The following is a 281892-nucleotide window of genomic DNA, read 5'->3' as shown; positions in this document are numbered from 1 at the left end:
TATTTGCTTAGTAACTTCGTGGCCCACGTAAAGCCCCAGAGAGTAGGAAGAAAGTAACTTGTCTAGCCGCTCTTTGGAATTTGACTCGTGATTTAGCGATGTTTGCGTATGCCAATAAATTTTCGACCATATTGTACCGTAAAGATTTTGCACTTTACAATAAAACGTTTAAAATCTTATTCGGGTAAACAGCAGCTTCCCGAACTCCAATTAGAAGTGGAGAAAATCTAAAAAACAAGAGACTGCAACCTGAATAGGTACATAAGTTTTTTTTATGGCCTATGCGTACGTTTGCTTTAATGATAAATAAGAAAATTTCACGTCGTTTCTCTGACTAAATTGCAGTTAACTTAGGCTATAGTTGCCAATAGTTCATCACATATGCTGCGCATAAAAAGGTTGTTGCCAGGTATTAAGGTAGGCTACATACTGTTCATACTGTATTGCAAAATTATCGACGGTTCGATGTACCATACGAGACGCCTTCATCAGGATAATGGCATATACAATGGAGGTCAATTAGACTCTTATAAATCAACCCAAGCAACGATAATTTGCTGCAAATGTCCAAACAAACATACAGTTTTATGCTAAATTAGGGTTTCAACAAAAATCGACGAATAAAACAACATCAGTCATATTGCGCAATGCATATCACAATGTGCCTATCATTCTCTTTAACTCTGTAGGCTATATCTGTTACTGTTGAAGTGTGATTATTTTACGTGAAAGCATATATATCTAAACCTGTTTGGAAGTTGTAACTTACTAAGCTAAGAAGGGCAGGCGACAAATGAATGTGATCTTTTGTCACAAACATAAAAGCTAAATTCGTGGTAAAGTTAGGGTAAAACTAGCTCTGGAAACAGCCAAGTCACGCCATTGCTATTTAATTACAGCCTATGTATGCCTACAGATTGCAAAAGGACGGTAATAAAAGTCCTAGAAATGGGTAGAAAGTGATAGAGGTTACAAAATACAGGACAAAAAGTGCTGTGATGCGCCTGACGACGACTGCCAAAATTGCACATACTTGGACATAGGCAATTAGATCACAGATAGAACTTTAATATTTGTGAACTCTGCAAACGTAATCAACTATTGAACAAATATGACAACAACACGTAAACAATAAAATTAAGAAGACAAAAGTTACATTGGCATTAACGCTGGTTACGCTAACGGTTTTCCGGTATATCGTGCGTTTGGTTGTTTTTGGTGTTAGGTTCCTCGTTTGTGTGACGATCGAAATAATCTGTAACAGTCATGTTCACGTCGGGGGTGTTTTGTTGAAAGTTGTCAGTGTACTTGGTCAGGAATATATCTCTAGTTGTAATGACAGAAACTACAGCAACAAGCGACTCGCAAAATCCAAATATAATCAACAAACTGGTCATCGCTAATTTTTGGTCAAACGTGGTTTGAGCAATACATCGCACAGCAGGAGTGGTGGAATTAGTTAAACTGGTTGTACAGTTCGGTTGTTGGACACTGAGCTCTCCTTCCGTGAAAGATGACGTCATCATTTCAGAAATACTTATTACAATCAATACAGTGGCAACCAGCACGCAAACGACTGAAAGTCCACCAAACACAATAACCTACAAAATAGTACTCACCTATTAGGCAAATAAAGTTTTTCTTTTTTGCATTGCAGTCGTAATAATAAACAAATAAATTTGCAGGCACATTTCAGAAGATTTGTATTGCTGTTGGGCATGCGTAAATAGCCTATATATTGTTGAAAAGCAGACATGGACCATGTCCACTGTCTAGTTGGTTTTAAGTAACATTTGGACCTAGTAAAGGCAAACCTATGTTTTTTAGTATTGGGTTTTTATTTATCATTCAAATTTTGATTATATGTAAACTATACTTACAGTGGTTCGCCGGCGCAATTTAGATCTGGAAGTTACCAAACCAATTATTCCTGTGATGATTATCTGGAAAATGAATTTAATTTATGTGTATCACGGACTTTACCAAGCAAATATTAACGCATAGCCTATACACAACTGAAATAGCTCTTGGAGAAATAACCATCTGGTACAATTTTGCCTTTGTAATCAATTGCATAACCATTAGCTGTAACGTTTAAAACTTACTGATAACATATAAGTTTAAACGTCCAACTGCTGTCATTACGACTGCATATTTTTCCACATGGCCATAAATTCATCTTACCACGGCTCCGACCCAAATACCCGTGGCTGCCTTTGCCTGCTTGAACACGTCGAAAGCAACAGCACTGAAAGTAATGTCGAATAGTCCAGCACACAGAGTAAATGTGCCAAGCAGAAGATGAATGAATCCTAATCTGTATTAAATAACGACTTTTTTGAAAGAAAAGTTTTTGAAATTTTTTTGAAAGATTATTTTTTATTCAACCATTACAAAAAAAACGTTTATGTACGTCAGGTAAACTGTAACGGTTGCAATCGACTTACCTAATAACACGGATATGATATAATTTTGGTGGATTAAATTCGTCATGTGTTTCCATATCTGCTGCTTCGTTGCGATTTTCAGACATTTTAAATAATGTTGCTTGTGTCTAGTTATTTAGTGACTAATTTCGTAAACAGTAAAGGTGTAAAGTCGCCTCTAAACGACTTATTTCTAGATGGGTGACAAAAAAACAAAGACCAAAAATAAATAAACGTAATTTTGTTTGATATTTTACCCGCGACCTATTTAGTAACAGAAACGATTTTTTTATGGTGACACTCGCCGTGCATTTTCTGCAAGGTCGTTTGACCACTGAAACCTCCTATGGTTAGACATAGCGAATGCCTGAAGCTATAACGTAAGTGCGCTCAGAAGTAGCCTATGATGTACCGAACATTGCTTGCGCCAAAGGCATCGGCTATATACTCTGTCCAACCTTACCAGACAATATTCATCAGCTTTATGTGTAAAAACCTTTTCTGAGACTGTTTTTATTTCGACCAAATATCTTGTGTCTGAAAAGTGATCAGTAAAATTGAACTTCACAAAAAACATTGAATCGAACTTAAAAATCGGACCGCTATTGCCACTCTGCTTTTACCTCTGATAAAACCGTGCCTTCTGTTGACACAAATACTGAAACGTCTTCGAGTATGTTTGCTTAAATGGTAAACGCGGCTTGAAATCAAGTATTTTTTCAGACGACAAACAAGTTAGTTGTAAAAACGGATTCGTATAATTTGTTTTATGAGGGTTTTATACCGGTACGGGGCGAAATAATGTTATTCGTTTTCGGACATTTATTTATTTCGTTAGTCCGTTCCGGAACCAATATTTTTATTTCGTTCCGGTCTAACCGAAATAAATTTGAAATGACATTTTTAACATACAACATTTATTGTCAGGTAGTGGTTACGTCACATAACATTTGTCATTTACAACCAAACAGTGGCATATAAAAGAACTTGTTAAAGCTTTTATTTATTATTATCGCGCGACGACGCGAAACTTTAAACAACTCTTTGATGTAAAATGTCCGGAACGAAACACCGAATAAAAAGTAACGTTATTCCGTTACGTTATTTTGAATATTTTTTTTATTTCGGTAGGTTGTGTATGGTTTCAGTATAACGTCCAGTTCCTGGTAAAACACTGGTTTCAATGTTGCCTACCATACTTTAAACAGCATTGTTTTATGGCAAACGGATTGTAACATTCTAACTACGATTTTAAAGCGGGTGTTACCCGGCGCAAGGTTGAGCTGAGTTGTCAATTTTATAGTTTATTACTTATTTATTTCATTTGAAACACACCCGCATTCACAGTGTTTCGGATTTGAAATAAACCTCAAAGACTTGCCAATTTGCTCGACAATGTGAACACCGAATAATTTTTGTTGATGTTTTAATTCACTAGTTTTACATCAATCAATTTGTACATTTCAATTTTTATGCGAGCCCACGTCAGAGTCATAATTGTTTGCTATGGTTTCGTCATAATCGGCATTGTTGTTTGAAAACAAGCCTGTACAACTGGATCCAAACACAAATTCTGCATCCTTGAATTGTATTTTGTTAAGCGGAATTTTTTCAAATCAATTGTAATCGAGCGTACAGGTAAGCTTGTAAGTCACTTCGCAATGAATTTTAGTTTTCCGAGAGTTAATTTTAGTTTTCCGAGAGATAAGCGTTTAGTTATTCGATAATGCTATGGGGTTTGTTTTATTTTGATGCAATTACGTGCTTTGATTTCGAAAAAAAATATGCGGCCTTTGTAAACCCAGCTGGAAGCATCAGGTTTAAGTTGGATTTGGTATTATATAAAAGGGTAAATACTATAAAGATGCGCACATACGTTTTGTCGAATTACCGATTTTCATGAAGATTCGGTTTCAGCCGGACAATTTGTTGCGATTTGGTCGAAACCGATGTCTTTTACGAAATACAGTGCGCAAAACGTGCTCTTTTAGCCTAATTATAAATAACATAAACTTTTAACCAACATGCGAAGTTTCGGTTGGCCTAAACCAGCGGTTCTCAACCAGTGGGCCATGGAAGCATTTTCATTGGGCCACAGTCCAATCAAAAGAAAAGCTTTCATTTGTGTCACTACACTCAATTTTACAAGATTAATGGCTTGGGGAGGAATTGAAAAGGAATGTAAATTTATTTGAATTAATCTATTTACGGTATAAAGTTACTTTGCGTTTCTGCAACACCTTATGTTTATGATGTAATAAACTACTTTGTGATTACAATAAAGCCAGATAGTAGCAGCATATCCATTGTCCAATTACTCTGGTCATAACTAAAAGTACTTGATTAAAAGAAGGGAAAGTACTGTTTTGTGATTTTTTTGCTTTAAGTTATTTTAAACTTAACATCTGTTTAAAATATGATCTGCATTTTTTTGTTCTGAACCTATTTTACAGTTGTGTTTTTTTTTTATAAATTTACTGGGCCACAGAATTTTTGTTTAATGAAAATGGGCCATGAAAGAAAAAAGGTTGAGAACCACTGGCCTAAACGTTTCGGCCAAATATGCCGTTTTCCAATGTTTCGGTTTCGACCCGAACTTTTAGATTGTTTAAAATTGAGGCCTCAAATGACAATTTTGCCAATATAAAACATCATAAATTAACCAATTGTTGCATCTAAAAATACGAGCCCTGTTGTCTACAAAATCTTAGAACTTAACAAAATCTTAGATTTTGGAGTGCCATAAACCAGTTTACATTACTCGCATCAACAACACAAGATTTAGTTGAAAACATCGATCAGAAAGGAGACTTTAGGTTCGGCCGAAATTATTCGGCCTCGTGGCCAAATATTCGGCCCGAACCGGGTTCGGTACATCACTAGCAACGACCGCAACTTTAAATTCCACGGAAATGTGAGCTTAATGCAACGTACACCTTTATTCTGTTCCTGTTTACCTGGCAGCAAACTGTGCATACTTAGACCACCCTGTGCGAATAATAACTGGTTGTTAATGAAAATTAACCGAAGAAAAAATGGAACTATGTTTAGGCAGCAGAAGAGAAAACTAAACGGTTAACGCATGATTGCTTTCATGCTTCACTAGCTGCAGTTGTCGATTGTAATTCTTTGTTTTGATTGCTAGCTGGGAGATCGCTAATCGGATTTTTTTTTTACTTTTGATGCTATTAGCTTGAGACTTGAAACTTTGAAAGCTCTTGGGCATGTCGCGGCTTTTGTGGCTTGTGGTATGGTAGAAACTTTAACTCGTTTTTCGTCAGCAGCACTTTAAAAACAACTCATGAACTTCCCAAACTGGCTTCTGTAAATTATTTTAGCAAATTTGTTTGTTAGAAAAAAACATTTTTTTTATGAAAGTTAGATTGAGCAAAACAGACGCTGCGACAAACGACGTATATAGACGTTTTTATGACAAATACATGTAAAACAATGTCATAAAAAAGTTGAAGCACTGAAATGCCTAAAAAGCAGAGAAAGCTTGTTTTAAAAGTTTAGAATATTGTCGATTTTAGTTTTGTAGATTTTGAGATTTTTTTGCTCATCTCAATCTCATGTTGTTCTATTGTAGGCAGGAAATAGGTCTTTATTTTTAAATTTGGAGCTAGTTGTTGTATTACGTTTTGTCATGGGAACTTGGAAAAAGTACAATTTCTTTTCTCATTCCCTATTCTGTAACCATTCTTGTAAGAATTTACCTCCTTTTATACCAGGGGTGTGCAACAATTTTCAACGGTGGGCCATATTACCAATTTTGGACATCAAGCGAGGGCCATGCAATTTTTGTCATGCACACAATAAATTTGAAATTCTTCCAAATCATCAATACATTAATTTTTAAAAATATCCAGAGTTTCCCGCAGCACTGGCTTTCACAACAAAATAATTGTTTGCTAGACAAAAGGAATTATTACATCATATTCGGTGAAGTACTTACAAACTGCTGTACATGGCCCACCGGTTGGAAAACGTTAGTTTAGCTTATACTTGTTACATATAGTATACAAACTTTGGAGATTTACCAAAAACTAGTAGAAAATGTTGCTGAATTCCCTGAAGATTTGCATTTTTTCTCTGAATGAGTGTGTTGGTGATTGTGGCCCACAGGATGCCTTTTGCACGCCCCTGTTTTTTACTATTGATCACAAGGTTGAAAATGTTTATTTCTCGGTAAAAATCCGTTATCTATTGTGCGTCTAAAAGGCTAAAAAAATATTTCACTTAAGAATGCATCTTCAGTGTCTAAAAGGCAACCCAAAAGGGATCCTGGAAATAAACATTTTCGCATGTAAACATTTTGTGCATGTAAACATTTTGCAAATTGCACAGTAGGATTTTTTAAGGTTCTCAATTCAAAATGGTGAATGCCCCAAACTAGGAAAAGTAGTTTTGCCGCAGTGGCTAGGCAAGACCGTTCTTCCCCTGCAATTCAGAGGAACCTGCCTGTATTTGTTACCCCAGGTCGCTTGGAATATATATTAAATGACCACTCAACTCACAGACAAATAGTAACGGTCTATAACCCTTATGATTTTTTAATTCATTTCAAAGGTAAGTTAATGACAAAACTTGATGCATATATTTCAGTTAACATAAAGCATTATGTTGCAATATGTTTATATTGTGCAATATGTATGGTAAACACATTTAAACAGTTTTTGGTATGCTAACGAACTACCATGCTATTAATAGTTAACACACATGGAATTTCATTTGAACATGTATTTTTCTATGCAGTACTTTGCACAGCCCCAAAAAACTATCATGTTAGTGAATCCAATGGAATTGTAAAACCGCAACGTTGTACAGATATGTAAGTATAACTAGGCTAGATTTTTCTAGCCTACGCCTTGCCATATGGTGGTGAATGCTTGGTGACCGGCTGATTCGGTATAGCGCCTTCAATGGGCCTGGCGTACTGTGATTTATATATGAGTGTGCCGTGATCGCTGGCCTGCATAGACGCTTCAGGGCTGATCCCAGTTATGAATTTATGTTCATCTTAACTGATACTGGTCAATCTGGCGATCCCCTACTACGAAGCTGACATGTGCAGCATACGAGGCAGGCAACGGTGCTTGTGATTTGACTTTCGGCGGATTCTCCACTGAGCCTGTGTAGCTCAGTTGGTAGAGCGCGAGTCCCGGAAAGACTCCTGTCGTGGGTTCGAATCCCACCGCAGGCTAGATTTTTCTAGCCTACGCCTTGCCATATGGTGGTGAATGCTTGGTGACCGGCTGATTCGGTATAGTGCCTTCAATGGGCCTGGCATACTGTGATTTAATATGGATATATTTAGTTATGTAGGGAATTTACCTTTTACTATTTTTTGTTCTTTTAAATCATTTGTTGCCATTGCATGACAGAGTGATACGACGTACAAACTTACGGGAATCTTCTCAAAAAGAAGACAAATTTCGGGTTGAAGTTTCACAGGCAGAACTTTCACAGTCAAAAGAACAAAAATTTGCAACTTCTTTACTGGGTGTCAAGGAAATAGTTAGTGTGATTGTTCAGAAACCCTCGGTAGAACTTGACACTGATTCACAACATCTGGAACCTACTGACACACAAGCTTCATTTGCCAACGAATTGGATCATAACAAAGCTACAGGTACAAGTTTACAACCTTAACTGATTTAATAAGATGAACAAAATTATGGGTCCCCTTTCTTGATTTTACGCTATTTGTTTTATTGTCACAAAATATTTGATGGATTTGGAGCAAACTTCTACAGGTGGAAAATAAAGTAATGCATGTGTGCCCCACACTAGCTACCAAAGTGTAAAACTTGGTCACCACATATGAAAAGTTTCAATGGTGTAATGGTCTTATAAATGCAAATCAGCTTACAATAATTGTGATTGTGGTCTACTTGGATAAGTTAAGTTGTATATACTTTTATAGATTATACCTAAGGTATGTCAACAGCCTGATCACTAGGGCTTATAGTGTATATTTGCACAATGTTTAGGTCATGTGCACATTTTGAGTAAATAAAGTTTTTGATTTAGTTCACTATAACTACTAAAAAAACACTTTTAAAACAACATGATGCTTTTGATGTGTAGGTGAATTTTTAAGTGGGAAGTGGTTAATGATATCAATTGCTGGGTTGTGTTTACTGGCATTAGCAACCCACACTACCGGCCAGGAGAACACTGCAAGCTTTATTCCAACTTACTATTCCTTGTCTTCAAATCAAAAAATGGTTGCTTCATACATACTTGGTGAGCTGTGGATGTTGTAAATAAAATGAGTCAGTGATGCAATGCTGTTTGGCTTCTTTGACTTCTTTACTTTTGTTCATGAAGTATAACTTTGTGTTTCTTTGCCAAATTTGTTTATACATAATAAACAGGTTTATTACTTACTAACAACTCAAACATGTACTTTTTAACAACTAAAATAAGTTACACATTTGTTAACTCATTTGCTTTACCAAACATAAAATACATCTGATGAAAGTATGTAATGAAAACCTAGAATGTTTTGCTGTCCCTAAGAACATAGGTGGTAAAATGCAAAGTAACATTCAATTGTGCAGACTCTTGTTTGTGTGGCTAAAGAATGTATGCTAGTAATCACAAATTCCTGTTTGTGACTTGGTATGACTTATTTTTTTAACTTATGTATACATATTTAATGAGAGACTGTAGTATATGGTATTGTTAACATACCAAGACAATACCTATGCTTCAATGAACTTTAACAATAAAAGGATTTGGAAGTTTTGTGTGTTTTGGCGGGAATCATAGCAGAGCGTGACAATTGGTGAACCATGTACTTAGCATGGTAGTTGAAGTTGGTTTTACATTTATACAAGTCTTTTCTTTACATTTTGTCATTTTTAACTTGAATTATTTTTTATCTTGTCACTAATATATTTATGAATGTTTTTTGTGTAATATTTTCTGAGAAACGATTAGTAGTTGGTATAATGCCATAACAGATTGACAGAGGGTGCTATGATTAACATTTTGTTGCATGACTAATGTTTGTTGTCAAGAAAACAAATCAGTTTGCTCCGTAATCATGCCATTTGATAATGTGATATTATAAAAACAGTTTTTAGTGCAGCAAGTTCGTCAAAATGTGAATATCCAAACTCTGAAGGGGTTTAGAGGTATAAACTATAATGTTAAGTTTTAACCCATATTATACAACATTCACCTTTTATTTTTAGCATTGAAATGTTACAAGCTATTCATGCAGACTAATTAAATTTCTGACCTTTTTTCACACTTAAGGTTTAATTACAATGGCAATATTCCGACCTTAAGCTGGATTGTATACTTGTACTGCCAATATGTCGAGAACACACGGATTTACTTCACCTAGTCGAAGAAGCAAACGTTTACTGCAAAGTGGATATTATCAACCTCCAGTCAATGACAATGAAAGCAATCTTGCTGCCCCAAGTGATGATGATGACACTGCGTCAATTGACTCAAATATGAGCAGGTCCTCATTTGCTACTGAAAATAGGAATGTTATCTACAAAGAATCTCCACCCTTGCGTAAGTTTAATCGTCACAGAAGACGAAATCATTCTGGATCTCCTGCTCGGAGCCCAGGGTTACCAACTGTTAATCGGGTAACATTCCTGAAGGAGCAAGAGACTCATAGGCATGTGCAATTTTCATCTAGTCAATCAACAAGCCATGTGCCTTCCAGACTTCGTGACGCAACTGCACTGCCTGGTCAAGTCCATAGCCACAATATCCCTCATTTATATGGTCTTCAGCAAGAAGAGGAGGAAAGTTTTGCAAGTGGTGAAGGAGTTAATAGAACAGTTGTTACTCAAAGTACAATTAATAGAACAAATATGCAAGTAGTTGATGGCAGTCAAGCTTCCCAAGGTGATGTGTTTAAAACTCCTGCCCTTGTACATCGACGTCCCATTGGGGTAGGTTGATTAAACTATTTGTTCTGTAGTATATGCATGTATCAGTTGTCAAAGAGCCTGATTTTAAAACTTATTTCATTGGAATCCTATAAGTTAGCCACTAAAATAATATGCATTTTTCTTTGTCAGAAATATCCTTCCTCACTTTCTGATGATGAATCCGAGACCTTTCAACAGTCTGGTGGGAATTTGTGGCTTTAAATTTGTCTTTCAGAACAGTTTTTGTTTGTTAAAACATGTGAATTACATTAAATGCAATGTGATATATTTATATTGGTGTCTTTATTAAGGTTATACATATCAAACTTTTTTTTGCATTGTGCAATAGTTTAAATATACATATCCAAGTTTTTTTTTAGCAATAGTTGTATATATATTTGTAGATTCCAGTGACAAAAATACTGTGACAAGCCACAATCCATTTTTGATTGTTTATCAAACACTTTTGTTATTGTTTTCCTTGATATCAGGCTTGTTGTGGAAAGTTGGGAAACTCATCTATGAAGTAATTAAATACCATAAACAAGGGTAACTATCTACAGTACAGTAATTCCCCATTTTTTCTGCACTGCAGAACACAACTAAAATCCTTTTATTGGATACTTGGCTATTAACACATGGAATTCAAATCTCGGCGCTGCAACAGTACTTAAGCAAACTGTTAAAGCTTTTTGTGCTTGCACTGTTTATTGCAGCTGCATGTTATTTGTTTTTATCTTTGCCTCGGTTGAATCATAAAACTACACCTGCTGTGGCTCAACCAATGCAAACTGGTTCTGCTCCTGGTAAGCACATTATTTGTACTTTATGCCAGAGGCTCATGTATATGATGCTTTCAGGTTAATGTTATTTTTAGAAAAATACAAAGTAGATCTTATGATTAAGACTCTAGAAGAAAAGTACTCTAAGGATATACAAGATCATCAGAAATCTTTGGAGCAAACCATTCAGGTACATTTACAGTTTAGAGTTAAATTAAACACTGTTTTTTTTTGTAAATAATTAAATCAGTTGTTTAAGTGTACAGATTAAAACAAATTGTTTGAATACTTGTGTGTGAACTCTGAGCTAGTGCAACCTTATTTTTAACTAACAGTTGATTTTTTAGGCACTTGAGTATTCCCTTCAGCAACTGGAATTGAAAATTGTCGATCGACAATCTACCCTTGATTCCAAAATTGACCGACTGGAAACTAAACACCATAAAAGTCTTGAGGATGTTAGCAAAACTTCTGAGGTTGATAGTTTTAGGAAAAAAGATATGTACCAATGAAACAGTGTCTTAAAAGCTTAATGTTTTTATTGCAGAAGTTGTCTTCTGTTGCTTCAGTTATAGATAAATCAGTTTCTGACAAAACAAAGGAGTTGGAGTTCTCTTTCACACAAAAGTTAAATGCATTACAGGTATCTACATCAAATACCTACACTTTGCTGTTAATTTGTAACTCAAAAAATATGATTGTGTTTTTCCCTTTTGCAGATGAGGATTGAACAACTAAAAAATGAACATGGAAATTCCATACTTGATCTCAAAGAAAATATGGATGGAAAATTTAATGAAGTGGCAACCAAATCTCAAAGATTTCAGACTCAAATGGAACAATTTGAAAATTATTTGAAATCTTTCACTGGAAAAATTGGTGCAGTTGAGAAAGAAACAAGGTTGAACTAAATTACATGTGCTTGCAAATAGTTTACAACAGAGTATTTTTTTTATTAAACAATTCAAGTTTTACTGTCACAATAGGTTTATCCATCTGTTTTATTTTAAGGAAACTGGATTTGTCGTTTCAACAAACATCCAACATTACATATTTAAAAGAAGTATTTGACAAAAGTTTTACCGAAAATTTCCTTCTGTTGTTACAACAAGGTTCAGCTGAAAGTACAAAGGTACAATTATGTCGTATAGAAATGCTAATTCCAAGCATAAGTTATAACGAAATAATGTATTAAGCTACCCAAGTCCAAACATACTCACCTTTCCATGGTTTTCTTGGAGTGGCTAAAAGCACGAGGTTTTGTCAAAGAAGTTGACTTGTTAAATGCCTATAAGAAGTCAAACCAATCATTCAGTGCATTAGTTGGAAAACTGAAAATGGAAACTGACCATAAAATTCAGGTTCACTGTTTTAAACCTTTTGTTATTTAATGTGGGTTGGTTCATATGCTTCATAATTTGAAAAGGTTTAAATTTGGCTTGATGCTTTCTACTTATTAGCGCATCGGAATCTAAAAATAACCATGCCGTTTTTATACCATAACCAATATATATACACCAACCCATTGGTTTTTGCTTGCGAAAACAATCATATTAGTTTGTCAAATGGTATACATAGTAAATCGTAAAATAGTATGTGGAATATGTAAAATGGCAGTATATGTAAAGCCATTTTTTAAAGTTTCTATTCTACTTGCTAATGATCCAAATGAAAAAAAATTATTGCAGCTTATTATTATCATTATTAACTCAAAAATACATGTAACTACAACAAAAGGAATGTGTGAATAAAGTACATATAAATTGCAGTACTATGAGAAAACCATCTTTCTAGTTGTATACTTGTTGTGTTTTAAAACACCATACTTTGATATTAACAGGCAAGCATAGCACAGAAAAAACGAGAATCTTCCATAACCCTAGATTCAATCACATCCTCCAAGTCTTTAAACCAAAACCTTGTCACGGAAGCCATGGTAAAGTTCTGGATTCAGGAAGCTTTAAATGTGTTTAGGTTGGTTTCTTATAGCAGTTTTTGTTGCTATGTTTGAGTAACGTGTATGCAGTACCAATCACTATAGCAGTGATTCTCAAACTGTGTGCCGCGGCACACTGGTGTGCCGCGGCACACTGGTGTGCCGTGAGAGATTTCCAAGTGTGCCGTGAAATTTTCCTATTTTGAAGTGCAATCATTTCCTGGTGATTTAGGACTTCATGACAAAATACTGGTGTGCATGACAATGTTTCAAACCTCATGTTTTTGCTATTGGCAATGAAAAGCATCTTTACCCACCACAATTAGGTTGAAAATTAACATTTTCAAAAAAGCTTTTGTTATGTTTACCTGCGAAGTGTGCCGCGGAAGAAAATGTTAGTTCTTTAATGCGCCGCATGCTGAAAAAGTTTGAGAACCACTGCACTATAGCCATGGCTGCAAATGTTTGTTTAGCATTTGCCATATTTTGCGCAATATATTGTAACAAAAGATTTGTGATTAAATTTTATTTTCTTGCTTGGTTACCTTGGCCTAGCTTTACCAGTTAGAAGATCTTGTTGTATACCAGTAAACAAATGTAAAAAAAAATAACTTGTAACAACTAGTTGAATAGCAGGGAGTTGTTGAATTACCCCATGGTCTACATTCAACTAGCTGTTTTCATCAAAATTTTTGTTTTAGTGCCGATAAAATAGGCAAACCTGACTTTGCTCTTGAATCGTCTGGTGGTTTTATTGTCAATACACGATGTTCAGAAACATATCACCATAAAACTGCACTGGTTAGTATTCTTGGAATCCCAATTTACTACAACATTAACACACCTAGAGCTGTGATTCAACCAAATGTACTACCTGGAGACTGCTGGGCATTTAAGGTATTTCTTGTTTGTTAGCATTTTTATTTCTTTACATGATCTTTTAACAATTTTTGTTGTTCATTTATTGGCACATTGTTTTGGCCATGATCGTTGTCCTAAGTGTGACCCACCTATTGTTTTTCATTTAGTAACTTGAGATCTATCCACTTTTAGTCTTTATTCAAGCGGCCAGCTCAACCAACTTTGGTCTTGATTACCTTTACCTTCTGTCACATTTTTAAACTATGTATCTATTTTCAGTTGAAGTGTAAAGTTATCTACAATTATGTTTATTTTACAGGGTTCAGAGGGTTATGTCGTAATTGGACTTTCAGCTGCAGTTCATCCCACATCATTTTCTCTTGAGCATATTCCTAAATCTCTTGCTTTGTACAATAATATTGAAAGTGCACCCAAAGATTTCACTGTGCATGGCTTGAATGAACCCACAGACACAGAAGGGAATCTTTTGGGAGTATTCAGGTATATTGAGGCTTGACCGATTGCGCCTTTGAACAATGACAATATTAAACTTTTTTCTGCATTAAATTGCTTTATTGGAAGCAAATTAATAAAGTGCTAAAAAAACAAACTTTTGACATTCAAAGATATGATGAAGATGGCTCAGCACTTCAGACTTTTACAATTGATCCATCACACGACAGTGGAAGAAATTTCAGTTATATTGAGCTGAGAATTGCTTCTAACTGGGGTCATAAGGATTTCACATGCTTGTATAGGTTTCGGGTTCATGGTGTAAAAATGTAGGAAATATTTCAGATTTTTACTCATTTGTATTTTTGCTGCATTAGGTTCGAATGAAATTATTGTACAAAACAGTAAACAAATTCATTTTTGTCTGTTTTTGGTATAAGTGGTACTTGTTCTGTATTTCACTGTTGCAGTTTTGTACTGAAATACTTTTGCTGTTTATTTGCATTTACATATATTCATTAACCAAAGTTTTAAGTTGGTTATTATTTGTGTACTGCCTAATTTGCTGTTGTATATAATCGCATGTTATCAATTACCTGTTTATAACCTCCAGGTTTATTAAATTGAATGACACCAAACTAAAGTTTAAGTTTGATGTTCCAGTTGCTTGGTGTATTGTTCAATATTTTCAATAAACTTTGCTTGATAGTTGGCTTTGATTTGCATTAGTTTTTATAAACTAAAAATCCTTAAAGCAAAAAACATACAAGACTTTAGTTTCCTCATCCAAATGCTTTTACATTTATTTACAGGTTTATACCAAATGGAAAGTGATAGGGTTATCCAATACATCACCGGGCCTACTAACATAAAATGCGAAAATTATAAAAAAGCAAGTTAAATTTGGAGTTTGACTGCAAACTCTGTAAATATACTTTAACTTTAAGGCAGTAATTACAAATGTTCAATGCAAGGAAAATGATAAATTGCAAATACCAAAAGACACCAGAAGCTTTCTCGCAAAAACTGGATACAGGGGATATCCCTGATTCCTAAGCACTCATCTTTTACAGACAAATTCTCAAAATACTTCTGTCCAAACGGATCCTTTGCACAATTCAAGACGCAATTCCCAGAAGTATTCCCCCAGCAAAGCCAAGAGTGATTGGAGCATTGTGTTTTACAAGATTAAATAGCTGCAAAGTTGGTTTATTAAACAACCATAAAATAAACTACAAAACAAACACCTTAGAAATTTTATCAACCTCTTGGTGTAAGATTGTGCACTTCTGTTGCTTAGTGATTTCATAAACCTACCTGATTGGTGTAGGATTGTGCACTTCTCTTGTAAACATTTTTTGGCAAATGAAGTTTGGTGTTTTTCATGTCACGATTTACTTTTGTCCAGTTTACTGATATGTAACCGCACTGATGAGCCACTTGAAGCATTAACATTCCACCTCCTATAGTGGAGGCTGCAAATCGGCCAACTTTTTTAAAAATGTATCCAACAACCCTTAGACAAAAACAAAGTATTTTTCAAAAATACATTTAATCTAAAACATGTGTTTTTTTACCATCCACCAGCACCACCCACTGCGATTTGCGTTATAGGCTGATATTGCACCAAAGAACCAGCATATTTTTGCAGCAAGTTTCTCGTTTGGTCATTAAGTTCATCAGTGTCTAGGACTTCGTAAACATCGTCAGTGGGATTTGCTGCAATGTACACAAATTTGTTAATGTGTTTCAAATTTACTGTGGTTAAAAACTAAGATTTTTAAACTGTGTAATACAACTAATTTAAAACATTAAAAGATTATGGTACCTATTTCTTTGTCAGTTGTTTCTTCGTTTTCTTTCATGGCTTAAAATTAACCTCGACGAAAAAAACAACAAAAAGCACTTTTTGTGCAGTTCGCCCGTTTTAGTCAGTCCACCAATGACTTTTTCCACTAAAGGCGCAAACAAGCTGCAAATCGCGAATTCTTGCACCATAAACCATAAGATACTAAAACCCTAAAGTTTTAGTATTCTATACATAAACCAGAACCAATGTCCAAATATATGGGCTCTGCATCAACCAGGCCCAGTTTCGACAAAAACCTGTTTAGTAACGACTACGTCAATGCTTTTTTGATAACTTAAAGCAACACGTTTTGTGCTTGTTTTAAATGGTTTGCAAACGCTTTATTCATGAAGAAGTGGCCAAGCTGCGACAATTCGTAGGTGCGCAAACATCCCAAAAGTAGTTGGCCAGAAAAAATGTCTTTTCTCGTCTACTGTACAAAAACTATATTCACCAATTTTGGACCATATTTGATGACTTTTTTTATTCATTCCAGTTATGATGTACCAACCAAAATTTACCTTAAAAACAGTGATACCTAATATTTAAAATAGTTAAGAAAGGAAACGCTTAAAAGATTGGTAATTGTTTTTTTGAAATGTCTGCTACGGAATATTAAAATTTCGTGAACTGAATGTGTACAAATTACGGCAAGCGTTTCGCCAATGGAGTTTCGCCAATTTATCACGTGACTAACACCGAATCTTCGCATGATGGAGGTTTATGTGTTGATACAGGCAAGACTTGTAGGGAGCGGGAAATCTTGACTTTAACTGTTTTGTTTCATTTACTTTCGTGTGTAGGCGGTTACAATGTGTATACTATGTGTAGCATGTTTAAAGAATATGTTGATGGAAAAATTAAAGTAATTGCTTAACAAATAATTTCGAGAATGTCGAACAACAGTCTTGACGATTCCACTCTCGCGGATGCAGAGCTGCTGGAAATCGAAAAATATGACAGGTAATGTCAGTTGCTTTGCAACAACATACAGTTAGTTGCTTTAATTTAGCGTTCACAGCCAGTATTTTTATTGCTTATGTTGTTGCACTGTTAGCACCTGTGTATAAAACTTACCTTCAGTTAACTTTTCCCAATTCGACATTTATGTATTTCATTGAGCAAAAAATTGAACGTACTGTTGAACTGAACTGAGTAGACATCTTTCACTGTTGTTTGACTGGAATCTTCAGTCATGCTTTTTTGTGTGACAGACCTGCTTAGTATGTCAGTTAAACTAGCCAGTAGCGAATGCAAAACTTTTGTATCACTAAAAATTGTCACAGTCCTGTCCAGAATTTAATAGCAAGAAATTGTTTTGAACCATGGATATCGGTGCACTGTCCATAATCAGCTATAAGGTGTAAATACACACAGATAAATGTGTGAACGTGTGCAGGTAATCTGAATGTGTTTTCATTTTACAAAGTTTATAAACTGTCACAACTTACGATATTTGTGCTTGAGATGTGGGTAAAGTTAAGTTTTAGCTAAAGCATAGTTGTGTATGTCCACACATGAAATGTGATATTTTTGCAACAAGAAAAAAACTGAGAAAATGTTATGTGTAAAAATAAAAATAAAATTTTATGTGTAAAGAATTTGGTGTAGATATCCATATCATCATAAAAGGCATAAAAACAATTTTCCTTGCACTGTCAAATCATTGAATTTTTTGCTTGATATAAATCACTATCACTGTTGTGTTCCCATAAACATGTATAACTTTGGCAGCAAATTTTATTTTTAGGTCATAATTATAACTTACACAGTCCAATAATTTAAAAAGTCATGCTATGAAACCAATTCAAAATAGGTGTGTTGCCTTTCCAACAGAGTACAGTTTATAGCACAAGTCAATATTCATACAATCAACTCTGTTCTACTGTGTCAAGATTTTTTTGATAATGAACTGGAATGTTTTGAATTGGAAAAGTTTGGCTGAGGTTTTAACATTACAAGTTACACACACAAACACCGAAACTTCTCAGATATGACAGAATTTACATTTTGCTGCCATTTCAATCATATTTTGCAATTGTGCTTTTAGTGTCCTTAATTGGTTAATAATAATTAAATATTTGAAAAATAAACAAAATGTTTATGAGCAAGAAATTACTTTTATGACTGTGAAATGGTTTGTAGAAGTTGCACCCACATATAAGGGTAAGAGGTTTAAAATTACCAGGTGTTTATGTTTGAAACATCCCTATCTGTTTCAAAAATTTTCAAAAAATTGCAGTTAAAAAGGAACAATAATGAATTTTGATACAATGGGTATTTTTGTCTTTGCATGAAAGTTCTTCCAAAAACAAATCGGTTGCTTTTGTTAGGCTCAATGAAACTTTTAAAACATATATATATGTAGCTGTACTGTTACTCGGTGGAATGACAATAACATGATCTACAATTGAAAAGTTTTTGAAGGTTATGAACACCCAACATTTGGCACAAACATCACGTTTATATATATATTTTAAGAATATCAGGAATATCAGGTTCATTAATTGATGAATGGTGGTATTTCTGACTGTGGGCTAAAACAATGGTGCTTTAGCAAAAGTCTCCAAACCAACTGTAGCATATTTATTGTGCCAACAAACATCATCAGTCTAAAAATGATGATAAAAATTGTTTGGGAAGGTATAATTCCGACATGTATCTTCTTCGTTTACGGTGAGATATTTCTTTACTTTTGCCAAGCCCAGGGCCGAGGGTCTATCCTTTTACCACCCTGGGCTTGGGGGTTTCTCATGCTATATTTCGGGGCAGACCTCCAGCAGCCATGTCACTGTTTATTCATCTAACTCCGCCAGACCACGCACCCCATTTGGAGCCCGATAGATAGGGCAGGATGAGATGTATCCATATTGTTTTTGTCCGTATTTTTTTCCTGTCTAACGCTGGTTTGTGATACGTGTTTGGTCAAGAAAGATTGCTTCAAATTTATTCAAATTTGAACAGATGTTAGTTATTAATCCAAATTTGATCCTCCTGAAGTTTGACCCCGAATGACCCAGTCGTTCACCCACAAGCCCCCAAAACGTATTTTTTTAAAAAACGGGTGTATTGACTAACGTACATGAGCTAGGAGTTTTATGCTTTGCTGTTTGGTGCAATGTAAGGCTTTTTAAAGAATTTTGTACCTTAAATAAAGATTTACCCATATTCACCACTTAAACCCCAAAATATATTCGTTTCTGTCTAACGCTGGTTTGTTTAACTCGTTTGTTTAAGAAAAAGTGCTTCAAATTTTTTCAAATTTACACAGATGTTAGTTATTAATCCATTTGATCCTTCTGAAGTTTGACCCCAAATGACCCAGTGGTTCACCCACAGGCCCTCAAAACGATTTTGTTTTACAACGGCTGTACTGACTAATGTACATAATCAGAGAGTTTCATGCTTTGTTGGTTGGTGCAATGTAAGGTATTCTAAAGAATTTTGTAACTTTTTATTGGATTTACCCATTTTCACCCCTTAAACCCCCAAATAATAAGTTTTAGGCCAAAAATACAAGCCCTAATTTGCTGAAATGTTAAACAATTGTTTGTAGTAAGTTACCGTAATTTTCCAAGTATAGTGCGCCCCCGTGTATAATACGCACCCTAAAAATGGCATGTCGATGCTGGAAAAAAGCCTGTACCCATGTATAATACGCACCCAAATTTTTACTCTTAAATCCGTAAACAAAAAATTATTTCAGAAAAAAGATCATCTTTTGAAACAACCGGATGTTATTCTGCCGGTCAGTATCACTGCGCATGTGCTCGCAAACTCGACAGCGAAAAATGTTTAGGAATTGTGTAGGGTACATCGTGACAGCAAACGAGATCTTACTGGTCGCGTTCAAGCGGAACCGATCTTAATACTTGCAGAGAACATTTTTATTTTTAAAACACAAATGAAGTTTAATATGTATCAGATTAAAATACCTAAAAATCAGAATAATTAAATTCAAACTTATATACAAAATTTTCGTTCGATCCGTTGCATATCGGCAATGATATCACCCCATTTACGTTGTCGCTAAATGGGCAGTGTGCAGTATTTGACAATAACACACCATCAAGGATTGCACCATCGCATCAAACGATGTGTCGTCAATTATGAATTTTACTGACTAAGTGTGTTGGGCAGGATGGCTAAATGTGATGCGCGATTGACAACAAACAAGAAGGTGTGATTTAAAGTTTTATTTCGAGGCAGATTTTCTTCAAAATTTGTTGTACCCATGCATAATGCGCACCCTAGATTTTAGGACAATAAATTAAGTAAATTTTGCGCATTATACATGGAAAATTACGGTATTCGTTTGGTATTAAAAAAATTGCCTTAATCAGCCAAATAGTTACTTTTACAGCCCATAATGTGTGTACACTGTCAGTCAGATAGAAGTTTCATCTCTCAAGGGAGTAAATCACTGGTTTAAGACTAAAGCGGGTGAATGCAGAGCGGGAATGCTCTGCTTGACGTCCGGACAGACGTTTTACGAGACAGGCGGTGATTAGAAATCGGTTGTTTTTGCGCAGCAATGCTATGTCGTTTTATTAAGTTATCACACATGTTTTTAAAAACTGACCTTGGACGACAATATCAAGGTCAAAGCATGAGATTAAATTGGAAGTATTTTCCCCGTTCTTTTTTACTGTTTTTTGTAATTGTATGACAACAATGATGCAAAAAAATACGGACAAAACTTTTAAAGTTGGGTTAATGCTTTCTGAAAGTTTTTCCTTCCCTGAAGGGGACACATATTGTTTTTGTCTACATGTTTTTTCTTTTCTTTTTTTCCGTCTAACACAAATTTGTTACCACGTTTTGGTCAAGAAAGAATGGCTTTTTCAAATTTACACACATTATAGATATTGGTCTAAAGATGGTCCATGTGAATTTTGACCCTGTTTGATCCGTCGGTTCACCCACAGCCCCCAAAAATGTGAATTTTTTAAAAACGGCTGTACAACGGCGATTCTGGAGTTTCATACTTTTTTGAATGGTACATTGCAGAGTATTTTAAAGTATTTTGTAACTTAAAGTTGTATATATGTATCCATTTTCACCCCTTTACCCCCAAATATTTGTTTGTTTGTTCACATGTAAATGAGGTCAGAAATACAAGACTTAACCTGCTGAAATTTTAAACAGCTGTGGATAGGGTGCTTCTTGTTGGCTGTTAAAAATTTCAGTGCAATTGGCTCAGTAATTACTCTTACAGCCCCAAATATGTTTTTACATGCTGTCTTTTGTCAAATTTGTGCTCGCTCAGTGCACAGCTGACGCAATGGGAGTGATTGGCGATAGTGGCGCATGGAAAAAATGCCTCTGCTTCACACATGAACACAGTCGTCACTTGACCATTTTCTCACTGGTTGGAATTAAGATATTATGATGTTAGTTATATTGCGCTGTAAACATTAATGTAGGTAAACTTATTCGTGTTTCGAAACACAGAGCGACAACGCAGCACGATTTGTTACACCTGTGTAACGTGACTTCTCAAACTGAAAGCGTCAATAAAACTGTTTCAGAACAGGTTTTGGACATAAAAAGCCCACCTAAGCAATCGTATTGTTGGTTTGTAGAAACTTAACGGCGCCAGAGGAGGCTATGTGCGGATTAAAAATCATAATTCAACAAACAAAGGGCTATTAAGGGAAAAAATGTTGAAACTTTGGTAAAAGTTTAAATAGTTGGACTCATCCATTTTCCACCTCGTGAAAACAACGCGCAACTCCATGTCGAAAAAAAGCCCAATTGGGCGCGAAAAGCCCAAACCTGCCCACTGAAAAGTGAATAACTCGGCCTCGCGCATAACTGGACATGCTATCAGGCAGTCTTTTTGCACTGTGCCGCGATCGGCGCCATATCTTCATCTAACAACATTGGCATGCCGTGAGACAATGATCGCTGACGGAAATGATGCCGTGAAAAATCGACGCACTATTCCAGTTTAACAATGATTGTGCCCTATTTTTACTGTTACCAAATCGCATATGCACATGTGTGGGGACCCATTAGATTATGCTTGCAGAAACAATTATGTTATAGAGTGCCAGGAAGAAGATAGGGACCCAATGAAATGTAGGTGCCAAATATATATCCATCATAAATATAGTAAATGGTATATGTGATACATCGATAAATATGATGTAGTATATATAGACTGGCAGTATATAGGAAAACCACTATTCTAGTTTTTTGTCCAATTTTCGGTGATGTTGACAAAATGTGGGAACGATTTGATCCAAATTTGTTGCTAGAGTTTTAAAGGTGCTGAATTTAAGAGCATGAAGGACAGAAATGGAAATTGTTTTTTGAATGTGCAAACATAGTACAGCCTGCGATTTGACTGATTGTGGTGTTGACCTGCTGTATGCGAAAGTTGCTGACCTCTGGTACAAGAATTTGTTGTACAATGTCAATTATTACCATTGATATTTTTGCAAAAAATGCTTTTTGTTTTCTGTTCTGTGTAGGCAATATATTTCAAAACTGTTTTGACAAGACAGAATAAACAAAGTAGATTACAGATGTTTTTTATTTGTTTTTGTGATCAAATAGCACAAGACTAAACTGTTAACCCCACCATTTTTCTGAAAAACTTTTTGGATGTATATATATCTTTGAATGAATACACTGGTATGGTCAGGGGATTTTTAAAATGTTTATACTCCTCTTTTGGTCTACTTTTTTGATCGACCATTGAGCTTGGTTATTTTAATTTACCTATTTGATGAGTTGGTCATACAAACCTTTGAAATTTTTCCTGCTAACCCCAAACTGGGGAAAATTTTTAAACAATGTCCAGGTTGAAAGAAATTCGCACAGTTTGTACAATATGCCTTCGTGGTGTGCTAATGGATGTGTTTTGCCCTGTAGCCACACCAGTTACCCCACTTAACTACTAAAGGTTTCAAAATTTTAAACAATGACCAAATTATATCAATTTTCATAGTTTTTATGATATGGTATTTTGGTGTGGTGAATTATATGCGCTGTAGCTCAGTGGTTCTCAGCCGGGGTCCTTGGTCACCCAGGGCATGGGTGTAGCCTCACCAGAAACACCCACGAAAAATCAGTAAGTCATTTTCTTTTCTAATGAGCAGAATTGAGTGTGTGCTGCAAATATCTTTATTCCTTAACACTCCTTATAAACAAAAATTAGTAAGTGCACTGTTGTTCAATTCTTCATTGACCATTTAAATATTTCCCTACTCCAGATATATTTTCAAACAAGTTCAACTTTTAATGTTCAAACAGCCAACTTTAGCACCTTTATAACTTGTTTAGAAGGTATAACATTTCATCTGGTTTAACTCATTGTGCAATAAGTACTTATTCTGACTTAAAAACAAACAAGTTGCTTGCAATAACAGACATATGTATGTATATATATGTGTGTGTGTGAAAAACATTTTATGCTCTGGATATGTTTACAAATATAGTCTATTTAGAAATTAAACTATTATGTATATTTTTGTGTCATATAAATGTGTATCATGCAAGTAGCTTTTTGGAATAAGAAAAAGCAATGTGTAAATGACATATTTTTTCTTTCGCAAGTTATCTTAGTTTAGTTTTTTTTAAATAAAACTTGGCTCAATGTTTTTGTTACCAGGACAGGTTTTTTGTTTGCTCGGGTAGAAATTAGTTGTACACTTTGTAAACAAATACATGATATAATGTGAAAAAAAAATTTTGACATCTTTTTGCGAGTGTTATCTATTTTTTGCCACCATGTGTATCTGAGTAGGTGTAGTATTTATAATTTTTGTTACAAAATGGAATGTCAAAATTTTTTTGTACAGCTGTGTGTTTGGAGAACTTGCTAGTGTGGAAGATGATCAGAAACGACAGCTCATTAAAAAGGTATTGCATTCCTGTTTCAAAATTCTAACTGATAATCAAGTTTATAGAGCTCTTCTGGCAAATGTATTTTTATTCCGACGTTTCGACGTCCTACACAGGTTGTCTTCATCAGGCCTAACTGATAATGTTTAAAATTTACATGAACAAAATCCAACATAAGACTTGCCTTCCAAAGAAAACCTTCATCACTAATAAAATTTGTATAATGTCGGTTTTTAATTCATAATTTTGGAATTGTGCACCAACGAGGAACCAACCTTACACTTCTCCACGTAGCGCGCGTTGCTAGAGCAGCCGCGACAGCACCCTAGTGCATGACGCATTCGTAGTGAGACGAAAATTCAAACCCCGGCTGTGCAAATGGCGGCGGTGGTGTCGCTATAGAGTTGCCTCTGCCATGACATGAATGGACAAAGAACAGCTGCAGCGCATTGCCGTACGCTGCCTCTGCTTCGTGCCGCTGTCGAGTCTGCACTGCTCACTTCCGTGTGTGCTCGCTCCTGTGCGTGTCTCCGCGGTGGGTGTGCGTTGCGCTCGACACGCCCTCCCTCAATCGCCCTTCTCTTCTCTGTTTACGCACGTTTCGACCGACCAAAGAAAGGTTTCCAACGAGTCCGTTGCTTTACAATAAGATTTGCACTTAGCTAGATGATTCACACGCGCTGGCTGCTATTCATTACGTGATGCCGGCGTCTCTCCCCTCCTCGAATGGATTAGCGACCTGTGTGTGTTTGTAGCTAGTTTTCAGTTCAGCTGTGAGTGTGACTATGTCGTTGCTGATTGATCAAATGTCGACTTGTTTGAAGGTTGTGGCCTTCACCCTGTAGACTCTTGAAAACCCCTTGTTGTTGTTACAGGGAATCAAGCATTATGAAAAATTAACAACAGGAAATTTAAACCCCGACCCTTTATATTTCTGTAAACTTGGACATCTTCATTTATTGGTGGAAGACTTTCATAAATGTAAGTACAGTATTAAATATTGTGGTGTGATTTTCTTTATAATTTTTTTGGCATTGGCATTGTAATGTTTTAAAAAAACATTTTTTATTCATTTTAGCTTTATCTGCATACAACAAATTTTACTTGCTCCAGAAAGAGTATTGGAAGGTACTGGTTTACTTTTAGCACGTTGTTTAACACATAGCAGAAACTAAACATGATGTGTTGCAGGATTCGCCGTTTTTATTTGGTCTTGGAATAGTTTACTACCATTTCAGTGCATACTCATGGTAAGCTCGTTTTTCAACTTGCTAAAAAATTTTGAATTTCGAGTTGACTTCATTGAAGTGAGTTGCCTTTTGTCAGTGTTTTAGCACTCCCACATGTCATGGTTTGGGTAACATAAAAGGCCTCTGTACTTGGTTCCGCTTAAAGCGAGACGGGTGTTTCCTGGGGAAGCGTCAAAGTTACGTTTAATGGCACAACCCCAGACTTAGCCACATATTTTTTTGGAAAACATGCGCATCATTATCTCTGCCGCAACACACGTAACAACATCCGTTCGATGTCGCGTCACGTGTGCATGTGTGCCTGCGGGCTTACTCCCTTCTCTGGTTTGATGATTTATCGGCCGTCGCGCTACTGTGACTGGTAACGCGCCACAAGCAAGATAAAGCGCAGCATTTTTTCGCGTCGCTTCCTTTGTCTCCGCTCGACCACGTGACCACACATGCCTTTTGTTTGAGCTTTGTGTGAATGAACGACGCGGTGCCACCAATAGTATGTTAGCAGCCTTCGGTCGAGCGGCGGGTTTTGTGCTGCTAGCGCGCATGCTCATACACACCGAAGGTTGGTTGCCTGTATGCTGGCGCGCGAGAACACACACGGGTACGCGTGCCGCACATTCCCGCTTTGCTTCACCGACTTTTGTCGCAAGGCTTTAAATGTCTCTTTAGCAGAATTGGGATTGTCACGTTTGCGCTCCCTTGGGTCTTTCGCTCGAGCGAAGCCGTTGGCGCTTTGACCTACTTCTGCTGGCGCAAATGCCAACAACCAATATGCAGCGGTCGTGTAGTAGTAGACTGGATAGTGTTCTGCCCTTTGCATTGACAAGATATGAGGTTTGGCTAGGAAGTGAGATGGATAATTCTCTTTAGTTGTTGCGGTTTGCATTACGTAGTAGGCGGTGCGTGGTGACTCATTGCGAAGTTATGTTTATTTTTGATCCCCTTGATAAAAGGCTGATGTGTTTCAAATGTCGAGGACTGTAGTAGTAGTGGAGGGATTTAATTTTGTCAAATGAGTACCTTGATGTGGTAATGGTCCAAACTACTTACATAATTTTATGCCTGAGGCAAATTTTTCACCACTTCCACGAATGTTAATGATCAGTTGACTTGTAAAAATGCCAGTGGAGTAAGCTTACATAAGTTACAGAACAGATTCTTTGTACTGGAAGGAGATGTACTAGTGGCAACGTGGATCACTCATTTCTTGTTTTGTGCAGGACTGTTAAGCTATTCCAGCAGCTTCTTTATAACGATCCTGGATTTTCAAAAGCAAATGAGGTACATTGCAGACTTGGATTAGTTTTCAAGATAACCGGAAACAACCATTCTGCTATCAAGGTACTTTTGATAGTGAGGCATATTACAACATACACCTTTTCTTTATCTAACATAATAAATCAACTAGACTGACATGCTTCATAAATTGTCCATGTTTTTTTGTAATCTGTTGTTTTTGTTAACAGCACTTCAACAGATCATTGTCCGATTGTCGGAACTGTAGCATAACCAAACCGGAAAGTAAGAATTGTTACAATTTTTCTTTGTAAATACATTTGAGGTGGAATAACAGTGTATATCAATTTATTTTTTAGTTCGATTCCATCTTGGTCATCTGTATGAAATACAAGGCAAATACGCTGAAGCTCGTAGAGAGTATGATCAGATCATAGCTCTACAACCATCAACTCAAGTTTTGCCCTTTATTCTTGCAAATACTTTAAGGCAGTTAGGTAAGACACCATTCTGTGATAAATTTTACAAAGATATTGTTGAAGCTATTAGTGTTGCTCGGTCCAAGCGAATCAGGTTGATATATATTTTTCTGTAAGTTTAGGTTGTATTTTTTTTAGGATGGATGTTTCACACTGTTGAAGAGTTTGGGGACCTGTCAAACAGATCAGCAACAGCTCTGCAGTTTTTGCAAAGATCTATTGAAATTGATCCAAACAATGGTCAGACTTGGTACTTCCTAGGCAGGTTGGTTGCTAGAAAGAAAGCTTGCCCCCAGGAATAGGTTGGCCCATTTCGACTTTACGTAACTCTGTTATGGTTTGCAGATACTACTCCAGCATGGGAAAAGTTCATGATGCATTTGTGTCTTACCGTCAGTCTATTGACAAATCTGAAGCTAGTGCTGATACATGGTGTTCAATAGGAGTTTTGTATCAAGAGCAGAATCAACCTATGGATGCCCTGCAAGTAAGAAACATTTAACAATGTCTGATTTTAAGGATGTGGGACTTACCACAGCAGCCTCTATTTGTAGATTGATACAAATTAGTTAAACCATTGTACTCATATTATGAAGGGATTTTAACAATCTTTAATGTAGCCAGCTACTGCTTTTCATGTAAACAACTGAAATATGTCTTGCCAATGTTGGATATATTATCAAAAATATGTTTTAGTCAGTTTGCAATTTTATATTGTCACATGAACTTTGTGACATACATTTTTTGTAAGGTGCACAGTTAATATTTAACAGCTTGACAATCAGAGTGTAAGTTCGATCTTGTGCCTGGCAGACAAGGTTTGTTATGGTTTTCAGGCTTATATTTGTGCTGTGCAACTTGATCGAAGCCATGAGGCTGCCTGGCGAGATTTAGCAATCCTGTATGAGGCTTGCCAACAACCAAGAGATGCTCTGGTTTGTTATCTCAACTCCCAACACTGCCTTAAAATGAAAAATGAGGTAATTTCAAATAATTGTTGTATATATAGCGTTGGGTGCTTTTTAACTATTATTGTGTGTTGTTGATCTGTACCTTGGTTTTTATAGCCACGTTTGTGTAAAGCTTGTTGTAAGAGGCAAAAAAATCTGATGCATAAAACTGATGTTACATACCCAAAACATCAATGCTGTGCTGTAAAGTTGCATAATATGATTTAATTTTCCAGCGTGCTGGTGAGGACAATACAGATTTGTCGAATCGCATTAAAACATTGCAACAACAAGTTGGAGCACTTAACACAGATCAGTTGAACAAAGGCAGAGTTCTTCCTTGTATAGAAGATGCTTGGACATTGCCTATACCTGCTGAATTAACCCAGCGGCAAAGTGCTTTTAAGTAAGATTTGTGAACATTTGCCTCGACTCTATCTGCCAAGACTGTGTATATGTTCCCTTTATGTTTCAATTATATCTTGATACAGTTTGCGTTGTTTGAAGATGGTGCATTATGTTTGCATTTTTAGTATGTTACAAAGAGTTAAAACAACCTATGGTTTGTTTCAAGGTGTCCACCATCTAAACACAAGAGGCCTGCATCAGCATCAAACCAACAAAACATAACATCATCACATCAACCCTTGACCAGCCATCAGACTCAAGCTGGTGAATCTTCTCTGTCTGCCACAGACCCAGCTTCTCTTCCAGGTTCAACCAAGACCACCAGCATGCAAGACTCTGTTCATCGAACATTACCAACAACTACATCATTATCATCAGTAAAGCATAGCACCAAGCGAAGGAAAGTTGATTGTTCAATGGACTCATGGCAGCCTCCTCCATGGTACCTCACTGCACAACAGATTCAAGTTCTTCAGAATTTAAGGCTTAACCAGTCAATTCTGACACCACAGCAGCTCATGGAACTTGAAAGGCTTGAACATAATTTTTCTGTCATGTCAAAACACCAAAAAGCAGTAAAAGAGGAAGTTGAAAAACAACGAGCTCTATCAGCTGCTACACAGAGAAATTCAGCCACCCCGGTATACAACAACCTACCTGTGGCTACATGTGCTTCAGCATTACCAGGAAATATGGCGACAGTTCCTGTTAATGGCAACCATGCAAGTCCACCAGCAACTGTGTCATTACCAACTGAGCACACTGTTGTCTCACCTGTTTTGGCATCAGCACCAGCTCTTTTGTCAACCAATCTTCACAACGGCGACATCCACATGGAAAAAGATGATGCTTTTTCTGTAAAAGCTCACATTCGAAAATCCAATCCAGACTTTTCCTGCCCAACTTCAATAGTAATGAATGGCATCGATGGTATAACTATGACCCACAACTCTGTGCCAATTCATTGTAATAAACTAACAACTACCTCATCACAATCACATGTTGAATCCAATACCAACTGTTTTCAAAAAGCCCCTCTAGGTGAAGAAAGTAAAGGTTTATGTGTCAAGAGCACCCAAGAGGAAAATCAAGTGGTACGGATGGACGATGGCAGTGGACGTTACAACAGTGTGATGGACACACCCCAAGACACACCCTCAAGTGACAGTGGCCTTACTGTACCTGCCGCCACACATCCACAGCAGTTGCAAGCCAAACTGACTAACCACATTCAACAAATGGCAGTACACAATGGCACATCAATAATCAGCTCAAAACCTTCACCTCCATCTTCATTAACCTCTCGGAACTCTGCACTTGATGGTGTTTTGTCGCCCCCTGGTGTAGCAGCATCAACTGAACCGGAGCAGTTGTCGATAAAAGCAGAAAGTCGTGAAAGCCATAGCACAGACAGTGATCCTTTGGAGCAACAAATGTATGAGCTTTCTTCCATCAAGGGAAGACCGCTACCTTCGCTGTTGCGACCTTTTGGAGTAACTGAAAATACCCCTGCACGTGAAGTCATAACCAACTGCAGGTAATGAAACTATTCACTTTTAAAATTAATATTGGAGAAGTTTCATTTAGTAAGTAAACAGCTTTAATAAGATTGTTGGAATTATTCAATCACCAACTTAATCTTGTTACTTTTAGCCAGATACATATTTCCAAACAATTTTTTTGTGTCACTTGCTTTTAGAAAATTGACTTCCAATGGTTCATCATCTGCAAAACATCTTTTTCTGGATAAATTTCCTCCACCTGCATTACCTAAACGCCAAACGTTTGAAATTCCCAAAGAAAAACTCTGCCCCCCTGCCCCAACAATTTATGTGAGTATCACAGGGCCCAGCCCAATTAAGCTTTCATTGGTTTGCTGTAAATGCATAAAGCGTGTTTAGTTAATATATATATATTAAACTGAATGCGACTTTGTGAAATGCATCTTTCAATTTAATAAGAAGCAAACTATGATTGTTTGGTTGAATGAAGGATATCTTAAATAATTTTTTCCACTCTATAGAAGCTATTGCTTGCACCTAATGTTACAGATAAACTGTATACTGTGTTCTTTTTATGGATTTGGATCAAGATGTGTTTTATCTTTACCAAAATGCTAATATGAACAAACAGTAGGAGACATGTTTACCTTTCATAATTTTATATCATTGCTGTGTGCTAAGTTGTTTATTGACATGTCAACTGTTAACAGCTGGAAAGCAAGAAAGAAGCGATGTCGCGAGCCTTGGCTGACTTCTGTACTAACCCCAGAAACCCCGTCACTGTGATACGTGGACTTGCGGCAGCCCTCAAACTGGACCTAGGACTCTTTTCAACCAAAACCCTGGTGGAAAGCAATCCTGAGTGTTCAGTTGAAGTGAGAACCCAGGTAAGCTAATACCAATATGATTTACTTTAGCTTTGTTGTTGTAGTGATATAGTGTAGTGGCTGCATTATTATTGCATGTTAAACTTTTTTGTGACCCTGGCATTGACACCATCCACCAGTGTTGCTGTGTGTTAAGAATAAAAAAAAATCAAAGATTGTGTCACAAATTCTTCTGCGATTAAATTCCAGTTTGTACGTGGTATTGATCATGTTTCTTTAAACTGGGCTTCATAAAAGTGTGTTTTTAAATGCATCATTGTAACTTTTCTAAAAAAATTTGTGTTTGTTTGCCCCTTGTAATTGATTTTTAAAAAATGTAAACATGTTTTATCCAATTAGACCAGTGGTTCTCAACCTTTCGTGGACCGTGGCCCCAAAAAGTAACTTTTTCATGTGGCCCCCTTAAAAAATGTAAATGGCAAACTCGTGTTGGAATTCAGTATTAATTTTGGCCTTAACCAGGTTGAATAGATTAAACAAGAATCCGTAATCGTGAACAACCTCAATATAGACAAATAGTATGTGAAATAGCCAATTAAATTGGGGAATAAAGTTATTTGCAACACACACTTATTTATGCGCATTAAAAAGAAAATGACTTTTAGTGGGTGTTTCTGGTGAACCTACACCTGTGGCCAGTGTTTTTTTTAAGGTGTTTTTCAAATTTCTCCAGCGGTTTCCCAAAATTTGGATTTAAATGAAATTTTTGGTATTTTGGTATTTAAATGAAACACTTGCGGTCTCTTAAAACTACTTAGCGGTCACCCAAACCAAACCTTAAAAAAAAACCTGCCCGTGGCCACCCGCAACACAGCTTGTGGCCCCCATGCCCTAGTTGAGAACCACTGAATTAGACCGAGCTGTTGAGTGGTGTGAACTCTCTAAGTTTTGTTTACTGAGTGCAAGTAATTGAATTGCACAGTTTTTTTGTAGCAATGTCAACTTTGAATTTTGTTTGTGCAATCCGATCTGTTTGGTGTTTTGGTGGTTTCTGTTTTATGTGCAATAAAATTATCAGTTTCACAAAAATTTCCCTAATTGCTGTCCATAAAGCAGCAAATCTCAAACTCTGTGCCAAAGTTCCAAGTTTGTTGCAAAATATTTGCCACTTTAAAGTGCAAACATTCTGTTGTGTTGTAGGAACTAATTACAGAATGTGGGTGTGCATGACAATGTTTGAAAGCTCTATTTTTTGTTGTTGTTGTTTTTTTAAAAAAACAACCCTACCCATCAAAATAAAGTTACTTTTTTAAACATTTTTGTTAGCCTGCAAAGTTTGTCGCTGAATAAAAATTTATTTTACAATAGAACTGTATGCTTGAATACCACTGCCATAACTGACCAGTACCCATTGCTCTGTAGGCCCAACAACCATCTGAAGAAAACTGGGATCCCACTGGTACAACAAAAGTTTGGAGATGTGAAAGTAGTCGGTCCTTTTCATGTATTGCCAAATATGCCCAGTATCAAGCAACCACTTTTCAGGAATCATTAAAGGTAGACAATGAGTGTTCAAGCTTTATTGTGTGCTGTCTTCTTTATGCGAACAAGATTTATTGGACATTTCTTGGGCAATAAACTAAAACAGATTTCCTTAATAGCATTTTATTGTGTTACAATATGTTTGGCTAGAAAAAGCCTTCAAAACCCGTTATCTGTTCATAACAATTTAAATGCAAAAAAAGCTTTTGGTAAATTAAAGATATTTCAACAGGAAGAAGAAATGAAAAGACAAGGTCAATCAACAGGAAGTGAAACAAAACGATCCACATCTGATTCTTCTGACAAAGGCAGTGGCCCTAAAAAACGGACATTTAAGACCATTAAGTTTGGAACCAACATTGACCTGTCAAATGAAAAGAAGTGGAGACCTCAACTACAAGAACTTTCCAAGTTGCCATGGCTATTCCGGGTAAGTTAACAATTTGAGTCCTGAAGGGGACACAAATACTGTTTTTGTATATTTTTGTGTGTGTAATGCTGTCTATCTGAAAATAAAATCATATTACATTTTAATGATTGGGTTGAACTGTGTAAGCAGTCTGCCTATTTGACTTTCCAAATGCAAAAATACATATGTATGTTATAAAATGTCAGAAAGAGCCAGAAACGCATTAAGTTAAAGAAACAAATGTGTAATTCTATTTATAAAAACAAGTTTAAGTGACTTGTATAAGTGTGTCATATATAATTTGCAAATGTACATGTAGGAAGGCCACCTTCCCAGTTTTGTCATTGTAAGACTGTCATGATGTATTGTGCACCGCAAAATGTTTGTGTGGAAAGGTTTATTTTCAACATAAATCATTGTTGATATTTGACTATGGACCCATAAACATTTTGGTGTTGCTGGCTGCATTACAGGTTTAGTTTTCACAAATGTCCACTGGTGTTCCCATTAGAGTTCCTTGTCGAGAAATACATAACAAATTTCTCGAGAAAAATTACATCATGTATATTAAACAAAAAGTAAATGCGACACCTCATGTTACGTGTATTGTTCGTTTCAACTCGCCCCTGGAGCGCACTGGGCACATTACTTTCTTCTTTTGCTCCCGAAACAGCGATTTTTAACGTGCGTTGCCACTAAACTCTCACCTTTCCCAGGCAGTAGTCATGCTTGGTTGCATTAGATCAGTGGCTCCCAACCCTTTTGTAGTCACGGACCCCTTTTATAAATATTATACACCTGCGGACCCCCAATGTATTTTACCGGAAGTTCGTTTCTTGTATTATACATTATTATCGTTTTTTGTCAGCATTTTATTCAACCTTCATAGTCCCAAATCTCAATGACGTTATGTACTGTAGAAGTCAATCCAACACAGAGATAATTTTTCTAGTGTACAAAATAAGCACTATAAAATATATTGTTCATGTGTGTTGTGATGTCACAATGGTGGTAACAATCACAAAAAAATCACAAATATTTCCTAATGCAAAGGTTTGATAAACAGTGTGCACTCGTATGCAGGATTGCAGAAACGGTTCGAAAACTTACAAATATTGTACTGTTGGTTAATGGTACTAAAAATGTTTGCCCCACGGACCCCCTAAAACCATCTCACGGACCCCTTGTGATCCGCGAACCCCAGGTTGGGAACCACTGCATTAGATCTTTTACAGTCGCTTTGTTTTTTGCTGGTTTGCTAGCGGATCACTACTTGTGATTGCTACTAGAAGCAAAAAAGCGTATAATCGAAATTTTTTGTTTATTTTTGTTAGAAAATAGGCCTAAATAAAAATTTCGAGACTCTCGAGATTCTCGAGAAATGAATTTTTAATTTCTCGTTTCTCAAGAAATAGAGGAACCCTAGTTCCCACTGAGAATAAGCATAGCAACTTAACGTGTACCTAAATAACCTAAATCTACTTGGGCCTGTAATGTGAAAAAAGTTGCACTCCTCAACTTTTGCAGTTTGAGAGACATTGGTATTGATTTTTAAGGAAGTATAAGAAAAGTGTTTTGGAGATTGTTTGCCTGTTGATTGACTCCGTTTGCTTGTGGATACACAAGTTTTTGCCATTGTACTTCAATATCTTAAATTGTATCAAACCGAGTTTACATGTTTTTACAGCTTGTGTCAGCTGGTAATATGCTGAGTCATGTTGGTCACAACATTTTGGGAATGAACACAATTCAGCTTTACATGAAAGTGCCAGGATCACGAACTCCAGGTCACCAAGAAAACAACAATTACTCAGCAATCAACATTAACATAGGTCCTGGTGATTGTGAGTGGTTTGCTGTACCTGAGGAATACTGGGGAGAAATCCACCTTCTCTGCGAAAAGTGAGTCACCACTCTGTGGTTGACTGATTTTTAACAAATCATATCAAGTTGGAGCAGTTTTCTAGTTATGTAACCTTGTATAAAATCTGCTGGGTTCTGAAGCATAGCATAAAGGTTTGGTCGTCTTGGCTGTGTTTCATTATTCTTGACTTTTTGTCAAGTTTTGAATGAAACTTGAATACAATCTTTTTCTAGGAACAACATCAATTACCTGTCTGGTTCGTGGTGGCCTGTGCTTGAAGATCTTTACCATGCCAACATACCTGTGTACAGGTTTATACAGAAACCTGGAGATCTTGTATGGCTCAACTCAGGCACTGTGCATTGGGTCCAAGCTGTTGTAAGTACACATAGCTTTTTTCGAAATCCTAAGCAAAATCGACCTTAAGTACATCAGACAAAAGCATCAAAATTATCTAAGGAAAAATGTTTTGCATTATCCTGACACAATTCTCCCACAAACATTTAGTTTTACTTCTGTGTGAGCATCTTTTTGAACCAAATTCCAACAATAGAAATGTTATTGTAACAGGGTTGGTGTAACAACATTGCATGGAATGTTGGTCTTGTGTCAGCGTATCAGTACCAGATGTCCATTGAGAGATATGAGTGGAACAAATTTTCTGGATATAAGTCCATTGTCCCACTGATCCAACTTACGTGGAGTATGGCCAAACATGTACGAGTTGCTGATCCCAAGTTGTTCATCATGATGAAGTAAGTTTGGTTTGCTTAAATTTTCTGTGACAGACTGCCTATGAAATGAACTTTGACTAGTATCTTGCAGCAGACTTTCAAGCAGACCATTAAAACATTATGAGATCCAATTTCTTAATGACACTAATTTAGAAATCAAAACATAGACACATTGCAATGTAAAGATAAAGGATGTTTTTGTACATTTTCACTACTGGTTCAGGCATTCATTTTACTTGCAGCATCTAGCTGTAGTTGTGTTTTTACCATATGATTCCATTTTCATTGGCCTATAAAGTAGGTTCTTAACTAGGGGTAAATCTACTCTCCAATGTTTTTAGCAGGGCAAATATAAGAAAGCATAGTTAGAAAAATGCCAAAACCACACTGTTATGCGCCCATGCAAGCAACTTACCGTTATCAATGTGACGAACAAAAAGCTTACAAGGCCTTGATTTTGCAAAAGTTTTGCGAGATTACTTGTTAAGATAGTTGTTTTCTGCACCTTTTTTGTTTAGCATACTTGGTGGAACCTGTCAGTGTGCTGTTACTAGATTAAGCAGTGAATTAAAAAGAGTATTTTTTTCTTACAGGATGAATATATGTATACATTAGAATAGATAGATTGGTATTTATTGTGGCTGCAGGTGTATGTAAAATATATGACTTAAACAGCCTATCATCTCACCCTGATAACATTAAAACCTTGTCGTTTTTGTAATATTTCAGGACATGTATGATGAGAACACTATGGCAGTGCCAGAACGTTCTTGATCATTTAAAACGCAACAACGTCGAAGTCTTGTGGCACGGTCGAAACGATAATGAACCATCCCATTACTGTGAAACTTGCGAGGTACTTTATCTTTTTTTGTCTTTGATTCAATTCACAAAAATGCTAGTGTTTTACAACCTTTTAACTGCAGCATCCTAACAAACTTTTTTTCGTTTGGCAGTACACCGGCATAAATCATTAAAACTTATGCTTAAAGTATGGGATAATAGTTTCACACTTTTAAAAACTACTTTTTTGCGACACATCACATGAATGTCTTTCAACAACACTGCTTTATTATGTCATGGTTGCATTGCTTTTCAGGTTGAAGTTTTCAATATTTTATATGTGAGAAGATCAGAGAACAACCTTCAACAGCATCTTGTCCATTGTCTGGAGTGTGCAAGAAACCTAAATCCTGATTTAGAAAACTTTGTGATTCTCAACCAATTTCACACAGATGAGCTGATGAGAATATACGACCAATTTAGCTTGGTGAGTCTCATGGTTTTAACAGTGTTTTAAAAAAAATTAAGAACCACTTCTAGAATGGCAAATGTTTATGAAACATGAATGGCACCATCACAAGTTATACAATTTTGTGACGAATATACTTCAAAGAAGTACTTTTGGACATAAATATTTGTTTTAATTTAGGCCAAAAAAGGAAAGACTTGACAACATAAGCCAAGTAAGCTTGGGAATTGAGTTGCCAGTGAGCAAAACCTGAGGATGAAATTGAACAACAAAAGTCACTAAACCACAGAGAAGGGGGATGACACAGCTTAGGTGACCAGAGCAAAGTGCAGACAATTCCCTATGCAACCACATGACGTGAACATGCCAAACCAGGATAGATGCGGTCGTATCCTCTCTTCAAGTATCTCTATACACGGCGCAACACCTGGTATCATTTCTTTCTTTTTAGCAGCTGCGACACCAACGCCACCTTGTGTTGGTCGAGCTGGGTCACGTGTGTGCTTTTCAGCGTACTTCTCGATCGCAACTATCCACGATGCCTTAAAACACTATCGCGTGTCATTCTATTTCATTTGCCCCCTTATTTGCATTTGGCCGCACGAAGCTATCAAAAGCAATGTAAAGTTTCTCAATTGCTCGGAGGTTCTATGTTGTGCAATATCATACTGCTGTATGATTGGATGTACATAAACCGTATAGTCCTATTGCAGTAGAATAAATCCAATGCGAATGTTGTCGGGCTGTTTTTGGATGTAACCTTTCTGCACAGACGCTCACTTATTTTTTTATTCTCCAGTCGAATGCGCGCAAATAGTATGACACAAATCAACCGTCAAATGCATGGAAATAATATTTTTTGTATTCTTTTCACCTCGTACTTCCGCCGCGCGATCATCACAACTCACAGGAGAATTTCACTCCATCTTTCGTTTGCATTATTCTTTCAAAGACTTGTTCTTGATTTTTTGTTTGGTATTACGTGTTTTTTAGACGGAGTCGACTTTGCGAAGAATTTTGTTGAAAGATTGATTCTGTTGGCGAAATAGTGACTCGATTTTTCTATTGTATTGTTTATTATTACTATCGACGTTTGCTTCGTGCGAGCGCATGTTTTCATCGGTTCCTGTCTTTAGTAAACGTGCGAAAATTTAAGGACATAAATATACGCCGCGAAACTTTTTTGTATTTGTCGTCTGCATTGTAGTGAAAGGGATAACACATACCGGGGATCTTAAATTCTGTCCGGTGTACCATAAAAAGCGAACAGCATATAGTTCTTATCAACGCGACATATTTTTCACTTGGTAGCCTATTGGTTGTAGAAAAAAATGTTTTTATTATAAAGGTTGATTTGCTAGCAATTTGAAATTACCAGTGGTGTTTATTTGTTCAGGTGAATGGTATTAAAATAGCAACAGTGCTTATATATTAGGTCGCCTTTAAATGATATAAATATTATTACAATACGGCCATTATTTCAGTTTTTAGGCTCGCTACGTTTCTGCTTCCAAGCCACGAACACGGAAGCATGGCCGTATCTTTTAAAAGCAAGTTTAAAAACAGTTAATGTTGCGGAGGGTTCCTTAGCCGAACATAATTATAAAAAGGCCTCGAAACGACCGGTGGAAACAGTGTTTTGCTTTCTGTACAAGGATTTTAGCACTGTGATTTAATAAAATAACTTCTTTTTCATGTCATGGAGCGTTCATTAGGCCAGTGGTCTTCAACCTTTTTTATAGGCGACCCCAATTTAAGGGAAAATGAAATCAGAATTTGCATGCGACCCCATTTTTATCAACACTGAGAAAAATGTTTTAAGTAATGCTGAAACGGAAGAAAAAGTACACAAACTATACATAATTACAAACAAATATGGCGATACAAAAGTATCCCGAAAAAATGGCTATACAAAAGTGTTTCATTTAAGACATAAACATAATTTTCGGATTTAGTTTGCACTGTTAGTGAGATGGTTGCGCCTGTATACTGTCCACAAGTTTTTGAAGCCGCGGCTTGACTTTGCACAAGCTTAACCGCATGTCATGCTCCTTCCGATCGATTACGATGTTTCGTTTCTAATACACTCGTTGCAATAAATCCTGCTTCACACAGCCACGTGGTTGAAAACGGGATTAGAAAAATTTGACATAGTTGGGTACGTTACATAAATAACTATTCACTCGTTCTGGTGTCACCTTAAATAATACAAACTTATAGTGTTGAGTCATAATACACGTTGTCCAAACCCATTGTTACGCGATAAAGGCATTTTGTGTTTTTTCACTATACCACGATTTAATTGCAACATGAGGTAGCAAGCTGTACCACAAAACAAGAGCAAAAGTTGCGATCTAAAAGAATATAATATTAGTTTTATTTTCTGTAATAAATTTTAAAATGCAATAAATTAAAGCGACTTATTGCGACCCCAGAAAAAATTTAGGCGACCCCACTTGGGTCGCGACCCATAGGTTGACGACCACTGCATTAGGCCACTGATATAAAGCGAGAAAATTTTGCCCTTTAAAAGTGTTTTCTACCATCATAGATGAAGTGAAAACGTGCGACATGGTTTGTTAAAATTTATACGAGATGTGCAAAAGTCCGCTGCAACTAGGAAAGCATATTGCTCACTGGGTTACAAAACGCAACTTAATTGTTCACTTAAGCTTTCGCCTGTTTCGAAAGAAGTACAAAATAAAAAAGGGGTTCTGTGCTAAAGAAAGCCAGTTTAAGACAAATTTACCTTAATGTTAGTTAGTTGGTTATTCAAAGTTAATCTTTCCAAAGTTTAAACCCTAGATCAGTGCTCTTCAACCGGTGTGCACGGTGCACCCTAGGGTGCACTAAAATATGCATGGGGTGCACCAGTACAAAAGGTATACAAGGGTGCATCACAAACTTTTAATGAACCATTAATATTTGACTGTCAGGATATCAGAAAAAAGATGGAGGTTTCAAATGATGTGAGCCAAGGTAAACTTTTTTAATGTTTTATCCCCGTGTCCAATTAAGTTTGATAGTGTCTGCGTTACAGTCGGGTTATATTAGGACATCGAGTTTAAGCTTTTTCTCCTATGTTTTACAGAAAATTCGCGAACATATGCTTGGAGTATTGGTAGCAATTTAAGCAATGTTTGTGAGCTCTGTTCGGTTTGATTGACATGATGATATGCATAATGATTTTTTATATCGCTTTTATCTCAGTTAACCTTTTTAAGTAAACAGGATGCATGAGTTCGTCACAACAACTTTAAGGGTTCACCAAGCCAAAAAAGGTTGAAGAGCACTGCCCTAGATAACCCAGCGCTTCACCGACAGGCCCAAAACGTAAAATTATAAAACTGTGTTGTAACTGTAAGTTCACCCTTTTCACTGATTCGCTCCGAAATATTTGTTTTGGGTTTGCCAATCTTTGAGATCACAAACACAATCCTTAATGTGCTGAAATTTTAAACAGTTATTTGTAGTGTGTTCCATGCTTGTGATTTAAAATTTTAGCCTGATCAGCCCAATGATGACATTTACAGCCCATAATAGCCTATGTATAAACTGGAAAGCCAGACACTACCATATAAGTCTCAATGGAGTTATTCACTGATTAACAATTGTTGCGGTTTAATGCATTGCGGAAGGTCCTCTGCTACATGCATGAATAGATGTGGCACTAAGCAGTCTTTTGGTATTTAGAAATTCACTGTTTTTGCGCCGAAATAGTATTAAGTTAGAATCTGCATTTTTAGTTTGGGTTCGTCAAACGATTGTTTTGAGTTGAGTTTGTTTCGCCAGATATACAAATCGTAGCAGCACAATTGCGCTAAAATATTCACCCAGCCGGAAATAGCTGAGCAACGTCGGGACGTTACGGCACAAATGGTGGAAAGATGATAAACGCGCTGCAGCTGCACAGTTACTAAAACTCTAAAATCATATCTTATCGTTAACTTTGAAGTTGGTTAAGCGATAATTAGGTTTTGTAAAAGTATGGCAAAACATTGATGAACTTAAAAAGAAAAATATGAACCAAAATCCTCTTAAATAAACGGCCATTGTCAGCATGACCGCCGCGTGACGAGGGGTTAGGCCAGTGGTTCCCAAACTTTTTTCTTTTAAGGCGCATTTTAGAAAAAACAAAAATTATTTGGCGCACTTCGAACATTTGAATATTTTTTTTAGCTGACAAAGGCACTAACTATGAGGTCATAAAGCCGCTATACAGGTCACTCTCATAGTTAAATAGCCTAGTTGAACATCTCAGAGACGTGGAGCATGTTGGCCTAGTGGTCTAAGCACCTGGTACTACTACTCTACTTGATTGATTTTAATTTCAATATTTTTTGCGGCACACCTAATGACATCTCGCGGCACACAAGTGTGCCGCGGCGCATAGTTTGGGAACCACTGGGTTAGGCTATTGTCGGTCAACTTACACGTATCAAAAAAACAGAGTTAAAAACAATTTGCTAGAGATTATACACTTTAGAGGTTGGGAGTATTTTTTATTATTTATTGCATAATATTATAATGATGTGAAAAGTACATGAAGGTCTCAATTATAGGCCTGATGTTTTCTATTAACTGTCTTTCGGAGTCATCGCATTGTTTCTATACCGAAACCAATCCGCACGACACTTGCTGTTTGCTTGCAAAAACTATGCAAAAACTATACAAATAGTTAATGAAGATGTAGAATTTGTGAAATGACAATCTATAGGAAAGTCACCTTTCTCGTTTCGTACTTGGTTTTGCCGCAATTAAGTGCTTTAGAAAAGTACCAAGGAATCGTTCTAAAAAAGGAAACTAAATGTCAAAAAAATAATATTTGCCATAGATTTGTGCCCCTGGGGTCAAAGCCTTAATTGCTTAACCAAGCAAGAAAAAAACACACCGAACGATGTTCAAACGAAGGACAAAGACGCAAAAAGGACCACGAGAACGTTTCATGAAAATAAGGACAACATATTTTTGCGACCTTGTCCATCAAACCTTACTTTGCAAATAGCTCATCTTTCAAATTACCGAACAGCTAAAAATCCTGTTAGAACTTAAATTTTGTCAGATCCCGCGACTGAAGATGTGTGCGTTTGTAAGGAACACGAATAATCCCTTAAACACATTTCCCGTTTATTCGATCATAAGTAACAAAAGAATAAGTTTTGTCGGCGATATAAAGTTTGAAGTTTTAATTAATTGATAAGGTAGAACAACTACCGATAGATGGCGTAAAGAGTAAGTTATTTAAATTAACAGTGAAACTGGGATAGGGTTAGGAACTGAGTTGGGATTATTGCTATTTTTCATACAAATCCAACCCTTTAAGCCCTAATTGTCAACTTTTTTTTCGTATTTTCTTAAATTTAATGGTTTTTGCGTTATCCACCGGTATTCAGCAAAATTTTCTGGTGTTAGTTCTTACGTTAGTAGAATTTCTCCTAAACTATTACTTTTGTTAAAAAAAACCTGTGTATTTAGCTTTAATCATGTTTTCGTGTAAAAAAATAGTATTGTAGTTGTTTCTTCAAACTTTGAAGTATTTGCAAGTACTGCAATAAACCCCAGCAGTTTCAAACGCACTTTAGGCGTAGAATACGTAGCCTACTTTAGGCGACATGCAAAATGCGATGAGGTGCCATTGTTAAGCATTAAATAAAGGCGAAAACTGCTGTGCCATATGTTGCAAGTCCTAAATTTGAAAGTTAAGCACAAGCGATAAACAAATGTGATAGGCAACCATTGGCGCCGAGTTTCACAAAACTGCAAGGTGGCGGACGTAAGGTATGACGTCACACAACGTGACGTCACTAAAACGCCAAACTACAAAGAGCTCAAAGTCCAACAAACTTTCCATTGACCGGCACGTTCGTTAAAATTTAGAAAAAAATCGAAATGTTTAACTTTAAAGCATTGTTTGTGTTTGAACACGTTGCTGTTTAATATTGGTTTAGCAACGTTTGAAAAATGTTTCGTCAAGTTGTCGTTGCCTTGTAGCACCTGAAATAACCATTTTTTTAAATATATTCGCATTGTACTTTGTACACAATAATGGCCAAACATTCACAGACAAACCATTGTGTGTTTGATGTCATAAACAAGCCCAAACAATACAATAACCCAAACCGGTTGTAGTTTTGAGGCAAGTTTTGTTGCTATCATACGTTCGTTTGAAAGCAAAATTTTACGAATTTTTCTTTAGATTTTACGATGTTTCGCATGCTACCGCTGTCAACAAACCAAAATATTCACGGTGGCCGCCACCTTGCTTTCCAAACCCAAGGTGGCGGCGCCACCCCGCCACCGCCTACTCGGCGCCTAAGTAGGCAACCTTTATGACAAAATATTAATACAAGTTTGGGAACAACTGCCTTAAAAGTGTCACATGGTGGCAATACAGAGCTAACAACCAAACTATTTTGCACTTGAAATTAAGAACTTGGGGCAAAGATTTAGAGCCGACTTGTACTTGCAAAAAACCTGCCATTAAAGTTAACGCAATTTTCAGTTTACTTTTTCACGTGGTTACAAAAAGTTTTGTCAATAGACTACTTGCATGATAAACAATGTTATCAGCAGGTTCTTCTGTTCATCCTCGAAGAAGAAAAAATATGATTGTGGTTTGGCAACCATTTATTTTCACAATATGCACAAAATAACAATTTGAATAATATGTAGTTCCTCTTACACATATTTGTACAACTCTATGTATCTGGTGTACACAAAACCATTAAATTTGAACTGAAAAATAACCATGTAACAAGATATTATGTTGTTTGAAATGAAAATCTACATAGACTTGTGAACAAAGTTGACAATGTCATGTAAGGCTCACAAAGAACTTCTAGATCTATTTAAACCGCCTAACCTTGCCACATCACGGTCATTTGCCACTTCGTCACATATACACAGAAAGAAAAGACATTCATCAGCATTGCATTGATAGGCAGGCAAGCTTTGTCCAATTTAGCAGCAGGAAACAAATGTACAATATATTTTTGTTTCAAAAGCGGAAAATTGCATATATGTCGCATACAATTCAGCACTTACATATGCAAAGTTATTCTCTTCAACTGCTGTTTGAACTTGCAACGGAGTTTCGCTTTACAATTGTGTTGTCCACCTGACTCGTTTCTCTACTATATCTGTATTTATACGGGCTGGTCGGAGATGGAGTTGAGGGATTTGAAATTGGCGTCCGAGGACTTTCAGGCGAGTGTTTCAATACGGTTACAGAAGTAGCAGATAGCGCACTGCTTCTTCGGTGATCGTGCTGGGCAGCGGGTTTCAGGTATGGATTTCTTATCGTTGAAATACCACTGACGTTTCTGGATTGTCGCCGCCCCCAGCTGCTACTGGTGCTCCCATCGCCTAGTCTTCTGTTTCGGAACAACATTATCCACTGGTTACGCACCATCTTGGGTCGAATCGTAAAAACCAAGAAAATCCACAAACCCTGGTAATAAAAGTATAGCTTGTTAGTATTTTTAATCTGTGATAATCACTCAAGATTAAGAAGTTTGGATTTTTTTAAATACGTCCTTCTATGATCATCCAATGTGTGTTATATGCGTTTGGCGCAGTGACCCTATACGCATCGTACGCTTCGCATTGACTTCAAGATTCTTGTTGTGTTCGCAATGTAAAAGTTAAATTAAAAGCGTTTATCACATTCAAAATTTCTAAAAAGCAAACACCAAGATTTATAACATCTTCGAACCTGAAAGGCGTTGAAAATTACAAACAGATACGACAATATTCTTCGCACAACGCCATCTTGATTTGGATCGATATTGATGAGAAAACCAATGACCCACGTTGGTCCACTCAACAATATAATTGCCGCAGCATTGATCACATGTTGACGAGCCTGTGAACAAATAATCAGTGACAGGCAAAGACTTAAATGTGAAAAAAAGATCGATTGTCGGTTTGTGCAAACAATAACAAATAAAACAGACATTAGAAGATGCAATTCACTTTGAAAACATTTGTGATCGTTCGTACCAAAACGCATACTAAAATTTAAAATCTCTAGTCAACGACTATCACAAAACATAAATGCTTTGCTACGTGACTAGGGAGATGATAATAATAATTGGTTTAACGGACTAGACCATGGGTGGGGAACCCGCGGCCTAAAGGCCACATGCGGCCTTTTAGGGCACTAAGTGCGGCCTTCGAAGGCGAAATACACTTTTAGGATGTTGATAACTTGATATTACAGGCTGCACCAGGCGCTGAAAAATAGACAGAAACGTATTTTTTGACCTTTATTCCACATTACTATTTGATTAGTTCTAGGGCAGAGGTTTTCAAACAAGACCAATGGTCTTCAAGACCAAACATTTTTAAACGAGATCAAATGGTTAATTCTTCCATAGGACTACCAAAAACCCAAGTTTCTACGATACGAAAAGAACAATTAACAATTACGAAAGTGTTACGAAAGAACAATTGTTTGCGCATAATCGAATGTGTTAAACTCGTCTGTGATGTCACAAGCTGCTCTTAGATCATTGATATTTGTAAACAAGCCAATTTCTAGGTTAAATTAATCCTGAATGTTGTAGTAAAGGTGAAAATGGAGTGAGGAATTTTAATTAGCTTGGACCGTAAGTCCTATAACTCTACGAGGAAATGGTAAGTCAAAAAGTTTGAACATCACTGTCCTTGATCTGGGAAATAGTCTATGCGGCCTAAACGAGTGTCGACAAATCATTTGGCTGTCTTTATAAACAAAAAGGTTCCCCGCCCCTGGACTAGACACCCTTCGCGGTATGGAAAAAGAAACTTAGAAACATACAGTAACATTGGATGAAACAAGATTCTTATTAAACATGATGGTATGGCATGACAGGTTAACCAGTTGCGTAAAAAATATTTAAGAACTCGCGACCTTTTTTGGCCACAACTTGAACACAATATTGTGAAAAACACAATGAAATTGTTTTGGTGGTCGTCAGTTACATTTGGTTGCTAAAATGGGCCGGATGAATAAGGTTGAAAAGTTCTGCTCCTCAATGAACACACTAAAACGCGCAGTCAAGTGTCGTTCGTTTTACATCTAATTTTACACACAATTTTGATTGTCACTTATTCTGGTTGCAGTGATACATACCTTCACTCCCCTGGCGCTGCTTCTGACTCTCGTCAAACTGCTTTTGGAACGCTTACAGGTCACGTGATACAGGACAATCGAAAACAAGCAAACATTGACCAACATTATTACTCCCATTGGTACAAGGAAAGCCCAGTACATTGATAGTTCGGTCAACCAACACCTGTTGAAGCCAACGAAAACACCTGTTACGTACTTTAGGGGTAAATAATATTATTTGTTGCAACCCGACAACCTTCGATGGGCAATTGCATGTGCCGTTTCAAAACGTAAACTGTTCGAAATCACGTGAACAGTGTTTTGTGTGCAAGATTTTGGGTACAATAAAGATTTTAAGATGTCTAGAACCAAACTTACACAACTGTTGGTCTGTACATCGGATACATTCGTAAATATTCGTCGCGTGGATGATTGTTGACAAGACCGAAGTGAGCACCAAGCGTCACGATGGAGAGCACGGCAGGAAATCCCCAACCAAAAATGCACGACTTTCTCACATAATGCCGAACTGTACTCCAAATTTTTACAAACATCAAATACATGTCCAAAATTTCTATGAACATCCAAGAAAACGTAGATGTGGTGAAAAACTGCATGAAAAATCCCGACTGAAAGACAAAACGTAAAATTATGTATGAAAGATACTTCACATCTATACCAAAACATAATTTTAATTCCCCTTTGATGGCCGAACAGAATGTTACAGAGCCTATTTTTAGTAACCCCAAAGGACTTTACCAATCTCTTTTCTAGGCTTTCCACTGGTGTTGTCATGTTTACGCAGCTTTTCATTGTTTGATGTTTTGATTGGTTTTGATTATTTTTTGTCTTGTGCTGACTTTGAATGATTGATTCTTTGTAAGAATCTTTTTATCAAATATTCTGTCAACTAGATTTTAGTAAAACTCTATATTTTAATTTGCTGTTAACCACGGATTGCGAAAATACTTCGTGGTGTTTAAAAGGCAGTTGGAGAACCAAAACAACAAGATATTTGTTCTGTTTGCTTATGGTTAGTGATGGAATCCCCCTTGGTGTTTAAGGTCATTGCAAAAAAACTCCAATTACTAAATTCCATTGGGTTCACGTTTGGTAAAAAATACTGCAAATTGTTGTTTGTAAACGATCGATTCTCCTCTGCTTGACGCTTGATTGCCCAAGAACCTTAAAACGATGTGAACGTGCAGTGAGAGCACAAATAATCTGATGCGTTCGTCAGCTGCTATAGGGGTAGTTTGGCAGAGCCTTTTGTAAAACGGTGATTGTAACACTAAAGTTTGTCTCTGTATGATATGTCTCACCACAAAGAGAACAAATTAAAGCTTATACACTTTTTGATGCACCCGTCCACTCTAATCTGAGCTAAGAACAAAATTGAACAGACACAGTTTTCGGATCACTGATTCACAAAAAAACTTGTTCTTCCACCCGTCACTTTCACATATTTCAGCCGTTTAACATTTCGTAATGATGGCTATCATTATCGCCGTTTCACACGAGAGACCAGCGATTGCCGCTATTCCCAGTTTACTGTTTGACTTTTTTGACGTGCATCGTGTCTAAAACACTTTGGTAATATTATGAAATACATGCTTTTATTTCTGTCTGTCGTGTAATCAACTTTTCAATTAGCATGTTGTTCAAAAAAGAATTTAATTGGAAATATCCCTTTTTATTCCTTAACACACTTTGTTTTGCTGTTGCGACTACTGCACACAACGCGAGTAGCACCCTATGATTTACCGCAACATTGCATTGGCTCAAAGGTGAGGTCGTAAAAAGAGCTACGGGATTAGGTGTCTGGGTTTACCCCGGAGAATTTTTTCTTGTCCGACTTACCGCAACGCATTGCTGATCGTTGCTAGGCAGTGACGCTGCAATTCCCAAAATATATGTCACATACACTCCAAACAAAGAAATACAAAAATGAACGAGAATCCGTTTCGATTTATGCTTCCGCAAAGGCCTGCAAAAAGTTAACATGGACACTAATCAAAAGGTGACCAATTAAATTGATAACTCGCTAAATTCAAGCACACTACATCACCAAATATATGACTTTAATTTCGTACCTGAACATAGTGTACGTTAGAATTGTACAAAATAGAGCGACAACTGATAATCCGCAACCGATGTACGTTAAAATGTTGAGAACACTGTCATGAATCGAAGTTTCCACGCTCTGAGAAATTTTTTTGCATCCGTTTTAATTTAGATTTAATTAATATTTAGATTGGGATTTGTTCACACATGGTCGTGATAAACAAAATATTACCATAAGAACAGCAAAGCTGGTCAGATGATTGCATTGGCACAGGACGCCATTTTCTGCATCCGGCATTTGCACAGTAACGCAACCTTCCTCAGACCATTCTCCCCGTTCCATGTCATAAAAAACGCATCGGGGATTGTAAATAGACATTCGAACCTCGGTACTGTTGCCCTGATCAACTGGTTCAAACGCGTTTTGAATAAGCGGTAGCCTTTAAAATATATTAAATTTTAAAAATAAAAAAGCGCGCTAAGCTACAGATGCCTTACAATATTTGTACTGGACTGGGTAAATCTCGGATTACCATGTCTGCTACAGTTGCACCAATAACTCCACTGTTTATAACAGCTTGATTCCGATTCGCAATACTCGTACTGTTGTTGGATATTGGGACAACACTTGGTGCTTGAAACAATGTGGCGTCTTCGTATGCGGTGAATGAAATTCTTTCCTTTAAATAGAAACCCAGAACGTAATTTTGTAAATCTTTCCTGTGAATTGTTTTAAATAGCGTAGAGTTTACCCTTTCTGTAAACATAGCGAACAAATCTGTAGGAAGACTGATTGTGGGACTTGTTGATTGCTCAATTGTACTGTTAAACCCACCACCAAGGGAAAAATTTCTCACTGCACAAATTTAGAAATCGCCATTTTAAACAGTTAGTATTTCACACTTTATTTTACTTACTTGCTGTTTCCCCGTCGGCACCAACGTCAATAGCACCAACATACAAATTGTCGAGTTCCAATTCAAAAAATCCGTTTTCCAACGTTATGTTACTAAGTAAAACTTCTGTTACGCTTATAATTGCAGAGGCAACATTACTTTCTAAATCTAAAAGAAAAGACAAAGTCGTTAAACACGACTTGAATTGTTTTTATCTGTGGGGTAACATAAATTATTTACCGGGAACCGAACCAAGTAAATCAATGACTCTAAAAACGGTTCTGGCGACCTCTTCGGTTATATTAACTTCTGTTACAGGATCTGCAAACGCCATTATACCCAGGACAATGTTCATTGTTTCCTCCGACGTTAAACTTCCTTTAAGGGTAAAGTAGATGGGAGAATTTAAAACATTGTTAAAGAAACAAATTCAAAATACATACCACCCATTAAGTATTGGATTGAACGATCCTCCCACATATTCGCCATTTGAACAACGTTGTCGTTAGTAAGATTCGATGGAACGGGTGGTGCTGTTGACTGGATAAAAATACTTAATTAATAAATCAATCAATAGAACTCAATTGGTTTAATTAAGATATTTAAAGCAAAATTTCCATCACTTCATTGTGAGAGAACGAACATCTGAAGAGGCACTTGGACAACTTGTTACAAATCTTACCTCAGGGGAATTTGAAACCGCATTGGTTGATGCTGTCGTTGTGGGGGTAGTAGCTATGGTGGCTCTGGTGGTTGCACTGGTTGTGGTGGCTCTGGTGGTTGCACTGGTTGTGGTAGCTGTGGTGGTCGTGTCGGTAGTAATGGTAGTTGTGCTTGTGGTTTGTGTAGTGGTCGGAATGATCGTTGATGGTTGTTGATTGGTGGTTGCTTGAGTAGTGGTTTCGGCACTGGTAGTCATGTTGGTAACGTGTGAGGTGGTGTCGATTGTGGTTGCCTCAGTAGTGCTCATAACTGGTGTAGTTTCCACAGTGCCAACAGATGGAGCTGCTGTGGTGTTCATTTCAGAAGTTGCGCTGACGGTAGATGCTAAAGGAAGGACTACGTAGTCAGAAGTTTAATTAAAACAAGCAAAAGTGAGCGTGCTACATCTGCAACAACTGCAAACCGTTAGAAGCAAAATTATTGCTGGCTATGTTATAGAAGCAGGAAAGAGCACAAGTGGAAAAAATAGGCTACGCAAGTTTAAAGTAAACTACAGAAGTAAAGTAATGCAATTTGTGGTATATCTTAACCTATATGTAAGTTTCGTGTTATATTTGGACGATTTCGCAAATTGTTTGGTGCATATAGAATTTTATGCTGTAAGTGTCTACCTGTGGTTTGTTGACTTGTGATTTCCAGGGTTGTTTTAAATGCAGACCTTGTTGTAATTTCTTCCTGGGTCAGGCTGTCTGCTTGTGCAGTGGTGTGCACAGAACTTCCTGATATAGTGTTATTTGCAACCTTGGATACAGTTGCGGATACTTCTTGCACTGTGCTAAGTACGGTACCTGCATTAGTGGCGGGCATACGAACTGTGGTGTCTTCGATTGTGGCGGTCGTAGATAAATCAGTGTTAATTGTAATACTTTCCCCTGAGACAGTTTCTTGCAATGTACCAGTTACATTTGCCTCTGTTGTTGTGTTCATAGTGCTCAGAGTAACATGCGTAAACGCTGTAGGTGCTACAAAAAACGAAGAAAGTTCTATGCTTGTGGAATCAGAAGTGCTTTCAGTGTTTGCTTTAGACGTTTCAATAATGTTGACCGAAGTTGTTTTCCCAAAGGCGGCATTTGTTGACATATATAGTGTTGTCCTGCCACCTAATGTGTCGTTAAGGGTTGATATCGGTATATCTTCTGTAGTGCCTACATCTTCTCTTTCTTGCCCTTCACTGGTAGCAGTTGTATCTACGTCTCGTAAAGTGGGTGTTTGTTCTTTACTTTCCGCCATAGTTGTTTCTGGTAATTTAGCTGTATATGGTGTACCAGCTGTGGCTGTAAAAGGTGTGGTGTCGGCATCACTAGTATCAAATTCGACGGTTGTATTCGACGAGTATGATTTGCTGGATCTGGTGGTAAACGGTTGTGTTTCTTCAGTTGTTGTAACAGATACTGTGCTTTTTTCATTTACGTGCAGTGTTGTGGTAGCTTCCGAGGTAGCCATTGTGATTACTGCAGACGTATATGGCATCGAACTCGCCGTATCGGCTTCTGGGATTGTGCCGTTTGCTATTAAAGTTTGTTTTGTGGCAGAGGTTCTCTTTTGTGTTGTACTTTCTAGGCCGAAATCGGAAGTTACCACTGCCGTCGATACATCTCCCGCGGTGGTTGGAGATGACTTTGGTGTCGTGACAGTTTCAATTGCACTGGCTACTGTTGTTTTGGCCCAAACTGTATCTTCTGTCGTATGTGACTTCGTCGTATCTTGAGTTGTGACGCTTTTTGAGGTATTTTGTGTTGTAACTGTAGATGTATTTAGTGTGGTGACGTCTGTAGTTCGACCTTGTGAAGTTATATCGTGTGCGGTGACGTCTGTAGTTCGACCTTGTGAAGTTATATCGTGTGTGGTGACGTCTGTAGTTCTACCTTGTGTAGTGATATCTTGTGTGGTGACGTCTGTAGTTCGACCTTGTGAAGTTATATCTTGTGTGGTGACGTCTGTAGTTTTACCTTGTGTAGTTATATCTTGTGTGGTGACGTCTGTAGTTATGCCTTGTATAGTAATATCTTGTGTGGTGACGTCTGTAGTTCTACCTTGTGTAGTTATTTCTTGTGTGGTGATGTCTGTAGTTCTACCTTGTGTAGTCATGTCATGTGTGATGACGCCTGTGGTTCTACCTTGTGTAGTTATATCTTGTGTGGTGACGTCTGTAGTTATACCGTGTGTAGTTATATCTTGTGTGGTGACGTCTGTAGTTATGCCTTGTGTAGTGATATCTTGTGTGGTGACGTCTGTAGTTCTACCTTGTGTAGTTATTTCTTGTGTGGTGACGTCTGTAGTTCTACCTTGTGTAGTTATATCTTGTGTGGTAAGGTCTGTAGTTATGGCTTGTGTAGTTATATCTTGTGTGCTGACGTCTGTAGTTATGCCTTGTGTAGTAATATCTTGTGTGGTGACATCTGTAGTTCTACCTTGTGTAGTTATTTCTTGTGTGGTGATGTCTGTAGTTCTACCTTGTGTAGTTATTTCTTGTGTGGTGATGTCTGTAGTTCTACCTTGTGTAGTTATTTCTCGTGTGGTGATGTCTGTAGTTCTACCTTGTGTAGCTATATATTGTGTGGTTACGTCTGTAGTTATGCCTTGTGTAGTTCTATCTTGTGTGGTGACGTCTGTAGTTCGACCTTGTGTAATTATATCTTGTGTGGTGACGTCTGTAGTTCTACCTTGTGTAGTCATGTCTTGTGTGGTGACGTCTGTAGTTCTACCTTGTGTGGTGACGTGTGTAGTTCTACCTTGTGTAGTGACTTGTGTAGTTATATCTTGTAAGGTGACGTCTGTAGTTATACCTTGTGTAGTTATACCTTGTGTAGTGACTTGTGTAGATTTATCTTGTGGAGTGACGACATGTGTCATATCTAGTGTGGTTACGGCAGTAGTTATGTTTTTTAAAGTGACAGCTGTAATGGCATCTTTTGTAAAGACGTCTGTAGTTATATCTTGTGTGGTGACGATTGTAGTCGTCTCTTGTACAGTACTAGCTGTAGTTGTATGCGGTGTTGTAAAACTTTCAGTTTTATCCTGAACAGTGACTTTCTGTGTTGTGCTAACTGCATTAGTATCTGATGTATTTGTTACACGTATGGTTGTTTTCGCCGTATCAAGTGCGGTACTGACTGAGGTAGTTTCTTGCATAGAATTCGTCAATTCAAACTCAGTCACAGTGTCTTTCGTAACAGCAACAATGTCTGTAACTGCAGTGCAAAAAGGAACGTTGTCTACATGGGTATAAAAACTACAGTTTCCTAACAGACACTCTACTAGTAATGGGTTGGTTGTTAAACAGATTTACTAAAAGAGCAGAAGGGTTATGGAATATTATGCTTGGCACAAAAGCATATTAACGAGTTAAATTTTCGTTGGAAGATTAACAAGTACAAATCAAGTTAATAATGTTACCAGAAAACCAACCAGCGTAAACCGATACCTTTCGTTGTGGCAATTGATGTGGCTGCGTCAGTTACAGCTAAAGTTGGTGTTGTATCAACTATTGGCACGGTTGTAATCGCTGAAAAGTGGTTACAGAAATATTTGTTAAATAACACAATCTTGCCATAAAATTTAACTTAGCGATTTTTCGCCTTAGACCTCTGTCCAGTGAATATTTCCACAGTGGTACGTACGTATTGATTTTTGTAAGTAGGTTACGTGTTAGTCTATTCTTAATGGATAAATATTTTTTGTTTAAAAAGGTCGTACAGTATAAGCAATATTTAATGACTAACCAAAGTTTCTAAAATTTTTAAAAATTAGAGGTTGTCAAATTATGAAAAACTGCTCCAATCTCACATAGTACTTATTTCAAACCCGTATTAGCAAACTTCGTAAAGTTTGGTTGCAATTGACGCTTAAACAGGCGTATTTAATGGCACAAATCAGGTTCTGGCCATTTTAAGCATAATACTGAAACGCAATGTATGTTTAAAACTAAAATGGTCGTGCGGATTTTTTAAATACAACTATAGTTTAGAAAACCGCCACCCCAAATATGGTAAAAACAATAAGTACCAGAACAAATTGTAAAAATGTGACATACCTATACAATTTACATCAGGAAATCTCGGATCACTTGATATAAATCCTTCACCACATTTGCAACTGAACCCACCAATAAAGTTGGCGCAGTCAAAGCTGCTTGTACAATTGTGCAACGTATCATCAACACATTCATCGATGTCTGCAAACGTTAAATTTTTCACAAACTTTTGAACAATTGCTGAATGTTGCAACCAACTCTACCTGTGCAGCTGGTTCCTGGTGGTAACGTAAGATCGTTATCTACGTAGCCTGGATTGCACTCGCAACGAAATCCACCTCCAAAGTTAATACAACGTGTATTTTCCGAACAGTTGTTTTCAATCAAGGCTTCACATTCGTTTATATCTGCACGTATTATTCAGGAATTTACATTCCAAATCTTGTGCTTTTCAAATGAAACAGACAGTCAAGATTACCAGTGCAATTTAAATCCGATGTCGAATTTATGTTGTTGTAGCCTGCGTTGCATGTACAAGAGAATCCGCCGATCGAGTTAGTGCACTGAGAGTTTTTTGGGCATGTATTAAGTGTGCCATTTTCGCATTCATTGATATCTAGAAATAATTCATTTGATAGATACGAGCGCACAACACAATAAGATATCGGTAAAAAACAATGTTTTACCTGTGCACAAAATTTGTGAGCCTGAAACGCCGCTAGCTTGAAATCCAGAATTGCACTGACATAAAAAGGTCCCAAAGACATTTTGACATGTAGCGTTTGCGGAACACACCGACTCAATTAGATTGCATTCGTTATAATCTAAAACACACATTGCACATTTTTTTTAGTTGCGTTACTAAATACCGTTTTGTCATTTCGGGGCATCCGTGGTAAAGTGCCTTTCAATTTTTACAGATAGCTCTTGACATTTTTCGTATTTATTTTGTTTCTATTTTTTGGAAACGTATTTTAGCTGATTCAAAAAACAAAAATCATTTATCGAAGTACAAAAGTAGACATATACTTAAGTGAACACTAATATATCACCACAGGAAGTAAAGCCTGAACTCTTTTACTTGCTTTTTGTTATTTAAACGGGCAAAAAAATACAAAATATGGTTTATATTGACGAATTATGTTTACCTTGAAACACCAGTAATATTTACCTTGCGTATAGTAAGTGCATTTCTCCTAAACTATTTGTTTCTATGTTTACATAACCTACATTTTCGCAAAATGAAGAAAAATTTAGGAAAATATCGAACAAGGTATAGCTATATAAAATTTTCACTTGGGATAATGCGCACAGTTGAAATGTTACACAAACATTGCACTGTGCCATACAAACCTATTACTGTGATGCTTGGAACCTGTGTTAGATTAGAAGTCCCATCAGAAATCTCCTCAACGCCTTGTACGAACTGATTACATGTTATGTCGTCTTCACAGTTCAACGTCACCAAAAGGGATGCACCTGATGAAATATATAATGAATAATCGACAAAATACTTTTTACAAATTTATTTGTCCCCGAGGTTTTGTTAAAGCGTACATGATCTAAATCCCTACTATCAGTTTTCAGTTGCACAGCATATAGCAACAAAAGATTTTAACGGTTGCTTCCCCATGTTTGACATTCCTAAAGAAACGAACAAACACGTAGTCATCAAAGCGTGACCAACAGTTTTTAACTTCATGTAAATGACAAGTAACTTATTCTAAGTAACGATGATCGGCTATAATATTTTGACCATTATTAACTTATGCAAGTTTTTCTTTAAATTAATGTTAACTTTGTTTTCGCTTGATACTGAAATTTACACTGTATTAGAAAACAATTAAATAACGTTTGGTATTTACCTAAAACTTGTGTGGCGACGGTACTGCATAGGATGGCGGTAACAATCCAACCGCAATTCATCAGGGCGAAGGTCTTCTTCTTCCGTTTTAAATCTTCAGCTTTTCACTGGTGGCATGATTTGTGCCAAAGTGTACACCGTAAGTCACCACGTACTCAGACAACACGATTAAATCCCTGTAGCAAATATATTTTTTACCATTTCCATCCTGTTCATCAGACAAGGTATGTCCACAATGTCCGTTTAAGAACAATTTTCACTCATTCACCCATGCAATTACGTCACATACGACTTCCCGTGTAAAACAGTGTGACGTAGGGTTTAACTCAACCTTGTTTCTCATCTCTTTACAAACATTTTTAACCAAAAACTTATAAAACAAGCTAATCATACGTTTCGTCGACTTTAACACTATGTCGTTCAGAAGAGATACTCCAAACTGTATCAAAATTTTTCAATCATTCATCAGGCAACACATTTATGTCTGTAATATTAATCACTACTTCTTACAAACACAATGATAAAATTATTGTCTACTTTCTGCTCTAAGTTTTGTTTCACAAATCAAACTGAATCCAGCTGTAACAGTCGTAAAGAGACAATCGACAACGAATACCGTCAAATGGTTTGAACGACTAACATCAAATCTCAACTGTGTCCCACGCATATGAGCTGGGGTTGGGCAATCGTTCACTTCACCTATGAACCACTGGGGCGTGACGGGACGACTGAGTGGGCCCCTGCGCTCGTCTACGTGTTGCAAGTTTGAGGTAAACATTGGTTGGACGATTTTAATTTTACAAACCTACTTTCCTATTATTTAATGGCGGACTTAAATCAGTACCCAACATTTTAAGGTTTACTGTGCCGAATTCAAATTTTAACAATGGCGAACTTGCAGCTGCCTGCGATGAGGCTTCAAAGAAGTGCCGAAGTTTTGCAAACCATGTCAAACCCTTCAGCTTGTGGTGTGCAATACCCAGAAATACAACAGAATCTGCGCTTGGACGTGTTTTGGAGTTTTACGCCCGGTTGAACGTCGAGCCTGTAATTGGATACCATCTTGAATCACGATCTGTTGTGTAGGAGGGTAATGTTAGGTTATGGATAGCACGTAGCTGGGGTTTTAGACGACTTCTAAATTTCCGGAAAAATTGATTGGCAAACAAACTTACACAAAATCTTTCATCATTAAAATATTCTGCTGGAAGTATTAACCGGATAGAATTGTTCAAACTATAAGTGTCTTTCAACGGCAGGTCATATCTGTCCAGTCATGATGCGAGAAATCACACAAAGGATAAATTCGTGCTTCACCGGCTCTGCATTGATCGGTTTGTAAACAACAAAAAAGCAAGTGAACATATTTTTTATTGATCTTTCTTCACCACATGTCAACAAACAAAATATGAAAGAAGTGTACATGGCTTTTTGCTTTTTTTGAAAGATCTCTTCGGTGCTTTGGGACTTGGAATCCTGCACACAAAAATAATTAGAACAACTAAAATATGAGGTATTTCAAAGTTCGTTGTACGTTGTCAAGGAAAAAAGTAAATACACCCAAACAGTGTTGCGCCCTTCAATTAGTAGGTAGAAGAAAGTCAGAACCGAATGGGTTTTGATGGGTGTGGCTTCTTTCGTGTTTCCTTTTGTCCAGTCATAGTCAGGGGAGCGAATCTAACGTGTCGCCACGACAAACTGAGGGATTGCATAAAACTTTTCGAACAATATAGGATATAATGCCTGATCAAAATAGTTAAACATAACTATAATTGCAATTGGGTGTTGTCTTTAGCAGGGCAATTAAATTCCCTGTCTGTTTCTTTGTCGTCTATTGCCAGAAAAAAATGTTGTTTTTAACCCAATAATATCTTAAGACTTAATTTTGAATCTTTTTGTGGGTAAATATTAAAAAGGGTTTACATTACCTATGTGGATGAGTTAGAGCATTATCCTCGCACCATTCGAGGCGTTGTTTTCCGAAACCTGCGACAAGATTACCAGGAAACATATCAAAGATCCCGAAGTGTAATGAACCAGAACTGTCACTTATCGCGAATAGCTCGTCTCGCACGAAAGGAGAAAAGTGCTGTTAAATCTTGATCTTTGGGGAAGCCAGGATTACTGACGCATTTTAGCATGGGACTACAACATTTATATTTGGCTACAGTTTAAATAGATGCAAGACTTGTAACACGTGACAAACATAATGATGTGGTTTAAAAAAATCCCATACCACTAAATCTGTTGCAGTGCGTCAAACCCGCTTTAGGAAAGTATTTTTGAAGAAATTTTATACAAACCTAAAATATACTCGTTTGGTTATAAAACCATTTAACGCTTCATATCTACATGTGTAGTTTTATTTTATCTACAAGTGCAGAAATCTCTGCACAAAAGCAAACACCATGTCTCATAAGTACATTTACACAAGGCCTGTAGGTCTTGTTGTTTAATGAACCGTGATTTTAATTATTTCTTACCCTTGGGTGTTTGGGTTAAATAGGTAGACAGAGCTTCGATTTCCCCGTCATTATTCTGATGACGTCTTCCTGGTATAGGGGCTGATGGTCGCGGTATACTTGATAGCTAAGAAAATATTTTTATGCGGCGTTTGGAAAAAAGCTTCAGAACTGTATGTTTTTCCAAATTTTTGTGATGTTTTGGCAGTGCAAGTTTCTTACATCTAATGATTTAAAATTTGGCAATATTTCATTTATTTACGTGTTTGCAGTTGCTGGATCGTCGAGATTTATACATTTGTTTCAGCTCTTACCAAAGGGCGAGTGGGAAAAATGTTTCGTTGAGATAGAAATCCAGCAGAAGGCGCAGGTAGTTTCTTTTCCGACTCATCTTGAGCGTCGCCAAGCGGCCTGAAACATTTGTAAGAGAAGCAAAGTAGCAATTTTTTAGACCAAAAAATTAAATTCCGTTGAAAGCGGAATTTGTTGAAAACAATAAACAAAAATGGTGAAAAAAATGGTAAGCTCACGTTGTGAAACGCTGGACCTAAAACTTAAAAAAAATGCTACATAGACTTTCAAAAAAGCGGCAAAAGTTTACAAACGTTGTGCTGCTTGCTGTTGAGTCAGGAATCGAGGCTTCGTCAGATGATGGAAAATTTAATCCCAGCAGAGATGCAACGACACCTAGTGCAAGAGATTCCACCAATTTTTCGACGCTTTCTGTTTTTGAGAGTTTAGCCACGTCCTCACTTGATTCTGCATGCATAAAGTTTTTTCTAAGATATTGTGTTAAAGTAAATATAAATATTAAAGGTAGTGGAATGAACGTTTTGTATTCATTCTCGGTAGGGTTAACATCGCTGTATGCTGTATGTTCACAATGAATATCCCTTTAAGCTTCCAGCAAACCGCTCGGTCATCTTAGCGGCAACATGTACTTGCAGTAGAAATGTACCAAAAACGATAGTATTCGTCGTATAACGAGTATTTGTCAACGTGTTTCATTGTTTTATTATAAACCTACGTTTTGGTCAAGTTAAATAAATAAATAAATAAATAAATAAAAACGTAAAAAAGAAACATTCTTCATTAACCTACCGGCACTTTTCTCTTCTGGTTTTAATGCAACAACCGACTGGACAATTCGACCAGCAAGCTCATCAAGAGCGTCTTGCACTTCTGCACTTGCCTTTTCAGTGAGGACAGACAATCCACCATGACCGAAAACACGTTGTTTGGCTCCCGACTTTTTGTTTCTGGTTATGTAAGAGCCAAAATAATTTTACAATTTTTATCTAAAAAAGGCATCGAAACATTTTTTTTCACTCACAGGTTGAATTGAGTTCCGTAGACCTTAATGGCGCGACTGTCTCTTGCATTTGCCCCATCTGAAAGAAGCAACAATTAAACATTAAATTGTTGAAGTATTTTTGTAAAAAAATTGACCTGGGTGTTGTAAAGATTTCCTTTTTTAACGTTTTATAAACATCATGTTAGTTGGTAAGTCATTACTAGATTGCATGCCCAGTATTAAGCTAGATCTTAAACCCAGATAACAAAGCAATTTCTACCTTTGTCTGGAGAACGCCAGGTAAAGTTGGACTCGTAACGGTTTCTTCTGTGAGTTTGAGATTTCGATTTAACGATAAAGTTTCCCATTTTTTCGAAATTATTTCCATCCGTCTATATCATCAAAAATGTTATAAACCTAACATTCTACCGTAATTACCGCTTCCTATCTTAGTTTTGTTTTCAGTGACTGTTTTTACCGAGTTATCCGCTTTGACTGAGGGCGACTTCTCTTCTTTGCCTACGGGTAAAGTCGTTGTTAAATAAATATTGATTTAATTTAAACAAAAAGAGCAATGTAATTTACCTGACACATTACGTGAAGCAATTGAATGCTCCAGAATGTTATTTGCTAATGCGCTGATCGCTGAGCTTACTGCAGACTTTCCGCTAGATGTCAGTGAAGACAAAACATGTGGAATTTCTGATGAGCGGAAAAAACACACTATTTTGGAAAAAAATACTCAAGGAAATTTTTCTTACTTTCCTCAGACGAGTTTTTGTCCTTGTCCTGTTGAGATTGGCCAGAAGTTGAGCTGTAGATGATTTGTAATTTAACAACAAATAGTTCACATAAGCGACAGTAAACAAGTAAATTTGAAAAGTTACTTTCTAAAGTAGAGAACAGCAATTAAACTGACATTTTTAACAAGAAAATGAGATGGATAGGCCTAAAATAGTTTGTAACGCAGTTGAGTTGGGTTACCACCGATTTGAAAACCATTACCATTATGTATTTTTAACCATTACCAATAAGTTATTCCTAACTATGTACAAAGCTTTTTTTACCTGACTTGTGCATCAATCAAACTACGGACAATTTTGACGATATCAGTTTTAAGAATTTCTTTGTTTACTTTTTCCAAACTTGATTGGCTTTTTTGCTCAATAAATTCCATAACCCTCGATGAAAGTGTATCGACGATAATTTTACTCACACCCGAACTGAGAGCACTTTCCAAATCACTGGTGGTGGTCGTCCTTTAAAATATTATAAGTTATAAAATTTTGCGTTATGTACCAAACATATTTCGTTTTTTTACAAAGATTGACGCTTCGTGCAACTTTGCTTTTAATATTGACAAAAGATTCTACCACAGTGTATTATAGTTACGATTTTTCAATGATCCACGCCATTAAGATAAATGCCAACGGTAAAAAACAGATTTGAATGTGATACTTTGAAAGATTTACTCTAAAACTTTATTTTTTTGCAAAATAAGATTAGGCAATTGGTGGAAACTAGAGCAAACAATTATGCTTACCCCTTTTCACCAAACGCGCACTTTGAAACATAGGCAGCTAGAGAACTTATTGCAGAATCTGCTGAGTTCGATGCTTTTCCCAACGCCTCATCTAAAGCCATATTAGCCACATTTTCTGACAAATCCTTCAAAAAGACAGATTTGAATGAAATGGCTCAAACTGACTGCAGCTATGGGTTTAACCTTAATGGCAGAGTTTAATGTGGACTGGGAAGAACTGCCAAGAGCGGTTGCGGAACGAAGTGCGTCTTGTAACAAAGTTGAGGCCAGAATTTCGGTACCACTCTGCAAAGCTGATTCTGTTGAGCTTCCAATATCGGTACTCTAACAAGTAAGGAAGTTTTAAAATAATTCAACGACATTTTTATCCACCCAAACTTATTTCTAAATACCGTAGCAGCAAGAGATTTTGTTGTGAATTGAGAAGAACCGGACGGGGTTATAATTGATTCCCGCTGCATGCTTGAAGAAAGGGTTCCCGACTTCGTTGAACTTTCAATATTTGCACTCTATCAGGAAAAATATATAAAAACCACAAAAATGTTAATAAAAAATTGACATTGTATTAAATATGTTCAACCTTTTCAATAGCCCCGGAAATGAGCTCTTCCGCCAATTTGCTTGCACCAGAACTTACTGCAGACTCATCCGATATATGTTCAGCCTTGATTAACATCTCATTTGCTAGATCGTCTGCTAATAAATCTAAACCGGAACTAATCGCTGATTGTGTTCCACTCGAAAAAGTGGCTGTTTTGTTCAATGTCTCCTGTTGATTACCAATATTCACAAGAGCAAATATAACCTATACTCTTAGACTCAAATTACAATTGTTAGTACCTATTAAATGCTCGCGTAAAGAAATTTCGGGAAATGATCGATAATTTACCTTAACTAACGAATCAGCAAGTTTTTTCACTGCATTCCCAACAGAAACTGATGATGGTTCTGATGAAAGTGAACTTTCCTTCGTTACTCCTCGAACCGCTTCTTCGGTAAGTGCGATCGCAAGTTCGTTAATTCCGGATGAAAAGGCTGAAGAAGTACACCGGGAAGGTACCACAGTTCTATTGAGAACAAATAAAAACAAGACAATGTCCTAAAGTGTGTTGCAATTTCAAATACCAAGAACATTATTGTTTAATACCCACTAATATACCAATTTAGGTTGTTGTAACTTTTGTTGTTTAGGAGTTGCAAGTACTAAAATTTCTTATAAGTTTTTACTTGGCAATGGCAGTTCCGATGCGTTCAATTTCATCCACATGAAGACTCTTAAACACATTATTCGGGGCTTCGTGCAAGGCTTTTAAGTTAAAAACCTCTCCAATGACATTTTCTGCTACTGATTCTGGAGTGAAAAAAAGTAACACGTAAGTCTAAATCTGAAAAAAATCGAATGTTTATTCGTATTAACATTTTTTTCGGATTTTCTGAAAGTCATGCTGAGCAAAGATATCGACTCAATTTTGCTCTTCTTGTTGTAGGTATTAAAGGTACTCCGTCCTAAGGTACAAGGACACGAATTTGTTCGAAATAAATACTAAAGCGTATGTCTCATATAGATTGTCTCAGATTTGAATATCAGCACAGTGCATTTTAGTTCGGCGTTTATATATTTGGTATTTGGGTTCACCTTTACTTTTGGGTTTTTGTTCGTGAATATCCAAATCTTGTGGCATCAATTTCTTGAGCTTCGTCATTGCTGTAATAATTTGTACAGTAATTTCACCGACTTTTGCTTCTCTTGTCACACTACTCATGGAAGATAGGCTGGTAGAAGGTGATGCAGCAGATCCTAAACACAGGATCTACATTTAAATTCACAATTAGGCAGATTATGTGGAAATATTCCAATTACAATTTAGTTAAATATTGTGGATCTCATTTGTTGATCGTGTCTAAATCCAAAGATACGCGCTTATATTTGAAAACAACGTTTTTTCTGGTGCACACCTTTTAGCAGACTACTGGTTTTGCTGGCTTGAACAACATTTGTCACCTTTTTTGTATTTATTGTATCGTAAAAAATAGCAGAAAGTTTTCCAATAGTAAACTGCAGCCGCAAAGTAAAGAACCGTGATCAATACGTGTTGAAAACAACGGAAAAACGGATTGGCGAAAAGAAATAATTCACTTATACCATCATATTACGGAGAAAAAAAACATTTTCACAAACATCACGTTCGCTCGTTCAGGGCGCAATTTTCATTCTACACAATCGTTGGTTTGTATACCTACAAACCACCGTTTACAGAATATCACAGTGGTTTATAAATTTTAAAACATTAAAAAAACTTTTAATTTTAAATAAATTTTAAATTCTATGATGCGTATATATCTTCATCAACGTGCGACTGTGAATTTTACTTAAAAAAACACGCACGCACCAGGTAACGCCTCTCAATCACGAAGAAAACACGCATATTGAACACAACATTATGTTAACAGTAAACTGACAAAGAACTCACCTAACCAGTGACACGATAGTAGTGCAAAACACCCCGTATACAATTGCATGCAAATTGTTTGGTCAAAACATCACATAACGATAAAGCGACTCACAATAAAAGTTAAAAGTTGCATGGCGTCATAGTACAATAATATAACACTTAACTATAAATCATAATCAATAAAATAAACCAACATTGAAATTATGATTGAAATATAAATAATGCAGAGTAAACATTTGGCTTTGTTTGTTAGCTGTCCATAAGTTGAATACTAAAGAGATTCGAGAGCCACATCCCTTGTAGGTGGAGGTTCCTCCTCGGCGCGAGTATTTAAACAGGGAAATAACCGTTGTCGCCAATTGGATGTCGTGAAAACCATCGACACAGTATTCAATATTAAGTCAACATGCACAATGAGTGACCAATAAGAATCTCGTGCAAATAAGATACTGCAAGCAGCCACTGTTCCACATATCACTGCTGATGCGACACAAACGCCAGTACAAATAATAAGGCGTTTGATTAAAAGCACTAGTTCGTTGGGTTGGTCCGTCTTCCTCCGTTGCCAAAAGATTAAGTTCGTCCCGGAGCTTTTCGTCAGTGGGTATACGATTAACACCAACAGCAAAAGTTGAAATGCAATGTAACTTAACGCTAAAACCGCCAAACAAATAGCTGGAACTACTGATTGGCCTTCTTTCGGTGAAAGCAAACAGCCATCGTTAGTGCTATGAAGGTCATAACTGAGCGTTATAGTTAACACGGTTGCTAACAGAGCAGCGTATACGCCCGTAATTGTTAATTTGCTTACAACTCTTATAGCCTTGCTGTTGCAACTTCGCAGCAACGGATCTGTGTAAAACGTACGCTGACGCCACCATAGTAAAGTGTACGTGCAAAGTGAGCCAACCAAATAAAACGCTGCAACTAGAATAGTGTATATGGAACACCAGATGTCTGCTGATTTTCCAAGTTGCAGTTCGAGCTGTTCTGATAAACAAGACATCAGAGCAGAAAACGAGGCTATCAGGTACAACTTATTGAGACTCCAGTTCTTTATACGCTTTTTCTTCCACTCATAGACAAGCAGTGCGAACAAGACATATCCTGCGACAGCTGTAAGAAAAGCCGTGAAAACATTTCCAAAAACTTCCGTTTGTAGACCAACAGGTAAAAGGGACGTTGTTTTTTCATACAAAGTGACAGTCACGCTGGAACTGGTTGTCTGATTTATCATATTTTACGTTTTAACCCTGTAACGCACACAAACGCGTCTAAAATATCAAATTCGCAAGTTTTTTATAACACATTTGGCAATTTTAACCCTTTTCCGGTAACAGTGTTTTGTCTTTTTGCGTCAACTGCTACAGACTACACAACAGACATATTGGAGTGACGCAATAGCATTATAGGATAAGAATAAATTAGTGTTTAGTCACAAACGTGTTGGCCTGCTATATTTATATGACTATACCACCATGTTTCAATATAAATCTAACGAATTCTTGACGACTTTGGACAAGTAAACAAAAACATTTTGATTGATAAAAAAGTAGTAAAAGTTGCCGCATTTGATGCAAAATTTGGCATATCTAACTGTTCTTTGGCACAATAATATTTTTAAAAAGGTTATTTTGTTAACACACCTACGTTCTGAGAAAAAAATAACATTAATCCGAGTCAACATTTCCTAATACATTCAACCTGTGGTAACTACGCTACAAACTCGTGCCACACCGAATTTAGCCTAACCGCGACGTGGGCGACACTTGCTGTATCTGGATACGCGCCGACTTACCAGACCTAAAATAGCCGGCTTCCCGTTATAGTGTTGTCACGTGGAAAGCTAAACACCCACAATCTCCAGTATTTCCTTACACACCATATAAAACTTAATAACGCGGTCAGAGAGATATTCATGAGAATTGCTAGATTATGTTAATCCACCAATGACAATTCAACTCAAAGAAAAAAGCATTTTGCAGATTGATGAAATAAAAGCATTGCACTGTACTTATAATTTCCTGCTTAAATAAAATGTTGCGACCAACCCACTCCTAATAAGACTTTGAGGTTAGACTTCGTGATTTAAGAAGTTTATCGAGTCCAATTAAGTCAAATGTAAGTAAGTTTAATCACTATTTTACACAAACAAACAATAATAGTGCGTAAATATTTTTTGAAACAGTAAATCCCTTGAATTTGTGCAAAAACTAATAGTAATAATGTATATAGACCTTTCAGTACAGATTCGACTATGTTCAAAGCAAGTTTTGACAATTTCTCCTCAAGCTGTATCGCGTCTTCCTGAGACAAAAGCTCGCCTCGTTTTTTCTGCCTTTCGCTGACAACCTGATCACAATTCATTTTCTAAAATACCACGTTATTACGTTTAATTCTACATATATGTGTATGAATTCATGATGTATGTAATAAACTGTCTCCAGGCGAACAATCTTTTTGTACCGTGATCAGTTTGTATCCATTTACATTCATTTAAAAACTAAATTAAGATTAAAAAGTGTTGCAGAGCGTTTCCTCAGAGCAATCCCAAACAAACCAAAAAATTAATTGTTATTATTGTATGTTGCTCACCTCATCCACTAACTTTGACGACAGCTCGTTTATCAGCGGTTCAAGTTGATCATAAATGTTTGCATTATTTTCAATCGTAACTTCGGCGTTGGGCATAACTGTGCTTAGGGCAGATCGAACACCGTTAAGTGCAGACAAACTGACGTCAGATTTTGTTGTCCAACTTGACATGACGTCAGCTGAGTCTGATGTTTCTGCAACGATAAAAGTAAGTTTAAAAATTTATGGGAAATGCCGCAATGAAATCGGCTAATCCAATTTCGTGTTGAAAAGAAAAACAGTTTAAAATGACAAACCGCATATCTGCGTTAGAAAATTGCTGTTAAAAATAATTTCATGTTGAAAAAGTGCAATGATCATATCTTACAACCAAAATTATGACTAATCTAAAAACCTTTCGCAAACGTAAAATTGTAATTTAATAGGCGTAAAAGAAACCTCATACTTACCACTGCTGGACATCCTGTTCACTGTCCCGTTTACAAGAGCTTTGGCGAGCCAGCTGATTTTTCGATCCAACTCTTCTTCCGAGCTTTCCGTACAGCTCGATGTTGTGCATCCCATTTCAACAAACTCCGTGTCCACCTCAACAGCTTCTTCGATTGTAATGATTTCATGCACCACTGAATTCGCTAGATCTGTAACGCGCTCTTGCAAATCTATCCTAGAATATAACAAATGGTGAAAACGTGTTACTAACAGGAAATGTGTTATTTTGCACAAAACAATCGATTTACGGCGACATTTCGCGCCCTTAAGTATAATTCATGCCATACAGCTATTTGAAGGGGTGTCATTAACTAGCTACACAACGTTGTATTATTGCAACTTGTAATGAAAAAATATACATTAGTACATATGCTACAAAAAAATACAAAAATGCAGTAGTTTGTTTTACTTACTTAGAAACAAGCGGTGCGGTTGTCGATTCGAAAACCTGGTCAACGACTTTTCCTGCGAGGGATTTTATTGTTTCGGCAAGAAGTAGCTGGGAATCTGATTCTTCGGCAGTCTAAAAAAATAAATATATTATTGCTTTAAGTTATTATGACCAATTATGAAAGAAAGAAAGAAAGAACAGGAAATTTCTGTGCAAACTAGAATAAAAATAAGGCAATATCGCATAATTAAAAAAATAATGTGTTGGAAATTTGCCTGAGGTGACAAATTTTGGTGAGACTTACATTAAACTCATTCAAAGACTCGTAAAATTTTACTCTTCGCTTGGGCGTAGGAGGGCGCTGTTGTCGATGACTGGCCAAACCTCCCATCGGCAGGTCAGTGTTGGACATAATAAACCTACAAAAGTTGACATCATGGAAACTGGTTTTATAATTTAATGGATACGTTGTACGCTATTAATATGTTTCCAAAAATGAATCTTTAATAATTTTTAAATTTAAAAAAAATGTCTAATGATATATCTCTCTTTGGCTATCATGGTCAAATCATTTATTGTTATCATTTGTGAACTATAATTAAATGTTCGCAGAAATACGGACCTGATAGCTGATTCTTTGCGCCCAGCTTTAATTGAAGGCTTTCCAGGGTGTGAGGTGTCGATAAGTGGAGACAAATCGTCGTTTTCCTCATCCAGGATTCCGCTGCACAATTCATGCAAGGTTGACAGCACCTTGATTCGAAATGATTTAAATTAGAAAGTCAAAATAAGGATTCGAATTTTGGAAAACACATTTCACATTCGTTACACTGATATCCACAGAACCAATAAGTAAACAACGAGGTATTGGAACAAACATTTTCAGTATTTTTGTACGGTATTCGTTTGTAGTTTATTGCATTTTTAACAAGCTGTCACTAAAACCTAAATGCAAATTTGGGTTTCCCACGGACGCCGGCAGAAGAATATTTTGCAAAAGGAGACAAATTGTGACAGATACTTAAGATATCAAATAAGTGTGTACATGAAAGCATAAATAGTTTTCTATATCATTAAAACATGAAACACAGCACGCTTTTATTGCGTGTACCATATGACCTGTTTAAAATTAAGTAAAACGGAAGAGATTGTGGAAATAACACCAAACACGTAAAAAAGGAAGACATCGTTAAACAAGCTTGTTTAGATATTTACCGACTTTCTCTCGCGATACGTTTTGATTCATTAGTTTTTTTTGACAAAATATGTGAAAATCACACCTACCTTTGAATCCGTTACTTTAGAACCTGTTCGCTGTTCGTAAGTTCTTAACATTGGAAGCAAAACCTCCTGACTTATTCTCACAGCTTCCCCGACCAACTCATGTGACATTTTCTCCATTTCTCGCGACATTTCAATCACCTCCGATATAAGATTACGAGCACGTTGATCTGTGATAATTTCCTCGCAGATAGCTCTAGCTTGGTGGGATAGACTTTTAAGAACGGGATTAACCATTGCATCGCCAGAAGAATGCTCCTCGCCTTCTTTAAAGAGTAAAAAATAAAATAAGTTGGCAAGTCTTGCAGATCCTCAAAACGAAATTACATCTCGTTTCCGCTCTTTCGCACGTAACAACTTATTAATTCCCTTCCTAATTTCCACCAAAACTTTTAAAGTTTCGTCATATGCGTAACAGGTAAAGCTTGAGCAACATCTCTGTTGACGTTTATTACTGGTTAACTGACATGTGCAGCATACGAGGCAGGCAACGCTGTTTGTGATTTGACTTTCGACGGGCTCACCGCTAAGCCTTGGCAGTGGGCAAAGCGCGAGTCTCGGAAAAGCTCCTGTCGTAGGTTCGAATCCCACCACAGTTAGATTTTTTTTTTCTAGCCTACGCCTTGCCCTGACGGAATGCTTGGTGACCAGTTTGAGACGCTATTACGCCTTCAATAGGAAAGGCGTACTATAATTTCTATGTAGGTATACCGTGATCACTGGTCTGCATGAAATAAAGTTAGTAATTTATGTTCACTGTAATCCAAGGTACTAAGGGCGGGTCCAAGTTAGGCTATAAATTTACGTTCATCGTAACTGCTATACTCCGGTGCAACTTACCGGATTCTGCAGATTCTTCTTGCAGGTCTTGATCCCAAATCAAATCCAAAAGATCATCCGAAACAATTGCATTGTGGAATCCTAATGCGCTCAATTGAGCTCGATCTAATGGTTTACTCGGCTTTACCTTCTTCTTGAAAACTCTGAATATTAAACACAGCCCAAAAATAGGCAACATTTACAACATTGGCAGATAATAGAGCAAAGGAAATGCAATGTGCAATTGAATAATACTTTTTAGTGCATTGCAAACTGTTTAAAAGGACAAAATTCGTTTAATCAAAAATGTTCCATATAGTTTTATTTAAACATGTTCGCTACATGTACAGAAGAATAGTTACATATACACAGTTTTGGATATAAGGCCTCTATTTGGACGGTATATAATTATACATTCGCACAGTATATAAAATCATTTAAATAAAACATTGTTTTAAATTAAACAACATACTATCGACCTTTTTTCGGATTTGCTTTTATGTTTTTCTAGGTCCACAAACAGTCTTTTCACCCCGGTCCATCCCCTAGCTCGCAAACTTTCTTCAATTTTTCGATTTTTCTCCTCTCGCATTTGAGCTTGCTGCTTCATAATTGCTTGTAACTTACCTGCCAGTTATAAAATGTAAAGGTAATGCATAGAAATGTGTTGCAGAAATACTTCACATACGTCGTTGCTGATTTAATTTGCTTGAGAAATAACTTTTCCAAAATTCAACGTTTTTCTTTTTGTCTTCCTCTTTTTCTTCCAACAATTGCCTTAGCTCCGCCATTTTCATCAAATGAAATCGTTTTTTGCGCTCATACTTTTCTGTCAATTTCCTAGTGAAGTTTTAAATGCAATTTTACGTTAAAATTTTTAAATTTTCTTTGGATAATGAAAAAAATCGAATAAATGTACTCCATTACACCTTCGTCGTTCTGCAGCAATCGCCTTTTTTCTTTCTTCTAACTCTTTACTTCTATAAATTTCTTCCTGGTGTTTGTAATACAGTAGTTCTTCCTTTAACAAACGCTCCTTCAACAAAAAATATTTTTAATCGGACACAAAAACACCAAAATTGTTCTTCACCCCAACTTGACTATCTTTCGAAATTTCTTTTGCAAAACAAATTTACAAAACTGATGTTATCTAAATGTAAACTCGCCTCTTCCATCTGTATCATTTTAACTTTTTTAAGTTTTTCTCTCTTTTGTTCCCGAACTATTTCTTCTTTTATTCGCCTACGCATTTCCTGCTCCTTGATTCTGCATCTTTCTTCTCTTTCTTCATTAGAAATTCGAGTCATTTTCTTTCGTTGTTGAGCCAACGCTTTCTCCATCACATTTCTTGCTTTTCTTGCTCGATTGATTCTTTTTGTAATCGGATTGTTTGGGTCCTGGCGCAAAAAAGGGGATCTTAATCAAAAGACGCGCTGAATATAGTTAAGTGTTTTAAACTAACACATCATTTTGTTGTGTAATATAATCTTGAGCTTCGGAGTAGATATTACATTTCTCCTAGAACTGGTCATCTGGTGCTGTTTGTCTTTATCGTTACATGGGAACGTCCGACTACGTTGTCCAAACATCGCATTGACATATTATGCTGTCAACCAAACTCTATGCCGTGTCGTGGTCTTTTATAATTTGTTTATTTAATATATTTTTTGTTTTGTTTGTTTATTTGTGTGTTTGAATTGTTTAGCTGGTTTAATTATTAGTCCCTTTAACTGTTATCTTCAGTGTCAATTAATATCAAGGACTCATTTCTACACCAACTCCTCAACTAATAATACAATACTTATTCAAAGTATATAGCATTTAATGGCGCTTGAAACTATCCGATGTGGTTTGTTTGGTGTTTATTTTTCTTTATAGCCCCCCCCCCCCCTCCTGCCTTTAACAACAGCTTTAACAAAGTTTAAATATAAAGCTTAAAAACCTGTTGTTTCTTTTCTATTAGCATTGCAGTTTCTTCTGCCTTCAATTCCAACTCCTTTTCGTACTCCTCGCGCAAGATTTTGTTGTAATATTCGATGCTGAGATGTTTTAAGTATTGGCGATACAGGTTGTATTCTTTTAGCGAGCAAACAACCTAAGGTGAAAGTTTATCAGATATGTAGCGCCATATCATCAAAATACCCAGTCAACATACTTTGTTGTCGGATGTAATGTATTTTCGTTTTCTCAGTCGTTTAGTTACATCTGACTTGTGTGCAAAGTATTGACGCAAATGCGGATCATGCAAGCATCTGTATTCATTACTGATGTACACATCGCTTGGGTACGTTCGGTCAAAGTCACAAGATGGTTGGTGCAACTTCAAACACGTATACATTGATATTTTAGTCCAGGTTGTTAAATTATCTACGATTACACACTCATTGGAGAAGTTCGTGATCAACAAAAAAGTATTATATGCATATTCATATTTAGTACCTACCCTTACGCCCAAGCTTGCTGTTGAAAGAACTATGCAACTGCCTGGTATCAACGGCAACTTGGCACCAAGAGGAACATCTTCAACGTTTGGCCTTCCTGACAGAGCACTCTGTGCAGACAGACAGGTTCGTTTGAGTTTTGGAACCATCATTTTGTAGCTCATTTTGACCCGTTCGTCCATGTTGAACTAGATTTGCCGCAAAAACATGCAAATCCAGTCAACACTTCTCTCAAATTAGTATCCAAGCAAATTTAATTCAACATTTTTTACGCATGACTAACAATGCGGCACTGTGACGTCACATATTTCACGTTTAAGAGTTTGACAACCCAAGAAACCACTTTACTTCGGCAAATATCTCATTGTGTGCGATAATACAGAATAAAGATATTTTATCGACAACATAAGCCTTGTACTTTGTTAGCAACATTTGCAAGTTAATACAATTTTTTGAAAACAGAGTATCTATCTGTGTATTCTGCTGTACACAACAGTTGTTAAGGACAGCAATTTGCCGAACATAGCAAACAGGGTTGCAAAAATGCCGAAAGGCGGTGGGAAATCGAAGGGAGGAAACAAAAAAGGTCAGATTAAAACCAAACTTTTGTACCTACCCAAGTACTGTCATCCAACTGACACCTCAGCGTTGTACACATGCATTTGGTACCTGCAGTGGTGTCAAGTTTAACATACTGTTGATATTTTTCTGCTCACAGACACGGGTGATTCCTCCGGTGGAAAAGAAAAAAAAGGTGGAAATTCAGTCAAGGTAAAACATTTGTTTTTCAACATTTACAGAAAAACACACTTCCCAACTGTTTTTAGGTAAGACACATTTTGTGTGAAAAACATTCCAAATGTATGGAGGCTATGGAAAAATTGAAAGGAGGAATGCGGTTTAATGAGGTGGCTCAACAATATAGTGAAGACAAAGCTAGATCAGGGGTTAGTTTTAGTGAAAAATCTTGTTTGCAAAAATGTTACAAGCTTAGATTATGGACCATAAATAGGGTGATCTTGGATGGATGACCCGTGGTTCAATGGTGGGCCCATTTCAAGACGCAGCTTTTGCTTTGCCTATTAGTTCGCTTGCCTCACCAAACTACACAGACCCTCCAGTAAAGACGAAGTTCGGTTACCACATCATAATGGTTGAAGGCAAAAAGTGATGAAAAGCTTGAATTGCTTTACTTTTCGACTTTGGCTGCCATACACACTATGGGTGGATATTAGTCCCATTTGTAACAGATTGCTATTTGGTGATACAAAATCCAGCATTAATCATATTTTATCTGTTCGTTACATTGGCCAAATGGGATTGCAATGTTGGATTTACAGATTAAATAAAACTTTTGTGGTATGTTCTGCCTATGACTGTACATTGGAAAATCAACACATTTTGTTCATAAGCATGTTTCAAATCAAATTGTGTAATGTTTAGTCAAAAATACATTGTCAACGTTCTACAAAAAAGCACCATTAACAATGGTTTCAATATAATACTGTTGGTAATAAGGCAGTGGTAAAAAGCGATATGAAGTACAATAAGCAAAGTATAAAAGTCAATTGCCTAAAGCATCAATTCAAAAGTTTATTTAAGGGTATAATCACACCAGATTTTAATCCTTTTTGGTTGTTTCATTTACGCTCTACACACTGTCTGTGAGAAGAATACAAAATTGCACTCATATGATTGGCCAATGGTAGTACTATGGAAGATGGAATGGTATTAGACAGGAATTGGTGTGTCACAGTTGCCATGCCATATTTTAATAGCACCACTGCAATGAAAGTATTGATCAAAAATATCTTGATATCCTTTGTTTTTCCACCACTGGCAAAGTTGGCGATTCCAGACACATTCCAGTGTAAAAAAAAGTTCAGGACTTTCAAAACTGAGAAGACTGTAAAAGTCTTGGTCACCCAAATGACCTTTAAATGAATACCTACATTGTAAAAATAATGTTAAATGATGCAATTGCTTGTTTCTGGCAAACATTCTGTAACCTACTTTTGTACAACTTCCTGCAGCTTGTTTATATCCAGGTAGGAATTGTACAAATAAGATGATCTGATTCTATCAAGATGAAGCAAAATTACACCAGAATTAAATCCAGGGTTTCCTGAAGCAGCAGGGTTGCCAACTGTTGTTTCTGAGTTTTCTTGTCTGTATTTCCACAACAAATGTCTGGAAAAATATTTTTTGTTATAGTTTGACCGTATTCAGGGGACTACTGGGAAAAGGGGTTGAAGATACAAACCCAATCTATAGTCTTCAAAACAACTATGATCAATCTGTCTTTATAATGCATGTCAGCATATAAAATAGTTTAGTCTCATTTGGTTATTAAGACAGTCACCAGTGGTATGCAATCAAGTAAATTTCTGTATCGCAACATGTACTGTACTAGAACCACAAATTTGTCACAAAGTGTACAAACAAGCAGCAGAAATAAAAAAATCAGCTGTGTCTACTGCATATATATTACTTATAATCCATATGTATGTTTTTAGATATAGTACATGAAACAAGTATATAGCTTTGTACCTGTATACAGGTTGATTTTCATGGGCAAGTCCTATCACATTATCTTGCTTAAAATATGAAAATTCTTTCCAAAGATCCTTTATATTTACTGTAAATTTTAGGTCAAGATCCAGTTGAACAAGTCGATGCACCTGCAGATAGACAGAGATGACAATAATTAGAAAACAAGTACAGACCAATCTGGTTATTTGCATATCACTTCATCATGTAATCTATTTACATTCATGGCGATATTGGTTCCCCAAGCCGATCAATTGTCAAAAAACAACTCTCAACTGCTTGGCAAAGTCGATCAAATTATGAACAGTTCTTACTGTATCTGGCAATATTTTGTGAAGAACCAGGGAAATAAAAAATATAGTATCTTCATAATATGGATGCTTTTGACCCAGCATGGTTTGAATTGCTTGAACCTGGGGGAAAACCTCCTTGGCAACTGATGCTGAGTTATGAAAATGAACCTATATATAAACAAAATTACACAAAAATTTAAATTGTAACAGTTGGTTACTTATTGCAAAATCATGCATGTAACTAGCCTTAAAAGAAAACTTAGGATGGGCAACATGATTTTTAAGGTATTCTTCAGCAAACTCTCTTCCTTCCTGATCGCAAACAAAATGTATGTGGAAAGTTTCATCATCCTCAAATGCTGCATGTTCAAAAAGGGATCCAAACACAATGGTAAATTTATCTCTGCAAATAAAACAAAAAATCAATTTATAAATAAACAGTTGGAAATCATGGTAAACATACTTTAACTTAGGATTGCTTTGTACTTTAGTAAAGATAAACAAGGCGTGAAAATCTTTGTGAAATTCTTGGGAATGTTTGTCTGATTGCATCTGCAACAAACATGTGAAATTTATTAGAGATTTTTTTTTAAAATGACAACTTGTTCATTTACCCAGGGCGTGAAGTATTTAAACTGTTTAAAAACAAGATTGACATACGCTGAATTAAAAAAATAAACAAATTCATTTCCTTTCTGAAGCTTTATTTAAATTTAACCATTACATGGCTACAGTGCATGGACCAGCTACAAAGAAAAAGGGCGAGTGTGTCATTTTCTAGCAAGTTTATCGATAATTATGTTACACCTTGGCTGCTTGATATTGTTTTTGTTGCATAGTTTCTTCGCCTTGTCTATTTTTGTCACTCTTAAGATTTGCTGTAAAACACATTTTTCAAAATATGTTAGATGTTATGTTACAGAATAGTTTTTTTGTTTGCATACTAACCATTTTGCTTTATGGAATCCTGTTTCTCGGCCTCATACATTGCTTTACTTTTTGTAAAGAAATCTTCTTTAGTGGTAGCAAATGAATAAAACAAATAAACAAACGAAATTGCACATAGTATCAGAAGAACCTAAAACCAGAGAAGTTTTTATCTTTACCAAAACAAAGTGTTGCTCACACAAATATAATATATATTATAACACAAAACATATCATATAACACATGTTCTGTTAAAAACAAAAGCATTTTTGTTTGCAGCCGGACTCTTTATAAAATGATATATTTTCTGGTACATTTACCTGCAAAACCTTGCTTGACAATAAACTTGAGACAGAAGAGCCAGTTTTTTGATTCTGTCGATGTGCACTTGTCTTTCCCATTGCAAGGCAATATTCAAACCTACCTACAATGGACCACAGACTATAGTGTAATAAAAAGCATTAAAGCTATAGAGGGTGTTCAGGCCATATACCACCAGTTCAACCAAATGAATATCATGGAGTGGACCAGACCAATGTTAATTAAGGACAAACAAAGCCACAACAAGCAAATTTACTTGAAATATATTCCTTCAATAAGTCAATTCAAATTTTAATTGCATACTCATCACAGTTCCTTTGTTGAGCGTTTACGAACACAAAATTTCATAAGTGAAATCAAACAATTGACAGGAATGACAGCTAACAATCCCTGGTGCATGGCCAATAAGCTTTTTTTTTTTTCATGGCCAATAAGCTTAAGCTTTTTATACTAAACATTCAAAAAACTACATCATGGACCAAAGTATTTGCAGTAAAAGTCGCCAGTTAAGAACCACTGATTTATAGGTACTACATACAACACACGGCAATTAAATATCCACGTTTGTTGCCAGCAAATAAAAATAGAACAAACACGACAAGGACGAAAAACCGGGTGACACTAAAACGCTGAATGGGCGGGACGGGCGGAATGGAGGGCGGGACGTCGCGGGAGATGGCGGGGCGTCGTGAAAACCGCTAAATATCGGGTTAAATTGCTGACGGTTAGAGCTATTAAGGTTGGGATAAGGTTTTATAATAGAAAATCATCAAAAAAAAAATCCGCCGAACACTACATTCCGCGCCCGAAACGTCCCGCCATCTCCCGCGACGTCCCGCCATAGCATTTTTGCCTAATGTCAGGAAATAGTTGAATAAGTTTTAGGCAGGGACATTTTTTGATTCATATACTATTATAAAACCTCAACCTAACCCTAATAGCACTAACCGTCAGCAATTTACCCGATATTGAGCGGTTTCCGCGACGTCCCGCCCATCCCGCCCATTCAGCGTTTTAGTGTCACCCAAAAAACCCTTTCTATTTTCAAAACAACAAACGCACGTACCACGTATATCCGACATGCATGTTTTTAATGTAACTCGGTGTCCAGCTAAGCAAATGTGGTAGAATGTACCCATGGGCGTCCGCAGCGGGGGGCAAGAGGGGGCGCGTGCCCCCCCCCCCCCCCCCCCCTGGAAAAAAGAAAAACGCACACGGTCACAAAATCCGCATTTTAGAACAAAACACAATAAACATTCGCACAGTGTTATACAAAAACTATTCCTGGAACGTAAACTGAAGACTTCCTAAGTCTCCACCCCGTTAAACGCACCCTATACAAGCTGTAACTGTAACAGAATATGATGAGGTTTTACAACAGATTAAATGAATCGAACATTATGACTTAACAATAGCTCAGTAACAAGCATATTATTACGTCATTGATTGATGTGTCAAAAAGAAATTATGTGATACCTTCACTGTGTCTATTGTTACATCTGATAAGGTTCGTGTATGTAAATCCTACTTCCGTTAAAAATCGTTTGCCTACCTTCCACATATTACAGTAATAGTTGATATTGTGTTTATTGCACTACTTTGCTACATTGGGATTAGCAAGAATGAGTATTTTTTTTCTGAAATACCGTTTATCGAACGGCGATGTGACCATAGTTTGCCCTCCCCTGTATTTTTTCCTGCGGACGCCCATGAATGTACCAACGGCCTACGCAAAGGTTTTGTATGTCGCGCTCTCGTCATTCTCTTTACTTCACAGTTCTCATTCTCATACATCCCGTCCGTGAACTTTCACCCCGCACAGTTCCGCCTTCCGCAAAAGTTGTCTGCCAATCCACGCAATCTACAGCGTTTCTCAACCACTTTAGGATGATTTTCCCCGGGACTTCAAAATTTTTGTTTTGAATGACATTATAATTCAATCATAGATGCCCCTTGATAAACGTGGTTCGAACCCACGACAGGGGCCTTTCCATATGGGAATGTTTGGGAGACCCGCTTGATTTGGTACGAAAATATGGTTTAATTGTTAAGCCGTCATCATGCTACGACTACTATTGTTGCAGGTTGTATGGTTCATTAACAGCCGGACTGATTTGACGACTGTTATTAAACGCACACGATGAAGTCGGTCAAACCTTTTCGGGTGGGTAGGCTACGTACTGTTAAAGTTAAACTGTCAAAACTCGGGGGAGAAATCGGGGCGATGAAAGCCAGGAGTCTAAAAGCTTGTTATCTAACTGTATAGGGCCTTCACGCGCATGAAGTTGCACTGGCAATTTGATCTCAAGAGAGTTTTAAGAAATACGCACCATATTTAATTTACACTAAAGTGGCCTAAAACTAGAGATGTAGGCCTAGGCTACCGAATATTCGGTTTGCCAAATTTATTTGGCCAAAACGGCCTATTTTGCAAAGATTTGGTTTTGGTCGAATATTGTTGCGATTCTGTGGAAACCGAATCTTTTACGAACACCAATTTGCGGTAAACGTGTCTTTCGATTCTCCCCTCGTGTGACGTTCCGCGCTAATAACCGGGCTGACTACGTTTATGGGACGTTACACTACCCATGTATAAATATTGTCTAGCCCTATAGGCACTAATATAGGCTAGGGCTAGGCTATACCTAGGCAGGTTTTTTTTAAGGTTTGGTTTGGGTGACCGCTAAGTAGTTTTAAGAGACAGCAAGTGTTTCATTTAAATACCAAAAAATAGCCATATTCATGGGCGTCCGCAGGAAAAAATACAGGGGAGGGCAAAACTATCTTCACATCGCCGTTCGATAAACGGTATTTCAGAACAAAAATCATCTGACTGTGCTACTCATTCTTGCCAATCCCAAAGTAGCAAAATAATACAATAAACACAATATGTGCCCCCTCTTGCCCCCCGCTGCGGACGCCCATGGCCATATTTGCTTAAACGAATTATTTATTAGGCTACTGGCAGTGCAGAATCACAGAACAAATTTTTCAGGTTCTATCTCATGCAACAAAACAGATTCGCAATCCCGTTCCCATCCGCCAGCTTCCATATCTTCGTTGTTTGCAGATTCCAACGCCTCCAATGCTCGCACTTCCACTATTCGTCGGTCCTTTGTTTTTTGCCACTTCTCAGCTATCTTTTGTACACCCTCGTCAGTGAGCTGCTCCGGACCGTTCATCGAAATGTTGATTAGAGCATTCAGGGTGATATCTAGTAGCCTATTTCGTTGTTTGGTTTTAACACGACATAGAGTCGAAAATCCTCGCTCTGGCCAGGCGGTTGCTAGAGGAATTGACAATGCAATGCAGCAAAGTCGATGCAGTTTTGGAAACATTTGCTGGAATACGTTGTCTCGAGCAATTTTGCTGCAGACATCACCGGGATCTTGGCAGAACTCAAATTCTGGCATTGTCATTCTATCTTTCAACGTTTGATAGTCATTTAGTACTTTCAAGGTTTGTTCAGCAGGAACAATGTCAAATCTTCTGATAAGCAGCGAGAGATCATCATTCCCATAAAGCTGGCGCTGAGGGGTATCAAGAGGAATCTCATTAGCATCAAAGATTCGAAAAGCAGAGAGTACCTCAGGCTCAGGGAAACGTTCTTCGAGATTACAGAGCAGTGCCTTACAGTATGTTTCTGTGGTGAATCGCAGCAGTTTAAAATCATCTTCAAGAAGTGTATTTTGAGATCTTGGTAAAATTTTTGAAATCTTCTCCCAGTCAAGTTTTAGGCTGTTTAAAACCTGATCTGAATTGGCAATGCTCCTAATCTCTTTTTTGCATATTGAAAGTGCCGACTGCATGTGGCATGTGAGAAAAGTGAAAACTACCTATTTAAACAACAATGATAACTTGTTGAGATGGACCAAAGCAGCATTCAGCAAGTAAAGGGAGAAAAGAAAGCGTTTGGAGCAAATTAAATGAAGAATACCAACTGCTGTGCAATCTTTCTTCTCGGTAGCAAAATATTGGAGCGTAGCGTGTACAGCAGGCAGTTCTGCTTTCATTGCGATTACAGCCTGACCATGAGATAGCCAGCGAGTACGGCAGGCTTTAACTAATTTTCGCGCAGACGAATCAACATCAACAGTTTGCATTTCTTGTAGTTTTGCGGTCTTGAGCGGCGAAATTGAAAAGTACTTCCACGTCTGGACTAAGCCACGTTCGCAATCCTGGATGTGTTGTAGCTCCTTTACCGTGTCCGTATATACATGCCAAGGCTAAGTGATGCGCATGGCAGTGCACTGTGTAGGTAATCGGATTTTGTGCAGTCAATTTCTGTGAGAGGGAATTTCGGCGGCCTATCATTGCAGCAGCTCCATCGCATGCAATAGCGACATGTTTACCCACATCAAGACTGTAGTCAGCAGCGACCTCTTTCCAGAGTCGGAATAGGTTGGCAGCAGTTGCCCCGCGAGGATATCCAAAAATGCAGTTGCCTGGCGTCTCTTTTTATTGACGTACTGAACAAATGTAATATATTGCTGCAAAGTAGCAATATCGGTTGTCTCGTCGACCATGGTAGCCCAGCATAGGCTTTGCTTGACATCAGCAACGATGCGATCAGTCAGATGGTCGGAGATGAGCAAAATAAACTCCGTCACTGCTGTTGAACTGGTATGTCGCAGGTCACGAAGCCGGTCATTGTGACCAATGCGGTCAATCAGTGTTTGCAAGGAAGCAACTTTTCGATTCGCTACTTCCTCTTTCAATACCCAGTAAATTAGGTGTACTCTCTCAGCCACTGTTTTGGTTTTATTTAATACACGATCTTGATACTTTGTGTGAAATAGCTAGACACGTTGGTTCTGTTCCAGTTTAACTGCTTGCTGGTGTTGCTCCGAGCTCAGATGCATATCCAGACGAGAGGGGCGCTGAGGTCTGGCGGGTACGCTGGTGTAAACATCAGCAAACTTGCCTCGGCCAGTGATAGCTACTGGATGCTGAGAGCAAAGCAAACATATATTATGCCTCCGTCAGCATGGAGGGTGAACACGTTCATTCGTAGAGCAACATCAAAACCTTTCAGTTTAATCCACGATTGAAATATCTTGTTGGATGGTGCAGCTGGAACAGTCGTCGACGATGCAACAGGAAGAGTCGACTGCTCTTGAACATTTTCAGCAGAATTGCGGTCATTCAGTAAAACACAATCAGAACTTGTGGTGCTGTTGGCAGATGCGGTTTCGGGGGTTAGAGCAGCAGTACGTGTTTTCGGTTTACCAGAAAAGAACTGCTTTATATTTCGATTGTTAGGTTTGAGGATAAGCGTTTACGCTGCGACATTTTCACCTGAAATAACTCATAAAAACTTAAAAATTTTAAGTTAAAAAATAGAAAGAGTATTTAAGAAATAGCCTATTCTAAATTTTATCGCAAAAACAATCTTTCTATCTCAAAAATGCTCAAGATAGCGACTGTCACGTCTACCTTTTCTTTTACCAGGAAAGAGATCGCTGATCAATTAACGACTGAATAGTTCTACTTCTGAGATCGCTGATCAAAATCTTCAGAGAACTGGCAAAAAGGGCGATGTAATCTACAATAGGACTTGCAAATAACGCATTAAAACTTGATAGCAACTGTCAGCACTTCAACGTATTTCTTAATTTCTGTCCTTCCTCTCTTTTGCACTCAAAATATGCCGCCTTATATAATGCCAAAAATATTCTCCCACCTACGAGAAGCTTCGGTTAAGTTACGTCACAAACAATTGTTAAAACTAAACGTCAGGTTGAGTAAATACGTTTATGACATCATAAGCTTCATAATATTCAGTTTAAGTCAGAGAAGAGTCCAGAAGGAATAGAATTAACTCGAATCTAGGTTGCGCAAGAAAAGCAATTATTACGTTATTTCTGATTTCAAAGGTTACTTTAGGACAAACATTAATCTCTAAAGATGCGGTACAAACCTAGGCATTTAAACTACATACAATCAACGCAACATAAAATGAATTATTCGACAAGGCACAGCTTAAATGATTGTGACAGCGACCAAACAGCCTGCCCAACACGGCCGCCAAACAAGTTTGCTGCACAATCAAACAAAGTGTGCTCGTTGGCTTCTGCTTGTTATGTTTCCACACGTAAAAACTGATCATTATGCTACGGTGGCCCACAAGCGCAATTCAACAACTTTTTGGCTGACATTAATTTTTTTCAGTGCAAACATTTTTTTTTGATGCAAACATTTTTTTTTCAGTGCAAACATTTTATTTTCAGTGCAAACATTTATTTTTCGATGCAAACATTTTTTTTGGTGCAAACATTTTTTTTTTCAGTGCAAACATTTTTTTTTCAGTGCCCAAAAATTTGTAGGTTCCATTACAGGGTGTGTCAAAAATTTTTAAAATTGTGGAAACGTGATAAACCTGTACATTACACAGGCAGTTGGTTGTAATCCCTGGCCACTAAACAATTCAGTACTTTCTATAGTTAATAAAAATTATAACAACAAGTATGTTAAGGATTTAAAGTTAAGATGGATTGTTTTTTTGCACTTAGCCACATTTACATTCTGTCTGTAGCCTATACTCTCTGCACACCATGCCAAAGACCAAAACGCTGGAGTTGTTTGTCTTAGCTGCACTGTAGGACATGTAAAATGTTGTGTTGTTTTACGGTGAAGCTTGCTAATAGGCTTCATTGTCAAGCAATATACATCACACTTCCTATTATTGTTTAGTTTAAAATAAAGGTCCAATACTTCTACCCTTGTGTAAACTTCTTAAAAAAAAATCAAATTGTCCGCCACATCGAACTATTTTGCTTTATAATGCCAAAGTGAAGTATTTTGCTATTTTGCTTCATATTGTCAAAGTGAAGTAGGTAAACCGACACATATATTTAATTCAAGTCCCGAAAATTCAGATAAATTAAAATCGATTTTATTTGTGCCCTATTAGAAAGTAGTCCTTTAGAAACCATTGCTGCATATGGCTTTATTGAGCCTTCTTCCTCCCGGTTACGCCTGAAACTGTACTCCCGCTTCGCTCTCACAGCCAGCTTAACCCGCCCCCAATCTGTCCATACTTAGCCCGTGTTAAATTTGTTAAGCCATTAGTTGACCTTGTTTAGCTCGCTAAGTCCAGACTTAACCAGCTTAGACTTAGCCCCTGTTCAATGAACTACGTCAGTGATTCTCAACCGGGGCCCTCTGGGCCACGCATGTCGGTTCACTAGAAACATTCGCCAAGATACATTAAGTAATTTTTTTCTTCGTGGCGTAACCCCTTTCTTTCGTAATGCACAAAATTAAGGATATGTTACAAATGCCTTGACTTTGGATTTATTACATATGGATGTTCATTCGTATTTTTAAATTAATCGACAAATTGTCACTCGGTCTTCGTGGCACATTGGGGCCACCAAGTACCATACCTTGATTTGATGTGATTTTTCTTCAACAATAAACTTTAACGATTCTGGAACTAAAAAGTTGATTTGCCGTTACCTATTTTTAGGATTCGGCTTTTTACCTAATTTCATGGCCATAGCAATTTGTAAAACGTGAGCACTGTACTTGTTAAGGTAGGCTACGCATGGCCCATGTCTTAATATTTATGCCGTTTGTCTGTTTTATAGAAATTTATTACTACCCCTATAAATCCTGGACTTTAATTTAAGTAAGTTTTTTATCTGCGTTTTTTTGTGCAGGGGTCACTGGGTCCTAAGGGGTTACTTATTGGGGGCACAGGTCCTTAAGGTTACTTGAAGGGGGGCACGATCTATGAAAGGTTGAGAACCACCGCACTAAGCCATCGCTTAGCACACAAGGTCTGATTACATCCTAAGCTCTGACTGTAGGCTGCACAATGCCTACCATGTCATTTTGCAATTTTTGACACGCCGTGTAAGTCCTAGGTGATGAAGCCACAAATGTTTGCTCAAAAAAAGTTTGCAAAAAAAAGGATGTTTGCACTGAAAAAAAAATGTTTGTACTGAAAAAAAAATGTTTGCACCGAAAAAAAAATGTTTGCACTGAAATAAAAATGTTTGCACTGAAAAATAAATGTTTGCACTGAAAAATAAATGTTTGCACCGAAAAATAAATGTTTGTACTGAAAAATAAATGTTTGCACTGAAAAATAAATGTTTGCACCGAAAAATAAATGTTTGCACTGAAATAAAAATGTTTGCACTGAAAAATAAATGTTTGCACCGAAAAATAAATGTTTGCACTGAAAAATAAATGCGGACGTGAACTATTGATCGTAGGCTATATTCGTATTATCGACAAGACATAGCGGGAAAAAACCATTACTTTTCTACTGTAGTTGCAAGTCCAAATTTTGGGAAACCGCTGGAGAAATTTGGGGGACCGTTTCGGCTTTAAATTAGTGATGCACCGAAGTTTCGGTCGGCCGAAACATTTCGGCCGAATAGGCTACGCTGTTTTTCGATGAACTTTTTGATTGCATGGAATTAATGCCCAAACTAGCATTTTCACCTATACAAAACGTCATAAATTAACTAATTGTTGTATCTATAAAATACGAGCCACTTTGTCTGCAAAATATTGCACGTTTAGTAAAGCTTCCAGATGGTGTAAGTGATTTTGATTTGTCATAATTCACTTCACTCGCATCAACGACACAAGGTTCAGTTGAAAACATCCATAAGAACAGGATTTTATCCATAAGAACAGGATTTTAGGTTCGTAGCCGAATATTCGGTTTCGGCCTGAACCTTTTTAGGCGGGTTCGGTGCATCACTACTTTAAATGACTGTCAGAAAACCGATAGTATCTACGCCAGGGGTCTCTCGCCACATGCTTACCACCACCTTTGTACGAGTGGAGCAGGCCTGACATTCACAGCCAGTGTTGTTTTTGTTCGTAAATCGGAAGATGTGATCAGAGATATCGAGTCAATTATTTTTGGCAAATTTACACACCTTCACATGTACGAATTCTGGACACAACAACGGCATGGTGGACAAACGTACGCGACTGGCCGTTGCAACTTGTGCGATTTCCAGCCGGTTAAACAACCACAAAAGAAATTCATCCAACAACGGGAGAGGTTAAATGATCTTGATCATAAAGAAGGTAAAAACAATGTCTGAGTTTTACAACTGATCGCCAATCAAAACAAATTAAGTAATCGGTTGTCTGTGAAACTGACCAGTACGTTATTGGTGGAAAGTGGGTTATGAGTAGTGATGTACCGAATCGGCTAAATTTCGGTCCAATGGTCACGCGAAGTCGTACGTACTTTAAAAAAACATAAGTTTGTCTTCCAGGCAGTTAGTGCAGAATAGTTGTGTTCGGTCTTCACCTTAGTTCTTTGGGGATTAATATTCCTCGAGCATGGTTGCCAACCTGCCAGTGAATTACTAATTTCTTTTGCTTACATAGGGAAAAACAATAATGTTTCAAAAATCAAAAATTACAATAATAGACGCGATGTTAGTTACGTCGTAGTTTGAAAGATTGCTTGGTACCTTACTAAGCTAAATGATTTGGTTTCGGCTGAATCGCAACAAATTATTCGGCCGAAACCAAATCTTTGCAAAAATAGCCGATTCGGCCAAATAAATTCGGCAAACCAAATATTCGGTACATCTCTAGTTATGAGTGTCGAAACCTAGCCTGTCTTTGTGCCCTAGAACATCAACGATGATCTTTTTGAGACCCATCGACAAGTTTGCTTTAAACTTTAACAGCATTCTTTTTCAAAACCTTCATAAAGATAGGTCTTTTGGTTAGCAAAACATTTCTAAATTTCGCTTTTGTTTAAGCCCGGTGCATCATTTATAGCCGAAGTATCCAACCTGCCGCAAGCCTCAATTGAAAGAAGAAAAGCAGCATCAACCCAAACAAACTCTCCACAGTTGTGCACAAATAACTACAAACTGAACACAAGATAATTCAAACTATTTCTAACATGCATTAATTAACTGTTCTTGCAGAATATATTTACAATATTTCTGGTATCAACCAAGTTATTCTAGTTGGCTGTAAACTGACAAAATTGTATTGCACCAGCTAAAACAAATCAGTTTGAGAATGGTAGTTATAAATTGTTTATTAACGTCAACTTTCAATTTGCTTTCACAGAACTATGCCATTGTAAGTTTCATTTCATTTACATAACACTGATATGCAACAACAATATACGGAACACTTCATACAACCCATACTTGTTCAGTTTGACTGCTATAAACATAAAAGTTGTTAAAAAAGTCATTTTTTAATACTGAACAAATTACAAATGCTTCACCAAATAACTAATTACTAATATGCATAGGAAGTTAAAAACAAAACTAACAAAAAACTGCTCCCATCAGTCTGTCCAGTTTTTACAATTATTACCATTTTTAGTTTAATGTTTGCATATTATTTTGTTTTTGCATAATACAGGAACATGTTGAAGGTAATATCAATGGTCATGTTTTTAAACCTGTGGATAGGTGCACTCCTTCAAAAAACAAACACCTAGAGTAGGATTTTCCTATGTTGCTGCTCACTGCCCAAATAATTTATTTTTTACATACCAATCCTATTTTTACAGATGCAATGCAATATTTACATTGCAGTGTCCTTATGTTTCGTACTTATTTGTATAAATGTTTCTGTAAGCAATGCAATTGGCCCCACAACACACACAAGCAAATGTATACAAGTTGTCATGTATATAGGGTTTGGCATTTTTAGATTTGTATCTACCGTATTTTACGGACCATAAGGTGCAATTTAAATCCTTTTTTTCTCATAAATTGATCATGCGCCTGTAAGCCGGTGCGCCTAATGTATGGATCAAGTAGTGCTTTATTGCCTACACTCCAGTACCGATACTATTATTATATAAATGAACCACCGTCTTACACAATAAACTACGGTAAAAGCAACTAGCAACTGTGATGTTCACTAGACTCATTTTTTCTTTTGCTCATTGTACTATTTTGACTTGGTTACATTTATTACGTAACAAGTAAACTTTTATAACTCATACTCCTTAAAATACGATGCGTTCTATAGCCTGGTGCGCCTTATGTATGAACAAAAAACTAATCAAAGCAATTTATTGACAGTGCGCCTTATACTCGGGTGTGGTTTATGGTCCGTAAAATACGGTACTTCAAAATTGCAAACAGAAAAGAATATGTTGTCATGTTATGCCAAATCACTTTTATCTTATGTCAAATACCGTATATACTCACGTATAGGTCGCAACTTTTTTCCTTATATTTAAAAAAACTAGAAGGGTGGCTTAGCACATATTGCCCTTGCACATACACTATGATCTATTTTAAAACATAAATATATTTCCTATGCTTATTTTGTATTGGGTCCCATATTAGCCATCGTCTTTTATAACCTTGGTTGTTTCTGCAAAAACTGACCCATTTTAGGGGGCTAGTAGGTTAACTAATGGGGTCCGACACACAAACTAAAAAAATAGGAAACCTCAATGACTCAATCAATAGTACTGCAAAATTTCAGCCCAAACCGCCAATGTTAAAAATTTTGACCACTAGAGGTGTTTTGAGCAACAACCGTTAATGTTTCTTACGTCAAAGGGCTGTTAACAACCCCCGAACTGCAATGGCGCAAAAACGTCCACCAAGCAACCCACAAAGTCACAAATGAGTAACATACAACTGGTTGCTCTTGTAACACTATTGTGCCACAGAAATCTTTCGTTTGTGGTGCCCAGTAACATACAAATACGTTTTACACTTTGGGGGCTTATGGGGTAAATGTTAGGGCTACAGGGTTGAACACAACAATTGACACCTATAAATGGCATACTCTACAAACTATTCCAATTTTAGCCAATTCTGACATTGTTTACAAATTCACCCCTTTTAGGGGGCTAGCGGGGTAAATACCATGGTTATTCAGACAAAAAAAGTGGGATGCACATCTACATAACTACAACTACCATCTGTATAAGTTTCAGCCACATCCATCAACCATTTGATGGCAAAACGAGTCGGACAAACTTCGGGGGAAAATACCCATTTTAGGGGGCTAGCCGGGTAAATACTGGGGTTATCAACACAAACAAAGTAATATGCACATCTACATAACTACATCTACCATCTGTGAAAATTTCAGCCAAATCCATCAAACATTTGATGGAAAAACGAGTCGGACAAACTTCGGGGAAAAATACCCATTTTAGGGGGCTAGCGGGGTAAATACTGGGGTTATCAACAAAAACAAAGTGGGATGCACATCTACATAACTACATCTACCATCTGTATAAGTTTCAGCCACATCCATCAACCATTTGATGGCAAAACGAGTCGGACAAACTTCGGGGGAAAATACCCCTTTTAGGGTAAGCGGGGTAAATACTGGGGTTATCAACAAAAACAAAGTGGTATGCACATCTACATAACTACATCTACCATCTGTGTAAATTTCAGCCAAATCCATCAAACATTTGATGGAAAAACGAGTCGGACAAACTTCGGGGAAAAAATACCCATTTTAGGGGGCTAGCGGGGTAAATACTGGGGTTATCAACAACAAAAAAAGTGGGATGCACATCTACATAACTACATCTACCATCTGTGTAAATTTCATCCAAATCCATCAAGGATTTGATGGAAAAACGAGTCGGACAAACTTTGGGTAGAAGAAAAAATAAGAAAAAAAAGGAAAAAAACAAACACATTTTGAGTAAAATCAATAAAAACACATTTTGAGTAAAATCGTATTTTCCGGTTGGCTTATTGGGCGGATATAACGTATTTATTCGAGTATAACGCGCAAAATTTTATACTAATTTTCAATAAAAAATTAAGGGTGCGCGTTATAGACGCGAATTGTAGTGGAAATGTGCTATCGAATACGGGTGCATGCGCTCGTGCACGCACATACCAATGCGAGACAGTTTCATGAGCGCACACGCACATGCGTCAGCTCCGCGTGCGTTGGATTTTCCCGCTTTGTTGAGAAAACATAGGTTTGCGGTTTCAATGCAATGCAATTCAATGCTAAAAAACAACCAATTACATCAGTTATTTATGCAAAACAGCTAGGCTAAGGGCCTTTTAAATCCCTAGTTTTTTAGTGCGACCTATGTGCGAGTCAACTCTAAATTACACTTTTTTAACACAAAACTAATAGTGTGACCTATACGGTGGCGCGACCTATAGGCGAGTATATACGGTAAATATATTGCTTTACAAATCAGCAATGTTCAGTTATTTTCTTGTAACAAACATGTAGAGTTTAAAATTACATAAAGTCCTTAATTTCTACAGCGTAATTTTTACAATTTTACACCGTATTTGATTTTGTTTGCAAAATATCTTTAGAAACACCCATATGTTGCTGTTATTTAGTAAAATTAGAAATGTTCAAAAATTCAAATAACACTTCAATAAATCTGTTAAATATAACATGAAAACTATCAGTTAGCACAGCTTTGACCTGTTAATATGCTGCACATTATTGCACAAATATGACAGCTCCAATTATAGAATTGTTAAAAGTATGTTGTTTTACATTTGGAACAAAACAACCACATTTTGGAAATCCTTGTTTTACTAATTTAATAAAGTTAAAGATTCAAGAAACCAGGTATAAATACTATAGTAGCACCAATACATATGACAGCTTTATTGTTTTGGGCTTGCTATTATGGAATTCCTATCTAACATGTATATAAGTTTGCATAAATATTATATACTTGCTTTTGCTTTTAACAAATCCAAAATGATAAATCTCAAATTGGTGACAGCAAAAAGTTGTCTTTACCAAAAATAGCATCACACAAAAGGAATGAAAAAAGTAACGTTTTTTCAAAAATAATCTATTACACTTGCAGAAATGTTTAATCAGGCTGTAAGTTGGCTTTTTACCTGTTGCTTAATAATACAGTTGTGACTTGCTTACAAACAAGCATTCAAGCATGCAAAGCAATGTATATGACAGGTTCAAGCACTAGCAGCAATATGTGAAACTGGCAATAATATAAAGAGTAGCCATTAAATACCTCGCATACTTCACAACGTCTACGCATTGCTATGAAAAAAACTGTGTGTGCTGTCTACACTCGGTGATATTAAATCTGATGAACCATCTGTGAAGTTATGTAGAGGTTCTTCGATATGTCCATTTGGCACCTGGTAACCAGCAGTATCACCATGATCAAATACCAGGATGCCACTTAATGTTGAATCAACCTTTAAAAATTAATTGTTGTTCAAAATTACACCCATTTATGACCAAATTTAACTAAGCGTCAAATTTGTGACGCAACTTTTGCATAACATTTAATTTTTTGCTCAAGAACACAGTTAGTTTACTGATTATAAAGTTTATAAACTAACATAAAAAGAGTTTGAACCAAACGTTCAAGCATAGTTCCTGTGTGAGTTTGCTTATTACAATTAAAGGCTTTGCCAAAGTGTAAAACAAGATTGCTGTAATATAACTATTTCTTCTTATTCTACTATTTCTACGATATACTTATGGGATATGGAAAACCAATTGTTGTTCAATTGCCCAAGGTTATACTTACATTCCCACCAGTGGCTGGCATGTCAAAATCGGTGATGTCGTTTTGACTTTCATCCACATGAGTTGCATATGAAAATAGCATACTACTTGGTTGAGCTGTGCCAAAGTAGGATGATAAAAATGTCCAATATACCAAAGGTGCAAACATTGTAAAGTAAGCAAGTGAATATCCATCAAGAAGGCTAAGAATTAAAAAAATAACTATATATATTAATAGAATGAATTTGTTGTTGAGTAATAAAAATGTGACATACCATAAACCAATCCAATTCCATTCCAACAACAGCCCACAGCCTACAACTGCTAACAAATTTAGAACTGCCATGAAACCGACATACACGTAAAACGATTTTCTTGCTGAAACATTTTTAAAACAAAAATTAAAGACTTTCAGCAAAATGTTGCTACTTTTTTCAACTTACTTGGAACTGACAAGTACTTTTGCAACCAATTCACAAACGGCAAACAACCGACAAAAACATACATCTAAATAAACCAAATTTGAATGTAGTAAAAAAGAATAAAGAAATAACACTAACTGGTTGAATAACTTACAATTAAAAATATAGCTGATGTTACAAAACAAAAAAGACTTCCTCCATGTCCATAAACTGACCAATGCTTTGTTTCGATTTGAAATCTCGGATCAGTTTCAAGCATCTCCATTGTTCCCTAATAACAAAGAAACTGAAGTACATGGTTTATCATGATAAGCAATAAACATTTATGCAACAAGTCAGAAAAGCTGGTTTTCATACATACATTGATTCACATTGATGAAAAGTACAAATCATCTAAAAAATCTTACCTGCACAATAGAGTAAATCAGAGCAAGAGATGTTGTTACAAACAATACCCGCTTTATGCTGCTTTTGCTGTCAAGGTGTCCAAATGCAATTCCAAACACTAAAACACTCATCTCAGCCATCAACAAAAAGAATCGCAATATCACCCACAGTATCTACAATTCAAGAATGATTGTGCTTTGATGGACTGAAACAGTTTGGCCAAAATAATACATAGGTTTTAATATTGTCAATAGTCACATATGGTATATAGCAGTGTTTCATACCAGAACCGAACGATATACCGAAACTAAAAAAAAAATTTTTGGTTCAAATACCATAACATAAGACCGAAATAAAAAAAAATTCAAAATACCGGAACAGAACGAAATACCGTTATTTTTTTTATTCCGGTATTACGTTCTGGACGATTGACATGAAAAATTGCTGAAAAAAAAGGAACGAAATGAAACTACAAGGGTGGCTTAGCACATATTGCCCTTGCATATACACTATAACCTATTTTAAAACATAAATAGATTTCCTATGCTTATTTTGTATTGGGTCCCATATTAGTCACCGTTTTTTATAACTTTAGTCGTTTCTGCAGGCAAAAACTCATGGGTCCCCACACAGGCAAAGTTGAAAATAATGCAATTCAAGAGATAACCATGAGAAAGTCGGGTGTTGTAAGGTAAAACACAGTGATCGGCACTGGGCTTAAATAATAATGTTATGTAGAATACAAACTATAAAATTACATTCACCCCAGATATTGTTTGAAGTATGTCGTATTTAACGTTTTAAAAAACTTACCCATTTTAGGGGGCTAGTAGGGTAACTAATTGGGTTCGACACACAAATTAAAAAATATAAAAAAAACACAATGACTCAATCAATAGTACTGCAAAACTTCAGCCCAATCCGCCAATGTTTAAAATTCCGACCAATAGAGGTGTTTTGAGCAACAACCGTTAATGTTTCTGACGTAATAGGGCTGTTAACAAGCCCCTAACTGCCATGGCGCAAAAACGACCACCAAGCAACCCACCAACGAGCAACATACAACTGCTTGCCCTTGTCACACTATTGCGTCAAAGAAATCTTTCGTTTGTGGTGCCCAGTGACATACAAATACGTTTTACACTTTAGGGGCTTGTGGGGTAAATGTTAGGACTACAGGGTTGAACACAACAATCAACACCTATAAATGGCATACTATACAAGAAATCCAAATTTCAGCCAATTCTAACACTGTTTAAAAACTCACCCATTTTAGGGGGCTAGCGGGGTAAATACTGGGGTTATCAACAAAAACAAAGTGGGATGCACATCTACATGAATATATCTACCATCTGTGTAAATTTCAGCCAAATCCATCAAACATTTGATGGAAAAACGAGTCGGACAAACTTTGGGTAAAAACACCCATTTTAGGGGGCGAGCGGGGTAAATACTGGGGTTATCAACAAAAACAAAGTGGGATGCACATCTACATAACTATATCTACCATCTGTGTAAATTTCAGCCAAATCCATCAAACATTTGATGGAAAAACGAGTCGGACAAACTTTGGGAAGAAAAAAAGAAAACAATTCGAGTAAAATCAATATGTGTCCCCTTCAGGGAAGGGGACCCATAAATATCGGTCCAGAACGAAAAAACGAAATAAATAATTTGCTCAGAACGAATAACGTTGTTTGGTTTAATTCTGTTCCGGTATGAAACACTTGTATATAGTTTGAAAACTACGTTCAGGGCTTTCCTAATAAAGTACTGCTAATTTATATTATTTTGTCTGCTTTACGATTTACCATATACACCATTTTCCAATTTGACAAGCTATAGTACCAATTAATTGGTTTTTTCTAATTCTCTTCATTCTGTATGTACAGTAGACACATACAGCAAATACAGTTGCTGTATGTTGACAGAAGTGCTAATGCACACTTCCCCAGACAATATGAGGTTGCATTAAAGCTCAAACAAGAAAACATGGGGGTTATTGTGCTACATAACAGTAAAACTGGGAAGGTGGCTTTCCTATACTTTTCCATTTTATGTATATTTTATATCCTATTTACCAACTTACTATACACACCAATTGACCTACTGTCATAATTGTTTTTGCAAGCACAAACAAATGGGTCCCATTTTTCACAAATTCTTGGAAAGCATCAACCCAAACTTAGAAAGGCCATATCCTTTTTACATTATATTGTCATATATTTACAAAAGTAGTAAAAAACTAGAAGGGTGACTCAGCACATTTTGCTATTGCACATACACTATAACATATTTTTAAACGTTAATATATTCCCTACAATTGTTTTATAATGAGTCCCATAGCAGCCATTGTTTTTCTAAACTTTTTTGTTTCTGCATGCAGAAACACGTGGGTTGAAACACATAATTGACGCCAATTGGGCAAAAATGTACACCCTTCTAACAAATGTTGAGCATGTTAAGTTGGTTTTTCTGTCCCTGCAGCTGTGTGATCTTGAAGTTAGATATTTGGGGGGAAAAGATAAAAACAGGTCATCGATTTGAAAGGTATAAAATGCTTTAAAATACTTTGAAAGACCCAGGTCATGTATTCAAATGACAGTAGGAATTTCTCAAATTTTACGTCTGTTGGGAAAACTGCACAGTCAACCAGGGTCAAAATAAGGCATTTGATACAAGATAAAATCACTCTTGCTTGACCAAATGTGCAGGACAAGTCAAGTTTGACAGAAAAATGATGTACGATCCATAATTATCTTAGTGGTGTTTTAGTGGCATAGGATATGCTACAGTCTTGGAATAAGTATGCAATTAAACAGAATTTGCAGTTAACTGGAATTGTATGTGTCAGCTACTTGATCAAGGAATTACATGTAAGCATTTTGGGTTGTTATACAAGAAGAACACTTTATTTACCTTGTTTGCATCACTTCCAGAGGTGGTTGCAACATCTACAGTCATTGACACTATACCACGAATCACAGCAAGGAGAGCACTAAGTGCTACTAGCGTAAAATAAGTTACAAATATTGGACTTCCTCCACTTCCAATGCCTGACAGTATTCGATGCCACACACGTCTTAGTCGATATAGCACAAAGATAAGAAAAATAAGATTGGGAATAAACAAGACAACATCCCAAATCCGAACTCTGAAAAATTAAAACTAAGCAACCTCAGAAGTTTGATTTTGTACCAAAAATTTAAAGATTTTATAAAAAGTAAACTCCCACATTAAGGTGTTTATATTGTTGTTTCATTTCACTCTCTTGATACCTTGAATTCCCAATGTCTTCATACAAAATCCACAAACATTGACTTTCATTTTGAATAGAATTATTTTGCTGGTGCGGCAAAGTTGTTTGTAAAAATGTTACAGGTTCAGTAATGGTTGGAAGCATTGAACCAGTGGCTGGCTCAACAGTTATGTTTGTAGTGGAAGAAACTACATTTGGTAGGGTGGTTGCATTGACATGTTGAGTAGAAAACGTTTCATTAGATACAGAAAAATTCATGAGAGCTGTTACAGCTTTTTTTGTTACATCAAACTAATACAGTCTAAAAAGGAACATTAAAAAAGACAATGTAAACACATTTAAATCATACATATGTCTAAAAGTACAATGAAATTCAATAACAACAGAAGAAACCTGTTTGTGGTCGTTTAACTATTATAGATCAATAATAATTTAATTTGTATGCCTTTTTACACTTTACAATGTATACGCAACGTCACAAATAACACATTGTGATACACGAAGATAACTGTTTTTTCCAGGACAAGGGCAAGAAAGGTGTCATGGCTAGGCCAAATGGTCAACTTACATCATCAAAAATCTATTTTTTTAACAACTATTTAAAAACATGGAAACTTTTCTTTTTATTGGACATCTAAATAATCCAAACAAAAGTGAAATCAAGTTGTCCACTAAGCCATTGTAGCAGCAAGGCCATGAACGTCTCGCTGGAAAATGTGGCTAATTTCAGTATTTCACCAGTGTCATTCTGGCAGAATAATTTCCCCTAATCACAAAAATTTTACCACAAAATTTCAGGTACCATATCAAATGAAACATTAATGTAAAACACAAATCAAAAACGAAAAAATCACTGGAAAAATGACATGATAAAAAGCATTTTAATGTGACCACGCGTCAAAAAATTTAAATACTCAAAATAAAATAGAACCATGCAAAATCTTGTGCGTCCATTGTGACATTTTTTCGAATTTTATTGTCATCAATAGAAATCATAGCTCTCTGTGTCAAAACACACAAAAATTAGCCGTAAAAACCTTAATTTTGAAACTGTTCCGGAGGGGGGCTTTTAACCAGCTGGATACCATGTTGTAGCCCAGAGCTTACTCTTTTCTATCCCGTTGCCGTTACGACACACCCTTTGCGCATTTTTACAGCAGAACGCTTTACGCGAGAGACCTTTTTGAATTTTTCAAACATCTGTTTAATTTTTCCAATGCGAATAAATTAGCCGTAAACAACCTTAATTTTGAAACTGTTCCGGAGGGGGGCTTTTAACCAGCTGGATACCATGTTGTAGCCCAGAGCTTACTCTTTTCAAACCCGTTACCGTTACGACACACCCTTTGCGCATTTTTACAGCAGAACGGTTTACGCGAGCGACCTTTTTCAATTTTTCAAACATCTGTTTAATTTTTTCAATGCGGATAAATTAGCCGTAAACAACCTTAATTTTGAAACTGTTCCGGAGGGGAGCTTTTAACCAGCAGGATACCATGTTGTAGCCCAGAGCTTACTCTTTTCTATCCAGTTGCCGTTACGACACACCCTTTGCGCATTTTTACAGCAGGACCACTTTACGCGAGCGACCTTTTTCAATTTTTCAAACACCTGTTTAAATTTTTCCAATGCGAATAAATTAGCCGTAAACAACCTTAATTTTGAAACTGTTCCGGAGGGGGGCTTTTAACCATCAAGATACCATGTTGTATTATCAACATGCAAAATTTTAGTTTGTTTGAATAATCAAAAATGAGAAGCGAACATCTTAAATGATCGAAGGGCATGACCGGGAAAGATCTTCCAGCGCTAAAAAACGAACAGTTAGCACATATTCAATCAGTTTTTGCAGACCAACTCGAAATTGCATCCATTACCAACGTGCAAAGTTATAGTTCATTCCAATGAGCCAATCAAAAATGAGATGCGAACATCTTAAATGATCGAAGGGCATGACTGCCTGACAACATAATGCATTCGCACCATGGAAACGGGAAAGACCTATCAGCGCTAAAAAACGAACGGTTAGCACATATTCAATCTGTTTTTGCAGACCGACTAGAAATTACATCCAGTGCAAACGTGCAAGGTTATGGCTTGTTCCAATTAGTCAATCGAAAATGAGAAGTGAACATCTTAAATGAAGGGCATGACCGACCGCCAACATAACGAATTCGCACATTAGAAACGGGAAAGCCGTATCGACTCTAAAAACGGTTTAACATGCAATTAATCAGCTTGTACAGAATAACATGAAATTGCAATCAGTACCAGTTTACGAAATTTCAGGAAATCTATCATATACATAAGCGTGTGGATATATGTCTTGTGTTTATAAACAGACTATATACTTCAGTGCCGTGCTATGTTTGCAACCACGATGTACTTTTCTATAACGATTCGATTTAGTATGCATTTGTTTTAACTTAAGTTTTATTTGGCCATAAAAATTGGAAACCTCACTTCAGGACAAAGGACAAACCTAAACGTTTTAAGAAATTACTTTTTTACGGAACAATGCCCATTGTCACTGATTATATGCAAGAACTCTTGCACGCGTGGCACACACACTGCAAACATGTTTGCAGGAGATAATTGCCGCATGTAGTGCAGTTATGCTTTCATGCACATTGACTTAATTTGTAGTGAAATACGCAGTGGTGATTACAAAAAAGCTTTGAGGGAAAATAAACACATTATTTGTTTGTTTAATATATATTCGCATTGGAAAAAATCTACATATTTGAAAAAAAAAATTGAAAAAGGTCTGAAAAATTGAAAAAGGTCTCTCGCGTAAAGCGTTCTGTTGTAAAAATGCGCAAAGGGTGTGTTGTAACGGCAACGGGAAAGAAAAGAGTAAGCTCTGGGCTATAACATGGTACCCTGATGGTTAAAAGCCCCCCTCCGGAACAGTTTCAAAATTAAAGTTGTTTCCGGCTAACTTTTTCGCATTGGAAGAATGTAACAAATCTTTGCAAATTTGAAAAAGGTCTCTTGCGTAAAGCGTTCTGCTGTGAAAACGGGCAAAGGGTGTGTCGTAACGGCAACGGGATAAAAAAGAGTAAGCTCTGGGCTATAATGTGGTGCCTTGCTGGTTAAAAGCCCCCCCCTCCGGAACAGTTTCAAAATTAAAGTTGTTTCCGGCTAACTTTTTCGCATTGGAAAAATTAACAGATGTTTAAAAAATTGAAAAAGGTCGCTCGCGTAAAGCGTTCTGCTGTAAAAATGCGCAAAGGGTGTGTCGTAACGGCCACGGGATAGAAAAAAGTAAACTCTGGGCTACAACATGGTATCCTGCTGGTTAAAAGCCCCCCTCCGGAACAGTTTCAAAATTAAAGTTGTTTACGGCTAACTTTTTCGCATTGGAAGAATGTAACAAATCTTTGCAAATTTAAAAAAGGTCTCTCGCGTAAAGCGTTCTGCTGTAAAAATGCGCAAAGGGTGTGTCGTAACGGCAACGGGATAGAAAAGAGTAAGCTCTGTGCTACAACATGGTACCTTGCTGGTTAAAAGCCCCCCTCCGGAACAGTTTCAAAATTAAAGTTGTTTCCGGTTAACTTTTGTGTGTTTTCACACTGAGAGCTATGATTTCTATTAATGACAAAAAGTTTTGAAAAAATGTCACAATTGACGCACAAGATTGTACATGGTTCTGTTTTATTTTGAGTATTTATATTTTTTGAAGCGTGATAACATTAAAATGCTCGACCAAGTATTGCTCATCCAGCAGTTTTATTGTAAACAATCGACGTTTCGACGTCCTATACAAGACGCCTTTATCAGGATAATGACATAACTTGCAAGACAAATTTCTTTTAAAGCGACAAAATGCAAAACACACACATGTAAAACAGCGATAACAAGATCGCGCGGCTGCAAACTCGCACCACCGTAGCGATAAAACAAGCTCAGTGGTGTAAAAGCGACCGATAATTTATCGGCATTAGAACATCTGTTTTAACGTTCATTGTGTTGGCGCGTTAATGGATGTTCCAGGACTCTAGGAAACTTCGCTTGTGATAATCAGTTTGCTTCATCAACACCTGAGCAGCAGAAAAATTAATGCTGTGGTGGTGAGTCGTTGCATGGTTTGCCAGCGCTGATTTCTTCGCATCATTCTTGCACACATCCCTTTCGTGCTCCTTCCGGCGCGTATTTAGACTTCTACCAGTCTCACCGATGTATATTTCGTCACACTCCCCGCACGGTATAGCATACACCACACCCCTAGTTGCAGTAGCATCTAGAGAGTCTTTTGGGTGCGACAGCATCTGACGTAGGGTGTTTGCTGGTTTGACCCCAACCGATACTCCGAAATCGGTCAACATACGACGGATTACATCTGTTAACCCTGGTATGTAGGGTAAGGTGACGAAGGCACGTTCTTTGTACTGGATCTCTTTCCGTGAAACCTTTTTGTGATCACGGAGAATCCAGTTCGGGTAGCCATTTAACCGCAGGGCCTCATTTACCCTGTGCAACTCCGCCTGAAGCAATGCTGGGTCTGTCGTCAAGCGTCTGGCCTGGTCTTTGAGTGCTTTGACAACAGCCCTTTTCTGGTACAAAGGATGATGGGATGTGAAGTGTAAATAGCGCATGGTACTGGTCGGCTTGTGGTACACACGCGTGGAAAGCCTACCATCCGCCGCTTTCAAAATTTCCACATCTAGAAAAGGAAGCCGGTTCTTGCTTTCCAATTCCATAGTGAACGCAATTCCTCGTTGCACATTGTTTAAATGTCGCAGAAACTCTGTTACCTGGTGTTTATGAATGATACAGAATGTATCATCTACATATCGTCGCCAAAATCGTGGTGGTTTGGCAAAAGTTTGCAAGGCACGTTCCTCCACAGACTCCATGACCATGTTGGCAACGGCCACTGACACAGGAGAGCCCATGGCCGTGCCATACATTTGTTTGTAAAAGGAACCTTTGAATCTGAAGTAAGTTTGTTGCAAGCAAATCTCAAGACCCCTATGTATGTCTTCATGTGTCCATGTGGTCTTGTCTGTAAGGCTGTAATCATCGAGTAACCGTGACCTGGTTATTTCCAATGCTAGGTCGATTGGTACGTTGGTAAACAATGAAGTAACATCAAATGAAACCAACGTTTCGTCTTCACTCAATGATTGTTGCACATTCAAAGCTTTTACAAACTCTGCAGAATTTCTGACGGTAAATTCCGTGTTTCCGATCAGCGGCGCTAAAAGTCGAGCCAGATATTTGGCTAGGTTGTAAGCGGGGCTTCCGATGAACGACACGATTGGACGAAGAGGTACATTCTTCTTGTGGAGGATTCGGCAATCCATATAACCTTGGAGCAGAACCATCTGTGCTGTGCAAGTGATGGAACATCGCATCTGAAATGCATTTTTTCTCCTTGTGCAAAACACCAACAAACTTGTCAAGAACTTGTTCCGTTCTTCGTGTCGGGTCACGTGGCAGTTTCTTGTACGTGCTTGAATCATGCAAAAGCTCTTGAATTTTGTCTTCATAAACCTTGCGGTCCAAAATAACGGTACTATTACCTTTGTCTGCTGGTAGAATGGTAATGTCGTCATTGGCTTTTAGATCTGTGACTGCACGACGCTCGGATGTCGTAAGATTACAAGGATTGCCCCTGTGACTTTTAATGCAATTAACAAGCTTGCTTTGTATTAGATTTTTGACATGCAACGGCAAAGAATAAATACCCTTTTCAACACAGGCCAGCATCCTTGCCTTTGGAACTGTTCTTGGTGCCACTGCAAAGTTGGTTCCTAGTTGCAGGACATTTAGCTCCACTTCGTTCGGCTGATAGCTGGACAGATTAACGACCCAATTTTTCTTCTGAAGCGTTCCGGTTGCATTTATGGCTTCCTGGCGTTTTGGGCCAATCGAACAGAGGTGACGTTCCGTGTTAATCGTAAGTTGACGTTGAAGGGCTTCATTACCCGATTTAACATACAATTCAAAGCGACACATGTGATGGTGTGAAAGAATTGCGGCTAATCTGAGCAAAAGTTCTTCGGTTAAATGGCTACCCGAACTGGATTCTCCGTGATCACAAAAAGGTTTCACGGAAAGAGATCCAGTACAAAGAACGTGCCTTCGTCACCTTACCCTACATACCAGGGTTAACAGATGTAATCCGTCGTACGTTGACCGATTTCGGAGTATCGGTTGGGGTCAAACCAGCAAACACCCTACGTCAGATGCTGTCGCACCCAAAAGACCCTCTAGATGTTACTGCAACTAGGGGTGTGGTGTATGCTATACCGTGCGGGGAGTGTGACGAAATATACATCGGTGAGACTGGTAGAAGTCTAAATACGCGCCGGAAGGAGCACGAAAGGGATGTGTGCAAGAATGATGCGAAGAAACCAGCGCTGGCAAACCATGCAACGACTCACCACCACAGCATTAATTTTTCTGCTGATCAGGTGTTGATGAATGAAACTGATTATCACAAGCGAAGTTTCCTAGAGTCCTGGAACATCTATTCACGCGCCAACACAATGAACGTTAAAACAGATGTTCTAATGCCGATAAATTATCGGTCGCTTTTACACCACTGAGCTTGTTTTATCGCTACGGTGGCGCGAGTTTGCAGCCGCGCGATCTTGATATCTTGTTTACATGTGTGTGTTTTGCACTTTGTCGCTTTAAAAGAAATTTGTCTTGCAAGTTATGTCAATATCGTGATGAAGGCGTCTTGTATAGGACGTCGAAACGTCGATTGTTTACAATAAAACTGCTGGATGAGCAATACTTGGTCATACATTATGTCTGGCAGCAATAGCTTATTTCATTAAAATGCTCTTTATTGTGTCATTTTTGCAGTGATTTTTTTCGTTTTTGAATTGTTTTGCATTGATGTTTCATTTGATATGGTACCTGAAGTTTTGTGGTAAAATTTTTGTATTTGGGGGAAATTATTCTGCCAGAATGACGGTGGTCTAATTTCCGAAGGCCAACCTGTCTAGTCTAGTGTGAGGTATTGACTTGTGTTAGTAGATCTACCCAAAGTCTATATAAAACACAAGTTGTCCAGCCTAATGTTACGCAATAAAGCCTATGGAGCCATTTTCTGTCCAAAATGATACTGTGGGAAGAGAAAAATAACACATAAATTGTCAGATTTTTACACACTGGTGTAATTAACGCGAATTTGATTCGCCAAATCGAATGAAAATTTTGAGTTCTAACATTTCAGCGTAATATTACAAGCCTAATTGATTGTTTCATGTAAATTTGGCCGCTTATTTTGCATACTTTTCCAAATCTTTAGGTAAATTAACTGATTGTGTAATATTTCTATGTTTCGTTTCAGTGTGACGTCAAAAAGTCTTCAATATCAGGGTTTAACTCGAGGGAAAGTGTGTTGTTCTTATTTAGACGTGTTGAAGCTTGCAGTGTACATACGTTAAATTGCTCGTGATAATGGGTGAAAAAATATATTGTTCTTTTGATCAGTGTAAAAAGTGATGTTCATTCAGTAAGGTGTCGGTGTACATGTGCATGTTTGTCCGATTTCGCTTCTTTTAGAAAACCATATCTCAATTCTCAAGTGCCCTAGTTTCTTGCCGTTTTCGGTTCAGCACATGTCAAACTGTACACAAAGATAGACGCAATGTACCGGCAAAACCCTCAAATAGTCTTCAAGTCAGGGTTGCCAGGTAGTGACGATTGGATTCGGACAATATTTGTCTGAAAATCGGACATTTTAGGACAAAAAAATCTAGAGCGTATAATTGCAAACAAGGTATCAATATCGAAGTGCCAACAGCCATTTTTGTGCGCTTACGTTTCCTACACTCATAAGCGCGAGTTTTAGAAAAATGCAAAGGGGTTGACGTAAAACATGACAAACTTCCCATGTTTGACAAAAAAACGACATGTTTAAAATAATATTTAGTCGGCAATTGCAAACACGTTGCTGTAGCGTTTATCATTGGTTTTAGCAACGTTAAAAAATGTTTCGTCAAGTTGCTGCTTCATATCACCAGAGATAACCGTTTATTACAACACATTTGCATTGTACACAACAATGGCCAGACATTCACTGGTAGGCAATTACGTGTTTAACGTCATAAACAAGGCACTAACCAAAACAAGTTGCAGTTTTAAGCCACGTTTTGTCGTTAAAAAGGTTTGCAACCTTCAAAAAATAGGATTTTCGGACATATAGCAAAACTCGGACATATTAGGACAAAAAACTAAATGTCCTAATGATTTTTAGGCGTCGGACACAGCATGTGAAATTAGGCCAATTTATCGTTTTTTGTCCGAATTTTAGGCCACCTGGCAACCCTGCTTCAAGTAACTGTATGGTAACCACCCAAGCGTAAAAAAACAAAAAAAAAATGAAATTTGAAAACAAAATTTCTGTTTCTGTTTCAAATTTTTTTTTTTTTTTTTCATTTTGTCCTTGCTGTAACTAATTTTTTTAAATACAAACCTATCAATTTTTTGACGCAAATAGAAGTCATTGTACATAAGCTTTCAAACGCACCCCAGTAGGGAAAAAATCGTACTGGTTTGATTTCTATCGCGATTTACACATGACCATGTCTTCGAGCCAATTTATTGGCTCGCCGCAGTTAAAGGGTTAAGGTTACTCCAATAAATAAAGGATTCTACAGCTTGCAAAGACGCGTATATCTGTCAAAATTTATGTCAAATGACTAAAATGGGTTATTTGACAACCGCGCCCTAAAAAGCGAAACGTACAATTTATTAAAACAGCCAGTAGGCTACACTTCATCACCATGTTAAAAAGGACCCAAATGGGTGAAAAACGGGCAACACTGGTACAGCTAAAACGGAATGTGGGCCCGTTGCGTCCACCCATGGGATAGCAGAAAAGCAACAGTGCTAAAACAAACAAAACCAAGCAATGAAACTAACACACACAAAATAGAAAGCCACAATTAGCTATACAGCGCTTGATTTCTCTTTTTCGTGTGCGTGTTTTCATTTCTCGATTTTTGTTTCTTTTTACCTCTACACTGGTTCTTTTTGTAGAGCAACTAACGATGCCCACGTCCACACGGGTGAAATATATGTGGTTTTAAGACTATTTGTTAACTGATCTGATTAAGAAGTTGTTTCGTCATCTATTCTTACAAAAAATGACACATAAACTGTCAGTGATGGTTGACATACCATGACTACTATTCGCTGGAAAGAACCTGTAGAAAACTGTAAATGTCACTCGTTAGCTTTGCAAATGTATTTGACACAATAGTTTTATGACATCAAGCGCGTTGAACGTTACGTATGGATATCAACACAAGGTTGCTGCTAGTCAAAACGACGTGGGTTACTGTCTGTCGTTTTTCGAGTTGCTCTTTTTTTCCAGCTACAAAATAAAACACTGGACTGGATAAAACGATCGTGCTTTGAAAATGATACAAGTTGACGTGTTGCCCAGATACAAGTTGATCTACGATGGTGTTTGATGTTTAAAACTCCACAAAATAGTGTTTAAGCATTGAGCTCCGACAACATTTCGTGCATAAACTATGGAGTTTATGTAGTAACATATGCTCAACCTACCGTAAAATTTATGTGGGATAAGCTAAAAACATCTTTACAAAACGCGCACAGTGCCATATGGAAAACCATGCGACGTCTCCATGGCAAGAAAATTGGCCACATCACCGTCACCCAATGTATCTGAACGACAGACCAGACATCGAACTATGCTTTCACGTTACGTTTTTAAAGTGGTAACGTTTTTTTTCACGTTACCACTGGCAATGTGCACGTTGGATGTACGCGAAGGCATGTTTACCAAAAAACTTTCAACGTGCATTGAAACGCCCCATTAGGTAAATAAACAAAACTTGGCCCATAATCATCTCACAATCTTAAATAAAAACGATACACAAATATTTTATTACGTTATGTTTGTTGACATCGTGTTTACCAGGGGTGGCCAACTTGTTAGACGTTAAGATCGACGAAAATTTTTCTAATTGTACGCGATCGACTGATCAGGCGTAATTTAGACTGCCACTAACATAAAGCAAAAACGCGAATTTCAGCACGAGATTTGATTGACATTTGTAGGCAGAGGGAACTTTTAAATCTCCCCAATCAATTTCAACTGCTTCGTATACAGCAGTGGTTCTCAAACTTTTTGAGCATGCGACACATTAAAAAACTATAATTTTCTTTTGCGGCACACTTCGCAGGTTAACATAAAAAACCTTGTTCACAGAATGTTAATTTTCAACTTTATTCTGGTGGCTATGGATGTTTTTCATTGCCAAGAACAAAAATATGAGCTTGGAAACGTTGTTATGCACACCAGTATTTCGTCATAAATCCTAAAACATGAGGGAATGTTTGCACTTTAATCAGAAAATATTTCGCGGCACACTTGGAAATCTCTCACGGCACACTAGTGTGCCGCGGCACACAGTTTGAGAATCACTGGTATACAGTGTATATGTATACTACACACCAAAGTTGCGACAAACATTGTAGTTGTTACGACATAATGTGGTGCCAAAATAACAATTATTACGCAACAAAGAAAGTGATATTTACATAATTAGGCTATTGTCTCATTGCACGTTTGTATGTTGTGTTAAAATGTCAGAAGTGCTGTTTCATATTTGTTTTTCAATTAATAAGCTTTTGATTAGTAGTAGAGAATTTATTGCGATCTTTTTTTTTTTTTTTTTTTTTTTTTTTTTTTTTTTCTTCACGGGGTTCGAACCCAGGAACCTCCCGGGGACGAATCCCGATCAGGGTTTTTATGTCTGTATATGGGTCAGGCGCGCCAGGCCATTCGGCCAAGTTCCTGCCCTTTATTGCGATCGACCAGTCAAAAGCAGACGATCGACGTGTTGGCCACACCTAGTGTATACAATGAAAATATAAATTACCAGTGTATTATACCAGTGCTGTTTGCCTATCGTCGATACAAACAATAACTTTAATTCACATTCAGAACATTTTTACGATTTCTTTGATCATGCTATTTTGTAGTTTACCCAATACACGATCAGGAAAGTTTTAAGAAAAGTCCACAACCATTGCGTTGAATGTGCTGAAGACGAAGTTCCAGAGGTTGTTGTGTTGGCTAACAACCGTAACGGTTTGTCAGTAACTAACACCTGTGGTTTGGCAACATAATGGGAACCACTAAACTTCGTTAGTTCTCTTTTCTCTGCAGTAGATGGCTCTGTGGTAGATACAATAGCCAAATTGCTTTTAGTGGTTGTTTTTGGTGATAACTTGGGATCAAGGCTGATCGTAGATGTTTGTGTCAAGGGATTAACGCACACATCATCATGACGAAACTCTTCAAAATCCGTTGTATGTTCCGAGTTAAATGCAAAGATTGGAGCTTGTGAGTTGATTTGATCCAAACCAAAAACGTTTCGCTCGTCACCGACACGCAGAAAGCCGTAGTATTTTTTATTAACATCTGCATCAACCTATAAAATAATAGTTTTCGTACAAATAAATGGAGTCGGTTTCTTGTGAAAAGGTTCGGAAAGCAACTTTAAACGCGCAAACTTAATCAGTGCGAACATTGTTGTTATCTTATCGTGGTCGGTTCCCCAAATTATATCGTATAAAACAGTTGTTCTCAAACTGGGGTCCGTGGCTCTTTAGGGGTCCGTGAGGCAATTTGGGGGGACCGCGAAACGGTTGAAGTAATTCTATAATCTTATTTGGAGTCAGTTGGTGCCTCTGAATAAGTTTAAATCAAATTGAAGATAGACTTTCTCCATTGCTTAACAACAGCCTTTATTGCATAACAACTAACATAAATGCAATTGTTCGCGCACAATCGTAATGTGTTTTTTTTGTCTTGTCTGTGATGTCATAACTACCTGTCTTCGGATCATTGTTATACGTAATTTTGCATAACTATAGTTAAAATTCAGCAATCAACTTTCGTTTTTCTGAAATACACATTCAGGCTTAAGGACAGTGAGCACTCGATATAACGGCAGAGGGACCGTTTTAAAAAGATAATGAAAAAGTTTGAGAACCACTGGTGTGAAACAATTTGCCGACCATTGCCTTAAAACAAGACGAGATTCACAATGGTTGAAACAAGTTATGTAAGAAGAGACAGTTCTTGAAATGTTGTCTCTTTGAGTAGGCCTATATTTTCAACGTATTATTTCTAATGCTCCATGCGAGACCAAACAAAACACATCCCCCAAATGTATTTGTAACTTACTATAATTAAGGCAGTGTTTCTTAACCGTTTTAGCGGTCGTACCCTTTGAGCTTTCATGAAATTTTCTCGTACCCCCTGTCCACCATGGCCGACGGAAGTAAATAAAATTGCAATAATAGGAATTAAACTAAGTGTATTTATAGCTTACGTGTTGAACGCACGCACTAAAACAGTCTTGTTCAAGTTCAACAATATTTACAGCACACCAAACAATCAGTCAATTTAAATCAGTGAAAGACATATAACAAAGTAACTTGTTGCGCATTCTTCACAGATATGCCTAAAAAGCAGATAATTTCATACTGCACGTCGTATCCCCTGCTTTGGTGCTTCGTACCCCCAAAAGTACACGGTACGCCTGGTTAAGAACCCCTGAGGATTTGTCACAGCAATGGTTTGAAAAAGATAGACTTAATATACCTATTCGTACGCAAGCAACAACATATATTCATCGCGCAACTAACGTAAATACATGAAGAACTGTCATAATGAAAAAAATCTTATACCTTTAGACACCAACCACTGGCATATCCCATTTCAGTAACATTAAAAATATATCCACGATCCGTTTTTGATGACGCCTCGTCAAGGTTAGACATAAACTGTTCTTCGTCCTTTAAAATACAGATTAAACGAAATTGGGTGGTGTAAACCTGATTTCCTTTTTCACTCAGTTGGATGTATTTGTCAATTGCCTGTAACACAGGGGCCCAATCAATAAAACTGGTATTTTTAACCAATACGGGTGACGGTTTAGCACAGTGGTGTACAACAGGCGGCCCGCGGGCCACAATCGGCCCCGCCAAGCTATTGTTAGTGTGGCCCTCACCAACACACTGATTCAGAGAAAAAATACAAACCCTCTGGAAATTTAGCAAAATTTTACACCAGTTTTCGGTAAATTCCTATACTTAGCTCACCATACTATAACGTAAAAACTCACAGCAGCCAGGTTTGATGATTTCCGGTAAAAGGCGTAAGAGGGCAGTTACCGTATTTAAAATTTTCAGTGGAACTGCATGTGGTATGATTGGGGACGAATTTTAAAATAAAGAACTGGGTTTAAAATAAAGAAGCCCTAACCGTGAGCATTTTTTTCGTGGGGTTCGAACCCAGGACACTCCCGGGGACGAATCCCTATCAAGGTTTTTTTATGCCATATGTGGGTCAGGCGCGCCAGAACACTCGGCCAAGTTTTTACACAAATTGCATTTAAAATATTTGCATGCGCTGCCTACCGGAAATTATCACACTTGGCTACTGTGAGTTTTTACGTTAGTAGCTCCAACCATTACATAAGGTACAACTTTAATCCAGCGTAAATGAATATCTGCCAAATTCGTTGGAAGATCGCTCGTTAACAAATTCGTTATGTTTTAAAGACCTGAAATTTTTTTTTGGTTTATTTGCCTGGCAAAAGATAGTCTTTGTCTGAACTATATAAGAAAACACATCTGATCTTTAATACAATTATTGACAAAATAAACAGATTTCAAGGCAGATGTCCAGCAAAATTGCCTTAATATACAACATAGTAGGCATTATAATAATAGTGCCACCTAATTGCCGTTGCGTCCGGGTAGGCTGGGGACGATTATGATTAAATACCAATTAAAACATTTTGTGAAACAATACCAGGCCAATAAAATACGCGGAAGAAACAAAACAAACACTTATAGATATATCTTATAAGATCAACCACAGCCCAGGCTAAAATATCGCAAAAGAACATGATGTAACATTATCTTCATTAAAATCAGTTTTATAACAACGAAGTTTGAATGATAAGCTGCAGACAGTGCACACTGTTTCGACCCATATGGTCTCACCAATGCAGCTATGGTAACGAGAGATCTGTGACACTGAGCCGACTTCACTTTGGTTCCCAAGCAGTTCCTTGGCCATTGTAAGACAGTTTCCTCTGTGGTGTATGCCTAGTTGTGGCATCGCACAGACTAGGTGAGGCCAGTGGTGGGATTCAGCCGGTTCGCACCGGTTCTGTAGAACCGTGTCACGAAATTTTATGAGATCAGCGAACCGGTTAGCATTACTGGTTACTGTCAATGGACTTTTTGTAACAGAACCGGCTTAAAAATATAAAAAAATTGAATCCCACCACTGGGTGAGGCATGTTTTTTTTCTGATGAAACTATAGGTCGAAACAGTGCGCACTGCGTCTGCATCAGCTTATCATTTATTGGCTCAATGCTTTTTCGAAGTTCGAATGATTTTAATACCAAACATTTGGAAACAAAATTTAATTTAAAACGTTAACACTACTTTTTTTAAACAACATTTGAATCATTTACTATAAACTTACTGCTTGCTCAATCGTGTTTGCGATTTATTACGTCAATATAATGATTTACGCAACAAGATGCATTGAACAGGAATTGTGCAGGTTTAAATGTATTAGATTAGATTATTAGATAGAGTTTGTTCATGCCTAAAATGTATTCGACTGTATTTTTGCATTGATGATGGTTTACTCCAGTGTTCTGCGACTTAATGTTCGTCGAAACCTGAGCAGGCAGGCGAAATTCCTGACGAATATAATTTGAAAAAATTGTAACATGCCTGTTAGAAATACTTGACTATTCCTAAAATAACATGTAAATTATGAAAAAAATGTTTTTGTACTGCAGTCGTTTTGCTTACATTGCCTAAACTAGGTTATGATTATGTGATCAGTTGTGTGGCAATGTTACAAATAGCGATTCAAACAGAATAAAGATATTTTGGTTTTTCGTTTCGGTACAAACATTTTTGTTTCGTTTCGGTCTGAGCGAAATAAATGTACGACGGTATTTTTTGGTATTTAGTCTTAACGACAGTATCTCTCTTTGTGGTTTTTTTTTACATAGCAACATAAGCTTTAAAATTTAACTGATGATGCCAGTGCACAATGTCGCAATATTTGCTTATGGTTATGGCAGGGCAAAAATGCTTTTTCGTGATACATGCCCAGACATTTCGTTGTTTCAAATTTTTTTTATTTTGTTTCTTCGTTTCGGTAATTATGCCAAAAGTATTTATTTTGCGGTTTATTTTACATTATATTTGTTTAGATTTTTTTCTGTAACAACTATTATGACCCACCTGTCTTATTTAAACGTAAAACATTATCTTTTATCACTAAATACCATGAATAGCCGACAAAAAAATTCTCAATACCTACGTAAAGTCACACGCCAAATATGACTTACGATGTCTAGCTATACCACGCAAAACAAATTAAATGACATATGTATACGTGTAAAAGCTTGCGGTCAGTGGCAGTCGCAGCACAGTTGTTGTTACCACTTGTAAGTTAATATGCTTAACATTCCGTTCACAAGAGGGTCTAATTGTCAGATCGGAAACAAGTTAGCCTCACATCAATGGGATATGATCCGATGATGACACGTTTTGGAACAGACAGATCTCCAACAGCTTGTACTAAATCCTGGTTATTAGGCGGTTTGTAATGACTTACCTCGGCCAAAACAATAATTTGTGCGTCTTTTGCCCTCTGAGCTACCGTTTGTGGTTCCTGTTTCAAGTCACTACAGCCCATTGTGTATGTCCAAATTGAGGCAAGAAAAACCACTAGACACCAGTTCATATTTTCTTGTTTAACAGCAGCAAAGTACTAACTGCATGAAGTAAAAATAGCGTCAAGATGTAAAGCCTAACAAGGAAACCGACATTATTTATAGCTATCACATGTTTCCTCACAAAAGAAAAGCATCGGTTCAACAGCAGGCCTAAACTAGCGAATAAGATTTTATTTACGCATTTCCTACATTAAAATACTTCGGCTATAACGTTTACCCATTATGCATGCCCCGGAGCTATCAGAGCCTGCTTAACTTCGTTCGGGCAAAACAGGAACTGTGATATGCCAAGAAAGTTACAAAAACTCCCGTAATAAAAGCTTGACCTGTCGCTGTTTCGTTGAACTGTCTTTCGGGCATTACTCTTTATTGCATAAATATTTTATCACCTGTCCCGCCCCGACAGCAATATAACCGACCTACGATCTACACAAAAGAAAGCAGTATAAAGAGTTGTGACCAAAGAGTGCGTTCCGCGTGTTTTAATTTGTCTGCTACGTTAAAACTTTCAACTGTAGAGTATATCTACTTTCTTGTCAAAAACTATACTTGAAAGACGATTATCTTAACAACCTTTTCCCCTTTCTACAGTCTATGCCTGGGGGTTTGAAAGCATGCGTGATTATAGGCCAAAGATGGCTTGGTATTCTTGCGTTTAATTGAATAAATCATTTCGTTGGTATGGGCCACCTTACATGAAACGTAAGTGCTGTATTACGTCATAATAACTCTGTCGAAAACACAACCAAATTAAACATGGTTTGGAAAACATTTAATGAGGGTCGACCAACCCACGCAATAGGCTTTTAGCCTGACACGTAATGTAAAAACCGATTGTTCTGCCTAAATATGTGTGTCCTGGGGATTTTGTTTAGAGTAATACTTGTCTTTCACGGATTTATTTTTAAACAAATCCAACACGCATGTTTAACAGTCAGGTAAAACGTGTGATAGCATAGTTCGTTTCTCCTCAGGTTTCTTTATTTATCCCAAAAGCAATAAACCTGTTGTAATGATGATGAGTAATAGATAATCCGATTTATACAGTAGTTTTGGAAACTTGGACGTATGGAACTTCAGGAACGTGTTTTCTCGTCTATAACCCAGGTACTATAACCCTGGTAGTGATGTGCCGAATATTCGGTTTGCCGAATCGGCCAGTTTTACTATAATTCGGATTCGGTCGAATAATTTGTTGCGATCGGGTCAAACAACCATGGCCAAGACAACCTCAAACCTCACAGAACTAAATGATATTGAAACACAACTATTCTGTTGTGTAACACCAACCCTTATATGTCATGTTTTTGTGTGAAAGGCATAGCGTGCAGCTTGACGCCATAAATGATTTGAACGAATATAGGTTTCGGCTAAATCAAAATGAAGATTTGGTGCATCTCTGGTTTTTGGACAATTGTGTTCAAGGCCATCTGCACAAATTGAAGTTTTTCTTATTTTTATCACACGAATGCATAACAACGTTTACTGAAAATAGAATAAAATTTAGCTATTAGAACGAGTCTGCCAAAAATATACGCCTTGTGCGTTGTCCCAGCTGGATACTGCTTGTTGTTTTTTCGCCAAATCACAATTTCATTGAATCATTGTGGTATAGAGGGCATTAAGGAAAAGTGCATCAGATAGATTTTATATGGCCCGATTTTTAGTGATCTCTCAGATTTCAAATGCCGTTAAACAAGACGTTTTAGGGCAATCCTTCGTCGCTTTCCCAGAATGTAAATATTGCAACGATACCACAACGAACAATAAACTTTTCAAACTCACTGCGCTTGCCCATAATGCATTATTCAATCGCAAGATACTGTATAAACCACTAGACGACTTTTTAAACTTGGTTTGTTATATTTGGCGACCCAACTAGTAAAGCGTAAGTTAATAGCAGAGCTGTGGCGACCATATTTTTTTCAAACAACGTTTGTTTTTAAACTAAAAGTTGCAAGTTACTGAGTCATTGGGCAAGTAGCAACATATTGCTGCAAGAATGCGTAATATGTAGGCCTAGCATACTTCCATCCCTCTAAAGGAGGACACAATGTTGAAAAGAATATGAAAAAATACTTCCAGCCCCTGCCTTAGACTGTCTGAAGACCCCATGCGCCCACTCTGGTAGAGATGGCCGCCTTATGACAAGGTTGTGTGTTCTTACTTATTACAGTCGCTTGTGTTTCCCGAGCAAGAAACTTGAACGACATTGTTCAAACCCAGAGGTTTTTGATGTTTGAACTAAATCAGGGCAACAGCTATGCTTAAGTCGAAAAAATGAATCAACAGAAAATCAACACAAAACAGGCAGCTCGACGGCTAAATCTTTGTGAGCATAATGCATTCAGGCAACCACCACGATTTGTGATCTGATTTAAAAGCTATTTACAACATGTGAAAAGACCAATTTATGTGCCAAATAGTGTTTAACACAAGTAAAGTCAAACAAATTGTTTTGTTATCTTTAAGTTTGTGACCTTAATAGAAATATATATATTTGTTTTAGGCAGAGAAATCATATTTTTTTCTCGATTCTCTTTTTTTTAGCCTAAGACCGATGGCAAGCCTGCCTTATTTTAGGTTTAATTAATACACACTTTTTTCTCAAAAAGCGTTGTTTTCAAATGTACATGCTGTAAAAACAAAATAAAAAAGGTAAAAACACAAACATCTATCATGCATGATCGACTAACAAACACAGTGATAATATTGTACAAAATTCACAGCACTGCTTGTCAACTAGACATATAATGTACAGCAAATTCACCTGTTTGAAAAAACATCACATGCAAATAGCACTGGACATTTTTGAACTTTTCCCAAAGTGCACACCAAATTAAACTAAGCTAGAAAAAAATGTAATACTAATGTCACAGTGAAAGAAGCTGTTACACACAGCAAATACAGTTTTTGTGAGTTTATCTTCTACTTCCGCCAACAAAAGCAACCATATTTCTTGTTTCATGTAGATAGATGTCTGGAATCAATCCAATTGGTGAGTGAACCATAGCAACAGATTTTGTCCCTCTCATTTTTTTCTCGTAGTCAATAAGTTGCTTCCAGAACCCAACATTAGGCCGAATAACAGGTCTACTGTGTCGCACATGACTATGAGCCTGCTTTAAAGTCATTCTGTAAAAAATAAATTGATTGCATAGTTTTGCAAAACAGTATGGAATCAACATCAAAGTAACTTACAAAACACATTGTTGAAAAGTAAACAGAATTAGTCAGATTATTACAATTGTCAAAAATCCATAAAACACATGTGAACCAAGAGTCTAGACTACACATCTTGTATTTTTAGGTCAATTACATAAATACAATTGTTTTAATGCACTATTTTCATGGTGTGTTGTTGTCATTGCAATGCTCTACAGAATTTACTAAGTTGGTGCGATGTAAAGTGGAGCAGTTTTTACCGGACATGCATGCAAATTGTGACCCACAGTTTAGACACGAACACATTTTGTTTAAGTTAAGTTGCTCATAGCATTAAACAGTTGGTAAATGTCCAACGCACAAAAGGCATTTCAATCAGTTTGCTGTTAATTAGCAACTGAATAGTGACTGAGGGCTTAGTGTGACATTTATTTTTTGCAAGTGGTGAAAAAATAATGATTGTTTGTGTAGGAACAAATTAATTAATGTATCATTGGGTCATAAACAGTTTGGTCACTTTAAAAACAATTGAAACACTAAACTCTACCAAAAAAATGGCAAATCATCGAGTCACAAAATGGAAATTGCAAGTTTTCTATTGCAAGTTTGTTTAATATATATACATTCCCATCTTTTATACCTGTGATATTTTATAAGGTAAGCAATGCACAATGACGCAGATCTTGAAACACCTGCAACACAGTGAACAAGACAACGCTCTCCGCGTCTTGATTTTTGTTCAATTAAATCAGCAACTTTGTCAAAATATGGGTAGATTTGGGCATGTGGAACATCATTGACTGGTACACGTATCTGAAATTTTGAAAAGTTACATCAAAGTTTCACATTCATTTATTCAATGCATGAATTTTACCACTTCAATGCTACTGTTCCACGATCGATTCGGTAAGTCAATCGTTGCGTTTATTATGCAATTTATCTTTTTATCGAGCACGGCCTGTTTGTTTGACACTGCTGTTCCGCTACTCAAATAAAGTGTTGGAGTAATTTCATGAATAGACCTCCACAGAGACATGTTATGATCAGTAAAGTTGAAAAGTCACGCCCTGTCGGTTAACTTCTTGTTACCTAAACATCAGGAGAAGGGTATCGTATTTTATTGTTAAGTTGTTGCCGTGTTAAACAATTCGGTGGGGTTAGGACATTTCACTTTATCACTAGAGGCAGTATACAGTATATTTTTTTCTCCATATTATAAAATTTTACATCATACAGTATTGCGGAAAGGAATAAAGGGTTATTATTACCTTAAGCTTAAGCAATGTATTTTTATAAGATACATCAACCTATTTTTTCTTACTTGTCGGCATTTTAATACCCGTAAGGTATGGTGTTAGTAGCTCCACTAATTTTCCTTCTCTGCTTGATTGTATTTTTCGTGACGCAAAGGATCGTTTCTTTTATCTTTTTCCTTTCTATTCTGGCAGAATGACAATGGTATTTTCTAGCATGTTGTTACAAAGGCTGCATGTTGTTACAAACAATATAGGACGAAAAAACGTAGGATAGCAATTAGCAATATTGTTTCTAGGCCAGGTCGACGTGCTGAATATTATTTAATGCGTTTACCATTTTTCTACCAAAATTGTAACCTTAACTTGTGGTAGAACTACTATCACAAGAATTACTCTTAGCACCAGGCCTGCTCTTTCTGGTAGGTGACGCAACGGTAACAATAAAATCAACTTAAAATCCCAGTTCTTTATGTTACATTTAGTCCTTAATTTAGTCCTGTTCCAGTTTCACTGTTTTTAAATAACCGCACTTTTTACGTCCTCTATCGGTATTTAGCAGACTTCTGTGCTGTGAGTCCTGGTAGCTGGTAGAGCTACTAGTACTAACCACCAGTGTTGGGGAGACTCGAGTCAGTGACTCGACTCGAGTCCGACTCGAGTCACCTTTTTCAAAGACTTGACTTGACCCGAGTCTCAGCTGTGAAAAGACTCGACGTGACTTGGACTCGTCTTAGTAGAGACTCGACTCGGACTCGGACTCGTTATTTCACCAACAAAACGGAAATTTCTTATAATGGATAACCTGTTCAGTCGGCTTCAACCAAACAACAACAGCACTTTAATGTGCGATGCGAAGCTATTTTTGCTTAATTTTAACGTAACGAAGTCGCTGCTACATGCACAAACTTGTTAACGCTGGCATTAAGCATTGTACTTATTGCTTGTTTTGAGGTAGCCTATGCGAATGCAGTAGCCTACACGCCAAGGCCAAGTATTCGCTTTTAAGCGCTTACATTACTGTACAAACGCTCTAGCTAGCGCATGCAGTAAAAATATTTTTGTGTTTTAAAAATTGACGTTCTTGTCCAAGCTGTTTAATGAGTGTCAATTACCGTGTTTCATTAAAGTTGCCCCTATACTCCAGGGCTACTCAATTAGTTTCGTCAAAAGTCCAGATAGAAAAGGTAAAAATTACCAAAGGTCCGGACACTTCTGTCAGAAATGCAAATGCAACGTGTCTTAGCCTATTTGGTTATAGATAATGTGGACAATCGCGGTCAAAATTGAAATCTTGAACTGACATGCACCAAACGTGATTTTATCCTTGCGAGAGTGTATTGGTACAACGTCATACAGAATACATTTTATCTGGTTTTACAGGATTGCTTCGTAAGGTAATGATTTAAAATTCAGTTTATTAAATCACAGATACAATTATGCGCAAACAACCGCCTCTTTGTTAAATGTATAGTGAAATAATCGACCATTTTTTCGTCATAGTTGGACAATCTGAACTCACATAAGATTTTGGCGGGACTTTAGGCTCCTCGCAGACTGCCGATCAATCGTTATGCCGACCCCAGTTTAAAAAGTGCCTCTACATAGCATTGTTTAGTTAATTAACACACAAATGTTGCCGTAATCAAAAGACCGTCGAGGTCCACGTCGAACGCCTCAAAGGTCCGGATATGGACCGCGGTCCGCCATTTGAGTAGCCCTGCTATACTCTAATAAAGGGACGTTGATGGGATTTGTTCACTGTAATAAAGTGGGGTCCGTAAAAAAGTCGCGATGAACCATTCAAATAGATTAATTATCCAAACCTTTAACCTTTCCTTGCAAAAACTTTTGGGGACTTGCCTTGACTCGAACCACTAATGCAGGGGTGCACAACCTGCGGCCGAGTAGACGATTTTGTGCGGCCGTGAACAAGTTTATTAAAATATATGCACTGGCGGCCGTGACGTAAAAACCTCTTTTGCTAAATATTTTGACTTTCAAACTGCATTAAATAGATTTTGTAAGACTGTAAAGAATATTACCAGCCTAGTGACCCTGTGCATCACACTTTATATACGCATATTGTGTGCAAACAATGCAAATAAACAGTCACCTCTTGCGTCATAATATAGATTATGACGTCATAAATAACTCAGACTGGTCGTCAGACTGTTTAGCTCAATCTGTGGATCAAGTTTCAAATTATCCGGGCTTTTTGAACGCCATTAAATGGTTTATGTATGTGTGGGACAAGCCCTATTTTCACATGATAAATTTAAAAACAAAAACAAGCAGGTAATTGGCGGCCGTTGGTGAAATAAGAATCTGCGATGCGGCCGTCTTAGCAAAAAGGTTGTGCACCCCTGCACTAATGACTTGACTTGACTTGACTTAAAACTCGAACCTCATTTGACTCGACTCGACTTGAGACTTGAACCCCTTCTGACTTGACTTGACTTGGGACTCGAACCCCTATGATTTGACTTGACTTGAGACTCGACTAAAAGGACTCGTTACCCAACCCTGCTAACCACAGTGGTACTTACACAGAAACTCACGGTACAAAAGGTTTGCTAAATACCGATAGAGGACGTATAAAGAGCGCAGTTATTCAAAAAACACTGAAATTGGCATATAATAAAAAGTCATGTAGGCCTACGCGACAATCAAAGTCCGGACCACTTACATAAGAAATCAGGACGTTTGTTGGTTTCAATTGCAAGTAGGAATTCCGAGTGTTTTAGCGCTTTTAGGGAATAAATAAATCTTTGCAAAGTTGGTTTACTTTGCGCGTATTTGCTCTGAAAAATCACATATCGCGCACACAAAAGGATGCAGTTAAGTAGCCTAATAGTTCTTGATCATCAGTTCCAAATAAACATAAAATAGCATGAGGTCTAACATCAATTAACAGTTTGCTGGAAATCCACTCAGTAACATTTTCCCAATACTTCGCAGTTATACAGTGCATGAATAAAATAGATGTAAAAGGGTTTCTGGGAAATCTTGACAGAAAACGCACTGTTGTGAGGGTACTATATGCCAACGGTATATAATTTATCATTAGTTATGAAGGCTCTTAATTATGTTTTTATTGTACAAATGTAGTTTTTAATGTATATGTGTCCCCAGTTTGGTATGTTCGTTTCCGTACCCAAATCTCTTTCCCACATTTCCTGTTGGTGTAGTGGTGGTTCTGTTGTGTAATCTGTTACGTGTAGGTAGGCTTGTTTTACCTCGCTAAATTTGGCGATAGTGTTTAACCAAAATGGGGTCTTTTGAATGTTTTCTTTGATGGCATGTTTGGCTCCCACATCCCAATTCGCTGGGATGGCAGAAACCAATCTAATAAATTCAATGAATCTGTGATTGGTTGGTGTGAAGTTAAATCTTAGTGCGATGTCGTCGTAAGTCGTATATAGCCTTCTTTGTATACCGGCGCGGATAAGAGTTGGGATGTAGAACGCATTTGAGCGATATTTGATTTCTTTGTTCAGCCAGAGGGGCCTAGGAATGTTTGTGGGTAACCCAGTTAGCTTAACAAAAAGTTTGCAATCAGAGACTGCTTATCGTAACGTGCGAAGTGGTATCGATTTTATGTAAGCTTTTGAGTTGGGCGAAATGTTACTGCTTAAACAAAAAAGTGCCTTACTGATTTTTTTTAGGCGGCGAAAAGCGGGTTAAATTAGGACAATTGATTATTTTTTGTCGTATCTTTCGGCCACCTGCCAACCCTGGACATTTTTTCGAACGTTGTATTCTATGGGAAGTTTATAGTGCTTTGAGTGGTTGCAAGCATAAGTAACGTCACATGAAGTAACGTCATATTTTACGTCCGCCACCTTTCATTTTTGTAAAACTCGACGTCTATGATTGTATGCCATTATTTTCACACAAAGCAATAAAGCACAGTTGGTTCTTTCACTCTGTTACACTGTATATCTGTTTGTTAATTATTGCAGTATTGTTTTTTAATGTAGTTAACGGCATTAATGATCATTTAACTTTTTAATTATGCAATTTTGTTGTTGTCTTGTTACACTGTAACAAATGTTTCGATAGTGCGGCTCGACTTACTTAAAAGTTTGTTTTTTGGCTGTTTGATTTGACACCACTGACCTACAGGTAGTAACCCCCCAAAACGATTGTTTCGGTTCGTCGTATTATTGTCTTGATCAAACACAGCCTGTATCTTAACTAATTCAGTTGAGGTTAAATTCAGCACGGATTTTGAAAAATGAGTTTTTCGGTTCGGATCAGGTCAACCCGGTTGGGTGGTTAGGGTTTAGTTTGCTGTTTACTTAACAACAATCTGAACATAAACTATCGGGTCCACCTAGTTGTCATGATTTTTTACATTTTTTTTGTAAGGGGAAGTAAAATTTATGCGGTTTGTGAATAGCCATAAACATTACAAAAATATATTTTTATTAAAAAACATTTCCGCTTGACCAGGTTTTTCCGCATGACTTGTTTTATAGCAAAGGTTGCAAAAGGCAAACATCATTATTTAATTTTAAGACAATGTTCTGCGTATTGGACGGGAAGTGGCATACAAGCCTAAAGAGTTAAAACTGCATTTTTTTGTATTCCTGTCGCTAGCTGTAAACAGTTTTAAAGTAAAGTTGATTGGCTGTGCACAAGTAGAGATTTTTGCAATTTGTACCTAGCTCAGAAAAATGGAAAAGGTGAGCTGTGTAACTTGCAGTTTTACAAGGCTTATTGCATGTAAAGTTTCTTGAAAATATATGATAAAATTTATGTTATTATTCTAGAGAAATAAAAAATAAACAAACTTCATCTGTCAAAAGTAAGAAGTTGGAAAACAAAAGTGTAACTGCTGCGCAAACATTGCTTTGGATAATGTGTTTGTTTGGCACTACAGCTTTAGCACACACCTCACAATGCCTAAAAGTAATACAAATGGTTTAACAATGTTACTTTTAGTCTTTGCCCTAGTAAATTGTTGAAACGACACCGGTTCAATGCATTTCTTTCACATAAGTTATCTGACAGTTTTGTTTATACTTTTCAAGTGTTACAAAAATACAAGACAACCTTCTTTCATATGGGATTATAGTTTTCACCTTTTTTAGGTCAAAACCTTGTATGATTTTGATGGTGATACTGAAAATGGAGAACTATCATTTTCTGCTGATGAAATAATAACAGTAACAAATAAGGTAAAGTTTTTAACATTTATCTGCAATATTTAAAAATGTAAAGTGCTTTATATTAGTTTTATAGATTGATGAAGAAACACATTATGTAAAATTCTTCATTAATTAAAAAAAATTCCACAATTGGGAAGATAATGCTTTGTATAACCTGCCTAATCTTCATTTGTCACTTAGTACAAACTCATTGCTTTTAGGACATAGGTGATGGTTGGTGGGAAGGTCAGAGGGCTGATGGAACAACAGGATTATTTCCTGAGACATATGTAGAGGTAAAAGTTACCAGAAAGGTTTTGTGTTTGTTTATTTGAAAACACACATATCTTAGTTTCCAAATATTGTTTGGATTGCGAAACATTGTAACTTCTATTGATTCACTAGGTTTGTTTTGTTGTGGTATTTTAAATGAACCCTAGACTTCAAAATGCACTATCTTTGCAGGCTTGTGACATGAGCCAAACTGCTGCACCTGTTTTGGACCTACCTCCACCACCGATACAGGTTAGGATCAACTAATTGTGTTCAATACTCATAACCACTACCAACAGTACCCAATGTACTTTTAGATAATGCATTTACATTAGGTATGTAATATCATGTCTATCAATATCTATTTGAGAGATTGTCATACATACTGTTGATTTGATAGTTTTTTTTTTAATTTACAAGCCATACAATAATGATGATGATCCATTTGGTGTTGGTAAAACTTTTGAAGGAAATGAGGTAGTAAGTGTAGTTCTCTGTGTTTCCATTTATTGGTTGTCTTTTTGTAAAAATGGTTTGCATCTAACAACCATGTATCTATTACTGTAATAATCTGAGGAACACACATAAATAAATGCTTGCTTGTTTGTTTTTATATTGGAAGTAATATTCAATGGATCAGAGCACTTAGATCAGTAGCTGTAATAAAAAATATATCAGAAACAGTAAACATTAAACGTTTGTACTGTGTAATGAAATATAATGTAATTTTGTTTCATGTACAAGTTTATTAAATTATCCAATGTACGCCCATAAGAAATTATATTTAAGGGAAAGCATTAGCTAAATGTAAACGACTGTTTTATCCTCTTTTTCTTTATTGTTGTAATTTGGTAAAATGTATATCTGCATGATCCCTTAATACGTATTGCTCCGTTTGCAAGCATTTCGATGATGATGACACTTTTGGTCTTGGGTTTAGTCCACAGGTATTGCAAAACAGTTGTCAAAATCAAAGTTTATTTTTAATTGTTATAATTGTATTGAAGTTCTTAAAAAATATTAGCTTGAGCATTTAAATTAATTATGATATTAAAAACTGTCAAACAATTTGCCATTTGCACAATAAACAAGATGTTTATAAAATTCAGCAATTTGTTCCAATTTGTGATAATTTTCATATTTTTTGGGAATAAAAAAAGTACAAATTTTAATTGCAAGCTTTCTGGTCAGAAATCGCAAAGTGAAAAACTTGAAACGCTGGGCGATGAAAAGGTACCATCATATTTAATAATTGCCATTGGTTGCTTTTTACTTTGACTAACCACCACACAGCTTTGCTTAAACTACTAAATGCTTCTGATTACTCATGCTTTTAATTTTCTTACTCTGCTAACATTTCAAATGTCTTATGAGGAAAATACATCACAGGTATAGTTCACGTATATTATGCTTTTAGTTGGGCTGTTGTTTTCATGTCTTGTTCTTTTTAGTAGGTTTATGACATTACCTGGTTTTTAATTTATAATGTATATTTTATGATCATTTTATTGTCATTGATAAATAGTTAACACCTACTTGTGTGATTATTCACTTTTTATGCTAAAATTTGTTTTTTTTGCATGCAAGTATAACCAAACTGATGTTTGTAGTGATACACCTTTCATTTGGCAGTTGTGTAGTACCAACAATTTTACTTAATGTTTTATCGCATTGGTATTCCAAACTGTACAAGTAAAATGTACTTGGTAAATGCATATTCCAGTTTATCATAAGAAAAGGCCTGCAATTTTGTTCAGCATATTTTTGACATCAAATTTTAATAATGGAGTTAATTCATCAAAATGTTTAGTGTACTTAATAATATCAGTTTTGTGTTTGTCCCAGCCATGGGGAGATCCGGCACCAACGCAAGAACAACAACCTCCAGTAGCAAGTGATGGAAATGATTGGGCTGATGATTGGGATTCATCTGCTCCTGCTGCTAATGTTGGTCTGATTTATAATTTTTATGTGTTAGTTTGTTTCACAAACATGTTTGGATAGTCCAATATTTTGTAAAATTCTATGATGAGTTTTAATTTGATTGCAAATATTGTACATTACTATTGCGTTCCTTTTTGACAGTATCAGCAACCGCCTTCCCCAACCAAATCACACCAATCGCTTGGAATATCTGAAGCCTCTCCAACCAAAAGGACAGACCGAAAAACAACTATTAAAGTGGGAATGAACTTGTGAGTAAAAATTAATGAAGGTTAGGTTGCTGGGACTGGAAACCAATCGTGGATTACCTGTATTTGCTTTTAGACTTTCTACCTTCACCAAAACACCAGCTGAGGCATACATACTTGGTGAATGTAAAGCTGAGCTAGGAGACACTGCAACTAGTCATATTGTGGTAAGTTATTCATGGTGGGCTTTTGTTAAATGTTTAGCCCATATTTTATCTCTTTTATGCAAGCGATTTAGTCATAACATGAAACATGCACAAGAATTTGTTTGCTACCAAAGAAAGTTTATTATCCAAACATTTTTGCAGCTTGCTGATGTTGGACCAATGTGGGAAAACAGCCCAGAACCTTTTAGCTGTGCTGTTTCAAACCCAGTCAAAGAAAGCAAGTTTTCCGGGTTTAAAAGCTTCATCGCATACAACATTACTCCTTCAGTTAGTGTTATGTGATATTGCTGACTGTAACTTATATGAATGTCTAACAATTTCCTTGAATTATTTTGCCTCCAGCATACCGATACCCCAGTGCAACGCCGCTTCAAGCATTTTGATTGGCTGTACGAGCAATTAAACAAGAAATACAACGTCACAATTGCTATTCCACAGCTTCCCGACAAACAAATAACTGGTAACAGCTCGAATTTGAAAACTTGAATAGTAGCTTGATTGAAAATAACTTTTTTATTTGCAAAAATTTGCGCCAATTTCATCTACATCGTTTGCAAAAGGTTTCCAATAAAATGTGTTCACTATGTAATTTCTTTCTAATCAGGTTGCAACTTGAATGCTAAAATACTAGACAAGGGTTTTACTGCCGTCCAATTTAAAAGAGTGAGATTGTGTTTCATGTTTGCGTCTAGTTTTACGGTCGTGGTTACTAAATTCGTGCGAGGCAAGTTGTTTAATGTTTATACCTAGCCTGGTGCAATTCATTTTCATGCTTCTTTCAATGAAAGCGGATATGAGACATTGCACGCCTCTGCAAGCTCCTTAACTGCGTTGCGTATGCAAGACACAGCCCAGGAACACCGATGTACGAACTGTGTTTAATTGATAGCGAAAATTCGATAATAATAATAGATCCTGCGGTGCCTAGTTTAACTACAGCACCAATCCCTAGTATTGATAGTCATTGAACTAGACACACTGCATTGATTTCCGATTTTATGACCTTGTCACAAACAACCCGTTTTGGTTTTACTGCTTCTGCCTTTGGGAAACGCAAATCTTTAACCTTGATTGCGGTCAAAACTTTTTTTTTCCAATTTATCAACAAAAAATTAAATGTTACAACGACACTTTATTTTCGTGTCTTCTTTTTTTAATGTGCAATTTTGAGTTGTACACTATTTGTGTGATCGAAAATGGTAATTTAACATATAGCAGGATAATGGTTGATTTTCATTTAGTTCATTTCATCGTTTATGTTATTAAAAAATTGTAACGCAGGACGATATGAGGATGAATTTATTGAGGCACGTCGCGCCCAACTTCAGTCGTGGATTTGTCGTATTGCTCTCCACCCTGTGGTCTCAAGATCTGAAGTATTTAAACATTTTATCACATCAAAAGACGACGAACGGGTGCGTTGATTTGCAGTTTTACAACCTCAGTTACCACGTGGGCTTAGTGGTTCGTCAAAAACGCGTTACCGCGGTGTGTTAAAAAAGGTTATGACCCCTGGAAATTTGTACTCGACTATACCGATTTCTATGCTAGAATTGGCTATCAACATGTTATTTAGCATGTCCCAAACTATTTTCTGAGTTATAACTTTCAAAAACGCAATTTATACATGATAGTGTCACATAAGGTGCGCAATTTTGTGGTTAACAGGCGTGGAAAGCTGGCAAACGGAAAGCTGAAAGAGATGAAGCTGTCGGTGGCGCGTTTCTGCTCAGTGTAGAACCACCCCCTAACACTGTTGACCTGGTCGTAGCGTAAGTAACAGATGATATGGATTTTTGTCGAACCGCGGCTGCTTCCCGCGAGAATACTTTCTTGGTCAGCCATATGTTTCGATCACTTGAATCATTTTTCATTCTTTTTTTTGGAATGAGGCGAGGTGTCCATTTCCAAACTGTTCACTCTCTTGATGTTGACCACAACAAACATTGGCAAACTGTTCATGCCCTTCAGATAAAACTTCATCGTAACAACTGGCGAAATTTGTTTCACTAATTGGAGTTAATATTTCACGGAACAATTTATCTTTACGTTTTTCATCTTTGAACTTAAAGGCATATTGCAAAGTATTGCTTGTCATTGCCAAATCACAAATTTTGTAGGGAGCAGACGCTAGATACACACACAAAGTTTACAAGAAGTATGGACGAATCTTGCAAACAAATCATGATAATCGGACAGGAACAGATCAAGTGCTACCAGGGAGGTACTAAATATTTCGTTCCTTAGGCCCAAGCCATTTCCTTATGGAAACTCTTTTGGCGTTGCCATCATGTTTTTAATCCGTAAAACTTATGGGATGTAGTAAAATTTCAGTTCCCCTTATTATATGACAACACGTTTCAATTCCGATAAAATATTCTTGTACATTATTGTTTTGTTTTTTTGCAGCTTACAAGCAAGAGAATCAAAAATTCGCCTTGGCGTTAAACTCACTCAGTCAATCGTTTGAACTCGACGAAAGACCGGGTAAATACTTCTGCAGTAGAAATATTCCAATAGTAATAAGAACAACTTCCTTGTTTTGCGTCTGTAGCAAGCAGGAAAGTGTGACGTAATGCATTTTCGTATCACTGATTTCCAGCTTATAGTATAAACACAACCATGTACGTGGTAACGGTTAAGTCGTAAAGAATTATCTTTACTATATAGTATGGCAATGTTGAGTTTAGTTTTTTGTCACAGAAAACTTAAATGGCACATTTGTGTATTGATGTCCTAAATGACTTACTCAAAACCACTCAATTGATTATGTTTTCTTTTTTTTAAATGAAGACGACAAATTAGCATGTTTTCAAACGTAACTCTGCCCACAGCCTTCGAGACCACAAGCAACTTTAAACCATGCTACATATCGTTGTCTTGTGTTATTCAGTGTTCATGTTCAGTTTTTTCATATTCCTCTCTTACAAACAAAAATATTGCCAATTTCTCAACAACAAAAATCACACAAAATGCACCAGGCATTCCCGTTACAACTGCATTTACACAGATTTGGTAAACTTAAAAAAAGTGCATAATGACTTCAAACTCGTTGCTTCTCCGACCCTTAAGGGACTATTGACCCCAGTTTGAGAACCGCTGTGTTAAATAAACAAACATTAATCGCGTTTTTTTATCTACAGCATTTCCTCCCATTTACCCCTTGCCAAAAAATTTCTTCCTAGAATTAAAAGTTCCTCATTGTGCCAAGTGGTCCCTTTTTGAGAACCATTGATCTAACTCATGTGTTTTTTTCAGTTTCCCAACCACTAACTGATGCACTGAAGCAGACAAGCTTCGCGTTCGAATCTATTGGTAAAATGTACGGAGAGCAAGCGAAAAGTGATTGGTATCCTCTGTTGGAAGGAATCAACGAATATAAAGGAGTTCTTGCAACGTTTCCCAACATTCTTGGAAACGAAAAGGTTTGTTAGTAACTAAGTCTTGTTATACTTTCAGTTTCAACAGAAGCAGGATCGTTTAGGTATATGACACAGGCTGGTTTGGGAACTACAAATACAATGCGAAAGGTGTCGTTCCTATACATTGCCAACCCAAATTAATGCCCTATTTAAAAATTATCTATTTTACCTAATAACATGGTTATCCGCCTTGTGGCAAAGGTATTCCAAATTGTTTTTAACTTAGTTCGCATAGTAGTATGCAGTATTCGGTAGCATTCATTTAATTCTTTTTCGTTCAACAACAACGTTTTGCCTAAATTGTACAAAACCTAACTATTGTTTTTCGAGTTTGTTTTATGTCAAAATTAGAAAGCCACGTTGTAACACAAGTATGGCGAATCGGTATTGACTGTGTTTTGTGATACTTGTAAGTAGATTTCGGAGATGCGTCGTTCATCTTTTGAACTTTATGTTCTTTACCAACGTTTTGCCGCTCGTATACGAAAGAATCGTCTTTTATAACGTCAAAACAGTAAAGTACAAAACCATCGAAAAACGAAAAAAATATGGACAAATACGAAATGTGTTCACTTTAGGAATGAGCCAAAACCCTACCCGCATCCGATTTTAAAAAACGAAGCCCTCATTAGGTTGCCTAAATTGCGGCAAAAATGAAGCCGAGTGTTAAGTTAGGCCCGAATCAAAAATGTAATTTTAATTAAACTGAACCCCGAACCCGAATCTAAAAGCTTTTTTCGGCAGGGCACTGAACATTAACATTGTTGGTATTTGATATAAAAAGCAACGAACCAAAAAACTAAGCTGAAACTAAACCGGATTGACGTGTTTTTCTACAGAGTGTGCTGGACAAACAGAAAGATGTTCGTCGACTGCAACTGGAAAACAAAGTTACGTCAGACGAAATGGATGACGTCACTTTGAGGACGGAAAAGGTTGCTTACTGCGTTCAAGGTATGTTTTATAGAAATATGAATGTTGTTGCAACTTCTTTTGGTCTGAAATTTGTTGATTGTTTTATTTGAGTTGTTTTTCCATACAGCTCGATGCGTTTATCACGAATTCAAAATTATACGTTAAAAACAAAATCTAACAAATTAGCTATGTCAGGATCGCGATAGGAACGATTTTAATTCCAGGTTTCTTGCAACTTATCGTTTTGCATGGTTAGCCGCTTGTAACTGGTATAGTTTTGTTTTAGCCGAAGTAAATCACTTCCAGCATTATCGGGTTGGAGATTTTGCAATGTACATGAAGGACTTTCTGGCTGCCCAAATCGCTTTTCATCAAAAGGTAAGCAAAAAATATATTGAAGAAACACCGATCGGCATTATCAAGTTTTTACTCCAATAAAGCAATTTAAACAGTTGTCGGAGATCAATTCATCGGTGACAGGCAAAATATTTCACAACTGTACTTTTTTAATTCTAGGTCGCATGCTTCGGCTTAAAAAAAATAATGTAAGGGGCAGGTATAAAACCCAATCTTTCGTAAAATAAAATTTTAGTGTATTTAACTTCTTACTGGCACCAGGAAATTTTGTACAGTTGACGTAATTTGTCAGGCTGGTAGTTTACTTCGCACTGTATTTGTTGAAATTGGTACGCAAGAGGCAGTGCAGACGACAGTCAATAAACATAGAGATGTACAGAAAACATATATAAGACATGAAACATTTAAGATGCTCTCGGTTGTAAGTCGCATCTTACAATCGACTCGATTAGAGCACTAAAATCAATAAATATTTTGGAATTTAGTCTGATGTATTTTTTATCTATTAGATCGTGGAAACTCTCCAGAAAACAGCAGAACATTACAAGTCAATGGTCCCGGAATAGTCTTAACGCTGCTTGAAACGGTTTTGCTCATTGTGCTACAGTTTCATCTGACAAAGCGATACAAAACGTGTTGTTTGTTTGCGTGTGAAAATGTGCAATTCCTATCTGCTATCTCCAGATTTTATTTTCCTATTTGAAGTTATTGGTGTGATTTTATCATGTTGATGTTTTTTCTCTGCCGCCATAGATCTATTTGAGTGCAATCTTGTAAATCAACAACTTGTTTAGTTTCGCAGTTTCATGTTCAGTGTTCTATACCATAGTTATATCAGCAGCGCTAGTATGAGTAATTTTTTCAGTTTTTATTTTAAAGCAGCATCTCCCAATTGCAGTGTTCTGATTTAAAATGTTTATGTTTTAGTGTATACTGTTTGTATTGTGTTGTGCAATGAATTATCTACAGTACTATGATTCGCTGATCATTTTTATCATAACCTTGACTAAAAACGTGAACAAAAATGTACCATTTGCACTTAAACGCTTTTGGCGCACAAGCGGTTGACTTCAGCTCATTACTTAATAATTGCGTCTGTACACGTTTGGGAGCAGTCAAGGCAAGAGGCAAAGGTTTTAGCGCTTCTCTATTGGATTTTAATTATATGCAATTGAATCCATACGCGTGCCCACAGATATCGATTTAAGATCGGAATATAAAGCTTAGTTCATCGCATCTCGTGCTCATAACCTAAGCGTCAGCTTTGAAGGGAATGTTTTCGGGTGTAAGTAGCGAGAAATTATTTGTCCTCAGTGCAAAAAGTTGCTTTGTGTTTTTATTGGATCGACTTAGGATACAGCACGAATAAAAGAGTTGCAATCCTCTCTTTCTGTCCTTACGTAGTCTCTTGTATGACATCTTTCGATCCAACGCCAAACTACCACATTTAGAAATCGATTTCGGCATTTCTTGCAGTGGACGGAAGAGCTTTGCAGGTAAGACGGCTTACAAACGAAGTCGGTCAGGTGGAATCTGTAGAATTTGGTGTCAAAGCTGTACTTAATGATCAGTTAATAAAGTAACCAAAAAATGAGTTATAGATTGAAGAATTTGCAGCAAAAGCATTTAAAACGCGCGGACAAACAAAATCCGTGTTTCGATCCCTTAATTTATTAGGAGGAAAGGCATGTGTTCATGGTAATATCATTTCAGTTCGTGGTTTATTTGTCATTTGAGTACCAAAATATATTTTATAAAGTGCCGACCTAAATGATGACGTGCCGACCCAATAGATCTGCATCAGGACTTCAGACTAGTTGTGTAATTATCATACATTTGTTTTCAGGTGACAATGGTTGGACTCAATTGTGTTTTGATTTTTCTCGCGCTTGGATTGTACTTTAAGCCCACACTCACTATTAGAATAGGTATGACATTTAATAGTTTTGTTTTATTATCGTACGTATTATCGTCAGGTGTTCGTGTTTAGTCGCCAAAGAGCAGCAGCAGTTTTATACCACCTACTTATAGGCCTGATAAATGTCTAGATTAATTTAGACTGGTGACTTTAACAAAAGTGGCAAACTTTGTTTTTGTTGTCAACCTGAAGTAATTTTTGAAAAGAGCACGGAACTTACAACAGTGTGGCAATTTTAATTATCGTCAAAAACTTAATTTTCATGATTTTATCACATTAACGTCTTTCTCTCCTTTTATTTTGTTTTTGTAGTCTGTAAAAAAACGTTACAAAGAAGCAACAAAATGCAATAAGATTAAACACAAACATAGGCTATATTATAGCCTATATGTATGCCGTACAAAAATATTAGTAAATTATAAGAGAGCGCTTTCTCGTGAGAGGATGTAAAAAAGTTTTGTCAATGTTTTTAAGTCGTTGCGTTTATCGTCTTATTTTTCGTGTCCTATTTTTAACGAACCGTACAAAGACGCCCTAAACAATTTTTGTTTTTATGTGTTTTTTTACACTTTACCACAATGAAATAATCTAGTATAGGCGCAGTTTATTTATTTTTTCGGTAATTTATACTTTTTGACATTTGTTTTTAACGTAACCGAAAAAACATATAATTAAGTTTGTATCACTATAATGATTATTTGAAACAGTGTAAGTATTAAATATATACAGGACAACTATGCATTGCGTGCTTACTGTTTTTTACACTCCACTTATTTTTAAATGGCTCGTTAATACCCGCGGGAGTGACCTTTGAGGGGGTGGGGTCAAGCTGTTGTTCCATTACGGAAAGGATGTACGCCTGGGCCACTTACATTGGAAACCGTTTTATGCGATTAAACTGGTCGAATCCGGCAGCGCCAACTCATTTATTAACCGTGATTAAGTTAAAATCGATTGAAATAGAGTCATATGTATCCTGCATAGAATTTGACACAGGCTGAGTTGCTGTTGAAAGTTCGCCCAAATCAATATTCGGCTTCGACACAACTCCATCGTTCCATTAGTCAACGTGTTGTGTGCACTTGTTGCTTTTCAGATGACGCGACAAATTTGGCCACTGGCTGGGTCAGCGCTAAGTTTTGAGTGACAACTTTTTAAAAGCTGGGGATCTTGCATTGCCACTTAAGTCAAACTGACGTACTGCCTGTTGCTGTCACAAAAGGGCAAAACTTAGAAAAGATTCGTCTCCATTTTCGGTGTACATTCGGTTTTTAAACTTTAGTTTTAAACTAGACTTGAAACCAATGAAGCCAGTCAGCAACAAAATACATATGTGTTGATAAGTGAATTGAAACGATTGAAATGTGAAAATCGTCTTAACCGCTAAATGCCTGTTTTTTTACGTCAAACTGTTTTATGCTTAGGTGGACTTTTCAGCAATCAATATTCATTTGCACAAACATCGGAAATCTTACAGAAAAAAATTGAAACCATCCTTTTCTCTGCCAGAAGAAATACTTTGGAAGGTTCAGAAACTGATCGACGCATCAGTTTGGCTTTCGAATTTTCTGTTCTAATGCTGAACAAACACGCGAATGATTTTGCATTTAACAAAATCTTTACGCATAATATTCTGTCTTACAAGGATGGGCCACTGCAAGCATTTGATCAGGCTACACAAGGCATGTATACGTTTTACGAAAAAAATTTCTTTTGAGCAAAATAAATATGTGTTTAGCCTATGTTAAGTATTTTATTTATGAAAATCAAAGCCAACTAGTAATCAAAAATTACAAATTTTCGCGTTATTTGGTTTTTGTTGTAGCGATAGTTCCATAATTTCGCGATATTTAATACTGTTAAACTATTTACAGCTTGTGATCAGCTGCGCCTTGGGGTGGCAGGTATCGTTGGATTCAAGTATTCCTCGTACGTTCAATCTGTATGCCACGCCAAGGAAATGCCTTACATTTATGTGCAGCGCTTCTCGACTCCATTGCCACAAGCTTTTAACGTACGAAATCACATGTCTGTTTCCATCAGTGCTAAACATGTTTGGTAAAGCTTATGTTTTTGCAGTTGTCCAATCCAATTGTTTATTCCTTTCAAATGTCGCCAACGTCTCGGACCATGGGCAGAGCTTTAGCGGACCTTATAATATATTATAGATGGACAAATCTTGCCGTGGTATTTTGTAAACATTCAGGTTTGTTGGTTCGAAGGTTTTGACAGACACGATTTAAAAATATAAATTACATGCATTTGGTGCAAATTGGTATCTTAACGAATATTGCAACTGAAATTAACCATAATTGTATAAATCCAATTTATGTGTTTCAGAATCATTTAATATTGAAGATTTATTGCAATATCTCGTTGTCGATCGACAAATTAAAATCACGTTGCTTAGAATTGAGATTTTTCAGGAAGAGGAAAATGTACTCGACATTTTAAAAATTATCAAACTTCGACAGATTAAAAATATTGTGTTGGACTGCAGTCCACATCATACGTTATTTCGAATTTTAACAAAGGTGCGTTCGTAATCTAACGATTGGCTTTCTTCAAATATCCTGGGAAATTAGAAAAACTTCGTGCTAAAGTGATAAATTGCTGCTATTTTCTTAAATATGGTTGGCTTGCAAACAAATGTTTTCACTTGCAAACTAAATTGGTTCTCTTTTTTCCAATTGAAATAATAAAATGTTATATTTGCAGGCACTCGAAATGGATTTGTTAAGTATCAAGTTTAACTATATTCTCGTCGGATTGGTGAGTGTTTGTTACCCTTTACCACTTTAAAGCTGATTTATAAGAAAGTCTGTACAGGACTCTTCATTGCTCCTAGCTGGCAACAACTATATTTTTGGTAACTGCAATATCACAACTTTGCAAATTACTAAAAGAAATGCAAAAACACAAAACATAAAATCGAAATGGAATTCATTCCTTGCTCGTCGATTTGGGGTAAGTTTTAAAAATATCACCCAATTCGGCGTTTATTAGCACATTTAGTCTTTTACTGCCCGTTTTAAAAAATGCCTCCACCGATTTCTTCGACAAGGAGAGAAGACATTAAAAAAATCTAGAATTTATAATTTTAAAATTCTTTACATAGCGAGTAAATTAAAGATTCGAGATTTTGTCTATTTAAAGTAGGACAGCAAACTAAAAAAAACAGATTATTTTGTCGATGTATCATTTTTGAAAACGGTTAGTTATTTGTTTATTAGAGCGAATAGAAAAAGACAATTTTCTTTTTTAGCGAGAAACGCTTTCGCAATATGTGACCTATATCTCCAACATTCCACTCACTGAATTCACGGTAAGTGGTGGAAAGAAATGGCAGAACTGTGTCCATGCCCGATATCATCACTCCTCTCATCCATTACTCATTATACATAGACAGGTGCAGCTCTCGTATACGATGGGATGCAAATGTACGGACGGGCTCTCGCAAGTGTTTATGACACAGAAGCTTTTAGGCACCGCAGTTTGTTGTGTACTGATGATAAAAAGTGGGATTTTGGAAATATACTGGCACGATCAATGGGCAAAGTACGTAACAAAGTTAAAATATATGAAGGGTTTGTTTCGCCGTAGGTAATTTATGTAGTTACAATTTTGACTGAAAAATGATAAGTTTTTCCCGTTGGAGCTGTGGTTTTAGTAATTAATGTAGGATTTTGTTATAGGGAACATTTTCGACATTTCTTTGTCTTTTAGTTGGGTTAAAATAAATCAATCATAGTATTCTGTTGTGGTACCACAGATTGCCCAAATCTGTCGTTAATTATTACGTGAATACGATTTAAAAATCAATTTTAAATTTCTTTTCGTACTGTAAAAAACTTTGTGCGTCGCCGAATAAGCCTTAAATCCGTCAATCTTATCTGCACTACGACAACATGACGTTTATGTTTTAACTTACATAGGGTCTTAACTTACAAGTAACTATTGATCAGTTTTCATGTCGGTAATGATCGGCAATCATTCAAAAGGATGACGACACATTTTGTTGCAGACGAATTTTGTGGGTATGACAGGTCCGATCAAATTTGACAAATGGGGATCGAGGGTTGATGTAGAATTAGATGTGCTTTCAATCACATATACGGGTCTAGTAAAGGTAACTTTAACATGCAGGAAGTAAATACACGATCATAGACCTATATATATTGGTTTGGTATATAACATTACTTTTAAAATGCGTGTTAAATAAAAAAAATACTTATTACAAAGTTTGCAGAATATCTTTTATGAGCAAAAGAAGTTGCCTGTGAAAAACAAAGCTACAGGCGGTTAAAAATTCGTTTTGTGTAAATAATCACTGTATCCAAAATTTCACCAAACGTGCTCCTTCTATAAAACAATTTACTCAAATTTATATTAAACTTAGTCAGAGAATTAAACAAGCGTTTTGGGAAATGGCCGAAAAGAAGTGTGATGAACAAAAACGTGGTATTTAAAATTAACATTTGACAGAGACAAGTTTATATTATTTCATAGTTTGTTTTCCTCAATTTTTTGTTATAATATTTTATCATCAACTAAAACCTCTACAATTCTTTTTTTTAAAAAAGCTTATTTTCCACCACATAATACGCTCAAATATAAAGAAAAGAAAAATAACTTATACGTTGAAATATGAATACAAAGGTACAACTATTCAGGTTGGTGAATGGAAGGACGTAAAAGACGGCACTTCAGAACAACGTCTAAATATGTTCGAACCTCTGGTTGCGGAGAAGACGGAAAACAGTTCTTTGTTATTCAATAAAACATTTGTTGTGACGACGATTGTGGTAATATATGAAGCTTGTGGTAATATATGATATATATGTATCTCAATTTATTATCACGCCTTGTAAACCCGATTGACAGTTAAAATTAATTTTACATTTTATCAGTCACGTTCTTAAGCAAATTGTGTTTTAAACAAAGGATTTGTGTCAGCTTATAGGATTTTTTATTGTAATCGCATAAACTTTGCCCGCAGGAGAGCCCCTACATATTTCGACACAACACAACATCGAACGAATCGATATATTCGGGATACTGCATCGATTTGCTTCAAGTGAGATGAAATAAACTTACGTGCAACAATGTAGTTTGGAACTTGTCTAACCGAACTTGTCTTTTAGCTTTTGGCAGAGGATGTCGGTTTTTCGTACAAGCTTGTTGAAGTTTCCGACGGTGAATATGGAAGTATGCGCGCCGATGGATCGTGGGACGGACTCATCGGAGAACTCAGGAGCGGGGTAAGAGTCAGAGAATAGCTGCTCTCTATACACAGTGGCCTATCTTTTGACATCAGAAAGATTTCCAACAGCAGTACGAATGTGAAATTATCGTATGATTCGTTTTCTTTTTTGAAAAAGCTGGTCCATGTGCATAACATCAGTAACTTGCATGGGCGCCTGGAACGACGATTACATCACATTAGAATGTAGATCTTGATCTGATTTTTAAAAACGCGTGTTGTTGTATTCGAGCACATGTGCGTACACAAAAACATAGGTAAAAAGAACACACTAACGAACACTATCACACGCTCACGGTTTTCCGCAAAGTTACAAAACTTAAGTTGTTCAGCTGCAGAAAGTGCACACTGTTTCGACCTATAAGGTCTCATCAGTGACGAGAGATCGGCCGTTAAGTTGTTCAACAAGTGAATTGCTTGCAAACCAATGACATTTTACTGAGATTTGGACCGAGGCTGTCAGGAAGGTTGAACTGAGTAGGACGACATAAACGTGTTTTAAATGTACCAACTTTAATTAGACATTAAAATGCGATACAACAGTACATAAAATGTTCAAATCAGGATTTACACATTCGTAAACCTACGATTTCATTGACAAACACCGGTTACTTTTACTTCAGAATTTGCACTTGCTAGGGTAAAAATACGATCTTTTTCGGGCCCGGCATTTAACTTGAGCATAATTATGCAGTCTACGATCAATGCTGAAAAATGTTTGTTTTATTAAAACTCACATAAAACTGATCTAAGGAGAGTCCTGATTTAGTTTTCCTGCAATCATGTCTCCCTGCCTGAGTTGAAGAAGTATAATTTATTTGTTTCTCGCCGAATCTATGCAGCACTGGGCCATATGGTCCAGCGACTTCCCGAACCAGACAATCCTAAAGGGGTGACGTAAAGATCATGATACGGTGGATTCATAACTTTTTCGAAGCTTTGACGAAACATATTAAACCTTTTCAGATTGCGGACATGGCAGTCGCTCCACTGACAATTACATACGATAGAGAAAAGGCAACCTGTTTCACCAAGCCCTATATGAGTCTTGGGGTTGGAATTCTTTACAGAAAACCGTCACTTGGAAATCCGAGTTTATTTGGTTTTCTTAATCCACTTTCTCTACAAATCTGGATTCTGGTTTTAGTTTCATACTTGCTGGTTTCTTTTTTGATGTACTTTATAGCAAGGTATGTAAACTTACGTTAATGCGAGCAAAAACTACGAAATGGGAAAATGATCAAAAATAAAACCTATAACATGTGGATTACCCTATAGTTTTAACTTTGACGCAGCTTGCATTGGAACTGCTTTTTTAAAGCTTTGCCAGAACCAGTTAGCTTTCACTTGCTTTTAAAATAATTGTGTTAGGTTTTTGACAGACAAATCAGTTTTCATTTGTTTGAAGCACACCGACAGTCAACACAAATAGAACATATCAAACATTGTGATTCATTTGTAGATTAAGTCCCTACGAATCAACGCAACCACCCAACAACAGCAATACAAGCGAAGAATCAAACTTCGGTGTTATGAACAGCTTATGGTATGGAGCAGGTGCTCTCATGCAACAAGGATCCGATTTTAACCCACGTTCCATGTCAACAAGGTAAATCTTTGGACATGTCAACAAAATATTTAGCGTACAATAATTCAAAAATTTGTAAGATTTTTTTTATCCTGTAGTTGTTTGACTGGCTGGATTAAAAATAAAAAAGCTGTAACAAATAAATGTGCAGTTTATTTAGCCTTGGTGTATTTTTGTCACGGTTAAGCACCAAATGCTTTCACATTATTTATGCTTGGCAGGTTACTGGCCGCTGTTTGGTGGTTTTTCAGTCTCATTTTTATTTCTTCATACACCGCAAACCTGGCTGCATTCCTCACCGTCACCCGCATGGAAGTTGAAATTTCTTCTGCAGACGATCTGGCTGCGCAAACAAAAATTAAGTATGGAACACTGGAAGGAGGATCAACTACCACGTTTTTTCGAGTGAGTAAAATATGTAACTTACTAAACGTTTTACTCTTTTTTTTCATTAGATGTAAAAATGGAAGTAAAACATTTATGTTATTTCATTGCAGAACTCCAAGATTGGAACATACTCCAAAATGTGGCAGTATCTTAATTCGACCAATGACGTTTTTGTGAAAACCAATCACGAAGGGGTCAAGCGCGTCCAGCAAGGTCAGTAACTAGTATACGTTTTAAAAAAAGAAAATTGTTATAAAGGCCAAAACGACATGAGAAGGTAAAAACATTTTTTGCATTCCTTGTTAAACCGTCACAATTCATAGCGATTCATGGATATTTTGCATGAAAAATTTTGACACAAACCTTGGTCGCCATATCCACTAATTGCAGGACCCGTGTTGGTTTACACAAAACAGCAGTTTGTTTTCAACTTTATTTGCGCAATTTCAGGTGGCTATGCGTATCTTATGGAATCAACCACGATGGAATATATTATCTCACAAGATTGTAACCTAACACAGGTTGGAGGTCTGTTAGATGCACGAGGTTACGGGGTTGCAACTATGGGTAAGCAAAATTTTTGCAAAGTTGACTGTAAATAAACTTTAAACTGTACTGTTGTTTCGCAAGATCCGTCATTGAGGGATAAACTAAGTGTTGCCATTTTGAAACTTCAAGAAAAGGGAATTCTTGATGAACTGAAACAAAAGTGGTGGAACCACAACGCCACTCAGTGTCCAATCGTAAATTTATAAACTAAGTATTCCATTAGGCCTAAATGTCATGGAATGTAATTTAGTCATACGCATAAAAATGTTTGACCGGGGATGGTTCGGAAGGTTTTTGAAAATTGCTAATAATTTTTTTATATGTGTCACATGAATTTAAATGTTAGTTTGTTGTAAAGGGTGATCCTTTGCCGAAAAAGGGTAGGAGTGTCGCTTGCCGAAGCAAACTAGAAATGCATGTAAAATGTCAAATTCCTAAGGCTCTCAAGTGTCATGGCCAGGGTCACCTCGGACAGTATACGTTTTTTGTTCTATTCGACACATTTGGTAAAAACGAAACGAAATTATAACGAATCATCTAATATACAATTCGACTGGGCTAAGCTGGTACTTTAGCGCAAATTAAAACAGAAAAGGTTGATGGGAAATCTTCGGGCATCCATTTGCCTTTTGGATCCCCCGACTGATACGGGATTTGGCAGAACCATGGTAACCCGGTTACTTTCTATGGTGTGGATGTCTTCTACGCGTCTCAACGAATGAATTTACTGCTTTGGGGTTATTTCTGTACAACGTTTATTCAAGGGCCGCATTTGGCCCGCGGGCCGCAGGTTTCCCACCCTTGCTCTACGGTAACGTCACGTACCTGGTCCGAAGTATCCCCGGTCTCCCCTATCTATAAGTTTTTGCACTATACAGTAAACTGTTCCCACAGGACGTGAAATCCAACACACAGTCTTTGACTATTGCTAATCTGGGTGGAGCTTTTGTGTTTCTGGCGATTGGTGCATTGGTGGCAATTACTGCGGCAATTTTAGAGTACGCAATAGATTCCCACATTCGAGCTAGAAAAAGAGAGGTAGGAATTACAGGAGCTGAAGACATACTGTGTATTTGTTAGGCAAAATTTATGGTTATCTACCTCAAATTGATCGGTTTTATTTAGAGCTTTAACGTCCAAACATTAAAAATAACAAACATTACGACCATTAATTCAAGTCCATATAATCCACTTTTGAAACAATTGTTTTGATCTTTCCGAATCTTTGTTTTGATCCTTCTCACTTCAACAAATGTTTTACTGACAGATGAAAAACATGGAAGATGCAAATGGATGTGTACATACGATGGATCAGTGCGACTATCGTACGGAACATTTAACGCAGTCTTTGCACAAACCTGAACAACCAGCAAATTCCAGATACCTAAGTCGATGTTCAAAAGTATTTCAGAGCGGGCCAATGCGAACGTCAAAACAGGTTTGTAATAACGTAACTATAGTTAAAAAGTAAAAGCCAAGCTGTGTTTGGAAAAGTGGCATCATTGTGTCACGCACCTATACGAAATGTTTCGTTCGATGAACATTCGGCGTCGTTCAACATGTTAGGATTCTAAACTTGTAGTTTAATAAGACAAATTGGCTTGTGAAAAACATTATATGCGACATTTTAAAAAGAAGATCGATTTATCACCTCAGCCAAACTTCTTTGGAAACCAAATGTTACCTAATTATATATAACAACCGACTTGACATTTATCAAGAAAGTTTAATACAAATAGGTAAAACTAAAATAGATTGTTCCTGACAGAATTATAAGTGTACAAAGTGCGAAGCACTGGTTGGGACGCATCTCGTAAAACAACCTACAACATAACTTTAAGTATTTGTGACACAGAAACACGTCGTAGGAACACGAAGCTGCAACAACCATGAACTTAACCAACACCGTACGGAGACCAGTGCAATGTCTGAAACTGTTTTGTCAGACATCAATGCGGTATCTGAAAACAGCAAGCAGCAAATAGGACAAAAACGTTTGGAAAAGCTAAAATATTTGCCTCTGTGCAAATTTAAAGAAAAATCTGAAGCGTCAGAGAGTTCAAATCGGAAATCACTTTTAGAGGAAACAAATGTGGGAAATAAAAGCAATTTTAACAACTACTGCAACACTAAGGTATCAAGTTGTCTACTTCCGAATGCTACAAGTTATGACAGCCAGCCTCCACAACATCGTTCAGAAAACCAACAGTGCGGTGCATGCTCTGCTTTGCCGACTAAAGTTTCCCTATTCAGACAAACCAACATGTAAATTGTCAAAATGTCAAAATGTCTGGCCGTGTCGCCAAACAATATGTGTCTTGTGTCGTTACTTGTATAATACAATTAACGGATATATGAATGTGTGGTCCATACAAGCGGCGGATTCAATTGACTGCCTCGGATTAACTGGATTGCAAAACGTTAGCCTACGTCAGGCTAATCACTCTCCATCGGTTTTTGAACAATTTCCAACGTTTGATTACGGTTGAATTATCCGGATAACGGATAACCGATTTACCAAAGAGTTTTTGCTATCCGATATCCGGGTATTTTTGTGTCCGTTAACCGGATAACAAACGACAATTTTAGAAAACACGCAATTAATGTGCAGTGATAGATCAGGGTTATAAACGGGCCTGAAACTGGAGCCTGAACCCGTAAGTAGAAACCCGAAACCCGGCCCGAACCCGGTCCGAATCTAGTCCGAAAAGGCCGACCCGACTTACAACTAGGATAGATGCAACGGACGACGTTATGTTTATCTTAATTATTACGAATATTCACTTTGTTGCACATATTTCCTACTTTTTTAAGTTCACGAGAGAAGTCAAGTCATATGTCACAAAGAAACACTAATAAAATAGAAAATGTTTTGCTCGGAAGGAAAAGAGCTAGATTCCAAAAAGAAATTTGTACGTTTAAAAACAATGTTTTGGGCCTATTTTCGCTCAGAAAATTGACTGTAGGGGAAAATATGAAACAACTGATGTATGCTTTTTCAGAAATACACTTCTTAAGCAGTAGGCTACTATAAATGTTGTAAATGCGTAAATTTGATATATGCTTGACAATTATGAACACCACAACTAAATCTGAGCCACAATTGGATGATGTTGTAATAGACTTATTATTATCTGGTTAACCGGATGGCTAAATTCAAATGTCCGTATATATCCGTAATCCAAAAAGAGAAATTTTTTGTAACCCGAATTAACCCTACTTTTGATGCTCTCACAAGTCTTTCTGTGACATAACAATGCTTCACTGTGGTTCAAAATTTGATCTCCTAATTATATGTTGGATTTAGGAAGAACCGCAGTTAGTCAAAACAACTGCTGGTAAAACGTATGTAGGAGTCTGTACACTTATCTTCGAAAAAGGGACATCTAACGTCAAATAGGCTTAAGTTGAAGCTACTGCTTACGTTTTTGTGTGTATCTCTCAACCCATAACTTTTAAAAACATAATTTTATAACTGGGATCAGCCCTGAAGCGTTTATGCAGACCAGCGACACTTGTAAGTAAGTTAGCGTTCGGCGTATTTAATAAACAAGGAAATTAACACACACAGTTTCTGAAATCACGACATTTTAAGTGTGTGCAATTGTTAGGTCACAAAAGCTACATATTTTTATTCACAAACATAGCTATGTTTTCATTATCTTCTCGCTATTGCTAAACAGCAGAATTTCACCCTGAGCATAATTAGCATACAAAATGGGGTCAGGCACGTCAAAAGCAAACAAATCTAATGACGGGAATCAAAAGTCATCACAGGATGAAGGTAAATGTTTTCAATTTAATTGTATGCATAAAGATTGAATATGACAAGGATTCTAGGGGAGAAAAAAATAACCTTCACAGGAAGCTCAACTCATGATAAGAAAACAATCAAGACAATAGTGGAAAGGTAAAAAGTCAATTTTGATTTTACTTTGTGGTAACAACAAAAATTGTGAGCTAAAGTTTTTTTGGAAAAAGATGTTTTTCTGGATTTTATGACATATGTTAACAAAACATTTATCGTGGAGATTAACCTTAGGCCCACCACGCAAACAAATACCACCCAAGATAAGAGCCCAATTCAGTGTATTAACCCCTAGTCCGAGGACTTAAATGAGGCCATAAAACTCGGCCGACACCGAATAGATTTTTCCGTTAACCCAGTGGCCCAACCTTGTTTGTTACATTCCTCCCTTTGCCCATTTTCGAAGTATTCATTCCTCCCCATAAGACGAAAAACAAACATAACATAAAAAATTATAGCAATTTGAAATATACCTTATAATTAGGGATGTCCATTTTAGAATACTTTACAACCGGATCCAAATTATAATGGACATTCCTAATGTATTTTCAAAAATGTTCTGTAACATTTCCAATGTAAGTTTTTTTTACAGTTTTTATGAAATTCCTCCCCTGAACTCATAAAATTCTTTCCATTGTAACTTCAATATATTACGCCCGACTGTCATTGTGCCCTCAAAAACAAAAACGTTATAGTGATGTAAGCAGGGAGTCGAACCGGAACTGAACCCGAACCCGCGAACCGGTTTGAGCGGTTAATTTCATTAAACCCGAACCGAACCCGAACCGCTAATTACGATTTTCTAAAAACCCGAACCGGAGTTGAACCCCATATTTTGTTTGGCGTTGGACCCGAACCGGAACCGAACCAGTAAAAAATGTAGTCTGTTTGATATTTTGTGATTTTTAAACAGCGCACTGAAGAATACACGATATAACACTTATAGGGCGTGTCAAAACTAACAGTGCACGGGCAAAACTCTTGTGTAGTTCTTATGGAGAAGGCCGGGTAGATGATGGGTAGAATTAAATTTAAACGAATAAAAATTTTAACCGGTTTAAAACCGCAAACCGGTTCGGACCGGATAATTTGCCCAAACCGGAACAAAACCCGAACCCGCAAATATACATTTTTAAAAACCTGAACCGAACCCGAACCCTTAAAAACAAAACCAAGTGAACCCGAACCGAACCTGAACCCATTTGACAAGCAGTTCGACTCCCTGGATGTAAGTTTTAGTGAGCCGCGACAGCGTAGGACAGGGGTGTCCAACTCGAACACACCGCCGTGCCAATTTTGATTTTAAAATATACTCGCGTGCCAACCTTGGTACTTTTTCCAAACCATGTCTTAAACATCTTAACGACACGGGCTGAATCCGAATATTTGGCCAATATTTAGAACCCTTTTAAATGGTTAGAAAAAAATGTCGTCAAGGGCGAGTAAACTGATTTATGATACTCCAAAAACCTTTTATTCTGTTCATGCGACACAAGATACAAATAGATTGCAAAGGGGCACTGGAGTACTTTGTGTAACGTCGAAAACCCTTTGTTCAAGTTACGTCGGTTTTAAAACCTATTTCCAACTAAACACAAATGCGTTTGTAGTCACTTAATTAATTGAACAGACATCGGTTGAATTGCAATTGTTTCGAAATAAAAGGGCATTTTATTGGAGCAGAAACATGGCACGTTCACTGCAGTATTATGTAGCACAAAAACTTTCTGAAATAAAAATAATCATAATTTTTTTGTCAACAAATTCCATGGGCCAACATTAAACAATACCAGGGGCTATAGCCGCTTTTAGATGTTGTTACGTAGGTTCGCATTAACGATTCCTAAGCCGTGCTTAATGTCAGTTTGCAAAGTACTGCTACCCAGTGGCGTAGGCAGCGGAAAATTTTGGGGGGGGGCAATATTTTGTGACTTTTTACAAGTAAAATAACATTCAACGAAAACGAAAAACGACATAGTTGTGCCCACAAACAGCAATTTTTCTGAGGCAAATTACACAAAAAAATTATCTTCATTGCTTTAGCTGCACACAACGGTATGATTAAAAGTTCATCCTTCGCCTACTACCAGCCATATTTGACACAATCTGATTGATCTTTTCCTCGCTGATTTTTTCATGATGACAATGCAGCACACATATATCTGAAAGGCGATCGGAAGTCATCGTTGAGCGCAACCATGTCTTGACCCGCTTCATACACGAAAAAGAACGTTCAGCTTCAACAGTTGTTGCCGGCAACGCCATTATGATCTGGACTATGTTGCGAACGCTTGGATAGTCGTTTGCGCTCAAAAGAAGTTCATGAAAACATTCGGGTTTGAGTTGAGAGCTTAGAGAAGATCTCCACAAAATAACTTCGCTCTCAAGGTTATCTAAACAATATAAACGCTCAATCTCATCTAACTTGGTTGGTTTGTTGGGTGGAATGATCGATAGCAAATTAAAAAATGAGGAATTGTCACTAAATCGTTCGTGAAGCGAACTCAGACCTTCGATGTAAGGAATATACACTGCACGATAAAAATACTGCGGTCCAGATTCTGCGTTGACGTTGTCGCGATAAACTTGTTTCTCGGCTATTCTGGGTGTAGTCAGCTGTTGTACATTTAATACTTCACAAGCTTCTTTGTAAATATCCAACGCAGTGTCCGAGTTTATGCGGTTTTGAGATAGAACGTTTTGAAGAGAAGTGATCAAGTTTTTCACATCTGGCACACATACTCCGACAGCCTGAAGCTTCCGCGCCAACGGTTCAATGAGTGCCGAAAATCGCCCAATCAAACACACGGCGTAAGTAACTCCAGACTTTTCCAGAGCACATTTTAACGAAAATGCTTTTGCTCTTGTATCACCGCTGGAATCACACTCCAAGGCGCCAAGTGATTCGAGTATACGTTTAAAATTACATTTGAAGATTCGAATGCTTTTGTATTTTTCAGACCATCTGGTAGGGCAGAACAACGGGATGTTAAGTCCTAAACATGTGCGTCTTTTAGGACTTTCTCTAAAAAAACGGATGATCTCTCTAATAATGTCGCAGGTGTTTCTGATGGTTGGAACTTTACTTTGATCATTTATAGCCAAGTTTAAACAGTGCGCAGCACAGTGAACAAATAATGCACGAGGGTACTTGTCGCGAATCCGCTTCTGCACACCACTCACGTGACCTGCCATTGTTGACGCTCCATCATAGCCCTGTCCGACAAGTTTCTGTAAATCCAATCCTGTGCTGGTAAGGTGAGACAAAATACTTGTAGAAATCGATTCTGCTGAAACCGAGTTCATTTCAACAAAACCGATAAAACTCTCATACACTTCTGTAGCTTTCGTGTATCTCAAAACAATGCTTAGCTGTTCCTTTCCTGATATATCACAAGACTCATCGGCTATTACAGAAAAAAAAACCGATTGGTTGGCATCAGTGACTATGTCTTGAACAATTAGACCTTTTGCTAAACCCAGAATTTCATTTTGTATCGTCGGGCTAGTGTATTTAGCATTACCAGCCATGTGAGTAAAATGGCTTTTTAAAGTTTCGTCCCCAGCGTCGATGCGAAATTTAAGAAGGTTCATAAAGTTTCCGTTGTCTACCGAATGGCCTCGCAAAGATATGTTGTTTGAAGCACAGAACATCACCGTTTTAACGATGGAAGCCATTATGTTTCGATTTTCCTTTATTTGTCTGGAATATTCTGAATCCAGGCTCGCAGATACATTTTGGTTAGTTTCCATGCTTCTAAGACAGTGCTTTTCAACCGGGTGTATTGTACACCCCAGGGTGTACCATAATTTTTAAAGGGTGTACCACTTTGATGGGGTGTACTGGGGTGTACCAGACAAAAAATATAATATACCTATGACCAGGTATCACAACAGGCAGGTTTCAGTTTTAGAACAGACTGACTGGAATGTACAATACCTGGCACAACATGCATCTCAAGTGTTCACAGATTTTAAGTTACAAAACTCTATTTGTGACATCATAATTAAATATTTCACTTGATAATCGTTGTTAATGGTGGTTCTTTCAGATGTAGAAAGTGAATTGTGGATTATGGCTTGTTGATATTGCGCTCATCATCATTTCTGTTAGGACCACAGATTCAGTGTGTTACAGGGTTGAATAATTTTTTTACTGGGGTGTACAAATTTTGTGTGAACGTTAAAAGGGTGTACCGTTTTAAAAAAGGTTGACAAGCACTGTTCTAAGAAAACTTTTTGCTTCTAAAGTTGCTTGTCGATGGTAACTAGCATCACGATGAGCAACAGCCTTTTCGATGAATTTTTTGAAGTGAGTGCAAGGTTTGTTAACAAAAGCAGCGTTAGTGAGATTGCCATGTTTTAAACGTACTTGCATCAGAACACAAATCTTGCACAAACCGCCCCCATCAGAGCATTGAGTGTAGACCAACCAATTCGAAAACCTATCATCATCGAGCCAAACTTTGAGAAACTTGCGGCGACCTTGCCTAATAGTATCAAGAAGCGGGACGTTTTTTATACCATCAGATGTTAGAAGTATAGACCTCTCATCATCGGCTAACCGCGAATGGTGTTTCATAATAAATCCAAGATCGTCTGTTGTTCTTATTTCCTGAGTAACTCTAACACTGCTAACACTGGGCGTTACAGGTGTTTCCTCTAAGGACTGCTGATCTTTATTTTTTGAAGAAAAAAATGCATCCAATCTTGCTTGTTTTGGTTTAGACATCGCAATAAACTATAATATTTGGTATTTACTATTTATACTTCTTGCTATTTCTCGTATGTTTTGCTATATTACTTCAACAAGACTATCACCAAAGCCAACTAAATACAAGTGACTCTTACACTCATTAATGCCAAAGCCAATGTGTAAATGACCATTGTTGTTCGATAATAATCATTGTTTGGCAATTTAGTTAACATTCTCTCAGTTATTCAGTCATAAACAAATACACGGTCAGCTATATTTGAAACGTGAATTGTTTTTACTTTTATTTCTCGCCGTATCAAATTCTTTAAAAACTAAATGGTTGTTAAAATTACTTATTCGTCAAATCGTTCTTTCGGTACGTGCATACGTTATTAGATGCACAGCAAACGTCCCAACCACACATAAAAAATTAAGTCAAGTGACTATTTACAATATAATGTGACGAAAACTACAGGCTAAAACACAGAAAAGGTACTGCTATAGTATTTAGCCACGTGTTGGACACCCCTGGCGTAGGATGAAAATCCAGGGACCCGTTTTGAAAAATTGAAACTAGACTCATTAAACACAATAACTATTTGACACAATAAAGAGTGTGATTTTTAACAGTGGATGGTGATGAGAAACTATGAGAAAAAATACAGGGCTGGTAGCGTTTTTGTTCGATCACATTCAGAAATTGTAGAACTTGAAGAACGAACATGAAGTAAAATATTTTATCGAATCGTCGGCAAATCAATCAAACCACAAACAAATAAAGTACTATAGCCTTAATAAAAAACGCGTATAATGCAAAATAGAGTTTCTATCACTGTTTCAGGTCGATGCTGAAACACTTAACAGAGCATGATGGAAGTCACCCTTCAGATGTGGTTGATTTTCAAATTGTCAACATTCAAGAAGGAAACCGAATCTTCCGTTTGTCCGAGCTGACCAGAAGTTTATTTGTTCTCATCGGTAAATGATTTTGCCCGATAAGCTGACTGTGTAATTCCAGCCTACTTGGACATGTAACGGACCAAGTTTGAATGAGTGTCAGTATTAAGGAGTTTTCCTAATAAATGGCCAGAATTGTTTTGTTTTATCATTCGTAGAGGGAGAATGTAAAATTATTTGTGATGACAAGATTGACTTTCTGAAACGTGAAATCGCCGTGCTGCGTAAATGCGACATGTTTGGATTGAACACTCCGAAGTTATTGGAGAAAAACACGCCTATCTACATCGTCGCTACGGAGGGGTAAAAACTAGTGATGCACCGAAGTTTCGGTTGGCCGAAACATTTCGGCCGAATCCGCTGTTTTCCAATGTTTCGGTTTCGGCCCGAACTTTTTTAAAAATTCGGCCGAAACCGAACTTTCTTATTGCATTGAATTTAGGCCTTAAATTTCATTTTCTCCAAAACGAAACATCAGGAACTAACTATTTGTTGTATCTATAAAATACGAGCCACGTTGTCTGCAAAATATTAGATGTTTACTAAAGCTTATACATTGTGAAAGTGATTTTAGTTTGTCAAAATTGAGTTCTCTCGCATCAACAACGCAAGGTTTAGTTGAAAACATCCATAAGAAAGGGGATTTTAGATTCGGCCTGATTCGGCCGAAATTATTCGGCCTCATGGCCGAATATTCGGTTTCGGCCCGAACCTTTTTAGTCGGGTTCGGTGCATCACTAGTAAAAACAGTAGCAATAATTTACCAAAGTTAAAATAACAATGCTGTTAGATCTTGCTTTTGCGCAACAGATGTCTACTAGCTGAGATCACTTCCACACATGTAATTGAGAAGTTTCGAATGAAAAGAGTTCATTGGATGTACAATCTTGATAAGTTGCATGCAGATTGCACAACAAAAGAAGGGTTTTCGAGTTTCAATGCCGTGATATTGCGTGCATTAAAAAAGGTCTGGGAAGTTGTGAAACATGGACCATGGTTTCCGGCAAACTTTCGTTATGTTTTAAAAACTGCTCTTCTCACAATACTTGCTTCTTTAGACACATATTTTTAATGACTGGAATGACGACGAAATATTAAAGATTTTAACACGTTTGAAATGGGGTCAACTTCGCTTTATGCCAAGAAACACAACGTTGTGTGAGGAGAACGAATACACCAACAGTATTTACATTTTATTACTGGGAAGGTAAGTACAACAGCACAAACTCGGTCTTATTTGTCTTCACTCAAAACAAACTTTTATTTTTAAACATTTTTGAAAACAGACACCAAAAGTCCGAAATATTGGTGTAAAAATGCTACATGAATAGGCAGTGGCGTCATCTTTATCAAACCATTTTTTGCTATTAATTTTGGTCGCCAACTTTTGTAGTTTTAAACTGACGCGAAATGACAGCGATGCGAGGTATCGACTGCCGGCCAGGCGGTTTCCCCTGACCATTGGAGAAGAACAAGCTTTTAACAAACAACCATTTGATTGCAACCTTGTGGCCAGCGGACCCACATTCGTCTTACCGCTCTCGGTTCAATTATTGGAAGACGCTGTTTCTGAGCTGGTCAGACGCATATTTAGAAAAAATCTAAATGTTTTTTAACAAAAGGTAAACTTCATAGGAAGAGAAAAATGACAATATTTCAAAGAGGTATTGGGCTTACGTTGATGGTTGGAAAAGTATTCATAAAAACAAGCAGTCTATATCTGTGCGGAACAGGTGCCAACTTCAAGCTGAGGTTGGTGTGTTCGGATTTCTAAAATACAGCGTGCAGCATGGACATAGCTTTTTGCCTAATTTACTTATGTTTTGACTTTTTTCTTTACCTAAGTTACGTGTTTTTGTTCCAGGTGATAATCGTACAACTGCGACAGGTTCGTAGACACTTGATTACCAACAAAAATTATGGTAGGCCTATTCTTAAATAAGTGATAAATCAAACATAAAAAATAGATGTCTGAGTTGCGGAATCAAAGCCAGATTAACATTTACCAATTGTACATGCGTGGAGTATGTGAGGAATACGCGGAACAATCTGTTGTGGAAGATATGAAAACACCTGGAAAACTAGATTGGATAATTCCACTGATAGGTTGCGTCAAAAACGAGGTCAAAGAAACGGTGACGACGTTTGAAACCTTCTCATTAATTAAATGTAAGCATAGATGACTAATTACATGCTATACCGAAAACCTATTCAAAAGGTCAATAAACGGTCATTTAGCTTGGCTACTCACCGGCTGAGCGGTTACTAAAGGTCAGCAAGCTTATGTAAGGTATTGCTAAACAAAGTTAAGAACAAGTTGTTATAGCCTACAGACAAAATTTACTTCCTAATTTGTCAGTGTCAGTAATATACCTGGGTTTCTGGAAGATATTTTTAACAGTTTAAAAAGAGGATTCGGGCAGTGATATCAAATTCTCAGTGCTGGATTGGGAGTTTTTTACTATTGTATAATATTATAATCATGAAAAAAAAACAATTGGACAGTGAGTTTTAAAGTTTGGGTTATGGCCTTCTTCTAGTTTGTTCTTTGGATTGATAAAATGATCGCAGCACATAACCGTTACCAATTGGCACCACCACGTGTGTGGCGATCCATTGGATTTTGCTTGAATCATGGGGATTCAGGTCATTAGGTCAAATGGTGAAAAAAGTAATTCGTAATACAGGACATGGAATATATAACTTGGCAATATTTTGGTAAGCCATCTTTACATTTTTTATCTTGCTTGACCCTAAACGGTTTAAATTTGCCAAGTTTTGCCCCTAAACAAAACCCTTCAGTTTACAGATCAACAGCTGCCACGTTAACGAATTCTAATCATATCTTCAGCGATTTATGTAAACTTTAAGTTGAACACTAAGTTGTTTCACGGAAAAATCATACATTTTGAATTTACAGTTTATTACTTCCTTACAACCAAACCTAAGAAAGCAGCATAACAAGTTTGCAGCAATAAAAGTTTTTTATGATTGTGCAGTGTCCGAAATTGAAACGCCATCCAAGTTGTTCGCTCAGACATCGTCAGTGATCTTGCGTGTGCCACAGCACGAACTTCGAGAAATCGTAAATCAAGACGAATTGTGAGAAACTGGATAAAGTTACATCTCGTCCAGCTGGGTCAACAACTCTGCGTACTGCTTCTGCAAGTCGCGCTCCCTTTCAACTTGCACTTGATAATCCTGTTGCATTCTCTAAAAAAAAATAAAGTCGTTTGTACTTCAGGTGTTTGTGAGATTTCATAACATTTCGTCCAAGCGTTGTTTGAAACTTCTAAAATGGCAAATTTGCAAAAGTTCGATCAGAAATGTGTGAAATATCGGAAACTACAAGGATTGACGTCGCTCACCAATGTGTGCCACATAACGCCAAATCATAAATCAAGAACATTTTTGTCACAAATCACTTATGACGCAATAAGGTTGCTGTCAGTTCCGCATTGGGCATAATTGTGTGTTATTAAGTTAAATAATCCAACACATTTAAGTTTTGTAAGAGTTTTCCAACCTCAAGTCGATGAGGAATCGCACCACTTTCGGCACGGAGTAACTCTTGGAATGTGTGGTGTTCAATTTGAGAGGATTCAATTTTCTCGTATAGTTCATTGACTTGTTTCGTCATACTGGCACCACGGGTTTGATATCCACTTGTCAAAACCTAAAGGCAAATTAAAAAAATTAAACCTAGTCGAGAGCCGGAATGAAACCAATGACATTAAAAGTAAAACCGGTATAATAGAGGAGATGAAGTTAGAATGAACATCACAAGGACTAAATTTGAACCAATATTGCTTATACCTTAGGCTTATAAGGTATGACCATATAACATCACTCGTTGCCTAAAATTTTTAAGAAAAAAAAAATACTTTAAGCTTCTTCTCCATTTTTGCAGCTCTCCTTGCTTCTCTTGTCATATGTGTCCTGTTTACTTCAAGCTGTTTTTCCAACGATTCAATGCGATCCTTCTTATTTGCTCGATTTGCTCGGGTATAACGATTTTCGCTTGGCACATACAGAACCTAAAATAACACAAGTATAAATCACTCGCAAATATATCATAGCTCTACTTCTGAAAAGCAAAAACTTAAAAGCTTTAAAGTTTAAAACAAAAGATTTTTTGGTTTTTTTGGTACATGGAATTTCATATTTGTTTTGTGAACCTCTTCTGCAATTGCAATCAATCTGCAGGTAAGAGCATTTTCATACACTTCATTCATTTTCGACACTTGTGTCATATTTTATTGACTAAAAAATACAAATAATGCAACGAACCTGGCTATAGCAGTCACGCCAGACTTTGGAATAAACATCAAGTGACAAACTCCCATGTTGCATTCCATTCTTTACTACCTCCATCTCTTCTTTAAGTATTTCATCTGCCGCTTCCAGATCTTCTGGTTCAATTTCCTCATAAGGGTTCTTGTTTAAATACTGAACATGTGATGACAAGTTGGCTGCCTCTATAACAATCAAAAAATGCCTAATGTATTTTTTTTTCACAATCTGAAAAGGGAAAGGTTTTTAACAACAAATTTTTTGTATACTTACTAACATAAGTATATCACAATTGCAGTGACTTACTTTTGCCTTTTCCGGGTATTTGGTTATTCTGTGTGTTGTTAAGAGCATCATGTCTAAGAAAAGTAACACAGCAAATAAAGGTACCAAACTTTTACAAATACTATTTACTTTGACTAAAATTTTAACCACACAAAACATTTTTAAACCAAATGTTTTTGGTCACCTTAACATTGTTATCATTTCACGCTTAATCATTTCTTCAGCAAGTTGTATTTCATCAAGTTGTGTGGACGATGGTTGGCGGAGGATTGAATCATTGATAAGAGTTGGTCGAGGAAGTTCTTGGCGAACAGCAGTGTGACGTCTTGCTAATTTTTCAGCTTCCAAGGCATTAATTTCCACCTATAAAAAATCAAAAATCCTTATTTTTAAATTTGACTAAATCAATATAGTGCCAAATTGTGAACTGGAATTTTTTAATTTTTTTTTAACTTCAATACAAATGTGTCCTACATCATCAGTGATGATTCATCACATTTACCTGTTTTCTAGCCTCAATGTCGGCAGCATCTTCAACAAAATTACCAATACCATTTTCCTGGCCTTCATTTTCTTGCTCACTATTTTCAGGCAAAACAATTTCAAAGTCATTTCGAGGAGCTGGCAAGTTTTGCAAACTGGCTCGCAAGTTTAACTTGTCCATCTACAAAAAATTGTAAAATTAAAAAAAATCCTTCAAACTTGAGGTACCATTTGTTTGTCAAACTGCCTACCTTTGGGTTATATGGAGTCATATCATCTTTGTTTATGTTTAATTTGTCTCGAATTGGTGTTTGGCCTGGTGTTGCCATTATATCACTTCTTGGTGTAACCATTCCTGGTGTGACGGCACCAGTAGTTCCAGTATCAGATGGTGTCCTGGACATGTCAAGACAAAATGGTTAAAGAACAAATTTGATTGGATGTGATTGTGTCCATTTAAATGGCTTAATATTTTAGGTTTTACCTGAATGGAGTTGCAATGACTGTATTGGGGGTTTTGATATCAAGGCGCTGTGGTGTTATACCAGAAAAATCAGTTTCCACTGGTGCATTAATTCCACCTTTTAATGGGGTATCCACGTTGGTAAGAGCCATCACATTTAAAGCTTCCTGCATTACAACATCCTACAAACACAAACTTGATCAGAAAATGCTTTTACTTGGGTTTACAAAAATAGATTTACCCAAAAAGACTAATACAATAAAGTTGCAAAATTGTACAGGTAAAATGTTGATACATATCATATCCATCGCTTTTGTGTGCAATCTTTAAACTGCCTTGCAGAGGACACAATTTTTGAAAACCATAACAAGGTGGGCAACCTATGGCTGTGGTCCAGATGCTGCCCAACTTCTGAGCATCCCGAGATGGCATTAAAAATTTTTTTTTCTGATCAGCAGGATGCAATTTATGCATTAAATCCCATTTATATACCAAAGAGTTTTCAATTAAACAATGATAGATATTAGTAAGAATGGGCATTGTTACGTACAAAGACATAATTATGTGTATATGTGGGCCTGTCTTGGAACTGTGTAATGGAGTTGTGTTGAAGTTTATTGTGTGAGTGAGCATGATTTAATAGTATTCTAAGCAAACCTGTTCGAGGTTAAAGTTGGGGCAAGCAAGTACTGTATAGTTCACTTCGCAATTGTATTCACATCAAACAAATATAAGTTAAAGTTGATGTTGCCTACATTCTGACATTATTTCATGACCATCATTGCGCCTTGCCTCTGCAATATCAGTATTTTTGGCCCGCACAGGCAAAAAGGTTGCCCACGTTTAAACAATGACACTAAAAAGTGTTTTCAAGATCGTTTTTATGATGCAAAGAAATTCCACTTGGGCATATGAGTCTTACACACCTAATGTTGCGTAAAAACATAGTGTTGACTACAAACCGTGGATGGCATTGGTGTCCGTGGTGTACGAAGTGTAGCAGTGTTTGGAGTAACCGAATAGTCAGAAAGCAAAGAATCTGATGCAGCATTTCCACTGCCACTTTCTTCTGCAGCAAGTTTTGCAGCTTGGCCAACTTTAACAACTTCTTCCAGCTCAACATCAGATATCTGTTTAGAAAGATTTCTATTTCTTTTTGCCATGACTTTTGCAGCATGAAATTCTAACTTAATATGAGCATTGTAGATTTTCACAGCTCACTAAATGCAACAAACTGTAACATTGAGTGAATCTGATTCAATTGAAAAGTTTGTAGGTTAATAAACAGAAACTTATGATTTACCTGTGGTGTTGGAAGCACCAGCTTAGATCTTTTTCTAACTGGTTCAAGTTGTTCATTAACTAGTGGGGGAATTTCTTTATCTTTTAACTTTTGTTTATCTTTGTGACGCAGCCGATCTTCCTTAACTCTAGACAAAAAAAAAAATTAAAATCAAATTTTTCTTCTTTGATAGAATTGAGAAACATGATTTTAAAACCAACTGAAAAGTGTTGACAAGTTTTACGTTGACAATTCTTTTTCCAAGTGATCTTGTCTAAGCCGTCTAAAATTTGGATCCATAGCATCATATGTTTCTGCAGTTGTGTCATAAAATCCAAGAGCTGGCTTCTTTTCGAATGGAATTTCAGCATTGTAATTAATCCTGCCCTTTTTGCGTCTCCTTTTACGAACTTCAATGCCAGCAGCCTTCAATTCACGACGTTTTTGAAGTGAAGCCAATCGCCTGAACAGTGATATTGGTAATATAAACCAAGGCAGAAATTCATAAGGACCCTTACATGCCATTGTGGTATTTTTTATACCATTTGTGGCCTTGAGCCATACACAGCAAGTAACGGTCTTAGTGTAATGCACAATTGTCCAAACTGTTGTAATTTGACACAAAGTTGGTGGGATTTTAGGATTAAACCCACAATGACATGGGTGGGGTTCATGACAAAACAACAGCAGGCAAAAAACATAAACAGAGTAAAATCAACTTGAAAAGGGGGACACGTTATAAACAGGTAGAAGAATAAGCGCAACCTTGCTTCTTCAAGCTGTTTTTCTCTGGCCTTTCTCTTTGCCTTTTTTCCTTGTGTGTTTGCAAGTCGAGCTCTTGCTTCACTTAACATCTCAATTTCGTCTTCATCCATATCAACAGGGTCAGGTCTTGCTGGTTTTGTTTCAGGGGCAGGATCAATCTCCCCAGGCTTAAGTTTGCGAGGATCATCAGCACCTCCATCATCACCCTCCTCATTATGAGCAGCTTTATCTCTGATGGGACAAAAAACTCATTACTTTTAGACAGTTGAGCAGAATTTGACTTTTTTACTATACTTTTAAACTGGACTGGCAAGATGGATGTACAACAAACAGAGCATTTCAAAACACAAACCTTAAAAATGATTGTGAGGTCAAAACAGGGTGTCAAACTCAAACAACTGTGAGGGCCGAAAACAAACTTTTAAGTAAGTCTAGGGTCACACTTTTGAAACGTTTGTTACTGTGTAATATGACAACAAAATTTTGTGATTAAAATGTAAAATGTTCATTAATGCCATTAACTACATTACCAACAATCATGTAATAAATAGTAAACATATATATATACAGTGTAGCAGAGTGAAAGAACCAACTGTGCTTTAATGCTTTGTGTGAAAACAATGGCATACAATGATAAAACAATTGCAATTGCTGATTCTAAAATAGGGATATTTCAATCATCCGATTAAAACATTAAATATATATACAACTAATGATTGTATCATGTAAACTCAAGGGCTGCATGTTTGACACCTGTGCCCTAAAATACCTTGTCTTAACCATTTGCAGATTTTGTGTTAAATTTATCCCCAAGTTTCTTTTATACCTTGAATTACTTTAATATACCTAAAGCAAATTAAAAAAAGTTTGGCCTTGTGTAAATTCAGTTAAACTGTAAAGTGTCAACGTATATTTTCTTACAATAAATATTCATAATGTTCAAGGCACTGAGCAGCAGTTCTTCCAACAATCGGAGCTATTGTTCTCCATTGTGTTGGCATTAACTTTGCAAGATGAAGCAATTTTTCTTCTTCTTCCCTTGACCACTCAGTCTTTTTGATGCTTGGGTCCAACCACTCATACCAACGTGCCTAATACAGTAAATAAAATTAATATTGTGCTAATATAATAGAGAATGCTATGGCACTGCTCCAACCAGAAAAAAAATATTGGTGAGTAGTTGGATGTTAAACAAAAACTTAGTCAGCCCATAAATATTTGAAAACTTGCTACCAATATTTTAAACTTTGTCACATGTTTGAAAGGATTAGAAAACCAATGTGGTTAACTTTTGCCAACCACACATTCCATAAAGCAGCAATATGGTAAAGTAAATTGTTTCACATGGTCTGAAAAACATCAACAAGTGACAGCTATAGTGGGTTTACTAAAACCCCTAGTCCCAAAAGCAAGTTCCCTAATTAAACTCTTTTTTGAGAGAAATAAATACTTTCAGAAGTAGAAGAAACATACTTTGCATTGTTTAGCAGATTTCCTGTGCAGAAGTGAAGCGATTCGTGACCATTGGTTGAGACCATATTTCATCACAGCAGCTTTAAGAATTTCATCCTTAAAAACGGAGGAAAAATATTCTTAGAATTGTTCAATATGAATTTATAAAATCGTACTGAATATTAAAGACAGGCTAACTTATTAGCTTCAAAACCAACAGAAGAGTAAACAGAGGAGCATTGTACAGTTTATATGGAAAACTATCACACATAATTAAGTTCATATACTAACCTCTGTATTTCGCCAAACACCACCTTTAATTGTTATCCTAGGCATGACTTTTATTCAGTGTGATAAGCCAACAATTCAAAACAAGATTATAGTTTCACAGGTCTGCAAAACTGGCAATTTGTTTCAATTTAATCATAAGAACCAATCTCCATGCCAGTGTTTGTCAACTTTTCAGGTGAAGTGCAATGTTTATGCACTGTGTGACATTTCATTTTTGGTCCACAGCCTCTATTGGGCAATGTGGTGTCCATGCACTCCAGGCTTTTCGAACAAAGCAGTCAATGCACATGTAGAAACAGAGGCTAATTTTGTTTGGCTATAGTTAATTTTTGATTACCGTTTAGTTGCACTCCGATGCATTTTAATAGCCATGAATAATTACTCAAAGCATTGTGAGGTAAATACGACACTTAAGGTGGTAAATAACTGAAAAGCTGTAAAATTACTATTAACCATAATTACCACACCACTGAAAGTAACTTTTCGCACGTCTTTTAAACCAGTGTTGCCAGGTCAAATTGTTTAAAAGCGGCAGCGTGTAGCAGCCTCTCTCACTACCGTTATCGTGTGCTTTCATACTACAGCGAACCGGACAGATTGCCTTCTTTCTCTGACTCTCGTCTTATCCGGCGTATTCGCAAATTGTGTTATTCTATTACGACAGTGGTTCTCAAAGTATGGGTCGCGACCCAAACATGGGTCGCGCAGGGTCAAAAAATGGGTCGCGCTGCGGTGATTCCATTCTGCCCAAACGAACTATTACTGTATTAAGTAAACACAAACGAATTTTCTTAATGTAGTAGTAAAGTCACCTCATTTGACACGTTGTTCAGTAAATGAACCAATCATTACAACATTACAACATACAATAGCCTTTCAGCGATTGTAACGTCATAGCACGGGGAATAAAAGGACAAGGTAATCTTGCGAAACTAGACGTGGAGATGTAACAGTTAGCGTTTAAGGATTATTAAGTATTCATACAAGGAAACTTTTAGATTTGGGATTTCACTTCTATCAATGATCATGGTGCTGCAAAGCCACAATGTGTGTTTTGTTATGCAGTGTTGTCAAACGAATCGACCTCGTTAAGCCTGCAGCCATTTAGACATGGGCAGACTCCTATGCGGCGACGGCGTGGCCTCGAAATTGCAGTTCGGCTCGTTAATAAGAATATTTAAATTTTTTGATGTTTGAGGCTTGGGTCGTGAGATATTCATAAAACTCAGATTTGGGTCGCGGTCAAAAAAGTTTGAGAACCACTGTATTACGATGTACCTCGAATAAACACCTCGCTACATTTGGTGACCCCAAGCGTGCAAAAACGTTATTTTTGCATTATGACAGAAGCCACTAACTCAGAGAATGCTGTAGCAGTAAAGTTACCTACGTTTTGGACAGCTCAGCCACGAGTTTGGTTTCAGCAAGCGGAGGCACAGTTCGCTCTAAAAAGCATTACAGGAGATCTAACGAATTACTATTATGTCGTTTCGGCTCTGGATCAGGACACAGCAAATCGTCTCATAGACCTGCTAAAAAGCCCTCCAGACGCAGACAAATACGAGGCAATCAAGACACGTTTGGTAGAAACCTTTTGTCTTTCGGTTACTTCACATGCCTCCTATGGGCGACAGAATGCCATCCGCTTTAATGGATGACATGCTTGCATTACTTGGCGATGCAAAGGAATGCTTTGTTTTCCAACAACTGTTTTTGGAGCGATTGCCTGAGTATATCCGCACACGCCTGAGCGGAGAGGAAATTAGCGATCCGCGACTCTTGGCCCGCAAAGCTGATGCGATATGGTCAGGGAATCAGACGCCTACGGAACTCGCACTGTCCATCGTTCGGCCCAATTCGATTTCTCCCAACCAGCATAAAAAACGTGGTAGGAAGTCTCGATCAGCTTCACCACAGGCAATGACTCAAAGTCCCTCTGCTTTTATCATCGTCGTTTTGGCAGAGATGCGATTAAGTGCCGTCACCCTTGTGCACTGGCACAGCAGGGAAACGAGGAGGCCGGCCATCCCTAACTGCCACGATGGCCGGCGCAATTGGCAACCTATTCTTTGTCTGGGATTGCTCAGCAGGTCGGAATTTTCTTGTTGATACTGGCGCCGAGATCAGCGTCATACCTCCCACGGGATTAGAGCGCCGCACCAATCCTCCCGGCAAAAACCCTCGTTGCTGCTAATGGCACCCATATTCCGACGTACGGTTCTCGTCTAGTAACCATGCATTTACCTTCCGGCAAATTTTAATGGAAATTTGTCCTTGCCGATGTTTCTCGGCCGCTGCTCGGCGCCGACTTTCTGAGGGCACATTCGCTTTTAGTTGACCTCTAGCACCGACGCCTTATCAATGCCGAAACCTTCTCCAGCGTTGCACTGGGTAAGGCATCGCAAACAGCGCCGAACCTTAATGCTGTTGCTGCGGGCACGTCTGTCTATGCTCGACTATTGGCCGAGTTTCCAGGAATAACCACTCCCCACTTTTCATAGTCGCTTCCCAAGCATGGAGTTCAGCACTTCATTCCAACTAACGGCCCACCCGTGCACTCTCGCGCTCGTCGTCTCCCTCCCGAGAAACTCAGCCTCGCTAAAAAGGAATTTCACAACATGCTGCAACTGGGCATTATTCGACGTTCTTCCAGTCCATGGGCCTCGCCACTGCACATGGTTCCAAAGTCTTCCGGAGGGTGGCGCCCCTGCGGCGATTACCGGTGTCTTAACGCAGCTACCCAGCCTGATCGTTACGCAATTCCTCACATTCAAGACTTTTCGGCTCGGTTGGCAGGATCTAGCGTTTTTTTCCAAAATTGACCTTGTTCGCGGCTACCACCAGGTTCCTGTGGCACCTGATGACATCGCGAAAACCGCGGTCATTACCCCTTTTGGCCTTTTTGAATTCCTTCGCATGCCATTCGGCCTTAAAAACGCGGCACAGGCCTGCCAGCGACTGATGGATTCGGTATGTCAATCTTTAGACTTTGTGTTCGTCTATCTCTATCTTGATGACATCCTCGTCGCCAGCAAGTCTCTTTCCGAGCACTACGACCATTTAAAGCGTCTTTTCAAACAGCTTTCCGACCATGGCCTTGTCATCAACCTGGGAAAGTGCAAGTTTGGAGTTTCCAGAATTGATTTTCTGGGGCATCGCGTTGACAGTACCGGCGCCCGGCCCCTTCCCAACAAAGTCGAGGCTATTCAAAGTTTTCCGCGCCCCAACACTGTCAAAGGCCTTCAGGAGTTTGCAGGTATGGTAAACTTTTACCACCGTTTCATTCCTGGCGCTGCACGCATTATGACTCCTATTTATGAGGCACTTCTTGGTATTCAACTGCACCGCACAACCTTGTTCCATCCACAAGCTAATGGCCTGGCGGAACGGTTTCATCGCCACATGAAAAGTGCACTCATGGCACGTCTAACGGGCCCCAATTGGGTCGACGAACTACCATGGGTTATGCTTGGAATCCGCACAGCTCCAAAGGAAGACCTGCAGGCTTCATCGGCCGAACTCGTTTACGGCTCTGCCATTACCGTTCCAGGCGATTTTTTTCCGCCAAGAACATCACGAGCCTTCACCCCAAACGGTTCTTCCATCGTTAAAGGCTACGGTGCGTCAACTTGTACCGACTCCAGTGTCACGTCACGGTCCTGTCCGCACAACGGTCCCCGCAGCATTGGCCTCCACTCCGTACGTTTTAGTACGGAAAGAAGGCCACAGACCCCCGCTTACGCCACCTTACGATGGCCCTTTTCGCGTCATTGATCGAGGCAGCAAGGGTTTCACGCTTGCCATCGGCGAAAGCAACCAGCTCGTTTCCATCGACCGTCTTAAGCCAGCGCATGTCGACCTTACGCAGCCGGTACAAGTGGCCCAACCCCCACGCCGTGGTCGCCCTCCCAATTCCGCGCACCAACCAACGCCGACACAACCGGTGCCATCGGAGAAGGAATCGCATACTTCAGCACCGCCCGATCCGTTTCCACCCGAACCCGTTCCTGCCCTGGCGGATCCACCAGGTTATCAGCCAGAAACTTCACGTTCGGGCCAACACACGCGCACGCGTCAAATTCGCACTCCGTCGCGTTTTATGTGTTAATTTTATTATGTCCGTTTCTGGAGGGGGGTCATGTAGCGGCCTCTCTCACTACCGTTATCGTGTGCTTTCATACTACAGCGAACCGGACAGATTGCCTTCTTTCTCTGACTCTCGTCTTATCCGGCGTATTCGAAAAAATTGTGTTATTCTATTACGATGTACCTCGAATAAACACCTCGCTACAAGCGCAACTTTACCCGTCAAAAGTAGCCCAATTTTACAAATACCTGAAATACAATTGATTTTCATTACTTTCACGTTAGGGTGACAGTCATTCAGGTTTCTCCGTTTCAGATTTCATTTTTGTGCATTTTAAAATTTAATTTGAGCTGTTTCCAGTAACACTGTGTTGAAGAAACCACCGTCATTCTGGCAGAACCCTGGCAGGATTTTAGCTAGACCATACCAAAATAGTTTTAAAAGTGGCAGGTACGATACCCAAATAGATCAAACATATGTTTTTTAAAGTGCGCCAAATTTTACAAAAATGTGTACACTTACATAGAAAAGAAACAAATCAATTGAAAAATCAATCATAGTATAACTATAATTAACATTAGAAAAACCAAAAAAAAAATACACAAAAAAACATCAATCAGTGAAAAACAAAACCAAAAAAACATCAACCTTTAATAACCACTTTGACCGTTTACGTAATTTGCGTAAAAGATAAAATTCAAAGTATTTTGCCATCATTTTGCCAAATTTCTCCCAACGGAGATTGATATCACTGGATAGGGAATTTTATTCTCTACAAGAATCTGTTAATCTTTAAACAATATCATCTGCGGAGGTTGACCAATTCGACCCTTGCACATGGCCCGAATTTGATCGTTTACGTCATATGCGTAAAAGTCAAAATTCAAAGTATTTTGTTATCATTTTGCTAAATTTCTCCCAACGGAGATTGATATCACTGGATAGGGAATTTTATTCTCTACAAGAATCTGTCAATTTTTAAACAATATCATCTGCGGAAATTGACCAAATCAACCCTTCCACTGGTCCCAGTAATCACAATTAACCATAAGTTCGCCTGTATACAATGATTTGCAAAAGCAATACTTTTCTTCAGATTTTGAACAGTCAACCGGCAATGCAATCTCGTTCTGACTTCCTTTTTTAAATTTTTTATATATTTCAACAACCTCTTTTCGAATGCCCTTCTCAGCAGTCCAAATTTTGTTACAATAATATAGTTCCCTTTTCTTCGCTTTTCTGCGAGACAATCTTGAATATTCCTTGAAGCATTTCCAAGTAATATTAGAATGCATAGGTTTACTTTTGGTAAAGTGAAAAGATTTGGCTAGATTCAATTCATTTAATTGAAACCTGGGTTTTGGGACACTTGTTTTGAACGACATTTTTCACAATGACTTGAGTTTACCTAAAGAAATGTATGAAACTATCAAATTACAGCAAACCACCAATAATAGGAGTAATTTCCACATAACGTCTGTGTTATGTCATGAGAGCAGAAAATATTCTAAAGATTATTTACAATCATTGTCAAAAATCCATACAAGCACACGATCGTTGGTTGGATAAAGGAGGAACTGATGAAAATTATGTCGTAGTGTGCGGTAACGGAAAAACGTTCACCAAGCAATCCACAAAGTCACAAACGAGTAAAATACAATTGCTTGCCCTTGTAACACTATTGAGCAACAGAAATCTTTCGTTTGTGGTGTCCAGTAACATACAAATACGTTTTACACTTTGGGGGCTTGTGGGGTAAATGTTAGGGCTACAGGGTTGAACACAACAATCGACAACTATAAATGGCATACTCTACAAGCTATCCAAATTTCAGCCAATTCTGACACTGTTTACAAACTCACCCATTTTAGGGGGCTAGCGGGGTAAATACTAGGGTTATTTGGACAAACAAAGTGGGATGCACATCTACATAACTATATCTACCATCTGTGTAAATTTCATCCAAATCCATCAAACATTTGATGGAAAAACGAGTCGGACAAACTTTGGGAAGAAAATAACCCATTTTAGGGGGCTAGCGGGGTAAATACTGGGGTTATCAACAAAAGCAAAGTGGGATGCACATCTACATAACTACATCTACCATCTGTGTAAATTTCAGCCAAATCCATCAAACATTTGATGGAAAAACGAGTCGGACAAACTTTGGGAAGAAAAAAAAAGAAAAATTTTAATTTATTTTTATTCTCGTGCAGTAAAAACGATAATGCCTCTCCTATTGATTTGTTTTCTTTTATTTGGTTGTGGTTTCTGTCATATTGGTGATTTGATAAACCACTGGTTGTCCACTTCATTTATGCTCATCAGCTGAGGGTGAAGTCATTACGTTTGTGGAAGGTTGATTAGCCTACATTACGGATAATACAGAAGATGATGCGAAAACTGGCTTGTGACTTCATTTTCATTGTGGTACCAACAAGAATGGGTTCAGAACCACTGACATACACCATCATAGGTTAGGGTTGCCATACGTCAGGATTTTCCCTGACATGTCAGGGAATTTAGTGTTTAAATCTGCGTCAGGGAGAAATGTTAAAATGTACTTAAAAGTCCGGAATTTAAGAAACAAAATATATAGATACTATGAAATTAATGTACCAACGGAGAAAGTTTCTAGTAGTTAGCTACAATCGCCCATGGAACGTAAAGAGGTAAACAGGCGGCGCGCAGGTTAACGCACAAGGTTACTGTTTCGTTGTACAGTGTATGTACGCGCGTAACAATACCTGTTTGTTGCTAGTTGTCCAACAATACGCATTAAACACACAAATAAAAATCCGCGTCTCAAGAAAACACAGCATTTAATGTTCTGTGGGAAGGTGGGAAGTTTCATTTGCTTAAACTGTGTACCCCTAATCAGTGGCGTAACAGCCACTTGGCGGTTCTGGCTCTGCGCCAGGGGCGGCAGGCTGCAAGGGGGCGGCAAAACGACTTAAGCGGACACTTCTGAACAAAAAGTCAATATTTTTCAAAAAACGTTAAGGAAATTTTATCAGGATTCTGAATCTGTAAGCCTTTTTTCATAATTCAAATTATTTATTTGTCAAAACTCACTTCAAAGTGAGGCACCTAAGACCTTCAGGGGCACCCCCCAGTTGTAAAGCACATAGAACATGGTTGTCTCTTACAAACACAAGTCCCTTGAGGAAAAAAACAACTCAAACAGCTAGATTTAACCATTTCCAACAGGTTTTCGCTGGAGCGAGAAACTGATCTTTGTTTTTCTGGTGAACTCAGTATCAGTGGGGTTGTGGTACTTGATTCGACATCATATTTATGCTTTTGTCTGAAACTTTATCTTACCATTGGTGTTTCAATTGCGAGCTGTTAGAGGAGTTTCTCAAAGCTCAAAATGATAAATGTCGTATTTACGTTCTACCATGAATGATGGTCGGCTATCAGCTCTATCGATTCTTTCTTTAGAAAGAGACTACGTTCAAAAACCTGATTTCGAAGATATTATCGCTGATTTTGCTTCGGCGAAAGCTCGAAAAGTTCAATTTTGAGGCGGCTATTAATCTTTTATTTGCCTAATACATTTGTTCTCCATTTTTTGTCTTTTATTTTTGGCCTTAACGCTGAGACAGTGAGGCTTCTTTTTTGAGCAATATAGAACTTCTGGGACGCGGCACATTATTTGTAATAATTTTATTGAAAACATTGCTTGAACATGAAACTATTTCAAAATTTGCTGCAGTCTACTTAGGGCGGCAATTTCAACGAAAGCCAGGGGCGGCAGCATATGTTCCTAAGCCACTGCCCCTAATATGCAAAAAAGGGTCTTTGTGATTCCCAGTGTTTTTTGTTGTTGTTCTGTGTGAGATTGGTCCGTAAGGTTTTAGAGTGGTAAAGGTTGGCGACCCCTAATATTTGTGCTTATTGTTTCAAGGATAGTAAGAGTAAAGAGTAGTGAGCTTAGCCTAATAAACTTAACTAAACAGAAGCCTATATACACAGAATGTTAATTGACAAGGATCAGAGTATCGTATCTAACGTTTTCTCGTGTCGCCGTCCGTGTGACTTCCGAATATTCCAAATTTATTCCGGAATAGAAGTGTTTGGATCGCAAAAATGGTTAACGCAGCGGTTCTCAAACTGGGGTCCGCGGTCCTTTAGGGCATTTTGCAGGGACCGCCAAAAGGTGGAAGTAATTCTATATTCTTATTTGGCGTCAGTTTGTGCTACTGAATAAGTTTAAATCAAAGTGAAAGTGAGAATCGTCCACCTCCATTGCTAAACAATAGGCTTTATTGCATGACAACTAACAAAAATACAATTGTTTGTCCACAATGGTAATGTTTTTTGTTTTGTCTGTGATCAACTTTTGTTTTTCTGAAATACACATTCAGACTTACGTTAACACATTCCGACTTAAAGTTTGAAAACTGGGTTAACGCAACCGAGATAAATTTTGTCAGGGATTGTGTATTATAAAATATGGCGAACCTAGCTTAAGGGCCGCGAGCCCTCGAAATAAGGTAGAGCTGCTAAAACTGAGCATAGGCTTTGGTCCGATCTGAGAACTTCCGGCAGGTGGCGCAACAGAGCATAGGCGTTTAAACCCAAATTGCTGTAACAGCAACGCAAATAATGAAAAAGTTTGAGAACCACTGGGTTAACACAACTGAGATAAATTTTGTCAGGGATTGTGTATCATAAAATATGGCAACCCTATCATAGGTGTAACGGACAGTAACGCTCCCCTACAACAAAAACCTTTCCCGCCGTTGCAACCGTCACACCATACATGTATTGTTACGTCATAACTGCCGACCTTGTGTGTGTCCTACTTTTACAGTTTCCATCGTTCCACACGTGTAGTGTGGTTAGTCTTTCAGCAGTATTTAAGTTGTGCTGTATGTATTTAATTTCGCTGTATTGGACAAGTTTATGTTATATAAGTTACATTGTTTGGACTGTTTGGCAATTGTGACGCTTTTTGGTTATATTTGGTTTAGGTGGTAAAAAAACCGTTTTAAATCACTAAAAATAAAGTGCATCTGAAACCGGCTATCTTATTCTGCCAGTCAAGAGACTGTAAGGTAGAATTAGCGAGAAGGCTTGAATTCTACATCATTTAAAACGGTTTTGCTTTGCTGTGGCAATATTCCTCAGAGAATGTCGGATGAAAGAGAAAATGTTCCTTCTACATCGCAGGAACTGTTTGACGTGATTGATGTTGTCAGGCAAGAACCAGCTAACGAAGGCGTCCCATCTGTTAAAGGTTCTGTGCGAAGTGTCAAGAGCACTGCCAGTGCGCGTGCTCGCCGTGAAGCCGAAGCTGCAGCATTGAGGCTGGAACTACTTAAACGGCGATGTGCTCTTAGGGCCAAGGCGTTGGACATGGAACTGGAACTGAAAGCCAGAAAACAAAATTTGGAAATGGAGCTCGAGTTGGAGTTAGACAAAGCCCAAGAAGAATTCGAGTTGGCTGAGTTTGCTGCTGATACAGTAAGCGAGTTTGACTCATGTGAGTCGGGTCACGTCTAAAACTGCGGGCCCGCTTGGCCCAGCACTTGGCCCGTTTTTCCCTGCGAGAGACGGGCCAAGCAATGGATATTGTGGGCCCGCAGTTTTTCCTTGCAAGAGACGCGACAAGCACTGGATATAGTGGGCCCGCAGTTTTTCAATTGCATGAAGTGCTGGGCCAAGTGATCCAAGTGGGCCCGCAGTTTTAGACGTGACCGATGTGAGTCTTCACATGGATGGGATCAAACCCCGATTAAAAAGCCTAACCCTGTAGTGCTAGTGGAACACGCAAAGGTTTCTGCAAAGGCACAGGACTACAATCAGGAAGTAACGCCTAACATTTATAGGCATACAAAGCAGTTGACGCGTGCCCAAATTGAACAGCCATTAAAAGATAATACAGAACGAACAACGAATGTGAACTCGACAGACAAACCACTTGCGCCAGCCAAGTCATAGGTTTCTGTCGGGCCTTCTCGAGTCCTCCCAGCGAAGGCAGAGGGATTCGGTCCTGTGGTTGCCACCCGCGCAGAAGCCACTGGGGCCGGCACATTTGAAAAAGAGCATCAAAACGCAACAATAAAACCTCACCCTCATGGTCCACCGGCAACTACTGGGAATTGGTATGTAATTGCAGAAACCATAAAACAAGGTTTTAACTTACCGAAACTGTCATTGATGAAGTACGACGGCGACCCTATTAACTATCACAAGTTTATGAACGACTTCGATCGGCAGATAAACAAGGCGTATTTATCTGATGCTGAGAAGCTCGGCTACCTCTGTGAATTTTGCACTGAAAATGCTCTAACCAACATTTTGGAATGCAAAAGCATGCCTCCCGAATTAGGATACAGGGAGGCTTTGGATATACTCCACAGGAGACATGGGAGATTAGACCTTGTATAGTAAGAGCGCATATGGACCGATTGACGCAACGCCAACAATTAAAGGATAGCGACTTCCAGGGTTTGCGACAATTTCGTGCACAAGCTGCAGAAAGTTACAAGTTGTTTAGTCAGTGGGACTGTAAATACACGCTCGATCTGCCTCAAAATGTTGAGGCCGTTGTTCAGCGCTTGCCGCAGAGGGCAATTAGACGGTTCATCACTAAATCATCCGAACTTCGTTTACGAAATCAACCAGTGACTTTTCAAACTTTGCTGGATCTTTTGGAATTGTTGGTAGAGGATACACTCTCGCCAATGATGAGGTTTATTTCCGACGAGGAACGTAAGTCAAAGAGCCAAGTTACCAATAAAGGCAAGTTCCCGGGTCGAGTCGCAGCTACATACTCGGCAGTGTCCGGTGAAGACTCATTTGTGAATCACGATCTACCGGGACGGACCCTTACATGCCCCCAATGTGGGTTGTCACATTTTTTGTGGAAATGTGAGGCCTTTAAGAGCCACCCGGTAAAGGAACGTCATGCCCTAGTGCGGCGTAACAAACTGTGTTTTAACTGATTTCGTCCCGAGCATTGTGCCGGCGAATGTACATCCAATTATGTGTGTCGTGTAGACGGTTGTGGGAAAAGGCACCACACGCTACTGCATTGGACGCAACCTTCTGGCCCATCCGGGCAATCTTCTAGCGCTTTAGCGGGAGTTGACGGATCCGCCCTGCCTGGAATATCCGCTGCTACTCTGCGAACTCACTCTGTGCGACTTAAGGTCGTGCCAGTTACCGTCTTAGATAAAGATTGTAAACCCCATTTCACACATGCCTTTCTTGACGACGGGTCAGACACGTCATTGTGCTCTGCAGCATTGGCAAAGAAACTGGGACTAAGCGGTGTTGAAGACAACTTGACAATTACTACCGTAAACGGAACGCAGACATTGCGCAGTCGAAAAGTTTCGCTATCCGTACAAGGCCTGAACGATGGCGCATGTTTTTTGTTGAAGGTTGTTAGGGTCGTTCCCAAGTTACCCAACCTACAAGGCAGCATTCCTACTGTGGATGATATAAAGCGGTATCCGCACATTCGGGATCTCAAGTTCTCTACAATAAACTGTCCGAATGTCGACTTGCTCGTCGCAGCCGATGTTTACGAGGCTCACGAGCAACATGAGGCTGTACGTGGATCTCGTGGCGATCCCATTGCTATTCGCACTGGTTTGGGTTGGTGTTTGTTTGGCCCAGGAAAAAAGCAGGACACTGAGAACGCGAACGTAAATCACATACACGCTGACACAAAGCTACATTATCAATTGGAGCAATTATACAGTACTGAGTTTCAAGATAAACGTTCAAGTGACCTAGGACTTTCACTTAATGACAAACGAGCTCTTTCAATCATAAAAAACAGTGTCATTAAAGTGAATGGACATTACCAGATAGCCTTGCCTTGGAAATCGCCCGAACCCATTCTGCCCTACAACAGGAGCTTGGCAGAACGACGCTTGTCACACTTAAAGCGCCGCCTCGACAAGGATAAAGAATTGCTTGAAAGGTACACAGAAAAGATGCAAGATTACTTGAAACAAGGATTTGCTCGAAAGATTCCCCCAGATAGCTTGCCATGTACGAAGCAAACATGGTACATTCCACATCACGCGACGGGTGGCAAATTCCGAATCGTTTTTGATTGCGCCGCTTCCTACAAACGAACTTCCTTGAACGACAAGTTGCTGCAAGGGCCTGACCTTACCAACAGCCTTGTCGGAGTGCTGTTACGCTTTCGCCAAGAAATAATTGCCTTTGCCGCTGACATAAAAGGCATGTTTCACCAGGTTAGGGTTTTGCCCGAGGACTATGATTCGCTTCGATTTCTGTGGTGGCCGAACGGGGATACAAGCCTGCCGCCAGTGGACTATCAAATGTTGGTACATTTGTTTGGTGCCACATCATCGCTTAGTTGCGCGAGCTTCGCGCTGCGTAAGGCTGCGCTCGACCAGAACGACATGTTTTCGCATGATGCTATTGAGACCATTTTGAATTTTTTTTATGTCGACGACTGCCTCAAATCAGCGTCGTCAGTTACGCAAGCCACTGCGCTAATCAGGGACATAACCGAGGTTTTGCGTGAGGGCGGATTTCACCTGACGAAATTTCTTAGCAACTCGACAGCCGTCCTCGAGTCTGTTAGCGAACCAGACCGCTCAAGTGCAGTGCTGAACTTGGATTTGTCGGACTTACCAAGTGAAAAAACATTGGGAATTCAGTGGAACATGGCCAATGACAGCTTTGGGGTTCGAGTGAATATAAAACAAAAGCCGCATTCCCGTCGCGGAATGCTCTCAATGATCAGTCAGGTCTACGACCCACTTGGATTTATCCAACCCTTTATGCTTCCTATGAAACGGCTAATGCAGTCTCTTTGCAACCAGCAACTTGATTGGGACGATCCACTGCCCGAAAGTGCGGTTGAGCATTGGAATCTTTGGTTGGACGACGTACCTTTATTAAAAAACGTTTCTATACCGCGTTGCTACAAACCTCCCAATGCAGTCATCGTTTCAACACAGCTGCACTGCTTTGGCGATGCCTGCGAGACCGGGTTCGGTGCGGTGTGTTATCTTCGCTTTGTTGACTCAAACGGGAATATTCACTGTTCATTGGTGCTTGGAAAATCTCGTGTGACACCTTTAAAACCTGTCACAATACCGCGACTGGAACTCGTCGCTGCTGTAACTACAGTTAAATTAGGGACAATGATTGTTCAAGAATTGGACTATGACGTAGACAATGTATTGTTTTGGTCTGACTCGACAACTGTGCTACACTACATACACAATACTGCTCGCCGTTTTCAGACCTTTGTTGCGAATCGCCTCGCTATAATTCATGAGCATTCGCGGCCATCACAATGGCGACATGTTGGAAGCAAAGATAACCCTGCTGACATTGCTTCGCGTGGACTAATGCCCAACGAATTTGTTAAAGCCAGACAGTGGTTGAGGGGACCAGATTTTTTATGGAACTGTCAGGATTCCTGGCCCGATCAGCCGGCCATATTTTCTGTAGCTGATACAAACCTCGAAATAAAGTCACATACTGTATGCACTGCAAAGATGACTGCCAATGACACGCCACTTCAACAGCTGTTGCAGCGTTTTTCTTCGTGGGATAAACTGCAAAAATCTATCGCTTGGTTAAGCCGATTTGAGGACTGTGTGCTTTGGAAATATGACAAGAATAGGTCTGCGGATGCGCCAAGTTTTAACCCAGTAGGACTGACTGTACAAGAGTTGGAAAATGCGTCAAAATATATTGTGCAGTTGGTAAAACAAGAAGCGTTTCCCTCCGACCTTGCCTGCCTGCCGGACTGTAAAAGCTTTGAAGAGGCAATGTAGCATTGTAGCTCAACGAAATATCGTTCGTCGTTGTGCAAGCTGCGCCCCTGTCTTGTCAACGGTATTATTTGCGTTGGAGGAAGACTGCGGAGGTCAGATGTATTTGAGCAACAAAAACACCAGATTATTTTGCCATACCGTCACCACGTGACGGACTTAATTATCAACCACTACCATCACACTGGAGGTCATTGTGGAACGTTACACGTGCTCGCGTCTGTGCGCGAGAAGTATTGGATAGTTAAAGGGCACTCAGCTCTGCGGCGTGTGGTTCGCCAATGCAAAGGTTGTAAACTACGCCACGCCAAGGCCGGATCACAGATCATGGGAGCTTTACCTAAGGAACGAATTACTCCTGGTAACCCACCATTTACCAGTGTGGGAGTTGATTACATGGGGCCTTTTCTGGTAAAGATAGGAAGGAGCACTGGCGCCCACTTATGGGGAGGCGGGGAGGCGCCGCCTCCCCGGGTATCTGCGTCGCTTACTACGTCATAAACAAGTTTTGCGTTAACTTACAAAATGATGCGCATACGGTTTTGTTCTAACTGAAACTACTGCTCAGTCAACGACTGTCTAGGCCTTTCTGAAAAAAAAAACGCATTTTGTTACGTCACAAACGTACGTACTTCAAGCGTTATATGTAGGGCCATTGGGTAAAACCATGTAAGTAGTGTTTACTAAAACTTAGTCAGCAACATCGACACAAATTCAACATAACACCGTTGAAAGCAAGGGTTAACAAGTTTACTTCACGGCGAGCTGTATAATAAGAAAATGACATTCGATGGCCACAAAGCTTGCAAGCCCTAACGCAGCGCCGTTCGATAACTATGGTCTACAAAGCGCCTTTACTAGACCATCAGAAACTACAATATTATCTAGAGTCAGATAGCGCTACTGTCGAAATTATTTGGCATAAATTATCTCCCCGACTGGCATTACTCAATTGACAAATAAAGGCAATTGTTTGCGCAAAATAACGAAAGCATTGTTGCCTATAGTCTTATCTGTGATGTAACAAACTGCCTTTAGATCATTGTTATGCGTCCTGTGAAGTGTAAAACTAGGTAAACTTAATCCCACATGTTGTTGTGGGAATACTTTCGCAGCAAATTAATGTTCAACGTTTAACTCATTTTTTTCCAAGATATATATCAATAAAAAATATCTTCGCAAGCCGTACTTTGGTGACTCCTGATTTATGATAATAAACTAAACTTAAAAGCTAAAAATGCGTTACATACAACTCATTGCTATAATAGACAACACGTTTTAAACGTACCAATCGACCTAGAAACGTAAACGATTTATGTGAACGATTCATATGGCTTATTTACACGCGTTTTCGCGTTGTTGCATAAACATACTATAGTTCAGCTGAAATCAGCTGCTTATGTATGTTAAAAAGAGAAACACGCGGCAAAGAGTGTAATTTGCGACATTAGGTGACGGCCGGGGGGAAATATTTCTGTCTTTACCAAGTTATAAAATTCTGCCTCCCCGCCGATTTTGGCAAGTGGGCGTCTATGGGAAGGAGTCAAGTCAAACGTTATGGTTGTGTATTCACCTGTATGTGTACCAGGGCTGTAAACATTGAGGTGGCTCATTCGCTGGACACCTCCTCTTTCATTAATGCGTTTCGCAGGTTCTCCAGCAGAAGAGGATCTGCTTCTGATGTTTTTAGTGACAACGGCACCAATTTCGTAGGTGCCGAACGTGAACTTCGTGAAGGCATGGCAAAATGGAATCAAACTGCTATTCATAGCCATCTGCGTCAAAGAGGGACAAACTGGCACTTCAATCCCCCGATTGCAAGCCACCAAGGTGGTGTCTGGAAGCGCGTCATCCGCTCTATTCGCCGAATTTTACAAGCACTCGTTGGCAATGCTTCGCTTACCGACGAGTCGTTGTGTACGTTGCTCGCAGAAGTTGAGCGCATTCTCAACAACCGACCGATAGCTGCCCTTAGTGATGATGTTCGGGATCTGCGAGCACTGACTCCCAACATGTTAATGATAGGAAAAATGGACTGTTCCCTTCCTCCGGACAAGTTCGCGACTGCCGACGGCTACCGGAGATCGTGGCGTACAGTCCAGTGGCTGGCAGATACGTTTTGGAAGAGGTGGCTTCGCGACTACCTTTGCCAATACTTCAGCTGCGCCAGAAATGGGTACGACCAACTAAAAACTTTGGGGTTGGCGACCTGGTTTTGGTCGTGGACGAAATGAATCCGCGGGGTGCCTGGCCAAAGGGCATTGTCGAAGAGGTGTACCCTGATGGTGAAGGAGCTGTCAGAAGTGTTCGCGTTCGCACTGCGAGGGCTGTATATACGCGCGATATTCGCAAGTTGTGCTTACTTGAGGCAGCGTAACTTTATTGTGTTTCGTTTCTGTCCTTATGTCGTTTTGTGTAAATAACTTCGTTTCCACGTTCGTTATTTAGGGGGCGGTATGTAACGGACAGTAACGCTCCCCTACAACAAAAACATTTCCAGCCGTTGCAACCGTCACACCATACATGTATTGTTACGTCATAACTGCCGACCTTGTTTGTGTCTATGTATTTATGTATTTAATTTCGCTGTATTGGACAAGTTTATGTTATATAAGTTACATTGTTTGGACTGTTTGGTGATTGTGACGCTTTTTGGTTATATTTGGTTTAGGTAGTAAAAAATCCGTTTTAAATCACTAAAAATAAAGTGCATCTGAAACCGGCTATCTTATTCTGCCAGTCAAGAGACTGTACGGTAGAATTAGCGAGAAGGCTTGAATTCTACAATAGGAAAACAAATTCATGAATGTAACTATTTTTCGAACACGTAAAACCTTCTTACTTTTTAGATTCAAGAATGCTGCAAGAACACGATCCTTAAAAAGCTTTGACTGAAGCAAAACCGACAACTGATGGGTGTTCCAGATACTTATGAAAACGAAAAAGTCAAAATCATTAATATCCAAAATAACTCATCAAATTCTTTGTATTTTTGTAGCATTGTTGTGATTGTTTTGTGTAGTCCGCAGTAATTTAAAGACACTCAAACACTTCGAATACGAGTAAACTAAGAATGATGCAATAAAATTATTGTCTTCGTCTTTGTGCAAGTTATTGAGTTTATGAGATTTTTCGGTAAGTGTTCTTACGAAACTTATATTTGCTTTGTTTTATTTCATTACGTTAATTGTGTGGTTGTCAGTTAATCTTGTTTGTATTATGACGTAAACTATAGTGATTATAGTAACCAACAAAAAGATCCAACATTAAGTATTGGCATTTAGTGTTTATTACAGGATCTTTCCCATAAATAGTAGGCATCTTCTGTCGACGATCACTGATTAAATATTGAAAGGCTTGGCCCACGGACATTTTAAACAAGTTGCTAACGGCCAATCGGGTCCTTGCAAAAGGTGCGCGTTGTGTGGCAACCATGGCGCACATAAAGCGATGGTGCACGAGCAGCACCATTTTACCACACACAGCAAGAAAATAAAGTTAAAACAAGTCTTGGACTGCAAAAACTATGGTGTGTATGCCGCAACCTGCAACATATGTAAAGAACAATACATTGGTCAAACAAAAAACCGGTTTAGCACCCGATGGAACCACCACAGATCCGTTTGGAGAGAACAAGAAATTAAAGAAGGTAATGACAATGCAGCGCTGTTGCAACATTACGCAACTAAACATCAACACCTCTTCGCCACCCATCCCGATATCGCCGATTGTTTTTATGTCACGTTTTTACAGCAGCCGCCTTTTAAAGTTTTGGATGCTTGCGAAGCCAAGTGGCTTAAAATTACCCAAGCCACTATTAACATACAAAAAATGGTTTTGCCCAGGGTGCGGTAACATAACTTCGTCTATCTTTTTATTGTTTCACTGGTTGCTATTGTTTTATTGATTTTATTTAGTATTTCTTTTGGACCAGGTAAAATTAACTTGTTTGTGTCCACTCCGGTTTTCCTTCGTTGCCCCTAACCGAAGCGCTTATCTCGTCCCCCCTTTTTCTGTGTGCGCACCGATCCCTTATCGCTTTTGGCAGTCTTTGTCTTTCGTGTGGCTTAGACGTAGTTTAGACCTTGCATAGTTAGCAAGCGTTTATAGCAGGTTGCTGTTTCCATTTTGGTGTGTTGCTCATTTTGATTGGTTTTACTACTTGGTTTTGGTTTTACTTTTACACCCATTGTTTGACAGACGACTGATGATGCCCTTACGGGTGAAATATATATCGTTAAATAACATTTGTTGACTGATTCTGATTAGGAAGCGCTGTTGCTAAGTATTGCTGATACTAACGGTTTGCATACTTTTTTGCTTTAAAGACAGTTTTTATGACTGACAGATGTACAATTCTTTCTTTACAAAATATATTTGGATAGTAACAGAACAAATATAAGCATTAGCGAGGTGTGACTGTTTGCACAAAATGTGCACCTATAACAAAATTGGATAAAAAAAGCTTGTCACAATCAATTTAAATAGAGATAATGTCACAGAAGTTGTAAATAAGAAAACATATCTTTGTACTAATTCGGTTTCAAAAAAATTGTTGTCTAAAAACATACAAGGAAAACAGAATGTCAAAACAAGCTTTGTGGCCGTGTGGCTGTTGCAAGAAAAACTGCGACAAAAAAGGAAACTCGGTTTTATGCGAAGTTTGTGTTAAAAGGTTTCACCAGGATTGCTTGTCCCTGTCAGATAAAAGTTTTCTAATCATACAAAAACTATCCGTCTCTGTGTTCTTCTTGCAGAACCTCGACTGAAGACGCATTTGACTTTTCGCTTCTCTGGCTCGCTTGGGCAAGGTTGTTCAATGCCGTTCTTTTGTAACCGATCTTGAGTAAAAACTACGCATATGTCTATTACGTCAGCTTATGAAAGAACATTCACAATGCATTTTTAATCAATGAATAATAACATACATTGTCAATATTTATGATAAATCTGCATTCTTGGCGGTAGGCTACCGGTATTAGCGAAATGCATAAATTTCACACATCTATTTCTTTTGTAGGCGGCTAAAGACGGACTTGATGCTCTCACGAAGGCTGTCGCGACTGAGGATTTATACATAAAGAAAAACCTTGAAATTCCAGTGGCTGAATTAAACTATCGTTTATTTAGAGTTTAGACGACCAAGCCAAAAATATCATAGCAGAACATAATCTTTTAGATGATGCTTGGATACCTGTGGAGACTGTAGCCGACGGTCGAACCTATTTCGATTATGTGGACAAAAATCAAAACTAGGTCTGTGAAAACTTGGGTTACCGACCACTTTGTTGCCATATGCAGAGACGTTACCCACATACGCCATTCAACCCCGATAAGCTCAATGGATTATTTGGAAAATGATTCAATGGAAATTAGTGGCGACGATTTATTTCTCGAAGATGTGCCTCAAGTCCACGGTTCATTCCCATCGACGAAACCGCCCTTAATTTCTTCCCCATCGACGAAACCCCCCTTAGTTTCTTCTCCATCGACCACACCGACTAAATCCACTGATTCTTCATCAGATGACATAGAGTCTTATAGGAACCGATTTTTAAAGATAGAATGCTATCTGTATTACAAAATTTAACTCCAACCTAAATAGTTTCTGTTTGCAACTTGACATTTTTACAGAAATATCCTGTAAACAGGCTTAGGTGCTCTTTGTGCCACTTATCGGTATTTAGCAATATTTTCGCCTGACGTTAGTTCTGGTTTTGGAGTATTTTTCTGATCCCTACAACCCTCACACGCCGAAGCAGACAGTATAGTTGATATAACAAGCAGACACATTCTATGTAATACAGGGCTCTTCAACCGTGGTGTAGACTCTGAACGGCCGACCTGCAAGACTGAGCCTCACAAAGGGGTTTGTCACGTTGAAACACGCCCCTCCCTTTCCCATACAAATCACACTTCCCGAATCACGTGTAATAATCCACAGCGACAACAGCGGCAACAACCACAACGTCGAACACAATCAGGAACGGACAGAAACAGGGTTGAGAACGAACACATTGACATATGTCAACGCACAAACATGCCAATGACTAACTTACAACTATTTTGCGACACAGGTCAACAGGTACAGTACACGTATCAATAGTTGCAAGACGATGAAACAATCGCTGCAAGCACTAAAGGAAATACAGCATGCCATAAGTCACACATAAAGTCTATGTGAATTAATTTAGGTCACAAATCGAATTAAACACTCACCGACAATCACGGTAAACAGCCTTTACTTGAAGATTAATTGGTCAGTCGTCACAATATTTAATTTAGCCTTATTCGTCTCTAAAAACGCAACACAAACGAATTTACTTAATGCCGTAATAAAGTCACCTTACTCGACCACGTTGTACAGTAAAATGAACCAATCATTGCAAGTTGCAACATTCAGACAATAGCCTTCTAATTTTACTGTTACGCACATGGCCATTGTAACGCCATAGCAGGGGAACAGTGGGACAAGTTAATCATGCGTAACTGAACTTGGAGATGTAACACGTGGTTCAATCCAATTTGCATTTAGGCTACACACATTATACATAGGAATCTGAAGATGTGTACTGTAAATTTTGGCCCCGGTTTCCCCATTGGTTCACCCACAGTTGTTTTATACTTCACTTTGTTGTGTTTTGTAGACTTTTGTCATGTTTTGATGATCTTTTTTCCTGTGGTTTCATAAAAAATGAAGATGCCAGTTAGGCGAACGATTTCCATGTATGCATTTTTGATTGATTGATTATAGTTATACTAATAGGAAAATATTTTTTTCTTTCTCTGTCTTACAAATAACGTTGTTTTGCGCCGAAAAAGTCAGCCGTTTTTATACTACCTTATTTTGACTTGATTTTGCTTTCCTGTTAGATTCAATGCTGTTACATATACTCCATGTTGTTAATCAAGAATACAGCCAAATAAAGGTAATATTCTTCATTATCGAGGGCAGCTAAAGGCGACTTACAATTGAGTAATCACGGTATGGTTAAGTATTCGAACAAAAGTCACATGAAAAACGACCCAACAGACTTGCAATGAGGCAGGCAGCTCGGCGGCGAACTCAGAACGAACAAACAAAGGTTTGCCGGTTTTAGAATTGTTCAAAATAAATAACAGTGTCTCTAGGTGGCGCCCACACTCCATGGGTGGTGACATAAATTGACAACCTAACTTGGCCGAATGGTCCGGCGCGCCTGACCCATATACAGACATAAAAAACCTGATCGGGTTTCGTCCCCGGGAGCTTCCTGGGTTCGAACCCCGTGAAAAACAAACAAAAAAACCTCGTAGTGACAGTAATGCTTTATTGGTTGATTGATTACAGGACATCGGTGGTAATTCAAATCGAAAAGCAATTTCGAGCCAACAAAAAATTAGTTACAATCAATATAGTCAGTTTAAGTTTAAATCGAAATAACGTTCCCACTCTGATACACTTTCCAGCGTTACCAGCAGGCTAGCTAGCCAAACCTTTCACTAATAAATCACCGTATAGTCACTGCCAGTCGCTTTCATTTTATATTTTTTTTTACCATAAACCAACACAACAGGCTTGAGATAAGTTGTATAATTTAAAAAACAGTATACTTTGTTGATAAAATTCCGGTATAGGTTTTCTTTTGAAGCCTATTTAATGCTTAGCAAAAGTAAAAAAAAATACTCGGTTCTGTGATGTTGTGCAGAATATCTTGAGTTATTTCTTACTTACTATAGCTAATAATTGTTTGCATACAATCCAACCATAAACATCATATTAATCGGTAATTAATTGAACGTTAAAACATCGAGTTTAAACGTAGTTTGATTTTACATTTGTTGCATTTTGATTTAAATCAGAGAAATCGCCTTCGTACTTTTTGTCCTCATTTTCAATGTAGTCGTCATTCGAACACAATTCCAGTGATTTTTCAGATACTGATGTTATCTGTGTTATAAAAGACGAATTAACAGTCAGCTAACAGAAATTGGATTACCCAAAACTTTGGACTGGGTTTCAAAACCTGCATTTTTCAACCTTCCATATGTGATAAAGTTCGGTTCGTGGAAATTCCTTACTGTAAACGTGTTTGAGGAATAGGGTGCTATTAAATCCGACATTTCTTGAAACTCACAAACATTTATGGCACATTGTGCAACTGCTTCGGTGGCTTTGTTTGTGTTTCTAGGCAGGCTGCGAGGTGATAAAATTTTAACAGCGAACCGTTTACTGGCGTCACATGTATCATTGATCTTTATAGTGCCGCGATTTACACGAACAGTAACTTTAACTGCATTTTATAGTTTATCGGCACATGTAGTGAAACGCTGCGTACGGGGTCAACATACCTTTTTCAAAGTTGGAGTTACGTAAAGTGTGTGTGTCATCACTACTTCGCAGCCTTCTTCTGATCTTCGAAAGGCGAATCTGGCGACGATTGACAGCAGAAACAACTCGCATATCAATAAATAAGCGTGATAGACTGCGAGTGAAAAAATATCATTTATTTACTTCAAACAAAGTACTTCAATAAACTTACGAAATGCTTGCTTTCGATCAGGGTAGGGAAAACCGCAGTAAAGTTTGTCGTATCTGTTCAAAACACCGAGAAGGAATCCCTGTATTGAGTTAAACGCCAGCAGGAGCTGGATACAAATGCATTTCACTAACAAAATAAAAAACAAACAATGAAACGTTCGGCACTAAAACACGAAATCCGCAATTGAAGTAAAATGGCGGATTGGTAATGCGCGAACGATGGTAAACATACTACAAGGGCCATCAGTAGATGGATGCTTTGTTTCCAGATTACCATGTTGGTTTCAAATGTAAATTTGTGTGAATTGTAAAGCGATATAATGTGTATGTAAAATGATTATCAAAATCAATTATATTTTGGTAACCTACCTCGAATTCCAAACTGCTGTAAAGGAATTCGAGAAGCCCGATTTATAATCACAAACCCATATAAAGCCATGAAGCTTGAAAGGGATCCAATATATCCGAGAACCTCATATAAAAATGCCTGAATCAAGGTAAAATGCATTAATATTGAAATAAATAATACATTATAGTTTTTAACCAAAATACCGCTCTGGTAAGTCGTGAAAATCCTTCTGCAGTCAAAATACTTTCAATGAAATAGATGAGTGGGTAGACGATAATAACTTGATACACTACAACTTGCAACTTGTTTATTCGCGATCTGAAATAAATAAAGTATACACAAATAAATAAGATGTGTGTGTGGAATTCCTTTGTTACTTTTGCTGAGGTTACAATGACGGATAGAATCAAGATGCAGTGTTTATTTCTCAGAAAAATGCTAGAAAGTTGCGATATGTTTAAACAAATATTTTAAGAACTTTTAAGCTTTCTACTCTTTTAAAATGTGTTTTCATAGAAAAGGCATATCTCGACATTATTTCATAAAACATTAACCGGTGTTTCTAAGCAATAAGCTATACGGTAGGAAACAACAATTAAAAATACTGAACACTGGCAACAAAAATCTTCAACTAGTTTATGCCTTCACATATTTTCAACATTTTCACGTGTCATCTCACCACAGATTAACGAATTCGTGTAAAAAAAGCAGCAACCTGAGATCACAATCACACACAAACCAGTCACAATTATCGCCGGTGGTATATAAACGCACACAGTGATTGGTTGATTTCGACAACAGCAAACCACAAAGCAGCAGGGAAATGGATTAGCTGGAACAACATCCACACCCTTCAATACTTCTTCCATTTGTGTTTTTCCGCCGTAATAAAACAACATGAGATCAAAAAATTTCTTCAGGCAAATTGCGAAATAACTGCAAAACAAACTTCCATCTTGGAATATACGTGATCCATGGTCAATACGCAGAACAAATCCTTACAAACTTGCAGCGAATGATACAACATCAGAAGTTGCTGGGGCAAATAATCCAATCACGTAAAATGTGCTCAGCATCTAAAACATCATGACAACGTTTTTATTCCATATTTAATTTTTTTTAAATGAATTTTAAATCTTACGGGAAAACAGCCTAAGATCCAAAAAAGGTATGCCTTTTTTCGCCAATGAATCGACTGTCGGCTTAAAAATATCGTTTCGTCAATAAACAAGATGATCATAAATCCAAGCAGAATCGGTGGAACGCACATTGTTGCAATAGTAGCTGGACCTGAAGCTGTACATCAAACAATATAACTATGGTAGTGAGTAAATTTAACAAAAATACCCAAAAAAATTACCAGCAATTTTTGCACGAAGTTCGGGGGCACTGGGACTGACAAGCGATTGACAATCCCATATCGGATTAGTTAAATCAGATGTCCCATTTTGCGGCTGATTAGTAGAAGTAGATGGCATATTTAAAAACGTATCCTCTCAGCAACGCAGCATGAACTAAGTTATTACAAATGCTGCCGTACGATCAAGCGCTAAGTATTTATAGGGATCCTGTTAAAGCTTTTATTCTGCAGTTAAAATTTTAAAAGCAGTTTTAATAATCTCTCCCAGTAAAAACTTTACAATTGCATATAAATCGCGTTCAGTGACACCAAGTAAATATTCTTTTTACTACGCTTTGTTTGCAGAATCTATGAACAATATAATCGTTGTATTGTCGTTCTTATTTACTTTGTATTCATTGAGTGCATTCACTTTTCTCGTCGGGGACAAAAAGCTTCCTCCATCGTTTGCAGTGGGTTTTCAACAAAAGAGGATTGCAAACAATTATGAATGGTATCACTGCGTTTCAAAGCAAACGATTTTAAATAGGACTAAAAACGAAAACAATTTTCGAACAAAAGATTAAGTAATTGACAGGAACGTAAGTGACGCACCCTCAAAAACATTTTATAATGTTATAAAATTCGTCCAATCATTTTTCCATGACGTATTTTGAGATTTTTTCGTTTCGCTTGTCACGAATAGGAAATTCTCAAATTGGATTCTCGTGCTTATTAACCGAACCAAGCAGGATGCCTGTTTTAAATTCACTTGTATATACGAATCAAAATGCCGATTATCACCTCTGGCAGGGGTGGCTCGTGCTAGGGTGCTGCGGAGCTGCAGCACCCCCTAGATCAGTGGTTCTTAACCGGTGGGAAATTTAGTGCATGCAGAGGGAAATTGTGCAAGTCAGGGCTCACCAAACTCCGGCCTGCAGATCAGATCAGGCCTTAATTTACTGCAAAAGTATTCCCGCAACAACATTTAAAATTAATTTCACCCAGTTTCACAAGACGCATAAAAATCTGAAGGCCGTTTGTTACACCACAGACAAGATTACCAGTGTCAATGCCTTTGTCATTGTGTGCAGATAAATGTCTTTCTTATGTTAATATTGCAAGCAGAGAAGACTCTTTGATATTGTACACAATTTTACTCTCTCATGAAAGCACTTTTTAAACCTATTAAGATTGCAGTAAGCCTTGAAGCCAGGGGTCGGCAACCTTTTAGGCGACGCGTGCCAATTTACTTGTTGTTTCCGTGTGTTAATGACTTCGCGTGCCAACGCTTTTCTATATAATAGTGGTTGATGCCAGCAGATATCAATAGTAAAGAAAAGGCTTGTGCATGCAAAGCTGAATTTTAAGACAATGTTATGATAAAAACTGAAACAAGCAGTGTAACAGCCTGTTACTAACAGGTTAAATTGTTGCTTCAATATAAACGCGCAAGTCGGTTGGCGTGCCATGAAAAACTGCCTCGCGTGCCAATGCCAACCTTGGCACGCGTGCCAGGTGTTGCCGACCCCTGCTTTAAGCTCTTGCAGGTCCCGACAAAAGCGCGTCAAAAACTATTTTATTTGAAGAATACATTGTTTTGTTAATGAAGGGCACAAAACATCAATATAAAAATAACAAAGAGGGGGAAATTCGAACTTGTTGATTGACTTTAGTGGGAAACTTCACCAAAAAGGTTAAGAACCACTGCCCTAGATATTTTTACTTAATATTCCTACCACAATATTACAGAAAACTTTCATTATATTTTTTTTTTCTTAAGTATAATTTTTATCAGTATAATTTTCTCCTTGATCGGCATTTTTTCATTTAAAAAAAAATTATGGCATTAATATGTTATCTATGGTGGAACTGCAGCTGCAGTTTCGTGACGTTTGCAGTTGTGCGCATGCGCACTTGGAAAAGCTACATGCCGGGCGAAACAGGCGACCGGGGGCTGCGGCTCGCGCAGCTCCACCAATCACGTAGCGTGTGAACCGGCCTGTAGTTGTGTTGTCTGTTCCGGGTCTACTGTGCTCCAAAGCAGGGGCGTATCCATAAATTTTTAAAGTGGGGGATCCAACATTTTATTTTGGGAATTTCCCTAATGACGTCATTATACGTCATTAGATCGCTTTGGAAAATTTCCCACGCAAAAGTGCTAGACCGCACGATACTGAATACGTAATTGACACGTCAAAATGCCACTAAATTGTCCTGCCGCCAATTTCGTTTTCTGGTTCAAAACGACGCGTTAAGCGGCAAAGCACTTTGTTCCCAATTGTAAGCAGGCCCAAGCCCGAAAGTGCCAAAACCGAAACCCGGTCCAACTTTCGACTTTGGCGGTTTCTATACCTGTTATCCAATTGACAGAAAGAACAAACAATTTCGGGAAAGCTTCGTAGTTTCCTGATTTCGCCGCTGCTATCTAGCTTACTCAGCAAAACTGCAGCTGAAAGATAAGCGTTACAGTCAGGTAAACAAAATTGTCGCATAAAAAAACGGTGACCAATTTCTAAAGAACTGAGCGCCTTTCTGGAGCGGTCATCCTTCTGTTAAGTTGCGCAATGTCACGAATGCACTAAAGTTGGTAACTGCAGAAAGCAATTGTGGCAAGTAACAAATTGCGTTTACCTGAATAACATAACTGGATAAACATCGATCAATTACGTGTTTGACGGGTCGGAACTGTTAAGTTATTTTATTATTAACAAAGTTAACAGAAACAATACAACATTAAACGTTTTTAGCGGACCCCCAAATGCAGAACAAACAATTGCAGAAGCAACAGGAATTTTGAAATGCCTTAGTGATGACAATTTCAAGTTTTGGTTTCTTAACACACCATGTGGACAGTATTTGCAACCAAGTGCAATCGTGTGTATTGACATAATGGACATGTACTGTTTCCCTAAAGTTTAGAGTCTAAACCAGTGGTTCCCAAACTTTATCTACTCGCGTACCATTTTTTGGGTTCATGCAGCGTTCTCGTACCACCTACAATAATTGTTAGAAAACTCCAGAATTCACAAATAAAAAAGTGATAGGCAAAATGTTTAATGAATAAAAATGTTACTAAACTTCACTAACTAACTTTACCTTAGTAACTTTAGCCTTTAGTAACAAAATGCTCGCAAATATTAAACAAAAAAAGTCAGACTTTAAGGATTTATTACGTGGTAATAACAGATTCATTACGTCATAATACACCTATTTCGTCACAAAGAAACCCTGCTTTACAGTTCGATGCGTCAATACACCAAGGAATTGGAATTTAGTAGGGTAAAATTTCACGCTCTACGTAACTTGTGTAAATTAAAATAATGTTTACGATAATCACTAGAAGATCATTTGCGATCGTTTGGTGTGAACTGAATAAGTTGCTCCCCGCTCGCGTACCACCTTGGAGACCTTCGCGTACCACTAGTGGTACGCGTACCATAGTTTGGGAACCACTGGTCTAAACAGTAGCTACTAAATTGCTTCACGGGAAATGTTTCTTAAGAATGAACATTCTACAGAGGAGATAGTAGTGACTGCAAGCATATCCTATTGATAGAAAACTTACTGAAACTTTTAAATAGAAAAGCCAGTGAGCCAGCAATTTCCATGAGTCCCTCAAAGGTAAAACAGCTCAAAACTTTTCTAAGGAAAACCATTATTTCCAAAAGACTTGCACTTCCAGTGCTAGAACTAAATAGAAAAAGCAGTTTCTTAATTGTCATTTGGAAATCAAGGAAGAAGCTATCAATTATTTTATGATCCATTCTGGTTGTAAAAAGGAAGCACAAGGTTAAACAAATAAACAAGTTCTGAAACAAATGTAATGTGGTTGTGAAATTGTTATGATACCAATAAAAAGCTTTATGGCTAGTTTTGTGTGTGTGTGGCAATAATCTGTGAAGTGTCATAGAATATGTTGAAAACGCTGACTGTGACTATAAGTTAATTAAATGATACATGACCATATTAATGACTGAATAGCAAGTGTGTTAGTTTGTGATCATTTGTTATAACCAGTTTTTCTTAAATGTTGTCCAACTGAAATACTTTGACCTTTTTCGACTCATTTAACTTATTAACAATTTCCTTCTATGTATTGTTGTTGTGTTTTACCGTATTTACAACCGCTTCGTTTCGAGTCTGTGTCACGTGTGTTTTTGTGCAACATTATTACTGCATGTTATTGAGTTTGGTCCGTCGCTGTGCAAGTAAACAAAATTCCCTAACGATGCCGTCTGCCGTTTACACTCGTGTACATTATTGCGTAACAAAAATACGTCACAATGGTGTTACCGAATTATTTCGCCAGGCCTGATAAATCGATCTTATGCACCAAGCCTGCTTACTTAATTCGTAACCGTTCCAGAACCCTGCGATAACGGCTCACCACTGAAGCCAATTACTTCCGAACACTGGTTTAGCTTATGGGCGCAGACTTATATTTAAATCAATATAAAAACGACGTACGTAACACCGGGCACGTGGTAACCCCCAACCAATACCAACACCAACACCATCACGTGCCCAGAGAAAAGCCACAACTTCGACTAGTGACGCCCTGTTTAAGGCATGCGGAACAGGAAGGCCGGCGCAATCAACGCTTTGCAAACCAATCACCCCTAAGGGGAAGCAGCGAGGGTGCCACAACACAAAAACGTAATTAAGGTGCCACAACGAAAAAGAACGAAAACAATAAGTGACGGTGACAAAAACCAAGAGGCAAATAAAATTTCGCTACAATGGAGTTGCTAATTTAAGATTTGAATTACTTGTTTTTCTGCACAAAACAATGGCTAGAAAACTAGAAATGTGGCTTTCTATATATTGCCAATATTTGTTTAATGAAGGCAAAAATTTGGAGCAGCACCCCCTGAAATTTTAGGCACGAGCCGCCACTGACCTCTGGTACTAATTTTCTACATAAACAACAAGGTAAACAACAATGAGGCAACCAGCCCAACTTTTTAAAAAAGGCCCATTGGGAACATACCATTTAAAAAAAAAAATTGGCCAAAATGTTTACAACTTGAAACCAAAAGACTATCATTTAGCACAGGGTTCACCAAACATTTTTCACTACGGACCGGTTTAATAATGATTTGCGCGGGCTGCATAGTTTTCATGCCCCAGCGCCATTTGTCTAAACTTAGCCCGCGAGGCGATTTTTACAGGGGCGCCAAGATATGGTCTTTCGACAATCTCCTTTAAAATCTGGTGCGTTGACTTTTAAATTGTATAGTTAATGTCATCTTACGAGCAGCGCTTGTGTATTACGTCACAAGTAACAAAAGAAGGCAATTGTTTGCGATTTACCACTTGTAGTCTTGTCTGTGACGTAACAAACTGACCTTGGATCAATTCTGGGTGTTGTAATCCTACAAAACTAGGTAATATTAATTCTACATATTGTGACTGAAAAACTTTCGTAAGGAGTAGATTAATGTTTGATATTACAAAGTTATCAGTACGATTTGGCAAACAAAAAAATGTGGGCGCGGGCCGAATGAAATGACCTCGAGAGCCGGATCAGACCCGCGGACGTAGTTTGGTGGCCCATGATTTAACACATTGTGTAACTGGTTGGTATTAATACTCGTGCGGTTACACAGGGTGGCTGTGTAACAGTTTACAGTATTTTGAGGTACAAATGGTAAAAATATTAGCAAATTTTGCATATTACAGCATGAACTTTGTTGGAATATACCTTGGTTTATATTCCTGCTGGGTTAATGACATTTACATAAAGTGGACAATCATTGTTTGTTCGTAGCGCAATTAATATCCTGTTCAACCCTATTTTGCACTGTTTTAATGATTACTGGTTTTGCCTTAAGCGCCTCGAAAAATAATCACAACGAATAAGGGCTAAATATGTTTTGCAATGAACAAATTTCGAATTTTAATATTCGGTCGTTTTGAAATGTTTCTAAGATACGTTATACAATAGGTTTACAGTTTTCTTATTTTAAACTGTCGGGTGTTTGCGACATTTAAATAGTCGCATCGGTTCAAAAGTAAATCTTGACCAAAATTGTCATATGCGTCATAAGCAGTTGTAACTCACGGTTAGGGTTAAAAAAACGGGCTTGATTCGGGCCTGACTTTACACTCTGTGTCAGTATTCTTTCAAACAAATTTTACTAACTAAGTAGCCAGTTGCTGGACCTGACCTAATGTCAAACAGACCTAAAAAGCCTTGTTTAAGACCAATTGTCTATTGTGTTGGTAGCTTTAATGTATACGTCTGTCAATCAAACTTTCGGGCCTAAACGCGCTTCCCCAAAACGATTTGGGTTCGGGCAGGGTTTCGGGTTTGTACTTCGGGCTCAGGCTCCAGTTTCAGGCCCGTTTACAACTCTGATCTATCACTTAGATTAACTGCGTGTTTGCTATAATTGAGTTAAAATGCCTAAATCCTTACGCGGGTCTATTCGTCTGTTATCCGTTTAAACTTTAAACCGACACAAATATATCCGGATGTCGGATAGCAAAAACTCTTCAGTTAATCGGTTAACCGGTTACTCGTTATCCGAATAATTCAACCCTACTCACGGTCCAAATTTTTCGGTCTTCAACTAAATTATTCTGCCCATAGAAAAACTCACGGTATCTGAGAAACCAAGTTATCGAACGCAATTTAAGTTTTTATCTAAATAAATATTGATCACAGTTTGTAAAGGATATAATTTTTTTAATTGTAGTGTTAAAAATATTTCTGCATTCTGTCGTATAGTCAAGACAAGAGTAATGGTCGTAGAACGACCAATAAAGAATGACCAGGTTACAATGATTCAAGTTTTTTATTCCTTGTATTTACATTTTCATGTAATCGTTTTATTGTCACATATTCTTAATGCAACAACAAAAATACAATCGTTGACTTTTTAAGTGTAAAACTAGTATACGATGACGCCAGCGTTCATGCACCGAATTCACAGTTAACTGCAATATTTATGTCAGGTTGAATTGTGCATAGAAGTTGTCCAAAATCACATGTGCTTGTAGTTACAAACGCGCCCAAAGAAACGTAACAGTCAACTATTTCAAAAACAGGCACTCATGGTATTATTGGTGTAGCATGATGATTCCTCCAGTTCTGGTTTTTCGTTTTCTATTATCATGCCAATCGTCCCATTCTTTTGAGATATATTGTCTTTTTGCATATTTTCTGATAAGTTCGCCATTGTGGTCACCTGCAAAAGGTTGATCAGTGGTTCAATTTCAAAAACTGCAGAATTCACAGCTAATTTTTAAACAAACTGTTTTGTGGAAAAAGGTTGATGTGTTTTTGTGAAATGTCTGTTTATTACCTTTATCATTCCTGGAGATTCACATTCGTGTTGTATGACGTTAAGTCCGTGATCAGATCGTTTGAAGCAAAACCATCCCAGCATTGAGACAAAAAACAGCTCAATCACCAATATGTAGATATGATACACTGTATAAGAAACAATGTAACGGACCATATGTACTTCAGGTTGTAAAGTACTTACTAAACCCGGGATCGTTGTTGGGGTAGGGAAACGTACAGCCAAGTAAACCAAAGAAATCTAGAATTTTCAGTGTGAATCGTTGGATACTACTGATGGCAACAACCAAGGAGACGGAGATGTATTTTCCTAGTAAAAATATTTTAAAAATAAAGTAAGTTAAAAGAAAATGTTATGGCAAGAATTAGGACGTTATAATTTATTATTCAAGATACTAAATTGATTAAACGATGTAAGATATTATTAATTAACTATTTCTCATTTGGGATTGATCAGCACTAACCGTGTAGCATAGTTTGTCTTACCCTAGTGAGCAGCTTTTTGTCTCGAAACGCGTTATTGACGATTGCACACTTTAAAGGGATTTTATTGCAGAACAAACATATGGGCGTTTAATCCACCGTAAAACTAACTAGGCCAAAGAGCAAGTAAACTGCTTCGATCTCGGAAACACTACAATAATGATAGAATTTGAAGACGACGGACAAGCAAAATGCTACAAACAAAAACTTTTGATAAACCTACCTCGGAAAAAGAATTCCCTCAATGGACCACGTGAATTTTTTCCAACTATTACAACTGCGTAGAGTGTGATAAAATTCACAGCACTGGAAGCGTAATCCAAGAGAGCTATAATTAATGCCTGGTAAAACAGCATTAAACTGCAGTATATCAAATCAATAAACACTTATAAATCAAATCAGAAATGTGTTAAATATGTTTAATATGTAAGTAAAACGATTTGCATACCCCGTATCGAGTCTGGTGTAAACCATCAGCTTTCATCAGAGCTTTAGTGAAAAGAATTAGGGCGTAGCAGTACGGTAATTGATCAACAAGTCCTTGAAGCTTCCGCAGCCTTGGCCTTTACAAAAAAAATATTGTGTAACTTTAATTCAAACCTTCAGGTTTTTGGTACGAATATCCAAAATGGAAGTCACAGTGATTTTACTAAACAATATCGGACCCCCCAACAGACAGCATGGTCATTGACGATCGCTGGTTTTAACATGTAATATAAATGTTACATGTAAATTGCATTGACTGATTCTGCGAGTTCGAAAATATTTTCCGTTTTCAGTTAAAATGGAAGTCTGTTTATAAAATCAAATAGCAAGACAACGACAAAATTATTTCTGAGCCAAATACTTTTTAAAATTTTGGCAAACCCATTCCAAGCAATACAAATGTTTTTTAAGGTAACTACTTCACATTTCGTTTCTGGGTTTGGGTCCTTCAATGGTATTAAGTAATTCGAAACAACATTTGCTATTTTTATGACTTTGATTCAACTTCTTAGAATTTTATCTTGACGCTAAAAAATGTTAAAATAGTAAATAGTTTAAATATCATTTTCTTAGCGCTAAGCTTTTACAAAAAAAACGTATTTTACTTACACATCCAAAGATTGTTTTCGACAACAGCAACAAACAAAACAACAGGGAAACGGATTAGGTATAACCACATGCAAGCCTTCAAAGGCCTTCGCTAACTTTTTCTTTCCGCCGTAATAATCCAAAATTAGCGCATAAAGCTTCATGAAGCATACGCCCATGTGACTGGAAAAAGTAGAATACAAGGGTTTTCGTATTCCTATTAAGAATACGTTTTGTTACATTTTTTGTAAATCTGGTTGTGTTGCAACAATTTTTTTTTTTCAATGTCAAGTTTGAATAAATACGATTTTACAAACATGATTTTGTAAAACCTAAGAATAAAAACGAAAAAAAAATGTTTTTTTCATGAAACGTTTGGTGAAAACAAGACCGAATAAACTTACAGACTTTGTGCGATCTCAATGTCATTTGCAGCTGCGGGAACGAACATCGCCATGATGCAAGTATAGGTCACAACCTAAACAAAAGTATATTTTCAAATGTTCATTTTGGCATACAAGTCAGCTTCTTACAGGGTACACGCTTAGAACCCAAGCATATAAATTGCGTCTTCGGTCACTAACACCGTCTCGATAATAGAACACCATTAAATCCAAGTACATAATTGCCATGCCCAAAAGCAAAATCGGCGGAATGCAGAGTGGCAGAATAATTTCCGGTCCAGAATCTGAATTAACAAAAAGAATTACAGTTTTTAACGCTTTTCTATAAAATTCATAAAAGTGTATCTCACCCGACAACCTCCGCAACAGCTCAGATGAATTTGGAGGTAATTTTGTGTAGCATGCCCATTCATCAGGTGAAGCAGTTATGTCGCTTGTGTTGGTAGAAAATGGTGACGTGGTGACCATGTTGACTTGATCGTGGTCTGAACTGTCGACTGAACTTGGCGACTTGAACTTATATTAACAGGATATTTGCCAACCGGCAGCAAGAGCAATAAAACTTTTTTTTCCGTGGCATTGGTTAAACAACCTTTGCGTCATTCAGAATCGACTGCCGTTTCACAAGCGTCAATTCCCCCAAAACAAACAAAACATAAAATTCGACATTAATAAACTTGGTCCTGACTGCTGTAGAAGTCAAATGTAATTTTGTGCAAATACGTTATGTTCGAGTGCATTTGAAAAAAATCTAAAACTGTGACACTTAACTGAAAATAAATAACTTTTCAGATCTATCCTGTTTCAGTCCAATCCAAGGGAAACGCTTGTGTGGCAGACCTAGGCATCGTGCGGCCACATACGATATTTAGTTAGATCTGAAACCTGTTACAGATAAAAGGAATTTCAGACATGGACAAAAGGTGCATTACTTTTATACTTATCCGCGTACAAAATAACAAAAAGGTGTGCAACTATTACATTACTTTTCTCTAAATTTGTAATAAAGTTACTTTTTTTTACTTTTCTCTAAATTCTCATGTATGTGATGTAACAAACCGCCTTTGGATTATACCTACGCTTTGCAATACTGTGAGACCAGGTAAAACTATTACTAGAATACATTCCGCAGGTTCGCGCCATCCTTGACGTATTAGGTTACAAAATGTTCCATACGTTTTGTTAAACCAAAAATACCTTTGCGAGTCGGATAAAATGACGTCGGATCCGGCCCCCGGGCCATTGTTAGGTGGCCCCTGCTTTATACTTTTGTTTATGAATTACTTAACAAATTTCTATTTCTAACAAAAGTTACATTTTTTTTCGTGCCAAGATTTCTAACTCGTTCCAGAGTAAGCGATATGCCATAATTATTTATGACGTCACCATCTATCTATATTTAACGCATGTGGTGCATACTTTTTTGCACAAGATAGGCGTACAAAAAGTATTGATCTTCGTCTACCGGACTGATAATAATATATTTTTATAATCCCAAAATCAAATCAGAACAATTTTGAAAGCCAAATACCTGGCAAAACAGTCGTATTTGCAGCATACATTTTAACACAAATGTTCACGGCAACAAATAGCAGCATAAAAACTGTATTTGCTCGGCAGGTTGTGCATTCTTACGCTTTGATGTAAAATCTCGTTAGGTCCTAAACCACATGCATTTGGCAAACAACTGCTTTGGCCACTTGGGAACAGTAAATTTGGTATTTCTGTTTTATATATGTTCCAATACCGAACCCGACAGTACAAAACGACACTAAACGCCACAGAAAAGATATATGTTGGTAGGGTTGCTATACCGTTCTTATTTCTAAGATATGTCCTTATTTTGAAGGCCAATGTCTTGGAAAAACTTGGTGTGCTATTTTCTAAGATTAAGATGTTTTTGACTTTTAAGATGTTTTTGACTCGACTGCTTATAGTTTGTCTTATTTTCAACATTTACAAGTCAAATCCCTGCTACAAGCAAAAGTAAATCTAGACCTGAGTACATCTCACGACAGATGTACAAAGCATTTTTACGAACGAAGAGTTGCTGGAATTTGAAACAGACAGTTTTGGCAAAAAAAGGTGTAGCATGCGATAGTAGTCTGTCTAACCAGCTTACAACCATGTTTTAATCTAGTCCACTTGATGTGTGGTTTGTGTTTAAATTTTATTAAATGACAAAAAAACACTAGATAGTTTATTTATCTTTTAGTTTCAAGTCTGTGTCGTACCTGTTATTGTTTTCTACCCGATAATTCAAAAAAATACTCCAGAGTGAAATACGATATTATTTTAAAGCGTGCAATACATGTGCATAATGTCAAAATAAACAGTATGTACAAAGACAAACAAAAACTGTTATTTTTAATGCAGTGACATGATTCAAACAACATTTGTCAGTCACTATGTCTCATATACAATACATTTCAATGTCTTCGATTTGTTTGGATATACACTTTACACAAGCAAACAGTTGTTTTTGTTTAGAAAGTGCTATCAAACAGTTTCGGTGTAACCTCCGTTTGTATGGCAACCAGAATCATTTTCGCTTTCTGCTTTCTTGATATCGTCCAGTGAAATCTTGACGTCCGATTCGCTGATGTTGTCGGTTTGAAAATTTGTGGCCAACTCCGACATGGTTGTAACCTAAAAATTAAATTTTGTTTTTGTGACGATTTGGCAGTTACGTGACCTGTGGGTTTTTTAATGATTATTATTATTATTATGTCACAGCAAAAACAAAAACATTATTTCATTTTAAGGCTGAAATAAATAAAACATTATTTCCGCCTTAAAATTAAGCTATTAAATCCTTACTTTTAAGCTTTTATCAAACATGAGATTTCAACTAAAATAGAATATGATTCCGTGGGTTTGTAGTTACCTTATTTAGTTGCGAATGTTCGGCTTGAAGCACCACAACCTCGCAATCTTTTTCTGTGTTTCGAAACGCAAACCAAGCACACACTGCCAGCAGGAACAACTCGATAGTCATCATGTAACAATGCATTACTATAAAACATTTTAAGTGATAGTGGTTATAAATTAGATGAACACTAGTTGATTATATTTGCGCTCTTACATGCTCCGGTTTGTGGGTCGGGATATGGGAATCCACACGACAGTTTACCGAACAGCTGCAAGACCCCAAGTAAAAAACCTTGCGCAGTATTAACAGCAGCCACAAGCTGGATTGACAAGTATTTGCCTAAACAATTTTTAATTATGCATTGAAAAAAAATACATGTAAATATATATCTATATATATACATATATATTTGGTTGTTTTTTTACGATGGATCGTGGTTCTTCCATTTATAGTGTCTATCAATAATTATGCATATTAATATGCATGATTGTCGAAAACTATTTGTTGCTAAAACACGAAGATAATAAACAATAATTTTTTAAACATTACTTCGCTATATATTGCTCAAGAATTTAGTGGTGCACGGAAGTTTATGCAGTTTTGACAATATTTTGGTTTCGACGCAACTTAGATAACTCGGAGCTTAACCTTTCAGAGTTTAAATAAATATATCCAAAAATTTACAACTGATCAATTAAAATGTCATAGATCGCTGGGAAAATTAATCGCTGTGTCTACGAGACGCTAGCTATAAGTTTGTCAGTTTTGTACGCAGTTTAGGCAGTAGGTATCGCATTTTGTAGTGTCATTACCAGGTTTACTACAACAATTGTTTTTCAAACATTATTTAAGTTTTTGGCTCGATTTGGCCAAAACTTTTAACGTGGGTTCAGTACATCGTCATTAGAAAACTGATTGGTGATTTCAACTGTGGGTGGCGATAAAAAACAAGGTTCGGAATCGCGGCATTAGATCAAATATATATAAACATGTTACCGACCTCGCATATGATATTGTGCCAAAGTGAATCTCGACGCTTTACTGACTATCACAAATGAATACATTGCAACAAAACTTGACACAACTGTGAAGAAATCCAGTACTCTCAAGATCAATAGCTGACGAAGAAAACAAACATATATTTTGATTGCCATAACAAGAGTAAAAAGTAGCAGCGCATAACTATACATACCCCTGCGATAGTCCGATTATGCCCTTCAACCACCAGAATGTTTGATAAACAGTACATGATTGGATAAACATATACAACTTGGTTGGCAAGCGCGTGTAGTGTGTTTAAACGAGCCCTGTATAAAGATTTACAATGGGTAAAAGCTGTGGCAATATACTCAAGTCAAGATTATAAGTTGCTTACACTGTCATTCTTTGGTTTTTGCAGCAACAAACGATGCAACAGCAAGGAACTGGATTTCTTGATACAACACTTTCAGTCTTAAATGCGTCTTCCATCTTTTTCTTTCCTCCGTAGTAATCAATTACATGAAGAAAAAACTTTTTGAAGCAAATTCCATAATAGCTGTACAATATGTATGATGTTACTTTTTAACTAACTTCGAAGTACGTTCAACTAATACTTACAAACTTGCAAAAAAAGAAGTAATTCCGGTCGATAATGGCACCCACAAGGCAATAGTGTATAAAGTACTCATTACCTGTAAATATAAAAAAACATCGATAAGGTAAAGGATAAAAAATAAAGGAGTTTTACCTACTGGAAATGCTCCTAGGATCCAAGCATAATAAACCCGTCTTTGCCAGAATACCTCATCACGCATAAAGAAAAGCATTTCATCGATAAACATGACCCACATGAAAAATGCCAATATTGGGGGGACGCACATAGGGCCTATAACAGATGCTCCCTCCCCTGTAAGTAACATATACTTTAGCATAATTTTTAGGCTTTACCGTGGTGATATACCTGATAATCTGTGTAAAAGTTCTGAAGAAGTTGGACTTCTTTGGTCGCTGCAATCCCACACCGGCTCGGGTGCTGGTGTTGTCCCATTTAAGTCATATGTCATACTCATATTGCAGCAATATCGATGGCGGTTTAACGCAAATTTATAAACCACAGAATCCGGAAATTAAATCAAAATTCCGTGTTTTATAAACGTACGTCGTTAAGTTTTTATTGCACAGCTTTGTCAACGTCGCAACAGTTTATGTCCCGAATGTAAAGTCGAGCGTTTGATGTGCACCTTAAATTTGCGTTGGAAAAGTTTAACTGCTAACTGCCCAAATAAAACAGTTAGGTACATATAATAAAGTAGAATGACAAGACATGCGTGCAGTTAATAAGAAACTACGTTTGAAAATCCCTTTTTTTGTTTGAGTCAACGCATTGACACGCAAGCGTTCGAAAATGTGTGACGTCAAATCACATTCGGTAAAAATTCTAAAGGACGATAACTTAACACAGTGCCAGGAAAACTTTCATCACAGCGATCCCCATTTTTTTTTTTTTTAAATTTGTAAAAGGTTCACATAAAAAAATCGTGAGCTAAAGCCAGTTTTCAACCTGGCCACATTTGAATTTAACTACTCTTTTGTACTTAAATCGCTTGTCCATTATTACGATTTTCGAAATATAATATTGCAACAGTTACAAAACCAAGCACCAAGTGAAACATATACACAAGGGACATCAGCTTATTTACCATTTGAGCTTCCCATATTATTCAGCCTGGTTCTTTGGTAGCATTTCAAAAAGCGTTAAGCACAGTTGCCTATTTGTTACACAATAAATACATACATACAATGTCTTTATTTGTTTAACTTGATTACCACCCCAAAGCGGACTTTCTCCCATTCAACTTTGGCGATAAGATGATTTCAGCGTGTCGACGTTAACCTAAGTTTAAAAAAATTATGATTGTAAACAGCGATAAACATGAAATAAACTTTGTAACACGGGGTTTGATATCACAACATTCACATCGGTAAATAACTTATCTAGCGCATAACAACAAAATTGAATGTCTACACCAGGGCTTTATACAACCTCGCAGGCAGTTTATTTAGAATTAAATAGTGGGTGATACTGACGTTTGTGGGCGAAAAAGCTTCTTTCTAAGTAATAGTAGAAAAATAAGATAGAAAAATATTAAGTATTGGGTTTACAACTCGTTTTAAAATCCCACAATTTGCCGATTTAATATGTTGTAAGCTAACTTATATGATCTCACGATGAAAATCGGCATAAAATCTTCAATGATTTTATACATCCTGTTGTGACGTCCACAATTGCGCAATTAATTCCAACTTCGGTGATTTGCTTTTTCGTGCTTACGAGAGGTGCAAACCAATAAAACTGCAAAACGACCAATTTAAGCTCGGCTCCCGGACTTTACAGCTTTACAACCCTCAAAATATTTTTCCTCTGTTGTTCAACCGTGATCCACCAAATTTTTCCTCTTGATAAACGTTACGTCAGAAAAGCAATAATAAATGAAGCACACGAGGCCTGGACAACGTACAATGATCCACAAACCGTGTGCGCCGAGAGATTTTTAAGTGTGCGGCAAAATATTTGTTTTTGCTTTACTCTCATATTAATCTTAATTTGACAACTAAACGCTATGGTGTAGTTTCGGTCTCAGTATTTTCCAAACACAGAATAAACTTTAAACGACAATAAAGCGACCATTCGCTTTCTTTATCCAACTATTTTCGTTTTAAACCGACGAAACGCACGGCGGCAGTACGTGGCAAAAAAATAAGACTTATTAGGTTCAACCTTGTTGGAACAGTGGGTGCTGCTATGGACAATCCGACAAATGCAGGAAAAACGTCAAACAACTAAATGCACTTACTAAACGGTCGATCCCGAAAAAATTGGTTCCTTGCTGCCAGTAAAGTCAAGAAAAGTTTGTTATCTATATGCTGCCAGCGTACGTCCGTGAAAAACAATTTTCAGAATGAAGACTACAACATTTACTGTTTAGCATAAACTTGAAGTTACTGATAACAAGGAACTACGTTTCGGGTTTAGAAAGTTATATATTAATTTAATATTAATTAAAGCTTTATTAAAAACATAAAATATTCTCGGCTCTGTTGCGGTTTTAAGTGAAGCTGAAGTTGCACAATGAAAATGTAATTTTCGCAGTTGATGAGCGCCACCATGCGGCAATTGATGCCAACCGGAAACCTCGGTGAAAACTTCAAACAAAACACAACGAAGTGACATCCAGACTGTCCGCTCTTGTCCGCTTGACATCACTTATATAACCGTGGCATGGGAGCATGTTAAAAACAGGCTGTGCTTTGATGTCGGTGGACGGTGATGGAAACGCAGCCATGTCGGCAGCGTATAGGCTAAGCCTAGCTTTGGTTGAAAGTCGCTCGTTTGTCATTTGCACTTATGTGTAAGTTTTACTCCAATACACAAACACTCATACATGTGTTTCAGCTGTAAAGACCAAATTAAGTGGTTTATTGAAAATAATGTTTTATTTTTATTTTCAAGCAGTGGTGCAGCCACAACTAAGGCTGTTATCAAACAAATAATTATTTGACTATTTGAAATTTTTATTTATTTGAAAATTTATCAAATAATTTTTTACAAAATTTCAAATAATCAAATATTTTTTTCCTATGCAGTAAACCTTAATTTAGGTGCAAAATCAATTTATTTGAACATATTGGTGACATATATACACTGTAAATGGTAGTCGTGGAAACTAACACCAAAATTGGTGGTCCACAAACTCCAACCTAGGGTGGAGTTGCTTCCCACCTTTAGATAACGAAGGTGGTAAGTTCCACCTGTGAACTCCACCATAGTAGGTGTGAATTTGCCCCAATTGGTGGCAACCACCACTCAGCTGTCTGCACCACTATAGGGTGTCGGTATCACCACCTGCAAAGGTGTTCCAGTACAACAGGGTTTCACAAAATTTATTTGCAAAACAGGTTTCACAAAATTTACTTTGCACTTCGCTTACAGCTTGTTTGAAACACGCTGTACACCAATGTGACGATTTTTCAGTGGTAAATTTAGAATACAGCAGAAAAGTTGTAGAGACTTGACCAATTGTTTCGGAAAGCAAATGTCGAACACCCAATAGCTGCAGATCATTGCAACTACGGCTTGTGGCAAATTAGGTGCAACACATAACTTCTTTCCACCAACAAACACCAAGTATTCTTTCATCCTCCTGCATATTATAAAACAAGTTATAACCCACAGCATTTGTGCAAAATAGCATCATTTCAAAGTCAATTACAATTTAAAATAAAAATATTACTGGTACATCACCCATTGCTTAAACCGTACACATATTTTAAAACATGAAATTTAAATTAATATATACCTGTGAAATGTACTTGGTGATTATGATTAGGTTTAATAAGATTCTCCAGTCTCTGCAGCATTTTTGGTCACCAAATTTTTCCATGAATGTTTGCAATACATCTACTTTAAGAATCAATTCTGTTGCCAAAAATATCTGAAACAGACAAATCACTGGACATTCCAATTTCAATAAAATGGTTATTACATTAAAATGGGTACATTAAATATAATGTGAAAAGATCCACCTACCAAATTGATTTCATGAAGTGTTGGAAACTGCATGGTCTAAAATGTCATTACTTGCTGCACCTCTTGCAATGATATTTCTCCAAAACTCGAATGTACACTTATGGCAGTCTTCTATTAAATCATGACTTGGATGTGGTTTGGCCAGCTCCAATTGTGCTATTTTAGAATGCAGTGCAACGGATTCCTCATCTTCAAAACTCTGTATGCAAACACACAATTTGGAACATAACCTCACTTTTGGTGATTAACTGAAAATAAACCTATCTAACTTGCTAAACCTAGAAAACTTTTAATAAATATATGTACATACTCACATCTTTAAACAACCTCCTTGAAGAATCCTGCCTTTCTCGACCGCCATACTTTATTTTCATAGCAGCAATTTGCACATCTGAATGAAGGGGTCTTCTTATGTCTTTAAATCTTTGTCGCAAACTACAAACCCATGTGCTCTACAAAACAAACCAAAATCAGTACTGTGCTGGGCAGAAATCTCGCACCTACTTACTATTGGACTGCTACTGTTTTGATCTTGCAATACTGGATATGCCTTTACTAATTCCATTAATACTGTTCTCATTTGTAAGGATGATGGGTACCTGTAATTAATTTTTACAGTATTAGTAATATTTAATGTGTACGTTACAAGCTATTTTCAAACAAACTATATCACACTTACATATTATGTGGTAAAATTGAATCACAGACGAGTTGAACAATTTTGCTCCTAATTTTGTTGGTTAGTTTGCTTGGATAGTTGCAATCTTCCAAAGCATCACCAATGAGTTTTGGAAGCTTGTATCTAACCAACCATCCATCAGTTTCTACTGAGGGGGATGTAGTTGAAAGTGAAGATGAGGATGAAAGATGTGTTGCAGTCTCATTATCATTTTGTATCTCCGGTAAACAATCTGAAAATTATTTAATCGCATATTTCTAAGCCAAAATTGTACAAATACAAACAACATTAAGACATATTGTCACAATCAACATGAGTGTAAAACATTAACTGGTGTATTGTATTACATGCAAATACCTTTGACAAGAAGTTTGCCACTTTCTGGCAAATCTGTTAGATTATCTACATCCACCCAGTCATTAAACGTTTGTGAGTAAAGCTGAATTGAGAACGGATGGGTGATATTGAATGTAGTCTCAATTTGATTGGTCACATCCAGTTTTGATATACAGGTTAATATCACTTTTCTCTCACCACAGGTCACATGATATTCCATATTTACTTTTTAATCTGCGAACAAAATAACCTTAATGATGGTAACAAGGATGATACAGGAGATAAAAAGCAACCTAAATTAGTATCTAAACATTTCAGAGAATGCTCTTGCACATTACATAAGCACTCACTGAAACGTTTGGAAATTAAACATGTCATATTTTATGAAACCACTATAACACCACCATTTAAACCGAAATGTAAAATATATTTGACACCCTTTGGTTTGGTGAAGAATACTTTCTGGAGCAAAAGTTTATTGTGAAACACAATGGCGGCACAGTCACATGATGATGTTCATTTCTTAAATATTAAAGGAGTTTTTTTTAGAAATGCATTGGCAAACACACGTTTCAGTTTCATGTGGACATAAAATTCCAGCTTACATTGTTTTTTTATTTTGATCTGAGATTTGTCTTCAAATGTACATACTTTATCAGTTGCAAGAAAAACAACATACACAACTCACTTTTAATGAACCTACAAGTTGAATCTATATTGCTGATGCATATAATTTTAAAAGGTATTTTTATACTTAACACAACCAATCCACAAAACCAACAATTACCAAATGCATATAAAATAAACCAAAAACTAATGGACAAGCAGTATTGTCTGCACCAGTGTTTCTTAACTAATTAGCTTGTGGGCCATATAGTAGTTTGTAAAGTGCTGATGTACCAATTATCAAGACCTGCTAGCCATACTGATGAGAAAGTGGGCCATTTTTTTCTAAAAAAACGTTGACTTGGTCACGCAATAAAATAGGTTAGAGATACACAGGTCTACTACGCAACTCCATACATTTTAAAAACTTTAATATGCATCCAGTTACTGGTCAGTTTGCAAGGTAAACAAAAAGTATAACCAACAAACCTTAAAACTGTTTCCGATCCGTATCCAAACTCCAAATCCTCCAAATCGGCACAAAACGTGGCGTCTGCGCAAGCTGAACTCTGGGTGTGGCTTACCGCAAACGTCATAATAAAACAAACATGCCCCTGCAACTCAGCTTGGGCGATCCCAGAATTCTGTCTGATGTAACAATTGGGATTGTTATGCGACAATCTATATCTTGCTGTGTTGCTAAAGCTTCACTAACAATGAAAACTTTTTCACCGGTGATTTGTTCATTTTAATTATACTCGTATTTCTACCAACTCCCCTAATATTATGATGTATACTGTATAGCGTGCATAAGTCGCGTTGATGAGATCCAGCGTGATAAATGTGCATGTTTTTTTTCCAAAAAATGCCACTGGCTCGTTTGGTTACAGTTCTAAGTCGCGACTGCCATACATTGCTGCTACGGATTTCGCTCTTAGAACGTAAAAGTAACATGTAGGATACTAACATCTGCCTTAAACTTCTGAAAAACTTTTCAATTTACGTTACATAGACTGCAGTTATAGGAAGGTTTGTTGTAAAAAGATGCGTTGTTTAAATACAAATATACTACCTGGTTTATTTGTCAGTATAGTAATCATTTATACTAGAGTAAATACAATTCCAAACCTCCAATGTCGTATTTCCACGGCTTGAACATATTTCCAAACCTTGACCGCAATGAAAACGGAAGAGAAATCCTAGCGCCAAATGGTCTAAATCGCGTATTGACCGCCTAATTGCAAGTTATTGCAGTACCCAAATTGTTTCAAACGATTAGCAATGTGTTACCGCGTCTTTTAAAATACCTTTGCCCATATATCCACCCTTGTGAGAACTGAGGGTTGGTATTTACACCAATACTATAGGACGGGTGGAAATTTGGTCTTAAAATGGTGTGAAATTACACCTTTTAAGCTGTACCACCCCAATAGGTGGATCATACCACCTTTTATTTTCCCCACCCTTTGTTTTCCACCATTTCAATTTACAGTGTAAGCTATTGCTGCCAGGCATAGTATCAAGTTTAAAAAGCTCTTCTGGCAAATGTGATTTTATTCCGACGTTTCGACGTCCTATACAGGTCGTCTTCATCAGGGTAAATAACACTGAAAGCGACTAGTACAGTGCACGATAAACAAAGGAAAAAAGAATGGAACGCAAGCACGTCACAACGCAACGAAAACACCGCGCGATAACAAATGCTTGGGCCTCCAATCTTTAAGCAGGTGCCTGTAGCACGCTGGAAACTTCTCGTCTGTTTTGATGTTTATTGTGTTGCTCCGTTGGTGAACACAATGAACATTAAAACAGACGTGGAAAGACAGAAGATGCATAACTGGGTCATGAACTTTTCTGGTTACCAACCGACGATTGATGAAACCAAAGTTTTGCAACTTGGTCTTAATTTTGCCACTGCACCACGGGTGGTACCTAAAGAACAAATTATTGCTGCAGTCGAGAAAGGAATTTGGCAGCAACCCGCGAACATTAAAACAATCATTCAAGGCAAACTTGCAAACTGCTTTCGCACACACAGAATGGGTCAAAGCAACCTCAGTAACACCGAGCACCAATTAAGCGATCCGAAGTTTAAGGTGAAATGAAGACATCTCGACCTTACCCGCAGACAAAGGTAACTGTACTGTCATCATGAACCGCCCAGATTACGACAAGAAAATGTTTGACTTATTACTGGATACTTCGACTTACAAGCGTTTAAAGCGTGATCCAACACGTAAGTCGGAACCCGTCCTTTATAAGTTCGTGGGGAAATTGCACACAGAGAGACAATGCATTTCTGAAGCCATATTCCATCAACTGCATAGCACGGACGTTGATAATTTTATTAACGTTGATAACATTTCGGAAATCTGGCAACGCTGGGCCATTTACAACTTAGGAACAAAAATGAAACAAATCAAACCGTCACTTTTTGATAATGCGAAACCAAATGCTTGAAAACCAAACCGAATTGGAAAAAAAATTGAAACTTACCAAAATTTAATAGAAATAAAACACGAATTCAATTGGCAAAAATCCAGATTAAGACACTTCTACTACGAACTGATCAAAAAGAAAGAAATAGATAGCACCCCAAACACCCTCGCCGACTTCAATTGGAAAATTTATTCCTCCAAACAGGAATGAGGCCCTTTTTCAATAACAGTGAGCGTCAAATTTCTTATCTAACAACACATAATGCCTTTAAATTGGGCGATTTTTACCGATCTAAAAATTCATTTTATTTAAAAAATAAGGATGTAAGAATTACTCGTTGTAAATTGTGTAAAAACAAAAACGATAACATAGAACATCTGCTTTTGGCCGAATGGCCTGGCGCGCCTGACCCATATACCACCTGATCGGGATTCGTCCCCATCTGCTTTTGAACTGTCCGGTAAACAACCAAATCGCAAATAATCTTGACAAAATTCTATTTAATAATCTCCAAATTCGACTTCCAAGCAACCCGAACCTTATGCTATACAACTACTACGACCTAGAAACACCAATCTGGTTAATAAAAATATACTCAATCTGGCGAGTTAAAATCATCAACGGAAAAGAAAATTTCGACCTCCTGAACGAATACGTTAAAATTCCGGTATCTTTTGCGAGGCGAATCTCCACAAAAATCTATCGTTTAAATCTCAACTTGAAGTGTTAGCTCAAAAATTTGGAAGCGACTATATTGAAATGAAATTTGGCCTGGATATGGACAAATTAGGAATAAACACTGCACGCCATTCAGTTAACTCGCAACCCTCTTATATTTATCACTATGTTCTTGCGTAGAGCAACATGTCTTACTATTACCAAACGAGAAGAATCTAAGTTAACATTTATATATCTGTTATTTTTACGTCTTTTTTTAAATCCAATTAACCATCGTAACGTAAATAACACTTTACTGCCGCTAGCGCCCTTTTTTTCTTTTTGTTAATCACGCCACTTTTTTTGCTAGTCAATTTTTATTGTGGTTGCCTGTACCTATTTTAACTGGAGACGACATGATAAGTTTTTATCGGTCGGTCGTCACATGTTGAGGCGGGAAGGGGCCTCTACAAGAAAAAAAAATGTTTTTTTGTTTTAAATAATTACACCTAGGCTAGGGTAAATGACGCAATAGAACGGTGTTATTGAACATTCGACGCTCTTTTTAACTCCTGCATTGGCAAGTTGCATGAGTCAAACGTCCAATCCAAGTCACAGTCTACCTTATTGCATTAGCTTGTCTCGTTTGTTACGATGCAACCTACGATGTTTGGACAGGCAAAACTTGAAAGACATTCAAGCAGTTGCGCGACTTTAGTGTTGCCGGGTGGAGCTTTGCTAATTACCGCGAAACATTTTTTTGCAACTTGCATGTTTAGGCGCAGGCCAATTAACCATTATTAGTGAAGTTTGTTTAGCATTTTCGACCGTGAATTGTTTAGTGTGCAGAAGACGGTAAAATAAACGTTTTGTTTTTATCACAAGATAAAACTCACGTTATTAAAAAAGGCACTATTCAACTGATAATAATAATTAATAATTAATAAACACAATATTTTTAACATGATAAATGTCAATATCCAAAAGGCGCTTTTTAATAAAATCTATGTGTGGTATGCAATAAAACTCGATTTATCTAGCAGAGCGACCAATTAGGTCCTATTTATAACCAAATGTTTTGGAACTTGTAATATGCTTTTAATAGTGCAAGATCACAAATTAACACATTAAATTAAAAATATACTACATGAAAGTTACAATCGTGATCATTTTAACAAAAAACGTCACAACCTGTTAATTTATGATGATCAAGGTGTCACAAACTAAGAACATGCGTGAAATAATACTGCTTCTAAAGGCCATTAAAACCAACAATAGAATTTGAACAAATGTGTGTGATATTGTTATTTACTTTTAATACTTGTTAGTTTTGCTATAAATTGTTTGAGGGCTTGCATATTGATCCAAAAGGATTAGCAAGTTTAAAGTTTGTGTTTCACAGTATCACTCTGAAAAGTTTGTCCAACACTGCATACACAACTAGAAATCAAGTGATATCATATGACTGAAAGTATCATTAAGGAGGCATGGAACCATATCTTCGTTCAGCAGAATTTCTCCTCACAACATCTGCATCATCATTTGGCAAACTATTAAAATCTGGTACTTCTTGGCTTAAATTTACAGTGCTACCAGCAACTGTTGGATATTCACGAATAGCTGATCGGTTGAAATGGCTGGCCCATGCCAACTGCAAAATGCAAGAAAGTTTGAAAAAGCATAATTGTCTCTAATAACAAAACAGTTTTAAAAATACTTTCAATAAAAAGCGACAGTAAAATACATTAATTACTAAACTTCACCTGAATATGTGCCCAAGTTAACTTGCTGCGGGTATCAGGGTCCAATCCAAACACTACAGCATTTACTGCACCCTGTAATGGAGCTGTCAATGCAGTTAGAATCCACAATGCATAAACATCATCCCCTTCCGCTGAAAATGCATTGTGTATTCTGTGATAAAAAATTAAATGTCCCATTTATTCAAACTAGGAACAAATATATTTTATTCATCTGTTGGTTTTGAACCTATTTCCACAAAGTATAGTACATTTTGGAATAAGTGACAAAATTAAAAAATCCAGGATTTCATTTTTTTCACGGTTCTTTACTACTTAACCCCGAATTATTTGGGATTAAGACAGACAGCACAAAAAGTTTAGTTTTTAAAGAATTGTAATTATTTAAGTTTATGATCAATATTGTCTTTTTATGAAAAAAAATTACATGCCAGTTTCGGCTCATGTTTTATCCACAAAGTCAACCAATATCAGACTTCACATTAAAAAATATTTTTTTTCCAAGATGGGGAGGAAAAGAGAAAAAGTAATACCTGGGATGAAAGCTTAATTACTATTTAATACAGTTGCGATTTAGAGAATAGTAAATAAAAACAACAACCGTTTTTGTCACATCTTCAGACCCTTGACAATAAAAGTGCATAATATAGGCAACACAAACCTCAAAATCAGTGGAAATATAGACAAAATCAAATACACAAAAGGGTAAGCCTTCAGAACTTTTATGTCATCCTTTATTTGTAGATTATCCCTTTCAGTTGCTGGGTCATAGTTTCCTTGCCATGAACCTAACTTCCGTCTCAAGAAGAAGATTATGTAGAAATATGTGACAAATAACCCCAAGATTGTAAGGAACAAGGGAACATACCATCTGGAAACCACATGATAAGAACCACACACAATACTTGCTTCAACTATATATATCTTACATGACAAATCTCCAAGCCATGGAATCATGTTTAATCCAGCTGTAACAAAAAAAATTAATCCACTGCAATTAGATAAACTAGAAAGGCGTCTTTACAGGCACCCAACCCAACTTTTTTCTGGTAATGCCATATACTATGACATCACAAAATTACGTCATGAAATACCAAATGTCTTTTTGGCTGCTACATATGATGAGACAAGGTTTTGCACAACGCTATTCTACCGCAAGGCCTTTTTGTTACTGTTGCAAATAAAAGCATGTTTATGGAATGAACACAGCATTGCACATTACAAAAATGGGACCCACTTGCGGAAAAGTTTCACCAGTGTCTGTTATGTGGCATACCCAAGATTTTTGTCCGGGTTTGCCTGCAACCGAACCATACCCATGTTTGGCACCTATCCAGCAACTACAACATTTTGGGAGAATATGGTAGGTTACAACACAAAATTTAAGCCTTACCACCAAGCTCCAGCTGGACCATAGTTATCACCAATTAAAGGAAGCAAGCTAAGCAGAAATGGTGGCACAATCCAACATAATAAATGATACAATTTTTCAAATCGTTCAGTGCGACGCTGCATCACAACATTAAAGAACAAATTAAAGGTGAGACATGAAACCCACATCAGGACAGTCCAGTCTAAAAACAAAATAACAGCAACCTGTTATGACTGCTGTCATGATTAATTGCTATATACAGACAACTGTGTTTACATGCATATTGTTTTCGCTTGTATGGTAAAAAGAATCAATCCACATGAAATACCAGTGGCAGGCAGAAGCTAACAAACACTGTTTACAGTACTTACCAAAGTAAGTTAACCACCATGCTTCAAAGTCACATTGTGGTCCATCTGGTGTCATATCTCCCATGAGGTAGCCAATTGTATCCAACAATGCAGCGATACTTAGGTAAAGTATTAGTCGCTGAGATAAAATATTGTACTTCCGAAACAACCATATTGTTGCAATCATAAAAATGCTAAAAAGAAAAAGTAATAATAAGGAAAGATAGTAAATAGATTGGCAAAACATAGATAACAATCCAATGTTAAAAGTCAGGAGTTGCCTGATTGTTTGTCATAAATTTTGTTTTTGATATATCTATGTGTCATGCATTTGGGGCAAGTCTATTAACCAGACAGTAGGTTTGTCTGAAAAGGAATGCCATGTGATTTATTACATGATACTTGAAACACATTACTCAACTTCACACCCAACTCAAACAATAACTAGAATAGTGGTTTTCCTATATATTGCCAGTTTATATATACTACATCATATTTAACGATAAATCACATATACCATGTACTGTATTTATAATGGATATATATTTGGCACCTACATTTCATTGGGTCCCTATCTTTTTCCTGGCACTTTATAACATAATTGTTTCTGCAATCATAATCTAATGGGTCCCCACAGATATGCATATGCGATTTGGTAACAGTAAAAATAGGGCACAATCATTGTTAAACTGGAATAGAATTATGATTTTTAATCCGCACATAGCGTTCCCTGGCGCCGTTAAGTTTCTACACACCAACAATACGATTGCTTAGCTGGGCTTTTTATGTCCAAAACCTGTTCTGAAACAGTTTTATTAACGCTTTCAGTTTGAGAAGTCACATTACACAGGTATAACAAATCATCCTGTTTTGTCGCTCTGCGTTTCGAAACACGAATAAGTTGACCTACATTAATGTTTACAGCGCAATGTAACTAACATCGTAACATCTTAATTCCAACCATTGAAAAAATGGTCAAGTGACAACTGCGTTCATGCGTGAAGCAGAGGCATTTTTCCATGCGCCCACTATCGCCAATCACTCCCATTGAGTCAGCTGTGCACTGAGCAAGCACAAATTTGACAAAAGACAACATGTAAAAACATATTTGGGGCTGTAAGAGTAATTACTGAGCCGATTGCACCGAAATTTTTAACAGCCAACAAGGAGCACCCTATCCACAGCTGTTTAAAATTTCAGCAGGTTAAGTCTTGTATTTTTGACCCCATTAACATGTGAACAAACAAACAAATATTTGGGGGTAAAGGGGTGAAAACGGATATATACAACTTCAAGTTATAAAATACTTTAAAATACGCTGCAATGTACCAATAAAAAAAGTATGAAACTCCAGAATCATCTGCTTTAGCAAGTATAGCCGTTTTAAAAATTTCACGTTTTGGGGGGCTGTGGGTGAACCGAGGGATCAAACAAGGTCAAAATTCACATGGACCATCTTTAGACAAATATCTATAATGTGTGTAAATTTGAAAAGGTTTGAACCATTCTTTCTTGACCAAAACATGGGAACAAATCTGCATTAGACGGAAAAAAACAAAAAAATGCATAGACAAAAACAATATGGGTCCCCTTCAGGGAAGGGGAATGTGCTTGATAACCTAATAAAACGTGCTTGATAACTTAATGAAAATGTGCTTGATAACTTAATAAAACGACATAGCATAGCTGCGCAATAACAGCTGATTTCTTATCACCAACACGACTGTCTCGTAAAACGTCCGTCCGGACATCAAGCTGAGCACTCCCGCTGCATTCACTCGCCCTAATCGAAAACAAGTGAATTACTACCTTGAGAGTTGAGACTTCTATCTGACTGACAGTGTATACATATTATGGGCTGTAAAAGTAATTATTTGGCCGATTAAGGCAAATACTAAACGAACAACCTACTGCAAACAATTGTTTAACATTTCACCACATTAGGGCTTGTATTTCTGGCCTAAAACTTATTATTTTAGGGTTTAAGGGGTAAAAATGGGTGAATTAAATAAAAAGTTACAAAATTCTTTAGAATAGCTTACATTGCACCAACCAACAAAGCATGAAACCCTTAGATTATGTACTTGGGTCAGTACAGCCGTTTTTATTTTTTTCGTTTTGGGGTCCTGTGGGTGAACTGCTGGGTTGTTTGGGGTCAAACTTCAGGAAGATCAAATTCGGAACAATAACTAACATCTGAGCGAATTTGAATAAATTTAAAGCACTCTTTCTTGACCAAACGCATTTAACAAACCAGCGTTAGACAGAAACGAATATTTTGGGGTTTAAGGGGTGAAAATGGGTAAATATTTTTTTAAGGTACAAGATTCTTTGAAATACCTTATATTGCACCAAATGACAAAGCATATAACTTCTAAATGAAGTACTTTAGCAAGTATAGGCGTTTCAAAATTTTCACGTTTTTGGGGGTTGTGGGTGAACCGAAGGATCAAACGGGGTCAAAATGCACATGGACCATCTTTAGACCAATACCTATAATGTGGTAAATTTGAAAAAGTTTGAACCATTCTTTCTTGACCAAAACGTGGGAACAAATCCGCATTAGAAAAAAAAAAAAATATAGACAAAAAAATATGTGTCCCCTTCAGGGAAGGGGACCCATAACTATGTCCACTGTGTGAAACCTTATCATCCAAAAAGACTGCCTAGTAAAAGTCTTTGCATGCATGAAACAGAGACAACCCGCTCTGCATTAAATTGCCTCAATTGTAAACCAGTGAATTACTCCCTTGGGACTTCTATCTGACTGTTCAGTGTATACATATTATGGGCTGTAAAGGTAACCATTGGGTCGATTGAGCTAAAAATAAATACTAAACGTAAATGCTAAACAAACTAGAAGGGTGGCTTAGCACATTTTGTCATTGCCTATACACTATAACCTATTTTAAAACATTCATATATTTCCTCTGCTTATTTTATATTGGGTCCCACATTATCCAGCGTCTTTTATAACCTTAGTTGTTTCTGCAGGCAGAAACTCATGGGTCCCCACACATGCAAAGTTAAAAATAATGCATTTCAAGAGATAACCATGAGAAAGTCGGGTGTTGTAAGGTAAAACACAGTGATCAGCACTGGGCTTAAATAATAATACTATGAAACCACAATAATTCAATCAATAGTACTACAAAATTTGAGCCCAATCCGCCAATGTTTAAAGGTTTGACCACTAGAGGTGTTTTGAGCAACAACCATTAATGCTTCTGACTACATAGGGCTGTTAACAACCCCCTAACTGCCATGCCACAAAAACGTCCAACAAGCAACCCACAAACACAAGTAACACACAACTGGTTGCCCTTGTAACACTATTGGGCCACAGAAATCTTTCGTTTGTGGTGCCCAATAACATACAAATACGTTTTACACTTTGGGGGCTAGTGGGGTGAATGTTGGGGCTACAGGGTTGAACACAACAATCAACACCTATAAATGGCCTCTTCTTCAAGCTATCCAAATTTCAGCCCATTCCGACACTGTTTAAAACCTCACCCATTTTAAGGGGTTAACAGGGTAAATACTGGGGTTATCAACACAAACAAAGTGGGAAGCACATCTACATAACTATCTTTACCATATGTGTAAGTTTCATCCGAATCCATTAAACATTTGATGGAAAAAAGAGTCGGACAAACTATGGGTGAAAAAAAAACATTTTAGGGGGCTAGCGGGATAAATAGTGGGGTTATCATCACAAACCAAGTGGGATGCACATCTACATAACTATATCTACCATCTGTGCAAATTTCACCCAAATCCATTAAACATTTGATGGAAAAACGAGTCGGACAAACTTTGGGTGAAAAAAACCATTTTAGGGGGCTAGCGGGGTAAATAGTGGGGTTATCAACACAAACAAAGTGGGATGCACATCTACATAACTATACCTACCATCTGTGTAAGTTTCATCTAAATTCATTAAACATTTGATGGCAAAACGAGTCGGACAAACTTTGGGGTAAAAGGGGGCTAGCAGGGTAAATACTGGGGTTATCAACAAAAACAAAGTGGGATGCACATCTACATAACTATATCTACCATCTGTGTAAATTTCATCGAAATCCATCAAACATTTCATGGAAAAACGAGTCGGACAAACTTTGGGGAGAAAAAAAAAAGAAGAAAAAAAACAAAAACAATTTGAGTAAAATCAATATGTGTCCCCTTCAGGGAAGGGGACCCATAATAACCAACTACAAACAATTGTTTAAAATTTCAGCACATTAGGGCTTGTATTTTTGAACTGAAGAATTGGCTAACGCCAAAAACAAATATTTTGGGGTTAAAGGGGTAAAAAATGGGTGAATCCAACAAAAAGCTATAAAATACATTTGAATATATTGCAAAACACCAACCAACGAAGTATGAAATTCCTTGATCATGTTCTTTAGTAAGCATTTGGGGTCCCGGGGGTATTCTGGGTGCAACTTTAAGAGAACTTTCAATAACTAACTAACATGTGTGTAAAGTTTAATGCACTCTTTCTTGACCAAACACGTGTAACAAACCAGTGTTAGACACAAAAAAGAAAGAAAATACAGACAAAAACATTATGTGTCCCCTTCAGGGAAGGAGAGTAAGTAAGTAAGTAAGTAATTTATTTTTGCGCTGTCCTGTAATTAAGTTACATATTTTTGCGGAAGTGCTTTGCGCAACAGAGTTTAACATCTTATTTAGGTCACTGGCTTTTTCGTTTCCACTTTATACCACAAGGTTGAATTTTATTCATATTTTGCCCATGTGGGCATTATATCAGACATCCTGCAAATACGAGTGTAAAAGTAAATACAAAATATCAAGTAAAAATTAGGATGCACTGTTTCTTATTTTGACAAAAAATTACACATTTAATCAGTGATCGTCAACATATGATGCCTACTATTTGTGGGAAAGAACCTGTAACAACACACTTTATTTTGACGAGAAGCAGTTAAGTCAAAGGCAAAAATTACATAAAATACGGAAGTTCAAATTGGCCTGTTATCTGAACATTGCACAACCTACTTACCAGCCAATAAGGGACAAAGATCCTGTTGTTCGCTTTAATGCTATGACAACATTCTGTGACATACAAGTAATACTTTTATTTAATCACAAAACTTGCAATATTAACAACAACTAAATAATTATACTTACACATTTAAACTGATCTCCATTAAACAAGGTACATGTCATATTATCTGCCATATTTTTTTCAATTTGACAAACTATGTACACAAAATACAGATAAACAAAAAGCAGTAAGAGTAAGAGAGTAGAAACAAATAGGTTGTAAATGTATAGGTTAGTGTCGTAAGTTGAAAAATCATAAGACTGACTCAGTCTTAGTCTGACTAAGATGCGATGGGTTGGATTGAATCATTGAGAGTTGAGACATAATTAAAAATAACAGACATCTTATTTGCGTGACTGGTCTTATAATTTTCACATTTCAGGATCTTTACACCAACAACTAACTTTTAAATGAAATATCATGCTCCTTGATTGATTGATGTCATTTCACTCTTTGAATTATTTTATTTTTTTGCTTTAAAAGCGTTCAGTTGTCTGATCTCTGAGTCTGAACTGAATAAAAACCATTATCATTTCGCCGAAATGGAAAGTGCGAAATTTGTTAATAAGTGTTACGTACCATCGCGTGAAATTTCCAAAATTTTTTTTTCATTTTTTTTAACCATTAAACGCGGTCAAGGTACGTACTAATGGACATTGTGAGGTATAGGAGAAAACGTCCCATACACAAACGTAAAGATAGGGTATACTACAACGTGTTTATAGTGATGCCCATACATCAATGCATACACGCTGTATTGTCCACTATTACAAAACAAACAAAAATACATTCCGAGCCTAATAGTTTTCTGTAAATTGGCACAGATGTATGTTAGAGCAAGAAGTTTCAGCTTGTAAAGTCACATTTCTGGTTTCAAACAGTATTTGCCAACGAAATGATTTTAACCAACACTTGTTTACATAGGTCGCCCATATACAAATGCATGCACAGTTAGTCCACTGTTACGAAACAAATAAAAATACATTCCGAGCCTAATATTTTTCTATAAATTGGCACAGATGTACATTAGAGCAAGAAGTTTCAGCTTGTAGTGTCACATTTCTGGTTTCAAACAGTATTTGCCAACGAAATGATTTAAACCGACACTTGTTTAGATAGGTCGCCCATATATAAATGCATACACAGCTAGTCCACTGTTACGAAACAAATAAAAATACATTCCGAGCCTAATATTTTTCTATAAATTGGCACAGATGTACATTAGATTAGAGCAAGACGTCTCAGCTTATAAAGTCATATTTCTGGTTTCAAACAGTATTTGCCAACAAAATGACTTTCACCGATACTTGTTTACATATAGGTCGCCCAAATATAAATGCATACACAGCTAGTCCACTGTTACGAAACAATTAAAAATACATTCCGAGCCGAATATTTTTCAATAAATTGGCACAGATTTGTTGGAATACAAACAAACCATTGCTGGGTGCAAGCAAATTAACCGAATAAACTGATTTCCTTTTTTGTTCATTGAGATCCGAGTCAGATTTAAATTAACAAACCACAGTTTGCTCCTGTGTTCACTAAACTTGATTTCACTTTTGATGTTGTTTAAAACTGATTGCGATGGCAAAAATGTGTGGGCTCCTAACCAGCATTCCTCGGGTTTTAACTTGTCATACAATTCTCTATGTTGTTTTACAGCGGTTTGGTTTTGCATCAATCTTCGAAGCTTCCTCCTCGCCAAACCACTAACGCGCTTATTTTTATTTTGCTCTGAACATTGGACACTATGCTGTATATGCGTTTATGTGTGAGCAACATTTGCGAGCATACATCCGTAAAAGTCATTTCGTTGGCAAATACGAAAAGAGACCATAAATTGGACTTTACGAGTTGAAACCACTTGCTCTAACACACATCTGTGCCAATTTATAGACAAATATTAGGCGCGGAATGTATTTTTATTTTATTCGTTATATTGGACAATACGCTGTAATGTATGGGCATCACTATAAACAAGTTGAAGTATACCCTATCCCAGACCTGGGCATTTTACGACCCGCAGCCACATCCGGCCCGTTGGCTGTCCCTGTCTGGCCCGCGTGAGGTTTAAGTAAATTAAAACATCAATCCAATATAGGTGTTACATCGCCACTGTACATATTATTGTGTTTTCTATGTTTCCGTCAGTAGCCTTAACTCACTTGTAAGGCCGCAATGTTGTGCAACCCGGTGACATCATATATCACACAATCGGTGCTTATGATGTCACAACCTTGTCATTGTTTTACTGAAGTCACGTCTTGGAAGTGTGGCTGCCTCGTCAAAATCCATAGAAAGACTTTGTGCCTCGTGTTTATTAGCGACTGGATGTTATAGAGGCAGCATGCTTTATTTAATTGACCGGTTATGTTTGTTTCCTTGGTAACGAATAGGAAATTTGTGCTAACTGAACTGTTGCCGGTCGTCCAATGTGTAATTGTGCATTTCTGGACTATTGGTTCCACCGTCGTCAGCCAACGTGCTGTTGCTGTAAATAACTGAATTATTCCGGTAAGCATTGTTGCTTAAACTCTCGCAATTCGTTACTAATGTGGTTTGGTGATGTTTATTGAATTTGATGCTGTATTTGTAGAACCTAAAATCTCCTGATCGCTTTGAATGTTACTGTGACTCGGGTCCTATAATAGTTCGGTAAGAGTCAACTGTACTGATAATTTCTCGTCTGTTTCCTTACCTTTGTGCTCGTCTTGCTGCTGAACCCTCGAGCGCCACATCTGTCCTAAATTGCCTTAATAAAAGATTTCGTTATTTTGGCTCTTGGTGCCCTGGAGTTGTTGAGCGCGAGGAAAGGCGCGTTGAGAACCGTTCTAGGAATTTAAGCGATCGCCCCTGCTGTGCTGTCTGGGCGCATAGAGTCACGCCCTCTACCAATTAAAAGACAGCGCAACAATAGGTCTATTTATGCTATGCATGAAATACGGCAATTTTGCTGTTATTTTAAAAAGCCATTTGTTATCTATAATTACGTAGTGATGCACGTGCGTAGGCTAACAGCTACGTGTGATGCTGAATTGTCATGAAACACAAGTTGTTCAATCCATTGTTACGCGATAAAGCCTATAGTGCTCTTTTGTGTCAAAATAATACAGCGGGGATGGGAAAATCACATAAATCTGATTTTTACAAACTGGAAAGCTTAAACGCGAATTTGATCAACCTAATTGAACAAAAACTTTGAGTTTTAACATTTCAGCGGAATATTGCAAGCTAAATTGATATTTTTCATCTCAATTTGCCCGCTTATTTTTTATGCAAACTATAAATATTTGCATTACAACGGTCAAATGTAGAATAAAGTTTAACCAAGTTATCGTTGGTTTGGTCCTCGGACATAAGTCAAGTAAAGCTACTAACACTGAGCATAGGCTTTGGCCCGGTCTGAGAACTTCTGGTAGGTGGCGCAACAGAGCATAGGCGTTTATGGTGCTGACTCAGCAATTATTCTTACCATAAACCCAAATTGCTGTAACAGCACCATAAACGCCTATGCTCCGTTGCGCCACCTACCCGAAGTTCTCAGACCGGGCCAAAGGCTGTGCTCAGTGTTAGTAGCTCTACCCATAAGTCAGGTTTCTTATGTGGACCCTTTCAAAAATTAATTGCCCACCCCTGCCCCGTACGTTTGTGTGTGGGACACAATGCCGATTAGTACGTACCTAAACCACGTCTACGTTGTTTTTTTAAAAGAAGTAAAAAAAAATGTTTGAAACAACACGCAATGATGCGTAACGCTTATTAAGAATTTTCGTACTTCGCATTTCGGTGAAATGATAATGGTTTCATTTTCGTCTTTTTTCGAGAATATTTCAATTTCATGAAATTTTCCAAGACGTTATCATATGAACACAACTATGTTGTGAGTTGTGACTTAATAAGCTTATGATAGGGTAAGGTATAAGCTCTTTCATTGACAAGGTGGTTCCATGTTGCGCAGCTATTTCCGGCTTGGTGAATATTTTAGCGCATTTCGTGGTATATCATAAAAACCCAAGTAATCATTGTGGTTTTGACGATTTTTTTCATGCAATAAGTATTGGAAAATATGAGTGAGCGACCATATAGTCTAAAGTCTATCTGAACAGCTTATTTCATCATCCCTATAAATTAGTGGTTCCCAACCTTTATCAACAAATTCCTACCATAACAATTTAAAACGTTTTCATTCCACCCTAATATACTACATATAGTAGCTGCTAAACCATACAAAGTTCATTTTAAATTGTTTTTATACATATATTTATAAACCCACAGCAAACACATCATTGGTCATGCCAAACATTATTGTAATTTTTAGTGGCAAACGTAAAAGTGGAAAAGACTTTATTGCTTCGAAAGTATCCCACATTATTGGAATAGAAAGATGTGATACAATTAGACTGTCAGCACCCCTAAAGTTTGAATTTGCCAAAGAAAATGGGCTAAATTATGAAGAACTACTAAAGTCCAGTGATTACAAAGAGTTGTACAGGGAAAAAATGATAGCATGGGGTGAGGATATACGAAACAATGATCCAGAGTATTTTTGCAAACTGGCAATTGCTCCTTTTTCAGCTAAACAGGTTTGGATTGTAACTGATGCTCGCCGCAAGTCAGATTTGGCATTTTTTGAGAGGAACTTTGCCAACACAAAACTTATTTTTGTTCGAATAACAGCAAGTAAAACAACACGAATTGCTAGGGGCTGGCAGTTTGTGACAGGAATTGATGATGCTGAATCTGAATGTGATCTGGATGAGGGGGTTACCTGGAATGTCGTGATAAACAATGATGACAGCTTAGGAACTTATGCTACAAATGAAAACATTTTGAAGCTTATTAATATCATAAAAGAAAGTTACTCTTGAAAGCCTATCATAAGTGCAATATCATAGGCCTACCATGCATCCTCTTTTGGGAGGACATGTCCTCCTTTTTAACAAAAACCAAGTTGTCCTCCGAGGACAAGAAAAATTGCCCAACGGTCCTCCTTTCAAAGGAATTTCTGATTTATCAAATACATATGTGATGATTGTGCTATTCCAAACAGCAGAATATAGATCTTCAGCTTATTTTTTAAAGAATACAGGTTTTCCTTTTTAAAAATACAAGCTTATTTTAATGTTGTGGTGTGATAAACGTCAAACTTTATCCAAACTATATTATATATCATTTAATTTCTGAAGGGGGGGACTGTTTTTTCTTGTTCTTTTCAACAATGTGTCCTCCTTTTTGGGGATGGAAATATGGTAGACCTAAATATCACACATAAAACTGCCTATGCTTCTTTTATTTTGGTTAAAAACTGTGGCACTGCTCCAACTAAGATTAGGACAAAAACTTTTAAGTTTAAGCCAAGCCCTATGTAATGGTACAAGGTATTGTATTGACCTGACTCAGTTTAATCCTAGTTTCAAACCTATAACTCTGTCAATAGGCATTATTGTTATCAATTGGCCAGGAAGGCAATTCTGAATAAACCATTAGGCAGGTGGACTGCCATTCACCACATTGTGAGCAATGATCTTCATGACAATTTGAGACTAATAATGTTGGCCCTGGTACCCCATACGAAATGTTTGCACAGCTATCATTATACCTGTGATATTTGACAATATCTTTGATCTACAAACATGTAAACCAAGGGCGAGTAACATCCGGCCCTATGATGGGATTTTGAGCGGACCACAGACAGTTTTCGGCCTTACATGATAATGTGGCCCACGGCCACAGTCTGCTGCAACGTAATGTTGGCATATAACTTACAAAGCCTGTGTCGGGGATTGTACTTCATGTCTTCGTTGACAACATATTAAACTGATTGAAACTGAGACAACATATTAAACTGAAGCCTTAACCATAGGTACCAAAAATTATACACATATACTAAGCTGCCAGTCTGTAGACTCTACAGGGTAGAGTATGGCAGCTGAACACGCGAGTTATTTATGAAAAATTGCACGCCACACCTAATCGTATTATTCATGTAAATTTAGCATTACGTACTGCCTGACCTTGTACCCAGTATAATTGGTCTTGCATGTGGACTTGGACACAAAAAGTAGTGGTCCTGCACACCCAAAACCTGCTATATTCTTCAGACTGGCTAATCAGGAAACACAGTACTTTATTTTTTTAACCATTTGACCACCATGAAAGCAACCCCAGACCAGGTTCTGATATAACTGCTTTAATTTTGTATGGCACTTCTTGTTTAGTTTCATTTGTAGCAGTAATTGTGGATGGAGTTGTGTCTGTAAAGGTTTCATCAACAACACGGAATCTTACAGGCTCACTTACATCCATGAATAGATCATGTGTACCCTCATCAGTTTCATACTCCCACACCCAAACTTGTTCAGTTTCATCAAATTTTGAAGGTTGTTGAAGTGCTTCCGGAGGTATAAGAATATCATCAAAAAATCCTAAAGTCACGGTAACACCATCATGTGAACAGCCCTTGATCTTTCCTACTACAACTTCATCAATAAAGGGGCGAAACACAATACATCTGAAGTGTATCTTGGTATGGGATGCACCATCTCCAGGAAACACAAAAGAGTCTTTGAATTCCAAAATATCAAAAAGACAAATACAAAGTCCAACATTGCAAACAACTTTATTTGCAAACCTTCTGTTCAATTCCACTTTAATTGCGTCATGTAGATCAACGTTAAAAAGCCAAGGTTGAATTTTTACAGTGTCGCACATTTGGACCAAGCCAAACATGTTGCTTGCTTTCAAATTCTATTGTTTACATACTAGAGTTACAAGCTGAAAACAAATGCACAAACATATTTGTTATTTTATGAAATATATTAACAAATGCTCCAACCAACGTCAATGAAAGGATAAAACAAAAATATTTTTTAAAGGGCACGTAAAAAATTAAATGCCTGTCGACTTATGGCACACTGTTGAGGAACAGTCCTCAGGAACTAATATGGAGGGGCATCTACGCTGTGCTAAAGTGTATATTCTATGCATCGGCGCCGAGTTTTACAAAAATGCAAGGTGGCGGACATAAAATATGACGTCACTAATGCGAGCAACTACAAGAACTCAAATTCAAAGCCAAACAAACTTTCCATAGAATGCAACGTTCGTCAAAATCGATGTATTAAATAACGTTAAGTTGGCATTTTCAACACGTTGCTGTAACGTTTATCATTGGCTTAGCAATTGTAAGAAAATGTTTTGTCAAGGGGCAAACAATTGTTTGTTTGACGTCATAAACAATTAGGCACTAACCAAAACTGTTTGCAGTTTGGAGGCACGTTTTGTTGCTGTATCGCCAGCACGTTTGTTGAAAGCATTTGACGATATTTCGTACGTTCCAGTAACAAACTAACCGAAATATCCACGGTGGCCACCGTGCTTTAAAAACCCTAGGTGGCGGCGCCACACCACCTACTCGGCGCCTGTGATTCTATGTATACTTTACGTAACGCTGTGCTATCAACATCAAGCAGCTCTGTTTCACTGCAATTTCGGGACGTCCCCTGCATAGAAAACGCATCGATTTTTAGGAATATGTCCATAATCCCGTATATATCGTGCCCTACTTGTCTAGGCTAGGCCATCTCCACATTATACCACATATAATTGTAGAGTCAAAACAAAATCTTATGGATATTTTTAGCTGCAATGCAAAATGTTTTTGAACTGAATTGATAGTGAATTTATCACCAAGGCAATAAAAAAACCGTATTTGCTCGATTGTAAGCCGCGGCTTATATTGTTTTTTAGCTGCCGTTTGTGCGGCTTATAATCGAGGGCGGCTTACAATCGAGGGCGGCTTATATTTTAATTTTATACCGAAATCATTTCTACACTCCAACATTTTAAATGATTTGGGGTTCAAAACATGTATGCGTGTACAGATTATACGTCGATATACGTTCTGTTGTGTACAGTTATCAACGTAAATAACAGATATGGGCAAATAGTCATACTATATAACTACAGAAAGATGTATAAGGAAACAATCGTATCTAAAATTCCAGCGTGCGGCTTACAATCGAGGGCGGCTTACATTATTTTATTAACACCTCAACATGCGGCTTACAATCGAGGGCGGCTTATAAACGAGGGCGGCTTACAATCGAGTAAATACGGTATTTAAACCAGGGAGTCGAACCGCTTGTCAAATGGGTTCAGGTTCGGTTCGGGTTCACTTGGTTTTGTTTTTAAGGGTTCGGGTTCGGTTCAGGTTATTAAAAATGTTTATTTTCGGGTTCGGGTTTTGTTCCGGTTTGGGCAAATTATCCGGTTCGAACCGGTTTGCGGTTTTTAAACCGGTTCAAATTTTTATTTGTTTTCATTTAATTCTAAAATCATTGCCTGGCCTTATCAAACTCTAAAAAAAATTTGCCCGTGCACTGTTATTTTTGACACGCCCTATAAGTGTTATCTCGCGTATTCTTCACTGCGCTTTTTCTTAAAAATATCACAAAATATGAAACAGACTGCATTATTTACTGGTTCGGTTCCGGTTCGGGTCCAACGCCAAACAATATATGGGGTTCAACTCCGGTTCGGGTTTTTGGAAAATCGTAATTAGCGGTTCGGGTTCGGTTCGGGTTTAATGAAATTAACCGCTCAAACCGGTTCGCGGGTTCGGGTTCAGTTCCGGTTCGACTCCCTGATTTAAACTAACAACATGTTAAAAAAACAGTGTATATTTATAGCAAGAGTTATATTGTCTGTTTTCCTTGTTACAGTCAGGGTTTTTAGAGAAGATTATTATGGAATTTGTTTTTAACTATACGATCCGCTGGAGCTGCTGCTGCATGGAAGTGGCACGTGTGTGTGTGTGTGTTACGCAAGCGGATGAGTACCGCCTTCTTAATTTATAGCGGAATATTGACTTACACTGTTTATCGTTTTCTAGTCTCATAAGTTTAAAAAAGTTCCTTTATAAAAGTTGTGTAAAAACATCGTACCTCGTGGTATTTTTGCATCGTTAGTTTATTACGCCGGTGTCACTTTTCAATTCAAATTTCAAACCATAGTTTTTTTAGCGGTCTTGACGATAACGATTCTTATTAGTCAACTTGAACAAATACGTGAGTATGACAAATTCTTTCGTTTTTTCTGTAGTGCTACAAGATTGCTCCAGTGAAAGATTAATCCCTTCGCTCCAATACGGCTTTACACGCAAGTAGGCAAGTAAGGCACTTGCGCACAACGACAGGGATACTGGATACACATGGTGTTTTCCATGAGGTCACAACAAGTGTATAGACCCTCACTAGAGACACCAATCATAAAAAAGACACTTGTAAACATCAAAACTTAACTAACTCTCTTGGCCCACCGTCCTGCTTGGCTTAGTTGGCTAAAGACCATGCTAGTTAAGTGTCATCAAGTTAATTTGAAGTGAACAGCAGCTCACCCATCTACTTGTGTTTAGCTTTGGGCTAAGCAAGCATGTATACATGCTATAGTTTGGTAAGATACTGAACAGAGTATTTTAGAAGTTATTGAGATTCTGAAAAAGCATTCATTTAGTCGAAACCTTGTTTGGACTTTTTCGATATGGAAACTGTGAGAGGGCAAAATGTGAAACAATTGATAAAGCGTGATTTGTTTGAGATGTACTGCAGAATCAGTAAATGTTAAAAATGCATAAATTTATTATGTGCCGGAATTTTGTACACACTTAAAAATAAAACTGTGCCACAGTTAGTTAGATGCTTTTGTATTAGACTCTGTTGTTATATTATCGTGCCGTTGTATTATTATTATCCAGTTATTTTGATAACTATAATGATAATGTCTGTTGTCTGGATAGTATAAAATATTGATATCCGAACTAACCATAATAGTCATAATAGTGATATCCGAACTAACCTATATTTATGTCAGATCTAAAGTTTTGAAATCTTAAAATGTTTTGTACAAAATAGATTTGAAGGATATTTAGCATTTTGATTATGCAACTTGATGTTTGTTTTTTTGGTGTTACCAGATCTTTTGTTGAATTCTTGTAGGTATTTAATTTGGTTATGGCTACCTGCATGGACATAATACTGAAGAAGTTTCAAATTGATGACTCTAATATTAATCTCTATCTTGAAAGTAGGTTGTTTTTATGGGTCCCCTTCCCTGAAGGGGACACATATTGTTTTGTCTATATTTTTTTTTCTTTTTTTCGTCTAGCGCGGATTTGTTCCCCTGTTTTGGTCAAGAAAGAATGGTTTAAACTTTTTCAAATTTACACACACTATAGATATTGGTCTAAAGATGGTGCATGTGAATTTTGACCCTGTTTGATCCGTCGGTTCACCCACAGCCCCCCAAAACGTGAAATTTTTAAAAACGGCTATACTTGCTAAAGCAGATGATTCTGGAGTTTCATACTTTTTTTATTGATACATTGCAGCGTATTTTAAAGTATTTTGTAACTTGAAGTTGTATATATCCATTTTCACCCCTTTACCCCCAAATATTTGTTTGTTTGTTCACATGTTAATGTGGTCAGAAATACAAGACTTAACCTGCTGAAATTTTAAACAGCTGTGGATAGGGTGCTCCTTGTTGGCTGTTAAAAATTTCAGTGTAATCGGCTCAGTAAATACTCTTACAGCCCCAAATGTGTTTTTACATGCTGTCCTCTGTCAAATTTGTGCTCGCTCAGTGCACAGCTGATGCAATGGGAGTGATTGACAATAGTGGCGCGTGGAAAAAATGCCTCTGCTTCACGCATGAACACAGTCGTCACTTGACCATTTCTCACTGGTTGGAATTAAGATGTTACGATGTTAGTTATATTGCGCTGTAAACATTAATGTAGGTCAACTTATTCGTGTTTCGAAGCGCTGAGCAACAACGCAGCACGATTTGTTACACCTGTGTAACATGACTTCTCAAACTGAAAGCATTAATAAAACTGTTTCAGAACAGGTTTTGGACATAAAAAGCCCCGCTAAGCAATCGTATTGTTGGTATGTAGAAACTTAACGTCGCCAGGGAACGCTATGTGCGGATTAAAATTCATAATTCAACAAAGAAAGGGCTGTTAAGGAAAAAAATTTTGAAACTTTGTTAAAAGTTTAAATAGTTGGACTCATCCATTTTCCACCTCGTGAAAACAACGCGCAACTCCATGTTGAAAAAAAGCCCAATTGGGCGCGAAAAGCGCAAACCTGCCCACCGAATATCTCGGCCTCGCGCATAACTCGACGTGCTATCAGGCAGTCTTTTTTTTGCACTGTGCAATTAAGATATGTTGGTAGATCATTTAAAAACATTAGTTATGCAACTGTTGTATCACACAGTTTTGCATCTTATGGCAGTGAACGACAGGCCCCTCCTGCCACGATCGGCGCCATATCTTTATCTAACAACATTCAAACGCCGCGAGACAATGATCGCTGACGGAAACAATGATTGTGCCCTATTTTTGCTGTTACCAAATCGCATATGCACATGTGTGGGGACCCATTAGATTATGCTTGCAGAAACAATTATGTTATAAAGTGCCAGGAAAAAGATGGGAAGAATGGGATATAGTAAAAGGTATATGCGATACATTGTTAAATATGATGTAGTATATATAAACCTGCAATATTTCGGAAAACCACTATTCTAGTTTTACTGGTAGTCAATGCAAACTCCTTACCTTTATCACTGTTAATGTATTAAGGTGTTTTGGAAAATGCAGCTGATGAGTTTCAGTCAATTGATGATGTTTACAATGCTGTAGGACCCATTCTTGAATCATCCACTGTATCAGACTCTTCAAGAGAAGTTATGGAAGTCTGCAAGTTAATATATGATAGGATATCATTGTAAGTGAAATACTTTACTTTTGGCAGCAGTTTATCAACCTAGGAGTTTGTGTTAGTTAATGTTATGAAAACAATTTACCAAGTTGATTATGTTGGATAATTAAAGAGATATATGTTTCTAACTTGTCGCTGTTTTTTGTTTTTCCATCATTTATTCCAGTGCCTCTCCTATACTCAATTTATTTTCTTATGCCCATTTTTCATGAAACCTAATGCAAGTCCGGAAATTATTCAGCCTGCTGTTGAAAAAGTTTGGTGATGTCAAAATTTATATTCTAACGTCATAAATCTTGTTCAGACTTGCTGTGACGTAGCAAACTTAACAAAAACCACTGACGAAAGTAGAGCAAGATAGGTTTTACTATGCATTGTTTAAAAGCGAAAAGAATTTTGCGTTGCACACGCTTAAAGATAACTTAACATTTGAAAGAGCACATGTCAATAAAAGAAACACATATCTGGAATGCACGAATATAAACACGTTACCAGCCACCTGGGAGGTTTTAAGTGGGACAGCACACCACCCCTGGATTTGATGCTTATGTTCACAAGGATTGATTTTTTTTGACAGGCTGTTATATGTCATAAACAATTATTTAAACATCAAAAGCTTTCAACCATGTTTGTCAAAAGTGTTTAAATGTGAAATATTTAGTACCTTCATATTTAAGATTGTAAATGTTCCGGGGTAAACAAAAACAGGCTTTAAACAGCTTAGTTATCACTTCGAAATCATAATAGATGCGTAAATGAAAAAGTTTGTTCATTGTCCCATTTTAAAGTACCGTTTGTTGTGTTTCACCATGTAGCCCCAATATTTACCCCACTAAACCTCTAAAATTGGTGATTTTTTTATAAATATTTTCCATGAAGTAATCATAAAATGCAAATATAAAAAGATCACTTTTAGATCACAGTAGGCCAGGCCCATTGAAGATGCCATACCGAATTAACTTTTAGAGTTGTATGTGTTTGATTTAACTTTTAACTCATAGACCATTTTACAAATTATTAATTGTCTTTGTTTCCAATTTTACCTGCAAAAAGGATTTTTGATAGGTCTAATGGTGAGCAACAGGACTTCATGAAGAAATTAAATGCCCCTGTACACATAGCCAGTGCAGAAAATGAAGGTTGGTTGCTCACATGTGTTAGGTCAAATGTAAAAAAAAAACCATGTTAACTGTCACTGTATAATTAAAAGTTGTTTTAGCAGTGTAAAGTTTACTTCTAACAGGTTTTAGAATATTCCACTCTTATGTATGGGGAAACTGTTGTAAATTAACAGAAAAAACAACATCAGGGTTTAGCAGCTTAATTATCTTGTTTTCATGAATACCAGTCAAACATTTCTAGTTTTGTACAGTCTTAAAAAATTAAACATTTTTCTGGACAAAAACAAGCAATGTTGTACTATAACAGATAGCAATTTGTTGTGTTGTTGTTTTACAGAAATTGTGTTTGAAACTTCCAGTATATGGATTGGAAAGCAAGAGAAAAAATCTGTAAGTATATCGTGACCACACATTTTGAGTGTTTCATCTATTATTTAGCTTAATGGAAGTTTTAAACTGGTATTTTAGAAAGTTTTCACTATCAATAAAGTATTGGACTTGAGAACATACTTTTTAGTATATTTTGAATTAGCACTAAAGAATTGTTTCCATGAATGAGGCTTACACCCAGGGGCATATCCAGAAATTTTTAAAGTGGGGGTCCATCGTTTTATTTTGGGAATTTTCCTAATGACGTCATTATACGTCATTAGATCGCTTTGAAAAATTTCCCACACAAAAGTGCTAAACTGCACGAGACTGAATACGTAATTGACACGTCAAAATGCCACTAAATTGTCGCCTATTTCGTTTTCTGGTTCAAAGCGACGCGTTAAGCGGCAAAGCGTTTTGTCCAAAATTGTAAGCAGGCCCAAAACCGAAACCCGGTCCAACTTTCGACTTTGCGAAGGCTTGCGTCTTTGAGATAACGACTCCCTGTTATCATGCAACGCTAACGGAACGATTTAGGCCTATTTAATTTATGCACAAATTTTTTAAAAAGGGGGGGATCCGGACCCCCCAAACCCTCCCTTGGATACGCCACTGCTTACACCCCATATGTGAGAATTTTAAGAGGTGATTTTAAAGTGCTTTGCAAAATTGCGAATTGTTCTCTTTATTGTTCAAGCCATGTTACTGGAGTTTAAATCTTCTTCAGCTAAAATAGAGTAAATTTATCGAAATCCAACACAGGACATGAGGATTTTATATTACTACATTGAAAGTTATTACAAGGACTGTTTCAACTTTTTATAAATCATTGTACAGACAGTGGATCAGAAAAAACTTGAAAAGGCAGAGGCCAAGATCAAGCAAAAACAGGATCGAAAAGACAAAATTGTAAAAAATTCTTCAACAAATTCCTTGTAAGTTTGAGGTTTATCAATAATGACAAATCACTTTTTACACAGATCCATTACTGCTAACAAATGTCCAATTTGCACCCAGATTTGGGTATGATGTTAGTTTTCGCACAATTTTGACAGGTGTGTTGCTTACATAAAATTTCTTTAAGGTGCTTGCTAAGAATTTCAGCTGTCAAAATCATCATAAAATCTAATGTTCCAAGCAATAGCTGTGTATGTTTTAGCTCTGGGAAATGTTAATCTGTTTTATAATGTATTTTTTGTATAATTTTTTATTTACCTTCTCTAATGGAGAAGATATTTTGACTTTACTTCTTTTTGTTTTTCACTTTGATAAAACTTACAACTGTTGGATATATGCATATAGATAGAAAGTGGTATTGTGCTGTGTTGATTGTTGTGTTTCTGGGCAGCCATATCATTTTCATGACTAGCCCTCTAAACTTAATAACTTTTTGATCCTATTCCTTTCCCAATTTAAAGTTGTTGAAAACCAAATCCAACAGTTTTGGTGGGAATCTCACTGTTGAACAGAATTAACCAGTTTCCCAATTCTCCATTGCTAATTTACAAACTGGTTGAAAACACCGTTATTAGTAGAAATTCAGACTGTTTCCATTCTTGGTTTCAGTGCTGGCATAGAAAAATAGTGGGAAAATTCCTAATATATGCTGTTGTGATTTGAAAATTTTTGATTGTTACCCAACTAGCTCTGTAAAAAGGATGGTTTGTACCTTATACAACTTTAAAAATTATGGGTCCCCTTCCCTAAAGAGGACACATATTATTTTGCCTGTATTTGTCTAATACTGGTTTGTTCCATATGATTTGTCAAGAAAGAGTGTTTCAAATGTATTCAAATTTTCACACATGTTTAATATTTTTCCACATTTGATTCTCAGTTGACTCTGAATGACCCAGCGTTTCACCCATGAGCAATGTTTGGGTAATGATAGAAATAACTTTTTTCCCTGAAAACAGGTTTTCTAAACTAAAGAAGCAAATCCAATGTGTTGCACAACCCTCCCCATACTCTAAATGCTAAACCTAGTATATTTACACCCACTTTTTATAGAACAAACATGGAAGCTTCTGCCAGTCAGTCAATAAACAGAAAAGATGTGAAAACTGAATCACAGGGAAAACACAAAGTTATGGATGTTCACATTGAAAACTTTGACATTTCTTTTGGCAACAAGTATGTTATGGGGTTATCTCTTCCCTTTTGTTTATAGCATTAAAATGTCAAACTTGCATTTAAGGGTACTATTTGAAGGGGCAAACTTACATGTGGCTTGCGGTCGGCGATATGGACTTGTCGGTCGAAATGGAATGGGAAAAACCACTTTGTTAAAAATGTTATCAACGTAAGTGGTTCAGTTATGTATACTTTTGTATTTAAATTTTTGTTCAATAACTATATTTTATTTTTGCATCTTCTTGTGTTCAAACCTAATCTAACAAATCGAGAAAACGATTGATGTATTGGTGTTTCTTAGCTAGGCTCCATGTGCTGTAAAGAGTCAAACACCCATTTTAGATTGGACTCTTTTGAAAGTCTGGATATTTTTCTCTGATGTAGCCAGCTATTTTACAGTTAACATTTCTTCAGGCGAGGTCTGTCACTTCCTAAACACCTGACAATTTTGCATGTTGAGCAAGAGGTTGAAGGTGATGACACGATTGCATTGCAAAGTGTGTTGGAAAGTGACACAATAAGGGAAAATTTGCTAAAGGAAGAAAAGCGACTACATTTAGAAATGGAAAACAAGTACATGATTTAATGATCAATCTCCAATGCATAATGTTTTATGTAAACAGTCAGGCTAGGCATACTAAAAATAAAATAATCAACATACTTCTTGTATATTAGTTTGTGTAAAAGAACAAAGTTGCAGAGCAGCTGCCTAATTTTTGTTCAAGATGTCAATGAAATACATTTTTTTTAAAGATCCTCAGATCCAAGCCTTTCAACAAGATTATCAGAAATTTACACAGAATTAACTGACATTGAAGCAGACAAAGCACCGGCTAAGGCTGCAGTTATTCTAACTGGTCTTGGGTTTACGCCAGAAATGCAGGTAATATAAATGGAAAGTACAATATACCATGAAGTAGAGTAACAGCATGAGAGATTTTAAACCTAAATGCTAAAATGGGCTGGCTTTGTTGAATTTAATTGCTTAATTTTGGGAAATAATACCACATCTGAAAAAAATTACTGCCATTTTATTTACTTTTTTAATGTAGTTGGTTAGCATCATGGCCTTGACATAATTTCAGCATAGTAACTCAAACATGCCTAGTTAACAAAATCTTCAATTGCTGCCAAGTCACATAGATTAGGCATGCAAATAATTACATTAACAAAACAACAACAGGCAAGTTTGTTTTACTTTAAAAAGTTTTAAATGTTTTCTTTCAAAAAAGTTTTATTTTTGTATTTTTGCTTTCACTCGTCATGTTGGCCATAAAAAACTTTCTTATTTGATTTGTAATCTTCCCTCTCATACAGTACACCCACCTAGTTAACACTTTTGGATTTCAAAGGTTATAAGGATTGAGACCCTTTAGTTTTTGGTTCACAAATTTATTACTAAACACGCTTAGAAAATGACAACAAAAGAGTTTTCTGGTGGATGGAGAATGCGACTTGCACTTGCCCGAGCTTTGTTTGGAAAGTATGTTGATTATTGTGTATTTTTTGGTAACTTCTACTTTGTTCAACTGTAACAAACATTGCTATTTTCATTACAGGCCTGACCTTCTGTTACTTGATGGTAAATATTACTGTGATAGTTTTGAAATGCGTAACTAGATTGTTCAACTTTTTTTATATTTAGAACCTACAAACATGTTGGATATTAGAGCCATTATGTGGTTAGAGGACTACTTGCAGGTACTTTTGTCATAAGGAAGAAAAAAACAGTATTTAGAACTGAAGTTGGGACACTGACCATCATCTTACTTTATTTATGTTATTCATAGTTGCTTTAAAAGTATCATACAGAATCACACTTTGATTTCATGTTCACACTTATGGAACTTTGTCTTCAGTTTTAGTGATTGTTGTCAGCATGAATGCTTACTGATGGTGTAAGCATGGGTGGGCAACCTGCAGCCCGCGGGCCACATGTGGCCCATCGCTTAAAGTTGTGCATCCCGCAGAGACACTTGGATTTCAAATGTACGGGCAAACAAGTCCAATTATTATATTTTTTGAGCAGATTAGTGGGCCCGGTGCTATTTTTCTGCGACCTGACAATATGCTGCTAGAATCAAATGCGAATTTTACTTGCATTAAGGCATTTTTGGTATTCAACGAAGTAAAATCACCTTGTGTTATAGAAAGGTGCGGCCCGCGATCTAATCATCGCAATTGTATTTGGCCCCATAGTGACAAAGGTTGCCCACCCCTGGTGTAAAGTTTATAAAAATCATAAATCTGAACAATGACAGGCCCTCGAATACAATTCACAGTTAATTGGAGTTTTGTATTTTTTAACAGGAATGGCCAAGCACTGCAATAATTGTTTCTCATGACCGTAGTTTTCTTGAAAGTGTTTGCACAGATATTTTGCATTTAACATCACGTCAGCTTGATGCATACCGTGGTTCATATGAGCAGTTTATGCTTACAAAAGATGAAAAACTAAAAAATAGACAAAAGGAATATGAAGCTCAAAAGCAGTATAGAGATCATATTCAAGTAAGCTGTTTGAGATAAAATTAAAGAATGCCTTCCTAGTTGGGTAGCAATACTATCTAATACTTCAAAATCTTTTTCAGGTATTTATTGATCGTTTTCGTTACAATGCAAACAGAGCATCTCAAGTTCAAAGCAAACTAAAACTACTTGAAAAATTGTAAGTAATATGTTTGACCAAACTGCCTTTATGCTTACTGGTCAAGTACATCATTAACTTTACTTTTAACATTTAACATACACTTGTAACAACAGGAAATGCCACTTGTAATAACTACCAATGTTCTGTGAATAACTAATAATGTTCACTAGAAATGAATTTATTAAAGTTAAAGAATAAATCAGATGAGAAAAAAGTAAACATTTTATGAATACTTATATTATATAAAATATTACATAAAATGCTTTTATGTTTTAGACCAAAAATCACTCCAGTGGAAAAGTTAACACCTCCTGTAATTCGCTTTCCCTCTCATGCTGTTAAACTAGCTGGAACTGTACTTCGTCTTGATGAAGTTATGTTTCACTATCTTCCTGGTGAAACAATATTCAAAAATGTCAATATTTCCGCTGGTTTGGATTCCAGGATATGTATTGTGAGCATGTTTACCTTATAATTCATTTTGTACTGTTTGTGTAATTTTTTTAAATGTGGGGTTTTGCTGAAAACTATTAACAATAGTAACACTATTTAGGCATTTGTAGATTCACTTTGACTGTGCTGTAAGTTAGAAAGCCTTTCATTCATGATGGCAAAAGTATTGTGCAATAGAACATAATCATGTCAGTTGTTAGTGCAATATGAGCTGGTCCGGTTGTCATAAAATTATTCAAAATAAAACTCTAAAACCTAGGTCGGAGAAAATGGTTCTGGAAAAACAACCATGTTAAAGATATTGAACGGGTCACTTGAACCAGTGAAAGGCATTCGACACACACATCAGAATCTACGCATTGGATATTTCACACAACATCATGTGGACCAACTTGAAATGGGTGTTACGTCAGTTGAACTACTTGCCAGTAAATTTCCAGGTATGAAAGTCATTGCATTTACAGTTCACTTTCGTGATCTGTTAGTTAAAAAATGTTTTGTTTGTTGTTTAAAAAAACTTTGTTTTTATTGCTTCATTGGCACAAGTAAACATGCTGCCAAGGTTTTGTAAATTAACCCTTCCTTAGTGTTGTATTACACAAATGTATGTTAAGGTCAGGTTAACACATATACATTTTAAGGTCGAAATGATGAGGAATATCGCCATCAACTTGGAAGTTATGGAGTGGCTGGTGACTTGGCACTAAGACCTGTTTCGAGTCTATCCGGGGGACAAAAAAGTCGAGTTGCATTTGCACTTATGTCTATGTCCAGGTAACATTGCCTGGTAAATGATATCAAGGTTAACTATGGAAATGAATTTCTTTGAGAATGATGTTTATTGCATTGTTTTCAATTTCTTCATTCACAACAACAGGAGTTGCTCCCCTCTCTGTGTATTTGTGGCTTAGGTCAACCAATAATACAAAGTCAGGAGCGGTTGCTTTGTTTTTTTGCTAAGCTTATGACGACATTCATGTAACATAAAAACTACCTTCCAGTATCGTTTTAACACTGATAAAGGGTCCTTCCCTGAAAAACATTTTACTCTGTTTGTGTTTTTCTTTTTTCGACGGTGAAGTTTGTCCATGCACTTTTGGCATGAAATCTTTGATGGATTTGGATGAAACTTTCACAGGTGTAGATATAGTTATATAGATGTGCCATTTGTTTTGTTTGACTCGATAGCTCCAGTATGGTAAATTGGTAAGCGATGTCCAAATTAGATGAAATTTTGTTAGCTTGTAGAGTTTACCATTTATAGGTGTCCATTGATGTGTTTCACCCCGTTGACCCAAAATGTACCCCACTAGCTCCCCAAAATGAGTAACTCTTAAACAATGTCTGAATTACCTGAAATTTAGGCAGTTTGTTAAATTTGGCATTTATATGTATCGATTATTGTTTTTCAGCCTGTAGCTCCACTATTTAACCCGCTAGTCCCCTAAAATGGGTGAATTTTTAAACAATGTCAGAATTAGCTGAAATTTGGATAGCTTGTTGAGTTTGCGATTTATAGGTGTTGATTGTTGTGTTTTGCACTGTAGCCCCAATATTTACCCCATTAGCATTAAAATGGGTGAATTTTCCAAACCATGTCCGAATTGGATGAAATTTATACAGTTTGCTGATTTTGCCATTGATAGGTGTTGATTATTGTGTTTCAGCCTGTAGCTCCAATATCTACCCTTCTGTCTTGTAAAATAAGGCAGACTTATAACAATGTCTGAATTGCATAGTAATAAACCTTGCATGTTTGGGGACCCATGAGTTTCTGCCTGCAGAATAAAATAAGCATAGAAATATAGTAAAGTTTTAAAATAAGTTATAGTGTATGTGCAATGGCTAAATCTGCTAAACCACCCTTCTATTTTGTACTTCCAAGAGCTTAAAGATGCAGTGTCATGTGGTTTACTTTCAGGCCGAACTTCCTCATTCTTGACGAACCTACTAATCACCTGGATATGGAAACAATTGAGGCACTGGGAATCGCCATCAATGATTTTGCAGTAAGTGCCCTCAAATGCCTGCTTATGTATATTGTTTTGTAAGATTTTTTTCTAGACAGAGAGTAACGACGACGATAAGACTCAGTGTAAGACAAAATTTTCGTTAAGAGTGTTGTAAATTATGTGGACAGAAGAAAAATATTTCCGCCCCAACATTTGTTTGTTGCATTTCGGGGGTAAATGCCCGTTATGTCGAATTCGCCACATTTGTCCATTAAGTCTAAAAAATTGCTAACATATCTGCATACGCATCTCTTAGTTATTTGTTCAATGTTCGGTTTGAGTGAAAAGTTTTGCGTTATTACGTAATAATATTGACAGGGACAATACCGAAACCGGTTTATGACGTCATACATATTTTTTAATTTGTAACCCACTTTTGTGCTTTTCTTGTGAAAGCCAAACGAACCGTTCTAATCGACAAAAATATTAATATTTTGAAACATGCAATTTTACGATAAATAAAGTAAAAACATTTGTTCTAAAACAGGTGTACTAATGTAACACGCTTCGATACTTGAGCCACAAAAGGCCTGAGAGATCCTGTATAACTATTTATTAAAACACAGGTATACTCCGTTTAAGTGATTTCAGCAAATATAATCGTACCGTTCAACGGGCAAATATTACGCAACCGGTTGATCAAATATGCGTGTTAACAACGTAAGTATGAAACCACATCAACCGCTTGTGTTTGCCTGATTCTATATTTTGCTCGCAATAATTTGTATTTTTACCCAGTAAATAACGTAAAAATTTGAATTTAAAAAATACATACATGAGATTTTCCATTATGACGTATTTGGTGGACGCGTGCATAGCTTTCATTACGATGTCACTATTTATTAAGGATGTACCAAAACTGCAAATATTCTGTTTGGTCGAGCACCGAGCATTTAAAACAGCAATGCTCGGTACCGAGTACTCGGGTTCTGGCTCGGCCCGGCCCGGCCCATCCCTACTATTTATTATGGTGCAAAATAACAATATGTAGTTGATAAATGCTGATATAAGTCCAGAATATTGTTTTTATGTTTTAGCCAACACGTGACTATCATTAACCTCCCATATTTTATCCACCTGTATGATGTTTTTTGCAAAAAATTGTGCAGAGGAATAGACAATCACCCTTTATGTACTCACGATTTTTTTTCTCCTTTCAATGTAACTTACATAATTTTAAAAAGTTCAAAGTCGAATTCATGAAAAACTTTGTCTGCAAATGTTAGAATAAAAAAATCCCAAAATATTAGTTTTTCTCCCTAGTTGGTCAATTGTGATGTTTTATGAATTAGCTATATAGTCGAGACGAATTAGACCAGCGGTTCCCAAACTGGGGTCCGCGGTCCTTTAGGGGTCCGTGAGGCAATTTTGGGGGGACCGCGAAGCGGTTGAAGTGATTCTATAATCTTATTTGGCGTCAGTTTGTGCCACTAAATAAGTTTAAATCAAAGTAGAATTAAGAATCGACTGTTTCCATTGCTAAACACTGGCCTTTATTGAATGCCAACTAGCAAAAATGCAATTGTTCGCGCACAATCGTAATGTTTATTTGTTCTGTTTGTGATGTCACATGCTGTCTTTGGATGATTGTTATGCGCAATTTTGCACAACTAGCTAAAATCCTGCAATCAACTTTCGTTTTTATGAAATACACATTTATGCTTAAAAGGACCGCGAGCCCTCGAAATAATGGCAAAGGGACCGTTTTGAAAAAAATACGAAAAAGTTTGGGAACCACTGAATTAGACAAACCGTTTTCCGCCAAAACAACACCAAACGGAATGTAAAAATTGTTGTAAGGCACCATGTGACGAATTCGTTCCATATGGCGTTTAGGGGTTGGGACTAGAAATCACAGGCTGCCAAGTTTCAGAAATGTTAACGATCACACGGTGATGTTTTTTATCGTCAGTTGGTCAATTGTGATTAGAATTAGAAATCTAGGTGAATAGAAATCAGCTGTTTTTGCGCAGCAATGCTATGGGGTTTTATTAAGTAATCTGCAAAAACGGTTGTTATCAGCTTGGCCTACTTGTAGCTATTGCAGAACACCGTTAAGATCATTTTTTTGTCTTAAGAAAGGTGATTGATAAACACAAAGAAATGCGTCTTACTGAAAACGGGTGTAGGCTCACTTGAAACATCCGCCAAAAACATTTTCAACTCGAAAACATTTTCAGCTCGATGCACCATTTTCCAATTTGATGTAACTTATTTTTTGTAATGCGCCGAATTAAGTGTGTGGTGCAAATACCTTTTCGAATTTGGTCCATTTACGAGTGGATGTGCATTCGTATTTCTAATTTGATCGACTATTTCCCACACAAATTTTGTGTTGGCATTGATGCCTGTAAGATGTATAATGAAAGCCCCAAACATGTAGAGTTGTCATTCTCAGAACAATTTAGTACGCGATAAAACATCAAAAAGTTTTTACCATTATCTTTTTGTGGGTTTGGTGAAAATACAAGATAACTTCTAATACGAAACATTTTTACATGAAATTTGATTCCTTTTAAGGGTGGAGTAATATTGGTGTCCCACGATGAGCGTTTAATCCGGTTGGTTTGTCGTGAGCTGTGGCTTTGTGGAAATCAGAGTGTGAAATCTCTAGAAGGTGGAATTGAAACATATCGTCGTCTGTTAGAAGAAGAATTTAAACGAATCGGGATTAAATAATTGCCCAAAACCAGCTATATTTTTTCCCTTTAGCCAGTAATATGGAACTGCAGACAGGCGTATTCGATTCAAATCATCATGTTTCTGTGTATATGTATGACAATTGTCAGCTCATGTCTTTTGAGTGTTAAAGTTTTGGTTAGATATTGCTTTGTAGATAAAATACAAACTTGCTAGGCAATTTTTTTCCGTGGGTGCAATGTTTCCAACAGAAGTTTTAATAAATAAAGAAACGAAGTACGAATAATGTCGTTTCTGTGAATCATACCTGCAAAACGACAATCTATTATTTATAATAGCTTGCGCCGCCTTCACTCCAAATGATGGGATATCGAAAAAACAATGTATTTCAACTCACACACATGCCGTTAACAAAGATTGTTGCAAGTAGTGCTGTTAACAAACAAATGATTGTTTGAAAATTTGTCAATTAATTTTTTACCTAATTTTAAACAATCCAATTGTTTTTTGCTATGCAGTAAACCTTGATGTGGATGTAAATCTATTCAATTGAACATTTGTGACATTTTTTATGAAATAGAGATTACCCAAAGGCACTGCAACATTTGTTTCCTGCTTCATATACCTATTACCAGTGGTGGGATTCATTTTTTTTTGTCAGTCGGTTCTATTAAAAAAGTCATATTTTTCAGCCGGTTCTGTTACAAAAAGTCCATTGACAGTAACCAGTAATGCTAACCGGTTCGCTGATCTCGTAAAATTTCTTGAGACGGTTCTATAGAACCGGCTGAATCCCACCAGCACTGCCTATTTCCCAACAAATTTGGACAAAAAGCATGATATTTTCCAGTACATTCTAGTATCAATTTCACCCAGTAATAATGAAGGTTATTCAAGCGATTAAAATGTTATCATATACCATAAGTCAATTAAGCAAGTATCCGAGAGAAAGGAAATATACATGGTTCTGCTGAATTACGGACAATGACTGGAGTCTCTACTAATTTATTATTTTGATCAGAAGAAAGATGCAGCCTAGATATAACGACTAAAAGCACAATCACATTACAATTTTGTTTCATAACATTACATATTCTTATTTAATAACGGCTATATCTGGGCTTTAGGCTACATCTCAGGTTTTTAAAATTATTTTATTTGAAAGGGAAAATATATTTTAAAGTTGAAAAACCTTTATTTGATAACATCCCTAGTTGCAAGGTTGATAACGACTAGCACGGCGCAATGAATCAGGTTTCGAAAAAAACACCACCATTGATTTTGCTTACATTATACCACACATACAACAATAGTGCCCAATATATTTGGTTCAGGCACACGAAACTGGTGTTGGCCTAATGGTAATATTAAGTGAAATAATTACGATGCACATGACGAAAAGATAGCCAATACGACAAAGACAAACTTAACGTCTTATTATTAACTTTAATATACTACATTTAAAGCAGTAATTTTTTGTAGTTTTTTGCTCACGGCCCAGGCAAAAATTGGTGCATTTTGAAAATACGATATTTTTGGTAAACAAAATGTTGGTAAAGTTTAAGAGTGTTATGTCTCACTTTGCATCCCGTACCAGCGAGAAACTTTAAAATGAAATTAATGACAGAAATATTCATCCCAACGTGCATTTGCAATAAAAACTACGCAAAAAATTGCTACATGTCGCGAAAGAATCAAAACAAACGATAATTAAAGAAACTTGCTGTGCTTTTTTGGTTATAGCAATGCTACCCTTTATATGAATAATTTTACAACCTAAGTTATAAAAACATAATCGTCGGAACACGTTTTGTTATGTGAGATGTTTTTACTTCAAATTTCAAATGCCTAAAGTAGTCATTTAAAAATATTGTACAATTTTCCTACTAAAATCAACAAATTTAAACTTCCCATGTACCGTGCGAGGGTCAAGCCCTATCTAGACAATCGGGTAGTATAGACAAATTATTTCTGGCCTAGCCTAATCGATTGAAGAGCTAAATTAGTTGTGTCGCTTTATTATTACGTTGCGCTTGTATAATGGAAAATGCATGTAGAGTTTGGATTGTGATTGCTCTGACATCTACACAACTTCCTGCTTTCCCACGATCCTAACCATTTTATTGATTGTGTCCCGGGTGCTTTTTTAAATTGTATTGTTGAATCGACTGCTTGATATTCGACCGTTTCCTTAACGCTGCCATTACATATGTCACGCCAAAACAACGAAAAATTAAAATCAATGTTGTTGTTCGGTTAATTTTGCACATTCCCAAAACACCACGGGGTGAACTTTTGATCAGGCACGGAATCAGAAATTTATCGATCAAGAAACAACCAGGTCGTGCCTTTAAAATCGGAACATTACATGTTAACAGGGCTAAACGGGTGAACACTCAGGCGGCATCCTGTTTTCAGAGGTAAGGTAGAACGCAATTAGTTTCCAATTCATCATCTCTTGACGACGGAACTCTACTTGAAATATGCGTAATATGAGAAGGAATACAAACACTTGACGCGAAACTAGTTTTAAGCTTTACTGTTGTTTCCTTCTGCACGCTCGTAAAATATTAGTCGACTTGCGGGAGCAGCACTGCAGCGAATAAACTGTCCAGGCGACGTGATTTATTAATCCAAGCTGCTGCTTTGTTGCGAGAAAAGCATGCGGCAAAAGTGATTTTCTTTCCCTCCAGTTCGGAGTTTTGTAAAAGAGCGTTTAATCTGTGTGTTTTTAATGACACAAGTTTCAGCGTTAAACCTTGAGCCAGTTTGTAAATGGTTCAGGTGATGACTTTTTTCGACCATCAATAACACATAAACTGTCATCTGATCCGCCAGAGGAAAATCGTGAAGCGTTGTTACCCTTCGTTGTTTGTTGTCCTTGCTGCTGAAACGCGTCGCTAGGCCAGTTAATGTTTTCTGCGGAGATTGTAACTTTCATAACACTTTTTTCTCCCGCAGATGTTATTACCGGTTCATTACTACACGGAAACATATTTTCATTCGTTTTGTGAATGTCCTCCAACTGTGTTAACACCTTGTTTCCCAACAAATTCGACTTATAATCGGAAGCGCGGTCTTTTCCTTCATATTTGTTACTCGACAAAATGAAGTTTTCTTTTTCCGGGACTTGAGATAATCCAACGGCCGAACCACTTGTTTGAGAAAAACAATGTTTAGCGTTCCTTACGGTAGTACTTTGATGTGGGATGTTGCTAGTATCGCTATACATAGCTGTGTAGCGAGTAGAACTGTCAGTCCACATCAGAGGTCCTGTCATTTCATAAGACCGTGGCTGTACACTGGTTCTACAGTTCCAGTAGTCCCGCGAAAGTGTGGTACTGGCGTCCATATTGTTTTTAGAAAATTCTGCAAATCCAGCGTCACTGGTCACGCCAGGACTTTCCAAGAGTTTTTTAAATGGGAAAACAAATCTGCGAATTGCCGGTGGAGAAGAAAATAAAGTCGCTGACATACTAGGCGTTACGTTTTCTGGAGCGCACGATCGCCGATCTTCGGAATATGCGTTTGAACCAATATATGACATACTGTGCGTTCTGTTTTGCTGTAGAGAACCGACAAGTGTTCGACAGATGTCGGATTTTCTCGCGGTTATGTTGGAATATTGACACGGTTTATTGGGGTTAGGGTTGGATGGGCGTGGTGCAGCATGAGGCGCCAAACCAGGTTTCGCAAAGTTGTTTTTTAAGTGGCTTTGAAAAAAGTGTAACTCATTTGCTGATGAAATAACTGGAAAACGTGAAGGAAAACTAGTATTCAGATTTTCTGAGTGAGAAACTTTGTAATACCCTCCGTGTTCTGCATAGCGTGTCCGATCCGGATTGTAGTAAAAGTCGGGATGGTGGGTCGATGTTTTGTGATCAGAGTGTGATTGGAAGTGATTTAATTTGGTATTTGCTGATGTTGATGGACCTGACTGAACGCTAGGAACTCCATTGGATGCTGGACGGATTGTCAACCCTGATAACGACAATGATGGCTGCTGCACGGCCATTTCGCCACGATGGGTTGTGTTTGCCTCCTTTTGCCATTTTGATGACGAATCAGATATGGCACCAGCGCCGGTTGGCATAGCAAGGAACTTATCAGCAAATGATTGCACTTTGGGGTTATGGCCATGCGCTGATATCAAGTTGTTATTGTTTAAATTTGGTCCAGCTTTCACGGCAGATACAGCCACAGAACGAATATTTCGCCAATTGCTATTTCCAGTTCTTTGTTTCTTGGCTCGCGCTCTTCGATTTTGAAACCATATCTAAAAAATATCAAAAGATAAACGAACTTGTCAATTATTATATTTAAAAAAAACATTTACAAAACCACGACTGGTAAACTAAAGTTAAGAAACGCTCCCACAAAACACTTATACCAACAGTTTTTTAACGTTTTTTGCTTGTGGCGCATAGTGTTTTTGCTGTTTTACTGTCTGAACACAAATTAAGTTAAATAACTTGCAACTTTTATGTGATGGGTTGGACTGCGTTTGTTTATAAATACGATCAAAATGCGGTCCTAGAGTTGTTATGTATATCCGCATTATTACTTAGGCTCTATTTAAGCCTAAAACATGAGACGTGTGAGATTCAGCAAAAACTCGCATGGCGCATTATTGTGTCCCGGCCCACCTTTTGAGAATGTTACTTTGTAGCCAAACACAATTTGAGCCATTACTGGATTGGTTCCGTTTGATTGTTGTTGAATGATCATTTTAATACAGTAAGCGCCAATACCCAATAAAAAGGTCTGTTGGTAAGACTTTTTACGAAGTAAACACATCATTCTTCATACCCACCTTAATTTTGCTTTCAGGTACGTTTATGTCCCGAGAAAGTTGCTGGCGAGCTTGTGGTGTTGGATAAGGATTACGGGCAAAGATATCTTCCAGTTCAGCAACCTTGCCACATGTGTTTTATATTTTAAAAGTAATTGCCTAAGTATCATACGTAAGTTAGTTTTAGTAATTACCCAGCGTACAAACACCAACGACACTCGTGCAGGTTATTAATAAGAAAACAAATAGTCGAAACGTCCCCATTTGCAAGAATGTAGGAAACAAAAATTTCCTTATTTCCATTAAATGACCTAATTTATGACCTTCGTCCTAATAGTGAGTTTAACAACGCTAATATTTTATCTCAATGTGGGACGTTTTGCAACCACAATAAGTGATTTCAAAATATATATAACCTACTGTTATAGGTCATTAGGAAATGTAAATTTTGTATTGACGATTCACCATTCTTTTCTTGTTTAAAAATTGATAGTTGTATGGGTGAAAATCCTAATCTCAAGGCAATTGTCCTTAATATTGGGTACAAAATGAATGACAGCCCATACATCAAGACCAATATGTGACCACTTGAAGGAGCCTAAATTATTTGACTTACCTAATTAATAGCAACCTGATTTACCTTGCTAACTTCATTACATTCAGTAGCATACCTGTTCGTCAGAATAAGTAGTTCTTCCACGATTTCCACTCCGCGGGTTTTGAACATCACCTCTTTCAAGTGAAGCGTGGTCCGGCCACCCACCTAAGTACACAACACGTGTTCTAAACAGTTCCACATTTTACGTCACGTTATTCAATTCCGTACCAAACTTAAGAAAATATGTTTTTTAGGGTTTATTCTTTTTCACAATTTTCTGTACTGGCGATCAAAGTTAAATAGATAATGCTTAGTATATATCTATCTAATTTCATAAGATTACCTCGAAGACTTGTGCACATTCGATTTGTACGTAAAACAATCGCACGGTTATCAAACAAGACAATAGAAATACGAAGCTCTTGATGGTCGTGCTGAAACCACAAATGGGAAACACCTGTTGTAACACCAAAATCTTACCTGCAGAATAAGTCAATGTCCGTTGTTGTCCGCAAGGATGTTGTACATTCATTTGCTGATTGGATTGGCCGTTTGGTTGTAAAGGAATTCTGTGGCCAATTGAAATACTTAGTATTTGACATTTTCAACAAATCATTCGATTAGTACTATCTCTTTGATGTTCTTAATGCTGTGATATTCTTAACTACAACCCTCTGACCTTTTAAACTTACCGGTGATTATGCAGCGATATTGTTTGAACGCTTGTACAACTACTATCTCTCTGTTCATTACCTATCTCTCCACTTGACGAATAGAGGTTATTCAATAGACCTACACAAGAAAACAATAAAGTTAGGACTTGAAATAACAGCAAACTGCACGATTTCACTAACCTGATGACGCAGGATATTGACTTAAAAACATTGATTGAAAGTTAGAAAGCTGAGGACTAAAATCCGATTGATTTCCAGCAAACGGCCGCATTGTTTCATCACACAACTTTTGCGCTTTGTATGCATACTCCGAATCCACAACTTGGTTTTGCTGTGCCATCACTTTGATTTATGATAGTCCATGGTTAACATAGGAACTAATTTTGCAAATAGTATTATTCCAAGCTGAGCTAAAACAATTTCTGCAAAACGCATGTGACACACTGCAGTCGTAATTCACCACACGAAGCTTCTAGTTAGCTCTTCGAATGACTTGTGGCGTGCCTGCCTGCAAGAGAGCACGCGCGCGGCGGATTTTTTTACGCTCGAGCGTTTCGCGTGGAGCTTGTAGTTCGGAAGGCAAGTGGAAGCAACAGGTCGAAAAGCATTATCACGGTGGCCTACAAGTCTATCTCGAGAAGCCCTTGAAATGAATGGTGTAGTTTATCGAAGATTAAGAAACATAAAAATAATGCTGTGTTGCCGGTTAAGATAGTTTAACAACACTACACAAATACATGCACAGTGAACGATAAAAATGACATTTCATAACACATATTGATCCTTTAGGGTTGCAAACTTTAAAAATCAAGGAACAAAAAACTTAAAATACATATGTTTATACCAATGTTTTGCTTCTAAATGCGGGAGTGTAGTAAAAACGTTTGTTTCCTTGGAAAACAAGTCTGTTTATTAAATGCGTTGTAGACCTTGTATCTCTTTTGGCAAGTGCTTAAATTTAATTTTTTATTTAACCTTTAAGAATTTGTGTCTTTTACGTAAACTTGTGTATCTGAAGGCACAAATTTGACGGACCCTCCGAAACTGGTGCCCCTCTGTAAGCAAATGTTATTATATTTGTCTCATAATAGGAAATGAAATGAGTGGACCGTTCTAAAAGCCAACTCATAAAATACTTCGAAAAACTTGCAGCTTTTAACAAATACATTGGAAACGTGCTGTCAAGTTTTGTTTTTCAAATATGACACATTAAGTCAGGTGACACTAAACTTTTCGCTATTATGGGCGACATCACATGTTCATATTTCACTATTTGCTGCATTTTTTTTGTACAAAGCGCGATTAATAAGAAATATGGTGCATTTCATAACACCCCGATAATTAATAAACCGTTACAGAAAAGTCCAGATGAAGTTTTATCTTTGTCTTAAATTTACCAACGGTCTACGGATTCGGTTCTAAATGCCTATGACGTCCCTCCTATTGTTAAGCTTTATGTCGCCTAATTAAGTTCTAGATCTAGAAGCTGGATGCGATAACTTCTAGTTGGCATGATAATTTTAAAATCTAACATTTTTACACGCGAATAGTCAATTTGAAGCTTCGGTTAGACTAGTTTACGGAGAGAAAGGCGATCAATTTTTTGAAACGAAAGAAGGTACTGTGTGCACCAATGCAATAGATCAGTGTTAAACGAAGATGATTACGCACATAACTTAAATCAGGGCTTCTCAAACTGTGGGTCGCGACCCCAATTGGGGTGTTGAGGAACGTATAAGGCCTAGTTAAATGATGTCTGACTTGTGATTCCTATATTGCACGTTTTAACACAAACCACTCGTCCGTACACATATGTAATCATTTTTTATACCGATGAAATTAATGCAGTATCTATCGTGATAAATCATCGACTTTAATTCTTGTTTGTTGAAGACTCGTTTGTTGAATTCTCAACATGTTTTGGTGAGCATGAGGACACGGGTTCTAAGGAGTTACTTAAATGGGGGCACGAGCTGTCAAGGTTCGAGAACCATGTACTGCTGCCCTAGAGCAGTGACTGGGTCCAAAAATATTACTTGCCAGGAGATTCACAGTACGCCAGGTTCATCTTAACTAGCCAGGAGACATAGGGTCTAACCTGCCAATACAATATTAGTAAAAACAAACGATGTGATTAGAATTCACATGATGATTATTTTCGGCGGTGGTTCTCAACTTTTTTAATTTTATGTTGTAACGGTCCCTTTCCAATTTTTTCAAGCACTCGTGGTCCAAGCTAAACATATTTGTGAAAGTTTAAAGCAGTGGTTCTCAACCGGGGGTCCGCCAAGCGTTTTCAGGGGGTCCGCGACAAACTCTTAATTCCCACAAAACGAGAATAATAAATCGCGATTTCAATAAAACGCTATGGCGTTTTAAGAATAGCATAAAACTTGTTTGAAAACATTCTTCGTAGGCGACAAACCACAGTGCATTATGACATCTAAACCCCATTGTGATGTAACAGACGTAAATTGTCAGTGGAAAACAACGTCACATTACACTGTAATGGCTCTTTCTTGTTGATTCCCTATGTCGCAACCCAGAAAAAGGGATCAAAATTTTGGTCCTGGACCGAATGTGGCTGTAACTTTATGCACCGTGTTTTGGTTGCTTGTTAATAAAAAAGGACAAAATTACCTAAAACTTCTAAGGGGTCCGCAATTTGATTACAGTACCGAAAAGGGTCCGCGAAGGCAAAAAGGTTGAGAACCACTGGTTTAAAGAAACTAAAAAATAACAATGCGAAATAAAACCTGTACATAACAACTCGATGTTAATGGATTCCGTGCGAAAGTATTGTTGCAGCAAAATGCAAACTGAAATTCGTTTAGTTATTTACCTAACATTTTCTGGGAATGTTTCAAAGGCAGTTTATTACGTCACTAATAAAAAGACTAAAACAATAATAAAATTATGCGCGAACAATCGCCTTATTTGTTCCTAAAACATAACGTAAATAAACATGTCTTGCCATAGAAGACTCATTTATCTGTCTCTTATTATTCTTCATACTGTCGCAAGATCTCATATTACAAGAGATTGTAGAAGTACTTTATGCTTTTTGCGGGCCCTCTAAAATCGCATGTCGGACCTCAGTTTGAGAACCGCTGGTTTAGAGTCAGAAAACGTATATCATTCTTAGAAAGTATGTTTTACGGTAGCTGGAAAATTTTAAGGTTAACTGATGTTTTGTATTTTTTAATAATTTTACACAATGTCTGGGGGGGGTCACTTGCCATCGGGTAAGTTTGGCACCCTGGTCAGTCCGCCACTGCCTTGGAGTGTCAGAGAAGGCTAATCAAACACTTAAACCAGGGGTGGGGAACCTTTTTGTTTGTGAAGGCCGCCAAACGGTGTATCGACACTCGTTCAGGCCGCACAGACTATTTCTCAGGCCAACGACAGTGGCATTCAAACATTTTGACTTACAGAATGGTTGATGTGCTATTGGACTTACGGTCCAAGCTAAATAAAATTCGTCACTACATTTGCACCCTCACTACAACATTCACGATTTTATTAACATAGAAACTCGCTTGTTTATCAATATCAATCTAAGAGCAGCTTGTGACATCACAGACGAGTTTAAGACATTCGAATATGCGCAAACAATTGTTCTTTTGCAACACAATTAAGATTGTAGAATCTTGGTGGGTGGCAGTTCTACGGATATCGCTTTGTGTACCACAGGGGTGTCCAACCTTTTTGGCCAAAGGGCCAAATACGGTTTACGAATGATTGCGCGGGCCACTTGAGTGTTTACTGCTAATTTGTAATCTTAAAATGGCTGTCCACATGTCCACTTTTCTTAGTATATTCTGTTAGCGTTACTTGCTTTTCGTTTCTTATTTGGCATAATCTATATCACTGCAGAGTGCGTAAGATATTTTACTGCTGAATGCGTTTTGCGCGAGTGTTTGATATCAGATGTACAACAATGAAGCAAGAAATATTGACAGACTCTTGAAGCAAGAGTACGATTGTGACGTAACAATGCAGAAATTGTGATGCGTAACAATATGCATTGTGGTGCAATAAAAGTAACTTGAACAGTTGTGTATTACTCTATTAACAAAGAAATAAAGCAAAACAATAAATGCCAATCCTCGGAATGTAAGATCGCCATAAATTGGGCAGGCGTTAAAGTTCATAATATAAGTCATTTCGAAAAATACCGCGCGGGCCACTCATAACCTTCCTGCGGGCCAAATGTGGCCCGCGGGCCACGGGTTGGACACCCCTGGTGTACCATGTACGCAAACATTTGGCTCTAGTTTCAAAACCGCTGCCCTAGAACCAATCAAATAGTAATGTGGAATAAAGGTAAAAACTACGTTTTTGTCTAGTTTTTAGCGCATGGTGCAGTGTGTATTATCAACATCCTAAATTTTTATTCTGACATCGAAGGCCGCAGGTTCCCCACCCCTGACTTAAACAGTACAGCAGGGGTCACCAAACTACGGAGGTCATTTCATCCGGCCCCCGACCACATTTTTTGTTTTGCCAAATCGTATTGATAACTTTGTAACATTCAAAAATAAATCTACTCCTCACGAAAGTTTTCCTGTCGCGACATGTAGAATAATATTACCTAGTTTTATAAGATTACAACGCCCAGGATTGATCCAAAGTCAGTTTGTTACGTCACAGACGAAACTACAAGTGTCGATTGTGCCCAAGCAATTGCCTTTTTTGTTACTTGTGCAATATACAAACGTTGCTCGTAAGAAACAAAGTATATATAAAACATATAAATGTTTTATATAGACTTTGGTAAGAAACGAATACAATTTAACAGTCGCATCACCAGATTTTAAATGGGGTTGTAGAAAGACCATTTCTTGGCGCACCTAGAAAATCTCCTCGCATGCTAAGTTTGGAAAGACGGCGCTAGGGCATGTAAAGTATGCTGCCCGCGCGAATCATTTTAAAACTTATCCGGCCTGCAGTGAAAAAAGTTTGGTGACCCCTGCAGTTCAGGAAAGTGAATACCGTTCGCAACATATAGTTTTGTGAATGATTCGTTTGAATTGCTAATCTCGCGTAACCTAGGGTTGCCATATTTTATGATACACAATCCCTGACAAAATTTATCTCAGTTGCGTTAACCCAGTGGTTCTCAAACTTTTTCGTTATTTTCTCTAAACGGTCTCTTTGCCATTATTTCGAGGGCTTGTGGTCTTTAAGCTTGAATTTGTTTTTCAGAAAAAGGAAAAATATTTTGCAGGATTTTAGCTATAGTTATGTAAAATTCTGCATAACTATGATCCAAATCTGACATTACAGACAAGACAAAAACATTACCATTCTGCGCGAACAATTGCATTTTTGTTAGTTGGCATGCAATGTTAGGCAATAGAGCGGTCGATTCTCAATTTCACTTTGATTTAAACTTATTTAGTTGCACAAACTGACGCTAAATTAGAATTACTTCCAGCTTTTTGCGGTCCCCGCAAAATTGCCTCACGGAGCCCTAAAGGATTGCGGACCGAGAACCATTGGGTTAGCCTTTTTTGCGATACAATTACTTCTATTGCGGAATAAATTTAGAATATTCGGAAGTCACACTGACAGCGACACGAGAAAACGTTATGATACGATACTCTGATGATACTTGTTATTTAACTTTTTGCATAGGCTTCTGTTTAATTAAGTTTATTGGGCTAAGCTTACTACTCTCACTATCCTTGAAACAATAAGCACATATATCACGGGTCGCCAACCTTTGTCACTCTTAAAACTATTCGGACCAATTTCAATTTGTCACAGAAAAAAAACACTGGAATCCGCTCTTTTAAAAACCTTTTTAGATTTGAAATAAAATGCCACTGTAAAAACGTTTTTATATCTCACGACATTCGACTTTTTGTTGTTAGGTAATTCCTTGCATATTACACAGTTAAAGCAAATGAAAGTTCCCACGTTCCAATGCTGTGTTTTCTTGAGACGCGTATTTTTGTTTCTGTATTTAACGCGTATTGTTAGACAACTAGTAACAAACAGGTATTGTTACGCGCGCACACACACTGCAAAACGAAACAGTAACCTTGTACGATGCGCGCCGCCAGTTTACCTCTTTACGTTTCATAGACGCGTTTGTAGCTAACTACTAGAAATTTTCTCCGTTGGTACATTAATTTCATAGTATATCTATATTTTTTTTTCTTAAATTCCGGACTTTTAAGTACATTTTAACATTTCTCCCTGACGCAGATTTAAACACTAAATTTCCTGACATGTCAGGGAAAATCCTGACGTATGGCAACACTAGCGTAACCCCAGCAGAACCCATATTAAAGAGTTCCGAATAAGAATAAATCCAGCTTTCATCTCTTCTGTATCGGATTATGTATTTCCTATCACGGTTATAGTGCGGTGTCGCTGCAGCTGCAGCGTTTTTTGTTGCGCAGCACGTTTAACGCTGTGCAGTTTTTTCAGGCTCGGTGTTTGTTAAAATGAAATTGTTTTGGAGTGTTTTCTTTAACCAAAGAAAAAAACTTTCACAGAGTCCGAAATGCTCAAATGGAATATATACAAGATACGACAGATGTTATGCTCCATAAAAATATGTTTCAATTGTTTGTGTGTGCTTTTTGTTTTTATCTTTTCGGACCGTGTGCACTGTTCGTTTCTGACAGTAAATATACCGTACTTGTTTTTAGCATATGCAGCCAACCGTGACCAATCGCAGCCTTAAAATTGGGAATGAGGGATGGTGTTTAGTTTACTGTTTGCAAGGGATAAGTTAGGTTACGAGTACGACTTAAGTTGGAGATAGACATCGAAATGTTTCATAAATCGACATTGTTAACAGGTTTCGTGTGTTTATTTTCTGTCAAATGTCATTTTTTAAACAAAGCTATGCGAAAGCTGTTAGCATAACCTGACAAAATTTTAGATTTATTAACTGGTAGTAATGTTTTTTACATTCTAGTTATTTTAGTCACAAAATTGTGTTTCCGACTATATAAGTTTTATTCAAAACCTGTATGCAAAACTTTGTTATTATAACAAAAATATTATGTCACAGTTGTGCCTGTTTTTTTTTTTGATAAACTTAAGTTATGAGGTATATATAAGCCAAAGGTAATATACATTTTTGCCATTTTGTATATCTTTTAATTACATGTATTTTTGCTGCAAATGGTTGGCTCTAAGCTAGGGTTGGGCAACCAAGGGGCCAAAATCGAGATCAGCTAAGTGGCGGTCCGTTTTTTTTACTTTTAATTTTGTTCCATTTGTAGTTTACTGTGCTGTTAAATCTGTTTTGAGTTTTGTGTGTTATTGGATATTTTATTCACTTTCTTGAACTTTTTTACTTCTGCAATCACAGCTAAAATTAAAAACCATTAAGTGAACTTTTCCTGATAGGTAAGAGAGCAGTGGGCCCGATATTTTTGCTTTTATAGATGAAAAACTCATATTTTATACTGTAGAAACTAGGTTTTATATGGACAACACTTAACAGCTAAATTGCAGGAACTCCTAAAACATGGTGATTTGCCAGGAAAATTGCTAATGGTCAGTGTTATTTAGGTTGGGGACTGGGGTAAGGTTTTGTAACATTGTCACATTAAAACCTTTTCCCTGCCTATAACGGAATTCAGCATGATAAATCACAGGACAGCCAGTGTGTAAGAATTTTAGGCCTGTGCATAATAACTGTTTGAATGTTATGTTAATACAAAACCTAGCCCAAAACTAAATGTGACTAACCCTGAGCATTTTCATCTGTGCTTTAGTGGTTTTCACGATTTTGCGATCTAGTGTCAAACTTGTGTTTACAGACAAAACATGTATTACCAATAGACATATTCACAAATGCTTATTTAACTTTTGACAAACAGAAAAATGTGCTTTTGGCTGACTATTGAATGTTTTATTTTTTTAATGGTGATACAGAAACTTTTGGTGTTTGCAGCTGTATGATTATTGAGAAATGTTTTTGGATGCTCAATGGTTCCACTTGTATATATTCCACTTGCGCACAACAGCTGTATAAAGTGCTGTAGTGGCTTGTTAGGAGAAAGTTTCTTATCGAATTAATGCTAATGTCTGACAAATATAGTTACTAATATATTTTCAGGAAAAAACTTTTTAATCTTTTTTTGAGTTATAAGTTTGCAAAGAGATATGCTTGTGTGTTTTCCTGACTTACGCAACATATTTTACTGACTGATGTGTTTGTGCCAATGTTTTGACTAAGAAAGAATTTACAACCATGGTTGATAAACAACTGAACTATGTCAAATTTGACCGTGATTCCTGCAGGTCTATAGCAATAATATAATTAATATGAATCTGCATAATGTTTAAAATCTTCATCTCATTGGCCATGCAATTGTAAAGATTCATGTGCAGTGATCATTTTACTGTAATTTAAATGTCACTTACATCGAAGTGCAAAGCATGTCTTTGTTTACTGTAGTCTTGAGTTTACAATATTGGCTTAAACATATATAATTACTCTTGTTTATATTTGTTATATTATATTTGTTTGTTTTTTCTTTTGTTTTTTAAGACACATTTATGAGGTATATATATATATGCTGCAAACTACGGGGTAAATAAGAAGTTTTTTGATCAATCGGAATATCCTAATGTCTGTTAGGCCTAGAATCATAAGTAAAAACGTTTTATGTTCATTTATGTTTCGTTTTATAATTGGGTATTAAACCTTTATTTTTTGTAGACTTTTGTTTTATAAGTTAAGTTAATTTTTAGTTTCAACGCTTTTACATTTTCTACATGTACATTGATGATCACACAACTGGAGTAACTAATGATGAATCTTCCTGTCTAGCTGAATGATGGATGATGTCCATGGTTGACTTCTTCCATTTTAGGCATGTTCCCTGGGTTCTTGGTTCCATATATATGAGTCTCCTTCTCTGAAGGGGGGGGGGGCACTTTCTTGCTTTGTCCCTTTTTCTGTTTATCGCTGATTTTTAACCCCGGATGAGGTGGCAGTTGATCCACAGGCCTAAAAAACTTGAAATTATAAAAAGGAGGTGTACCCACATGTGCTAAAACAGTTATTATGGGTCCCCTTCCCTGAAGGGGACACATATTGTTTTTGTCTGTATTTTTTTTTCTGTCTAACGCTGGTTTGTGAGACGTGTTTGGTCAAGAAAGAGTGCTTTAAATTTATTCAAAATTACAGAGATGTTAGTTAATAATCCAAATTTGATCCTCCTGAAGTTTAACCCCGATTGACCCAGCGGTTCACCCACAGGCCCCCCAAAACGTATTTTTTTTTAAACGGCTGTACTGACTAAAGTACAGCGTCTTGGAGTTTCTTCCTTTGTTGTTTGGTGCAATGTAAGGTTTTTTAAAGAATTTTGTATGTTTTTTTCGGATTCACCCATTTTCACCCTTTAAACCCCGAAATAATCGGTTTTAGTAACGCTGGCTTGTGAGACGCGTTTGGTCAAGAAAGAGTGCTTTAAATTTATTCAAATTTACAAAGATGTTAGTTAATAATCCAAATTTGATCCTCCTGAAGTTTGACCCCGATTGGCCCAGCGGTTCACCCACAGGCCCCCAAAACGTAAAATTTTTAAAACCGCTGTACTGACTAAAGTACAGCGTCTTGGAGTTTCATGCTTTGTTGTTTGGTTTTTAAAGAATTTTGTATCTTTTTTTCGGATTCACCTATTTTTCACCCTTTAAACCCCGAAATAATCGGTTTTAGTTTTAGGGCAGAAATACAAGCCCTATGGTGCAGAAATATTTAAAAAAATAACAATTGTTTAAGCAGGGTATTCGTTTAGTGTTTAAAATTTTGCCAGTTACCTTTACAACCCATAATATGTGTACGCTATCAGTCAGATGTAAGTCCCAAGGGAGGAGTTCACTAGTTTACGATTAAGGCGGCAGAGCAGGAGTGCTCAGCTTGATGTCCGGACAGACGTTTTACGAGACAGTCGTTTGGGTGATTAAAAATCAGCTGTTTTTTTGTGCAGCAATGCTGTGTCGTTTTATTGAGTTATCACACACATTTTCAGTTTTGGCGAAGTTTTTACACCTAAGACGTAATTTAAACTCGATAAACGTACTTCGGTTTTGTTTATGTCAGGCAAAACGTCGTTGATCAACATAAATATGAAAAAATAAACTTAACTTTTTCAAACGCCGCGATAAATAGTCTTTAAATTCTCGTTGTCAGCTTGGCCGTCGCATAACCACGGGTCACTAAAGGTCAACTTTTAGGCATTACAACACAGTTAAGAATTTTTCGTCATAACGTATCTTCTTAATTTTTGACAAATCAATTCAAGAATTAGTACTTAAGTGATGTATAAATTAGGCTGAACGGTATTGTTAAACACTAAGGACTGCATGCTGTTAAAAACAGTGTCAAAAGGTCATTAAATGGTCGTTTTTGAGAAACAAAGTTAAGTGAAAAACAAGTTGTTATGTATACCTTTGTAGCAAATGACTTTTTTTATATAGTGTCCAATATAACAGTTAAGGCTTTCTAGGAAAATATGTGTTTGAAAACTGAACTTGAACGACAATATCAAGGTCAAAGCAAGAGATTAAATTGAAAGTATTTTCCCCGTTCTTTTTTCACCGATTTTTTGTAATTATATGACAATAATGAGGCAAAAAGAATACGGACAAAAACTTTTAAAGTTAAGTTAATGCTTTGTGAAAAATTTGTCCTTAAGAATCTAAAAATAACCGCAACATAGGTTTACCGTAAATCTGCATAAACACGTGTGTCCCATTTCGCATGCTTGCAAAAACAATTATACATGTAGAGACAATTGTGTATAGTATAATAAATTGGTAAATATCGTATAGAATATATAAAACTGAAGTGTATCAGAAAGCCACTTTTCTAGTTAACAGAGAGTTTCTGGTTTATTGTTTAAAAAACTTTAGAGCCAAAATATGTCCTAAACATTATTGTGTTGCTTCCAGGACTGTTCCAGGGAGACATTAAGATCATAAATGGTTTCTGCTTTATGTATGCTATGGTTTTCATGTTTAGATTGTTGTATCACACTGTGGGGCAGGGGCCACCAAACTTTTTCAATGCATGTCGGATAAGTTTAATAATGGCCGGATAGTTTACATGCCCTAGCGCCATAGGCGCCGAAGACGGGTATGCCAGGCATACCTGAACGAAAACTTCGGGTATGCCGCATACCCGAGAATTGGATCAACGTTAGTCATGCGTTTATGGAAATTATTGTGATACGAACCAATATGTAACATAAACAAGTGATTTCAATCGCGTTCATCGTTTCACAGCCCATGAATTGTTGGCATTGATTACAATTGTAACGTCTTCAAGAAGCATTGGAATTTAAACATTAAAGGGTATTAAAAAGCACAGCTAAGGTTGGCGTTCGCTTGCGGAAGGAGGAGAAACGCCGCTGCCCCGGGTTAAACGTCAACAATCACGTGATAAAAAAGTTTAGCGTTTGTGAACTAAACTATGAGAATACAGTCCAATCGTTGTTCTAACAGCTTCTACCGCAGGGACAACGACTGTCTAGTTGCAACCGAAAAAACAACAACGCTTTAAATTGAATACTGCATACAACTCACTGGGTTAAATATGCGACACGTTTTAAATGAAACAAGCGACTTTAAAACGTATATGAAACGATTTTTGTAGTGCCTAGGACAGAAGTATGTGCGCTTTGTTGCGTGAAAAAAAAATCTTTTTTGTGATAATTATTACAGAGAAAATAAATGTTAAACATTATAGCAATTTGCGACGCAAGGTGATGTCCGAGCTAAATCTATTTTATCTTTATTGTTCCGCCTCCCCGTAATTCCGGCAAATGGGTCCAATTGTTTGCAATGTGTAACGCGGTGTTACCGCGCACAAACATGCGTTGAATTGTAACACAAGCAGAAGAGCCTGGCGGTTGGATTACGTTGTGTAAACTCATATACTGCAAGAATTAACGTAATCCCACCATATGTGGCGACAGAAAATGATTTTGGCACTTCGTGACGTAATATAATATGGCATACCCGGGAAAAAGTGCCTAACGCTGTCTTTCCAAAGTAAGCCCGTGAGGCGATTTTTATAGGGGCGTCAAGATATGGTCTTTCTACCATCCCATTTAAAGTCCGGTGATGCGACTGTTAAACTGCATACTTAGTCTCATCCGGCGAGCAATGCTTGTATATTATGTCACAAGTAACAAAAGAAGGCAATTGTTTGTTGACAATTAACACTTATAGTCTTTTCTGTGATGTAACAAACTGGCTTTGGATCAATCCTGGGCATTGCAATCCCATGAAACTAGGTAATATCACTTCTACATATCGCGACAGAAAAACTTTCGTGAGGAGTAGATTAATTTTTAAATGTTACAAAGTTATCAATATGATTTGACAAACCAAAAAATGTGGTTGCGGCCTGGATGAAATGTTCTCGCGGGTCAGATCCGGTAGTTTGGTGACCCCTGCTGTGGGGGATAATGAGTGTTACATTTTTAATTGGTATTTTGCATGTACATGCATTAATAACTGCTGTGTAGTTGGATATTAACAGTTCACAAGTTTTTAGTTCCATCTTGGGGGTGCATATTTTGTTACTTTTACTTGCAAAAACTCATTAGTTGTGTATGTAAGGCCAAACATTTTTGTTGTGCAAAAAAGAATGTTCTTTTCCATGAGACCGCCCTGCAAGGTCATTGCAGGTTAATACATGCTTTGGCATGGTGCCAGGTTATTGCAGGTCCACATCTCTATATTCCAAAAAGGCAGTTGAGAAAAATTCTTGCACCTGTGTTAATTTGTTGGTGCATCTTTCATTTAATTTTTGTTTATTTGTTACTTAAACACACTAAAATTAAAAAATAATATTGGCAACAAGTTTTAAAACTTGGTCTGAATTCATTGTGACAGGAAGTATATTTGTTAAACGACACTTAGGTTTGTATTATTTTGACAAAAACTATGTCTCAGCAAAAACATTTTTGATTAGTCATTAAACAGTCATTTACATGGGCATCTTTTTTACATTCTGTTGAAGTATAAAGACTTCACTAGAAGTTTGAGTGCTTTTTATTACTTTGTCTTCGGAATTTAAAAATAATCACACAGTAAAGCCAAAACCTATTCCCACATACATGCATGTGGGATCTCATTCATATTTGCTTGCAGAACAAAGATGATCTTAATAGTAAAGATAAAAATAAAGGTCTGTAAAGATAAAAATCCAAACGAATGTAGGTAACCTGTGGCATACACACTGCTTACTAAGTAGTTGGCGAAACGCAATGGCTAGGCGTAATCATAAAGCAAATAATTTGAACTGTCATGTTTTATTTGCATATTTATGGGTCCCCTTCCTTGAAGGGGACACATCTTGATTTTACTCGATTTCTTCTTTTTTTTCTTTTTTTTTTTTTCTTCCCTGAAGTTTGTCCACCCCTTTTTGCCCTGAAATGTTTGATGGATTTGGATGAAACTTTCACAGATGGTAGATATAGTTATGTAGATGTGCCGTCTGCTTCGTTTGTCATGATAACCCCAGTATTTACCCCGCTAGCCCCCAAAATGTAAAATGTGGTTGGTGCGCACCACAAACGTTAGTTTTGTGTGATGTTATAAAGGCAACCATATATACATTACTAATGTTTGTGGGTTGTTTGGTGGATGTTTTTGCAGTTGACAGTCAGGGGGTGTTAACAGCATTATGATGTCAGAGGCAATAACGGTTGTTGCTCAAAAGCCCCTCCAGTGGCCAAATGTTTAAACATTTGCCGATTTGGACAAAAATTTACAGGACTGTGGATTGGGTTATTGTGGTTTGATATTTTTTTAGGTTTGGAGTAGAGACCAATTATTTACCCCACTAGCCCCCCAATAAGGGTGAATTGTTTAAGTAGTGTTCGAATGGGATGCAATTTGGACAGTTTGTCCATTGTGCCATTGTTAGGTGTTGATGGTTGTTTTCCAACCTGTAGCCCCAACATTTACCCCACTAGCCCCCTACAGTGGGTGAATTTTTATGGGTCCCCTTCCCTGAAGGGGACACATATTGTTTTTGTCCGTATTTCTTTTTTCTGTCTAACGCTGGTTTGGTCAAGAAAGAGTGCTTTAAATTTATTGAAATTTGGACATATGTTAGATATTAATCCAAACTTGGTCCACCTGAAGTTTGACCCCAAATTACCCAGCGGTTCACCCACAGGCCCCAAAAACATAATTTTCTTAAACAGTGGATTTTAACGCTCGTTTGGTGAAGAAAGAGTGCTTCAAATTTATTCAAATTCGGACATATGTTAGTTATTAATCCAAACTTGATCCTCCAGAAGTTTGACCCCAAATTACCCAGCGGTTCACCCACAGGCCCCCGAAACGCAAATGTGTCTAACGCTCGTTGGTCAAGAAAGGCACTGTAGGCAGAAGTCCCAAGAGAGTAGCTCAATGGTTTACGATATAGCAGGAGGGCTCAGCTTGACGTCAGACAGACGTTTTACAAGACGTCGTTTCGGTGATCAGAAATCAGCTGTTTTGCACAGCAATGCTATTTCGTTTTATTAAGTTATCACTCACATTTTCAGTTTTGGCAAAGGTTTCACACCTATGACGTGATTTAAACCTAATAAGCGTGCTTCGGTTTCGTATATGTCAAGCAAAACTTGTTAATCAAAATAAAGATGAAAAAATAAACTTGACATTTTTGCAAGATAAGTGTTTTTCTAAATGCTCGTTGTCAGGTCGGCCGCCGCATGACCACGGGTTACTTAAGGTCAACTAGTAGGTATTACTAACACAGTTCGGAACTTTCTTTCGTCATAACGTAGCGTTTTTTTGCAATCAATTTAGGAATCAATAATCAAGGCACGTATAAATTAGGTTAAACAGTGTTGTTGAACAGTAAGGACGGCGTGATATTGAAAACGGTGTCAATAGGTCAAACAGTCGTTTGGCGTGTGCACCCTGAAAGGTTACTACAGGTCAATGGTTTTGCGAAACAAAGTTAAATGAAAAACAATTTGTTATGTGTACACTTGTAGGAAATTGCTTTTTAATTTAAAGTGTCTGTAACACAACTGTTACAACTTTCTAGAAAAAAATGTGTTTAAAACCCGACCTTGGACGACAATATCTGGGTCAAGACAAGAGATTAAATTAAAGTATTTGTTTCGTTCTTTTTTAATGTTTTTGTAATTCTATGACAATAATAGTGCAAAAAGAATACGAACAATTTTTTTATTGTTGGGTTAATGCTTTTTAAAAATTCGTCCTTAAGAATCTAAAAATCACCGCAACATTTGTTTACCGTAAATCTGCACAAACACGCGCGTGGGGACCCATTAGTTTTTGTTTACAAAAACAATCATATGTGTAGATCAAATGATGTGTATAGTAAATTGATAAATATCGTATAGAATATATAAAATGGAAGTATATCAGAAAGCCACCCTTCTAGTTTTAACAATGTCTGAATTGAATGAAATTAGGACAGCTTGTGCAATTTTCCAATAATAGCAGCTGATTGTTGTGTTTTAGTCTAATTTTTCGCTATTTACCCCTTCATTTTTCAGATAGAACATACAATAGAAAAACCTTTAAAAATGCCCGAATGGAAGAAAATTTAGATAGTTTGTACTCCACATAGCATGTTTATTTATGCTCAGTACCAATCATTGTGTTTGACCTTACAATACCAAACTTTCACCTGGTTATTTCTTGAAATGCATTATTTACAACTTTGCATGTGTGGGGACCCATGAGTTTCTGCCTGCAGAAACAACTAATTTTATAAAAGACAGTGTATGATATGGGACCCAATATAAAATAAGTGTAGGGAATATATTATTTTTTAAATAGGTTATAGTGTATATGCAAGGGCAATATGTGCTAATTCACCCTTCTAGTTTTATTATGGGTCCCCTTCACATATTGGACACATATTGTTTTTGTCCGTATTTCTTTTTTCTGTCTAACGCTGGTTTGTAACGCTCGTTTGGTCAAAAAAGAGTTCTTCAAATTTGGACATGTGTTAGTTATTAGTCCAAACTTGATCCTCCTGAAGTTTGACCCTAAATGACCCAGCAGTTCACCCACAGGCCCCCAAAACACATTTTTAAAAACACGACTGTACTGACCAAAGTATATGATCTAGGAGTTTCATGCTTTGTTGGTGGTGCCATGTAAGATATTCTAAATAATTTTCTAACTTTTTTATTGGATTCACCCATTTTCACCCCTTAAACCTTGAGATAATCGGTTTTAGTTTTTTCAGTTTCTTAGGTCAGAAATACAAGCCCATTATATATATGTGCTAAAATGTAAAATTTGAAGAAAAAAAATGTTTGCAGCGGGTTACTCATTTAGTGTTCCAAATTTTGGCTCAGTGGCCAAATGGTTACCATTACAGCCCATAATATGTGTACACTGGAAAGCCCAAGGGAGTAATTCACTGGTATACAGCTGCGGCGATTTAATGCATAGCGGGAGATCGCTGCTTGAAGCCGTGGACAGGCGTTTTACGAGGCATTCTTTTTGATGATTAGACATCAGCGCAGTACTGCTATGTGGTTTCATTAAGTTCGCACGCGTATTTTCAGTTTTATAAAAGGTATTGTATCTTATATATAAGTGATTAAAGCGATATTTCGGTATTGTACATTTTATGCAAACGTTGTTGATTAATATGAAGGTAAAAAACTACATGTTTTCCAAAGATGCAGTAAAAAGTCATTAAATGGTCATTGACAAGTTGACCGCCTTATGACGACTGAAGGTCAACTTGTAGGAAACGCAGAACACAGTTTGAGAATGATTTTTTGTCACAACATAGCTTCTTTAATTTTTACACCAGAAACAATACGTAAGATAAATATAGGTTGGGAGAAACGATATTGCTAATCACTAAGGAGTGCATGCTATTAAAAACAGTGTCAAAAGATATTTAAACGTTTGGCGACTACACCGCGATAAGCTACTGAAGAACAAAATTTATATGACAATAATGATGCAAAAAGAATATGGACAAAAGTTTTTTGAAGTTGGGTTAATGCTTTCTAATAATTTGTCATCAAGAATCTAAAAATAACTGCAACATTTGTTTTCTGTAAATCCGCACAAACACGCATATGGGGACCCATTCGTTTTTGTTTGCAAAAAAATCATGTATGTAAATCAAATGATGTGTATAGTAGATTGGTAAATATCGTATAGAATATTGAAAATGGAAGTATATCAGAAAGCCACCTTCCTAGTTTCAAGACCTTATTAGCAATAAGTTGTGTTATGCATCTGTATTGATCTTTGGGTTGTAAAATTCAGAAACACACCTTATTGAGATAACTTGTAGTAAGGGATGTGACCGCCATTTTAGGCAGCCCTGATTTAACGAAATTAGCATTCAAATCATGTGTCTGTATTAAACTTTGTTGCTCCATACAGCATGTAATTTTTAAATATTTAAAGCCACCAAGTTCAAACATAACTACATATTTCCAGCTTACCTATACAAAGCTTAGTTATGGGTCCCCTTCCCTGAAGGGGACACATATTGTTTTTGTCTATATTTTTTTTTCTTATTATGGGTCCCCTTCCCTGAAGGGGACACATCTTGATTTCACTCTGTTTTTTTCTTGTTTTTTTCTGTTTTTTTTTCTGTTTTTTTCTTTTTTCCGCCGAAGTTTGTCCATGCACTTTTGGCATGAAATCTTTGGTGGATTTGGATGAAACTTTCACAGATGGTAGATATAGTTATGTAGATGTGCCATCTGCGTTTGACTTAATAACCCCAGTATTTACCCCGCTAGACCCCAAAATGTAAAATGTTTTTGTATGTTGCTGCGCACCACAAACGAAAGATTTCTGTGGTGTAATGGTATAATATAGGCAACAGAACATATGGTAAATGTGTTTGTGCATTACTTGGTAGGCGTTTTGGACATGCCAGTCAGAGGGGGTATTAACAGCCTTATGACGTCAGAAGCGTTAAGGAATGTTGATAACAACACCCCTAGTGGTCAGAATTTTAAACATTGTCCGATTTTGATAAAATTTTACATGACTGTCAATTAGTTCATTGTGGTTTCATATTTTGTACTTTTGGGTGTTAAAACCCATCAGTTACCCCTCTAACCCCCTAAAATGGGTGAGTTTTTTAAACGGTGTCAGAATTAAGTGAAATTTGGACAGCTTGTGAGATTTGTCATTTATAGGTGTCAATTGTTGTGTTTACCCCGTTAGCCCACCGAATTGAATGCAATTTGGACAGTTTGTTCATTTTGCTATAATAAGCTGACGATAGTTATGTTTCACTCTGTGACCCCAATATTTACCCTACTAGTCCCCTAAAATGGGTAAATTTGTGAAACAATGCAGGAATTGGTTGAAATTTTGACAGTTTGTGCAAAAGTCATCTTTAGGTGTCAGTTGTCACTTTTGCCATGCAGTCCCATCAGTTACCCCATTAGCCCCCTGAAAGGGTTAACTTTTTAAACAATGTCTGAATTTCATAAAATTTGGACAGTTCGTAGAATATGTCATTTTGAGGTGTTGATTGTTGAGTTTTACCATGTAGCCCCACTAATCCCTAAAATAGGTAAATTTTGCAAACAATTGCCGAAATTAAATGTTACTTGTGTAGTTTCTATCTCACACAGCATGAATATTTCTGCAGACTTTTTTTCGTCCTGTTTAAACTCATAGCACCAAAATTTATTATAATAGTTATTTTAAAAAATGCACTATTTACAACTTTGCATGTGTGGGGGACCCATGAGTTTCTGCTTGCAGAAACAACTAAAGGTATAAAATACAGTGGCTGATATGGGACCCATTACGAAATAAGTCATAGTATATGTGCAATGGCAATATGTGCTAAGCCACCCTTCTAGTTTCTTTTTTCTTTTTTTCCGTCTATCGCGGATTTGTTCCCACGTTTTGGTCAAGAAAGAATGGTTTAAACTTTTTCAAATTTACACACATTATAGATATTGGTCTAAAGATGGTCCATGTGAATTTTGACCCCGTTTGATCTCTCGGTTCACCCACAGCCCCCCCAAAACGTGAAATTTTTAAAACGGCTATACTTGCTAAAGTACTTCATTTAGGAGTTATATGCTTTGTTGTTTGGTGCAATATAAGGTATTTCAAAGAATTTTGTACCTTAAAAAAAGATTTACCCATTTTCACCCCTTAAACCCCAAAATATTCGTTTCTGTCTAACGCTGGTTTGTTAAATGCATTTGGTCAAGAAAGAGTGCTTTAAAGTTATTCAAATTTGCACAGATGTAAGTTATTGTTCCGAATTTGATCCTCCTGAAGTTTGACCCCAAACGACCCAGCGGTTTATCCACAGGCCCCCTAAACGAAAAAAATTAAAAAACGGCTGTACTGACCTTTTTATTGGATTCACCCATTTTTACCCCTTAAACCCCAAAATAAAAAATAAAAAGTTTTAGGCCAGAAATAAAAGCCCCAATGTGCTGAAATGTTAAACAATTGTTTGCAGTAGGTTATTCGTTTAGTATTTAAAAATTTGCCTTAATCGGCCAAATAGTTTCTTTTACAGCCCATAATATGTGGACACTGTCAGTCAGATAGAAGTCTCAACTCTCAAGGTAGTAATTCACTTGTTTACGATTAATGCGGGTGAATGCAGTGGGAGGCTCAGCTTGACGTCCAGACGGACGTTTTACGAGACAGTCGTGTTGATGATTAGAAATCAGCTGTTTTTGGGCAGTTATGCTATGTCGTTTTATTAAGTTATCAAGCACATTTTCAGTTTTGGAAAATTGTGTTTAAAAACTTAAGGTCAAAGTATAAGATTAAATTGAAAGTCTTTTTCCTGTTCTTATTTACTGTTTTTTGTAATTATATGACAATAATGATGGAAAAAGAATATGGACAAAACTTTTAAAGTTGGGTTAAGGCTAAAGTTGGTTACGTTTTTTCTTAGGAATCTAAAAATAACCAGGATGTTTGTTTACCATAAATCCGCACAAACGCACGTGTGGGGACCCATTCGTTTTTGCTTGCAAAAACAATCATATATGTAGATCAAATGATGTGTATAGTAAATTGGTAAATATCTAACAATGATTGTGCCCTATTTTTACTGGTACCAAATCGCATGTGCATATGTGTGGGGACCCATTAGATTATGCTTGCAGAAACAATTATGTTACAAAGTGCCAGGAAAAAGATAGGGGCTCAATGAAATGTAGGTGCCAAATATATATCCATTATAAATATTATAAATGGTATATGTGATACATCGTTAAATATGATGTGGTACATATAAACTGGCAATATATAGGAAAACCACTATTCTAGTTACATTTGTTGTCAATGCAATAAAGGGTCAGACTAATGTGCATTTATAAAAATATAGCTGGATACACATCATAACATTAGGGGTAGAGAAATCCCAAGTTAACTGAGATTTCTTGTGCAGTTGGTACTGATGATGTGTGGTGATGACATAAATCAATCCATAAATACTGACATGCAAGAAGACACCGGCCCCGAGCATTGTGCTACATCTAATTCCATGAATGAATCTGTAAAAGTTTTGGAAAATCTACAAATCAAAATAGGTAAATGCTCTTTTGGGGATGTTTCTGCTGTGTAGTTTAATACTGTGGAACACACAGACAACAAATATTGCCTTAAAAAGCAACTTCAACACACACACACACACACACACACACACACACACACACACACACACACACACACACACACACACACACACACACACACACACACACACACACACACACACACACACACACACACACACACACACACACACACACACACACACACACACACACACACACACACACACACACACACACACACACACACACACACACACACACACACACACACACACACACACACACACACACACACACACACACACACACACACACACACACACACACACACACACACACACACACACACACACACACACACACACACACACACACACACACACACACATAATTATGACTAATCTCAATTGTGTGACTCCCAGACATGGATTTGGTTTTGTCCTCGCATTGTTTGTAGATTTAATCCAAACCCAACTTTTTCAATGTGATAAAATGTTTTTGTTTTCAAATAACCGATTCACCTTATTTCTTTTGCTCATTTTAGTTAGTGTAACAGTGTTTCAACTTTTTTGCGGAAGAGTTTTTGACAGGCATAGTTTTTGTGGCCGTGACTTTAACATGTGGCGCTAATGAAAAAGATATTAGAAAAAAGTTCATCACAATACAACATGGGATTGAGTTTATCTTAGTAACAGGAATGGAGGGGAGGTCTCTGCAGTGTTTTCATACCCAGTTGCTCTGTAATTTTGTCTGGCTGACTGCAATATACCTGCTTCAGTAATTGTTTAGTTTCTGATCACAATATTAGGTTATTATAGGGCCCTTTCTTAAAGGGGTAAAGCAATCTTATTGCTAGTATAGTAGTTAAATATGCAGGTTAGGTGTTGTTGTTTTTATTTGATGATGTTATACTGTCATCAAATTAGTGTTAAATTGTTCCAGAGATGCCACAAATGAGGTATTGATGTTTTAAACAAGAACAATTTTTAAGATCTGTTTGTTTTTGTTAGTTGCATTTTGAGCTTCCCTGATGGGGAAACTTCCCACCCTTTCATTCTATGTTTTAATATATTATTCTATGGTGGCATGTACGAGATGTAACTGCTATTCAAGTTTTGTAATTGTTAACTCAGTTGAAATAATTGTTTGTATTATTTCTATTATTTTCACAGGGGAAGCAAAACACTTAATTCCTGGTAATCGTGACACGAGAAACTCTTATTGCTCTGTGTGTCTCGATCAAGAAGAAATATTTAAAACACGAATCATAGAAAAATCACTTAGGTGGGTTGAAGAAAACAGCTGTTTTGTAGCGGCCTCTCTCGCTACCGATATCGTGTGCCAGTTTAATATGTGTAAAATTGATTTTATTTTTTGTGTAGTCCTTTTTTTCAGGAAGATGTAGATTTTGACATCCCTCACAAATTCAGACTTCTTTGTTTTAACTTGCATGATGTTCAAGAAGATGTTTTGGTGAAACGAGATCACATTTATGCCAAGGTTGTTTTACTGGGTATAACCTGTTTAGCTGTATGTTCGATTTTTCACCTTTTTTGTAGGTTGCTATTAAAAAGACAGATATTGTAAAATACAATGCCCATGAACATTGGTTTCCATTGATGCCTGTTGAATCATGCAGCAAAGTTCAAGTAAGGAATTTGCTGATTAGTACATTTTTGACAAATTAAGTCTAAAAACAACTAACTTAATAAAATAAAACAAAAATAAACAATATTTTTCACTTTTAGTTTTAACACATTTGTAGTCAATTGTGCTGTGATGTTTTGCAGGGTCAAGTTTATATTGATGTGAAATTTAGTCATTACCAGTCTCTGGGTCTCAATGTTGAAGATGGACATAAACTTACTGTGAGGTAAAATGAAAAAGTGTATGTTGTTTCAGCTTATAAAATATTTTAATTATGTGTTTTTGCATTACTTTAATGTAGAATACCAGAGTGTTCTGGCTTGATGATTAGTAGTGGAAACTGTGACCCCTATGTTACTGTATCACTGCAAGGAACGCACAGAAACGAAACAAAAAAAACTCGTGTTCGCAAAGCCACTACTAATCCACATTTCGATGACGAATTTGTCTTTGAGGTAAGTTTCGATTGAAAACAGCATTTGTGTGTGCTCTTTTATAACTTGAGAAATGGAAAATGTTTACAACCCCACAGTATTTGATGACATAATTACCAATTTCAAAAAGTAAACATGTAATAATTGACATTTATTCTGGTAATTACTGAAATAACCATGTACTGGAGTAATTAAACACCAATTACAGATATTATTATGACCCAATACAATAGCTGTAATGAACCTGAACCAATTAGTAAATACATTGGGATTCTATATTTTTATAGTTGAATAAAAACAACAACCTTCGGAGATCATGGTTCGATTTAACATTGGGTGGAAATGAAATGAAAGTGGCTGACCAAGAACACTGGACAGCATTAACGTTAAAGTAATGGTTTTGACTAGTTTAATGGACTGCTACATGGCATGAGTAGTTGTAGTGCACATTTCAAGCATTTTTATTTTTTATAAATCTCAGTTACTGTGTGCAGGGTTGCGGTATACAGCTCAGGCACATTAGGAGATGAATTTCTAGGTGAAGTTAAAATTCCATTGTCATCACTGATTGATATGAAATGTCATGCTGGCTGGTACGCTTTACATTTACATGTTAGTAATTAGTACCAATGCTTTTTGAAATGCAGGTATTTGTTAAATGCGCGCTCTGGAAAAACAACTGGAAATGGAGTAAAAGAAGATTTTGGTTCCATTCGTGTGAAAATAGTTTATATTAAAGATTATGTTTTCCCTTCACATGTTTACAATGAGCTTCTTCAACAATTAGTGTCTTCAGTAAATGTAGAGGTATTTTTTTGTGATTCACAAGTGTATTTTGTTGTAATGTGTAAGGATTGAACTTTAAATATTTTTCACAGCCTGTCTCTGCATCATGGCCAAATATCATGTCCACAGTTTGTGGTGTCAGAAATCGTCCACAAGTTGTTCGCTCACTTGTAAGAATTTTTCTGCATCAAAGTATGTTGAGTCAGTTAATTGAACCACTGGCTGATGATGAAATTGACAGAAACCAGTAAGAATGTTTTACATTACTGGTCACATAGCTAGTGTATTTTGTTATCCATGTGCTCCTCAGGAGTCCAAGTACATTGTTCCGGAATTCCAGTTTGGTTTCTGGCCTAATTGAAGAAAGCATGCGCCTGGTTGGACTTAACTACCTCTTTAACATTTTGTCTCCATCCATTGAAAAAATCAAGACAGAAAAAAAGCCTTGTGAGATCGATCCATCACGTTTGGGGGCTCCAAGTTTTGCAATGGCATCCAGCACTTCATCAATAGATATGAATTCACAAGCTTCTGACCAGTCACAATCCAATATGGTAAAAAAGAACTTCAAAGTTAGCATTGCATTTTGTAAAATATTTCTAGAATCTGATTAAAAATGGTGTTTTCGAATTAACTGTTTGTTTTACATAAAACTTACGAAGAAACAGACATTAAACACCATAGTTTTGTTTATTTTGTTTGTACAGAACAATCTATGGGAGTATGTGCATCAAGTGGTCACAGCTATACTCAAGTCTGCACCACAATGCCCATCCTTGTTTTGTGAAATTTTTAATGGTTTAAGGAATTCTGTAACCAAACATATGCCGGGTATGTTTTTGTCTATATAATTTCCAGCCAATAGTTGAATGATGTAAAAAATTTAAATTGTGTAAACGATGATTACTATAAAATGCTTGTTAACTGTTTTGGGGGCAAACAAAACCTGTTTTTAGATGATGCAAATACTCGATACAGTGCTGTTGCAAGTTTCATTTTCTTGAGGTTTTTTGCCGCTGCTTTACTTTCACCTCGACAATACAAACTTGTTAATGAAGACATGGTTAGTAACATATGTTTTTATACCTGACAAAGACCAAATTTAATAACTGTGCTTGTAGGATGCCACTTCAAGTCGAACATGCACATTGGTTGCAAAGATTGTCCAGCATCTTTGTAACAAGTCCATGCCAAAAGCTGCCAGCACACAAACAGCATCATATGTCAACACATTTTGTAAACGATTTGTCACACAAGAACATTTGGACAGTATTCAAAATGTGTCTACTTGTTTTGTTGTGTATATTTAAGTTGTTTGACATGCATTTTTGCATTTAATGTATATTTTTTACAGTTTATCGATGTCATTTCTTCCACAATGAAATGTCTAGACAGCAAAGGTCGAACAAGTTCAATTTTAGAAAAGGTTATGCTTAAAGAAGGGTAAGAAAAATGTTGTAAAGCTTTTTATAATATAACAAAGGTTTGTAAATTTGATATTTTAACAGTGAAATGGTAAAAAGAGCTCAAGGACGAACATTTTTGCTGTCAAGAAAAAACTTCAAAACAAGATATTTCGCTTTGACAAATTACGAATTGTCGTATCGTAAAAACAAATCAAGTAAACCACTGTGCATTATTCCTGTGCAAGAAATTATAGGAGTGGAGAAACTTCAAGAAGAATCGTTTCGGATGGGTTACGTAAGTTGACATTTTTAGCAATAAACCCTTTTTAAGTTTTAAAGCAGCTGGGCTGTTGTTGTTTCTTTGAAGATGTTCCAAGTCATTCAACCAAATCGAGTGCTTTACTGCAAGGCAAACAATTCTGTTGATCAAAAGGAATGGATGGATGTACTGCTAAAAGTTTGTACGTGCAACAGAAATCGTGCTCAACATTATCATCCTGGTGCTTTCTTACAAGGAAAATATATTTGGTTGGTCAAATTTAACAGTTTAGATCAATATTATCATTGGAACAATACACAACACTAGTTTTAAAATATCGTTGCATTTTAACATTAGCAACATTTAGAGAGCTTAACTGGTAACTGTTTTATGGCTTCCTGGAGGAGACACATACTGTTTTTGTCCATATTTTTTTCTGGCCAACTCTAATTTGTTCCATACATTTGGTCAAAAAAGAGTGCTTCAAACTTAATCAAATTTACACAGATGATAGTTAGTTATTGCTCCCAAAGTTTGTCCTGTGATGACCCAGCGGTTCACCCACAGGCCCCAAAAACATAAAAGTTTAAAACTGCTGTTCTTACTAAAGTTCATGATCCAGGAGTTTCATACTTTGTTGGTTGGTGCTAGTGATGAGACGGGTACCCGGTACTCGGTATGTATATCTTTTTGAGACGGATACCCGGTACCCAGTTTATGTATATCTTTTTCGCTGTCACATGGAGATTACATTTTTCGGAATGTGTGTGTGCACGCCTGTACCCCCCTTCCCTGAAGGGGACACATATTGTTTTTGTCTATGTATTTTTTTTTTCTAACGCAGATTTGTTCCCACGTTTTGGTCAAGAAAGAATGGTTCAAACTTTTTCAAATTTACACACATTATAGATATTGGTCTAAAGATGGTTCATGTGAATTTTGACCCCCGTTGGATCCCTCGGTTCACCCACAGCCCCCCAAAACGTAAATTTTTTAAAACAGCTATACTTGCTAAAGTACTTCATTTAGGAGTTATATGCTTTGGTTTTTGGATCAATATAAGGTATTTCAAAGAATTTTGTACCTTAAAAAAAGATTTACCCATTTTCACCCCTTAAGCCCCCAAATTATTTGTTTCTATCTAACACTGGTTTGTTAATTGCGTTTGGTCAAGAAAGAGTGCTTTAAATTTATACAAATTTTGCACAGATGTTAGTTAAATTTGCACAGATGTTAGTTATTGTTCCGAATTTGATCCTCCTGAAGTTTGTCCCCAAACGACCCAGCAGTTCACCCACAGGCTCCCAAAACGAAAAAAATTAAAAACGGCTGTACTGACCCAAGTACATAATCTGAGGGTTTCATGCTTTGTTGGTTGGTGCAATGTAAGCTATTCTAAAGAATTTTGTAACTTTTTATTGGATTCACCCATTTTTACCCCTTAAACCCCAAAATAAATAATAAGTTTTAGGCCAGAAATACAAGCCCTAATGTGCTGAAATGTAAAACAATTGTTTGCAGTAGGTTATTCGTTTAGTATTTAAAAATTTGCCTTAATCGGCCAAATAGTTACTTTTGCAGCCCATAATATGTGTACAGTGTCAGTCAGATAGAAGTCTCAACTCTCAAGGGAGTAATTCACTTGTTTACGATTAAGGCGGGTGAATGCAGCGGGAGTGCTCAGCTTGACGTCCGCCGGACGTTTTATGAGCCGGATGTTTTACGAGACAGTCGTGTTGGTGATTAGATATCAGCTGTTTTTGCGCAGCTATGCTATGTCGTTTTATTAAGTTATCAAACACATTTTCACGTTTGGAAAATTGTTATTAAAAACTGACCTTGAACGACAATATCAAGGTCAAACCATGAGAATAAATTGAAAGTATTTATCCTGTTCTTATTTACTGTTTTTTTGTAATTATATGTATGACAATAATGATGCAAAAAGAATATGGACAAAACTTTTAAAGTTGGGTTAAGGCTAAAGTTGGTTAAGTTTTTCCTTAAGAATCTAAAAATAACCAGGATGTTTGTTTACCATAAATCCGCACAAACGCGCGTGTGGGGACCCATTCGTTTTTGCTTGCAAAAACAATCATATGTATTTTTTTTTTTACTGTTACCACTATTTTTACTGTTACCAATTCGCATATGCATATGTGTGGGGACCCATTAGATTATGCTTGCAGAAACAATTATGTTATAAAGTGCCAGGAAAAAGATGTGATACATCGTTGAATATGATATAGTATATATAAACTGGCAATATATAGGAAAACCACTATTCTAGTTTAAATAAGAAAGTAAATAAATTTAATCACAAACATTACTGCCAAGACATGCACTGATGATGACAACAGAGATTGTCGAAACGTCTGAACGATGTATTCTATATACACCACTACCTTGGCAGTAATGTTTGTGATTAAACTACTTTTCAAGTCCGTGTATAGTGTTCCAAAGTAAATAAAGATGAATAAAATATTAAAAATGTCATTTCCGCATACCTTTGTGTCAAGGTCTGTTAACATATTTTGACATCGAAGGCTGTACTTACGGCCCCCAAAAGCCTGCAGGTCCCAACCCCTGGTAATATACAAAATGGAACTGGAAGTGTTTCAATTTACAAATGTGTACCTTTTTTAAAACAGACTAAACTGTTGTCTGCCTTTTGTATGTGTAATTTATATATTTTTAGCTGCAATTCGACAACTCAAAAAGCTCCAGGATGTACACGTGTCACAGGGTAAGCCAAAAAGGAGTTTGTGGTTATTACTTAACAGGCAACACATTTTCAAAGATTTGGTGTTTAATCACTCAACAGTTTGATATAACTTGGTGCAATAAAATGAACAAAGCCAATCATTCTGAGATAACATAACCTTGCACAGAAGTGGCAACACAATGTAAATTCCATTTGTTTGGTGTAATTGAATCCATTGCTTGCCCATTTGCTAGAAAATTTATGATAAGCATGTTGTTGTGTGCAGACTTCCAGCCTCAATTCGTCTCAGCACTGATCTAGATCGTGAACTAGAAAGAATATACAGTTTACTGTCCAGCTCAGTTGAACGGATACATCAGTTGCAAGGTATTTTTTTGCACAGGTGTGTCAAACCATTTTGCCTGTAGGGTACTTATGATTCACAAAACATTGTGCAGGCCACAGGATAAAAGAAAACATTGTGCTTTAGTTTCTTCTTCAAGTTGCTGCAAAAATAGACAAATCCTTGCACTGAAATTACATAAAGATAAAACTGGAACTATGTTCTAGATGTGTGTACTACATTAAACCTTTGCCTTGAATGATTCAGCCAACACACTTAACCTGCATATAAGGTTGTTTTGGTACAACTAAACCAATTTGCATTTCAGAGGAATGTGGAGCACGAGCTGTGTATGTTGGACCTCAACTTCCATCCTCAAGTCAGTTTGACTCCGAAGAAAGTGTTTCTGTTGAGGATACAGACATAGAGCAAAGTTTACCACCTCCAAATCCAAACAAGTTTGATGTTGAAGATCCCCAACATACATTTCGAACTTTGTGTTCCATGCTGGAATGTATTTCTACATTAAAAGAACTGCATGAGGAATATTTTACCGCCAGTGGTGCAAACGATGCAGAATTAGGAACACAGTAAGGTTTATGTGTATTTATATCAACAACAAATATAACGTTTTGTAATCGTCATTGGCTACAACTATTTTACATGAAACAAGAATTTCAGGACCAGTTTTGTTGTTACAGTGAGCGACCATATGGGGACACCTGACACATCTAGCAACCCTACGTAGTTGGTTCAAGGTGTAAAAAGGATTAGAGAACTAGTAGCTTGACTGAGAGGAACAACAGCAAAAAAGATTGTGTTATTTACCTGTAATGTTGGTGTAAAACACTGAATTTTAACTGCCTTACTGCTTTGCATTGAACTCTCTTCATTGGTAAGTTTTTGCTGACATCAGCATAGTTATTAAGTGCCAGAGTAATAGTATGGTCAATGCCTGTTGATGTAAACAAACTTAAAAAGTGCCACAACAATTTGTGATGGTGTATACCAGCATACTAAAGTGACTTACATGTATCATATTTTAGCTACATTGTGCAAGTTTCTGATGCCCAGTTTAGTAGTTGTTACTATGGGTTATTTTGGCAATGTCTGCATTCATTGTCATTGCAACTTTTATATTGAATTTTTATTCATCTTACTTTGTGACTGGTGCAGCGATTATAACTCCTATCTTATTTTACACACAACATTATTGACTTCTTATATTTGAACCACTGACTCCAATTTCATTCTGTGAAGAATACATTGAAACTAACCATGTTTTATCAAAATATTTGCACTTTATAAATTTTTTAATTTGCATTTTCCTGAAATAGCATTAAGTGGCCTAAATGTCCTGTATATTTTATTTTATTTCTGGCTGTGAATGAAATGACACATGTTGGACCTTTTCAGTGAATATGTTTACAAATCTTACTCTAAATTTCGTGTGGTAATTTGGGATTTGGCATAATGTTCAGTGGGTTTTACACTACTTATCAGCATCGGTTGCTATTATAATAAGTATGAGACTGGTGCATAGGGTAGTGCGACGTTCTGTTGCACTACCTTACAGACCAATTAGAAAGACTGTCTGGATTGGAAGTATATGTCATGACATGATAATACGCAAATAAGACAGACCTGATGCCTTATTTGGAAAACTTGTGTATGCGATACATTTGAAAATCACCGATTCTTCAGACGGTATTAAAGCAAAAAATAACATAGGATCAACAAAACCGTTATGTACAGCAAAAGTGTGTCAGTAAAAACGCACATACAGGTTGGACGAATTTTGTAACAATACGGGCTTCTAGCATACTCTCGCTATTAATCACTTACAATTGGAGGCGAATAGTGCAAATCAATATCAATCCTTGCTGATAGAAAGCAGAAACCCGGGCATAATTTTAGTAAAAGCAAATGTCACCATATTTGGAGCATAGTGAAATGTAAGTGCCGCAGGCGGAAGTCAGTCAATTTCCACCCTAAAGTTTGTCTGGGTCAAACCGTAGGCTTGTAATCGAAAGCTACATTTACAGGTCCAGTAATTTAGGCCCGAATTATTTGACAGATAACTGTCGTTTTCAGCACCTTTTGCGAATATATTTCGAATGAATAAACTTAATTACGACGCAAATGCGGGAAAATGTGATTTCAAGTTTAGCTTCAGCTACTAATAAGTGGCCTAAACCGACTCGAATAGTTTAACACGTGTGCAAATAAAAAGCTCGACCCGTTTTCTCTTAAAAAAGAAAAAAATTGCCTCAAAGATTTAAATCGGGTGCATGTATTGCGATATTAAAGCGAATTTGCAAGTTGTTATGATGACATTCCTATCGTGACGTCATCTACACACAATTATTGAATAGGTAGTCTATAAACGTCCCTTTCTTTCCCTTACCATATGCAGCCTAATAGATTTTATTCCACTGGTAATTTGTAGAGTTTTGGTCGACTATGTTATGGTTGTGTACTGGACCGACCATATTATTATACACTACTCTGGCCTGCGCGTTTTGTACCGTTTTCTTTGTGTAAGGTCGTCCAACAGTTCGGAACTGTTCTGCCAACGTGAATAAAGCCTACCTGAAACTCACTAACAAAATTGGAAATTTATTTAAATCTTTGGTAACCGTGGAATCGCGGATTTAATCGTTGTCCGAGCCTGTATTCAGGCACATAATCCAAACTTTAGCAGGTAGGCTAAACACACACAAAAAATTTAATTCGCAAATTCATAGGAAGTGTAGCCTACAATGAGCATTAACTTAAAGTTTACGGTTATGGTAGGTGTGGTGTGGTAAAGAAACGATGTTTGACGTACGTTCTGTCGTTCAACCTTCTGCACCAGGGGCGGTGCAATCCTAGCAAACGCATGTACGTCATATCGACATCGATTTGTGGCCATGGACCGAAGGATGGAAGCTTGTAGCCTACGTTTTTGGTGTAAGTGCAAGTTAAAAGACGTCGAAACCAAACCCAAATTCAGACGTATTTAGCTGGACGTCGGATTGATGTTGAAACGTTACGTTTTGATCACCAGTGGTCGAAACCTGCTACATTATGGGTGTAAAGTGCAAATTTGAAAGGCGTGGATGAGGGACTCAGTTTGAGACTGAATGTCGGATTGACGTTGACACTTGTTCGTTTTTATTACTGGAGGTCAAAATATTTTACATGTTTGGTCTAAAGTGAAAATTCAAGTGAAGACGATATGGAACTAGCCTACACTAAGACCTGTTCAGCTTGACATCGTATTGGCGTTAAAATTTAATCTTCAATTTTTGGTCTGTTGGGTTCCTTTTCGCGCCGTTTTTTTTTGGAATAATCTTTTTTATTTTTACTTCTTTTCAGCACATTATTTTCCAACCATTTTATGTTTGCGGCACACCTTAATTACTAGCTAAAATACAGTAGATGTTCCAAGAAAAGCTCTATAAAACCGTATTTTTCAACCTGCAGGGGGCGAACTTCTTGCCGTTTACCCTTCACTGGGGGGCGCAATACTCTTTATAAACGATGACAATAATTGCTGAGTCAGCAAATTCATGCAAATTGTCAAGGTTTTCCGTTAATGAGGGAGTTAATTAAAATATTAAATGAACACACGATGTCGCCACGCAACAGTTATTGTTAGCGGCGGATTTGTATTGCGGGACTACTGTTGTCTGATGAATTCGAACGTTTGAAAGAAAAGTTTAGGAAATTAATCATATTGCTGGTTTAGGCAAGTAATAGAAGATTACTATACTGTACTATACTAACATGCCTCAGAGTTTTTTTTAACCCAAAGACAGCATTATGGCAGTTAGAGGAATCAGAGTGCAAGATTTGTCTGCATCCTTTGATGTATTTGTTAACATCCCTAACAATGCTAAAAGGAAAAAGCCAGCTTGAAAATATTTCAGTTGTAAAGGACAGGCCTACTGCATCAGAAGGATCCATGTTGAGAGAGTCATAGGACTCGCTAAAATATACAAGATATTAAAGCAATCCATGTCTCATGCTGCGCCTGTCAAATAAACTTATTTTTGTTTGTTTTATGTTGACAAATGTTATGCAATGGATTGTTAGAGATAAGTGTTAATTTTTTTGTGTATGTCAGTTAGGTTATGGCAGTTCTGTCCAGGACAATGTGTTTTGTTTCTGGGTTGACCATCATCATTTCGCCGAAATGAAACGTGCGAGAATTGTTAATAAGCGTTACGCACCACTGCGTGTAGTTTCCAAAAATTTTTTTTTAAAAAAGCATAAAACGTGGTCAAATATACACATACACTATAGTGTCCAATGTTCAGAACAAAATAAAAATACATTCCGCGCCTAATATTTTTCTATAAATTGGCACAGAGGTTGGAGCAAGTAGTTTCAACTCGTAAAGTCCAATTTATGGTCTCATTTCGTATTTGCCAACGAAATGACTTTTACCGATGTATGCTCGCAAATGTCGCTCACACATAAACGCATGTAAAGTATAGTGTCCAATGTTCAGAACAAAATAAAAATACATCCCGCGCCTAATATTTGTCTATAAATTGGCACAGATGTGTGTTAGAGCAAGTAGTTTCAAGTCGTAAAGTCCAATTTATGGTCTCATTTCGTATTTGCCAACGAAATGACTTTTACCGATGTATGCTCGCAAATGTCGCTCACACATAAACGCATATAAAGTATAGTGTCCAATGTTCAGAACAAAATAAAAATACATTCCGCGCCTAATATTTTTCTATAAATTGGCACAGATGTGTGTTAGAGCAAGTAGTTTCAACTCGTAAAGTCCAATTTATGGTCTCATTTCGTATTTGCCAACGAAATGACTTTTACCGATGTATGCTCGCAAATGTCGCTCACACATAAACGCATTTACAATATAGTGTCCAATGTTCAGAACAAAATAAAAATACATTCCGCGCCTAATATTTTTCTATGAATTGGCACAGATGTGTGTTAGAGCAAGTAGTTTCAAGTCGTAAAGTCCAATTTATGGTCTCATTTCGTATTTGCCAACGAAATGACTTTTACCGATGTATGCTCGCAAATGTCGCTCACACATAAACGCATGTAAAGTATAGTGTCCAATGTTCAGAACAAAATAAAAATACATTCCGCGCCTAATATTTTTCTATAAATTGGCACAGATGTGTGTTATAGCAAGTAGTTTCAACTCGTAAAGTCCAATTTATGGTCTCATTTCGTATTTGCCAACGAAATGACTTTTACCGATGTATGCTCGCAAATGTCGCTCACACATAAACGCATTTACAATATAGTGTCCAATGTTCAGAACAAAATAAAAATACATTCCGCGCCTAATATTTGTCTATAAATTGGCACAGATGTGTGTTAGAGCAAGTAGTTTCAACTCGTATAAAGTCCAATTTATGGTCTCATTTCGTATTTGCCAACGAAATGACTTTTACCGATGTATGCTCGCATATGTCGCTCACACATAAACGCATTTACAATATAGTGTCCAATGTTCAGAACAAAATAAAAATACATTCCGCGCCTAATATTTTTCTATAAATTGGCACAGATGTGTGTTAAAGCAAGTAGTTCCGTTTTACAGGCTGTGATGTCCCTGTTTGTTGATGCGCCTACTTTTTTAAATTCAAGCGATACATTAAATAAAAATATTGCGGAGTGTATTTGAGGGCTAGTTGAAAAAAGGGATAACGTAACATTGTACTTGCAACTGGTGCGTGACATTTGTATACATTTAAATTGGACGCTTGGGCAACACCAGGATGCAAGCGAATTTGTTATGCTGTGTGATTTTACCGCTATTTTTAAAGATTTTGGTTTAAGTTCGTCTTTTCTGCTGCAAGCAACAAAACAGTGTACGACTTGCAGCAATGTCGTGAAATCCGCACATGAGCAGTCTGTCTTGACATTGCCGATGTTTGAAAGCATTTCAGACAACTGCAATCTTAAAGAATATTGTGATGCCGAGTTTTTAAATGTTATTTCTGGTCAATGTTCAATTTGTAAAGAGGACGCAAAACAGAAAATTAGTTCACATATTGCAACCGCTTCCGACATTTTATGTATTGTGTTGCACAGAAACTTAGGTGGTTCGAAGAGTTGCAAGCGTGTAATACCTGGTCGATTGTTGTCATTTTGCTCTGATACGCAAAAGGTCACGTATGCTTTAGCGTCAGTTGTGGTTCATGTTGGTTTGGATGTTGATTCTGGACATTACGTTGCCTACAAATTTAATGAATGCGGTGCAATGGAGTTTGATGACGATACAGTGAGACAAAGGACGTGGACGGATATAAAGAATAGCGTTTTAACTGGAAGTTGTATTTTTTACTACAAAAAAACTAAAACCGATGTTATTACCACCTCTGTTGCTAAACACCAACCAGTGAAGGTAATTCGCAGAAAGCGCCGCCGAATTGACCAAAACGCCATTAAATCTTCTGAACGAATTATTTACAAGGACACTGATTTGGAGCTAAACGGTGTTCAAATTTCTGGTCTTCACAGTTTTTCCGGGCAACAAAAAGTAGTTTATGAATATATTACCAACAATATATCAGATCTAATTTCCACAACACCCGAAAAGGCCCGAAGCAGACCTGATTGTTATCGTTTGTGTTTATTTAGTAAGGGATACAGGCAGCGTTTGAGAAGTTACAATACACATATAACAATAGATAAAACCAGTTTGACTCCAAATTGCATGACAGATCTATTACGATTTATTGACTATTACTTTTGCGACCTTCGTCTGCGACAACAACTAATTGGAGATCAAGTAATTCGGCAAACGTTCCAGGGAATACGCATAAGACCTCAGTTTGTTGTTAAGCAATCCGTACTTGACAAGGAATTGTACACTAAAACCTTAGATATTAATTTTTTCTTCACCCATGTGTTAAACATGGAAGCAATCACATATTTTGTGATGAAAACTGACACTTTGACATACCACGATGCAAGCAGTAAAATTGGATGATATACCCAACCTACAATTTTAAAAATTCAGGAAAGGTTAAAACTGATGGTACAAAAGTCATTTACATCACTAACAAACGAGTAATGTTCAATTATTGTGTCTGGGTTTCTTTTGTTTGTAATAACAGTTTTTTTTGCCTCGTTTTCTTTTGGCCAAAATGAGGATTTTATCTGTAAAATAAAACCACTACAATTGCCGGAACCTTGACGTGGTGTAGTGGCTTACAACGAATACCGGCTAATTAAATATAGCAGATAAAGAACTCTAGAACTGAAGGTACTCTTCTCTGGTACAATTCTGGCGAGCAGGATCGTCACTCAGAATTTTACAACATTTGGTCTTTACGAGTGTGAGCGACATTTGCGAGCATACATCGGTAAAAGTCATTTCGTTGGCAAATACGAAATGAGACCAAAAAATGGACTTTACGAGTTGAAACTACTTGCTCTAACACACATCTGTGCCAATTTATAGAAAAATATTAGGCGCGGAATGTATTTTTATTTTGTTCTGAACATTGGACACTATACTTCATATGCGTTTATGTGTGAGCGACATTTGCGAGCATACATCGGTAAAAGTCATTTCGTTGGCAAATACGAAATGAGACCATAAATTGGACTTTACGACTTGAAACTGCTTGCTCTAACACACATCTGTACCAATTTATAGAAAAATATTAGGCGCGGAATGTATTTTTATTTTGTTCTGAACATTGGACACTATATTGTAAATGCGTTTATGTGTGAGCGACATTTGCGAGCATACATCGGTAAAAGTCATTTCGTTGGCAAATACGAAAGAGACCATAAATTGGACTTTACGAGTTGAAACTACTTGCTCTAACACACATCTGTGCCAATTTATAGACAAATATTAGGCGCGGAATGTATTTTTATTTTGTTCTGAACATTGGACACTATATTGTAAATGCGTTTATGTGTGAGCGACATTTGCGAGCATACATCGGTAAAAGTCATTTCGTTGGCAAATACTGTTTGAAACCTGAAATGTGATTTTACAAGCTGATACTTTTTCTCCCAGACCTGAAAATGTCGATTTGTACGTACTTTGACCACGTTTTATGCTTTTTTTCAAAAAAAAATTTTGGAAACTACACGCAGTGGTGCGTAACGCTTATTAACAATTCTCGCACGTTTCATTTCGGCGAAATGATGATGGTCTAGGTCAGGGGTCGCCAAACTTTTTTCACTGCGGGCCGGATGAGTGATAACAATGATTCGCGCGGGCCGCATAGCTTATGCCCTACCCAACGAGGCATTTTTTATAGGGGCGCCAAGTTATGGTCTTTCTACAATCCTATTCAAAAACTGGTCTTGCGACTGTTAAACTGTATAATTAGTCTCATCTTTCGAGCAATCCTTGTATATTACGCCACAAGTGACAAAGGCAACAGGGGTTGTGACTTTTTCGTGACACTTGTCACTGTTAGTGACAGGCGTCAATGACAGGGCTGGGGTGTCACTAAATCAGTGACAGGGTGCCATTAAATCAGTGACAGGGCAAAATCAGTGACAGGGCAAAATCGGTGACAGGGCGTTCTTGCGTTCTTGCGATAGTATGAACACAAGCGAATTTATTAGGTCTTTGCTTGTAAGGGTTTTCTTTAAAAATTGCAAGCAGCAAAGGTTTTAAATCTAAATTTCGTGCAAAAATGTACCTCATGACTTTTTGGTAAAATCTTTAAATTCTGCAAGCAGCAAAGGTAAGTGTGTTTTTGAACTTTCATTGCCTGCCAGGCAGTCTGATGAGCTCTAACAGGGCGAAAAAGTTCAATCAATTTGTTTTAAGTAGTTTTTTTTTATTATGTAAACATGTCTAACCTCTGTTTTGTGCCACATTGTCATATCTGAATATTTAACAATATGTAATGTTATGTGCAAAAAGAGGAGATTATCTGAGTTTCCAAACAAAAAAACGTTTTGTACACATGAAGACCAACACGTTTAAAGCTGCTCAAAAAAATAGTGCATCTAGAATTTCCTAGCTTCAGGACAATGTTACGAGTGGTAATGTCTTTTTACCCATTTAAACTGATTCTGCCATATTTACACAAAAAATTGTTGATGTTTTTTGTTTTATTTTTTTTTGCAGACAGCCACAAACATTTAACGATTGGAAACCCAAGATTTAAAGATAACCAAGATTAACACAAGTATTTGGTTGTTGTTATTGGTGTTTGAGGTGTTGTATTTAATTGCACCTTTGAATTGTGCGCACATATTTGTAATTGTCAATGTCTACTTGGAGATCTAACTTTATACATTATATAACCAGAGATTTTAAAAAATACTGTGTTTCGACAAAATAAAGAAAAAAACAACTGCAAATGAATCACCATGTTTCGAGTTTGTTAAAAGGGGTTAAATGGCTAAAAAACAAAATTAAGTTTAATATGGTTCATTATTTTAAAGTTATTTTGTGGCCAACTTAGCCAATTATATTCGCTCTGTGCGATAAATTTCTAAGTGTGTTTAAATTGGTATGGATGTTTTATGTGTTTGTTAGGTTAGGAATTCCATAGGTTCTGTAATTTAAATAGCTTGTTACCTGGTAAACAATCAAATTCATTGAGTTCGCAAATTTCATTTGGAAACATGGGCAGGAAGAGTCCAGAAGCTTTGATGAAAGCTGACCAGAAGCAGAAACGCTCTACTGATCTTTCACATGTATGTGTTCGAGCAATCAATAATTGTAGTTCTGTAGTGAATAATGTATTATTGATTCAATAATTCTTGTGTATAACAGTATTTTACTTTAAAATCTCTTATTTGTTGAAATATTTTCAAGTCCGAGTCAGAAAATGCTCTTTTTGTTCATTCTACAAAAACGTTTTTATTACACACAGTGATTTGTTACCAAATGTGTTATTTCAGGATGGTGTATCAGCAAGCAAGTCAATATCTTACAAGATGCACGTGTTTTAGACTCTCCACAGAGTATGAGGTGTGTTGAAGGTTTAAATGGTTCAGTAAATTTAAAGTCCATTTTTCAATGGTTTTACTAGCTCTGCTGTAAAATATTGTTATGTGATGAGTTTTATCAAAATCCTAAATTTAACTATAAGCATGCACTAATGGGTTGTGCAAATTTTGTTTTAGTTAAGCATTTGCAATTGCAAGCACATACTGCGCATGACTATTGGTGAACGTCATTCAGTTGTCAACCCACAAAGATGGCTCTGCAACACTTGCCTTACAACTGAGTCTGTTTGGACATGTCTAAGCTACCCTAATGTTGCTTGTGGAAGGTAGGAACCATGGTCAAAACACAAAACAAAATGTTCTACAGTCTATAAAAATGAATAAATAATGTGTGGACTGTTTTGGATGACCATTTGAATATTTATAAAATGGTATATAACCTACAGATATATCCATGAACATGCATTAAACCAGTGGTTCTTAACCTTTTTGGTGTGGTTTCCCATTAAAGTAAATCACCAAGTTCTAATTTCCCCCTCTGTTATTTTTATAATAATGTTTTGTGCCCAACATTAACAAAAAATTATTCTTTAATCAAAAAAAATTTGTGAAGTGATTTTGTCGGGACCTTAAAGGTATACTGCAATCTTATTTATATGTCATGTACTTGCAATAGTCATTTATCGCATCACAATCAACAGACCAAATGCATTTATTCGCGAACAATAACAAAGTCATTGATACTTTTAGTAATGTCTGTGACGTAACAAACGATTGTTGGATTTTTATGCGCCTTGCAAAACTAGGTGAAGTTAATCTTACATGTTGTTGCGGAAAATATTGTATTAAATTAACTTTCAACGGTTAATTTAATAAAAAAAGCCCAAGTTTGGTGACTTCTAACTCACATAATTTCCCTCTAAAAACATTAAATTTCCCACTAGTGGGAAATTTCCCACCGGTTAAGAACCACTGCATTAAACCATTATTTGGAATCTGGTCATCCATTAGTGATTGATGTCAATGAACTCTATGTATATTGCTATGCTTGTAAAGAATATGTTCTCAATGACAACAAATCGGGGAACATCAAGGTGCTACGTGAAACTTTACAGGTAGGCAAATTTGCGTTATTATCTTTTTTAAATTGTAGTTGTGTCAGTCCAAACAATTCTGTGGCATGGTTTCTTGGTCGGAAATTGCCTGGAAAATAATTTATGTTGTATCATGTGACAAAAAGTATTAGCCCATAAATTTTGTTTGTAAAATTTCAATAATATTAAGTTAAACAATTTAGGCTGCTTTTGTGCAGTAGGTAAAATTTGAACAGTTTATGTATTGTGTGACATAGTAAATATTAAAACTTCAATCAGAAATTCTTAACATTTCTCCAGGCAATTAGATACCAAAACTTTACTGGCACAACTCGTAGTGGACACACACACTGAGGACAGCCACAATAAGTGCAGATGAAGATGTTCAAATGAGGAGAAGATTACAGCAGCAACAACTTGATAGAGATGATAGACTTTTCACTGCCATTTGGCATTCAAGGTACTTTTTCACACCGTAAAAGTGCACAAAATTGTGTTACTCCAAAAATTCGATGCCCAAATTTGCCAATTTTCATAAGATTACATAATTTTAATTTTTTTTGTCTTTACTATGTAGGTTTGTTTGACAAAGAAAAACCTTCAGAAACTGGCAGAACTATGTTCGTAACAAGGACCAACACTGTCAGAGTGATGACGAACAACCATGTGCTACAGTCACACTACAGTGAAACACAGAACTACAAGAAGACTTCATTGGAAAACTCGATGACCACCTTGAAACCTTGTCAGAATTAAAGATCTGCAACAAGTTAATGCTGATTTTCCATTAAACACAGAAAGGAAGGGGATTGATACAAGGTTAATAAGGGAAATTACACTTGATCCTGTTTAAGGTGTTTTACCAGCATTATCTGTTGTGTGGCAGTGCAAGGTCTGATTATGTGGAAAAAATCAATACTGGTGTCTTATTTCAGTAAAACACCATCTCCAGACTGTTTTGTATTTACTCTATCCAAATTGAATACCACATTTCATTTTTTTAGGTGCTCGGTCATTTGCAAAAGTTCCGCCGATGTTTACTTGCCGTTTGTGACATCGAAATGGATGAAACCACTGGGTGCTACGAAGATCCACAAGTTTCGCCATCAAGCAAGTTATGAGTCGCTGGAAGAAGGTCCACCATAGAAATAAGAGCCATGGCATTTTAGCAGGCTAGTCTTTTGCCAGAAACAATCTATTCGAGCAACTGCTTGTATACAGAAAATACTTACATCTCATGACAACTCAGGTTTACTTGTAGTAGGGATTTGACTTGAGGACTCAAGTCTAAATCAATGACATTTCTTAGAAATAAGGAAAATAAACTTTTTAAAGACCTTGCCTTTCAAAATAAGGTCAAGTCTTCGAAATAAGAATAGGATGGCGACCCTGAGTATAAGATATACAATATAATTAAGGCAAGTTTAAATCGTTTTATGTAAACAAGGCACTAAACTTTACCAGTTTTAGTTCAATTCCACACAGACTATTAAGATTTTACTTATAGCCTCACTCGGGTTGGTAGTGTACCTCACACTGTGCTTCATGGACAAAGCGCCTCATGGCGATATCCCTGACATATAACTTCTCAATATGGCTGTAGACTAGCCTGCTAAAATGCCATGGCTCTTATAAAGGCAAAGCTTTGTTTCATTTGGTATGAAAATGTATTGGTAAGACCATTAAATATTTTCTAGTCTTGGCAATGTCCTGTTTGCTTATAAATTGTGATGTTATGGATGTGTGTATTGGTTTATTCTATTTGTTGTTTTCTTAACTGAAGTCTGTCCACGCCAGATGGTAGATATGGTCATGTAAATGTGCCATAACAGCTCCAGTATTTAACCCACTAGCAGCCCAAGTTATAAACCTTTCTTATAATCCGACACACTCCGGGCTGGTTGCTTTGGCAGTTTTGACAGCCTGAAACAATGGGTGGTACTAAATACTGCATGTTACCGTATGTTATTCTGCTTAAAATACTGCATGGTATGTGAAATGCGAGAATACAAGCCCCAACAAGGGAAAATTAGACCAGATTATAGCATTGTTTTAATTACAAACCTTCACCCAACCAGAATAGCTCTAACCGTTAGCGCTTTCAAAAGTTCGCAAAACTATATTTTCGTAAAGGCATATTCAAGTCCTTTACAACTTCCTGCCATGTTATAACATGCGGTATACCATGCGGTGTTTAGTACCACCGGAAACAATCGCCTATCGGCGTTACAATTTAAAAGTGTTGATTGGGTGATTGTGGTTTGATTTTTTATTATTTTGCACGTAGCATCCCCCCTAAGATGGGTATTTTTTTTTGAATTTTAAGTGTCAATTGCATTGTTACAGGAGAGTATTAATCTATATACTGAAAGCTAGAGAATATCGTGTGCTTGCTTAGCTTTTTAAGTTCTTTATCACACCTTGTCTTCACTTTAAGAATTCATAAATTCGTTGTTTTTTGTTCAGTAATAAAAGCTGTCTGAAATAGTTTGTCATGCTTTAGAATTACTGTAAAAGTTTTTGTACCAACACCAATATTTTTGGAAAACTCAAAACAAAAGCTAGTTAAAACAAACAAAAGAGTCATTTAACACAGTAAGTCACTGCTGTAGTCCGGGGACCCCTGGGGCAATTTCTCCCATCTATCTTGATTCTTTGCTAGTCTGTTGTATTCCATGATCTATTTTCCTGTCCACCCCTGAACATTGCCAAAGCCAGTTCGTTCTGGGCCTGCCTTGTCTTCTTATTCCCTCGTCGGTCCTGTGCATGATGGTGATGTAAGAGTTCTATGGCGACATGTTACATGGCTAACCCATTAAAGCTATGTTAAACAAGATTGGCAACAGTATGCACTCTTGAAATACTCCAAAGTCTTAAACTATTTTAGTGCACTTCCATTGGTTAACACAGCATTGATGACCTTTATATTATACAGTGATTTGATCAGGAGGATCAGGAAGAGACTGATCCTATGTTTCTTCATGGTGCTCCACAGGGCCTCTGTGACTAAGTTCTTGATGGTGGTCTCTTTTTTTCACCTAGTATTCAATCTGTTAGACCAGTGGTTCACAAGACTGTAGACTGTACCATCATGTCCTTCCCTTGTTTGTTCTTCAGATAAGACACTCTTGATTTGAGGTATTAGTTTACCTTTTTTGGTATCATGACTATCAAATATTGTGTCCACGTGGGCCACACTTATCTCATATGTATTCAAGATCTCCTGTGTTATCCAGCAAGGCTTGTTTCTGGTTCCAGTTTTCATCACAGTCGCATTCATGATTTTAGAGAACTCAGATGTTAATTCTTGAACATTATTTTCCAACAGTGCATCAAATCTGCTTTCAATCTTTATTTCAAACCCCTTTCTGCAACCTGGCTCTTCAAACGACAAAGGAAAAATACTCTTTTTAAACAAAAATATAAATCAGTGACAGGGCGTCAGTGAATCAGTGACAGGGTGTCAGTAAATCTGTGACAGGGTGTCAAAATCAGTGACAGGGCGTCAGTGAATCAGTGACAGGGCGTCAGTGAATCAGTGACAGGGTGTCAGTAAATCTGTGACAGGGTGTCAGTAAATTTGTGACAGGGTGTCAGTAAATCTGTGACAGGGTGTCATTGACAGGCGATAGGTGACAGCCTGTCACTGAATTGCCACAACCCCGCCTCGACAAAGGAAGGCAATTGTTTGCGCACAATTAACACTTGTAGTCTTGTCTG

At 37.1% G+C, this 281892-nt stretch overlaps 29 protein-coding genes, 2 long non-coding RNA genes, 1 other non-coding gene and 1 pseudogene across 60 annotated transcripts in view; 15 read left to right on the top strand and 18 right to left on the bottom strand.

Moving 5' to 3' along the window:
- Positions 1–427: 427 nt before the first annotated feature.
- On the bottom strand, positions 428–2779 carry LOC145229413 (uncharacterized). The gene is made up of 4 exons (XM_080094754.1): positions 2448–2779; positions 2185–2317; positions 1881–1943; positions 428–1601 (listed from the first exon to the last, which is right to left on the bottom strand). Exons 1-4 carry the CDS (start codon positions 2531–2533, stop codon positions 1179–1181), a joined length of 705 nt encoding a protein of 234 aa, XP_079950880.1. The 5' UTR covers positions 2534–2779; the 3' UTR covers positions 428–1178.
- Positions 2780–5599: 2820 nt separating this feature from the next.
- On the top strand, positions 5600–9762 carry LOC145230040 (motile sperm domain-containing protein 1-like). The gene is made up of 5 exons (XM_080095396.1): positions 5600–6995; positions 7182–7257; positions 7811–8058; positions 8517–8675; positions 9696–9762. The coding sequence occupies exons 1-5, from the start codon at positions 6809–6811 to the stop codon at positions 9725–9727; spliced, it is 702 nt and encodes a 233-aa protein (XP_079951522.1). The 5' UTR covers positions 5600–6808; the 3' UTR covers positions 9728–9762.
- Positions 7556–7629, top strand: Trnas-gga (transfer RNA serine (anticodon GGA)). Its single transcript has one exon. It is a non-coding gene; the product is annotated as a tRNA-Ser (tRNA).
- Positions 9755–15073, top strand: LOC145230039 (uncharacterized). Its single transcript, XM_080095395.1, has 14 exons — positions 9755–10354; positions 10484–10535; positions 10738–10859; positions 10929–11139; positions 11211–11305; positions 11463–11591; positions 11663–11758; positions 11835–12016; positions 12127–12247; positions 12312–12476; positions 12956–13089; positions 13753–13948; positions 14232–14413; positions 14539–15073. Exons 1-14 carry the CDS (start codon positions 9755–9757, stop codon positions 14696–14698), a joined length of 2445 nt encoding a protein of 814 aa, XP_079951521.1. The 3' UTR covers positions 14699–15073.
- Positions 15074–15150: 77 nt separating this feature from the next.
- On the bottom strand, positions 15151–16488 carry LOC145230041 (FUN14 domain-containing protein 1-like). The gene is made up of 4 exons (XM_080095397.1): positions 16194–16488; positions 15943–16084; positions 15683–15881; positions 15151–15561 (listed from the first exon to the last, which is right to left on the bottom strand). Exons 1-4 carry the CDS (start codon positions 16228–16230, stop codon positions 15484–15486), a joined length of 456 nt encoding a protein of 151 aa, XP_079951523.1. The 5' UTR covers positions 16231–16488; the 3' UTR covers positions 15151–15483.
- A 510-nt stretch (positions 16489–16998) lies between these two features.
- On the top strand, positions 16999–37700 carry LOC145230038 (histone demethylase UTY-like). The gene is made up of 23 exons (XM_080095394.1): positions 16999–17177; positions 24026–24086; positions 24944–25049; positions 25147–25196; positions 25260–25318; positions 26536–26656; positions 26782–26836; positions 26911–27048; positions 27169–27295; positions 27376–27517; positions 27867–28010; positions 28217–28386; positions 28555–29925; positions 30088–30220; positions 30601–30777; positions 32140–32274; positions 32492–32689; positions 34356–34570; positions 34766–34910; positions 35103–35287; positions 35996–36122; positions 36366–36536; positions 36699–37700. The coding sequence occupies exons 1-23, from the start codon at positions 17107–17109 to the stop codon at positions 36717–36719; spliced, it is 4122 nt and encodes a 1373-aa protein (XP_079951520.1). The 5' UTR covers positions 16999–17106; the 3' UTR covers positions 36720–37700.
- An 18823-nt stretch (positions 37701–56523) lies between these two features.
- On the bottom strand, positions 56524–71100 carry LOC145229601 (uncharacterized). The gene is made up of 34 exons (XM_080094946.1): positions 70903–71100; positions 70615–70779; positions 70402–70554; positions 69626–69856; positions 69389–69495; positions 69148–69299; positions 68932–69086; positions 68481–68613; positions 67644–67903; positions 66982–67112; positions 66664–66778; positions 66382–66491; positions 65929–66143; positions 65480–65673; positions 65122–65236; positions 62068–62229; positions 61659–61782; positions 61321–61498; positions 61012–61200; positions 60824–60940; positions 60615–60755; positions 60432–60556; positions 59956–60147; positions 59650–59702; positions 59474–59590; positions 59367–59407; positions 59169–59280; positions 58928–58985; positions 58696–58853; positions 58200–58353; positions 57909–58005; positions 57616–57721; positions 57061–57118; positions 56524–56608 (listed from the first exon to the last, which is right to left on the bottom strand). The coding sequence occupies exons 1-34, from the start codon at positions 71080–71082 to the stop codon at positions 56527–56529; spliced, it is 4680 nt and encodes a 1559-aa protein (XP_079951072.1). The 5' UTR covers positions 71083–71100; the 3' UTR covers positions 56524–56526.
- On the bottom strand, positions 63113–64355 carry LOC145229062 (uncharacterized). The gene has a single exon (XM_080094318.1). It carries the CDS (start codon positions 64119–64121, stop codon positions 63156–63158), a length of 966 nt encoding a protein of 321 aa, XP_079950444.1. The 5' UTR covers positions 64122–64355; the 3' UTR covers positions 63113–63155.
- A 143-nt stretch (positions 71101–71243) lies between the features above and the next one.
- On the top strand, positions 71244–72269 carry LOC145229887 (peptidyl-prolyl cis-trans isomerase NIMA-interacting 4-like). Its single transcript, XM_080095226.1, has 4 exons — positions 71244–71486; positions 71619–71671; positions 71728–71847; positions 71913–72269. Exons 1-4 carry the CDS (start codon positions 71444–71446, stop codon positions 72069–72071), a joined length of 375 nt encoding a protein of 124 aa, XP_079951352.1. The 5' UTR covers positions 71244–71443; the 3' UTR covers positions 72072–72269.
- Positions 72270–72312: 43 nt separating this feature from the next.
- LOC145229886 (xyloside xylosyltransferase 1-like) lies at positions 72313–75541 on the bottom strand. Its single transcript, XM_080095224.1, has 9 exons — positions 74991–75541; positions 74692–74821; positions 74551–74621; positions 74207–74295; positions 73990–74146; positions 73765–73911; positions 73451–73581; positions 72914–73090; positions 72313–72848 (listed from the first exon to the last, which is right to left on the bottom strand). The coding sequence occupies exons 1-9, from the start codon at positions 75069–75071 to the stop codon at positions 72632–72634; spliced, it is 1200 nt and encodes a 399-aa protein (XP_079951350.1). The 5' UTR covers positions 75072–75541; the 3' UTR covers positions 72313–72631.
- An 8226-nt stretch (positions 75542–83767) lies between these two features.
- Positions 83768–84993, top strand: LOC145229258 (uncharacterized). The gene is made up of 2 exons (XR_013860403.1): positions 83768–84048; positions 84760–84993. It is a non-coding gene; the product is annotated as an uncharacterized LOC145229258 (long non-coding RNA).
- A 16-nt stretch (positions 84994–85009) lies between these two features.
- Positions 85010–93849, bottom strand: LOC145229257 (transmembrane protein adipocyte-associated 1 homolog). The gene is made up of 8 exons (XM_080094559.1): positions 93548–93849; positions 93189–93423; positions 90290–90442; positions 90037–90153; positions 89904–89967; positions 89736–89838; positions 89483–89663; positions 85010–89144 (listed from the first exon to the last, which is right to left on the bottom strand). Exons 1-8 carry the CDS (start codon positions 93784–93786, stop codon positions 88974–88976), a joined length of 1263 nt encoding a protein of 420 aa, XP_079950685.1. The 5' UTR covers positions 93787–93849; the 3' UTR covers positions 85010–88973.
- A 3659-nt stretch (positions 93850–97508) lies between these two features.
- Positions 97509–98996, bottom strand: LOC145229600 (uncharacterized). The gene has a single exon (XM_080094945.1). It carries the CDS (start codon positions 98994–98996, stop codon positions 97509–97511), a length of 1488 nt encoding a protein of 495 aa, XP_079951071.1.
- A 4990-nt stretch (positions 98997–103986) lies between these two features.
- On the bottom strand, positions 103987–109352 carry LOC145229124 (uncharacterized). 2 transcript variants are annotated; one of them, XM_080094405.1, is made up of 3 exons: positions 109197–109352; positions 106228–106416; positions 103987–104963 (listed from the first exon to the last, which is right to left on the bottom strand). In XM_080094405.1, the coding sequence occupies exons 1-3, from the start codon at positions 109323–109325 to the stop codon at positions 104496–104498; spliced, it is 786 nt and encodes a 261-aa protein (XP_079950531.1). In that variant the 5' UTR covers positions 109326–109352; the 3' UTR covers positions 103987–104495. The 2 variants fall into 2 exon arrangements, with proteins under 2 accessions (XP_079950531.1, XP_079950532.1); XM_080094406.1 differs by having other exon boundaries at positions 106228–106335.
- A 1808-nt stretch (positions 109353–111160) lies between these two features.
- Positions 111161–113630, bottom strand: LOC145230498 (dual specificity protein phosphatase 14-like). Its single transcript, XM_080095933.1, has 3 exons — positions 113357–113630; positions 113123–113295; positions 111161–112452 (listed from the first exon to the last, which is right to left on the bottom strand). Exons 1-3 carry the CDS (start codon positions 113516–113518, stop codon positions 112239–112241), a joined length of 549 nt encoding a protein of 182 aa, XP_079952059.1. The 5' UTR covers positions 113519–113630; the 3' UTR covers positions 111161–112238.
- Positions 113631–118250: 4620 nt separating this feature from the next.
- On the top strand, positions 118251–127602 carry LOC145229122 (sorting nexin-33-like). 18 transcript variants are annotated; one of them, XM_080094390.1, is made up of 21 exons: positions 118251–118426; positions 118835–118921; positions 119113–119187; positions 119357–119416; positions 119585–119641; positions 120067–120111; positions 120344–120397; positions 120539–120553; positions 121010–121111; positions 121250–121359; positions 121433–121523; positions 121665–121790; positions 121866–121983; positions 122805–122938; positions 123192–123295; positions 123644–123747; positions 123933–124010; positions 124782–124948; positions 125785–125899; positions 126147–126238; positions 126727–127602. In XM_080094390.1, the coding sequence occupies exons 1-21, from the start codon at positions 118418–118420 to the stop codon at positions 126781–126783; spliced, it is 1800 nt and encodes a 599-aa protein (XP_079950516.1). In that variant the 5' UTR covers positions 118251–118417; the 3' UTR covers positions 126784–127602. The 18 variants fall into 18 exon arrangements, with proteins under 18 accessions (XP_079950516.1, XP_079950530.1, XP_079950512.1 ...); XM_080094386.1 differs by lacking the exon at positions 118251–118426 and adding an exon at positions 118514–118652 and having other exon boundaries at positions 120356–120397; XM_080094385.1 differs by lacking the exon at positions 118251–118426 and adding an exon at positions 118514–118652.
- A 2418-nt stretch (positions 127603–130020) lies between these two features.
- Positions 130021–138277, top strand: LOC145229599 (glutamate receptor ionotropic, kainate 2-like). The gene is made up of 20 exons (XM_080094944.1): positions 130021–130149; positions 130215–130341; positions 130476–130669; positions 130854–130907; positions 130965–131102; positions 131401–131460; positions 131541–131693; positions 132160–132264; positions 132809–132940; positions 133135–133212; positions 133280–133396; positions 134365–134588; positions 134861–135007; positions 135208–135391; positions 135484–135586; positions 135824–135940; positions 136004–136116; positions 136817–136960; positions 137190–137360; positions 137778–138277. Exons 1-20 carry the CDS (start codon positions 130096–130098, stop codon positions 138189–138191), a joined length of 2829 nt encoding a protein of 942 aa, XP_079951070.1. The 5' UTR covers positions 130021–130095; the 3' UTR covers positions 138192–138277.
- A 3514-nt stretch (positions 138278–141791) lies between these two features.
- On the bottom strand, positions 141792–143483 carry LOC145229597 (zinc finger MYM-type protein 1-like). The gene has a single exon (XM_080094943.1). It carries the CDS (start codon positions 143481–143483, stop codon positions 141792–141794), a length of 1692 nt encoding a protein of 563 aa, XP_079951069.1.
- A 4806-nt stretch (positions 143484–148289) lies between these two features.
- On the bottom strand, positions 148290–154832 carry LOC145228850 (cell division cycle 5-like protein). The gene is made up of 16 exons (XM_080094058.1): positions 154698–154832; positions 154428–154523; positions 153876–154045; positions 152955–153185; positions 152434–152652; positions 152211–152337; positions 151870–152037; positions 150929–151089; positions 150696–150840; positions 150464–150625; positions 150146–150324; positions 149983–150035; positions 149674–149861; positions 149268–149420; positions 148910–149059; positions 148290–148596 (listed from the first exon to the last, which is right to left on the bottom strand). The coding sequence occupies exons 1-16, from the start codon at positions 154740–154742 to the stop codon at positions 148504–148506; spliced, it is 2340 nt and encodes a 779-aa protein (XP_079950184.1). The 5' UTR covers positions 154743–154832; the 3' UTR covers positions 148290–148503.
- Positions 154833–155342: 510 nt separating this feature from the next.
- On the top strand, positions 155343–159062 carry LOC145228851 (uncharacterized; annotated as a pseudogene).
- Positions 159063–165194: 6132 nt separating this feature from the next.
- Positions 165195–168572, top strand: LOC145229596 (uncharacterized). The gene is made up of 2 exons (XM_080094942.1): positions 165195–165639; positions 165796–168572. Exons 1-2 carry the CDS (start codon positions 165195–165197, stop codon positions 168570–168572), a joined length of 3222 nt encoding a protein of 1073 aa, XP_079951068.1.
- A 1574-nt stretch (positions 168573–170146) lies between these two features.
- Positions 170147–170803, top strand: LOC145229595 (uncharacterized). Its single transcript, XM_080094941.1, has one exon. It carries the CDS (start codon positions 170147–170149, stop codon positions 170801–170803), a length of 657 nt encoding a protein of 218 aa, XP_079951067.1.
- Positions 170804–172588: 1785 nt separating this feature from the next.
- On the top strand, positions 172589–175502 carry LOC145229118 (uncharacterized). The gene is made up of 2 exons (XR_013860364.1): positions 172589–173380; positions 173590–175502. It is a non-coding gene; the product is annotated as an uncharacterized LOC145229118 (long non-coding RNA).
- An 853-nt stretch (positions 175503–176355) lies between these two features.
- Positions 176356–178950, bottom strand: LOC145229844 (organic solute transporter subunit alpha-like). The gene is made up of 9 exons (XM_080095172.1): positions 178800–178950; positions 178581–178735; positions 178442–178515; positions 178214–178375; positions 177643–177757; positions 177460–177577; positions 177092–177217; positions 176901–177034; positions 176356–176499 (listed from the first exon to the last, which is right to left on the bottom strand). Exons 1-9 carry the CDS (start codon positions 178915–178917, stop codon positions 176365–176367), a joined length of 1137 nt encoding a protein of 378 aa, XP_079951298.1. The 5' UTR covers positions 178918–178950; the 3' UTR covers positions 176356–176364.
- Positions 178951–185606: 6656 nt separating this feature from the next.
- LOC145230716 (uncharacterized) lies at positions 185607–186272 on the bottom strand. Its single transcript, XM_080096223.1, has 2 exons — positions 186092–186272; positions 185607–185974 (listed from the first exon to the last, which is right to left on the bottom strand). The coding sequence occupies exons 1-2, from the start codon at positions 186245–186247 to the stop codon at positions 185825–185827; spliced, it is 306 nt and encodes a 101-aa protein (XP_079952349.1). The 5' UTR covers positions 186248–186272; the 3' UTR covers positions 185607–185824.
- A 4023-nt stretch (positions 186273–190295) lies between these two features.
- LOC145229100 (organic solute transporter subunit alpha-like) lies at positions 190296–195371 on the bottom strand. Its single transcript, XM_080094366.1, has 8 exons — positions 192657–195371; positions 192523–192596; positions 192299–192460; positions 192116–192230; positions 191924–192041; positions 191137–191262; positions 190939–191066; positions 190296–190700 (listed from the first exon to the last, which is right to left on the bottom strand). The coding sequence occupies exons 1-8, from the start codon at positions 192834–192836 to the stop codon at positions 190551–190553; spliced, it is 1053 nt and encodes a 350-aa protein (XP_079950492.1). The 5' UTR covers positions 192837–195371; the 3' UTR covers positions 190296–190550.
- Positions 195372–195830: 459 nt separating this feature from the next.
- LOC145228987 (sterile alpha motif domain-containing protein 3-like) lies at positions 195831–201427 on the bottom strand. Its single transcript, XM_080094223.1, has 9 exons — positions 199242–201427; positions 198603–198761; positions 197529–197741; positions 197172–197403; positions 197001–197091; positions 196807–196944; positions 196493–196691; positions 196263–196397; positions 195831–196106 (listed from the first exon to the last, which is right to left on the bottom strand). The coding sequence occupies exons 3-7, from the start codon at positions 197725–197727 to the stop codon at positions 196503–196505; spliced, it is 849 nt and encodes a 282-aa protein (XP_079950349.1). The 5' UTR covers positions 197728–197741; positions 198603–198761; positions 199242–201427; the 3' UTR covers positions 195831–196106; positions 196263–196397; positions 196493–196502.
- Positions 201428–202285: 858 nt separating this feature from the next.
- Positions 202286–210108, bottom strand: LOC145228986 (cyclic AMP receptor-like protein A). Its single transcript, XM_080094222.1, has 8 exons — positions 209852–210108; positions 209724–209776; positions 204713–204885; positions 204363–204543; positions 203899–203937; positions 203631–203840; positions 202973–203123; positions 202286–202860 (listed from the first exon to the last, which is right to left on the bottom strand). The coding sequence occupies exons 1-8, from the start codon at positions 209900–209902 to the stop codon at positions 202687–202689; spliced, it is 1032 nt and encodes a 343-aa protein (XP_079950348.1). The 5' UTR covers positions 209903–210108; the 3' UTR covers positions 202286–202686.
- Positions 210109–214006: 3898 nt separating this feature from the next.
- Positions 214007–217207, bottom strand: LOC145230297 (DNA-directed RNA polymerase III subunit RPC8-like). Of its 2 annotated transcripts, none has more exons than XM_080095684.1 (2): positions 216072–217207; positions 214007–214539 (listed from the first exon to the last, which is right to left on the bottom strand). In XM_080095684.1, exons 1-2 carry the CDS (start codon positions 216498–216500, stop codon positions 214246–214248), a joined length of 723 nt encoding a protein of 240 aa, XP_079951810.1. In that variant the 5' UTR covers positions 216501–217207; the 3' UTR covers positions 214007–214245. The 2 variants fall into 2 exon arrangements, with proteins under 2 accessions (XP_079951810.1, XP_079951811.1); XM_080095685.1 differs by having other exon boundaries at positions 214472–214583.
- Positions 217208–218756: 1549 nt separating this feature from the next.
- LOC145228297 (ATP-binding cassette sub-family F member 3-like) lies at positions 218757–233543 on the top strand. Of its 3 annotated transcripts, none has more exons than XM_080093314.1 (20): positions 218757–218839; positions 219767–219854; positions 221422–221566; positions 222614–222699; positions 223019–223071; positions 223891–223988; positions 225064–225186; positions 225251–225355; positions 225601–225759; positions 225940–226069; positions 226599–226669; positions 226746–226768; positions 226832–226887; positions 227497–227697; positions 227778–227854; positions 228113–228290; positions 228549–228729; positions 228931–229063; positions 230211–230298; positions 232822–233543. In XM_080093314.1, the coding sequence occupies exons 2-20, from the start codon at positions 219782–219784 to the stop codon at positions 232978–232980; spliced, it is 2139 nt and encodes a 712-aa protein (XP_079949440.1). In that variant the 5' UTR covers positions 218757–218839; positions 219767–219781; the 3' UTR covers positions 232981–233543. The 3 variants fall into 3 exon arrangements, with proteins under 3 accessions (XP_079949440.1, XP_079949439.1, XP_079949438.1); XM_080093313.1 differs by lacking the exon at positions 218757–218839 and adding an exon at positions 219189–219224 and having other exon boundaries at positions 222626–222699; XM_080093312.1 differs by lacking the exon at positions 218757–218839 and adding an exon at positions 219189–219224.
- A 1621-nt stretch (positions 233544–235164) lies between these two features.
- LOC145228300 (uncharacterized) lies at positions 235165–239513 on the bottom strand. Its single transcript, XM_080093315.1, has 6 exons — positions 239186–239513; positions 239024–239123; positions 238812–238900; positions 238405–238496; positions 237755–237856; positions 235165–237217 (listed from the first exon to the last, which is right to left on the bottom strand). The coding sequence occupies exons 1-6, from the start codon at positions 239343–239345 to the stop codon at positions 235694–235696; spliced, it is 2067 nt and encodes a 688-aa protein (XP_079949441.1). The 5' UTR covers positions 239346–239513; the 3' UTR covers positions 235165–235693.
- Positions 239514–247682: 8169 nt separating this feature from the next.
- LOC145230439 (ras GTPase-activating protein 3-like) lies at positions 247683–268607 on the top strand. 2 transcript variants are annotated; one of them, XM_080095866.1, is made up of 22 exons: positions 247683–247854; positions 259416–259557; positions 260757–260868; positions 260967–261084; positions 261144–261233; positions 261375–261457; positions 261533–261686; positions 261953–262056; positions 262160–262258; positions 262313–262472; positions 262544–262698; positions 262762–263005; positions 263159–263282; positions 263408–263514; positions 263573–263731; positions 263806–263894; positions 263960–264152; positions 264225–264385; positions 266815–266862; positions 267107–267207; positions 267492–267753; positions 267865–268607. In XM_080095866.1, exons 2-22 carry the CDS (start codon positions 259425–259427, stop codon positions 267887–267889), a joined length of 2721 nt encoding a protein of 906 aa, XP_079951992.1. In that variant the 5' UTR covers positions 247683–247854; positions 259416–259424; the 3' UTR covers positions 267890–268607. The 2 variants fall into 2 exon arrangements, with proteins under 2 accessions (XP_079951992.1, XP_079951993.1); XM_080095867.1 differs by lacking the exon at positions 262160–262258.
- Positions 268608–275685: 7078 nt separating this feature from the next.
- Positions 275686–281892, top strand: part of LOC145230440 (ubiquitin carboxyl-terminal hydrolase 44-like) — a 7678-nt gene continuing 1471 nt past the window's right edge. For 3 of the 7 annotated variants that reach the window (XR_013860656.1, XR_013860655.1, XR_013860654.1), the window contains exons 1-9: positions 275690–275859; positions 276249–276309; positions 276663–276823; positions 277031–277100; positions 277256–277404; positions 278135–278193; positions 278473–278632; positions 278750–278991; positions 279177–281892. The exon at positions 279177–281892 is cut by the window's right edge. Coding sequence is in view for 4 of the 7 variants with exons in the window: in XM_080095868.1 (XP_079951994.1) it covers positions 276822–276823; positions 277031–277100; positions 277256–277404; positions 278023–278044 (243 nt within the window). In the remaining 3 variants the exon portion in view is untranslated. The other 4 variants (XM_080095868.1, XM_080095870.1, XM_080095871.1 and 1 more) reach the window with 4 other exon arrangements.

Source organism: Phallusia mammillata, chromosome 5 (genome assembly GCF_965637545.1).
Source record: "Phallusia mammillata chromosome 5, kaPhaMamm4.hap1.1, whole genome shotgun sequence".
Classification (NCBI taxonomy): domain Eukaryota; kingdom Metazoa; phylum Chordata; class Ascidiacea; order Phlebobranchia; family Ascidiidae; genus Phallusia; species Phallusia mammillata.
This window is presented reverse-complemented; position numbering and strand designations above follow the sequence as displayed.

Coding starts and splice junctions, on each gene's coding strand:
- LOC145228297 (XM_080093312.1), top strand. CDS start 219,204: ATGTATACATGCTATAGTTTG. Junction 225,187..225,250: donor GACATTTCTTTTGGCAACAA/GTATGTTATGGG, acceptor CTTGCATTTAAG/GGTACTATTTGAAGGGGCAA. Junction 226,670..226,745: donor GCCCGAGCTTTGTTTGGAAA/GTATGTTGATTA, acceptor TTTTCATTACAG/GCCTGACCTTCTGTTACTTG.
- LOC145228300 (XM_080093315.1), bottom strand. CDS start 239,345: ATGGCACAGCAAAACCAAGTTGTGGATTCGGAGTATGCATACAAAGCG. Junction 239,124..239,185: donor TCAATATCCTGCGTCATCAG/GTTAGTGAAATC, acceptor TTTCTTGTGTAG/GTCTATTGAATAACCTCTAT. Junction 237,857..238,404: donor CTACTTATTCTGACGAACAG/GTATGCTACTGA, acceptor ACATGTGGCAAG/GTTGCTGAACTGGAAGATAT.
- LOC145229257 (XM_080094559.1), bottom strand. CDS start 93,786: ATGAATTTTTCTGTATCTAATGAAACGTTTTCTACTCAACATGTCAAT. Junction 90,443..93,188: donor CTGGAAGTGATGCAAACAAG/GTAAATAAAGTG, acceptor CTTGAATTGTAG/ATACTGTGGGTGATATTGCG. Junction 89,968..90,036: donor CATCAGCTATATTTTTAATT/GTAAGTTATTCA, acceptor TGGTTTATTTAG/ATGTATGTTTTTGTCGGTTG.
- LOC145230439 (XM_080095866.1), top strand. CDS start 259,425: ATGATGTGTGGTGATGACATAAATCAATCCATAAATACTGACATGCAA. Junction 259,558..260,756: donor AAATCTACAAATCAAAATAG/GTAAATGCTCTT, acceptor TTATTTTCACAG/GGGAAGCAAAACACTTAATT. Junction 262,259..262,312: donor ATGAAATGTCATGCTGGCTG/GTACGCTTTACA, acceptor TTTGAAATGCAG/GTATTTGTTAAATGCGCGCT.
- LOC145229599 (XM_080094944.1), top strand. CDS start 130,096: ATGCCTTACATTTATGTGCAGCGCTTCTCGACTCCATTGCCACAAGCT. Junction 131,103..131,400: donor TCCTTGCTCGTCGATTTGGG/GTAAGTTTTAAA, acceptor TTTCTTTTTTAG/CGAGAAACGCTTTCGCAATA. Junction 131,694..132,159: donor TGGCACGATCAATGGGCAAA/GTACGTAACAAA, acceptor ATTTTGTTGCAG/ACGAATTTTGTGGGTATGAC.
- LOC145229597 (XM_080094943.1), bottom strand. CDS start 143,483: ATGGAAACTAACCAAAATGTATCTGCGAGCCTGGATTCAGAATATTCC.
- LOC145229887 (XM_080095226.1), top strand. CDS start 71,444: ATGCCGAAAGGCGGTGGGAAATCGAAGGGAGGAAACAAAAAAG. Junction 71,487..71,618: donor GAAGGGAGGAAACAAAAAAG/GTCAGATTAAAA, acceptor TTCTGCTCACAG/ACACGGGTGATTCCTCCGGT. Junction 71,848..71,912: donor AAGACAAAGCTAGATCAGGG/GTTAGTTTTAGT, acceptor GACCATAAATAG/GGTGATCTTGGATGGATGAC.
- LOC145230041 (XM_080095397.1), bottom strand. CDS start 16,230: ATGAAAGAAAACGAAGAAACAACTGACAAAGAAATAG. Junction 16,085..16,193: donor AACAACTGACAAAGAAATAG/GTACCATAATCT, acceptor TGTACATTGCAG/CAAATCCCACTGACGATGTT. Junction 15,562..15,682: donor CACAATCCTACACCAATCAG/GTAGGTTTATGA, acceptor CCAACTTTGCAG/CTATTTAATCTTGTAAAACA.
- LOC145229601 (XM_080094946.1), bottom strand. CDS start 71,082: ATGGACGAACGGGTCAAAATGAGCTACAAAATGATGGTTCCAAAACTC. Junction 67,113..67,643: donor CTAAAGTAACGGATTCAAAG/GTAGGTGTGATT, acceptor TTTCGAATCAAG/GTGCTGTCAACCTTGCATGA. Junction 65,674..65,928: donor GAACAGGATGTCCAGCAGTG/GTAAGTATGAGG, acceptor TTATCGTTGCAG/AAACATCAGACTCAGCTGAC.
- LOC145229886 (XM_080095224.1), bottom strand. CDS start 75,071: ATGGGAAAGACAAGTGCACATCGACAGAATCAAAAAACTGGCTCTTCT. Junction 73,912..73,989: donor ATCCTAAGTTTTCTTTTAAG/GCTAGTTACATG, acceptor GTTTATATATAG/GTTCATTTTCATAACTCAGC. Junction 73,091..73,450: donor GAAAATCAACCTGTATACAG/GTACAAAGCTAT, acceptor ATATTTTTCCAG/ACATTTGTTGTGGAAATACA.
- LOC145229062 (XM_080094318.1), bottom strand. CDS start 64,121: ATGATAAATCAGACAACCAGTTCCAGCGTGACTGTCACTTTGTATGAA.
- LOC145230040 (XM_080095396.1), top strand. CDS start 6,809: ATGCCCCAAACTAGGAAAAGTAGTTTTGCCGCAGTGGCTAGGCAAGAC. Junction 8,059..8,516: donor GGATCATAACAAAGCTACAG/GTACAAGTTTAC, acceptor TTTGATGTGTAG/GTGAATTTTTAAGTGGGAAG. Junction 8,676..9,695: donor GGTTGCTTCATACATACTTG/GTGAGCTGTGGA, acceptor TTCACACTTAAG/GTTTAATTACAATGGCAATA.
- LOC145229600 (XM_080094945.1), bottom strand. CDS start 98,996: ATGATTCAAGCACGTACAAGAAACTGCCACGTGACCCGACACGAAGAA.
- LOC145229413 (XM_080094754.1), bottom strand. CDS start 2,533: ATGTCTGAAAATCGCAACGAAGCAGCAGATATGGAAACACATGACGAA. Junction 1,944..2,184: donor GTATTTGGGTCGGAGCCGTG/GTAAGATGAATT, acceptor TTCATTTTCCAG/ATAATCATCACAGGAATAAT. Junction 1,602..1,880: donor AATTGCGCCGGCGAACCACT/GTAAGTATAGTT, acceptor ACTATTTTGTAG/GTTATTGTGTTTGGTGGACT.
- LOC145229844 (XM_080095172.1), bottom strand. CDS start 178,917: ATGCCATCTACTTCTACTAATCAGCCGCAAAATGGGACATCTGATTTA. Junction 178,736..178,799: donor ACTTCGTGCAAAAATTGCTG/GTAATTTTTTTG, acceptor TTTGATGTACAG/CTTCAGGTCCAGCTACTATT. Junction 176,500..176,900: donor TAACTCCAACTTTGAAAAAG/GTATGTTGACCC, acceptor TTTATAACACAG/ATAACATCAGTATCTGAAAA.
- LOC145230038 (XM_080095394.1), top strand. CDS start 17,107: ATGTCGAACAACAGTCTTGACGATTCCACTCTCGCGGATGCAGAGCTG. Junction 27,049..27,168: donor AAATACTTTAAGGCAGTTAG/GTAAGACACCAT, acceptor TATTTTTTTTAG/GATGGATGTTTCACACTGTT. Junction 28,387..28,554: donor CAGCGGCAAAGTGCTTTTAA/GTAAGATTTGTG, acceptor GTTTGTTTCAAG/GTGTCCACCATCTAAACACA.
- LOC145230498 (XM_080095933.1), bottom strand. CDS start 113,518: ATGTCTCTGTGGAGGTCTATTCATGAAATTACTCCAACACTTTATTTG. Junction 113,296..113,356: donor GGAACAGTAGCATTGAAGTG/GTAAAATTCATG, acceptor TCAAAATTTCAG/ATACGTGTACCAGTCAATGA. Junction 112,453..113,122: donor TACCTTATAAAATATCACAG/GTATAAAAGATG, acceptor TATTTTTTACAG/AATGACTTTAAAGCAGGCTC.
- LOC145230716 (XM_080096223.1), bottom strand. CDS start 186,247: ATGGTCCGTTACATTGTTTCTTATACAGTGTATCATATCTACATATTG. Junction 185,975..186,091: donor AATCTCCAGGAATGATAAAG/GTAATAAACAGA, acceptor AACCTTTTGCAG/GTGACCACAATGGCGAACTT.
- LOC145230039 (XM_080095395.1), top strand. CDS start 9,755: ATGTCGAGAACACACGGATTTACTTCACCTAGTCGAAGAAGCAAACGT. Junction 10,355..10,483: donor TACATCGACGTCCCATTGGG/GTAGGTTGATTA, acceptor TTTCTTTGTCAG/AAATATCCTTCCTCACTTTC. Junction 11,140..11,210: donor GCAAACTGGTTCTGCTCCTG/GTAAGCACATTA, acceptor TGTTATTTTTAG/AAAAATACAAAGTAGATCTT.
- LOC145229124 (XM_080094405.1), bottom strand. CDS start 109,325: ATGAACTGGTGTCTAGTGGTTTTTCTTGCCTCAATTTGGACATACACA. Junction 106,417..109,196: donor AAATTATTGTTTTGGCCGAG/GTAAGTCATTAC, acceptor CCTGTGTTACAG/GCAATTGACAAATACATCCA. Junction 104,964..106,227: donor CCAGTGGTTGGTGTCTAAAG/GTATAAGATTTT, acceptor ATTATTTTATAG/GTTGATGCAGATGTTAATAA.
- LOC145229595 (XM_080094941.1), top strand. CDS start 170,147: ATGTGTACCAGGGCTGTAAACATTGAGGTGGCTCATTCGCTGGACACC.
- LOC145228850 (XM_080094058.1), bottom strand. CDS start 154,742: ATGCCTAGGATAACAATTAAAGGTGGTGTTTGGCGAAATACAGAG. Junction 152,653..152,954: donor AAACAGCTTGAAGAAGCAAG/GTTGCGCTTATT, acceptor ATCACTGTTCAG/GCGATTGGCTTCACTTCAAA. Junction 150,036..150,145: donor GAAATGATAACAATGTTAAG/GTGACCAAAAAC, acceptor TACTTTTCTTAG/ACATGATGCTCTTAACAACA.
- LOC145229100 (XM_080094366.1), bottom strand. CDS start 192,836: ATGCTAAAGTATATGTTACTTACAGGGGAGGGAGCATCTGTTATAGGC. Junction 192,597..192,656: donor GGATCCTAGGAGCATTTCCA/GTAGGTAAAACT, acceptor TTATATTTACAG/GTAATGAGTACTTTATACAC. Junction 190,701..190,938: donor AACATTCGCAACTAAATAAG/GTAACTACAAAC, acceptor TTTAATTTTTAG/GTTACAACCATGTCGGAGTT.
- LOC145229596 (XM_080094942.1), top strand. CDS start 165,195: ATGGACCGATTGACGCAACGCCAACAATTAAAGGATAGCGACTTCCAG. Junction 165,640..165,795: donor GACCCTTACATGCCCCCAAT/GTGGGTTGTCAC, acceptor TGTGTCGTGTAG/ACGGTTGTGGGAAAAGGCAC.
- LOC145228987 (XM_080094223.1), bottom strand. CDS start 197,727: ATGGAATATCATGTGACCTGTGGTGAGAGAAAAGTGATATTAACCTGT. Junction 197,404..197,528: donor TGGCAAACTTCTTGTCAAAG/GTATTTGCATGT, acceptor AATAATTTTCAG/ATTGTTTACCGGAGATACAA. Junction 197,092..197,171: donor TCAATTTTACCACATAATAT/GTAAGTGTGATA, acceptor AATTAATTACAG/GTACCCATCATCCTTACAAA.
- LOC145230297 (XM_080095684.1), bottom strand. CDS start 216,500: ATGTTTGGCTTGGTCCAAATGTGCGACACTGTAAAAATTCAACCTTGG. Junction 214,540..216,071: donor CACATGATCTATTCATGGAT/GTAAGTGAGCCT, acceptor ACGACATTCCAG/GTAACCCCCTCATCCAGATC.
- LOC145229122 (XM_080094385.1), top strand. CDS start 118,602: ATGTGTTTGTTTGGCACTACAGCTTTAGCACACACCTCACAATGCCTA. Junction 118,653..118,834: donor ACACCTCACAATGCCTAAAA/GTAATACAAATG, acceptor CACCTTTTTTAG/GTCAAAACCTTGTATGATTT. Junction 124,949..125,784: donor ACATTCTTGGAAACGAAAAG/GTTTGTTAGTAA, acceptor GTTTTTCTACAG/AGTGTGCTGGACAAACAGAA.
- LOC145228986 (XM_080094222.1), bottom strand. CDS start 209,902: ATGGCAGATAATATGACATGTACCTTGTTTAATGGAGATCAGTTTAAA. Junction 203,841..203,898: donor ATGGCTTGGAGATTTGTCAT/GTAAGATATATA, acceptor TGTGGTTTCCAG/ATGGTATGTTCCCTTGTTCC. Junction 202,861..202,972: donor TAACTTGGGCACATATTCAG/GTGAAGTTTAGT, acceptor TGCATTTTGCAG/TTGGCATGGGCCAGCCATTT.